General features: G+C 38.1%; 3 protein-coding genes across 5 annotated transcripts; 2 read left to right on the forward strand and 1 right to left on the reverse strand.

Moving 5' to 3' along the window:
- Window positions 1-2,672: 2,672 nt before the first annotated feature.
- Window positions 2,673-48,837, forward strand: NFXL1 (nuclear transcription factor, X-box binding like 1). The gene is made up of 22 exons (XM_058838288.1): window positions 2,673-2,968; window positions 4,121-4,291; window positions 4,627-4,736; window positions 6,320-6,453; window positions 7,913-8,091; window positions 8,259-8,420; window positions 8,526-8,626; window positions 9,810-9,924; window positions 10,260-10,384; window positions 11,188-11,310; window positions 12,591-12,681; window positions 16,167-16,287; window positions 16,922-17,078; window positions 17,766-17,857; window positions 18,322-18,343; window positions 24,392-24,532; window positions 27,429-27,595; window positions 28,341-28,410; window positions 35,814-35,918; window positions 37,167-37,253; window positions 40,142-40,195; window positions 45,110-48,837. Exons 1-22 carry the CDS (start codon window positions 2,809-2,811, stop codon window positions 45,281-45,283), a joined length of 2,661 nt encoding a protein of 886 aa, XP_058694271.1. The 5' UTR covers window positions 2,673-2,808; the 3' UTR covers window positions 45,284-48,837.
- Window positions 48,838-52,224: 3,387 nt separating this feature from the next.
- Window positions 52,225-167,791, forward strand: CORIN (corin, serine peptidase). 3 transcript variants are annotated; one of them, XM_058837993.1, is made up of 22 exons: window positions 52,225-52,384; window positions 68,820-68,964; window positions 75,525-75,977; window positions 94,214-94,424; window positions 113,453-113,634; window positions 123,394-123,507; window positions 128,123-128,230; window positions 129,805-129,915; window positions 130,465-130,581; window positions 133,830-133,928; window positions 138,393-138,624; window positions 142,612-142,757; window positions 143,487-143,594; window positions 147,827-147,940; window positions 150,387-150,497; window positions 151,193-151,322; window positions 157,384-157,506; window positions 160,293-160,342; window positions 161,778-161,952; window positions 165,102-165,373; window positions 166,793-166,926; window positions 167,410-167,791. In XM_058837993.1, exons 1-22 carry the CDS (start codon window positions 52,310-52,312, stop codon window positions 167,590-167,592), a joined length of 3,393 nt encoding a protein of 1,130 aa, XP_058693976.1. In that variant the 5' UTR covers window positions 52,225-52,309; the 3' UTR covers window positions 167,593-167,791. The 3 variants fall into 3 exon arrangements, with proteins under 3 accessions (XP_058693976.1, XP_058693977.1, XP_058693978.1); XM_058837994.1 differs by having other exon boundaries at window positions 128,123-128,227; XM_058837995.1 differs by lacking the exon at window positions 52,225-52,384 and adding an exon at window positions 52,754-52,834.
- A 147-nt stretch (window positions 167,792-167,938) lies between these two features.
- Window positions 167,939-215,015, reverse strand: ATP10D (ATPase phospholipid transporting 10D (putative)). Its single transcript, XM_058837992.1, has 23 exons — window positions 214,944-215,015; window positions 205,801-206,106; window positions 204,238-204,432; window positions 203,067-203,271; window positions 199,075-199,160; window positions 197,803-197,909; window positions 195,449-195,580; window positions 194,464-194,591; window positions 194,067-194,319; window positions 190,031-190,266; window positions 189,164-189,352; window positions 187,740-188,355; window positions 187,471-187,577; window positions 186,467-186,593; window positions 185,118-185,302; window positions 183,668-183,977; window positions 183,023-183,099; window positions 182,371-182,496; window positions 181,787-181,987; window positions 179,135-179,215; window positions 178,795-178,899; window positions 177,299-177,486; window positions 167,939-175,360 (listed from the first exon to the last, which is right to left on the reverse strand). The coding sequence occupies exons 2-23, from the start codon at window positions 206,064-206,066 to the stop codon at window positions 175,003-175,005; spliced, it is 4,278 nt and encodes a 1,425-aa protein (XP_058693975.1). The 5' UTR covers window positions 206,067-206,106; window positions 214,944-215,015; the 3' UTR covers window positions 167,939-175,002.
- Window positions 215,016-216,134: the final 1,119 nt, after the last annotated feature.

Genomic DNA, 216,134 nt, shown 5'->3' on the forward strand with positions numbered 1-216,134 from the left:
TGTACTCTCCATAACACTGCTCTATGGCAGATGCACATACACTGTCATATACTGGCAAATATTGGAAGTTTTGCTGTTTTAAAATTTCTTTTTGTCTGCTAATGGAAAGATGGAAAGGTTTGGTAACAATTATATTATGTGAAGTCATAAACCTTTATATTCAATTTGTGTATTAATGAGCACGTTTTAATATTTATTGATTAACATAAAATTAATTAAGTATGCAATATTATAAAAAGAATTAGGTATATCTACAATGTAGATGGGAGTACTGAAGGCTGTAAGATTTGGAAAATACTATTAGTTCATTGGGTCCACCTTGGCTGATTTCTTGAAATATAAGTGGGCAGTTTGAAACAGTCTTTTTTTCAGGACAATACATGCAAAAGCTGGAATACAGAGAGGAGAAAATACAACTTTTTGCAAGCATCAATGTGAAAGATATGCGAGGCTCATAATCTAGTGTTCTTTTCACAATAATAACAAATAATATACAAATAAAAATATACATTAAAGATTGTTCTGTTTCATGTAATGTGGCTGTGGAACATGGGCTATCCAGTTTTGAAGATTTGTAATTAAATATGTTTATGTCCTTAAAGTAAAATTTCTTTATGCTGGCAGAGTGCAAGGGGAAGACACAACACCAACAGGCCAAATTCTTTCTACAGCATCTTCTGTAGAGGCTGTTGGGGGAAGAAAATTACTAAAGAGGCTGTACTCTCCCACTGATAGAGGACTTCTTTCTTCAAACTACTTCTGACATAGTAAAATCTATAGATTCATTTGTTAGGTCCATTTTCAGCTGCTTTAAGATGCATTATCTCCTTGGATTTTCCCCTCATTTTTGTTTTTTCTCATTGGCAGAAAAATGGCTTTCTTAGTTATGGTCTCAACTGAGTATTTGCAGCTGTGTGTTTTCAGTAGAATTTGATCATAGGCACATAACATTGGATAAGTTTGATGAAAAGGAGTGAAGAAAGGGACTGTAATAAGAGAATGGATAATTATTTAAGGAAACTTGATTATCCTGAGCAACTGGACTGCCACTCTTAAAAAATATGTATGTACATATTACTGTCAATAATATCTCTACACTTGCATTTTCTCCTTAATAAGATGGAGATAATAAAAATTGTGTATTTTATAAAGTACATTCCTTTCTGGCTGTTTTATATTTTGTAATGTTGATGCTTTCTAGGATGCCAGAGATCTAGAAATAACTCCTGATTTACTGCAAGGCTGAAATTTGATCAAGTACTTAATGCATAGGATATATACAGAACAACAAGGGTAAATTTAAATACAAAATGGCTGTTCATGCCTTGTTGATCCTATGTTTTGAATAATCAATGGCTTAATTAGCTGATAAGGGGAAAGGATATGCTATCCTGTCAGTAAAGATTCTATCCCTGTAGACAGGAACAAGGATTATTCTGGTATTTAGCTATATTTTGAGTGTTAGACTTTGCAATCAGCATTCCTCCAGCTCAGATCTTGAATATAATTTGAAATCTGTATGCCAGCAGCAACCGATCCTAATATGGTTACTAAGCACTTAGGAAGCACTTCTCTCCTTTGTTGAAGTGTTTAAGACTTTTTAGATAAATGTGTGATATGAAGTTTTAATTTTAAAAAAGGCAGATATCTACTGTCAACTTTTTTTTGGTATTCATCCTTCAGTCTAAGACATGAATTGTATTCACTAGCTGCCTCTTTCTTGAGAATAAAAACTCTTTGATTCAAACCATTTCAAAATAAAACAGAGAACCAGAATTGATCTCCAGTGGTTTGCTTACTATTTTCAGACTACTTATGGTTGGAAATCTTCTATAACAACTTTTATGAAGGTATTTGCAGAAAAAAGGCTAAATGCAAAGTTTCCTCCTGGCACATAATGTAAGTGCTATAGGAAATGTCCATAAAATTAAAATTATTTCAACCTGCTTTTAATTGTCAGAACTTGGGAGGCACACAGATTCCTCAATATATGTTTCTGTGTACTAAAACTTTCTGGATGTACTTCAGTGGAGTTTCGAAACAGGCTTTGTGGTCTTTTAACACAAAGTATGTGTGTTACACTCCAGGAGCCATGAAGTTCTAGGAGTTACAGGAGCTATGAAGAAAATGTCTGCAAGAGCCGCATGCCGCAGGAGCGGCTGCCAGGAATTCACTCCGGAGGAACGGAGGCTCAGGGAGAACCTTATCGCTGGATAAAACTACCTGAAGGGAAGCAGCACTGAGGGGAGTGTGGTTTCTTCTCCCAACAAGAGACAAGACGACAGGAAATGGTCCCAAATTGCGCCAGGAGAGCTAAGAACAGTTCAGATTAGTTAGATTAGTACTAGGTTTCCTAGTTGTTAGGAAAAAATTCAGCCGAAACGGTTGTCAAGCACTGGAACAGGCTGCCCAGGGAAGTGGTGGAGTCACCATCCCTTGAGGCATTGAAAAGACCTGCAGATGTGGCACTGGGGACATGGTTCAGTGGTGGAGGTGATAACGCTGGGTTAATGACGGACTGGCTGATCTCACACCCTTCCCAACTCGGAGCACTCCGTGACCCAAGACCAGAGCAGCCCCGGCTCCGAGCCCTGGCGGCTGAGGCGGTGCCCGCCGCCGGCCCGCCCGCCGCGCGGGGAGTGCCGGGAGCTGTAGTCGCGCTGCTGCGGGAGCACCGGCGGCCCCGCAGCCGGGCGGAGCGGCCGGGCTGGGCCGGGCGCAGTGCTCTCCGGGCGGCTGTGCCGGCGTGGGGGGGGGAGGCGGAGGGTCTGGTCCCACCACCGTCCTTCGCTCTTTGGCGAGGGTCAAATGGAGGCTCAGTGGCGTCAGGGCGGCCGGGGCCGGGGCCGCGCCAGGCCCGGGGACGAGCTTGCCGCTCGCTCTGGGGCGGCCGCCCGGCCCCCGGCCGCGAGAGGCCGCGGCGGTGTCCGTGCTGCGGCAGCGGGGACCATCGGCGAGGGGACCAGCGGTGAGTGTCGCGTTCTGCCCTCTACCTGCTGTGCCGGGCCCCGGGCTGGGGAGCCGGCGGTGGCCCGGAGCCCTTGCAGGTGGCGAGGTCGGGGCTGTCCCCGGCGTCGCGGGGAAGGGACGCTGGCGGGCCCCGGCCCGTCTGCCGCGCTGCCTGGCGGTGTCGAGCCGGTGTTCGCCATGTGCCGTGTCCTGCCTGTGGGTTCCTGCCGGGGGGAAACGCGGAGGCCTCAGGCCGCGGCGAGGAGCGAGGAGTTAAGCCCTCGCCAGGGTACACCGTCTTCTTCTCGGAACAGAGGAGTAAAGCGTGAAGTAGTGGATGAAACATCTGTGGTTTTTTTGTTTGGAAACAGCCAGGGGACTTACTCGGTAGAGACAGGGTTAAGTGCTCTGGTCAGGGAAACACTTTGCTCCGGTCAGGGAAAGGTGCGGGCTTTCGGTGCGCGCGGCAGCTGTGAGTGCAAGCTCATCCTCGGGAAATCCACCAGAGAAGGGCCAAAGACACAGCTCTTTCTAGTGGCAGTATAGTTTCTTAAGAGGAGCCTTAAAACTAAACTTGGCGAAATCCCGGTAAATATATTGGGGTCTAGTAATCTAAAAAGGAAAGGTAGTGATCTCCTGTGAAATAGCATGAACGTATTGCAATAGAGATTTGTTGAATGTGAGGGAGATCAGTGAAAGTCGTAATTTAAGAAATAACAGGTGCTGGAGAAATACCTATATGGTATCTGCAAGTTATAACAACTGTAAATGTGTTATAAACAAAACTGCGTGTTGTGTGTGGTTTTTTGTTTTTTTTTTTCCCTCATGCTGTGACAGTTGTGTTTGTGTTGGATGTGTAGGATTTTCTTAAGTATCCTTTAAATAAAGCAGCATTATAGCTGCTTCTATTCTGGTATGTTAGGTTGGATTTGTCAGCAGTAATTGACAGAAAATAATTCCTGCTGTGAGTTTTATAATACACAGTAAAGAAGTAAATGCAGTTTATCTCTTCTTGTGTGGTATTTAAAATGTAGTGATGTAATACTCATAGAAATATAAAATCAGCAAACTCTTTAAGAAAGAAAGGACAGTTGAAAATATGTAGAACTGAATGTGATGTTTTCAATTAGCTATCATTGTATTAATAATCATTAGTATTTTCTTTTAATAGAATTATCTTCACTGAAGAAATTTGATGAAATTAAGAAAGCTAACCAGGCTGCAGCAAAAAAGCTAGTTGAAGACCAATTAAGCTCCTCATCTGAAGATGATGATGAAGATGCTGAAGTGAAACAAGGGAAGATTTTGGATAAAACATTTACCATTTACACCAGTCAAACTGGTAATGTTTTGATTTTTTTTCATTTATTGACTTTTATTTTAGTATGGAAGCATAAGCAATGCAGTATCACTGTGTATTAGAATTTTACTGTAATTGGAGGGAAGGCACTGTATCATGATGTCTTACATTAAAAATATTTTTTCTCAGCAGTGCATGCTGGCTGTACTTGTTGTTTTTTTGTGCAGAAGCAATGGTATAACTGTAAACTGTCTTAAGTATGGCTTTTTAAATAATACATTTTATTCAGAGAATAAATGCTTTTGTAGCGGTCTCAACATGTACAAAATAACAGATCAGATGTTACTGATTCCTTTAAAAATCTTTATCCATTAAAGATGGCGATGCAAGTGAACTGGAACGTACGAGGCAGTACATGAATGAGGCTTTTCAGTCAGGAGCCATGACATGTCTCATCTGCATTGCTTCAGTTAAAAGGAACCAAGCTGTAAGTACTTTACAGTAATCTTTTAGAGCAAAACAAATGTAACTGTCTGAATAACTTGTATTATGTTATTGAGGTAATTCTTGAGATTGATAGCTTTAAAATGGTTAAAGTAGTAAATGCAAACTTGGTATCTTTGGATTTTGAAACAGTGGGAGACTTAAGTGGTAATATGTGTAGCTGGTAATCAGAATATGCCTCTTTTGGTCATATGTTTGTTATCATAGTATAAAATAGCTCTTTTTAAGTTTTAGGTAGTAGCAGGTGACAAAGATAAGTGTTTGAATGCCAGTGCATGCAATTGTGTATTCAATAAGCTATGGAGTAGCAAAGCAAAACATGAAATACTAGAAAGAGATGTTACTGTTAGATTTAAAGCAGGGAAGCTAAGATAAACTTTGCTGCCCTCAGTGCTGATCAGGTAAAAAAGAAGTGTGTTTCAGAAAAGTTTGTCCTGTTTCATATAGGTACGTTTTATATGGAAGAGTTTTCAGGACAAATATTTTTTCCTTTTTTTGTTAAAGGTACTTCAATCCAAAACATGTTTGTAACTGTATGTTTAACATTAAAAAGAAAAGTGCAGAAAATATTTTAATGTCTTAGGATATACATAGACTACAAGTACCCAATGAAGCTGTAGTCAGTAACTTCTTTCAAGAAAGAAATACACTATATTTTGTATGAATCCTTAACATATTTAATCCATATTCTTTCAGACCTTAATGAATATGTTTAGCTTGACATTTGAAGTTCTTTGGCTCTTGATAGAAGGGAGGTATTTCAGTAACTTGAAAGCCTTTTATAACTCAGTGGTTTGCTAATTATCTTGAATCTGTATCATTCCAGGCTAGTCTGTTGATGTAATGTCTCCTGCTTAGCTTTAGTTTTGGGAAGTTAGTTACCATAGTTCTAGAAACTTAGTCATTGGCACTGTCCTCTATAAGGTAATGGGGAAAGTCTCTGTATTTTCACAGTAGTATTTCATAACATTGTCTTAAGTTATTAAAAAAAAATAGTTAAAATTTAGTTCTGTACTTTTCTTACCAAGTTGTTACAGTTTTGGGTAAAGCCAAAGTCATCTTTATGGTTCTAGGTGGTTTAATAAGGGAGAGTGGCACAAACTGGGCCTTGGCAGGTGCAGATTGGACACTAGGAAGGTAGTAGAACAGTTGGAGTAGCTTTCTCAGAATGGTTGTGGAGTCCCCATCTCTTGGGACTTTCCAACTTCGCTAGGAAAAGCTGTGTCTGGACAGAGCTAAGCTGGCAGTAGTCTTTCTTTGGGCATCAATTTGTGCTACATGACCTCCAACGGTGTGTTTAAATCAACATTTCTCTGATTATCTGAGTATTTTGGGCTCTGTCAGCCTTAGCAAAAACTTTCCACTGGAGTTGAAAAAAGGATTATAGGTATGAATCTATAACAGTAAAACTGTCTATATTGATCTAACAGGGGTATAATCTGTCTTTGAAAAGACATTTTTAAAGGGAAAAATAGCAAGCTTATATTCCTTTAGATATTGTGGATGTTCATCATTGGAAACAGAAACCTCATTTAAAGCAATTGACACTTGGTGTCTGCCCCTTAGGTCTGGAGCTGTTGTGGATGCTTTTGTATATTTCATCTGGTATGTATCCAAAAGTGGGCCAAGGACAGCCTCTTCCTTGTATCCTCTCCTTTGACGGATGATGATTTTGGGAAGAAAGATTATCCCTGGCCATGGTGAGCTCCTCATAGTACATTTACAAAGATTTCTGTTGGGAAAACATTCCAACTGATGTTCCTTTAGAAGAAGCGATATTTGTACATCATGTGCACAACAAAAAGAAAAGAGTTTAGAAGACTGACTTTTTTATTGATTTTTAAAATTATTTTTAAGTTTTCGTTAACATGATTCAGAAAAATTTCACCGTGATATTAAAACCTTGCTGCATCTAATTTGTTTTAACTTCTGAGAAGGTAACTTATCTGTAATGTATCTCAGCTTCTGACATTTATTTCTGAAAGTCTTTACATATTTTTCATTTTTAAAGTTGGTGCCATGAAATAAGTTTAAAAAATATTGTCAAATAGCAAGATGTAGGGATTTATTTATTTTTTTAGTCTCAGTATAATCCAAACATTAAATCAGGTCTTGCAGTTTTCCTGGAGATGCTATAAAGAAGAAGGTAATAATGTGGCTGCATTAATAGAATTTCCTAAGCAGGTTTGTTTAGGAAATAAAGTGTCAGTTTTTGGCTGGCAGCATCTCAAGTTGATAATGCCTCTTCTACTATGAACTTACTTTGTTTTTAAACATAATGTTTAAGATGAGAAAAAATTCCAGGCAAATGGTATTTTATTTTACATTTAAGGACATGCTAAAACTATGCTATCACTAGATAGCATTGAGAAATGGTTCATGGTCTGTAATGTAGTATATCAGGGCAAATTGATGTTTTATTTGATAAAAATGAGTGCATAGGTCTTTCAAATTCTATTCTTCTTTGAGGGGGACCTTCTTGTCTGTTGTCTTTTCCCAGTGTAGCCAGCAATATGAATTGCTTTATTTCTCCTTCCTTCTGTTGCCTCCCTTTTCCAAGGCTTGCATGGGGCCTGTTGGACCTGTGGCACTTTATAAATTACAGGCCTCTAGTGCCTATGTACATTTAGCAATAATGAATTTTTTTCATTTCTATCAACATCAAGGGTGAAAAATGAAGGTGTACATCTTGAATCTAAAATTTTTCAGATCAAATTCTAATTCTTATGCATGATTTTAATAGCATTGCTAAACTTTGTTTTACATGGCTAATATTCTGCTACTAGTAAACCCCTGATTTTTTTAATTGGTTCTATTTAAGTAGGGTAACTGTTGCATAGATTCTTTTTAGCTTGACATAAAAATTGTTCTGATTTTTGCCATGCTGATTTTTTGTCAATATGTATTCTTAGAGAAAAGAAATTGCATTAACAGGACAGTTCCTGAGACGTTATAATTAATGTACTGTCAAATCTGACCTATGGAAAGACCTTTATTCTGTGTTACTGTATATTCTTGTTATTTACTATAATAGTTGTAAAAATGTTAATTGGTAGCATTGAAACAGTCTTGGGAAGCCAAAATGATAAAAACTACTTTTTTTTTTTTAACTGTTTTAAAAAGTTGCTTTTGTTTTTACTCCTTTTTCCCTTGTTGTAGTCCAAAATGTAGGTTTGAATACAAACGCTCTGAAACTCCCAGTAAGTATTACTGTTACTGTGGAAAAGTGGAGAATCCAACAGTGGACCCATGGCTGGTGCCTCACTCCTGTGGTCAAATATGTGAGAAGGAATTCAAGCCTTCCTGTGGTCATAAATGTTTGCTGCTTTGTCATCCAGGTAAATCCTTTGTGTTTCTTGGTGGTATGACCTCTATTTAGGTACCTGTTACGCAGTTCAACTTAACATCTGTTAAATATATATAAAATTCTCAGAGTAAAAGAGATGTAGTCAAGGCTACATTTGCTGAATGGTCATTAGCAAGATAAAAATTTTCCTGTTGTTAGGACCATGTCCACCTTGCCCAAAGATGGTCACAACAACCTGTCACTGTAAGAAGGCCAAACCAGTGCCCCGAAGGTGCAGTGCCAAGGAGTGGTCTTGCCGCCTGCCGTGTGGACGAACATTGCTGTGTGGACAGCATGCCTGTGAGAATCCCTGTCATGCAGGTAGAGCAACCTTTTTAAATTTCAGAGCAGTAGTTGATTCTGTTGTTAAGATGTATCATTCTTCTGCAATTCCTACTCTCAGTGTCACTTTGCAATTACATACAGGAGATTGTCAGCCTTGTCCACGTGTCAGTGAACAACGGTGTATCTGTGGGAGACAAACGGCAGAGAGGCTTTGTGCAAGTCCTCAGTGGCAGTGTGATCAGGTATGTTGAAGGTGTCCTCTTAAACTGATTTCTCACCTTTATAAAATTAGATTGCTTGATGTATTAAAGATTGGAAAAATGTTCAGTAAGAAAAAGAAATATTTTTTAACTTTTGAAAGTGCAATCAAAAATATAAGCAGCATTGTTTGAGAGGAGATTTAATTGGTGGCTCTGTTAATTTTTTTTATAGGAGTTAAAATGTTACTTTTTTGGAAGTGTTTTAGGGTTATTCTAGCAATGAATTTAACTTTGTATGCTCTTTTTCTTGTACTTGAGGTTTAAATTTCAGCTATTGCCTTCAAAAATAAGAATGAAACCACAGCTTAGTATACAGAAGTTTCATGCTTATTTTTAGGACTTTAGCAGAATGAAAGCTTTGTGATTAATTCTTTGAAGTATATTTGCAGCCTGTGCTTAAGATCAAGGCTATGGATTGACAGACTGGAAAATATAAAAATTATTAAAAAAATTAAGTGGTGGGGAGGAGGCAACATCAGGTGGTACTTGGGCATTCTGATCCCAGTAAGAAAGGTACTTGGTCCCTGTGAAGTATCAATTAAAATGCAGTTTATTTCAGATAACACTGTAAAGAAGAGAATATAATCTAAAGACTAGTATGTCCCTTTAGATCTCTGGAACCGCGAGCTGTGCAGTATTGAATGAGCTGTGATAGATGTGCAGCATGTAGTGCAGACCCCATTTTGGTTGTTGAAGGTATTGTAGGATCTTACTACAACAAAGCATCCTTGATCATAATTTCTACAGTCAGACAGAAAAGGTGTTCAGATAAGAACTTCTAGCTGCACTTTTAGATAAAGGCAAGGACATGCAGACAGCATAATCTCCGGTACCAAGTAGGGACTGCTTCCAATCTCTTCTGCTACAATAAGTTTATCCTGTGGCCAGAGTGTATGGGCAGCATGATGCAGGCCTGCAGCACAGCACAGACCTGCAACTACTCAGGTTTTCTGCATCACTAACTCCTCACTATACTGTGGTCTTCCAGCAGGATCACTGAAGGGATGATCAGTTTTATTTAGTGAAGTCATCAAATACAACATTTATTAACAGAATTCAGAAAAAGTGAAATTCCATCCAGAAGCATCTCATTCCTGCTTTTTACCTTTGGCTTGATATGTAGTTCTATTACACTGTATTCACTTGGTTTCTCTGAATTTCTCAGGTGTGTGGGAAATGTTTGCCATGTGGCAATCATACATGTGAACAAGTTTGTCATGCTGGTCCCTGTGGAGACTGTCCTCGTTCCGGGAAAAGGTCCTGTCCATGTGGAAAAACAAGTAAGCTACGTTTTTTGGTTTTGTAATGATAAATTGAATAAAAAATACTCCAGTCTTTCACCATCAGTAGTTTAGGCTAATTCTGCAGGGCAGGGTCCGTAAAAGTTCTTACAGTAATATACCATGACAGTATATTAACATTTTTTGCATAGCTTTCAAAGCTTTATTTAGCACTGGGGTTTAATTTGTGATCTGAATAACTAAGTAATTCTAAAGAAGCTTTTAAAAAAACAAAAGACAGCTGTCATTTGAGCTTATTACACATTGCATTTTTTTCCTAAGTATTTTAGCTTCTTTTCCTAAATATTTACTTGTACTTCTCTCTCTTCATCTAGAGTTTACATTGCCTTGTACAGAAGATGTGCCCACCTGTGGTGATAGTTGTGACAAAGTTCTGGAATGTGGCATCCATAAATGTTCACAGCGCTGTCATCGGGGTCCCTGTGAAATCTGCAGGCAGGTTAGTCTTAATTTATCAGGTTCACATTTTGTTTGGGCTCTTAAACTATGTGCCTCAAACAGTGCAAGTCACCTAAGGAAAATGAAATCATATCTATCACGAACTCAGTGACTTTGTTTATTAAAAGCAACATGTTCTTTCATTATTTCCCTCCCACCCCAACACAACTCAGTGTATGTAGTTGAGCATTGTGTTGAGTTGAGGCTCTACCTGTGGATGAGTGAATTGCTTTGGCTTAGTTTTGTTTAGTTTTTTAAAATTATTATGCCCTAAAAGACACTTATTTTTTTCCCCCATCTTTTCTAGCTTCCTTCTGGCATTGTCTTTCTATGATATTCCTTCATTAGTGAGATCGAAGGTGGTCCAACATAACATTATTTTCTTCTTTGTAAGAAAATTAAGTTTTACTGTGCTCTAGATATTTCTGGAGCTTCTGTGGTCTGGCCTACAAAGCCATTGCTCTGTCAGGTCTCAAAACTGAACCAGCTTTGGCTACAAAGTCTAGGTGACAGTAATCATCACATGACAGCCATGATGAAGGTCAGATAAACCTGCTCATTTACTTCTTAAATTGTCTGCATACACTAAGGGTGAATATACTTTAATGTGCAGCAGAGGTACTTTTTTTGTATGAATTTGTTTTGCAGTTACACTTATCATCTTGCATGACACACTTGCATTGTTTATGCAGTGTAATGTTGCTTTTCCTTGAACTTTCCTTTACAGATAATAGTAGAACATTTTATTTTCCTTTTTCTTGTGTTAAAAACACCATATGTTTTTTTCCCTGTCTTGCTGCCCAGGAGGTTGAAAAGCAGTGTCGCTGTGGGAAGCACACCAAGCGTATGCCGTGCCATAAGCCATATCTGTGTGAAACAAAGTGTACTAAAATCCGTGATTGTCAGAAGCATCAGTGCCGGAGAAAGGTAAGTGCCCAGAGATGATCTTTCTCAAATGCATTGTTTAGCTGACTTTAAAAAAATCTAGATAAAATCACATCAATTTGTTGCTCCACCTCAAGTTATTGTGTAGAAAGAGGAGTTTTCTTCCATCACACTGAAACTAGTTTTCAGTGCACCAGAGTTCTGTGAAAACGATGACATGAAGTAAAACTCACTGGCCTTATAAACAGGGAGGAGATTTTCACAACTCTGCAGTTCCTGAAGGCAGTTTTACTTTCAGATTCTTGAGTAGTCACTGATGCATTCTGCAGTAGTTAAATCAATTTATCTCCCTACTTTGTAGGAAGAGCTGGGAATCACTTATAACTTCATCACTATTTTTGACAGCCCAGCATTCCATCCCACCTTCTTCTAATACACAGCAGTACAAGCAGCAGTGGCCTGACAGCTGGGAATTGGAGTTTTGTTTCCTTTCTTATTTGAAGTCAAAAGGAATGATTGATACTCGGAAGTACCTTTCCAGTTCATTCATTCAAGAGAACCTGAAAGTTGCCTGCTATTTGTAAATTAGTACACTGTGAAAGTTGGACTACTTAACACAAATAGGCATGAAAAAAAGCAGTTTTACTCTTAGGTATTTTTGAATATTATTTTTGTAGTGAATTTATTTTATGTGAAAAGATTACAAAACAAGTAGATGCAATCTTGACACCTCCGTGATGAAAAATCCAAGTTTCTGGTTGGAAGGAGGGTACCTTTCAAGTTAATAGACAAGATGATGTTCCCTTCTGATACAGCATCCACTGATGTGATGGTTTTGTGAAATGTTCTGATTCTTTCACATTGCTAATTTACTTAAGACTAGAGAATGGATAACTGGTCTTGAAGATCCGCCTTTACTACAGAGGTAAAAGGTGTATAAAAAAAGTGGTTAGCAACATTTTTGTGCTGGGGACAATAAAGTGTAAAAGTGGAAGAAATTGCAGAATCATGAGGTAAACTGTTAGATGTCCTATCTTCTGAAATTATTTGGGATTAAAATGTTACAATATTTTGAAATTTTAAATGTTCTTATAGTTTTTTCAAGCCCTCTGCCTTTTTAATGTGTTGAAATGATGCATTCAAATCTGTGTTTTCTTGTTATTTTGTAATTCAAAATTTATCTGGAAGGAGTTGGAGAAAATTTGACCAAAGTACACTGACATTTTTTTAAATAAGTATTGAAAAATGAGAGTAGAAGAGGGAAAGTGTATACCAGAAATTTATATTTCCAGTTATTAGACTTCATGAGCTTTTTTTAATAGTGCTGTTCTGGAAACTGTCCACCTTGTGATCAAGTCTGCGGGCGGACTCTCGGCTGCAGAAATCACAAATGTCCTTCAGGCTGCCACCGAGGTAAGAAAAGTGAAGAATCCCTGTAGTGATGGAATATTGTTTATTTTTGCCAAATTTCATGTTTGTGTGACTGTGTGTGGTGCTTAAAGAATTCTCTCCATTGTTGCATGTGGGCTTTTTGTGGGGCCAGTGTGTTTGAAAGTGCTGGTTAGAATTTAAGGACTTACTCAGTGGTAACCTGAGTTTTTACCTGGTGATTTTGCTTAATACTTTTCCTCTGAAAATGCTCATGTCTTCTTTCCAGCTGTGTAATGCAAAAGCCATCGCTTAACTTCCTTTTCCTAATAATTCTTTTCACTGAATATACATAATGAAGTCCAAATGCATACAGAAAACGAGTGCTGCTTATTGAGTCTGGATGGTTTTAAAAAATCCTAGAATGCAACATGTGGTACAAATGGGCTTGAAAAAAATATGATGGAGTTTGAATGTACATTGGTATCCTACTGGTAAAAGAAGTAGTTGAGAACTTATTACTGACTATAAGAAGGATAACAACAAAGTTTGCTTTTGTTTCCAGTGACTTTGGTTAGAAAGATGCTGGAAATGGGCAAAATTACTTGGCAGATTGATTTGACATTTGCTTAGTAGGGGGTTAAATTGAAATGACTCAAAAAATTGTCTGCCCTCTCAGCAATTTTCCCTGTAGAAGCTGCTGCCCTGCTGAAACAGCAGCCAAGTAGCCCCTGTAATTTCCCTTAGTTACTCTAAGGAAGTATAAATTGCAATGACTCAGGAAATAAATCACAACTTGTTCAGCCTGTCTTCCTTCTGAGGCAATGACTTCTAGGAGGAGAGGACAGGTAAATGTGGTAGTTCTGCCTGTTAACTTGCTATTAAATCTGTCACCACAAGCTAGCAGTTTGATTTTTCTCTGTATACTATGCCCCTTTTTCTCTTTCCCTTTCCTTTCTTCTCCATCCCCTGTAGCTCTATAAAATCTTGGAAATACATAATTTTTTGTGTACTGTCAGAAGCAAACTGGTAACATTGCTTTTCTACATTAGTTTGTTTGATAACTAAATCCTAGAAGAAAATTCTGATTGAAAACTAAAGAGCTGTATTACCAGATAAACTTCTATGTTGAGTGATTTTTTTATATTTCATGCTGCTTGCATTTTACAGTCTGGCTAAAAGTGACAGATTTCTAATGATTAACATGAAAACAATAAAGCAATGTCTGTAAGAAAACAAAAGTGATCTTTGAGAATGTAAATATCAAATATTTTGAGGAGTGACTTATCAAAAGAGCATAATTGTCTATTTACTAACTAAAGTTGCATATAATTAAGGCACTAATGATACTGGATGATAAATTTATTTTCTTTTCTAAATTCTCTGTGTTTTGACAAAATAGAGTCTTAGTGCAGTTTGTAATATCTTCACAAATTTTTGAAAGTATTCCTAATAAAGGCAGTTATTTTAATTTAAAAATATTTATATTCATGTGTTTCTGTCTATATATTAATATTTTAATAGCTACTGAAAGTTATGGTCAATTATTTTATCTTTAGTATGTAATACCAGGCCAGGGTAGTTTTCCTATGAGCTGTCAGATTGCAGTGACCGCTGATATTAAAGGAAATAGATGCCTCCTAGAAAATAACTTCTCACATGGGGTCCTTTAAAACACACCAAACCTCAAATTTTTAGAGGTTGTTGATAATAAACTGTTGGCCTTTAGCAGAACTCCCTGAAAAAGGGTAACTTAATCTATTCTGGTTTGGGTTTTTTTGCTGTTTCTTAAATATTTATCATGCTTGCTGAAATTTACAGTGTGTTGCTGGGGAATAGAAATGTTTTGCTTCCTACTGTAGTACATTATAGCACTTGATTTGAGAATAATGTGCTCTCACTTTATCTTCAGGCTCTCTGAATCTCTCATCTCTGCCTTTTTGTATTTTTGAGATGTAGTCAGTTACTTTCTTAATAGGATATTTAAGTGAATTGTAGACATATTAGCCACTCTGGGTAGGATAGCTTTAGACATTCAGTGTATTTTGCAAAAGTAGCTGGACAAGCTTGAGAAGTGGGCCCTTGGGAATCTCATGAGGTTTAACAACTAGGCATGAGGTGCACCAGGGTTGGGGCAATTGCTGGTATCAACCCAGGCTGGGGGATGAACAGACCCAGAGCAGCCCTGTTGAGAAGGACTTGGGGGTGATGTGAGAGGCTGGACATGACCCAGCCATGGGCACTCCCAGCCCAGAGAGCCAAACGTGTCCTGGGCTGCATCCAGAGCAGCATGGGCAGCAGAGCAGGCGGGGGATTCTGACCCTTTGCTCTGCTCTGCTGAGACCCCACCTGCAGGGCTGCATCAGCTCTGAGGTCCCAGCACAGGAAGGACATGGACCTGCTGGAGCAAGTCCTGCCACTGAGATAATGAGAGGTACGGAGCACCTCTCCTCTGAGGAAAGGAAGTTATTCAACCTGGAGAAGACTGGCAGCCTTCCAGTACCTAAAGCAGCCTGCAAGAAAGATGAAGGGGGATTTTTTACAAGGGTAGTGGCAGGACACTACAAGGTAGTGGCAGGACAAGGAGGAATGGCCTTAAATGAAAAGAGACTGTGTTTAGATTAGATATTAGGAAGAGAATTTTTACTGTGAGGATGATGAGGCATTGGAACAGGTTGCCCAGAAGAATTCTGGATGTTCCATCCCTGGCACTGTTTGAGGCTGGGTTGGATGGGGCTTTGAGCAGTATGGTCTAGTGAAAGGTGGCCTTGCCTATGGCAGGGGGGTTGGATATAAATCATCTTTAAGATCTCTTCCAACCCAAATGATTCTATGTTTCTGTGCATGCTGAACATTATATTGTTATTTAATTTACTTTGTAATATAAAAAATGTAGTGCTTCCAACCTTTTCTCTTCAGCAGCCTTTTGCCAGTGAGGCATCTGCCTCTTTGAATGCTGCTTTTCAGATCCTGCTAACAAGTCAGAATTGCTTACAATTTTTTGCTGTAAATAACTTTGGTTGATTTCTTCAAAGCTTCAAAATGCAACATGATTAGTAAGCTAAAATCCCATGTCTTTGCTTTTTTAAGAAGATGCATATTCTTGCTGTTCAATTACTCAATAATAAAACTTAGCAGTTGGCATTTGGTGAAGAAATGATGTGGGAGAGTTATAAATTAAAACGTAGATATTTTACAGATACAGTTTTTAAAATGCATCAGATTAGTAACATTACTAACTTTATAGAAATGGAGGATGTTTTCAAGGAAGCATTCATTATACATAGGCTGAACATTAATATCATACAAAATCTGCCAAACTTTATTGTACCAGTTTTTCAGTGTCCCTTTTTGAACTTAGGTGAAAGATGACATTTCTTCATAGTTGTGTAAGACTGAAATATGCATAGAAAACATCTAAGCATTATGTGATCCAAATGACTAGGCTTCTTTTTAAAAAAGAAGTGGATGAAAATAGAGGCAGGTTATTTCTGACTTGCTTGTCATATTGTTAATATATTTATTTTTAGGTAGTTGTAATCCATGTCCGGAGACTGTGGATGTGAAATGCAATTGTGGAAAAACTGTCATTAAAGTGCCATGTGGCAGAGAGCGTACCATCAAACCTCCCAAATGTAAGCAGCTCTGCAGGTCAGTATATAAAGTGTCCATTTTCTGTTCTTAAGTGGAGTTTAAAGTGTTCTTAAAGAAAGTGGTAACATATACCTTGAAAGGCAGAAATTGTTCTTTATGTAGTTGCAGTTACTACTTCTTAGTCTTCTGTAGCCTTGACAGTGCAGGTGGAGATTAGCACCTATCAGATACCTCTCTCGACAGCAAGGTGTCATGAGCAGCTTGTCTGCTTCCTGGGGGAGGTTCTGTCATACCAAGCTCTTCCAGTTGTAGTCCAGCTCATTTCTTCAAGTCATCTCTGGAATGTTTAGATGTACCGCAGTGAGGCAGTTTATCTAGAAAACTTCACTAGCAAAAGGAAAAAGAAAATTTTCTGCTGGGGTGTAGCAAGATTACATTAGTGCAGGGTAGAATTAGGACTGAAAATGCTGTTTGAATATGTAAACCCAACTTGATTTTTCATTTTATTTAGAATTCCTCTCAAATTTTATTGTGATGTTAACTACCTGCTGAAGGTGAGAAGTAAACTAATTTTAAAAAAACACTAATAACTTGTTCATTTGAATTCTTTATATGTTGAACATACTTGCCCAATGACTGTAACTTCATATTTCTTGCTGTCATATTGATTCATTCTTGGATTTTACTTCAGTCGGCCACCTACCTGTCACCATTCTACCCAGGAGAAGCACTATTGTCACTTTGGGCGATGCCCTCCTTGTCGACAACCCTGCCAGAAAACCTTAACGTGTGGTCATTTGTGCCCTGTTTCTTGCCATGATGAAGCACTTGTGAAGCAAACTGGCTTGGTAAGTAAACAGCAAAAAATAGTGTATTCTTTGTGTTCAAAGCAAGAGCATCAGTTTGACCTGAATCATCTGTTTTGAGGCTTTTGGAGTTCAGAGTAAGCACGTAATGTGGCACAGAGGTACCTGTACTGTTCAGCAGGATGCTAAGTGGTTCTAGCTCCTTTGTTGCAAGCTAAATTGCTCAAAAAGATTCTTGTTGGAGTTGTATTAAAAACATTTAATTTCAGGTTTAAACAATTGCTTTTAACATAAGAGCAAAAAATAAGTTTTAAGTCTGATATTTACAAAACCATCAAATTTTGCACAAGTTGGAAGTCAGAAATTGGCAGTTTTTAACATGACACGTGCTATGCTCTATGTATTGGTAATTGAACTAGCTTACTAATTGAAATATTTTTACCTTTATTATCTGGTTAGAATTGTTTTACAGATCTTTTTCATTTGGTTTGGTGCTTAATTTTTACCACTAGGAGCCACAGGACTTAATTTTCGTATCCCTAATCAGGCTAAGGATAAAACTGTAATTTTTTTTGTCTGTATGGGATGTGGAGATTTTCATTATTAAAAAGCTAGTTGCTAGAAAGTGAATTTCTTGGAATTGGAAATGCTTTAGATGTTACATTTATTTATGGTCAAGCAGATAGTTCCATTTGTGTTTTGTATTCAACTAGTGTCTTTTGCTCTCAGCATCAGTCTGCAGGGCCTTGGGAACAGCCATCTGAGCCAGCCTTCATACAGACTGCATTACCGTGCCCTCCCTGTGAGGTTCCTATACCAGTGTAAGTATTAAAATAAAAAATAAGCCAAATTAAAAAAGAGTTTTTATATGGGGAGATAAATTCTCAGACACAAAATAACTATCAGGGATATTTTTTTGTTTTAAATAACTCTTCTTCAGATTAGATCTTTGAAATAACTGAAAAATATGATGTATTAGTAGAGACAAAGAAGATGCTATCTGGAACAAAAGCAGGTCACTGTCTGAAAAGTAAATGATATCATATACAACTACAATTAATTTGCAAATGAAAAAAAAATTTAGATTTTTGTTATAAAACACAGCAATCCAAACAACTGTTGAAAAGGAGGCATTGAGCTGCATAGATGGGTGATTTTCTTAGTTTACACTTTTAAGATATAGATTGCACTAATTTTTGTATGTTTTAAACTGTTACTGTTTTAAGTCCTGTAAACAAGTATGCATTTTCTAAATCTCTGATTGTTTTTGATTTTTTTTTAACAGGGAGTGTCTTGGACAGCATGAGGTGAGTCATGGGAACTGCCCTGTGAAATATGGAAAATATCTTATTTTGTCAGTCTGCAAAACAAAAGGTATTAAAAAGAAATAATGGAATTTTAAAATATATTTTAAAATCAGTGAAGTACTTTAACAACAGCTTACATATCAGAGGGTATTTTAGTTCCTTTCTGAAGAATTTACAACTATTTGTCTTTGTAGAATTCATGGTCAGAAATTTAAACTTCATTATTTATGTAGCTCTTGTGTTTTCTTGCAGGTGTTTAAATTGTGTTTAAATGTTTTTCAGTGGTCTTCTTGTTAAATATTCATGCTTTTTCCCTGCCTCATTCTATAGTTAGTATTCTCTCTCTGTCACACACTCTTGAGTTCTGTGAACTGCTGTGTATATTTTCAAAGGATAAGGAACATAATGACATACAGGAAAATTATCATGTGACTTGGATCTAAGTAAACATGGATGAAATCAAACAGTATAGTGGAAACTTCTTTAGTGTTAGTTACTAACTTGTCTTTCTGGTATGTAGCCTTCTCTAATTTTAGATTAAGTCATTGTCTATTTTGGTTTACATGAGAAGAGAATCTAATTGATGATTAAATAGCTGTCATCATTATTCACAATTTCTAAAAGTTATGAAATTTATGGCAAGTATTTTTTCTTGATTTCAAAAAATGATTGCTAAACTAATCTAAAAAACCCTTTTACTGTTATGGCTTTGTCTGCTGGTATGTCTGGTATAAATTCACAATCAAAGCCTAACAATATTATAAAAAATCACTAGGATCATTTTAAGCAAGTAAAAAATTTTAGAAAACACTAAATACAAAAATATTGAAGATACCTATTTTTTATTTTTTTCTCTGACCTTTATTAATAATCTCTTGGTATGTGTTGTAAAGGTGGCTTGATTATGTTGTGGTGACATCTTCATGTATTGTCACCAGCATTCCTGTAGGTGCAGTGTGGTTGGGCAGCACATTCATGAACCCATCCAGGCTGGGAATGCAGCTTTTCCATAGAGCTGTTTTGCAGCTTGACAGTCGCTGAAGAAAAGCGTGTCCTGAAAGTGGATGAGAAGAACAACAGTGCTTGTCTGTTCGTTGCTGAAACATATGGGCTTTGCCTTGTTTTTCCACAGTAAAACTTACATGTGTATTAGCCAGTTTTGTATTGAGTCAGTGACATGGTTTTTGATAGGACATACCATATCTCACCTGCACTTCCATGAATTTATGTATAAACGTAATGCAAGCTGTGGTCAATAGACCCAGTCTATAACATGATCTAGACAATGTAAAAGTTCAGATGTACATGGCTGTGAAGTATGTCTGTCCCCATAGCAGAAGGACAATATCACTACTCTTACTAGAGAAAATAGTAACACTTACTACATATATATTACTACTTGTTTCAGAATAATTAAAAAAATATTTCATTTTCTGTCGCATACTAGTCTTGGCAAAATCATTCAGTGGGTCATGTTGGGTCATGTTGGGTCATGTTTTATTTATGGATTTGCATATAAAATACGGAGAAATTCCTGTGTGTCTACAGCTGATTTTATTTAGATTTTTTGATGCTACATGGTACTCTAGATGAACTGTTACTTCTCTCAGCCAGCAGTGGGTGGTGCTACCTTCCTGCTGAAGTGCAGCAGTTCCTTGAGTGAAATTGTCTCCTATTCTTGGAGATTTTGGTAGAAGATATGGAAAAGAGTGATTCATTAAGGCCTGTGGGAAGTGTATTTTATTTGCAGTGAATTTTCTGCTCATTGTACGTTTTTGTGTTGTTCTGAGATCTCTGGAAAGAAAAAAACCAAACATGTAATGTCTGTTCATAGTTTTACAGCCACATTGGTTCTTAACACAATCTCAGCTCAAATTAATTTATTTTTGTTAATAAGAGAAAATATAGGTATTTATGAATGCTTTCCTCCAGTAGAAGTCTCCAGCCCCTGAGGGGATTTTCACTGGGAAATGCGAACTGTTCACAAGTGACAAAAGTAATAGCAAGTTTCTTCAGCAAAATTTTGCTGTGAGTAGGTGCTTATTGCTGTACTGTGCTACTACTTATGCTGGACTGTTGTACCTCCTATAATGGAAGATATATAAAAAAGAAAGAAACAAGGAATGAAACAAGCTATAAAGTCTTGTATTTTATCAGGATGCCTGCTGGCAATGTGTAGAATAGAGAATAAAAAAAAACCACCTTAGGACTGTATAACAAGCAAGTCTACAGTCTAAGTTTTTAATATTGGATAGTAATTTTAATTTGTGTAGATATTGAAGCTGGTTGTTTGTAGGGGGTGTTGTGTGTGGGTTTGCTGTTTCTTTGTTTTATTTCCCTTTGGTATTTAATTTAGGAAGTATTTTTAAGGGATTTAGTTTGAGCTCTTACATGTTCTGGCATTTAGAATAAGCAATTTATCACTTAAGAACAGACTTAAAATTACTTTTCAAATAATGTAATTATACAAAATCTGTGCTTAGTGGGAGTATGATTCTTCATGATGTTTAAGCTAAAAGAACATTTATTTCAGCTGAAGTCTACAGACTTTTCTTAAATAATTTTACATATATTTAGAAAAATAAATAACTCATCATTCTTCCATTTGTAAGCTCTTAAAAGTAGCTCTCAATTTTGTTTCAGTTTGTGTGTCAGGAAAACCACGTATCAACAGTTGGTGCCATCCCAAAAAAGAAAGTTTGATGTTCCAGCTTTTTTTAACTGTTACATACATTGGAATTTCATAGTAATAGTACACATATGCTCTTTTAAAATCTTCTAAAATTAACTTCTAAATCTCTTTTTATGGGAAACATTAATTAAAGCTGATACAAAGTAAATGAAGACGAAGAAGGAAATCTTTACTGACTGTGATATCAATTTATCTACTGTATATAATTTTCTTCTAGTTGCTTCTTTTTATTAAATTTTTTAGAGGAAGGAAAATGCTTGGTTTTGCTTCCTTCTAAATATCCTGTATTAGGTTTTCTGTCATGGGCATATCACTGAACTCTCTTCTTGTTGCTTTTTGGGTTTGTTTTTTTTTTTTTTTTTTTTCTTTTTTTAATTTTCTTGCTGGTTAGTTTTTGTTTTTTATTTTGGAAGGAATTTAATGGTATGTTTTAGTGTTCTGAGTGGGTTTTAATTCTGGTTCATTCATACGAGGAAGGCCATTACTCTGCCTTTAAGTACAATTTTATGTGAAACTTGATGAGATTCATTTTTATGGCTAAACACCTTATAAGGGTTTCCAAAATTTCCTTGCCTCATTGATTTTTACTTTCATATTCTTTATCTGTTAATTGCTTTTATGCATTTGAGAGATTTCATGGAAAGCTTCTGAAAGTTGTCGTGACTTTTTTTTCCTTTCCTTTCCTTCCTTTCCTTGTCCTGTGGAAGACACGGAGTCTGAAACTGTTGCCTTCTTTTTTTTTATTTTTTCCCATTCAGCTTTCATAAAATACTTATGGTTCTCATCTGCTTTCTTCATTCTTCAACTCATCAACCTCCTGGAGTTTGTGGCTACTTTGATGTTTGTCTTTGTAGCAGGAGTTCCAGCCCCCATTTAGCCATTTCAGAAACTCATTCCAACTGTAGGAAGTAAAACTTTACTTTGTCTTCTGGATTTATTACTTAGATCCACAACAGAGAAATGGAGGAAAAAAATAATGTAGATTTAAATTAATTGAATTTTTTCAGTGTTTGGCTACAGTGTCAGTTGATTCCAGAAGACTGTTGTATCTTACTGAGCTCAAGCTGAAGCTGTGCTGGATGCAGACAGAGGGCTGGAATGTTCCCTCCAGTCAGCCCTCTGAAAGCTGCCATTGTTGCCTGGCTGGCTTGTGTGCTTCACCACCCTTGCCTTTGTTTAACAGTGCCCCTCAGCTGTGTACGTGAGCTATGCTACTGAAAGGGATGCTCCACTTCTGCCTAAGTGCTTGGCTCGAACTGGAGCTAGTGGTTGTATCCTTATCTGTTGGAAGACTAGCTCCGGGTAAAGAAAAGTCTCACCAGCACTATGGAACATTGCAGCCCTAGAGCTAATTGCTATTACTGCCTTGAAGTGTTGTCACTGCCTGAGCCACAGCAGAACCATAGTCATAAAAAGCTGAGTGGCAATGGGTGAGCAAGGAAAGGCAGAGAAGTGGGCAGATGTAATGTTTAATACATTTTTTCTTTCATTCTTTTAGCATCCTTTGACTACTACTGAAAGGTTGTTGTGCTCTGAAGAGGGAGATGGAGTAGGATGATGGGGTGGGATATTAGGAACATTAAAAGCTTTGGTAATTGGTGTGTGGATTCTGGGTTTGGTACTGTTCTCTGCTTCAGACCCTGTTTTTATTAGGCTTGCTGCTTGCTGGCTTTTCCTCCTTTGGTCACCAGAGACATCCATCAGAGACAGAGTAGGATGTTTGTTAGGGGCAGTAGGAACCAGGAGTTTGTACTGCTTGATGTAGTTGTACTAGTGCTTTAGTCAGCATTAGCTTCAGCTCTGACACAGGGGTGTGAAAGTGGTTGGATGTGATGGCCTCACGGTTTTCTCCTGTGTATGCCGTGCTTGATGTTCAGCCTGCTGTGCAGGCTTCTCTTCAGTCTTAGTGAGCCAAGATGATAAGAGGAGTTCACAAGTCTTGTGAATGAACTGGATTTTGCAGTGATGTGACGTGGAGTAGTATTTTTTGGGTGAAGCCCAGTGGACTTAAATTGTACTTGGTGTGATTGAGGGAGGATGACATGGACAGTGCTGAAGGGAGGCTGTCTCTCAATCTGCCCTGTGGGGACATCTCTCTCTTTTCAGTTCCTGTGTTCACCTGTTTGTATGGCCAAGCCACTGGCAAAAGACAAGAAACTTTTTTTTCTGTTGGTTCCTTTTCTTCCATTTTGATTATTTGAATTATCTTTCTGTAGAGAGAGATGTGCAGTAGGACTTGTTCAAAGAGGTAGGACATTGCAGTGACGGCTGTAGAGCTCAAAGAGAGAAAAGGAATGGGTACCATGCAAAGCTGTTCAGTCAACTGCAGTTGCAACATAAAATCACACCCTTAATCTAGTCCAAGTGAGTTATGTCACATTAGCCTCTTGTGTAATAACATCACAAATAGTTTGTTTTTCTCTGTGAAGTGATCATGAAATTAAGAAAAAGAATCAATTTTTCTGACAGCATCACAGAAAACAAATTTTTTTGGTATTATATAATGGTTAGAAAATGGTAACAGCAAGTTTCCTCTAATCCTTTTGTATAGAGGGACTTGTACTATTCAAGTTCAGGCAAGTAACCTAGTTAGGAGTTTGCACTGGTTTCAGTACCAATGAAGAGTAATGGCTTCTAAGTAAATGCTCTGAAGAGTACTACAGAGTTCTGTTAACTGGAGTGTTGACCTCAAATTGGAAAGTATAGATGTGACATAAGACAGTAAAATCTTACTCCTGTTATGGAGCCATTTCTGCTTCTCCTTACCTCTCCTGGGAGAGGAGTACCTCTCTTATATTTGATGTAGTCAGTGTTTACTTTTCAGAATTTCTGGTTTGCAGGTTGTTTTCTGTTCTTCAAATTGTAAAATATTTTGGGTTTATGGTGACCATAACACAATTAGCCCTGTGAAAGTAAACTGTTACTGTATTCTGCAAAAAAACTAAAGCACACTAGGAACCTTGAATTGATGAAGTGAGAGTAATTCAGAAAGATGGAGGAAATGACACTAGAAGATATGGGGGTATAATTGTCTTTCAAAAAGAAAGGGAAATTATCCTGTAAAAGTTAGTTGGTTTAATGAAGTGTGCTTTTTTTTTCCTATTATAATCACTGTAAAACAAATTTGTGTGGATACATTGTTATGTGGACAGGAACCCAAATGATACTTAAAAAAAAATCAAATACAATTTCACTGTTGTTTTTAATTTTGCAAAGATACTGGAGAACCAAAGCTTCTCTGTAATAATACTGTCTGTGTGTGTAAATATATATATCTCACACACTATGTATGTGCAATGTTTTTATATATAACACACCTGTATATCTATATTTATTTATTTGTTTTTAACTTTTAGGTTAGTCCGTTACCATGTCACTCTGCAAATCCCTACTCATGTAAGAGATTTTGTGGGCGACTTCTTGAGTGTCAGAATCATACCTGTGTGAAAGAATGTCATCATGTTACTAAATTGAGCAGTAGTGCAGATGGAAAGAAGGTAGGTTAATTTCCTTTTTGCTTTTATTTTATTTATTTTATTTTATTTTTGTTTTATTTTATATGGATATGCATTGTCTTCAGTTGTACTTGGAAAATAAAGAATTTGCAGCTGGAAGGTACATATTTATTCCAGATCCCGCTGGGAGACTTGCTTGTGTGCTGATTCCATTGATGCTGTGATAGTTAGCTAATCTATGATATTTCCTTAGACTATAAATCTGAGACAATATTATGTTTTTTGCACATTCTGTAGCTTTTTGTTTGTGTTGACATGACTTTGGTTTCATCAGGACCTTATTTAACACTCTTGAGAAGTCTCTTCTGAAGTTACTTTCTGTAAATGTAAAGATCAAGGGAGCTACTAATGATACCTATATACAACTGCACTTGGAGTCTACTGGGGGAACTATTTACTGAGGAGAGCTTAAATAGGCTGAGGAGGCTGGGAGATCTTTAGGAGAGCACTGGAAATGTTGCAGGATTGCTGAAGACTTTGCAAAGTACTGGGATGATATATTCATGTTTATCAGTGTCTACGAGAAACTGTCATTTATGCAATTAAGAAGTTGTAGGTTTTAACTACTGAAAATAACATGAAACAAAAGTATAAAGCCTAAGAGTGTTCAAGTTACAAGCAGTCAGAGCCACATATATGTTTTGTGGTTTGGGAGAATCGTGATTTAGAGGAAAACAGCTTCTCAAGTTTTTTTTAAGCATTACTTTAGTAAAAGTTGCAGCATGGGCAGTCTGGGCACTTAGAAAACAGAGAAGCAGAGAAGCTGGGTACAAAGCAGAAATGTTATATTTTAACTAGCTGTTGTTGGCATTAATTTTTCACAAATGGGCTGGGACTGCCGGGTGATGCATCATGAACTTTATTCAAGCATCAGTTTCAGCTACAAATACAGGAGATGGCACAAGCTCATGTCTGCCATGAGCAGCCCAAGATCTCTTTGTTACAGAACATTTTAAAAGTTTTTGGCCAATAGCATATTGCTAAAGTTTACAGACAATTGTTCTTTAAGCGCACATACACCTGCTTCAGACAGTGCTTGCTTGTTTGCTTTCTATTAACAATACATAATACTCTGTCATTAAGCTGAAAACTTTCTGCTATCTTGGGAAGCGTATTTTTCTGCAGCCTTAAGGTCTGTCTTAGCCAAGCCTAAAAACTCCACTATTGTTTCATGTCCTTGGATATTGTATTATTTTATCTCCTTTACTTTCAGGTTTTGCAGCTGCAGCTAGCTCTAAGTTCTCTGCTTTTTCTCTTCTGAAGCCTGTTTTCACAGTTTCTGAATGTCTTCTTATACTGTTTCCCCACAGCTGTTATATTTAACTTAAATAGCATAACACCCCTGTGGATTCATGTCCTGGAAGTGGTGTTGTTGTCATCTAATAACTGTATATCATAGCTAACACATTAATCTATTTATGATTGTGGAAATTTTTTTCTGAGGAGTATGGGCTGTTAGTGGAACTGGTGGAACAGTAACTTGCAGCAATAGAGTAACATCAGTAAATAGTGACAGTTAAGCATCCCCAGTTCTGACTATAAGAGGCTGCCTGCCTGCTGCTTCAGTTAAGCCAATTAAAATGTGAATGAGTCAGTATTATTCCTAGCTCCATTTTGAATGAGGCAATACATTCTCAGAAAAATGGCAGCCTATGTACCTGCAAAGCATGGGTAAATCTAATTTCTCAATTGTCTTCAATTCTTACAAACTTAAGTTGGTGTTGACCTTTAGAGCTTTTGTTCTCTTGTTTTGGTAGACTAAACGTAGTCAGGGCTGATTAAATTTCTGGCTTATATGTCTGAGTAGTGATTTTTCTGTCTGGAATTTCAGTTTATTCTGCATGTGGTGTTAGAAAAATGTTACAGGAAGGCCATCTGTTCGCTTTTACCTACTGTTATATGACAGTTTTCTAAATGGTTTCAGTTGCTATTGTTTTTTCTTAGATTTGAATTTTTGTGAGTAAAGATTTGTAACCAGTCATTGTACAAAGGTTTCTTCTTAAACTTCAGCAAATATTGTTCACCTATAGAAGGAGAAGGAAAGGGGACTGGGGAAAAACTATCAAAGCCTTAAAATTCTTATGCTGTTAATTAGCATAAAGTAGAACATTGGTGTTGGAATAGTCCTTTTGGGGAAGCTTTGTGTAGCTTCATTCTTGGATAAATTTGCTTTACTTTGGCTGACTTCTTGGAAATGGAACGTTGAATGTGATAGTGGGCCTTAAATATTATGCTGTGTAGGTTAAGTTGATAAACCATGTCAATCTGTCTGTGTGTGTTTGATCACAGACTGGGTTCTGGAAGTGTTGTTAAGAATATGAGTAGAAATGAAGCTTTATTTGCTGTGCTGTGATATTCATCACCTTGTGCCAGTGATCCTATTACCTGGAATGAGCATAGTAGCTCTGGTAGATTTGTGTTTAGCCTGTGGAGCAGAAGCAAGACCTTAGGCAACTCCTAGGATAAACCCAAGTTAATAATCCTTTTTTGGAAGATTATATAGAATATCACATGTGTATGGAAATTGAATGATTTAAAGTTTGTTTCTTAAAATCAAGCAAACAAACCCCTCCACCCCTGTATTAGAGAATAGTATGTAATGACTCAAGCATTATAAGAACATGGTGAGTGGGATAAGGTTCTTTTATGCCAAGGAGGGAAAACAGAATTCTCTTTGACTAACAAACACTGGCATTTCTGGTTTTCTCTTAAAAAACATGTTTTAATAATTAATCTTGCTTGTGAAATATCTTACTGAATAGCTTGATTCTCATCGCAAAAACACCCCAACTCTTTCTTCTATGTAACAGGTCATTAATTACACCTCACAAAACAAATACTTGGCACTTTCTTTAGTACTTTGTTGTTATTTTGTTAGGCGGGTCCAGAATGTTCACAGTGTGAAGAGGAGTGCACCAAGCCCCGGCCAGCTGGCTGTCCTCACCGATGTGTTTTGCCCTGTCATCCTGGGGATTGCCCATCGTGTCTCCAGATGCTTAAAATAAAGTGTCACTGCAAACTATCAGTACTGTATATTGAATGCTTGTAAGTATCAGAACACAACCCAGCTTTTCATTTGAGTGCTGTTAACTGGAAATAATAATTTGAAATGTCTGGGGATAGGAGCTACTCTTATGGGAATTTATAAAATTTCTCTTGATTATAATTTCTAAGATAATGTTTCTTCTATGTAAATTTTGCAAATATTTTATTTGGTATTACTGTTAAAATTGCTATAAATGCTTGGAGTCTCCTGAACAGAAACTGTTTTTATAATACAGATAATCCTTTGAATTATGCAAATACATAGTAATCCACATAACATTTGTTCTATATGCGCTTCTTTTAGAGTATGTAAACAAGAATTTTATACAAGTATTAGAATGCATGTAGTAGGTTTTTGTCTTCACAGTTAATGTCCTTCAATTTCTAGATGTTTGACTTGAAAAACTGCTTAGTTTTTCAATTTGTACACCTTTTTAATAATTTGTGTATGTGGATAGACATTAAGCTAGACTTCATGAGTCGGAACTTGGGAACTGTTCTGAAAATATTCATCATATGCAAGTATATTTTTCTTCATTTTCTTTAAAGTACCTCAAGTCCTCTAAATTTGTGTCAGTTTGTCTGTAAAACAGGGCAGTTTCTATTAGTCACACAGAATGTGGACAAATGAGTCCACTTTTCTTTACAGTGAACACACTGTACATACACCCCTAATTGCATTGACTTTTGTTGTTTTTAAGTTGGATTTTTTTTTTCAAACACAAATACATCTTTCCTTTTACAGAAAACTAACACGTGCTGATTTAAAAGAAAAGGAGCTTCTTATTTCATGCAGAAATCAGTGTCCAAAAGAGGTATGCCATATTAATAAAGAAATACTTGAGTTGATGGGTATGTGGAATTTGTGAATATAGGACAAGCAAAGTAGAGAAGCTTGGTCTAAGTGAATATGTTAAATGATAGATTTGAAGGTCATTAGTGAACTGTACTTGAAGGACATTTATTAATGTATTGCTGTCAGCTTGGAGGGTTTTATTAAAGGAACAGAGATTTGTCTCCAAGGCACTAATGGCTTGAATGCTTAAGCATGCAGATGAGGTTGAATGTGGAAGGGTATGTCCTCTCACACAGTGGAAAACTGGTCATCAATTTATATCTCAAAAATGATGCTGTTTGATTAGAAAAATGCTGAGAATTGTGCTTGCTATTCTTATCTAAGTGCAAGTTTAGAATCTGTGCAATTTGGAGGCTAAGGGATTTTATACTTAATAAATGAGATGAGCTAATAATGCACTGGTGTGTTTGTGCAATATATGTTAAGTAGTGTAAAATGGAAGGCAAGCCAGTTAATCTCTCTGTTGTATCTGGGCACATCTAAAGGTTTGCTGTGAAGAAGAGAATAATGTCCTTACTGCAAGATACATAGATTATGAACCAGTAGCATCAGTAAAGAAGATTGCTGTTCAATACTACATTTGAGCAATAAACTTTGTGGAACAGGGCAGGAGCTGGTTGGAGAAGTAAACAGATTTTCATCAGAAGCAGTTTAGAAGTGTTTCAGGATTTCTCTTGCAGCAGTGTTATCCACAAATGGATGTGAGGGATGGGCCGAAACACTTTGTCCTTATCCCTGCCAGTGCTGTGGTTGTGTGCTGCTTGTGTGCTTTCAGAAATCCTTGCATTACGTACAATTCTATATTTTTTCCTTAGTTGTCATTAATTGTGCTGAGAGTGACAGCTCTTTCTTTACTCCAGTTTCCACTGGAGGGTTAGAAAACGTGTGAAGTGGAAAAGTGAGAATTTCATGATCATCCAGTGTCAGAAACTTCAAATTTGAATCCTTGTCTTCACTAGAAAACTTCTATTTTGAGTAAATGCAAAAATGTACAAGATTCCTCCTGCTTTTCCGACAGTGTCTGTTTCTTGGCTTTTCAGACAAGATTGTGTCAACCCTAACAGGAAGGCTGTGCTCTGTACATATTTATGTCTTCTGCTTTTTGCCCTTGCAGATGCCTATGTGATGGATTTTTTTTTTCTGTACATGAATGTTCCTGTCACAATTTTCTCATCTGGATGTCTGAAAGCTCTGTTCCTGGTGGGGGAACACTTTGGGATATTATTTAATTATCCATTTACCTCTTAATTTTGTCCTTTCATGTCCTTCTCTGTTACTTTGGTTTTATTTGCTCCAAGACTTCCTTCTCTGTATTTTCAAGAGTGCTGATAATCTCTTATCATGAACTATGTTCTGTATTTCAGCTTCTCTTCAAAGAATTTTTTTTCCTGTAGCTCATCTTTGGCTTTGATTAATGTAACTGTTGCGATTTTTCTGGACATGTTCCCCAGACTTAGTCTGGGATCTAAAATCCACCTAGCAGTGGTCCCAAACTTTAGCTTGCAGTTCAGAATTGCCCTGTTCCACAGATGCCTTTTTTACTTAGTTTGGTGGGATGTGAAATAAAGAGTACAACAACAGAATGTACATTAGTTTTATAAAGCTTTAACTTAATTCTAAAGTTCATACTCCTATAAATGCTTTGGAAAATAAGGTTGTTTGCAGCTTCTGCTATCCCGGCAATTGTTTTAGTGTAATTGATGATGGAAAAATGCATGTTCTTCCTTTCTTGTGATGCTAGCTCTAGCTCTCACTGCCTTTCATGAAATACAGAAGTTACTTGCTATTAGTACCTTCTTGCTTCAGGTAGTTCATGTCTTTGTGTTACAGTTCATCCTACTTTCTTCAGATCCTACTTTGGTAGTTACATGGGTACTGTATGGGGTTTTTACCAATTTTTTGTATAAAAAAATCTGTTCCATTTCTCTGAATACTGAACAGTTCTAGGGATGTTTTGTCTGTTTCTGTTTTATAAACAAAATACATCTCTGCAGCTTTCAGAAAATTAGATACCTTTATCATAATGCAAATTACACTGGTAGTTCTCTTTTAAAGGAATCATTGATAAACACAGTTTGAAGGGGTAGCCCTCACAGACACCACCCTGCCACTCCCACTACCACCTCTCCTCTCCAAATACAAGCCAAGCCCATTTTGTTGTTTCTAACTTTTGTCTTGTGAGACAAGAACTTATAAACAGCTTGGCCAGATATAAGATGGATAGGACTACTGAATTTAGAGCATTTACAGATTACAAATCTAAAATGTTTGCCCAAAAACTAATTCATAAGTGTTTTTGTGTGTAGTTCTGGAAGCCTCGAGTAAATTTCAAATTAGTGTTTCTTGAGAATTTTGTTATTCAGTGAAGCTGACATCAAATAATTTGCAGAGCTCAATGAAGTTAATGTTTGCTATAAATCAGCGTGCACTGTCACTCCTAGCTTGCAGTAATGCAGCTTAGGTTCGATAGAATGCAGTATTTTACTGCAGTTGTAATTTTGAGATGTTTTTGGTTAATGAAAATTGCAGTAGACAGTATGCTACCCTATTTGTTTTACAGTTGCTGTGGTACATTTGGAGATAAAGGAAACAAATTACATTGTCTGGTCCTTTGAAAAAATGCTACAAAAACTTGAAAAACTTGAGAAGTTCTATGCTTTTCTTTTGGATAAGATAGCATAAAACTAAAAAAGTGACTTCCAGCATTATATAGTATAGCTCACATTTCCATTCTGCTTTAGGGAGAAGCAGTGTCTTTAATGCTGCCACAGCTGTTATATATGAGATATTTTAATTAAAAAGTTAATTCTCTTGTTTGGTAGTAATAACAAGATATCCTGTTGACATAAATTTGACTTTTTTTTTTTTTTCTTCTTAATCAGGGTGATTAAATTCTTATGATTGTGCTTGCAGATGTTTTGAGACAATTCTTACATAGAAATTTTAAGTCTATCAGTTTTTGTTGGTTTTTTTCCTGTCAGTATTTGTGAATCTGTATTTAATACTTTATTCCATGTATTTAGTATTTTTTGACAAAATAGCCATACTTTGTAGTTTTACTGTGCACTCTGCTTTTGTCTTAATGTGAAATATGGGACTCCATTTGATAAATTTCATTTGACATGATAGTGCAGTAGGGACACTGTCATTTTTCCCTCTGTACTCAGGACTAGTGAGGCCACATCTAGAATCCTTTCAGTTTTGGGCCCCTCACTGCAAGAAGGACATTGAGTTGCTTGAACATGTGTAGAGAAGAGCAACATTGCTGGTGAAGGATCTGGAGCACAAGTCTGATGAGGGGCTGAGGGAGCTGGGGTTGTTTAATCTGGAAAAAAGGAGGCTCAGGAAGGACCCTATCATGCCGTAAACTGCCTGAAAGGAGTTTATAGACAAGTGGAGATTGGTCTAATTTCACACAAGTGACAGTACAAGAGGAAATGGCCTCAAGTTGTGCCAGTGGAGGTTTAGATTGGGTATTGGGAAAAATGTCTTCACAGATGGTCAAGCATTGTACTGTGCCCAGGGAAATGGAAAACGGTAGAGTCATCATCCTTGGAAGTGTTAAAAAATGTGTGGATGTGGCACTTGGGGATGTGGTTTAATGGTTAACTTAAGAGACCCAGTGATCTTAGAAGTCTTTTACAACCTCAATAATTTTGTGATTCTATACATTTTTAAAGTATGCACATATTTTTGGAGTTTTTAATGCATTGAATTAAACGTTCTGGAAACAAAATTTGATTCTGTAAACACACACTGCAAATGTATGTGGATTGCAAAAATTTAGTTTTGTCTTTGGAAGTGGTAAAATTCTCTTTTGTACTTAGCTTTTGGGATCAGTGTTCAGAAGTGCTATTTTCTTTTGTACCAGGCTATTTTCTGTATTACCAGATGTGTATTAACAAGTTATGTTTATTAACTTCCGTTGGAGTTCACTTAAGCTTCCGTGGGTGTTGACAGAGTTTGTCATCATCAGGTATAATGTTAAAATTTAAATGCATTGCCTATGGGAAAAGTGTTTGTAGGACATATTTTGGTTGGCTTTTTTTCAGAGCTGTGGATTAAATCCCTTCTTTTAATGGCCTTGCGATATCAAACATAAAGCCTATTCAATTTGGGCTTTAGTCCAGAAGCTGTTGACAAGAGATTCTGTACAGTGGAAAAGGATCTAAAGGGGGCACACACTTTTCGTTTTAGCACCAAGCACTGACACTTAAAAAAAAGCAAAAGAAAAATCCTTTTCCGTTACATTTTTTTGTCCAGCAGAAGCGCAGAATGATTGCTTTTGTTTTCTGAGATCATGGGGAAGTGTTTTGCTATTGATTTCATGCTTCTCTTGTTATTTTTTTTAGTGTTGATTTTACATTGGAGGGAGTAAAAAGACAGTTCCCTGCACTGAGATATAGGACAAGAAAAGAGCTGGCAGGGAAACTCAACTACATTTGATTTTCAATGTTGGATTAAACAAACTCCTGTGCTATAAATATTTTGGTCTAATGGTGTCTTAAGAATTTTATTGCACTAGCACTTAGAGGTTGAGGTGAGGGTTACTGTATTGAATTTGCAGCTGTGACATGTCAGTTAGGACATGACTGTTTGGGCTTTGACACTGTTAATGAAAATGTGCCTAATTACTATGGAAGAGTAAGCTGGAAGTAATGGTTCTAGCCATGGCTTGTTCTAACCAACATGAGGTGACTTCCAGGTGGGACTAGATGGATTTATTGTGTATGATGCTCTTGTATAGGGAGCCAGGAGCCAGGCCCTTCTACTGCACAATAGTCGTGCAGTAGCAAATTGGTTTTGCAAGATTGTGGTCACTTGTGCAGAAACTTGGCCATTACACTCCATGTTCTGGGTGGTAATCTGAATTTTGTACCATACAAGGCTTCCACAAGTTTCTCCCCTCATATTTTCAAAATGAGGCAAAATAATTTTTTTATTTCAGGGAAAAATATTTTCTGATGATCAGTTGTGCCTAAGAAAACCTAAATTCCTTCTTTTTTTAAGGTGACCAATTAATATATTTTTCCCTCCAGATAAGATGAATAGATGAGATCTGCTGCACAAGGCTTCAGCAAAGTGAGCCAATGCTACTCTGTGAATATCTAGTTCAGATACAGGAGAGGGTTAATACCAGCATGAAGGTGGCTAAAGGAAACAACTGTATTTGATTATCTTTTGAAAAGAACACCCAACTCCCTCTCCCAAAACAAAATCAAAACTAAAGGAAAAGCTGGAGCAAGAGATATTAACAATAAGGAAGATTTCCCAAGGACTGAACTGACACTTAACTTTGCATTGTTTTCAGTAACGACCTTGGCAGCAAAAACATTGTAATTTTCTGATTAAAAGTTGTGGGGTGTTACCAGTGTATGAGGATTGAGGAGGTGCATCTGTAGAACACATGTATTGGGGTCATGTTATTAAATAGAGAAAAAAACCCAAAACAGTAAGACCTTACATATGAAGCTTATAATTAAACTCCCAGGAAACAGCAGATATTCTTATTTTCACAGCATGATTAGCTGGAGAGAGATGCAATGAGAGCTGAAGATGTTTTGGGGAAGGTACTCTACTAAGAATAAGGGGCAATTAAGGCATTGTACAAAGTCCTTCTTGCTGAGATGTCATTTGAAATATTACATGCAGTTCTGGCTGTGTATTCAAGAAACATTGATTGAACACAGTTGAAATTCAATTAAAGGAATACCATGATAATAAAGAGCCTTTTAAGAAAAGACAGAAATACTTCAATATCAGCATAAGAGCTGCGGCTTAGACTAGCTAGAACAAACGTAGGAAACTCAAAAAAAACCAACTCTTGCATCTTGTAGTGAGCTCCTGGAGCTGTGAAACAATAGAATAGGGTCAGAATGGGGGACTGTTTTCACGATAAGCTTTCATCCAGTCCTGGAAGGATATGTGAGGTACTGGATTTCAGGACTGAACATGGTGACTTAAAGGTTCCTTCTAGTCCTGTGTGAAATATGCTGAAACAGTAACTAAAAATCTGAGCTGAAACCACAAAGTAGCAATAATAGCTTTTGACTGTCATGAACATGAAGACATGTGTATGTCTTCTGTAATTTTAGTCTGAATATTTGTGTTCTGTTTAGGTATATGTTTCATGATACTAGCTCAGATGTTGTGCCAGTTCCAATGGACTTCTGAGAATCCAGATTCACTAATCAAAGTGTACCCAGCTGGGTTCAAAACTTACTATTTTCATTCTTGTGGATGAAGTGATACAGTATGTGTACATTTTGAATTTTTAATAAATGTGAAAAATGTATCCTAAAATTATATATGTCTTAGAGCATTTTTCAATTTGCATTAATCCCTTGATGAGAGTGAAGAGGTGAAATTTCACTTTTAATAAAGGACACTATCTAGTGCTATTTTAAGCAGCTGGGGGCTTTAAAGCTGTCTGTAAGTAACCTGCTTAGATGTCTTCTGTGAGATTCCATCTTTGGTTATTAACGGTATTGGGTTATGTAATTGAAAATGAAAAATGGTTATTGTGAAGACTTTTTGTGAGCATATGAGTGAGGGCTATTTTTAGTCAAGTTCTTAACAATGAAAAATCTGTTTACTTTCCTGACATATTTTATCTAATATAATGCTGGGAGCACTGCTACATTCTTATCAGTCAGCATACTTAAATTAGTAACTCAATTCTTACAGAGTAAATTAATAATAATATTTCCTTTGTAAGTTAAAAATTGTACTAGCAATAAAAAAAGTCTTTATCTTTCAGATGGCAGAAATGGGATATAATCTGCCAAATGCAGAAATTAGGATTTTGTGAAATTATTTTGGACATGATAAGAATTTTGGTGACCTTTATTTGACTTTTGCATAGTTCAGATAATGCTTGAATGCAAGATTTTTTCTGTACTATTTTTGTTTCTGATTCTTTTCTCTTCCTTTATTACTGTCTAGTCTACAAGTAGCTACATTACATGTAATTTCAGTTTTCAGGGGTTTTTTTTTTACCCTATCCATTTGTATTCCACCAGCATAGACATAGCTAGGATGATTGTTCTATACATTACTAGTAGAATTGACTGTTACTGAAACATGTGAAAGAAGAAATTATCTTCTAATCAAGCTGTGCCAATAAAAGAGAAATCATCCTACAGGAAATGAAAATCAATAATTAAGAAGTAAACATTTCCCCCCCCACCCCCCCCAAAAAAAGAAAAGAAAAATCAATTATTTCGCAAGTTAAAAGACTGGCTAACTGGATGAGTTTTCTGTTAAAATACTATGTCTGAAATAAAATCAATTCATAGATTCTTGGTAATTTTACAGTGTGTTATTGATGTCGGAGTTTTATTTGTGTTTTGTTCCTTACAGTTGCCGTGTGGTCACCGGTGTAAAGAGATTTGCCATTCAGGTAGCTGTCCTCTTAACTGCAGCCAGAAGGTGAAACTCCGATGTCTCTGTAAGAGACTGAAAAAGGTAAATTTACAAATTGCCGTTTTTGAAGGATGTGTATTCTTTGCATGTTCCTGGGCTTGTATGGATGGATAATGGGGATGCTGCAGATTGGAATAGAGCCAGTTACTGTAAGAGAGCTGTAGCAATTCACATCACCTGAAGATCTGGGCTGCTATATCAGAAGATTCCCTGGAGAATATGAAATCTTGTTAATTCTAAAATATGTTAGCTGCCTGACTTACAATAGCTTTATAATCATGCACACTTAAATTTTTGTAGTTTTGTGAGAAAAGCACTCAGATGACTTGGAGTGATTTGAGAATAAAAATTATGTTTTTATGATGATATGGGGAAAATTTACAGAAGTTGGAATTAGCACAGATGTTGTGAAACCTGAACTAATGTAATTAATTAATGTTCCCTGCAAACCTAAAAGCAAGTATGGGCATCAGCATCCTTAGCTTCTAACACAGATATGGACAGAGTAATATAACAAGTTTACTATAGCTATACACTATTATGAGGGGAACAACAGAAATTCATATGAAGTCTTGACAAATAATAATGTCTTAATGGAAAAAAACCCCAACATGATCTGTCTTAATTAAAAGGTGTTTAAATTACTTTTCTGGACTCAGTTAACTTCTGAACCTTCCAGCAGTTCCCCAGAGTCCCCAGCTTCTCCAGAATATATCTTGTGCATCCAAGAAGTTTTGCAGGTGGGATGCTCAGCAGGAGAAAAGATGACATAAAGATGACATATGTAGAACAAGTGCTTAAAATTGATCAGCCCCTACTTACAGATAACCACTTCGTTTTGTTTTGTTTTTAATTTCTTCAATACTAGGAGAAGGGGAGAAAGTATGATTGAGAATTACTTAATTCCCCCACCCCGTGACCAGACATTGTCCTGTAATCTAAGCCAGTTAAGATAATGTAGATGAAATTACTGAGGCTCTGAATGCAAACTCTTTCTACCAGAGGTTCAAAAGGTTATCTTACTTGTCTAAGGCAAACAAATGAGTAAAGAGGAGAAAAATTAAACTGGACTTGATTGATTTATTCTTCCTTTCAGCTTAGTTTGTTAGAAAGAAGGAAAAAAAAAGGACAATTTAATACATAATTACAGGTTGAAATAACATTCAGTCACTAGCTTTATTTTATATGTAAAACCAATGTTTTACTGAATGAGTTTTATTATTTTCATAAAGAAGTTGACAACTAAAACCTTATATAGAGAAATTATAAAAGACAAATTATACTTAACAGGAAGTACAGTGCAGCAAGATACAAGAAGACCAGGTTTCGCTGGAATGTGATGCATTATGCAAGGAAATGAAGCGGAAAGCCTATGAGGTAATGTATCCATTGTCGCTATAATTTCTTCTAAGAGCTTCAAGAAAAGTAGAAAAAAACCACATTATTTTTCAAGGCAGTACCTGCAGAAATGCGACATAAGTGTATGTGCTGTTGAATAGTAGCTATTTTTTCAGACTTGAATTTATGAATGGTATTGACTCAAATACTATTTTATAACTATTATGTAATTTTCCTTTTTTTCTTTCTTTAAATTGATTGGAACTGATTCTTTCCTCTTTCACTGAGAAAAAGTGATGAGCAGTGATGATAAATTTCAGTCATTAGTGCTGTAAGACTAGAATCAGACTGCTTCACAGCGCACTGTAAGATCCGTCTTTCCAATGAAGGTTTGGCAGCTATCAGTTGCTCAGCTTGTCCAGTGTGGAGTATAATCCTGCCACACAGTATTAGTTACCCTATGCAGGAAGAATTGAGACTTTCCAGCAACTTCAGAATACTACTTAGTATGACTTCTCCCCTAGCTCAGCTGTTTTATGAAGTAAAGAATTTGCTGTGTGCTGTCACACAGAGAGTCAGGATATGATCCTTTAATAAAAACATACACAAAACGAATTGATTCATAAGTTGCTTGGGTTTTATCAGGTAAGTATTAGATGTGATAAATGTACAACCCAAGAACTTAATGGGTAAAGCTGACAAGTCAACTTCTGCTCAGATTTTCAGGATTGATTGACAAGTTCTAGCAAGTACCACACTGACCATATCCTGCAACTTTGCAAGCAGGTTGAACGCTAAAACTCTTGGGATATGCCTTTTTGCGAATCCCAAGTGTAGCAAACAGTTCCAGTAAGAATGTGAAGGTAAGTCCATAGTATGTGGAGTCCCTCCCTGAAGCAAGGTGAACTCACAATAAGACTGCATGAGCTGAGACCCAGCAGCATGTCTCAGTGTGGTGCAGTGTCAGTGCTTCTTTGACTGGAGCAGATACTACTACCAATTTCTTGCCCTGATGTTGCAGTCCACAGGGAGAAATGGTCTAATGCAGTGAGCAAATGGCTACAAGTTTTTGCTGTAAGCAATGCCACAGACATACTGGATGGCACAACCTAGCTATGTGTACCTCCTTCTCAGAAGAATGTGTATTTACTTGCTTTGGGATTTTTATAGGAAGTGATAAAAATTTTATTTAAATTCTTTGTAGGCACCCTTTTGTAGCCTGTGTTGACTTACTGTGGAAATGACATACTAGAATTGTCTCCTATTATAGGCACTTGATGAAAGTGTTTTATTTATGTCTATTATTGTTTAATGTGTCCAGACTGGAAAAAAAAACTTGTTGAAAACTGCAGACATTTACAAAGATAAATTAGTTTACACATTTGCAAAACACCCATTAATTTCTAAAACCAAAGTGCATTAATTCTTAATGAAGCTTTTCATGTCTGGCACTTAGTGAGTAACCACTTCTTACTCACTAGGTGCCCAGGAATTGAATGTGCCTTTTACTGTACATTTTACGAAAGAAATAGTCCTAGAAATGTTTTTCCATAGTGTGATTATAATAGTTAGAATTCACTTTATCTGTGTACATTATACCTATGTAAACAAATTTGACCACACCAGTGTAAAAAGAAGCTTTTTCTGTTACTGTTTTCCACATTTGAAGGTCATTTTTTCTTTTGTAGCTGAAATTTTTCCAGTAGATGGCAGTGAAAAACGAGGGGGCTCATTGCGTAGGTTTTTGCGCACCAGACTTTCAGATTTCAGATGTGCATGGCTGATAAGATCCTTTACTCACATTTCTGAAGAAACTGCCATTATATCTAGATTAATGAAATTCTCAGTAGTGCTTTTATTTGATACAAAGTTTAGTAATTTAAAAATTTGTCTGAAAACCTTCAAATAGGACTGTGCTTTTGGCCCTGCCCGCAGTGCCTGCTGTTTGAGCTAAAGCATGAGCTAGTGTGATTTCTCCTTAGTCATAAAAAGATCTTGAATTGGAAATTATTTGTAACCAATTCTACGTGTGCAAACAGTATTCAGTAAAGTATTTTCATTGTTTGTATGCAAATCATCCAGCTACTAGGATCAAGGTTTATTTAATTTCAAGATATTAGTAGGTTTTTACATTTAACTTTTCTAAGTTAGTGATTCAGTGACTGCAATGCTAAAAGCCTAAAAAAGGTATAAAAAGGGGGAGATATATAAACTTGTCCCATATACTCTTTCTGTGGGAACTTAAGATGGTGAGAGGGTATCTTTCTGTCTAATGACCTTTGATGGATTTATCTTCTATTAGTATGCCTGGTTGTTTTTCAGGTTATGTCAGCTTTTGGCAACTACAAATGTCCTGTAGCACTGAAATTCTAGATTTAGCCAAATACTCTGTGGGAGTAGAATACTTTCCTCTGTTGTGAGCCAACCTCCTGGTAAATTCATTTTATGCCTTTGCATTATGAGAAGTAATTATTGATGTTTTATCTGTGTTTGGCGTCTGCATACTCTCCAGGATTTGGTGACCTGTTAGTCACCTGATGAATCCTAGTTATGCATCTCTTCAGATGGAAGCCACTCCATCCTGTTGTCTGTTGTATATGTTCAGGTTTCATATGTATTTATTATTACAGTGCCAAAATGGAATGAAGGTGCTAAGATTCAAGTATGTGGCATCTTTACATATTGACAATTTTTTCTGCACCATTTTTTTCTTAATACTTTGTAGCATTTAATTTGCTTTCTTGAACACTGCAAAATATTTTTATAGAATTGCAACTCCCATGACTACTTTTCATATGACTTTTGGATGGTGGAGCTCACATGATGGAAAGTTTGCAGACTTTTGCTGGGAACCATTCTATAGGAATAATATGACTCCTTAAGAAAAGAGGTTTAGCTGCTTATTATAACTTTGTGTGTCTGGACAGATAAAAGAAGCAGAAGCCAAAGCTGCTCTTGAAGAGGAGAAGCGAAGACAGCAGGTATTAGCCTTTCTTCTTCCTCATCCACATCATCTTCACCTTGTTCTTGTTACTAAATAATGTAATTTACATGCAATTAAAGATGTATAGTTTTTAGTGTGATATGCACAGACATTCCTGTCAGCTGTTACCATACTCTGTGTGCTGTAAATTATTTACAATGGTTGAATCCACATTTCCCCAAACTGTTCATAATTTTGAACAAAATGGTAACTTTGTATTACTATAACTCTGCATAATGTAATTTATTTTTAAAATACTAAGTATGCTTTATTTTAATAAAACACTTCACATGTATAAATGCCACAGGATACTGAATAGACTTTGCAAGATTTAAATGTTGGGTGAAGCTCCCCTTCTCCCTCCTATTATGGCAGAACAAGGACAGCTAGATGAGTCTTTGTCCTTCAAGGTCTCTGGGGTGGGGAGGAAACGTATTTACTGTAATTGCTGTTGGTGGTGAGGGTATGTGGTTGGCATTGTAATCCACAAAGCTGCTATGCCAGCTGCCTGGAGGTGCTGATACTAATCATATTCAGGCAAACACTGTAAGCTCAGTTGGTGGTGATGGCTAGGTCAGGTTTGTCATCTGGATTCTGTACCCCTTCCAGGCAGTTCGTGCATGTGTGCCTGTGCCTGAGTGAGCATTTGACACCAAATCATATTCCATGTCCAGTGTGTGCTTTCTGACTTCTTTTACTCAATTGTCACAGCATCTATGTATTTAGCTTATACTTGTGTTTTCACCTGCATGTCACACTCTGTTTTTATCAGCGATCAGTGGCTTGCTCCCTTCTTGGAAGGGGACAAGGGAGGCAAGGTATCAGCTTACAGAACTGATCCACTTGTGCCATTTCACCAATCTCTTGAAGATAAAACAGTTTCTCTGTGGGTTGCAACTTGTGTTACACACACTTTGTAAGTTTTCTAAGCAATTAATGAAAATGTTACATCTAAAATGCTCTGCAAGGCCTATTTCTGTTTGGCAGAGGGGAACCTTGTCTGTTCATCCTGCAAGAAAAGCATGGTTATGCATCTATTGTCCAGAGCACCAGGCATTGTTTTGTGAACATCCTGCAATGTTTATTGCAATATTCGTATCTCAGCTGTCTACAGTACTGAGCACATATTCCCTCATATAACTCCTAGACAGTTCATCTAATTCTTGTTCTCTAAGCTGACCCTAGAAATGTTACTTCTGGTATATAGGTCAGGAAGTGTAATTTACATACAAATGTCTGAAACAAATTGGGCAGAGGAAATCTGTAGGTGTTGGTTCTACAAGCTAAGTACTGAAATGTGCTAATGGGCATTTAAACTTGTGAAGAACACGTTTAACAGTCCCAGAGCTAGGAAGCCAAAGTTGCTGATGTTTGTCTTGCACTGTTTTCATGCATTCCAGAAGGCATCCCACCCAAACATGAATTATTCTGCCCAAATCAATTTATAGTCCCTCTAGTCAAGTCTCAGTAAGGAGGCTCCTCTATATCAAGAGCAGATTTACTCTACCAACATAGTGTGCTGGATTTTGGGTGGGTTCTTCAGCAGTGATTGTTTCTTTCTGCAGTCACACCACCACTGCTTTCTACTTGTACATTCTCTGAAGTCTCGCAGTTCATTCTCTGAAGTCTCGCTGTTCCAGCCCAACAGTAGCAACTTCATGCAATATATGGCAACTGCATATGTGTTTTGTGATGGATACAACTTAAGGGATAGAAAATTCCACCTTATACATAATGAACCCTATTGAAAGGTTAATTAAGAGTTGATAGTTAATTATTGCATTAGGAAACAGTAGGACAAAAACAGTAAAAAAAAAAAAAGCACAAAACAAACTGTAAAAAAAATGGACAGCTGTAACTAATAAATAGGCTCTAGAACTGCATACAAGTACTAACCTCAACTACTGCAGCCTTTTTATGTAACATTGGTTCCCATCCAGTTAGAACTCCTAATCTGCCATCTGTTGATGGAAATTGGAGGACATGACTATTGTAGGATGTCGGGTCACATTAAGAGTGTATTTTTGAGTGTACTCCCTTCTGACAAAAGTTTGCATCTTGTACTACCTTCCTCAGTATCATTAGCACATTTTTGTAGAGACTGTTCATCTATTAGTCACAGTTCCTTAAACCTATTTTGATTAATACTTCATTAAATGTTTTATATACAAATCAGTTAGTGCTCTAGTAAGTCTGTGCATTTATGTCTTGGTATTTGCTGTATTTGGTAGCAGGTTTTGCTAATACCATTTACAGATGGAATCACTTGTTTCTTAGTGGAAGAGATGGCTTGGCTAGGCTTCTTGTCATGGCCCTAGCAGCCAAACTTTCCCTCTGCTTCTAATTCAGAGGCACCCTCTGAGGCCAGGGTTTTCATAATTGCTAGAGGTGGAAAAAGATCAACACTTCGATTATTTAACAACTCAGACCAATCTCTCTCTGTCCCTCTCCATTGTAAAAGATCTGGTTAAACTTTCAAGCTAACTGTTTAGAGTTTCAATACCGGAAGTTAAGGTCTTGAATCTGAAGTGTAATTCACTGAGTTGTATGAAAGATTTTGTTTCCCTTTTTTAATGGGAAAAATTTTAACAGATCCTTAAAAGTTTAAAAAGTCAAGTGTTCCCCTCCCCTATTAATAAAAATATATACTCACTTTCAGAAAATACACTTCATCATTGTTACTTTCATTCCTTTAGCTACATTTTCCCATGGGAATGCTACTCCTTTCAGTGCAAGAAGAATATAGTGAATAACACATGAAAGAACAAAATCCAGTGCCTGAGCAACACTGAACTAGATGTTTTAAGTATACAGTTTAAATAAATACATTTCATTTTACTTCTATTATGTTTATATACAAAGAAGTTAGGTTCTTATCTAAATAAAAGCCCTAAGCTTGTCTAACTTGAAGAATTAAGATTGTTTGAAGACTCAGAGATCATTCAGGAACTGTCACTTCAGGAATGTGACAGTTACACAAAATCTGTAGGTAGCTTTTCAAGAGATGGCTTCTCTCTCATATTCTGTGCCTACAAATCTTTTTTCATTCTGTATTTTGGCTTTTAAAATTGTATATTTATTTTTAGACAGGTTTTTGTAGAGTTCACTAGGAAAACAATTCAATAGCTGTTGACATAATTTTGTTTGAGCCCTTTAATTTAATCATGGCAATTCATAGAGCTTTCTGCTTTTAAAATGTACTGATCACAAGTATATAGTAACTGTAGAAGCCCCAAATTTTTCTTAACTGTCTAAAATGAAATACTGCCATATTGTCTGTTAAACCATAAAAACTCTGCCCTTTCCTCCAGAGTTTGAAAAACTGTTCCATTGAAATACTTGCTTTTCTAAGGGAGGATTAGCTAATTAAGAGTAATCTTGTTTCAAAATAGGCTGTGACTCCGTCTGAACTCTTCTCCCATATCATCAGAGAAGTGCAAGCAATTTCTGCCTTTATTAGGTACAAAGGAATAGACATCAAAATAGGTCCCTTTTTCCTGCTAACAGTGGTATCTGGCACAGGAAGGGAAGAGCTGCTTTGTGAAACTCTGACAAATATTTGCTGTCAGTGGAGGAAGACCAGACGTCAGGCAACTTTGAGTTCTGAGGGAAAATTTTATTTACTGAACTACTACTCTGTCCATTTCCCAAAATAGTCTTTTTCTTGTGTTTTTTAGTGCACCTAGTGTATTGTATTAGTCCCTTTTCCTGGGAGCACTGCAGTTGTAGTCCCGTAGATTTATTTCCTCTCATGGCCAGGCTTTGTCTCTGTTCACTGTCCATGATTCCTCTGCTTCAGCTCAGTCTTGTGCGTTTTGCCTGGCCAGTCCTGGCTTGCTGTGCTCTGCTACTCCCATCTCTTTTCCCTTTCACTCCATCTGGTTTCTCTGCTCCCTAGTTCCTTGTCCCGTGTTTTCTCTAATAGCTAACAACTTGACCAAAACTCCAGGTAATCATCAGACCTTCTCTGATTTTAGTCTGTCTCAGGTCTTCAGAGCATCTCTTATAATTTTCCTAGCAATTAGAAGCCTTCTCATTGGAGCCTCATCTTAGTCTTCACTCTGTTCTAGGCTACCTAGTTTGAGTTTTATTTTGGCTTTGTACACTCAAATGAGTTTTTTCTGTATTCTCTTGATGGTCTTTTAAAAAAAGGGGAAGGGGGATGAGGAATTGGGATCCTATTGTTTATTCCAGACAGGACCCTGAAAATGCCATTCTTTGTCAGAAGCCTGACATTCTTACTTTTGCAATTGTTTTGCTTGATTTTTGGTCCTATAGGCATGTGCTTCCTATTGGAGGATATTATATACCTCTTACAATCATATGAGTGATTAAATGGTCAAATTATAACAATAAATGGAATATTTTTGTGCATCTCTAAGATTATTGCAATTAATCTAAAATTTATTGGGCATGCAAATACAAAGAAATAGCGCAGATTTTTAGTTACTTATGTTTTCAGTAATTTATTTTTGGCAGAGTGCATCTTTATTAATAGGGGATGTCTTTGAAGATTTCAGCCCATGCCCTTATAGAAGTTTGTAAAATAGCTTAAAATGCAAGTGTTTTTTTTAATAGGAAAAAAAATTAAATTTAACATTTCATGGAAATAACAATCTTATTTTAACTTAATGTATTCAGCTTGAGTTAAAAAACTGAGCATGCAAAACTTCAACTGGTTACATTTTTGGCAATGTTTTTATAGGAAGCTAAACAACAGTTTAATACTTGAAAGCAACATGGTTTGTACCTGTGGGATGTTGTGCTACCATCTCATCTCTGAGACGTGTAATTCCATTGGCTGACAGTTACTTCTATTATATGTTATTTGGTAATGTTACTTAAAACCTTCACATTTCCTTGTTTTTAATTCTGAAACAAATGTCAATTGCTTGTGGTTCTCTTTATTTAGGCTGAACTGGAAGCTTTTGAAAACAGATTAAAAGGGCGAAGGAAGAATAAGAAAAGAAAGGATGAGGTAGAAGTTGAACAATCATCGTGGCAGAAGTACAAGAACCTCATTATGCTGCCAGTGTTCGGAGTTGCTGTTGTGATGGTTGCATGGCTCATGGTCTATAATGACTGAAAACAGCTCAATATTTAATATACCTCAGTTGGACTTTAGGTAGCTATTATTCCTAGAATGTTAATCTGTGTGTAACACAACTTAATAAGCATAGATTTGTATGTATACTATTTGCTAAGAAAAATGCAGAGGAGGAAAGAAATGTCACTTTTTGTGTTATTACATAACAAAACTGAACTCAGACACTGAAAGTAATAGTAGATTCTGGTCTACACTGAAGTGTTGATAGTTTGACTTAGATTTGTTAACATCTCTTCTATTAGTAATCTTATGTTTACTTCTCTCAATTTCATAATACTAGGAATAGCTTAGTATAAAATGCTTTATTGAATATGTTTCCTGTAAAATCAGCTTAGTGGTTTATTGAAGGTTAGTGTTCTTAATGCTAATCTTTGTTGTACCATATGATAATTTCTGTGCTTCACACCAGTTTTAATTATGACAGCTAACAGGGAACCTTGGGTCACTTAGGTTTGAATACTCTGAAGCCTTGTTCAGAACTTTGTTCAGATAAAGAAAATGTGAGCTGTCTTTCAATTTAGCTATATCACAGACAAAACAGTGCCCCCTTCTCTTACAAACTGTGGGGTTTGCTTTTTCATTGTTTCACTCCACCCCTTCCCACCCTTGTTTCCTCAAAATTGAAGTAACTGAAAAATTCCATTAGTGGACAAATACACATGCTGAACATGGATGTGAAGATTCAAGGCACAGGGGTGCATTGTCACTGTTGCCCCAATTGCCAGAAGCAGCAAAACAATTTGAAATTAAGAATATCAATTGACTGTTCGTACGGATAAATGTCAGAGTTGGATATTTGCATAGGTGTGCAAAATTGTAATTGGATAGTGTAACAATCCAGTTGCACGATGTTCTAAAGCCATCTGGATGGTGCTTGGTAGTCACATTTGTTGGAGGTTAATTTTTCACAAATGGGCTGGGACTGCTGGGTGATGCATCACAAACTTTATTCAGGCACCAGTTTCAGCTACAAACACAGGAGATGGCACAAGCTCACATGTGCCACAAGCAGCCCAAGATCTCTTTGTTACAGAACATTTTAAAAGTTTCTTGGCCAATAGCATATTGCTAAAGTTTACAGACAACTGTTCTTGTAAGCGCACATACACCTGCTTCAGACAGTGCTTGCTTGTTTGCTTTCTATTAACAATACATATTACTCTGTCATTAAGCTTAAAACTTTCTGCTGTCTTGGGAAGCGTATTTTTCTGCAGCCTTAAGATCTATCTTAGCCAAGCCTAAAACTCCACTATTGTTTCATGTCCTTGGATATTGTATTATTGTATCTTTACTTTCAGGCTTTGCAGCTAGCTCTAAGTTCTCTGCTTTTTCTTTTCTGAAGCCTGTTTTCACAGTTTCTGAAAGTCTTCTTATACTGTTGCCCACAACAATTAAACCATCTAGTTAAACTTCTAAATGTTTAAGTATTTTTTTACTAACAGTTTTGTATACTGTGCTTTAGATTGTCAATATTGGTTGGTAGAACTGGAAAGTTTTTATGTGGATTCAGGATTATCAGAGAAGGTATGTAGTCTCAGCTGAGAGATTGCAAGTTAAATTCAGGAACGGGAAAATCAGAAAACTGAATTTTTAAAGCTCTGCTAGAAACCTTTTGCTGATACTTGAGCATTGCAGATTACTGCAAAGTGATTACAAGCTCTGGCAAAAAAATGGGGTGCATAGCCAATGGGTATTAGTATTATGCCCTTGTAATTCAGGCATATAATTTCATCACAAATCCTGCAAAAGCACTGGGACCATTGGTATGAGTTAGTAGAAAATGTTGCAGTTCGCTTGAAAGCTCTTCTGGTTGATTTTGACTTACTTGCAAAAGGACCCAGTATTAATTTGAACAGATACCCAGTTGTAATTCTGATTCAGCAGCATGAAAATAAATAGAAAAGCTGCAAAAAGACAGAAGCTGTTGATTACATAAATTAAGAAAACTGGGATAAAGTAAGTTCCTTTTCAATTTTTCACAGAAGTTTGGTGAATGAGGAGAAAAGTGGGGAAAACTTGGCAGTGTTTATCATGGATTGTTTCCATTTTATAGCACTTTCTTTTTTAACTGACATTTCAGAGATGCATATCAATTATGTGTCAGACCATTAGTAGCGGAAGTTGTAGAATTAATTGAAATTACACTATGCAAAGTTGCATCTCAATTGAATTTCTTATTTTCTAGTATAAAAAGTAAACAGTGTTTCATATTATTGCTTTAACTTTTTTTTCTATCATATTAATGGCTGGAAGATAATTCCAGATATAAGTATGTTTTCTTTAACAGAGTGAGGTGATGCTATTGTGTGACTGCATATGTCAGTTACTCTTCTGTCACTAAGGGAAAAGGAGTGATATTTTTGTTCAGGTAAGTAAAATGTGATGGGTTATCCAAAAGTACAGAAAGAAACCTTTCAACATGAATGAGAACATTGTGGAAACAGCTGTTATCTTGCATGACTATCACAAATTTTTCTATTTACTGCTACCTTTAAAATAAGTACCATGGAAAGTTTATACTTGCTTCAACAGCAAAGAGAAGAAACCTCTCTCTAGCAAGTTATACTAATTAACTGCAGTTGTTATGTGTTTGAAGAAGTTCTTAGTATTCTTTTCTGCATATTTGTGGGAAATACTGGAGAGAAAAAGGCTTCTCATTGATCAACTTCATTAAAGATTGCCATGCTTTTTTACTATACAAATTCATTCTGTTCATACAAAGGTATGTGTGAGTGGGCATATTCCCTTTCTTAAAGGATTTGTATCTCTTCTGAACCTTGCATATGCAAGGCATACCTATTTTTGAAATTTTATTCAAAATAGTTCTGTATATCTTATCCAACCATCTGAGTCATTTGCACTCTGGTCTGCCTACTGAACCAGATATTTATTTCTTGGCATAAAAAAGTGTGGGGGTTCAAGCAATCTGCAGCTTAATAAATCAGTAGGTTTTTTGTTTGTTTCTTTGAAATACCTTTATTGTTAATATTTTGCCTTTTTTGGTTGGAGCTGCATGTTGTCAACAACCTTTGAAATAAAAGGTACAGATAAAATCACCTTTTATTCAATATTAATGAAAGATGGTAATTTTAGAAAAGAAATTTTGAACTGAAGGTAGGATTTGGTAGCAATTTATATGTAATGTACTGTTACATAATGTAATGAGCAAATATTTTGAATGGTAACAGCTTACAAAAAATGCATATTAATCAGTGTACGCTAAAACAAATTATGTAATCTGACCTGCTGTTGAAGGGAAATTACAGCAATAGAAGCCTGATTATGACTTAACATGAAGAATAGCTAGCTATGTGTAAAATGAAAAAACTTGGGGCTTTTCCTGATTCTGGATCCATTGTGGTGAAAATTTATCCTTCCACTGAGCTAAGGTTCTTACAACTGGTCGGTATGTTTGGGATTGGAAACTCCTAGGGCAGGTTTTTTTCCCTGTAACAATATCAAATCCATTGTGTATGTTAATTTAATGTAAAAACCAAGTCAGACAATAAATGTATCAAAAACAACTTGAAAAATTGCTTGTTCTCAAGGGCTGGTGTAGTGAAGCAGCAAACTTCCCAGGTAATGATGACTGACATACTGCAGCCCAAGTTTTAGGTATGCTTTTTCTGCCTTCTCTGGCAGTGATAGTTCTTACTTCTCAGATTAATGCTGCAATTATGTAATTGTGTTCCTTCATGTTACTGCTCTGACAAAATTGTGAGAATGGGTTGGGGAAGTAGATTAACATGAAACAAATAGGAATGGACTTACTAGATTTTTTTGGCCTCACAGGGAGAAATATATCTGATTTATTAGACATTTGTGGTGACCTTAAGTACTAGAGAAGGAAATGTTACTAAGCAGATAGCACTAAAATTTGTTCATAAAAGCATCTATGTTTGACTGTGGCTTTAAAGCAGTGAACTCTTGAGTTCATCCTCTCAGCAGTAGTTCAAGCTCCAAAACATATCTGCCCTGTGCCAGCTTTCTCTGAGTGATGAGCTAGTGTGGTGCGAGGTTAGAGCACAGAGATGCTAGGTCTGAAGTGTGTTCCAGTGCCAGGCAGTGGAAGCTGGGTGCGTGTGGCAGCTGCTCTCTGGTGTGTGCTTTAGAGTAGAGCATTCTTGTTTGGCCAGTTCATGTGTGACCCTGTCCTCATTTTCATTTAGTTTGGATATCCCTCTTCTGCTTTGGTTTCATTCTGTTTCCAGTTGTTTTCTGTGAGCATTTCAATGGCTCCCTTTTCCTGCTTCATGAATATATTTGTATTCCTGTCTGCCCTTTTTCAAGTAAGTTAGTCAGTTGCTCTAGAGAATTAGAATATTAAGAACCTGTAGTATTTTGTATTTCCTAGGAAAAGAAATGCAAGGAAAAGATTAGGGAAAAAAACAAATGAAGTGAAATAAATTATAAGATAATGATATATGCTTCCTTCCACAGATATGGAAAGATGGTTAGATGTTAATGTATTATTTGAACACTGCATTAAATGTCTATATGCCATGGTACCAGAAAACAAGTCTATGGTATGGATAGTGTATGAATATGAACTGTGGTACGTCAAACTCAGCTGTAAGCTAGGCTAAACAGCAGCTGTAGAAATAGTCATACTCTGAGGGAACTGTGGCTTGATCAAACAAGCATTATTTAAGCTAAATGTTGATCATGCAGTGTTTTCCATAAAATCATCAACAAAACCAGAACTCAGGCTTTCTTTGTGTGCTGCTGAATCTTGTTGTGAAACTCCAGTCTCAGTGGCTCTCCTGTTGAAGGAAATTAGATTAGGAGTCAAGACTGGCTTGGGGTTTGGAATTCACAGTTCTCCAGCTAAAGCCATCCTCAGCCAAGGCCAAGCTGGTTTTGCAGTATGAGTTATATACTTCTCTCAGTATCAAGTTTTCATTTGTTGTTATTAGAGTTTTTGTCAGGGCTAGCTAATCTCTGTAATGAATCACAAATTATGGTTTGATTCCTGCATTACAGCACAAAGTATTTGTTGTTTTACATTAATGATGATTTTGCATAAATGGTCTTGCTTCTCGCTTTCCATTCTTTTCCTATTTTTTGTGCAATTGTTGACAACCACCACTGTTTTCCTCCAGATGCTGGAGGTTGGTTAGAAGAGACGTTTGGTTGGTTGGGTAAAAAGTGCAGCACTGAATTACCATGAACAGAAGCCTCTTATGTACATTTGCACTTCAGAAGCATAGAGAATACTGTCTGCACTATAACATTTGCACACAAAGTAACTGGGCCTATATCTGAAGGTGTGGAAATACAGGTATGGAAAAGAAACTGAAAAAAAAAGGAAAGCTAAGACATGTTCATCTTATTTATTATTTATATATAAACATATGTAATACCATGTGTTTATATTTACAAATATAAACAGTTATGGGGGGTATCACCCTCAATAATTGTCAAGAGTGGTGACAGGACTGGAAGCCATATTCATGGAAAGGTGGTAGTTCACTTTCTTGGGTGTTTTCTGATTCAGATTTTGAATGTTTTCTGATTCAGATTTTGAATGATAGCATTTCAGATGCACTGAATCATGCACAGTAAAAACTGGAAGCCTTTCTGTTTTAGAGATGTCATCTCAGAACCCAGCTGCAGTGCCAGTGACATCTTTCTATGACTCTTGGAAGAGTCCTGAACTGTTTCTATTCTAGTAGCACACACTTCTGCCCATTTTGTACTCATTGTTTTGCCTTTTGTCCTGTTGACTTTATAATTCTTGGATAGTATTGGTGAGCTCCGTTGTGTGCACAGACGAGACTTAAGTCAGAGTTGACATCTTTGAATTGCAAATACAGGGCAAAGTGACAAAAAATCAAATGCAGATCTTAAAAGCTGGTATCCCATGGGGATAGGACATTTGCTCTCTCATTTGCAGCTTCAGGCGGCACTTGTCTCTTGGCCTGAGAATTTTGCTTCAACAGATGTGCAACGACCAGCATCCCTCCAGCTCCGGATCGTTGGGGCCGGTCAGGACCAGGACCGGCGCGGGGACAAGAGATAACGTGGTCAGGTCGCCGCTGTTCTCCCGCTCAGCGCTTGCTCGCAGGGGGAGGGAACGGGGCACGGCAGGCTTGTCGCCAGGGCGCTGGGAGCGGAGCCTTCCTGCGGGGAAGGAGCTGGAGAAAACGTGTCGTTGGCTCCGGGAGGTTCCTCCTGCCGGAGCTGCTTCCTTCCCGCTTCTGCGGTGCCAGCGCCTCTTTCAGCTCTCTTTGGAGCCTTAGAGGCTGGGCTGCGACAGGCCAGCCTCTGTGCTACAGCGGGAAGCGTTGCAGTCCCTGCAGGCGCGAAACTCTCCCTCCCCGGGCTGAAGGGAAAGCCTTTGCCTGACCGTAACGTAAAATAAAGAGCAGGGAAGTCCAGCCGGGAGCCGCGGATGAATGGAGGGACCTGGCGATCTGGTCCGCGCTCGCCAACCTCCGCTCTGAACTCTGCGCCTCGGCTCGGTGGGCCGGGAGCGCCTGCAGGTCCGTGCGCTGGGTTGCCTTCGGATCGCTTCAGCCGCAAGTGCGCGTCCGGGCGCCTCGGGGCCAGGGCGCGGCGGAGCCCCGGCCAGCCAAGGTAAGGGGTGCGAGGGGCGAGCTCCGCGGCTTCTTGGCCCCTACAGCATCTCTTGACTCAGGCTTGTCTTGCCACCTGAAGCCCTTCGCAGTGTGACGAGGCGTCCCTTAACCGGACTGGGGGGAGGGGGGCGCCCTCCCTGGGGGACGGCTTTAGGGCGAAATTAGTAAGTGGGCTGTCTCTCAGCTTGTCCCCAAGGGGTAGAGCCTTCTGTGCGAAAGGGGTGGGGATGTGGCTCTTTCTCGCGGAGGTTTATTATTATTGGGTGGAGGAGCGGGGAGGGGGAGTCTGCGGAGCAGACAAAATGCGAAGCCCTCCGCGCAAGTGTGTCTGTGCGGGAGGCGGGTGGGCACAGTTCGTCAGAGACCGAGGTAGAGAAGGGTGAGGGGGCGGCCGAAGTGGAGAGGGGTCAGCAGCAGCCAGAGCATGCTCTCCACGCAACAGTTCCCTGCCCTGCCTGCGGCGGAGGAGCGCTACCGGCAGGTCCTCTCCGCCAGCCGGGTAAGGCGAACCTCAGGGCGCTCCCCTCCTCGCGGGGGCCGCCTGGGGACCGCGGGCCGGGGGCTCGGGAGGGCTGCTGGCTCGGTCGCTCGGCGACCCCCGGGCTGTGTGCGGGGACAGCGCACTTAGGGGACACCCCCGGCCGCCGCCGGCCCAGCGGGCAGTTCCCGTGCGCGGCGCACAGCCGTGGGGCTGAGCGGCAGGTTGCTCGGGCAAGCGGAGAAGGGGCGACCCTCACTCCGAGCCCACCGAGCTGTTGTAGCGAGAGCGGACCCGTGGCTCGCAGGCAGGGACGGGGCCGTGTCCCCCGGAGGCGCGGCCTGGGGGACGGCCGAGGACGAGTGACCGCCCGCGCCCAACCTGCCGCGATGGGGCCGTCCCGGAGCGCTCCTGTGCCGAAACTTGCGGGGACGCGCCGGGGACGGCCGCGTTCAGAGGCGCGGGATGCAGGTGAGCCGCAGCCAACAAGCGCTCGTTGTCGGCGTCTCAGGGAGAGCCGAGCGGCGCCCTCGCCCCGGTTTTCTCACCAAGCGCGGAAGATCGGGGGGGCTGCTGTGCCCGTTGAATGCTCTGCTGCTGGAAGGAGCGGGGAGGAGTTGGCCGAGCCCGACAACAACGGGTCCGGCTAGGATTTGCAGGAACAAAGTTTCGGCTTAACCTCTGGCAAGGCTGTCATGGCAGCTCCATCGGCGGCCGGGCTCCCGCGGAGCCGATGCACCGTGACCCCGGCGCGGTAGTTGCCTCCCGGTATCAGGGGGAGCTGGCTTTACCCTTGCGTCGGTGCACCCTGGGGTCGGGCGGAGGGACCCCCACTCCCCTCCCACGGCTGTCCGGCGGGACGGTACCGCTGGCCACTCGCGGGAGGAGGATACCCTGCACAGGGTCACAGAGGGGGCATTTCATCCTTCCAGGGAGAGCGAGCCAGCCTCTGTGGTTAACAGTGTCCGAAGGGGATAGATAGCGCAGTGTGGGCAGTCTCCTGCAGACACCTGTGGGGAGGATGAGAGGGTCTGCCCGTGGGGGAGAGGCTGCGTAAGAGGGGGCGAGAGGAAACTTGCAGGAGGTGGCTGCTGTATTAGTGAGAACTTGCAGGTTGGGAGGTTGGGTCCCCTCAGCCTGCCCATCCCTCCGCTAGCCGGGGCGCAGGTGTCGCCCCGGTGTCCCCGGCGCGGGTGGCGCTGTCAGAGGGGCCGCAGCTGTACAGCGGGAGCGTCCGCAGGGAGGGAGCGGCGAGCGCCGCGCAGGAGTGCTGAGCCTGATGCGTGGCTCCTGCAGAGGGGCCAGGGGGCTGCTCGAGCTGTCTCACCGATCGTACGCGACCGAAATGGCACAGCAGGGGGTTTCACAAGTTCATAAACACGGCAGTATACTTTAGTAGTATCATTGCTCCACTTGATTTAAAATGCAGAATCCTTGGATGCATTTCATGGCAGGCAATTAATTAATTAACTTAAATTACTAGTAGTCTGGTTGAGATGGCGAAACTCTGAAGTGAAACCAAATAGCTAGAGCTTTTAATGCATTCACGGGACCTCTTGGGAAGTTTTGGCTTTCAGCAGTAAGAGTATGGTAGTGGATTTTTCCATATGGCTATGTACACCCTTCCTTTGTTCCTAAAGAATGGACCAGTCAGCAGAACTAAATTCTTTAGTTTGTTTTTGTAATGGATGCTCTAGTTGGAGATCTGTTAGAAGCTTCTTGGGTACTGTGGCCCATAGATGAACGAATGTATCACTGACATAGTCCAAACAACTAAAAAGTTGTAGTACAAGAAATTAGAGAACTGCTCTGCCTGTGTCCCTACAAAAGCTGGTGGCATCCCCAGAGGACCTTGGACATCTAGGTTCTGTAGAAAGATGGGGACTTCTCCAGGTGAACAAGGGAATCCTAAACAGTGTTCACACCTCTTTTAGAAATTAAATGTTTACGACATTTTTTCCCTCCTCCAAAGGCCATTTATGAAATACCCCAACAGGCAGATGGATCTTTCTGCCTGTGGAGAAGCCTGGCCCTCCAGCCCCACATGTAATCCTCATTAAGCATGCATTTTGAAGGAAGCCACCAGCACTCATTTCTCCGAGAAGGCTCTGGTGGTGGTGAGCCAGGCAGCACAGCAGCTTTCCCATGTTACAGGAGTTCTCTTGTGCTCTTAGTATCTCATGAGGCCATCAGGACAAAATATTCTTTTTCCTGAGTCTTTTGGAGCTGGAACTATAAAATACTGAAGAAAACATTCACTTCCTTTCCACAACTCTTAGCTGGCACTCTACTGTATGCAGATAACTTGAGTGTCCAGTGAATTAAAAGTATTGTATGTAGATGGTTTGAAATGTGTAATGATTGGAGGTGTTCTATAAAATGTGAACAGGAAAATTTTATATATCTCTGTTACTGTTTGGCTGTTATGTATTAGATGATGTCTGCAGATACAAGTGAAAGCCAGGACTGTTAACAGTGCCAGTAATTATTTTAAAATGTGGGTTTACTTGAATGTAGGAGTTGCCCTTTTTTTTCTTTTTCTTTTCCTGCTAAGCTGATATACATATTTAAGTCTTAGCACTCAGTTCCCTTGAGGAACATTACTGTCCTGGCATTATATTAAGTCCATGTATTGCCAGACAAATAATTTCTTGTCATTACTTGCATAGCCAGACAAGGAATGTGTGCAGAAGCTGAGGTGGATAAGCACCTAGACAGAAATCTCATTTGTCAGAAGAAGAATGGTCCTTTCAAGGGAAGGTGGGACAGGCAAGGGAATGTTGGGATGGTTGTAGCTGGCAAAGAAATCCAGCAGCTCCTGCTCAGCTCTAACCAACAAATGTTAAACCACAAACAAACCCTTTGTACACAAGCAGGAAGACAGCACTTCAAGCAGTGTGACTAAGTAGATGTTTGAGCCTGAATCTTTGCCATGGTGAGGCCCAGCAGATTCAGGTCATCCCAATCCAGGATACAAAATATAAACTCTACTGGCACTTCCTTAAGAGGTGGGAGCTGTGGCTTTGATCCCACCTGGACCAGGAGGCCCTGGGCCCCAGGTCATCTGCTTCCAGGCTGAACAGATCATGCTGTTAAGCAGTTACATACAGTGGCACTATCTCCTAGTGTGGTCAGGTTTTAAAAGAAGGTGCTTATAGCTACACTGTGTGGGAAGAGTCCTGTCAGCGTGTCAGGTATCCTTAGCAAGTGCTTACAAGGCCAGATGAATGTCTTGTTTCTGAATGCCGGGCAGGGTTTGGCAGGGGCGGATGTCAGGCCACTTGCAGCAGGGCGGTTTTAGACTTGCACATGCAGCTTAGGCCCTTCCAAATGTGGCTGCCAGACACCTCCTGATATTTGAATGCCTTCAGGATGAAGCAGCTAAGTAAGCAGCGGGGCTTGAGGGGGGCAGTGTGATTACAGTTTGAAATACTGATGCTTGTAGTCTGTCCCAGTTTCTTTCCCTACCAAAAAGAAATGGGCCTCGTTAAGCAGCAGGCTGGGTACATGCAGTTCTCCAGTGCCAGGAGAGGAGGGTAGGTGATAACCCGCTGTGAACTGATGGATTGTCACAGCAGGAGAAAGAAAGCTTAAGTTCTCCTTGTAAAGGTTTTCACACTCAGAACAGTGACTGAAGACGGTATCCAGATAGCTCCAGCCTGACCACTCTCATTGCCTCTGAATTTTTAATTCTCCCGGCGCTCTGCAGTCAGCTGTTGACTTGTGAGCAGTTTCACCGAGAAGTGTCCTGAGCCTCACTCTGGGTGCCAGGGCGTGGGAGCCCCCTGCCCTTGCTGGCACCTGTGGCCGCGGGCACCAGCAGCTGCGTGGGGTGGCCCTCACTCCCCGAGAGGCTGCACGAGTTAAAGTGGGGGGAAAGAGGGAAGGAAGGGCCCCTGGGCTTTGTCCCTTTGGCTCTCACGGCAGCAGCCCCCGTGTGCAGCGGCTGTCCCCTCTCCCGGCCGTGGCCGCCGTGCCCGGCTGTGCTGAGGGGCGAACGGGGGGGCTGCTCCTGGCTGCCTCTCCCAGTCCGCAGCCCCGCGGCAGAAGAATACGATGCCGGTCGCATCCTTTCCCTCAGTCCCCCGCCCTCTATAAATAACTCTGGCTGAGCTGACCTGTCAGATTCCCCCGGCAGAGCGGATCCCCTGACCCGGGCCGCCTGCAGTGGAAAGTCTGAATGCAAAACATACCGCGGTAAAAATAGAGCGGCCGGGGAGCCCCGCCGGCAGGTCCCGGCGGCTCTCGGTGCCGCACCGGGCCCGGCTCCCGCTGTCCGCTGGGCGCTCCCGGCTCCCGCCAGCACCAGGAGCTCTCCCCCTGCTCCTAAATCTTCGTACGCTTCAATGTCCCAGCGGGGAATGCTTTTCTCGCTAGAATTATACTTCAGATGGAAGTATAATTCATTTTTGCTGTGGAACAGGTAGTTCCAAGTAACGTTTTTAATTTTGGTGTGCCTTTCTAACCAGCAAAGATGAAAGAAATGCGAATAATGGTTTAATATCCTAAATGTAAAAATAATAATGAGATAATTGTCAAGCAAGAGATTCTCATTTCGAAAAGAGGTGAAAATGTTGCTACTTCTGAAGTCTGAATTGGATTGCATCCTGTGCCTACCATGTGCAGACACTGCTCCCCTGAAGGGATGGATGCTCCTTGGGCATGGTTTCAAGCCATTATCTTTTAAAGCAATGCTTGTAACTAAATTGTGCATATATTATTCCTGGTTGTTTTACCTGAGAAACTTGAATATCTGGAGGTTAAAGCCTGCAACAGACACCAGAAAATGCTGTCTGATGCTGCTATGCCTTGTCCTTCTGGTGCATCCATGTCACAGTTCTTGTCCCTCAGTGCCCGTTGGCACACAGCCAGCTCTAGGGGTGGTGGCAGGGTGGCCTCGGCCCACAGCCAAGCACTACATGGCCACTTGCTCTCTCTCTACCCCATCCTGTAGGATGGAGCAGAAAATATAAAGAATGAAAAAGCTCATGGCTCAAGATTAAGGCTAGGACATCCCTTCCTGATCACCACCGTGGACAAAACAGACTCAAGTGGAATAAATTAGTTTATTACTGATTAATACATACTGACTGATTCAGATACTGTGAAACAAAAACAAAAAATGAAGCAAGCATTAAAACACTTCAGGAAAGCACCTCTCATCCTCACTTCCCAGACTCAGCTTCACTCCAGATCCCCTTTACTCCTTCCCCCTTGTTATCACCACAGGTGGCACTCAGTTCCTTCAGTGAGGCAATGAACAGCGCATGGAAGGACTCTGGTTCTCTGCTACTCCTTCATTCTTACTCATCCTCTGCTCTGGTGTGGATCCTCCATTTGGAGTATTTGCTGTACCATGGAGCACATACTTCTCTGACCTTGGTGCTAGCACTGCTGTTTCTCACTCTTTTCCTGCTTCTCTGCAGGTGTGTGTGTGTGCCCTTTCTTAAATACTTTTTCATGGAGGCACCACCAACATGGTTGATGGGCTCATCTGTGTTCTGTGCTGTGGATTCAGGTGGAACTGGACATGTCTGGCAGACAGCAGCTCCTGCTCTCTCCTCAAGGAGGCCAACCTTGCAGTCCCCCCACTGCCAGCAGCTTGCCACCTACATGGATGTCTTTGGCCAGCGTACTGACCAGAGTAGCAGTGTTGCCTCTGTGGTTGTCTGCTTCCCTGTCCCTCTTTCCCTATCCCTGAATCATGAAAGGATGAAAAGAATCCAGATGCCATCCTTCTGTTCCTTTTCATAATTTCTGTCATTAGAGTGGTTCCTTTGCATCATCTGCTTGTTTGGGTGCCACACAGTTTACAGTTCTCTGGGTTTTTTTGAGTTGTTTCCAGCATAAGATAGCTTTTTAGCACATTGACCTCTAGAAAATGAAAGGAGGCTGAAAATCAGATACTGACAGAGTTGCTTTTGAATAATGAAGTTTGTGCTGTGGTGGTTCAAGCGCTGCCCTTGGGGGACAGCTCCTGTAAGTCTGTAGGAAAAAAGACTGTCAGGTTGCATCACTGCAGGTGCTCCTGTAAGCTATTGCTCCTCCAGAAGTCCAAGGATATTGCCTTCTTTATTGCAAAAAAAGTATTTTGTATATTGAATGTTTAATTAATCTTCATCTAATCCTTTAAGGGAAAGGAAGTGAAGGTAGAGATTCCTTTTTTTATGACTGCATCAGATTTCATCTACTCCAATTCACTTGCTGTAGTTCAGGGAAATTCCAATATTTGGTGTATGGTGCTTTTGCTTTGGGACTGTTAGTGATTGTCAAAGTCTGTCTTTCCCTTCTTCTCTTCCTAAAACCTGTAACACTCAGTCCTGCCATATACAGAACCTGGTGTTTTAAAAACTAATGTGCTAGAATCTTTCAGAACAGATTTGTTTGATGCAAGAGAGAGATTTCTCTTGGCAGTGATTTAGCAGTAGTAGTAACTGCCCAGAGAAATTCTTATTACTATTCATCACCTCAAATAACTCCCAGCTTCAAAATAGCCTATACTGTCACTCTAATATCATTGAAAGTTACTTGACAACATCAAAGACTCAGGAAGCATTTCCTAAGGAAAGAGACTCTCATTTCTCCCCTTTTCTGCCTCTGAGTAAAGGAGTGAGAAATTGCTTATGTTCTCCTTGCATTGTTGATCTCACTAGATTTCAAAAAGCAGTCTGGTCTTTCTTTTGGAAATAAAATCACTGGTAGGTAGCACTGAGGAGTTTTCCATCCCACATATCTGAGTCCTGCAGCTATCCATTTGTGTAATAGTACAGCATATAGCTGTAATACACAATTACGTTTTCTCCAGACTTCTGTGGGACAGTGGAACAACATGGAGATGTCTTCCATTGCTGCTGCTTTTGCTGTCAGTTTTTTTGCTGGGTGGGTTATTTTGCCTGTGTTAAAATTGTCCTGAAACCAGTGGTACCTGGAGATCATAAAAAGCAGCACATGCTACATTTCTCAGGCTTTTCCCAGCCTCTTGCATTTTCACATCTCCAGGAAGAAACACAGACAGCTGAGCTCACCTTGCCTTAACAACCTGTGCATTTTTGCCATGACACAGTACTGAGGGACAGCTGAAAGATACTTTCTTGTTTGAAAGATGCTAGTTCTGTGCTTCTGCAAGTATTGTCTAAATGGATAATATATCTGAAAGAATATTAGGAATTGTAGAGTAAGTAGCTATCTTTCTTCTTTGCTTTTTGATATGCAGCAACTAAGTAACCAAAGAATTAAGTAGTAAATGTCTTTTCTTAAGCTTTGTTTTGTGTCTGCTCAGCCATTTCAGGGGTGTTAGCTTAAATGATTTGTAGTGCATGTAGACAAGCCTGGAAAGGAAGTCTGAAATGATGATTCAATACATGTAAAAGTTGTTAACAAATCCTTTTCCCTATAAAGTGAGAGACATGGAATAGTGTTGATGGTAGTCTGGATGGTTTGAGAATCCAGATGGTTTCCATTTGCTTTTTCTTTATCATAGATAGGATTATTCTATGACTCTTGGAGTTTTACAAAGAAAATGTGAATGGAAGGAAACCTGGCATCTGTTGTAGGGATGACAAATTGAATATTGCTAGCCATAAATATAGTAAAATTTTTCCTATTTGACAAAATAATTAATCAGGTTGTTATTGTTTCAGTGACTTAGATGGATGTTTTTATCCCATAAATCTTTATGTGATCCATAAAACTTTAGTGCTATATCGAAGTCATAGTCAAATACATACACCAATGTAAGTGCCTTGTTAACCCACTTAATGTTGAGCTTTCTGTATCAGCTCATTTTTTTTTAAATTCAGCAATATTGAATAGGTTTAATCTCTAGTCACCTCTCCAGTTATTTCTGTCACAATGTCCTGGTAGTTTCAAAAAACATCCTTCTCTTTCTTTATTTTCTTTTACTGAAGCAAAATGTTCAATGACATGTTCCTGAACAAAGTGGTGTCCTACTGAAAAATGAATGAGTCACCTCTAAATTTTTTAGTTAGTAGGTTATCGACCTTTGTGACGTTGTGTAAACCCATTTTCATCTTTGGGAGGAGGTCAAATAAAAGTCCAGCTATGATATCTGAACAGATAAGACTTTGCTTTGACACTAAATCATGTCTGTTCCTTTGATTAATATTGCTGTTGGCTTTATCTTTGGTCCAAGGGTCCATCTTTTATTCACAATTCAGAAAAAATCAGTAAAGTTAACATTATACATTTAAATCCCAAATTTTAATTTCTTCTAGGCAGAAGTTTATAGTTGAAGAATAATTATGCATTTTTAATGAAAAATTAATAAAAAATGCGTGAAAGATAAAGAAACAAATGCTTCTAAGGAGATTTTAAGCAATTTTTAAGCTTGCATTCTAGTTTACCAGCCAGCTAATGTAATTGAAAGCTTCTGATTTTAAATGGGTTAAGCAATTGCATAATCAGCAATAGGCATGGCACAGAGGGTTAAATCTACTGATGAGGCATTAACAGGAAAAAAAGGTATGTCCAATTATGAGCTGTAATTACCTTGTGTGGGATGGGGCTCCTAATGGGATTTTTTTTTCACAGGCAGTGGGTGACTGATATGTGAGCCACAGGACAGGAAGGATCTCTTTTTTGCCCTTTCTAGTTTTCCAGACTTGAAAGATTCTTTTAGGAGGAGGTTTTCCTAATAGTATCCCTCCACCCACTCAGAATGTTTTTATTTTTTTTCCATTTTTTTTTTTTTTATTGTCAGAAAGTAGGCTTCTAGGATTTTTCTGTGGGTTTTTTTATGGTTTTCGATTTTGCCTCTCTGATGCTAATGGCTCTTCTGCAGACATCTGCTCATTGAATTCCCAGCAAGGCAGGAACCTGAAGAGGGTACTGTGTTTCTCCCTGCTTTTTGGGTTGTGATTCTCAGCAGTGTGTAGCCAGAGGCTTGCCATCGCCGCTCAATGTGCTCAGCTCAATGCAATTAACATCTGGGTAGTCAGGAAAGCATTAGAATGGTGTCTCTGTGTGTTCAGAAAAACAGCACGGCACTGTGGAAACTTTCATGAGTAATTTCTGCATGCCATAAAAAAAATTAATAACCCCTAGAGCATGAATTCTGCATTAGTTAAAGAATACTTCCCCCAGAACAATTTCCCACTGCTTGCTGAAGTGGGCTGAATGGATGTTCGTGTTCTGGCACTGAGAAATATCAGATAATGCTAACCGTAGTCTAATCCTTAAAATTAATGCCTTTCAGACACACTTCAGTTTTTACAAAGTCTTTGCTATCTTCCATATGTTTACTGAACCTTGCTCATCTTAGGAGGCATGGCAATATCGCACATCTTTCTACCAGCTGTAAGTAATAAAGAGAACTTAGAACTGTAGTAAGTTTGCCATCAGCTGTAATAATTCCTAAACAGAACATTCTTGAGAATTCAACAAAGTTCCAAGGTAAAATGGGAAGTATCCATACAGTAGTTTTAAGTTTACATCAGTGACATTATAAATAATTGTAAATATGTACAATATTTAAGTAAATATGTAAACAATTAACATTTATGTCAAAACAGGATCATTATTCAGCAGCACCTCTTAAAAATTAAGGGATTACAACCTATTGGTATTTAAAAATGATACTACTGTTCTTCAGTAATGATAAATATAATTTTTTCCCTGTTTTCTAATTCAAATTTTGAAGACTGATTTGTACTGACTGTATATGTTGGCTAATGGTATGTCATTCTTATTTACAATGAGATGGAGAATAGTTATTGGTATCACACATGGAATCCAAGAAAATCCTTTCTTTTCCACTTCCATCTTTTGCATGAGATGTTAAGCATATATTACCTGTAATGGAGAATGAAGGTCAATAGTTTGCTTGTCAATAACTTTCTGATTTCTAAATGAAATATTTTCAGGGAGACCAATTATTAAATTATTTTTTAATGTCTATTTTGATATCAAATAGATGTTTTTCAAAATGCCTTTATAGTCCACTGCATTGCCAGGATAGAACAGTGTATTATTTCCCTAAAGAACTGAAGAAATGAGAATAAAACTCAGAACTCCAAATCATCTGGCCGCAGGGCCTATGTCTGAGTGGCCAACTTATTTCCACCTCCCTCAAAGCCTTCAGAAAGGGAAGAACGAATTATGAAAGAGAAGTTGCACCAGAAGCAGGCTCCCTTAATTGAGAATACACTGTAAAAATAGTAACTTGGGCTCTGGCAGCACCACTGGCAGCTCAGCAGATGTCTGTCACCCCAGATAAAAGCAGATTTGGAAATGCATATTGGTGGCTGTGATATCTGGCTGTTCCTCAGCTGGAAATGCGGAGTGAGGGTGGGTTATGCAGGAGGTATCTGCAGCCACACTGGACAGCACAGCAGGCACACAGCTTGGCAGGTGGCAGTGAAAGGTTTCCCACACACAGGCGAGTGGAACACCATAGGTGTGCCTTTGGGTTGGGTCTCAGTGAACTTTCCGATGGTTCGCTCAAACTGAAGCTGGAGCAGCATAAGAACGGTGTTGTCACTGAACATGGAGAGACATACTTGAATGTCACCTTGACTCTTCTGAGCTTCTCCTTAGTTACTCAGTTCCAAAATTTTTCAAGGCTCACAAAATTGCTGAAATTGTTGGGGGTCAAGAGTTCCAAATATGTGCAACAGAAATGAAGGAAAGAATATCACATAAACATTCATAAATCTTGAATTAGTGACTGACTTTGGGTGATGCCAAATTTGATTTTTGCAACACTCAAACTGGATTTTTATTTCTCAAACTGGATTAAAAACAGCTTGAAAAGTCTTCTGAACAGAAGTGGATAGTGGGTCTCTACAGTATTGTGAAAGACAAAACATCACTTTATTTTACACCTTGCATCTTCTTCAACACAGATGAAACATCACTGACACAGTTACACTTTACTTATTTTAAGTGAAAATGTACATCAGGAAGATAAAATGTGTTTCAGGTTTATGCTTCAACCAAAAGAATCTGAGTGTACACGGCATCTAGCACCAACCAAATACTTTGTTAGGAAAGATATGTCCAGCTTTATATGATATCTCCCTTAGTGGGATACTGTGAATTTTGGATTGATTTATTTCATGGAAGAAAAAGGAGGTCTGATTGTCAAAATGAACTTCTAATGAATTATGTCAGCAATTTGTAATTTGTCTAAGGATATGGAATTCCCTGGGAGAAGTTACAAGATTACAGTGAACTTGAACTATCAGGAAAATAGTGCATTTAACTGGCAAATAACAACTTGTGATAATAACATGCTCTTCATGTTTGCTTACCTGCTGTATGAAAAGGGTTGTTTGGGTTTCTTTTCTTGCCTTCTGTATGAAAAGATGTTTGGGGCTTTTTTGCTGCTTTGTTGCATGAGATTTTTTTTTTTTTCCTCCAAATGGCACTATTTCATTTTAGAATAACTGTGACACTACTGTTCTTCAATTTGTGTATACTAGAATTTGGATACTGCCTGTATTTGCAGACAAAAGCTGCTTAGTATCCAATTTCTTTTGCTGCCTTAACATTCATTCGTCATCGTCCGTTTCAGTTTGGCTCTCTAATTCCTCTAACACTGAACATGAAATATTTTGCAACTTTTTGCCTATTTGTGTTTTTAGCATTGAAGGATTTGTCTTACTACTTGTTAAATGACTATGAAGTATGGTGTTACATTTTTTTGACAATAAAGTAGTCAAATAGAGGTACATTGGTGACTCCTAATATTCACGTAAACAGGACAGAACTGTTAAAAAATGTAGGCCATTTTCAACTTATGTTACTCATTACCAGGCCTTTGAATATCATGAGTTGACCAAAAAAGGCTGTAAGAATGAGTATATTTATATTTATATTTATTTATATTTATGGTGTTTTGTGCTTAAATGTAGACACTTCACATGTTCAGCTTTTTCTCTGTAGCCATAACAAGTGGGAACCATCTTCCTTTAATGGCAAAAGGAAAGATGTAATGGCTGGTATGGTCATGTCAGTCCAGTATCTAGAGATTTAAGACCAGCATCATAAGAGCAGATGAAATCACAAGAGCTGACAACTGAGCACTGCTTCAACATTAGAAGAGGAACAATATCAAGGATACGTAAAGAGCTGCAGATAGTTTCCCTAATCTTACATATTTATTGCTTGGCTGGATAGCAGATTCCTCAATGGCACTTTGAGGACTTCTGAGGACAATGGGGGGACTTCTGAGGTCACCTGTTTACTGCCCCCTGACATTCTTTCTGCATTTCATGGTAGTTCTTCCTTCCACTTTCCATTCCAAACACTAAATAATGCTCAAGATATATTAATGCTTCTGATCTAAGAGGTGTCTTCTACATTTCTGTGTAGAGACCCATCTTGCACAGAAGATACTGACAGTAGGCAATTAGCCCTAATGATACTTCTTTATTGGGAGAACATCTGTTAGTTCTGTTAGTGACAACAGCAGGAGATATTTTTGTCAAGTGCTTATACCATGATTCAGGCTGTTTTATAGACTAGTAACTTAGATACTTTTAGTATCTAAAAGGAAAATTGCATGCTACCATAGGTTTTTCACCCATAAATCTTAATGGAATCTGTCATTTCTCTGCTTTAATATGACAGGCATGTTATTGAAATGACAGCCATGAGATCAGATTCTTTCCATGTCTTTCAGAAAATAAGCTGTGAATTTTGGTCCAATGAATTTTTAGTCTTTTTGTAGTCAGATGGCACTCCACATTCTTTTCCATCTTACTTTTTTTCTGCCTCTGTTGTTCCAGAAAATAAACTGAGCAGTCTGATCCAGCAGTCCTGGATAAACCTAGAATTTTTAAAAAATAGGAACGGACTGAAATTTGCTCAGAATTTCTCTTTAGTCTATTTTCTTTATAGGAAGTCTTGCAGTTGTTACTGAAAGAATGCCACTCAGATAAGCAGCAGTTAATGTAATTTCGTTAGGGACAAAACTTTTTACCTGTCAGAAGAAATTATCTGATGTTTTTAGGCATCCTCTGTTCTGACTATATTCTTGTTAAATACAAAACCTGTTTGTATTAAAAGCAAATGACTTCTTGGCCTTAAAAAACAAACACCAATATTTTCTAACTATAGTGCACATAGTACTTAATTCAGAAAAATATTTCTTAGATTGAGTTTTCTAACAACAATGCTATTAAGAGAACTTGCACCAGCGTTCTTTAAGTATTGAGAATATGTTTTAGTCCAGTGCTGTAGATTTTTGTCTAAATCTATTTTATGCTGAAATCTTTAGCATTTAGGGTTGATTTCTTTCAGTGGATCCTCAAGGATTCTGCTTTTAAGTCTTCTTGTCCTTCCCTTGGAAAGAGAGATAAATATGTATCTATCAGGTACCTCAGTCTTAGAGGCTTGGAGAATGAGTCAGAGAAACTATTAACTACACAGAGAGTTGAGGGAGACTGGCTTCTTCTCTCAGCCACTAACCTAGAAGCTTGAAGTGAGCTGAGGAATAAGCACTTTGCACTCCTGTTTCCTTCCATAGGCCCATTTTTATCTGAAGATTCCATTATTTATGTCTTTAGTCTATTATTTGTTCCTCTATTCCATTATTTATTAGAACTGAGAGAACAGAGCACGTCTGAAGTTTATGCAGATTACCATTGTCATACTAGAGCACTTCAAGCTGGTGCGTGTATTGCAATATTTTGTGGCAAGAGGAAAAGAAATACTATCAGGGATTATACCAACAGTAGGTGTAATACATTCATGTTTATCTGTAGGACACTTTATTAAATTCTCATTGTTGATAGGAACCAGTAGCACTATCTCAAGTGTTAGTTCATATTCATCAGAGAAATTGACAGAAAAAAATACTGTAGATATTCAAGTGATGGAAAAAGGTAAAATTTGGAATCTGGATAAATTAAATTTATGCTTGCATAGTCACTGGTGATGATTTAAGTAGGTGTATTGTTTTTCCTGAGGTCCTTTTCCTGTAGAAGGGAAAAATACAACATGCTGTTTGGTTTGCTATAAATATTTACTTTGCTGTTCTACAGAACAAGCAATTCATGGTGCTTAGAGAAGCATTGCTCAAGTGGTTGTGATAGTCTGCTGAGTTGTAGATCTAATTTTTTAACTGCTTCAGGTGAAAAAGGGTACTGAACTCAATTTCCTGGTTTCCTGTGGGAGCACTGCATCCACTGCACTGTTGTCTGTGCTTTCAGAAGTAATTATGGCAGTGTCTTGGGAGATCTGTATTCACAGCAGAGTTGTGTCATTCCTCTGTTACCTGTGCTCACAAGGGGGCATAATACAGGCTGTGCAAACCCAGGTTCTGGAATTCAGGGAAGTTGCTGTGAGTACCGCAGCTAAAGCTCCTGGATTCCAGCATTACCAGAAGCAAAACGTCAGGCAGACACTGAAGACTTTAATATGAAAAGGTAGACAAGTGTGGACTGCAGGAAGTCAAGCAAGTATTGTCTAAAGGTCACATGGATTGAAGTTCCTAATATTCACCTAAATCCTTAACTTTATCTGTGACTGAATGTTTTAGCTGTCACTTGTGGACAGGGGCAGTAATTAAGCTGAGATAGTCTTGGTTTGAAACATTTGCAACTTCTGAATAAGAGGCTGATTAAGAGAAAACAATTCTGACAACCAATTAACTCTCTCCAGTATCATTTATATTTCTCCTGTTCTGGGAAATGAGGACCAGATTACAGACTTTGTTGTCTCACTCAGACTGTTTCAACAGACATTGTTTATTCTTATCCTGAGCTGGCTGTTTCAGATTTTCCAATAAATCCAACATCTTTGAGTTTACCATCCTACTTGCTAGATAAATCTAGTAGCACTAGACTGCTAGGACTACTAGGGCTATGTTGAGACCGAATCACTGGGATAGGAGGCAGTGAGATACCACTAGCAGCTCACACCATACCAGTACCATGTGCATTTTCAGTGTTAATGTTTTTACTTAGAACAGTGGAAGTAAGTCAAATGGAAGAAATGGAAATAAGTCAAATGGGACAGACACTGTACTGGATGAATCTCAAAGTGGTCAGATGACGTGATGCTTAGCAGCGTCGGAAAAGATACAACTTCACAAGTGCAGTTTTCTTAGCTTCTGCTGTCTGTCAAGGGTCTGCAGTGTCGAGTAACCAGGGGTTTCAGGAATAGATGATGATTCTGCTATCAGCAAGGAAAATTTCCTTCCAAATAGTCTTTATGCCAGGCTGGAACAAGAGACATTGCAGAATGATGGAAAATTATTCTGCAAATCCTAATTACACCTACAGTCTTCTCATTCAAGGCAGTAAATGGGCAGTGAGGTTGTGGGATGGTATAAATCCAGTTTCTTTCCAGCAATTCCTTAAGAAATAGTTCAGCTTCAGTTTGTGCCAGTCAGTCTGATGACCTGCTCTTTACAGAAAGGCACGTTCAGCAGAGCCAGCCAGAGGGATAACCCACAGAGACTGGCATTTACGAGACTAATATTATTTATGTTGTAGACTTCAGTCTCCTGAGGTTCTTCGGGGAGAGGCTGTCAGGGTAATGGATGCCTTTACTCTTCTGTCCTGACACAGTCAACTTTGATGTGATTGATCTTCCTGACAAAGAGGATAAACTATTAGTCATCCTTTGGGAAGACACTGTCTGGAATGAATAAACCTATCATCCAGTTTCACATTATCACAGGGAGAATTTTACTTTTTGGTCAGTTTCAAATAAAAGGGCATTGACTTCATAACAGTTTCAGCCTTGCTTTTTTTGTTTTTGTTTCTGTTTAAAAAGTATGACATTTCTCCAGTATATGAGACCATAGCATTAATGGAGTTAGGTTTAAAAAATATAAAATGCATGTTTAGGCTTTTACAAGGGTTTGAATTTTTGTACTTTGTGCAACTCAGTTGAATTCAGAAAATTGTTTTTCTCTATTCTTTTGTATTCCACACATAGAACAGAAAATGTGATTTGCAAACTCTACATAATAAAGTAATCTGTTATGTTATAATTTTATAAGGTACTTATAAAAAACAGACATTATTGTGCATAGTAAGTCTTCTTTTGTCATTTAAAACAAAGGTTATAATAGTATCTTGATTCTTTAATAAAAGAAACAAGAACATGGAGCTCTTGAATAATTACTAATGGATTATTTTTAATTATAGTCTGTATTTAGCCCTATTCCTTAAGTTTATTATGTATTTTACATTTTTATTCAAATGAAATGCCTTTCCAACATCCAGTTCATCAGAAATGTTCAGATATTTCAATGAAGCTATAGGACTGTGGATATTGAGTAAAGTTTAATAAATTATACGGATTGTGCTAGACTGTCCACCAGAAAGAAAATTTACATACAACTTGCCATTAAGAATCTATTAGCTATTCACAGCATATATTTAAATCATGTAGCTGTGCAATAGGGAGGGAGGACTGCTATTGAAAACATAGGAGTTACTGGTGGTCACCAGCATGATAAAACTGCATTTTTGTTTTTCAGGTCTTAGGAACAGATGAGGATAATATGGGGGATGGCTGCTCTCAGAAACTGGCTTCTGCCAAGTTCCTTCGACTTTTGCTCCTGATACTGATTCCATGCATCTGTGCCCTCATCCTTTTGCTGGTGATCCTGCTTACCTTTGTAGGTGAGTGCTTTTGTAATTAAGGAGGCACTTTTAAATTAAAGAAACTAAGCTAAAACTAAGACCACATTTTCAAGTGCTAATATAATTATGGACATGAGATATATATCTTGGCACACCTAACTGAAAAACTACTGTACCTAGTGACCGTTGCAGAGAAATAATATTTAATGTATTGATGAGGAAACCTTTTCTGATTTTCTCAAGGTACATTTTTGAGGAACACATTATCTTGAATATGTAGACAGTTTTTAGCAGGCCTTTTAAAAGTACAAAAGATACTTTTGTTATAATTTTAGATCACTATCAGTGGAATGGAATATTTATCCATATATGTCACACATTCATATGCAAACCTGAGTCTTATTTTCAGGTGAGATTTAATTTATAAATAGCTACAAACCTTTCTGAACAGCATACAAAATATTACTAACTAAGGAAAATTATGTTCGTTTCTTCTACATACAAAATATGTATCAGTGCAGAACTCCAAATATGTTTTGTGGAAACTGGTTCAAGGTATACTAGATTTCATAATGGCTTAGTCTGTTAAGTAATTTTGTGTGTATGTTTTTCATAATTAAAAAGTGCTAATTTATTACCATAAATTTTTTAAAAAGTCTTCTCTTTGTTACTTTTAGAGAAGCTGACATATCATTAAGTTGGTTCACGTACAAAATGAAAAACACAGTAATACTAGGTGAAAGCATTATTTTTTCAGGAAAAAACAAGTTTAAAAAATTTGCTTTCACTGCTAAGTGTTTTTGGGGTTTTACTTTTTTTTCTTTTTAGTGAGAATATTTTCTAATTAAGCTTCCTTAGGTACTTCAGAAGAACATCTGAAATAAGTGGGGTAATGTATCCAGATGTACAGATATAAATCTATTTTCCTATTTTAAACACTCCAATTTCAATACACATCAAACAGTTAGCAAGTATAGGAAGAAACAAAACATGCCTCAAAAGCACAAAGGCAAAACCAGGACAATTTAGATCTGTTTTCTCAATTCAGTCTGTAAAGGATATGTAACATGACATTGTAGACCTGTTCTTTTCATTTAGTTTAAGTTAAGGAAGTAAAAAAAAACCCCAAAGCTAGTAAATGTTATGATTGACAGGTAAGTCTTGGGTTGAACTAAGAACAGTGCGAAATGGATTAAGATCAAGTACTTCTTGCAATTAGGAAATATGAAGCCATTAAATTTGCTTTCCTTATGTTTAGCATTCCATTTGTATCTTTCATATCTTCTGCCCTAGTTTTTCATTCTTTGGTGAGAAAGCAGATAAAAAAGCAGGTGTATTTACATCAGCTCTACTCAATCTCTTCCTCAGGCATGTATCAACCTGTCATTAAAATGTATGAAATCTGCTGGGAAATGGGGCCTGTTCTGATCACACTTCCATAGCAAAAATCGTGACTGTCTCCTCTTAAGTCAACATAATTACTGTAGGGTAAGAATAAGGCTTGGTGTTTTAACCCAAGACTAAAACTGGCAAAGGTCCCTTCAGAAGCAGCTTTTGTATTAACATTTTATATGTTACTATCCTTCTTAGCAGCTTTAATTTCCTATGTGTTGACAGCCTATAAGCCAATATATTTTATGACCAGAACTAGATGAACGAATGCTGTGGACATTTAAAGTGTGTGTAATAGAATACAGTCTGTTATAGGAACTAAGAACACACTACATCCAAAATAGTACTTCATATTCATTTCAGGTAGATAATAACTGAATTCTAATATTGGTATGAAGCCTTTCAGTGTGGGAAATAAGTAGATAGTACTGACTGGCAAATTTAAATTATGGGAGAGAGGGGGTGGGGGAGGGAGGAACGGAGGAAGGGAGGGAGGAAGGAAGGGAGGGAGGGAGGGAGGGAGGAAGGGAGGAAGGGAGGAAGGGAGGAAGGGAGGAAGGAAGGAAGGAAGGAAGGAAGGAAGGAAGGAAGGAAGGAAGGAAGGAAGGAAGGAAGGAAGGAAGGAAGGAAGGAAGGAAGGAAGGAAGGAAGGAAGGAAGGAAGGAAGGAAGGAAGGAAGGAAGGAAGGAAGGAAGGAAGGAAGGAAGGAAGGAAGGAAGGAAGGAAGGAAGGAAGGAAGGAAGGAAGGAAGGAAGGAAGGAAGGAAGGAAGGAAGGAAGGAAGGCTCTGCAGGTTAACTGATGTGCAATTTTTTGGTATACTATGGATCCTTCAAAGTATCAGTAACATGCCCATTTCTCCAGAGTGCAGTCATGGGTACAGACCTGCAGGAGAAATCTCAGTTCATATGTTCTGGCCAGTTGTAGTAGTGAACCAGTGCTTTATTTCCTTTGCAACTGCCTCATCCATTACCATACCTTGTTAGACTGCTTTGCTCTGTTTCATTAGCTTTTAAACAGACTGGGTCTTTTTGAGCTTTCCTGCTCTGAACACTTAGAAATCTTTGACAGTTTGCACTGCCAGAATCTCAATTTACTCACTTGAACAGTGTGACTATTTCTTAGATCTCTTAGCTGTCCATTTTCAAGTAAACTGTCCATTTTTTAAAACCTGTCCATATTTAAGCAAAACATTAATTCCCCAAAGTGAACAGCAACTGGAAATGATTATTAAAACTGCTGGAGAGCGTTGCTTTGAAATGAATGAGTCTGATCCTTGTACCTCTATTTTGTACCAAGCACAGTGAAGGCCAGCATACTGTATGTTTCTCTTCTGGACATGCCCAGCTGTAGCTGGAGACACAAATTGAAAATGGTTACATCTATTTCTCAAGTACTTAATCATCTGGCTTATGATTTACCATCTACAGCTCTGTATGAACTCAAGTCTGAAGCTATAGGGTACCAGTAGACATGAGTAAAATGCATGTTCTGTATGTGCTGCACGTCTGTTAGCAAACATCAATAGAGAGTAATGAATTTCTCTTCACTGAAGAGATTAGGAGAAAACTGATTGTTTTAAAGCATCACTCTGTTTTCTTAGGTATATTGAAATATAAATATAGATGCTATAAAAACATATCCAGTAAGCTTAATTTAGGATTTATTAAAAACGAGATTCACTTAATAAATTATAAAAAGTTTAATATAAACAAAAAGACAATTAGGAGACAAAGGAAATAAAGCAAAGGGTGAAAACGGCTGGGTGCCCTGGCGGGTTGCCAGGTACACACCTGGTATCTTGGGAACATCCTTTTTATCCCATCCTGCTGTGAGGGTTTAATGCATATTCAAAGCATGTCCCCTCCCTGGTTCCGCCTTCTTAGAACATGCTCTTGTACAGTTTTGTTTTCTGCTGGTCAGCATTTTTTTTTGCTGGTCATCATTATTCTAGCTGGTCAGCATTAATTGGAGTTTGGTTTCCTTTCTTCTGCAAATGGTCAGTGTTGATAACAGTCCTCATCTTTCCTTTGAGGGCAGCTGGGCTTCATATCTTCCCCCCTGCCCACATCCTGGTGCCGGCTTTTTGATAACAGTTTGCTCTCCATTTCCTGCTGCTGATAATAGCCTATTTTCCACTGTCTTTCTGTTGGAAACAGCTTGGTCCTCGCATTGTCTTGCCTGTTGGAGTTTCCTTGCTTGTACTTAGGAGATTCCTTTAAGCTTAAAACTTGTTAGCAAGAAAAAAAAGTACATACATAGCTAAAGAGTATTTAACGTATAATATTCATCTTAATACTTGCTAAAGCAAATATCACAATATAGATTTATAACAGATTTAAGATATACAATAATGTTTTTAAGGGAAGAGTGGGGGGAAGGATGAAAATGAAAACAAGTGGAAGCCCAGCACAGAGAGTGAGTGGTTTCTGCAGCCTGGAATAAAGCGACTAAATTCTCTACGGTGCATTGGTAAAAGAGGATAAGAGGGAAATGTGGGAGAAGAAAGAGGTGACTCAAGAAGGAGACTCAGAGGCCTATGCCTGCCTCCCTCAAGGGCATATGTACCTGAGCCAGGCTGATGTTATTTTGGAGGGAAAAAATGTTAAAAAGAATTTTAATGCTTCTCATTGTCAGTGGAGATGATACAATTAGGAAATCCTTTTGTGTCAAAAAGGTTCATTGTGTGGTCCCCCTATTAAGAGGAGTTGTTATCACTAGAAAACTGTAAAAGTAGAACAAAAAATGCTGTTAGAAAGTTGGGTTGAAGAAGCAAACAAGCATTTGGGGATCTCAGTATATGACCTCATGGCAGTGATAGACATAGTTATTATTTGTTGTTCCAGAAAAATAATGAAATAAGTCTGAGTGACAAGAGGATAGAATCCAGTGGGTAGCCTTAATGCTTTGCCTCACAGTATTTATTTGACCACTGTATTAAACCAAAGGGGATTTTCAAACATCTTTCAAGAGTTTACCCATCTTGTAATGTATTGCCTCCTATTCTGCTGATGATATATAAATAGCTACTCACTTTAACTTTAATTTTAAATCAGTATTAATAGCTCTTTGGGACCAACGTTTTACAGCCTTTTTCTATTTTTATGCTGAGTGGAAGAGAAAAGATGAGTCTAGGGAGGAGGAGAGAGAATATGAAAAAATACCTTAAGCTATTCTTGAATTATGGAAAAATACTATGCACTTTTCCAAATGAGTCAAAAAAAAGCTTATTTTCACTTTTTGAAAAGCACAAAAAAAAAAACTGGTTAAGTTTGAAACTTGAAACAAAGTAGGCTTCTGAATTCTAGAGATTCAGTGCTTTGTTTGAACACATGTATCTGGAATTCAAAAAAAAACACATTTAAGTGAGCACAACTTCTGAGCACAACCATTCAGTCTTCCTTAGGCTTTAGCAAATCATATTAATACTAGTTCCTATTTGTGAAAATGCACTTACTGTTTGGTCTGACCAAAGGACTCAAACAAAAAAAAATACTGCTTAAATAATTGGTAGGTGGGAGATTTTTAGTTGTTTCTGTAAAATAGATACAGTAAATTCCTCCAAACCCCAATGATTTATGAACATCTGCTGGTGGAAAACCAGAAACCTTAACATTTAGATATACATAAAGTTCCCCTGGGTTTGTCCAGTAGAAGTTAGACATAAAGATTTACTCACCATTATTGACACTGGAGCCAAAACAATCCAGCCTGGATAAATGAGGATATGGTAATCTCAAATGATAACTGTTTCATTGAAACTCATTATATTTCAGAAATTTAGCCAGTTTTTCTTGCTGTTTGCATTTGCTATAGTTAAAGGTTACCCAGTAAAAATGAAAATGCTGACATTGTCCCTTCCCAGCTATTCCAGTTCTCTTTTCTCCCTTACCTATAAAGCTTTCCAATACAAAGTTCAATTGGATTCTTCTGGAATTTTTAGTTACTTGTGATTAATAAACATTTCCCCCTGCCCAGTCCTTGAATTTCAGACCAGTTAACTGATTTATTCTGGCAGCAGACTGCATGGAGGAGTGAGAAGAGCAATTCAGTGATGGGAATGGGTTCAGGGTACCTTCTTGGGCTCTGTGTGGTGCCTGCAGAGGGGTGTGTTTGTGTAGGGACAGAGCCTGGGGTAGTGGGGGTGAGCAAGGCCTAACTGAGAGGTGATGGTGCAACCAGCTGTTTTGGTAAATGCAATAGATGTCATAGAATCATAGAAAGATCATCTAATTCCAACCCCCCCACCATCTGTACCAAGCAGCTAATGAAGGACCAAATGAATGTGAAAAAAATTATTGAAATTATTGCCAAGGTACTTAAAAACATTTGGGAGACTTTATGTTTTCAGGATTTCTTTTAATTTTTTTTACAATCAAGTCTAGATGAACTGTGTTTATATATGTTTATATATATATGATTGTTAAGCTCTTTTACAGGACCTGCCAGTGGCAAAAATTGCTTTTGCTATTTACCAAAAATTTCTTATATTGTAATATAAGAATGGTGCTTCTCTTCTAGCATTAAATATGACTCTAATACATTTGGTTAAAGAATTTATAATAAATGATCAAAAAATAAAGCCAGCAAGTGACTAAAATTTTAGACAATAACTGTTTCTTTAAAATCCGGTATCAGAGAAGAATTACACAGAACTCATATGTAGCAGTGGTAGTTTAATTACATAATCTTATATAGGGAAAACCGTACCGCTTTCCATTTTACAAATTAGTGAATATGGAATATATTAAAAATGTATTGGTTCCCTTAAAGCTTCAGAATTTGATTTCTGAAGATAGTGGTACTATGAAAACAAGAGATGATGCAGTTTAAAAGGAGAAAAAATTAGCATTGTCCATCTTGTTAACACATTGATAGAATGATTGCATGTTGCAGCTCCTTGAAATTGCACTCTGTAATTTTAAATATGTAAGTATTTGGTGACATACTATAAATACAATTAAAATATTTTAAGCTTATGGAAGCATTTTTTGCTCTACTTCTCCTACAGCAACTATGTTTTATGTACCACTGTTTTTGCTAGATAGAATTCTTAAATTTAGTTGTCTTTAATTTTAATTCTGAAATTAAAATATTTTTTAAATTTGTGTCATTATATCTATTATTGACTTTCCAAAACAAATTGGTAACACTTATTCTTCCAGGGAATGGTAATTTTGGTGGTGTTTTTTTTTCCCTTTATTGCAGGAGTGTTAGAAAAAACATGCTTTTATTCAAACGGAAGTGAGGGCCTCCCAGTTAATGGTGACTTTGAAACGTCTCGTGATCTTTTGCCAAATATGGCTGAAAACAGTTCCAAGACTGATCCCACAGTGGATCTCAGCACACAGCCCTCTTCTCGGACCACCACGCCTTTATCCCACATTGACCAAATGAACAAGAACTCGAATATATTTAGAGAATCTTTCCAGGAGAATTCCTTTGGTCCCCCAACTCAGGCCACAGTGCTCAGTCATCAGCCTGCCTCTGACGCTGCTTTGGCAGAGGGCTCCGAAGACAACACCCGGCTGTTTGCCACTGCAGAGGAGGTGACGTTGTGGTCTACAGATGCTTCTTTTAACAACACAGAGAGGATGACCACTCTGCCAGTATTAAGTCCTACCCGTCCATCTGTGTCACAAAAAATGGATCAGAAAAAAAGTGAGTTTATATTTTATTTGATTCCGTAGTTCTGCCCCAAAAACTACAGATCATACTATTGGCATGTTCCCCAATGTGTTTTCTGTGAGGACTAAGGAATGTGTCCCTTTTGATAATTTATTTTCTGGTGTACATTCCATGCTGCAATCAACTGGTTTCTTATCAGAACATTTGTTCAGCCTGTTAAGGAAAATGCAGTAAATTCTCTCAGTATGAAAACTTACAATACATTCTTCAGTTGGTGACAATCAGACTTACCAAGGCTGGAAAATATTAAATCTTTATATTAGATCTTATTAAATCTTTAGATTTAGATCTTTATTTTCTGTGATTCTTAAAAACTATGTATGTGGCAAGTACATTCCTGATCTTTGGATATAATTGCAGCTTTACTATCTTAATGGATAAATTCTTTTCTAATTTGAAGCAGTTTTTCTATGTAGCAATAAAGTTGGCATTTTTGAGAGAGAGTAACAACAATTAACTAGGATCAGGACATTTTTTTGTTTGAGTATGAAAGTAGGTGCATTTTATTAATGTCATAGTAATTGCTATTGATTCATCATGTGAGTGGTGGTGAAGGATTCCCTGATACAGTTTTGCTGACGTAGGTTACCATGTTGAAATGAATACATTTCTCTGGAACTGGTTATCATTCCTTTCTTCTTAATCCCACCAAAGCAGAAAGCAGAACTTTTGAGTAAGGTCACAGGAAATATTTTATGTAAATCACTGATTTATCAGTATTTTCTTCTCTCCCCTAGATTACAGTGGCTTCATAGGCCATTTGAATGGTGCAGGCTTTTTGCAGGTTCTATTTGCTAAAAGATTTTTTTTAATGTAGCCTTCTCTCTTTTTCTCCCCCTGCACCCCAAACTCAGATTAAATGTATATAAATGCACACTTGAATCTTATTAGTGGTTCATTTATTTACTTCTTTTGGCAACTTGGAAAATTATCACTGTGCCAAGGAACAACAAGAAAGCGTGGTGTGCTACACTACAAATATTTACACCACCATATTTGAGATACCTGAAATTTCAGAAAATATAGATGAAACAGTGTAAAGCTCTTTTGCCTTTTTGTGTCATGTTGAAATATATATATATTATATTTTTATTATATATTATTTATTATATATATGAAATATTGATATTATTTATATTTATTATATATATTTTATTTATATATATTACATATGCATATAACATGCATATGTAATAGGCAGATGTGTGTGTATGGCACATGCTATTTTTCCTTACTACAGTGTTAATGAAGGGACAGCACTAGAGTGGCTCAGGACAGCCTTAGGTCTGGATTTCTAATCTTTCAGATATTTGGGGTTTGGTATTATTCCGAGAGGCACTTTTAGGATTTTCTAAGTATGTGTTCTATTCTGGTAAGTGCAGTTCATTCCAATAGCAGTATGGCTGCATGTATACTCGGTAGGCGTGACCACTTGGCATTCTATAGTGGCATAATATTTTCTGTGTAAAGGGAAAAGGACAAAAGGTTTTCAAAGACAAATTTGAAATACCACAGATTTCTTAAAAAAACCCCACAACAAAAATAAAAAGATCCCATCCCAAAATGAGATATTTTGCCCAAAACCAAAACAAAACCATCTGGAGATAGTATGTTACTAATCAATAACCTTGCAGTCTTCGATTCCACTTTCAAATGTGTTTTGCTTATCTGTATTCATGGGGACATTATCTTAATTCTGTATGTAGATTAAAAAAAAAAAAAAAAAATTAAGTATCCAGAAGAATTTGATCTCATAATAACTGTGTGTTCCCATGACTCTCCAAGGCATGGAGGACTAGAAAACAGGGGATTTCTAGCACTGCTACTCACTTCATTTCTTGTCCTGACCTTTGCAATTTAACTCCTTGTCACTGTTGGACACAAAATGGTTCACAGGGACGCAGCTCAAGATGTGGTGAAAGAAAGAATTGTTTATTTGTTCTTTCAGTATTTATAGGTTTTCGACCATGACCAGGGATTGGATAGTGAAGTTAACACCTCCCCAACTGCACTGGCCATGAGTGATGTCCATCAAAAAGCATATCTTTAATGGAATGTATAAACACCTATGTTTATAGTTACTTTCCTGGGAAAGTGACTCGAAGTTGTAAAAAAAATATCGAAGGCCTGATTCTCAGGGTGACAACTCCTTATACTCATCTTTAGTCTCTTTGATCTCTTTTTTCCCACTAAGCTTGCTGCATGGAGAGAACCCTAAGGTAACACATGTAAGAACATGATCTGGTGTTCACAGGAAGTTGTTATGTATTCTGATATGGAGGACAATGAGATATAACTAGGAGATGAGATACAAATGAGTTTTGGAACAGTGAAACTGGAATACTCTGTTGGAATAATTTTTTTTTGTTTTGGGACAAGCGAAACTTAAAGACCACATCAGATTGGTGGTGGTAGATCAAATTATTTTTTTCTTGCTTAGTGTCTGAATCCAGCTGTGAACATTAGCACATGCCTGAAGAGGAATAAAACAGGGCTGGCATGCTGAGACACTTGAATGCTATGTGGTAGCAGATTCCAGTGATCTGCATTGAGTCCTGATAAGCATTCATTCATCCTCCCATGAATTGACATAACTTTTGAACCCATGTAAAATGGAGCTTTGAGTTTTTAAAGCATATCTTATAAGGATATTAACCTCTAAATAAGTGTGAGGCTGATTTCCCATCATCATCAATGCACACTAGCAGATTATCTGTCAGTACGAGTTTCATCTGGTGCAAATGTTGGTAGGTGAGTACATTTCTGTTCATCTAGTAAGCATGCATAACTTGGACTTCATGCTGATTTTATGCAGTACAATAAAAGATAAATGATATGACATATAGAGACTGCCAGTTCAAAGCCAATGAGACAAAATTCTGTGAACGCATTTGGACTGGCATTCATGTAACTGTTAAGTTTTTGGTCTGATGCTAGTATCCCTAGTGCTGGTTTTACTGGTGGACCACAGCTTCAATAAAAGACCTTAATAAGAGAAATGATAAATATTGTGACCATATGGTATTTAGTCAGGACTTTAAACTAACACAAGTAAGATGTTGCTGGGTTACTAACTGGAGGGGAATGAAATTTAGAACATATGACATCAATTATTTAAGAAGTCCATGAAGCAGAAGGAAGTTCTTTGGCAGAAATTCTAGCAAAGAATAGATTCTAATGAAATAGGAAATAGTCATTCTAACAGGAATTAATGATACAATAAAGAAGAGATTAAGTGTTTTATTTCCATTTTACAAGGGGAAGCAATGCCTCACAAATATATTAGAAAGTTCTTTGAAGGAGACAGTGAAAATGCTGGTTAATATAACATACTCGGCTTTTCAAAATGCTGTTAAGAAGAGTCTTCACTAAGAAGTCTTACAGACGCTCTTCTCACAGACTATGCGTTTGTTAAAAGACAGAAGGGAAAATAAGAATGAATGGCTAGGCTCCAGAGTGAAGGCTGCTGATGGAGTCTTAAAGACAGACAGTGTTTTCTGATCAGGGAAATCAGAAAATAGTCAAATAATAACATTTCTGCTAATACAGATTTAGCTGGCTAAAATGAATAGCTGGGAGCCACATAAAGGTTTCATAGTGGAGACAGTGACTGATAAAAATGTTAAAATGACTGTGCCAATAGATGCGAAAAAATGCTGGAGAGTGGGAAACAATGCTAACTCTATCCAATACAATGCTGGACTTTCAGCTAATGTTGCCACCAAAATAAGGACCTGATGGTTTGCTGTAATCAGCATTCTGTCTCCATGAGAGCCCTCATCATGAAGTCTACAATGAACAAAATGGAAAATCTTGCTACATCAGTGTATAACTTCAGAAAGATAACTAGAATTGAAAAATAGCAGGCGACCAGACCAATAAAGACATGGAAATACTTAGATGTGGGGAGGCACTAAATAGAAGGAAGACCCTGTTTTCCTTCTGGAAAATTCATTCTGATTCTGGCTTATGAATAAGTTGTTGTGGTGGATATTCAGACCGTTTTGAGTGTCTAGGTGAAATAGAACAGTTACTCAGTGTTTTGCATTATATGAGGAGTTGCCTTTTTTTTTTTTTTTTTTTTTTTTGCCTGTCAGGCAGAAAGCTAAAAAAAAAAAAGGAGACCTCGTGGAACTTATTGCCACAGAATGATGGAAAAACCAGAAAGTAGGAAATGCTTGGAGAACTTTGTGAGGGGTTGATCTGTTGGGGCTCTTAGAAACAATAGTCCACTGGCAACTTCCGACTTGTGAAGGTTCAAGATTTTATGTTGCCAGAAGTTGTTGTTATAGTCCTAGGTGGCTGTTCCTTACATTTGCTGAATATTATTAGAATTTTTCTTGAATATATAATGCTGGTCCCTACCAAAGATCAGCTTCTGAGTTAAATATATCCTGTGTTAACTCTGTTGCAAAGCAACTGAAGGACTATGTTCTTCTGTTGAGGAATTTGAGTTTGTGTGATTTCATATCTAAATGTTTTCTGGAGGCATGGGCCATGGTCCTAAGTCATGAGGATGGCTCACTGTAAAGTTTTCTGATGGCAAAAACATCAGGATGGGAGTCTTAGGTGAATCAATAGGTTCAGTAGTGTTTATTCATAGAATTTAGAAGTATATGCAGTTCTGTTCATCTGTCAATCAATGCTTAACAGAAAAAAGACCACATATTAAATAGTAACTATTGTAAAAAACAAAGCATAGTTTCCCAAGGAAATATTAATACAATTTAATTGATTTTATTGGTACTTTTTTCTCTGTGAAATAAAACTAGACTGCTGTTAGGCAGCAAAGTGGGAGATTTGATGCAAACAAAGCAGACTCCCTATTTTGTAATGGATTATTTAGAGGGACAGGAGGAAGGAGAGAGAGCGAGGGCTGACATTCTTACTAGAAAAACATTCTGTAGGTGACTGAAATATACACTGGGACAGGGAGTATTAGTATCTCATTTTGTTTCTTCCACTCACTGGTGAATTTGCACGTGTATATTTAACATCCGGTTTGGTTTTTTATTTTTTTGTGCCAACTATCCCATAGATCTGCCCTAGCAGACAGTCTTAGTAACGCCTTGCCATTTCGCAAAAACGGTTTCAGCGGCGGTGCTATGCCGGTGGCCAAATCTTAATGTGAAAAGTAGCATGGCCAAGCTTGATTTCCAGCTATGCCCGTCCGTGCCCAGCATCCCCAGGGCCGCGCCGGCTGTGAGGGGCTGCGCGGGCCGGACAGGTCCCTCAGCGTGGAGCCGGACAGGTCTCTCGGGCCGGACAGGTCCCTCAGCGCGGGCCGGACAGGTCCCTCAGCGCGGGCCGGACAGGTCCCTCGGGCCGGACAGGTCCCTCAGCGCTGGCCGGACAGGTCCCTCAGCGCGAAGCTGGACAGGTCCCTCGGGCCGGACAGGTCCCTCAGCGCGGGCCGGACAGGTCCCTCGGGCCGGACAGGTCCCTCAGCGCGGGCCGGACAGGTCCCTTGGGCCGGACAGGTCCCTCAGCGTGGGGCCGGACAGGTCCCTCAGCGTGGGGCCGGACAGGTCCCTCAGCGCTGGCCGGACAGGTCCCTCAGCGCAGGCTGGACAGGTCCCTCGGGCCGGACGGGTCCCTCAGCGCTGGCCGGACGGGTCCCTCAGCGCAGGCCGGACAGGTCCCTCGGGCCGGACAGGTCCCTCGGGCCGGACAGGTCCCTCAGCGTGGGGCCGGACAGGTCCCTCAGCGCGGCCCTAGACGCGCTCCTGCCCCCGCGCTGCCGCCAGAGGGCGCCGCGAACGCGGCACCTGCGCTCTGCGGGGCCAGAGCGGGGTCGGTGAGGGGCTTGGAGCGCGGCAGGAGCGGAGCCGGAGAGGAGCGGGAGTGGGGCCGCGGACGCTCCCAGGGAGCGAAACACGGTCACTTGCGTAAGTGTGGAAGAGGGTGAATACTCCCCGAGCCCTAAACGGTTGCTTTAAAGAATGAAGTAGAAAAGTGTTTTGGTAAAAGCGAATCACTGTCAGAGTTTCAAAGAGCACAGGGTTTATGTTTGCTTGCTTGCTTCTTTTACTCTCCCTAAACGCAGAGGAGCCTTGGGTCTTTTCACCTTAATAGCGCGTCTTTGAAACTAAGTGGCTTAGTTTCTTTGCAATCCTCCACTCAGCCTAGATGTTACCCTAATTCTGTTATCACTTATCTCTATTCAATTTGTACATGAAATAAATCTCTTTGTTGCTACACAGCATTTCTTACTGTGTATTTGGGGTTCTACCACTACTAGAATTCTACTACACAGAATTTTGTGTTCTGCCAGTACTACTACAGAGAGGGTCAGAGACACCTTTCTGTTTGGTAGGAAAGAGCAGTATGAAAACTACTGTGGGGATAGCTGAATGCAATATGTCACAAGTGGTGCAGAAACAAGAAATTCCATGTCTCTCTATCTCTGCCTCTCTATCTGCTGCTCATATTAAAGACATTTTTTTCTGCTGAAGTTAGGGTATCCAGTAACTGCATCCCAAGTCAGTCCATAAGCTTGAGTCTCCCTAATCCCCAGTATTTCCAGCAGTGATCTAATAAACCATTTTGTCTTTTATCTCAATCTGTGTTTAATTACTCATACAAGTTGGAGTAGACTCAGTTGTGTAAGGAGTAATAGCGGCACTGGACCCATGGGAGATTTTTTATTCTTGCCATGAAAAATAAAAAAGAATTCAAGATGTTGTTAAAATATTATTTTCTCTTGAAAATGGTTTTGGTTTTTCAGATTGGCATAGAAGAACATAAGCAATGTCCTAAATATCAGGCCAGGAATTTAGCCACTCAAATGTATCTTTGCCATGCAAACATGAATTGACTAATGTCATAACTATTAATTTTGTTGGTGCTTGAGTCCATGCTTGAGAGTGTTTTCTCTTCCAGCAGTAGAGTCTGTTTCATTATCTCACTTATACTTACATTTTCTCTCAAAATTAAAGATAATGAAAAAAGCTGCCTTGAAATTTTGGCAATACAGTTCTCATTTAAAATTGCATTTTTTTACTAGTCAATATAATCACTGTAGCCATTCTGCTTTTCTTCTGCCAACATTTTGCCAAATTTGCTATCAAATTCAGAAGATTTAGGCTGCAGTATTTCTGGATGACACAAATGATATTTTAGAGACAATGACTATGCTATAACAAAACAAGCACATATATACCTGAAAATTTTATATACCTGAAAAATATAGTTGTGGGAATTTCCCACGGGGAAAACAATAAATTTGTTAGACTGATCAGCCTTAGTTAACTGAGGCTTTGAAGATCAACACCCAGATCTTAAACTCCCCTTGCGAATTTCCCCATGGTAAACTGCAGGTTGCAAATTATATTTTTAGTGTACTTGCAGTATTTTGGTTTTCAAGTGGGGTGCTGTATTCTGCTCTTAGGTTCTAGACAAATTTTGCAGGGGGGAGTTTGCTGTGTTAATTTTATCTGAAACTGAGGTGGGTATGGTTATCATTGTGAGATGTACTTGGAAAATAGGAACCTAATTTCTTATTAAGTAGATCTCAAGAGTGGCTATCCTAGAAAGGTAATTAACCAGAGAGAACTGGACAGCTCAGGCACAGCCTATTTCTATGCTAACCTATTCATAACCTAAAGTATTTTAAGTCTTTTACAAAGTACTGTGTTTTTTTAGTTTTGTTTTGAACATAACAGTATTGGTACATAACTGTTGTCAATCAAGCTAGCATTTGTTTTCACTTATGGAAAACACATTTGTTAGAAAAACCCACCAAAAAGTCCAACCAAAAACATCTGGATGCCTGCCTGGTTCCAGTGGAGGCTACCTTCTTTTAAAAAAGGCCTGTCAAGAGGGGTAAAGTCATGCACATGTTTCAGAAGAATAGCAAAATTCTGTCCAATTTAATGTACCATGGAGAGTAGCCTCTAATGATAGATCTAATGGTAAAATTAATCTCAATATGTGTCTTTTGTTTAGTGGTAGCTCTTAGAAATGTGTCTCAAATTTCACTAAAGAATTCTGTAATTAGGAAATGACTAATCAAAATACCAGATCTGGAGCTCAGGCCTGCTTGCAGGGGCGTATATGTTCAGCCACAGCTTTGGCTCTTGAGCTTACCTGCTCTCAGCTGTGCTTGCCCAAGGGATAAAAGAAGTGTGTGCTTCAGCCAAGAAGAGCAGCATCTGGAAGTAACTTGCTGAGAGAAGTGGGGCTCCAAAAAATGAGGTGACCTGATGAAGTGTCCAGCCTTTTGCAATATTCTTTGTCCAAGATGTAATTTCTCTTTCTTTTCTTTGCCTCCTTTGGGCTTAATTCTCTGTGTCTACAACTTTTCTCTAGTCTCTCAGCCTCCTTTGGGCTGAATTCTTCTGGGATCCTCCCTCGTGGGGAGTTCCACTTATCTCAGTCTTTATGATCCGAAGAAAACTCTCGAGCTTGTTAGAATCTTGTTTCTCGTGTTTACTGAAGGATCCTTACAAAACTTAACAGGTCTCTCCAGGCTGGTTACAAGGTTAATCTTTGCAATCTGGTACATTTCTTTCCTCTGATGGTACAAACAAGGCCTTGTGGCACACTTTATGTCTGATACACAAAATGGCCCCGAACTACGCAGTTCTTTTATCTTTATACCTATTTTTACCCAATTAACAATAGACACGTATATTATTTTTCTTAATGACCCAATGACCCATCACCTCTGTGATGCACTGCGGCATTTTCTATCCAATCACTAACTATTACCCAAAAACTTCTAGGAGAAGAACATGAAGAAGAAAGAAGAAAGGACAAGGGACAACACCTTAAATCCTCCATCTTGTCTCCTGTTCTCTAAATTATTTTTTTCATCCAGTGATTTAAGAAACTTTCTAATCTACACACCTACCTTTCTTATCTAACTTTAGTATTTGTTTTCTTGTATCGCTATGAAAACATGCTCATGAATTTCATATAACATGAAATTCAGTGTTTTCCTGAATCTCAGAACTAAACACCAAAAACAAGGGCACACAGTCTGTATCTCAGACTCCAACACAAGAGAATAGCTGAGTTAGAATTTAAGACTTCCTCTGAGCGAGAAGTGTCTGGGGCAGACTGGGTGTGGTGTTCCATTCTGAAGCAGCTGGTACAGATTGCCTCAAAAAAAAAATTACGATAATACATTACCTCTGATCTAAAATATAAGTTGTATTTTCCTCATGGCTAATCCACGCTCTGTGACCTGGGAGAAAATTGTTTTTCTCTACTGCAGATGGTCAGTAGCCTTACCACCTCTCCCTTTGGTACCTGTGGAGCGCAAGCGGGAGTTGGCACTCACTCATTTCTTTCAAATTGTATAATTCATCAGCTGAATGAAATTAAATGCAGAGCAGTTGTTCTAAGCTTGTCCTGCTGCCTGACTTGTTTCAGATCCATGCATAGGATTTGCTGTTCAAAAATTTCTTTTCCTCTTCTACACATAAACTGTTGAGTCAGATGGGCTTCATTTAGAGGTTGGTGATACTGAGGTGTCCCCATTCCCTTTGCTCTGAAATCATACAGTGCTACATGCTTTTTATGGCATTAGTTTGCTCAGTGAGCTGACTTGTCTCTAAACTGGCTAAGTTAGCTCTTGGGTGGTTTGGCACAAAAGTTGTTTCAAAGTCAATGGCAAACACACATGGTTGAAAGGAAGCAGTATTGCACCATTGCATCAGTTCAATTATCTTGTGAAATGTTTTTCTGACTGTTCATTGACTTAAGAAAAGTCATGACCGTCTGTTAGAAACTTGGTTTATGTCTTAGGCTGTCACCGTTACTGAGCCCTTAGGAGACATGAGTTTGTCAAATGTCTACCTACATGTAAATGTAACAAACTTACTACTGCTCGTCTTCAGAGTATGTCTTTGTGCTGTATTAAAGCTGTACAAATGCACTTCTGTTAAGCCTTTCTTTAGGGATCAAGTCATGACACATTTCATGTGTAAATTGCTTCTGATAATCTCCCGAAGTCTAAAGGATCATTTATACCCGTTATCACCTAAAATAAAAGCTATTAGTGCTTTTACTTAAGTGCTTCTTAATCCATGTTTCCATTTTGCAGTATATTGTAAAGGATCTCTGTTCGAGCAAATGAGAAATGCTTATGTTTCACAGCTAGAATAGGGGCTTCTTTGTACATTGTTTTCCATCCCTTCATAATTTTTACATTTTGGTAATGGTGGTATTGCTGTTTGCACACACTTCTGCTTTTGTATTGTCTACAGACACAGTATTAACCAAAAGTTTATTTGCTGTGGTAGCCCTCTTGAAAAAGAAACACTGGTCAACCCCTCAAGGACATTTTGATCATGTCAGGAGAGGCTATTAGAAATGGGGAGCTTGCTGTTGACAGTTGTTTGTAATATTGTGCTTTTACACCAGAGTATGGAGTTAATTCGTCTTTTCCTCCACTTTGTCAGTGCTTAATGGGTGCTTTTAGGTATGAGCTCTCTATTTCCATGGTACAACTAAATAGTCTGTCAGTTGCAAAGGAAAGGAGAAGTGTCATGGAAGTGATGATTCTGTCACCAGTGCGTTTGTTTTTCTATGTGGATGTTACAAATTTTGATAGTGATAAAGCAACCCCTTATCATTTTAGTTATTTTTTTTTTAACAGAGGGCAGATATAAATGGGAAACAGTAACAAAGTAAACACTGGTCTCTTGATTTCTTTTGGCAAAAAACTGCATGGTAGTAGTTGGCATCAGTTTAGAGAAAGATAGCTGTAGAATAATTTACTTCTCAGTAAGATGTCTTTAAAAATTAGAGAGTAATTTAATCTTGAAAATACAGCTTTTTATGCTATTTTTTTAGAAGGTGGATGTATAATAATGATTTAGTTCTGTAAGAGGACCTGTGCTTTAGTTGTAAGACAATGAAACGTTACCTGATGTACAGCAGTAAAGAAACCTTAAGAAATAAATGCTTTTGAACCACGTGATTTGTATTTTATAAGCTTTTTACTGACTACAACTTATTTTTTATTCATGGTATCATTATTGAAGTTACTCATATGCAGTTATCATTATTTAATAAAGTTGCAGAAGTGAATTGTGTCTGTTATTCTAGAAGAAGTTTTGAGCTAATCAGAGACAGTTGACATGTATTTTGTACATGATGTTTCTTTTTAAGAATCAGTTTCAGTGGAAGTTTAAAGTACTGTTTTGATTTTGTGCAAATGTACCTGAATAAATACAGAAGGAATATGTGCAGTTGAAGAGAATCCTAGCAGGACCCACAGATGAGTAGACGTTCAGCTCTTCTTCATTCATTGTGTTACTTCAATTTCTTTCACTCCACTTTCCTTGCCATGAAGAATTTGGAATCTTCTTCATTTACAGATGTCTCTTTAACAATTTTTTTTATTTTTCCAGTGTTATGGTGACAATGTGTCTTGATTCACATTAAATCTCAAAAAGCTACAGACGTCAAAAGAGTGACATATTTAAAAAGGGAAGGCAACTATTTAGAACAACACTTGAGCATATGCTAACTTCATTCCTATTCAGACACCACTTCAGCACATGCTTGAAAGATGCTCTCAATAGAGAAGCTGTCTAGCCTCAAGACTGAAATTCAAAATAAGCCAAAGTAATAGCTTTTAAAAAGTCATTTGACATGTACGTCTCCTGTTGATTTGAATACGGTCTGCTGGTGTTCCGAAATTCTGAAAAAAATTGTCCATGTAGTCTATGGCTAACTTTTACCCCTACATGAAAGGATATAAAGAGTTTTAAGCTGTTACTTCTATCAGGATCTTGAGAACAGTGCTAAACTTAAGAATTCACTTAATTACCTATGGTCAGAGAGGTTCTGCAACTTTTCACAAACCTCTGACCTCTGATTCAAGGCATCCAACTAATGCTTAGTAAAATAGTGCACTTCTAATGAGATAGATGCCTTTTAGAACTGGATGTCTCATTTTGGATATACAATGAAAGATGTCTCAAATAGTCAGTTAGTCATTCAAAAGATGTAGGAAAATAAAGTTAAGAATGATCTTTTGTTAACATCTACAATTTTAACTGCATATAAAACATGTGAGTCATTTAGATAGACTGAATTTTCGGAGGATGACAAGGTAGTCTGATTAAAACAAGTGTTTAATTTGTTATTTAGATAAAGGTATTTGTGTTCTATGCATATGCAGTATTTGTGTTCTAAGTGTTTCAGCACTCCATGAAGGAAGAAAATGGAGCTGAGGGTCAAGTGACATAGAAGTGTAATGGTTCTTTAGAACTAAGATATTAGTCCAAAGAAAGCACCCCCAGTCACTATAAATTTTAAATTAGGCTGGAATTATTTGTATCTGAATAGCTTATACCCTCGTAAGTATTTTTAAAATTATTGTGTAAATAATTTTCAAAAATCTTACCTAAACCATATGCCATTAAGTGCAGAGGTTGGATGAAATCCGAGTAAGAGAAAATAGCAGAATCACAAGCAAGGTGGGATGTCTTAAAGAGTAAATTTCACTAATGATTGAAAGGTAATACACACTCGTTATATGTCATAATTGTTAGATCATGTTTGAGATCTTGGTTAGAGGAGAAGGTATACAAATAGGGATATAAAAGCTCTATCTGAAAATATGAGCTGCATTAACAGTACAAGGTTGTAGAAATTGTAGGATGAAGCTGTACAGAAAGTGAAAAGGAGATAAAGGTGGAATATGAGAGGAAATATATGATATGGGAGGTGATGTTGTATAAACAGTAATTTCTACTGTGTCCAGAATAGGAGAGTCCAGAGTAAGGACGAGACAGCAGGGGTCTCCAACAGATGGGAAGAATCATTCAGACACTGAAGAGCTTGAAACTGTCAAAGAAATTAAATGCTTTCATTGTCTCACTGTTTGCGATGGCAAATTGAGGACAAATGTCTAAAAGATAAGCACTTTAAGGAGTCTTGAAGGAAAAATATTAAAGGAAAGGAAATATTAAGGAAAAAGACATTAAAAACAAACAAACTTTAACTGTCTGATTTAAAAACAAAACATTTGTTTTTAAATCAGAGTGAACTGGATCCAAAATGAAAGTATGAAGAAAATTGTGATTTATATTGACTGGTGTATTTTGAATAAGATGGCCAAACACTCTTTGGTGTTTCTTTATTGACTTCTAACCGTGACTCAAAATATGTCCTGACACCAACAGCTGCAGATTAGCCAACAGAGTGCTTTTTAGTGGAATTGAGAGTTTTAGACTGGGGGAAATAGTACAAATGATGGAGATGTTGATCAGGCTTGAAAAGAATTGAAGTCTAGATTTTTTTTCAAGCTACTTCCTTCCACAGGTTAATTTTGGTTTTCTGTCTGAGTAAATTTTTCCTCTGATTTATGCTCTTGTCTAATCAAAATAGCCTGACACCAAGGCTCATGAGAACTTTATCCTGTAGTGGGCATTATCCAAATGATTGAAATCTGTTACTGCATCTTTGATGTGTCCCTGTCTTTTCCTTCCGTCTAGCCTTCCATACAGAAAGATGACCTATAATTTCCCCTTCTCTCAGGCTTCCTCTCCCCACATCACTGAATTTTTTCCACATGACTCTGAGTCCGATGTCTCTAAGATATGCTTGGTTGGAATGGAGTTTATCTTCCCTGCCATGGCCACTGCTTGCCATGCAGTGAGAAGCACATGAAAATTGTCCGAATCTGACGTGGCAAAATGGGATCTAGGCTAGCTAAGTAAAGTATTTAAAGAGACACTACAGCAATGCATGTGTTGAAACTAACTCTGTAGAATTGTTTCAGTTCTCAATTGTGTCTCAGAAAGTTTTCTCAATTATATGTCCATGCTACTTGAGTTTGGAAAGAAAGAACAATTTTTATTAGACTATGGTGGATTGCTCTTTATGGGCTGCCAGATATCCACCCAATTTCTCTCTCACTCCATCTCCTCCATAGGACAGTGGAAGGCAGGAAACAAGATTTAAAATGTCTTAGGTTGAGTGAAAGATCACTTGATAGAGAGATCACTTACCAATTCCTATCAGGTGCAAAACAGACCGAGGAAAATGAATTTAATATATTACCAATTAAAACCAGAATTGGATGGTGAGAAAAAAAGTAAAAGAACTAAACCACTTTGCCTCATCCTGCCCTCCTTTCACAGGCTCAGCTTCACTCCTTCATTTCCAACTCCTCTACCTCCTCCCTGCTGTGAGTGGTGCAGGAAGATGGGGAATGGGGTTGTGATCGGTCCATAAGAGCTCCACTCTGCTGCTTCTTCCTCTTCACAATTTTCCCTGCTTCAGTGCTGGATCTCTGTATGGTCTGCAGTCCTTCCAGATCAGATCCTGTGTGGGCCCTCTGGGTGGGTTGCAGTTCCTCAGGATAAGCCTTCTTCAGCACTGGTCCTTCACAGGCTGCAGTTCCTTCAGGACATGGCCACCTGCTCTGGCATGGAGCCCTCAACAAGCTGTGGAGTGCATTACTGCTCCATCCCAGGTCCCTTCCATGGGCTGCAGAGGAAATTTCTGCTGTGGTGCCTGAAGTGCCTTTCCCCCTTCTCTCACCTCAGTGTTACAGGATTATTTCTCACCCTTCTATTTTCCTCACTCACTCCCATGTGCAGAATTTTGCTCTCCCAGCAGTGCTGCCCTCCTAACTGAGGGCTCAGCTGTGTCCTGTGGTCACCTGCTAATATTACCTCATTCTCTCTGTATCAGGTGCTGTAATTAAAAATATAAATTCCTTCAGACCTTACTTTTCTTGTATTGTGAATTTTTTTTTATAATGAAACCCCTACTACTTTGATTTTATTAGTCTACTACCATAGAATTAATTTCTTAAATTTGTTAATATCTGTCATCCTGAACTGAAGTGTACTTTTCCAAGGGATCTTATGAGTACCCAAACAGTGCTTTTCCTACTAGTTGAAATGGTGGGGGTTTCCTCCAGAATGTACATGTATCCTTTTTATTTTCTTCCATAGTGTAATGGGACTGTGAGCTGTTCTGTAAGGATTAGTTGATGTTTTATGTATAATGTGTTTTGGAAAAAAAACAGATAGGAGTGTGGAAAAAATGCCAGGAAGAAACTGAGAATGATTTTAGAAAGGAAGAGTCACCCAGTATACACATTCAGCAGCCAAATTATCCATTGTGTCAGGAAAGGGAAGCTGCTGTGAGTTGTGGAAATTGAGTTTTCAAGTTAGCATTTGTGTGAAAAAATTACAGACACTATGCTTTAGCTGCAAAATGATTGCTTTTAACTCACAATAAAGAGAAAACAGTTTGTAGTTTTCCCTGCTGTGGGGATTCCAAAGGATAGATCCTAAGAAAATTATGGAGAAAACATCTGAAATGCAGAATGAGATATCCCGTCCTAAGTGGACTGTACCTGAGAAAATTCATAGCTGGAGAGAGGCCCAAGAAAATCTGTCCATCTTCTGTTTTAATTGAAATGAAAAATATACGAAGATGTCATAGTAAATGAAAAGAAGTAATAGTAAATGAAAATTTTTGAAGACAGTAATGACTTTTGGAAAATGTAATGACATTTGGAAAAAGGTTTTGCTGGAAAAATCAGATACTGGGCGGGAATGCTGTAGTCCTTTCACATGGAGCAAAGTCCATGATAAAGCAGATACTTATCAACAGAACAGAAGAGCTAAGAAAGGCATTGTATAGGTTCTTATGTCTCACACAGGCAATTGTGAAATCAAGGAGAGTGACTACATTTTTTTAAGGTCAGGGGAACATGGCAACTTGGGGTTGATAGAGATTTGATGTGCTGCAGGTCATTCCCCTATCAAGAAACCTGCAAAATGCTGCCATAGGCAAGTTATACTGGGTGAGTTTGCTTTTGTTTTGTGTCTTTTTGTGGGATTCTTAGAAATTTTCAAGACATTTTAGGGCTGATTAAAGGTAAGATTTCGTTCCTTGTTGGTAGAACTTTTGCTATGGAAGAGCCAGGTGATTATTGCCATTTTTCCTTAAATTTAAGGAGGCTTTACCAGTGAGATTATGGATTGCAACTGTGCAATTAGTGCTGAGGGCATGTTAAACTAAGTTCTGTAATGAGGCGGGTGGTGATCACTGCTGCAAGTTGAACACAATTCCATTTTCTGAAAGTTACTTAAAGATGTTCTGTAAAAGTTCCTCTGATTAAAAAGATCATTTTCTAATTGAAACTTGAGCAAATTTGACTTGGGATATGAAAATCAGACCACCTACTTTTCTCTTCAGGCTACATACTCTTCTCACATACCATGTCATGCTTTGCATACCTGAGACAGAGGTATGTTTTATGTATCTTCTATAAAAATCCTGTTAAAATCCTAGCCTAGGCAGGTTTACATTAGCTTTAACTGAGACATCATTTAGCTGCATTACATTTTAGATGCCTGAAGGATCCCAGGTGTGTTTTTATAGTGCAAATGAGAAAACGGATGCATTAAGATTGAAGAGTTACACCAAATTTATTAATTCATTTTTTGGAGGAAAGATATTATTTTGTTTCTCATTAGATGGGAATTGACTCTGATGATGCAGTTGAAGTATTCCTAACCCTTTCAAAGGGCTTTATGTTGCTGGGCAGGAATGACACTTCGTGTAAAATAACTGCTTCAGCTGCTGTGAGCAGCTCTGATCTTACCCTCCAGTTCTTGCCACTGTACTGCCCCACCCCTTCTCCTGTCCTGGAAAAATAATTTTTTCCCCCAAAAAGCTGTCCAACTCAATTATTTCATCCAAGTGAAATAGTTGGTTTTTTTCCTCTTTCTCTCACTTTGTGCCCACCAAAAAATTACATTGTGGCGCAAGAGAAGAGAGAATAGGCAGGCACGCTAATGTGCAGAGCTAGTTCATTGCATGGCCTCATAAATTTGGAAGCAGCAATCACTTCTGGGTGAGGAACTATGTATGGTCTTATTATCATTATAGGCATGGCTCAGTTTTTTAAACCTAAAAAGAGTGATAAAGCTTAGCTGCAGCTGTAGTTGCTTTTCTTTGGGGCTGCTGTAAACTTTGTCTTTTGGGAGAGAAGGTTATTTCCAGTCAGCTGCACCTGCTAGTTCAGTGTATTTTGTTCAGATGCACTCCATAGGAACAATCTGAAGAGGAGACTGGGAAAGGGAAAATGTGCAGTTTAAATTAGTTTCAGCATACTGAAATGAAACTGTAGACTTGCACTGCAATTGTTGGAGTGGAAGAAAGCACTTTTTTACCAGTTCAATCCATTTGACAGTTTCTGGTGATAAACAGAAAACTCTTAATTCAGATGAATGTCAGAAATGACCCATATAATTTGCCACCATGCTGTTCTAATCAACAGTGTTTTGCTGTTATTCCCGTTCACTGCTCTTCTTACCTTCCTGTAGGTATTGCCAAAACTAGTTTATATTCCCCATAATTGCAGCCTTACAGTACCTGAAGGGGGCTTATGAGAATGGTGGAGGAAGACTATTTACACTCTTCTCTGTGTGATTGTTGCAAGGACAGGTCCTGGGTTTAATCTCTTTTCTGTTTTAAAAATTGTTATATAATTGCCACAAAATTCTTGTCCATGAATTTTGACTTCATTGTTCCACTGTTCAGCCAGTGAGTACCACAAAAAGATCAGATAGCTCCAAGGAACTGTGCCCTTCTCTGTCAGGACTGTGTGAATTATAAAATTCACATTTTTAAAGCTATCTAAATTCACATTTCTAAAGCTGTCCATGCATGTGAACTCAGCCAAAACGTCAGTACTTCTTGCCACATGCCATGGCAGGAACTGTCATGCAGTTGTGCCTCAGGAGATACATGATGATCTCGTGAATAATTTTGATGAAATTTCACTTGATGAAATTTCTACTTGTGAAAGTAGAATGGTAGTGAAAAGAGAAACTTTATGGGGGCACTAAAGCCAGAACAGCTTCAGAACCCATTTTTTCCTCTATGTGACTTCCATTCTCAGTTTCAACTAAATTTTATTGTATCCAGGCTGTCAAAAATAAGTTGGTTTTGTTTTATTTCTCTTCCAGTTTTGTACAAAGTCAGAGGATTGTGAAAATATCTAAGAGCTTATTTGGTTTTCCAAGCTAAGCTTCTCTGGTTTAATTTTTTTCTTATTTTTTGATAGTATTATGGTAGCATTATAGAATGCAATCTTATCTGTGAGATACCAGCATTGCTTATATATTATACATACTACTAGTCAATTCAATACATGCTTTGAACCAACTATTCAGTAGTCATACTACTGCTCTAAATATATTGTTTTACTTTCACAGGTGCCTGCAGAACTATCACCAACAGCCAGTGCCAAATACTGCCATATAACTACACCACCATAACTTCAGTTCTTTCCATTGTCAAAAGCATTGAAATGGAGAAGTTCCTGAAGTTCTTCAGTTACCTCAATCGTCTCAACTGCTATCAACACATCATGCTATTTGGCTGTAGTCTCGCTCTTCCTGAATGCATCAGTGACAGTGATGACAGGTATTTGGGAATGAAAATCCATCAGTGACTAGAGCCAATTGTGGTAAAATACTCTCTGTCTAATCAGACAAGGGAAGATCCAAACCTAGCTTGTGACCTCATTTCAAAATTCCTGTCTGTCAAAGCTAATGACAGCATTTCTACCATGATAAGCCAACTGTAATAGAGCTCTTTTAGAAAAAGGTTGCCACTGTATAAACTAAAACTGTGAAATTAGGGCAGTCAGGTTTATTTTCCTAAAGAAGCCTGTACAGAGTTCTGCCTAAGTTCTCCAATCTGGCTATGCCAAAATGGAACGTTTTGGAACAACAATTATGCCTTGGATATTTATAGTATTGTCATAAGTTGGGCTGGTCATTAGTTAAACTTCAAATTTGTTTTGTCATTTCCTTCAGCATAGTTAATATTTTAAATATATTTTTGGTATTAAATTAGCAGAATATGTTCAGGGTGACATAAACTATTCTGGAAGCTTAAGGAGCATGTACTTTTTCTGCATTTACATCATTTCACAGCATTAGTATAATGTGCATGCACTTTTAAATTAAGTTTGATTTGGAAAAGGATCAGTGAGTTTAGCAGAGCTAAAATCAAAACATGACACAAAAAGGGGAAAAGGAATATTTTTTAACATATGTACACAATCTTTGATGTTTCTGGAGGGGAAAGAGAGAGAATAGATTTCTTTCTCGTTTTCATTTTTTGTTTCCACTTCCTCCATTTTGAAATTCATTGGAAGAGAATATGACAATTGAATAAGTGTTTCAAACAACGTAACAAGACCAGGAAGCTGAAAGCTGTGCAGTTTATAAGGAATAAGATACTTATGAAAGAAGTTCTGTGAGAACTGGTCAAAAATTCAGTTACCAATGAAAGGTACAGTCTCATTCCAGGCAATATATGCCTGCCCCTTCCAGTGCATCGCAAAATGCAGTGATTGCAGTCAGAGTGGCAACCATGGGAAGAAAAATTAGAGAGGATTGACAGCGTGCTTGTTAGTTAAATCTAGTTTGCAAAACCTCAGCTGTCCTAACTTAACTTCCTGTTTCTTCTTTAAATGAGAATACCTTTTTTATTTTTTTATTTTTTCTGTAGGCAATTGAATGATTTTCGTGATTACAGTCCTTTTGTAAACCTTTAGATCCTTTTGCATCCTGTTATTGCAGGCAAACACATATATTTCATAGCCAAGAATAATTTATTTTAAGGAGTATCAGATCTGTAAAAAGTAATTATTAACACCTTCCCTTCTCAGCCCAGCCCCTTCCCTGCCTTCCCACCATAACTTCTGTCAGTGAGATCTAGAGAAAAGCATACAACATAGTAGGGGGGAAGTTTGTATATGCTGAGCACAGATACCAAAAATGAAAGAGACAAGCTTGCCTTAGGTCTGTTGAATAGGGGAATCTGGTTAGCAGAAAGATACTGAAATAGAAGAGTCCCTGTCAAAAGCCTCTGGTGGTAAGGAATACAGATATGTCCGTATGCTGTAGTGCTTTTTGTGGGGGACTGTGGTTGTCTAGAACATATGTTATGACAAAACATCCACTAATGTTGTAAACAGTTGTTACTGACATCATCCTTATTTCCTCCCATCAGTTACAGCTGGTTTATACTAACGTCAGTGATTCTACATCTGATCATAACTTTTCATTTGTTGTTGTCTCTTTGTTTTGCAAAGCAATTGTTCCTAATATATGTAAAGCTTAATTTGACAAATGTTGTTTACCCAGTGCGGAAGGGATGAAGCTCCTGTGATGCCTAGATGTCTATTCTTAGGTATTGTTGAGAGTCTGTTGGCAGCTTGCAGCCATGGGAGCAATAATTATAACACTGCGTTACAAGAAGGAACAAGAGGGAAAGTTACAAGTGCTAATCTTTGGCATCCAGTGAGCTGTCATTACATAGCTTTTCTCTGATATTTAAACTCATGTCTGTTTCCTATTTATCTTTCATGTATTTATAAACATTGTATTCATTAACACTTGAAGAAGATTATGTTTCTAGGCAGAGAGCATATTCAGTGTTTGTGTAGTTAGGTACAGGGATTTCTGATTACTACCACAATACTGTTGCTCTTCAGAAATGTTCTGTATCTTACTGCAGTGAAACCATGTGTGACAGTAAAAATATATTAATTAAAAAACCTGTATTTAATTTCAGCAACTGGATATAAAATCAGCTAGCCCTGCTCTTTTAAGAAAATATATAGCAGTATCTATATACTACTTTCCAGTACAGAAAAAGTTTGAAAGTACAGCTGAAACCTGTGTGAAAATGGAAAATGGAAAGTTGAAGTGCAGTAAGGCTTTTTTGTGTGCTTACCCATAATTTTCGTAGTAAGAGACTGCATATGTAAAGGCATTAGGCAGCTTCCTCATTCTTGAGTGGATGGATGAGATCTTTCCAGTATGACTTAAAAATCAGCCTTAAAAAACCCTGTCCTACCACAGTTCGGCAGCATTGCTAAGAAAACATGACTCAGTCCTGAAAAGCAGTACCAGTGGTGGAAGAACACCTTGAACTAGATGTGCTGAGCTAATGACTTCTGAAACATTCCCAGTAGTAACTTTGGCCTTTTGGGCAGTAATAGTCTGTATCCTCTGACCACCACATGCAACACTGGTACTTTGTTGTAAGAGACATCTGTCCTCAGAGCTACTCGTTATGATTAATGATTAATCTAGCGAATTCTCCCTCAGCACTGAAAGACACTAAGAGTGGGCCAAAGGTCAGTTACTACAACGTAGTGGATGTTTATTTATAGCAACTCACGTGCATTGGATTCCACAGTTCAAGAAGACAATAAAAGTTAATCTGCAATGTTTTCAGATTTCAAAAGAAAAAAAAGAAAAGAATGAATTTTAAAGCCAAAATTAATGTAAAATTTAAAGATTCAAAACCATTAGAGAAGTTCATAGTGGGTCAGCCTATTATTGCGTAATGCAAACAGACTTACTGATTGATGATTTCTAATATTTCTTGTGCTCTATGAAATAATTAAATTTCATCAAAAGACTTGGAAAAATAGGCAGGCTATATGAGATCCTGAAGGCCCATGTACATGGCTTATTTTGACTTTTTATGCTGGGAATAACTTTGAAGTTTATGGATTCTCATACCCCTGTGCTGTCATGATGCCTTTAAAACAGAAATAATAACTTGAGCACTTACATTAATCCTCTTTGTAGAAGTATATTCTAAAAAGTTGAGGAAATGCCTTCTGTTGAGAGATCCTCAGAGTCTCCTATCTTTGGAGATCAAACTTAATTTAGGCTAGAAAATAGTATTAGGGCAATGCAAATTAGAAAGTGTAATATATTCCCAAGCTAAAATTCCAATGCACCTTGCATTTCTGTACATTTTTACTCACTATGCTTTTTTCATGTCATGTATCTTTGAAAACAGAGTTGTGAAGTGCTTGTCTTCAGTTAGGGCTCAGAGTGCATTTGAGACCATGGCTTTTTATGCTGGATGCTATACAAATATGCACTGAGGGGCAGCCTCCTGCCTCTGAAAGTTTATAACCCATGAAGGAAACAAGTAGGAAGAGAAAATAACGCTGTCACAGTAATGGCTGGAGAAGCCAAAACTGAGGAAGAAATTTGCAGTAGAGCAGAGAACTTCTCTGTATCACTTGGAGCCTGTATCTTTAGGCACAACATTATCTTTCTTCTTGATTAAAATATGAAAATTAATTTCACTTGTTCATTCACTTTACTTGTGATCTAATCCACAGTGAATGTATGGCAAAACTCTCTGCCATAATTCAACCATTTTTTCCCCCCTCAGATTAATTCTAAAGGGCAAGATAATACAATGAAGGGAAAAGACTCTCCTTGATTTTCGAACTCTTTCCTAGAAAGCAGTTTCTTGTGTAAATGTCTGTATGTAACTTATTTTATGGTGCTGTAGGATCTATGCTACACACAACAGTAGCCAAGTTAAGACTTGCAGAAAGCCAGAGAGGTCAGAATAGGTCAACATGGTATGTTTGGAATGGAAGAAATTAACTAATTAAAATTAGGTTAATACTAGAAGTTCTAAGAAGCTGTGAATAGTTTGTGGGCAGTTAAATATCCTCTGAAGAACTGCTGATATGACTCATAGTGGCAAATTCTATTCTGTGGTTTTTTTCTGGTTGATTGTCTTATTCTTTTTTTCTGTAATTAATAAAAAAGTAAAATCTAATAGTGTGATTTTCACTGAGGGCCTAAAGTAGGATGAAATATTAGGTCCAAAAAACAAATCCAGAAATATGTGTGGTGTCTTTTATTAAGAGCTGTCAACAGTTTGAAAGAATTTTGTTCATGTCCTCTTAGAAAATGGAAGAGAATCAATCTCTGTAGAGTAATAGATATCTGTCTGTCATGTTTAGTATAATCCATGAATGAGACAAGTGATGTGGTTATTTCCTTTTTCCTGTTTTTGTGAACTTCACTTGAAACTTATCCATGTTCTTTATTTCTCCTGCTGACAGTGAAATTAATTATATTTTATCATAGTTATAATAGCTAAACTTATTAAAATAATAAGATGTTATAAAAACCCCCTACTCTTTAGAGTTAATTGAGGCTTTTGAAGTATTTAGGAGAAAAAGCTAACTGATCACAAGGATGTTGTTTACATAGCTAATTTTTGTTTTAAGGCTTTGAGCAGGAAGCTATCAGCATACATTTGAGTCAATATCTATTTCACAGAGTCCATAATGGGTTTAATTGTGTATGAATGATGTATGGATATGTATGAGTTTGTATAGGCCTCCAATCCTCCACTGGCATGCTTCAATTTTGTTTTAATCCAGTTGATTTTGGCAACAAAAGCAAGTAAATATGCCAAGACAAAATAGCAGCCGCTAGGACCTCTGAGGGAATGATTCTGAACGAGCCTGTGACCCACACTTTATGCTTTTACGCTAGTCTTTTACGCTATCTTTTTATAATGCACTTGTGTGAAGATGTTAAATTATAGTTACACAGTTAGTTAAATGGAACTTTGCCATTCTGCAGCTTTTAAGAAATGTTTAAATTTTACACATTTATGAAGTTAGCTTCAGAGTAATTTTTGAAGCAAAGGTATTGAGCAGCTCACCTGGAAGGACATTTAGAATCCTCTCTCATAAACCTATCAGAGATGCTTTTGTTGAAACTGGTGGTATTTACTTTTAAACATTAAGCTACTGCACTGGTAACAATGATTTACCAGCTCTCCAAGGAACAAGGTGGGACAATTTTCTCCCACCATCATGTTGTCTCTTTCTGTTGTTCTCATGACCCCATCCATTGTAGTTCTTGCCATGACCCTGGTACCTGGAGTAGAGGCTTCTTTCAGATGCTTCTAAGTGGCTACCAGTTCTTTCCTGAGTTTGTAGTCCTGTCTTTGACGTCCTGTGAAACTGCTTTATCCTCTTAATATACTTCCTTTTTGATGGTGCCTCTTTAGCCTAAGGAATTTAACATGACTCACAAAGGCTATTCCAGATGTTTTGGCAATAGTTGTTTGTCAAGGAGATCCAGAAGATTAGAATCTTAATTCAAACTAAAGAAGAGGTGATGTTCAGTGGGTGAAGTAATTTATACATAGAATGTTTGAAATCACATGTCTTTTGTTTTAAATGTTGACATGACTTGGCTTGCAGCCTGTCAGAATCCAGCAGACTAATTGTGTACAAAACCCCACACTGTTGTGAAATCTGTCTTTGAATATTAGCAAGTCATAATCCAGTCTACAGTTTTTAAATCTGGTTACCGGCCATTTAAGTGCACTTGTGACTTGAACCACACAACCTTGGAGATCCAACTAATTGAAAACATGTATAGTCATATTTTGTCAAAAGGGAACACAAAAATTGGAGAGTGTGATGATGTTGCAAATGCTTGCCCACATAAATAGTGTTCTCTGTCTGCCTTTTTTTTTTTTTTTTTTTTTTTCTTTTGTGTCTTGTTATTGTTGATTTAAAGCATTCTTTTCAGGGAATGGATATAAGTGTTACTGTTTAGCAGTAAAAACTGAGGAATACACAAGGGTCTGTGTTATTTGAAAAAGCCCAGAACAGCAAAACAAATGAATAATTTCTTCTTTCATTTTGTCCTTTCTACCAGTTAATAACCTTCCAATAGCTGTAATTTGACAAATAGTTATAATAATGACTTTATGGTGTAATTTTTTTGGTAAGTAAAATGTTGAGGATAGAGTAGCTAATGGCAGATAGTCAACATGTTGTGAGAAACATTTTGTAAGACTTTCCTATGCAATGTAAGTACTCAGTGCCAGCTTTGGTCTACCATCAAATTGATAGCACTCTAATTCAAGGTGAAGTAGAATTAATTTACAGCAACAAGAAAGTGAAGTGGTTGAGAGATGCAATACATTTGGTAGGATTTCAAACTAGCAAAACTATCTGTTTAAGGTATCGGTAAAATAGCACTAGACAATTCCTGTGTGCTTTTGAAAGTGTTTATGTGCAGTAACAGATGTCATTTGCAAAGTCATGATTGAAAACATGTTTTAGTGAGCGTACTGAACAGTCATGAATTTCTAAATTTAAGGAGACAGTGAATAAAATCAGGATGACTTGAAATGGAAAACTGAATAGGTAATAAATAGATACATGGATCAAAGAAAATCTACAACATGCAGATTCAGAAGTGATTAAGTATTTGCGCAGAAAAAGGATCAAAAAGAAAATAAATCCTCAAGCCCCAATTCCTGCTCTAAGGAAAGATAATTTTTCAAAACCCAAAATTTTATTTCTGCTGTCCTATAACATGTTCTTCATGACACGAGTGAGACCTTTAGTTAAGAAACAGCTGGTTTACATCTGACTTCAAAGAAGAGAATGCTCACATTTCTCTGAAGTATTGGAGTGGCAATTCTTGGCAAGTCATCTTGCCAAGACATAAATGAAGAAACTTGAAGAAACAGCAGTGTCATGGGGTGACTTTACCTTTAAGATAGCTTTGGGAGCTAAGGAAGTTGAAGCTGCTGGTAGCTGATGGGAGTCTTTTCTCCTGGCCAATTATCGGTCATTTCTAAGAATTGACAGCAGTTTTGACCATTGAAAAGTGAGATCAACTTGTGAACCCCGCCTTAAGTTGTAAAGCCAGAGCTCTCTTGTTCTCTTTGTTTTCTGGCTGTGAAAGGTAACAGAGCTCCGGCTGGCCTCCCGTTCCCTGCCCAGGCCATGTGGCCCAGGCAGGGGCTGGGCTGGGCCCAGCGGCTCCCGGCTGGGAGATGGGGCCTGCGGGGCTTGTCCCGGGCACTGGCCAGGCCAGGCTGGTCCCTGGCTCGGCTGCAGGTTTTGCTGTGACTGAATTCACCAGAGACTGCCGAGTAAGAAAGAAAAAGCTCTTGACCTGCGGCAGGCTGAGACAGTGACCACACTCTCCAGAGCAGCCATGAAGAATCTTCCATCACAGACAGCTCCAGCTGCTGCTCCAGCAGAGATCACAGAACCATCTACAAAGCCTGGGCAAGATTTTAACCTTTTCATTACCCAGATGAGACTTGCAGATTAATCCTTTTATCCAAAGAGAGAAAAAGAGAGTAATCAACATGTAAAGAGACTTTATAAACTGTTAGAGACAGTAAAGAAAAGAATTAAGCTTCAGAAAAGGTAGAGAATAAGGAGGTGCTTTATAAGCTGAAATATTTTTCTGTTAAAGCTATGGAGATAGACAATAGTGTCCTGAAAAAAACTTCTTTAATTCATGACAGAGTATATAGGGAGGAATGGAGTGTTCAAAGTTTAGATTTTGAGCAAAAGGTGGAGTAATTGTGATACAGTGAGGTGCTGGAACAGAAAGAGAGAAGTAATAGTTGAAGATTTGGAGCAGCTTGAGGCAAAGAGAAAACTTCTGTTTTCCAGGGAAGCTCACAGAGACAGATGAAGAGAACTTTTGCCTTTACTTGCCTTACTCATCCTTAAAATGATATCCCTAGACTCATTGACCCCTACACACCTCAGAGTGATGTGAAATGGGAGGAATGAACTGATGACAGGATTTCCAGACAGCTGGTATCAGAAAAATAGAAAGCTATAACAGAAGTAGCTTTCTTGTGAGAAACTCCCTAAATTAGCAGAAGAAGACTTCTGTTTCTCTCCAAAGGCTGATGAAAAGACTCTAGCAAGAATTAGGACTGTTTTAAACACCAAAGTTCCAAAGTTTTTTTGTCTCTATGTTGTCATGTGAACAAGGGAATGGTGAGTAGTGAGGGATAAAAGGGTTTTCTGGAAGTTTATTCTGGTGTTCTTATTCTTGTAGTATATTGTTCCTAAATAATTTCATAGATGTTGAGTTATAGTAATAATCTTGTCTGTTATTCATACAGCAGAAAACAACATGCTAATGAAAAAATTATATTCTGCATTGTCCCTCAGAACTCACACTATGAAGTCAATGTGTTACATTCATCACCTTAGGAGCCACTACTACTTTCTCCCAAGCCAAGACAGTATAAAGGCGACAGAGTTTGCTTCTGCAAGGAATACTAGGGAAACATTGGTAACGATATGGCACAGGCCAAAATGCCTAAATTTAAGGTTGACAAACATATCTTAGAGGACCCTTTCCGAGATATGTATAGTTTTTGAGGGAAAAAAATAAGAACAAAGCACCCCTTACCTTTTTTTTTTGGATGCCTAAATAATGACCTGGGCAAAAACAGAAGAAGAAAATGGGCTGCTTATGAAAAGGTATTCTGTAATCACCAAGAGTGCTCAAGTATTTGAACATTGAAACTTTATTTGGGAAGTTGCTCTAATAAGTACTAAGCTCTTTTCCACATGGCTGTTAGAAGAGGGAGATAAGGGAATTAAAAGATAAAATGTCTTAGCTTATTTTAGTGCCCATCTTGTTAACAAATAGCTTATAAACCATCTGCACTCAAAGCCTATTGAAGATTCTGTTAGTGAGACATACTTAGCTCTCACAAGTTTTTCTCCTCTGTCAGAAGTTGTTGTTGCCCTATTGGAGACCCCAGTGATAAGCACCAGGCTCACATGCTGGGCAGGGCAGTCAAACTAGAACTACAGGATTATTCAGGTGGGGAGGAGAGAAACTTCTGGAACTCTTATAGTTCAGATCAGGACAAGCCTTGAAGATGAATGAAACTCCTCAGGGTCACTGTCAGTGGGGTTTTGAGTATCTCTGAGGATGGAGGTTTCACAACCCTTCTGGAGAGCATGTTCCAGACTACTGTTACATGAGAGATAATGCTATATAAAATGCTAGTGGTGCTGAAAGAATTAGTATTATCCTATTCTTTTGCTTGTTACTCCCTATCTCACCCATGTCTTTTCCATGTCATGTCAAGAGTATTTTTTCAGCTCCACAACAGATTGGATTTGGAAACTGATCTGAATTAAATTAGGAGTGACTGATGTTATCCATTGTGTAACAGCATGAAGTGCCGTGCTGGCACAAAGAAGTAGGAAAGAGAGGTGGGGAGAGGTTTTGGAACAGGCTTATGGGGGGTAGGACAGCTTCTTTAAATTGATGACATCTGCTCCTGCCAGATTTGTTTGTGAAACAATTTTAATGTGAACTTGAAGTAGCACGATAATGGCTTACATTGATATTCTACTTGACAGAGAAGATCTTTGAATGTCAGTGAGTGAGAAATGTGTCTGTGATTCTTTAGGATTCCTGATAAGATGCAGTTCAGAGAATTTTAACTTGGGTTGATTCTTGAGGTCTTCCTTTTGGCAATGCTGTGAAGTGCACAAGGAACATGAGTTCTGGAAAACTGCATGAAAATAAGAGTACCTCTCACAGTCATCTGTGGAAATGGAAAGCAGTTCTTTAGGTACAATGTTGTTTTGGGTGCCTTTATTATTCTGAAGATAAAAATACTTAGAGGAGCTGTGCAGTGTATGATTTACTTCCAGTTAGTCCAGAATTCTTGTAGCAGTGCTGTGATTGAAATACTCGTGTGTGATTCACAGGACTCCTGTTTCACTGTGCCAGCTTCTCTTTCCCAAGTATGAATATTGTTTACTAAAGTCAAAAAAGATCTTGTAACCTGGATTTTCAGGCATTTTAGGAGTTCATTTGTTTTTTAAAAGAAATTTATATAAAGTAAACTAAATAAACAGTGTGTTCATAATTTGCATAATAAATATTAGGCAATAATTTTCAGAAATTTGACTTAATTTAGGCGTCATTTTGGCAGATAGTACAAGATTGTAAAAACAGCTCACAATTGTAGCAATATTCTTAATAATTTAATCAGTTAATTTAACTGATTCATGGCTGAACTAAACCTCTAATGAATTAACTTAGCATTTCTCTCCCATTTTCACTGTTGTCTTTGAATCAAGTGATGGGATCGGTAAGAGAAGTATAGAAGGGTTGATTGCTTTAGTCAGGACAGATAATCTCAACTGATTATGATCATTGTACTAAACACACTGAAAATTTTTGGTAGTTTTTTTCTTTTCAATGCTCCATTGCAAAATTTATGCTTCTTTTGTACAGTGGCTGGGGACAGTGTGGCTGGACAGTGCCCAGGCAGAAAGGGGCCTGGGGGTACTGGTGACAGCTGGCTGAACATGAGCCAGCAATGTGTCCTGGTGGCCAAGAAGGCCAATGGCATCCATCAAGACTGGTGTGTCCAGCAGGAGCAGGGAGGTCATTCTCCCCCTGTACTTGGCACTGGTGAGGCCACACCTGGTGCTGTGTCCAGTTCTGGGACCTCAGTTCGGGAAGGACCTTGAGACGCTTGAGTGTGTCCAGAGGAGGCAATGAGGCTGATGAGGGGCTTGGAATACAAGTCCTGTGAGGAACAGCTGAGGGAGCTGGGGTTGTTTAGCCTGGAGAAAAGGAGACGCAGAGGTGACCTTATCACTCTCCACAGCTTCCTGAAAGGTGGTTGTAGGCAGGTGGGGGTCAGTCTCTTTCTCCAAGCAGCAGCTGACAGAATGAGAAGACACAGTCTCATGCTGTGCCAAGGGAAATATAGGTTGGATATTTGGAAAAGGTTTTTTACAGAAATGGTGATAAAGTATTGGAATGGTCTGTGTGGGGAGGTGGTGGAGTCACGTCCCTGGATGTGTTTAAAAAAAGACTGGATGTGGCACTTGGTGCCATGGTTTAGTTGAGCTGTCAGGGTTGAGTTGGACTCAGTGATCTTGAAGGTGTCTTCCAACCTGGTCATTCTGTGATTCTGTGTATACTTTAGAAGTTTCTGATTGTTACGGTATTATAAGCTCAACTTGTGATGTATTGTGCTATCATAGAAAGTGACTGAGGAGTCAGAGGGGATTTCTGAATTTGTTTCTTGCTGATTCATAGAATCATAAAATATTCTGGGTTGGAAGGTACCCACAAGGATCATCAAAGTCCAACTCCTGGCCCTGCACAGGACCATCCCCAAGAGTCACACCATGTACCTGAGAGAATTGTCCAAATGCTTCTTGAACTCTGCCAGGCTGGTGCTGCGATCACTTCCCTGAGGAGTGGTCACAGCACTGGAACAGTCTGTTCCAGTGCCCAGCACCCTCTGGGGCAAGAATTTTTTCCTGATACCCGACCTCAGCTTCATGCTGTTTCCTTGAATCCTGTCACTGATCACAAACTTGAAGAGATCAACATCTGCCCCTCCACTTCCCCTCATGACAAAGCTGCAGACTGCGATGAGGTCTTCTCCTCTCAGTTTTCTCATCTCCATGCTGAACAGACCAAGTGTCCTCAGTCTCTTCAAATATGGGTTCCCCTCTAGACCCTTAATCATCTTTATTGCCCTCCTTTGGATGCCCCCCAATAGCTTAATGTCTTTCTTACATTGTGGCACCCTAAACTACAAACAAGACTCAAAGTGAGGCTGCCCCGGTGCAGAGCAGAGCGGGACAATCCACTCCCTTGCTGGGCTGGTGATGCTGTGCCTGATGTACCCCAGGACAAGATTGTTGCTCCTGACTGCCACAGCACACTGCTGACTCAGATGTGACTCCTTATTTTGGTCAAAATAGCTTATCTGGGTTTTATCTACAAAATAAATTATTACACTGACTAAAAATTCAAACTTGCATTGTTGAGACTGTATGTGTCCATCCTTAAGGATATCAACACAGTTTGGCCACATTGTCTGAAGAGCATTGCTAATGTCTGAAAGAGATGTTAAATAACGATTGATGTAGAAGATGTAAAATTCAACAGCAGCTGCTGCTTCCTTTACTCATTTTTGGGTGGATAAGAAGAGTCTTTTTTAATCAAATGGTATATTTGTATTTGTTCCCAGTTCCACTTTCACTGGAATCAGGAATTTATATTTCCCTCCTCAGTCTGAACAGCCTTCAGAATTCTGTGGGAGCTCATTGTTAAGTATGGTACTCTTGGATATCAGATGTACTCTAAGACTTTTGCAACTGTAAGTCTTTAGTTGTCTCTTTCTTGTTGCCATAAGATACGGCAACTATTAAGGAGTTGTTAATTTGGAATGCCATTCTTAGAGAAAAAAAATTGTATGAACCCGTAGAAGACATTCTAGTCCAGCTTTTTCATCTGATTAGGTTTTGCCACTTTTCTGTTCTCATAGCCTTTAAACAGATTGTTCTTCCATGCTGCAGGCAATCCATTCAGTATCTCCATCATTTTCATTCTCATTGTATAACTCGGGCTTTTTTCAGTCTCTTGGAAAGGGCAGTCCTCTTGTGGTTCATCTGTAGTTGCCAAGCTTCATGACAGCAAATGGGGTATTCATGAGTGTACGAGTTAGAACTGGCCTTCTGCACTATCTGTAAATCCTTATACTGAGTCCCTGTAGGGCAGATGAATGGACACTTACCTGCAGTTCAGCCAATTAATGCAAAGCTGTAATCTTGTCTATATAGCTGCAGCCATTATTCAGGCTCCCACCCAGGGAAACTGAGCTACTATTCCTTTTGCCAGGTTCACCTCTGAGGCCATGTTTTTCTTCTTTAGGATGTTAGAAGTTTCTCAGATTGTGGGTCCTATCCTCTTACAGGTAATTTTGCATCTTTGTACTTATACACAGGAACGTGCTTTGAGAAAACTATATGCATTTAAGCTAAAAATCTAGGTGGGAGGTAATACTCTGCTTTGAGTGTTACAAAGTTTTATATGGAATTGAGGCGTCATCCTTAAATGTTGCTGCATGGATCCAACACAATTTTGTCAAGTGAAATAACCATTAAAATTTAGAATAATCTTGCATTCTATTCATATTTTATTATGCAAAGAAGCAAATTTCAGATTTCAACCCTATCTAGAGATAAAATAGAAAATTCAAACTTTCAAATGAACTTGCAATTTAGTGATGAAAACCAAATAATAAAAGATAAAAATACATAGTTTTACTGATTGTGTGAAACATTAGCAGCCAATTTGTTTATAAATCTATGCATCAAGAAGTAATATTGAGAGGTTTATGAGTTTGTCTCATAAAACTCTATCAGTGACTGTGCTATTTTCCATACTGGAGTACTGTGAGAGGGTACTGAGAAAGATTTCAAAAGAATGGTCACTCTAGAAAACTGTAATCCTGGGTGTGTGTGTTTGCTCTTCTGTAGAAACTTCTTTTTCTGACATTTATATTCTCTGGAAGTCTTTATTGTTAGAATATCATGAAAAGTATTAAAGACAATTAGAACTCACAAAGGCTGGTATGTGAGCTAATCACTTCAATTTGTTTGATTTCAGGGCCATAGAAATAAAGAGTGATCTCGGTTTTCTTCTTCCAGTAATTTCATCGTGTTTCAGTTTGTCCATGTACTCATCCTTCCTGCCCCAACAATCTCTCATGATTGTATTATCAGTTAATTTATTTTGCCCCAAGGCTGAGATCTATCCCTATTCTTAGCAAGTGTGCCTGTGTATGAATGATACAGGAAAATATCCTACAGTTGTTTTTAACTTGTGTCAGTACCTGAATACAGCTTATTGTGTGGCCACAGAAGAAATTATCCTGAAACAAATGAAGGGATGAAGCTGGGGAAGGAACAGTAATGAGAACAAGCAGTAGCTGAAAATGTTCAGCAGTCTGCCTGCAGTCAGGTTGTTTATTGAACCACAAATGTGACCTTTAGCAGATGCAGCCAACAATGGTGTGTTCTCAGAGTGATCTTCGTGCTGTATTTTCAGCTCTGGCATAACAACTTGGTTGTAAGCCTTTTGCAAGTCATTTACCCTCTATTGTTTTAACCTGTAAAATGGCAATAATAAATTTTTCAACAGGGCATGTCTAGAGCAGTGCTTTTACCAATGGAGATACTATTGTGAAGACACAAAGAAATTACAAAGATAATGATGAGCACTAGATACAGTATTGTACTTACCAGGTTGCAAGGGGAGCTCCTGCAGGATGGTTAATTGTTTATTTTATTTAATTTAATGGTTTTGTTGGCTCTAGCAATTTCTACTTCTCCCTCTTCTGACATCTTATTCTTTCCTTGCCTGTATCCTTTTGGAGGACCCAATCAATTGCCAGATGAGAAAAAAGCACTTTTTTTGGATCACATTACTCTTCAGTTGGATCTGTTATTTGCCCTCTTATTATACAGCCTAAAACCAGCTCTTACAAACAGCAAAACTGAAAGTAGCACAGAACCAGATCCAGGCATTCAGGAACCAAGCTGCATACAGGGCTGCTGCTTCCAGAAAAGACATGCCCTCAGTGTCTGCTGAGGTTGGGAGTCAGAGCCTTTAGCTAATTTGAATCTTGAGCTAACCTTAGAAAATGTGGTAACTTCTGCAGCAAGAGGAAAACAGTCACCATGACGATTACTCCTTACTGCTTCTTGTAGTATGTTTCTTTGATAACTTCTAATACTCAAAACAGCCACTTAAGAAACAGAGTCTACCGAGGAGCCCTGTGCATGGTAATGTGATTGGAAAGAAGAGAAATGAGTATTAGCGAAGGAGTAAATTCTGAAAAAAATTAGTCTAAAAATGTAAAATATCTCCATGTTATAAGGAGTAGGTCCCTGTAGGGTTATAATCAGGCAATTTGAGTTCCAATTTAAGTGAACACTAGGTGATCGTTATGACAAGGAAGTCAGATCATCTTTTTCAGGCAGTGTTTAACCTCTTTGGAAACTTAAAATCACATAACGGAGTATATGCTGTATTGAATATACCTGCTTCAATGCATATTTAATATAAAACTTCTGATAAATAGCTTCTTCAATGATGCCTTATGCAAATTTAAAACCCTTATATATTCTCTCTACCCTTAATATGCTTTTCAGTAAATGATAAAAAAGATTCTATTTCTTTTGGTGCCATACAGTCTTAATGTTGTATTTCTGTGCAGCTGAATTTACTGAAGTATGCATTTTGAGTGTGGAGAAACCAACCACAGAGATAAAAATATGTCATATTTTCTTTCTTTCATCAAACTCCGGTTTCAGGAGTTTTTCTATTAATATCCTGAAGAGCAGAATCACATGCTAATATGTTATACCCCGCTTCCATGCCTGCCACTGGTGCAAATCAATTATGGTAAGATTTTCATACACCTGCCAGTTTATTGTTAAAATTATTGGTCTCTGAGTAGCTGTAAATAAGACTAAGCAAGATAAAGATTTTAATAATATTTTCATCCTTCAGCAGATTAAGCAATAAGTCAATACTAAACTTGATAATTATCCAGAAATATTTAATTTATGGAGCACACATGACTCAACATTGAAACTGGGCCAAATATTGCAGTAATTGCTGGATAATCCCATGTTTTCTGATTTGTCAGAGCTTCTCTAGAGACTACAAATTTTGCTTGGCTGGACATGGGAGAGAAAATAGAACAAGTCCCACGGATTGAGATATGGACAGGGAGAGATCACTCACCAACTGCTGTCATAGGCAAAACAGATTCAACATGGGGAAAGTAATTTAATTCACTGCTGATCAAATCAGAGCAGGGTAATCAGAAAAAGACCTCCAAATCTTAAAAAAGCTTCCTCACATCCCTCTCCTTTTCCTGTGTTTAACTTTGGTCATGAATTCCCTACCTCCTGTCCTCTTAGAGGTGCAAGAGGATGGCAAGTGTGGGCTGCAGTCAATTCATTACACATAGTCACTGTCACTCCTTCCTTCTCAGGAGAAGGATTCCTCACACTCTTCCTCTTCTCCAGCATGGGGTCCTTCTTATGGGACACAGTCCTCCATGAACTTCTCCAGCATGAGTCCTTCCCGTGGGCTATCATTCTTTATGAACTGCTCCAGTGTGGGTCCCTCCCACAGTGTGCAGTCATTCAGGAACTGGCTGCTCCAGTGTGGGTTCACCACAGGGTCACAAGTTCTGCCAGCAAGCCTGCTCCAATGTGGGGTCCCACAGGGTCACAGCTTCCTTTGGGCATCCACCTATTCCAGAGTGAGGTCCTGCAGGGGTTGCAGATGAATATTTTCACCACTGAGGACCTATATGGGCTGCAGGGGCACAGCTGCCTCATCATGGGCTGCCCCATGGGCTGCAGGGGAATCTCTGCTCCAGTGCCTGGAGCACATCCTGCCTTCCTGCTGCATTGACCTTTGTATTTACAGAGTTGCTTCTCTCCCATATTCTCATTCCTGTCTCTTGGTGGCTGTTGCCTTTCGCACAGGATTTTTTCCCTGCCTCCTTAAATGTTGCAGAGGTACAACTGCCATCACTGATGGGCTCAGCCTTGGCCAGTGGTGGGTCTGTCTTGCACATGACTGGAGTTTGCTCTGTCAGACAAAGGAGAAGCTTCTGGAAGCTTCTCACAGGAGCCACCCCTGTATTTCTCCCACTACAAGAACCTTGCTATGCAAATCAGATACAATATCCAAACATTCACCTTGCAGCGCAATATTCAAATGCTGGACTGCTTAATTTAAATAAATGAGGTGAACTTCTTGCATTTGTGGGTTTTTTCTCATATAGATGTAAAGAATTCGATGTGCAGACAGATCTTCTGAAAAAAAATTGCTCCTGACATTTTTAGAAGATTTAACAATTACTCTTATGTGTAACTCTGCATAGTTATATTTTGATGTAACTTTTTAATATTGTTCTTAAAATTTCAATTGAAATGAATGTTCAGTATGTTGACCGACCTCTGGAAACAAGGAACCATATAGATGGAAGTTTGCTATAGTTACATTTTAAGAAATTCACATACACATAATACTATTGCCTGATTGCTAAATGTCAGTCTATAGCTGAAGTGTGGTGCTTTGAAAGTTAATGATTTAGATGTGGGTCAGGAAAAACAGAGATCATATCAAATACTCCAGACTTGTATGAAACTTTGTCTGAGAGCCGTCAAGAACTCCTTATGTTTTGTTTTTTATTTGTTAGGGATTTTTTTCAAATAGCATTCCCATTCGTAGAAATCATGTGTAGATATTGGTTAACTGTGATTAACTGAAGTAGATCTCTGTCAAAGGCTTGTTGAAATCAATTAATGTCCCTACTAACACTTTTTTTTTGAGAGCAAAAAATAAACTTAGCAGAATGTATTGTCTGATAATTACTACTTGTTATCATTGAGTATGCTCCATTGCACCAGTGAATGAGGTAGAATCACTGCTTGCAATACTTTTCACTGTAATGCAGTTTTGTAGCATATTTTGTGGTTTTGTTAAAAATTATCAGAAAGTTGAATTAAGCCTATCAGATTGAATAAAATAAAGTGTTATGACTCACCAGCAGGTCAGATCAATACTCCATTTTGGCTTTGTGACATCTTATTTCTTACAGATATTTTGAAACTCAAGTGCCTTCTGTAGTAAGCAGCAGCATTTCTTTTGGCATTTTCTGTATTAGGGAGCTTCTGTCAAACCAGAAGTGTTATTAGTATATTAGCTAAGAAGGAATAGCTAAAAAATATTTGGAGACAGTCACTTGCCCTCTCAAATCCTCTTTATTTAAGTTTCTCAGGCTCCAGACAGGAGGCAGTGATGGCTGCTTAAGAGCTCTTATGCCCTTTCTTTCTCTCCAATAGAATAGGTTCTGTAAAAAAAAAAAAGAAAAGTGTTTTAGGACATCTTTATCTGAAGACCCTTTACTAGTCAGATGAACTTAGTTTGCCAGCACAATGCGCAGAACTAGTAAGTGGCAGCTCTTCTCTTATCATATGGAACCATTCTTGGTTTTTTGCACAGCCATATAGGTGATCTTTGGTGCAAAAATTTTCTGTCTTTCAACAGATCACAATAAAAAAAAATTGGTGGTGAAAAGTACTGATTTAGAATGTATATGTTTCTTTACAGAGAGCAAGTAATCTGCCATCCAGGAAGCTGCAAGAGACAATTTTAGAGATAAATTTCTTTACTTATTTCTGGGATAAGTTCAATACTTCAGCATATGAAGTGCATTGTGTAAAAGTCCTTAGCATTACCTGGAGAATGTATCTCTAAAGACACCTTTTTTTAAAAAGTGGTTCCAACCAGAGTATGTAATGAACTCAGTAACAACACTGGCAGCACACTTCTCTTTTTAGATACTAAGCAGAGAAAGTCAACCATACCAACTTAAGAATACTTATGCAAGTGAATATTTTGCATTACACCAGTCTCTTTATTAACATTGTAGTCAGGCAGCTCTGGCAGCTTTTTTATTCCTTTCTTGTGGTTGCTGCCATGTCACACAGTTGCTAAAAGTACCGTGTTACTCTCTATACTGTATAATATAATACTGTTATACTGTAAAATGAAACACTAAGTTGGTGTATTTTTGGGTACTGTAGACTTCTTCCGTTCAGGCCGCTTGTGACTGAATATGGAATTCTAGCCATGGTTTTGAGATGGGCAGGTACAACTGAGGGTCAGACATATAGAGAAAGACATATGTAGTGTATCAGGAAACAGATCATCTGTGGCATTATGAGTGGTTATGAATAAAGCACATTTTCATTTTGCAGAAGGTTCTGCAGTAATGTAGACATAAAGTGTTGAAACTTTAAACACTGTAAGGGTATAGGTGTAGCTCTGTAAAACACAAAATTTGCCAATAGCACTTATTACTTTTTGCTCTTTCTAAAAAGTGTTCACAATCTACTAAAGTAATAATAATTTTTAATTTTTTTCTCTGTCTCTTTTGTTTAGTCGAGGCCTCTTGCCCTGCAGGACATTTTGTGAGGCAGCAAAAGAAGGCTGTGAACCAGTCCTGGGTATGGTAAATGCTTCTTGGCCAGACTTCTTGAAGTGCTCTCAATTCCAAAACAAAACTGAGAATGACACCACTACAAGGGTATGCTTCTCACCACACCAAGAAAAAGGAAAGCAGTGTATGTTTCCATTCTTAACTGTTACGCTGTGTTTATGAGTTTTCATTTAATAATGTATTTTCCTCCTGTGTAGAAAAAGCTTTGAGTTGAAAGTATTATTTCTTGTTCTATGTTCCATCTTATTACTGTGATAAAGTCTGGTTGTCAGTTGATTATAGTTTGCAGTGCTTTAATTGTTCAGGCTGATTTTTTTCAGACTTGTGTTGATTTGAGGCCTTTTTGTTTTACATCAAAAATTCTAAACTGTTTCAAGGAAAGAAGATTACTTTGGGGAAATTAATACAACCTGTTGACTTTTTGTTTGTTAGCTCTAGTAAATATGGGTTTGTTATTTGGAGTAGGAACCTGATACATACGCCAAATTTCAATTGTATCTCCTTTTTTCTTGCAGTAAAAATGAGCCCAAAACTGATCAAGAGGTAAATTTCTCAAAAAGCATGGTCTTTATACATGCACACATAAAGTCATAGAATAATTTTTTATCTTGAAAAAGATATTGAAGGTCAACCCGTCCAACTGTTAACTCAGTACTGCCAAATCCACCTCTAAACCATGTCCCTAAGTGTCATGCCTATGCATCTTTTAGATACCTTCAGGGATGATGACTACACCACTTACCTGGGAAGCCTATTCCAGTGACTGACCAGCCTTTCCATTAAGAAATTTTTCCTCATATTCAATCTAAACCTCTCCTGGTGCTCCTTGAGGCTGTTTCCTCCTGTCATATTGTCTGTTGTTCGGGGAAAGAGACTCACTGCCATCTTTATACAGCCTTCTTTCTGGCATTTGTAAAGAGTGATCAGGTCTCCCCTGAGCCTTTTTTTTCTCCAGGCTAAATAACCCCAGATCCCACACTCCTCATAAGGCTTGTGCTCTGTAGACCCTTCTCCAGCTCCATTGCCCTTCTCTAGACATGCTCCAGCACCTCAATGTCTTTCTTGTATTGAGGGCCACAAACTAAACACAAGACTCCAGGTGTGGCTTCACCAGTGCCAAGTACAGCAGGGGACAATCACTGCCTGGTCCTGCTAGCCACACCGTTGCTGACAGGCCAGGATGCTATTGGCCTTCTTGGCCACCTGGGCATAAGCTTGCTCATGTTCAGCCAGCTGTTGACCGGCATTCCCAGGTCATTTTCCACTGGGCAGCTTTCCAGCCAGTCTCTAAAACCAAGGCATTTCCATCTCCTCAAAGGTGCTGTGTTCTCTAGATCCAAATCTAGAGGTGAGATGACACCTTTGAAAGCAATAAGCCTGACTTTTTTCTCACTGACCCCATTGCTGGAGTTCCTTTGCTGGCATCTGAGACTCTGTTGTTGATATGCATTCTGTGAGACGAAGAGACTGAGGCTTGTATGGTCTATCTGTGGGTTCTAACTTTGTTAATGACTTCTGTGTGACAATAAACAGGAAAAAATAGTATGATGGAAACTATTTTTCAATTTTTTATTTAAAAAACCCCAAGAATTTATTTTTCAAAACTACCTTAAAAGATCAGGGAGATTATATGTTGTTTCTTTGAATGTTAATTAATGGTACAATTAAAATAGTTTATGTATGCTGGGCTACCTTCTTGCAATTCCTGAGTATACATAATGATATTGCCTAAAATTATTAGACAAAGTCTTTTACCAGCTGGATTCTCTCCAGCTCTAGTGGCACATTTTTGAAGAGTAATGAAATAAAGGAGGCTGTTGTCCCCACCTAACTTCATCTGTGGGAACTTTTGTATTGGCTGAGGTAGGGAAAGGTCCAAAGGATTGTGTCTTGTTAAAGTTGAATGATTTCCAGTTAAATTGCACACTGTCCACAAACTTTTATGATAGAGTTCTGTGGTATTTTGTGCATGTTGCTGTTGTGAAAGCTGCTGGGACCAGTGTCTTAAGTGTATTACAAAAATGTATGATATCTATACTGAAAAAATTAGGTCTAATGGATCTGTCCAAATGGAAACAGTAAGCAAGTAATCGTAAAATGCATATTCTTTTTCTGTAACTCAAATTCCCTATGTAAAATGGGACTAGAAGTGTCCTTTTAGCTCACAGGGTGAGCTAAAATAGCCATATGTTTGTTGTTGCCTTTGGTATCATAGGGATAACCATTTTAGAAATAAGAAGTACCATAATTTTGTCTTCATGTCAGGTTCAAATAACAATTAAGGTAAGAAGCTGTAGCATAAATAAATACATAAGTATGGTAAAGGCTTACACGTTGAAGAGTAATTAGCCGTGAGCAATGGGTGACTATCATATCATTAATTGAGCATGACCATAGAATGAAGTATAGTTCTGAAAAAGCAACAGAATGTTGAAGACCTGGATTTCATGCCTGTGTGGTACATAAACTGAATATAAGGTATAATATAAATATGCCTGTTAAATTTTGACAAATTATAGCTGGTCAGAGTGTTCAAAAAACCCACCAAATCTAGATAGCTGAACTTAGATTAAGCCAGAAGAGATTTGTCACTTATGAAACTTCCATGTGGCTGAAATAATATATTTAGTATTGCTAGAGAAGGAGCTTTAAAGAATAGTGCCTGGTTATTGATTATTCCATAATCTGTATGGCAGAATTGGTATTAATCTGTAGTGAACTGCAGAAATTGCAGGTAAGTACACGCTGGAAGCTTGCTTTTCCTCACCAGGGGAAGAAATGTAGAGCCAATTGTGAGATTTTGCTGCTCCTGCCTGGCAGACTATGGAGACCCTTATTGTTCTACTTATTGTCAGTTCAGACATCCTGTCAGTATTTGTTGTGTAGAAAACAAAAGGGGTTTACAAAATTAAATTTTTCATTGTGCATGCTGCTTGGACATGAATGGCATGAATGGTTTTCATGTCTAAGGAGAGCCTATAATTGAACTGTTTTCGAGGATCTGCGGGGAGCCTACAAGAAAGATGGAGACAAGCTATTTACAAAAACATGTAGGGATAGGACGAGGGGAATGGCTTCAAACTGAGAGTAGGTTTAGATTAGATAGATGGTAGGTTTAGATGATAGATTAGATGAGGATGGTGAGGCGCTGGAACAGATGGCCCAGAGAAGTTGTGGATGCCCCATGCCTGGAAGTGTTCAGGGCCAGGTTGGATGGGGCTGTGAGCAACCTTGTCTAGTGGAAGATGTCCTTGCCCGTGCCAAGGGAGTTGAAATAAGATCATCTTTAAGGTCCCTTCCAACCCAAGCTCTTCTACAATTCTATGATTCTATGACTGTGGAGAATATTTTGACTTTTATTTTTATTTAAAAGGATGGTTCTAATGTGATTCCTCTCTGACTGAAAAAGGTAAGAGTTTGGGTTCATAAGGCTGCTTCTCCTACAGAAATAAAATGTGCTGTTCTTGAATATTTATTTCTGCAGTTTGTATATTTTAAATATATATTGTATATACTTCTCTGACCACAGTAGAACCAAGGAGCTAAGGCTGATTCTCTGCTCTAATCCCTTTTCATCTAGTGCACAGCACAAACTCCTTTTCACACTTCTCAGGGTTCAGTTCAGTTGAAAATTTCAAGAGCATGTTCTTGGCATATGACTGCTTATTTCTCAACTCTGTGGTTTCATTTGTGATTTGGTACCTCCAGATTGCATGCAGTGAATCCTTTCCTGTCCACATATGCCTTACATATAATATGTTTTGTTTCTTGTAATTTTCTTTTGTATCTTTAGTTGTATCTTTAGTTATATACTGTGTTTATCAAAATTAAGGTCTGACTGCTATACCTGTTTGTTCCACAGATTCTTGTACTGTATCACCCAATCCCCCAATCCCAAACAAAACTTTCTCTTAATTTATCTTGTATATTTTTATCTGATTGTGGCTAAAAGCTCCATATCTTCCACATTTGCTGAACTGAAGATTATCACTCCACCAAAAAATCCTTGAATGTCATATTTCCAAGCCCTGTTGGAGAAAATATGCTTGAGTCATGTTCTGGTTAGAATCCTGAACATTTATCTTGGGCACAATTAACAGTTTTCCTAAAAGATCTTTATTGGTTAGATTAGGGATTGTCTAGTGGATACATATTGTATCCACATCCACATCCACTAATGTGTCATAGCTAAGATTTATCTCTTTGTCTAAAAGTTAGCTCCACAAGCATTGGAAATTGAGTGTACAGTTCCACTGTGGGGAATCTATTATGAAATACATTCCTGATGTGAACACAGATGTAATGATTGTACTGGAAAATCCAGGCCATGCCATTATAGTAAAAACATCTGAATGTAAAATGACTGAGTCATTCAGTCATTCTCTGAATCACAGAGAAAAAGATGCAGGTCTGAAGGCCAACGTCCTTCAGACTGATGTCTGTTTACACAAATGACAGGTGAATACTCAGTAGATGAGAAAATCAGCTACCCTAATAATAATTGTATGAATTTATGTTTTGAGATTTAGGATAGGTGGTTGAACTGGTGTCACAGGTCCAATGAGCTATGAGTATGTAAGGGAGTGAGCAGGAGGCATTATCAGTCATCCACTCCACATGTAACCAATAATGCATTCTGGGGGGAAGGAATCACAGAAACCTTCCTGAGAACCGTTATTCATATCCCTGCTCACAGAAAAGTTTCAGCACTTCTTTTCTCTCTCTCTCAACTGGCAGTTCTTATTATGCTGTTTTATTTGCTTTGACTAGCCAACATAACTGCTGCTGTTAAACCCATGGCAGAAGAAATGCCCAGAAGTTTGAATGAGAAGTAAAGCAACACAGTAATCTGATTTAGATTAACATGGAGCTCTCAGAAGAGCCCTCAAGTTATTTTTCTCTTAATTTGAATTGTTAAATGTTTTCAAAAGCACCAGTGAATATGATGCTTCTACTGTTTATACAACAAAACTATGTAAATAACAGTATAGAATCATGAGACATTGTTCACTTTTGGTTTTTTTTTTGCTAAAGAGGCATTACGAATGAATGTATTTTTCTGTTAAAAAAGTGGTGCACAAGTGGCCTGAACTGCACTTCATTGCCATGAGATTTGTGGTTGGAAGGGACCTTAAAGATCATCTTATTCCAGCCCCTCTGCCATGGTCAGGCACACCTTCCACTAGACCAGGCTGCTCAGAGCCCCATCCACCCTGACCTTGAACACTTCCAGGGATGAGGCATCCACAGCTTCTCTGGGCCATCTGTTCCAGTGCCTCACCACCCTCAAAGTAAAGATTTTCTTCCTAATACCTAATCTAATATCTAATCTACCTAATCTTCCTAATATCTAATCTACCCTCTTTCAGCGTGAAGCCATTCCCTTTGTCCTATCACTACATGCTCCTGTAAAATGTTCTTCTCCATCTTTCTTGTAGGCTCAAGTATTGGAAGGCTGCAATTAGGTCACCCCTAGCTTCATTCAAACTGGTACTAATTAAGAGAATTGGCTTTGAGGAACAACTTTGAGTAGAGAATTAAAATATCTGATTGCGACAGGTATTTACTTTTTTATAGGCAATGCAATTATATACATCCAATAGATAGTTTTTCTGAGAGAAAGCTTTTAAAATCAGGAAGACATTATCTTTCTTTTGTGTCCTTGCATTTGCTTAATGCAGTGAAAAGGAGAGAGAGATGGTTTGTGTATGTATGACATTGATGCTGAACAGCTGTGAAAACAGCAATAGTGGAATAATTTTTTGAGGAAAACAAAATGTTTTTCAGGATTGTTGTGATGTTTCATGTGAAGAACCACACATGGCTGATTAAACTATCTCCCCCACCAAATCACTCTGTAATTCTATTGATCCTGCATTATAGTTTCTTGTGTTCTGTGGCTTTTATTCTCCTATTCTGTGTTCCTGATTTTTGCCTGTTTCTTTTCCAACTTAGAGTTTCTTTTGTGGCCTGTTTAGACCACATCACTTGAGTGAAAGAAAAAGGTCTTTTGTCTTTTTTCTCCCACAGGATTTTGCATCCTAACGAAATAGAGAAATGAACAATTTCACAGGGGTAAGGAGTCGCCAGCTTTTCTAATTCCATGATTGTGATCATAGTATCAAAACTTTCTAGAATTGACAGCAACAAGATGCATACATTGTACTGCAGGCTACATACATGGTATAGGGAGCAGGTGATGAAAATCTGAAAGTGAGAGAATACAGGGATTCCTCTGTGTTCCATTGTGCTACTATAACTATATTGGGTAAGAGAAAAAGTCTGTCTGTCTTGCAATTCTGACTCCAAAAGCTGACAAAATCAAGTGCCCAGAAAAGGAGAACAGGCCAAGACTATGTGGCAGTACTTTTCCAAATACTCCTGTGTTTTCCATCTGCTTCAGATTCAATAATTTTTCTGTAGTTTGTGACCTGCCATAGATTTTTATTCTATTAATATTGTCCTTTGTTACATGAGTCTATGTATGTTTTAGCATCCATGGTATCATGTTCTAAAATGTTACAGCTTGTCAATGTATTGCATGAAGAGCACTTCCTTTTGGTTGCTTTAATACCTGTTACTTCTTCCATAGCATTAGATAGTAAATGTGGTCTCCTCTTTGCTTTTTTAAAAAAAGTTGGCAGCACTTTCCATGGTCATTTTCACAGAATGCTTTATCTGTTGCCGTACCTTGAAATGCAAGCAGATGTCAGTCTTGAGGACGGTAAAATAGTGTTTGTTTCAGTCTGTGCTCTCTGCAGCTTTCCAGGGACTTTTCCACATAATCTTCTACAGATGACATTCCAGTAATCAAGCTGGAAAGTATAGCACATAACTGGTCTTGCCTCCTCAAAGTCACTTTTGATAGTATACCAAACACAGGTAAAATAAAACATTTTTTTCTGCCACTGGTGTTTAGTCTAGGATTTTGGAAGCAATTCCAGATTGTAAACCTTTCTGGTTAAGGATGAAAACAAGCAAGTTTCTCTATTAGCAAGGATTGCTTCCATTTTATTTGGGCTCATTTTACATAACATTCTGAATTCTTCAGGAATTTGGATATGTGAATATTTGCATGACTTTTTAATAAATGTGTAAATTATTTACAGAGGTATCAGTAATTAATATTTCCCAGCATTTTTCTTTAGAATAACATCTTTGCCATTTGTAATAATTTTTGAGGGGAATGGTCTGTATTTTTTCCTATTTCAGACATCTATTTCAGGCATTATTTCTTCTTCTGCTTCTGCTTTGTTTCGAACACTCACATTGTTTCTGAGTATGCAGCCTGTGTTCAGTAAGGTCTTGCAAATGGTTGCATACCTAAATCCACTATGTTCCAGATCAAACAATAAAATTTAATGTTCAACAGAAGTGTTTGTTTTACAGCATTAGAGAAGGCTTTTATAATTTCCATTGAAATCTGATTTTTGGAGGTATGATGGAATGGTCAGCCTATGGAAAACTTATTGCACAAGCTTGGTAAATTACATTAATTGGAGGTACTGTTCATAGTGTCTGTGCTCTCCTTGCCCTGAACACTGCACTGACTGGACCAAGCATACCTAGTCATTACCTATTAGAAGACTGCAAGAGGTGAGATTAAAATTTCTAAGGATTCCTTCTGATTGCTGCTGGATGCTAAAAGTGAGATAAAGAAAACTAATTTCACTCTTCCTCTTGCTTTTGTATAACATACAAGATAATCAGGAAAATGCTCACTTTGGGTGTGCAGAAATGGAGAAGCGGTTTGGAACAGGAGAACAAGACAGAGATGTCTTAAGGAGGCAGAGGCAGGATGACTTCTAAGTGCTTCAACAGACTTCTGTTCACAGCCCAGTGAATATAGGATCCTGGAATCTTTTCTCTTCTGATCTGTAGGAAAAGTTATCAGATATTCCTGCTATTAACAGATAGGAGTCCATTACTCCAGCTATCTTAGTACTGTCTCTGTACTGATGGAGATCTCCATCAAAGCAAATCAAAACGGTTCCTTTTGAGCTATTTATGCTCTTTTCCTCTTTAAACATGAAGGAAATTGTGTAAAAGCCAAGTTATAAGAATGTAAGATTACCAATCAGTTAAAGGTGCCTTTCCAACCTCTAAAAACCTTTCTTGTATGATGAATTACAAAATTTTGATTATGCTATCATACTGTATTTTTACCTGACATCATTATCTGTGGGATAAGCACTGGTGTCCAGGGAACTAGTACTTCCATACCAGGGAAGTCTGTTGTGTCTAGAGGCCCCTGTAGAGCTTAGTGACTGCAGAAATCAGGAAGTGCTTTGTACAGGGCAGGGAGCTGGAGGAATAAAAAGATCGGCTCATGATAAAGTGTGATATTATCATATGAAATGAGATTTTTACCCTGTCGCTATTGCAGTGATAATGTTGAACAAGGCACTTGAATAAAAATTTTCTCTACTGTTCTTTGAACACTTCTAGCTAACTGGGCTCTTCATTTCTATAGTTGGAGTTTATTTGCAATTGAGACATCTGCAGCTACAAGTAAAGGCAACAAGAGCTATTCTTTGAACATGTAAAATAACATCAGTCTTTACTCTCCAAAAAAAAAATCACATGCTGATTTTTGTGTCTTAGTTGTAATTATTCATTACTTCTGAGAACTTTCACTTTAATATCTCATTGCCTCATTTTTCCTGCTATAAAATGAGACCACGAATGTTATCTATCCTCATGTTTGTCTTAGGGCTATTGTATTTTGCAGTTCATAATACCCTTCCAAAACTGGTAGAATACAAGTGAGGCCACAAAATGGGAGGTTTTGCACTACCTTGTTTTTGATGAAGAGTCACAAACATTAAATGGCAAAAACTTGTTGAAGATTTTTGGTTTAAAGTCTCTTAGTATTTTGGGCACCTTTCCATAAAGTTAGAGACCTCCTTTAAAATACATTGCATAAGCAGCTTTCAATAACCATGCCATCTTTACACAACTAGAAAATGATGTTTGTATTGCAAAATCAAAATGATTTTCTGTCCAAGTGGGAAGTACACCCAGGAATGTCATATAAAAGATTTTGAAATTATTCCCAAGTTCCTATTACAAATTTTCCATAAGGAGTGTGTATTTCAGTTAACTAAGTCTAAGTTTGCCCTGTTTCTTGGGGATAGTAAAATAATAGTGAGACTTAGAAAATAATATAAGTATGTTGAAAAAAAATAATCTCTTGCTGACAAAATATAAAACTAATAATGAAAGTTCTGAGACTGTGTGCGTTTGTGTGTACAGACATTGCCATAATGTGATAGAAAAGACTGCTCTTCTAGGACCAGAAGTAAAATTAAAAATTTAGATAAATAGTTGAATGTGCAGCCAGTGCAAGCTGGAGCTATTTGTCATTTTTGAAAAACACTGGAAAAGCATGTCCAGTGCTAAGTGATACCTCACAGTATCCACTGTATACCTGTCAGTTTGGCAAACTGTGAAGAATACCAAAGGGCTATACAGTAAAGCCAGTATTAAGCAGAAATTGTTATATTTTTGTAGACATATTCCACATGAGCACATAAGGCTCCTTTCTTGGTCCCAGGGGCAGATTTAACAGGTGTAATAGTCTTTTCATGACTGTCTGTGGAGGTCTTTTAAAATGGGTCATTAACTTGTAGAACTTTTAAATGTCTTTGTTCTATCTCAAAAACTGAGATTTTTTTATTTTAGGTTTTCCTCTTGACCTTCTTGCATTCAGTGACATTCCTCTGAGAGCTCTCCTAATGTTTTCCAAATTGGAAATATATTTCAGTCCCTGTGGGAAGTATTGAATATCAGTTTAACATTTCTAAGACTCTAGTAGAACTAATTTTGTGTTGTTGATGCTAATGGTTTTTCTCTACATTCTGTCTTTTCTGCTCTCTTATAGCGCTGTGTGGAGGAGAGGAGAGTTTCTTGTGTGCCAGTGGGATCTGCATCCCAGGGAAACTGCAGTGTAATGGCTACAACGACTGTGATGATTGGAGTGATGAGGTCCATTGTAGTAAGTTTCTTAAACCTTTGTTTAACGTAAATGTTCGTTCTGCTGAAGTACTGAATCCGTGCAGGGAAGCTGGAAACTGAGGCAGGCTATTGGCACAGAACCGGGGCTTTGCATAGTGTTTGCATATATTGACATTCAGACTCTGTCAGTTGCTGTGGACTATGTTTAGCTTTGCTCACTCAGGCCACAGCATATGCTTTTGATCTATCAAATTTTATGCCTTGGGGCAGATATTCCGCAAGGAGCTATATGGGAATAAGTAGTATTGTTTTTTTGTGTTTTTTTCTTTTTTTTAATGGATCAGTAGTGTGCATCAGAAAGGAGCACTTCTGATAATCAACGGAATACTGTCAGTTGTAGCTTTATCCTGATCCTTGCCATTGATTTTGGAGTAGATGCAAGACCATCTGTTTAGAAAGTTCTCATGGTCTCAACCCTGGATGCGATTTATTTAAATTAGTTCCAGTATGTGCTGCAGTAGAATGTACATACATGACTGCTTAATTTGTAATATATTTGTCTGTGGTAAGTGCATATCTTTAGAGCTCCTATGTGTTTTTCTGTGTTAACAAAACACCTTGGACTACAAACACCTTTAGAAAAGCAGAGAAAATGTACAGTAAGAAAACAATGAGATGGCAAGAAGAAAAAGAACAGAGGAAAATGTGAAAAAATTAATAAATAAGGGCTATAGCAGGATATGATGCCACAAAACAGAATTTCTCATTCAGACTTTGACAAATTCAGACTGTGCAATTTGCACTCAACTCAGAAGATTCTTATTAGTGATTTAAGAGCCTGGGCATTCCAAGACTCACAAAGCTGCTTTTAAGGAAGTTGTTGTTAGATTTTATCTAGGATACTCCAAGCAATAAAGGAGGACAGCAATTTCCTCCTGTTCTCAATATGAATAAAACTAGAGCTTACTTTTCCTTTAATAGCCTACAATTCATTTAGTGGAGGTTGAGATAATGTCAATTATATAAAGAGTATTGTATATTTTTATTTTCCAATTTTCCTGACAGCATTAGCTGTAGATTTAAAGTAAGCTTAAAAATTTAAAAATGCCTATGAGACTGTGGCTCTCAAGTTCTGTTAGAAATGGGAAAAGAAGAAATTAGTAGTAAAAGAATAAATATATTACATGTTTTGAAAAAACAAGCATAAATTTCATGAGCTAAGATTCCCTTTGAAAGGACGCCTGTCTGTTTAACGACACAGGGTTTATATGAGAGGATGTCTTTCATTAGGATGCTTGACAGGAGTTGAGGAGAGGGTGTGGAGGTCATACAAGACTTTCCTGAATTACATAGCAGAAAGAGCAAAAGGAAGACCTATTTGCCTGAAAGCTTTTCTAATAAAAGACGCTGTGCTTCTTGCAGTCCTTTCCCCTCCCAATGTCTCAAGTCACGTCATTAAATTCTAGAATAGGTTGCTCAGAGTCCCATACAACCTGACCTTGAGTATTTCCAGGAATGGAGTGTCTACCATTTCTCTGGGTAACCTGTTCCAGTGTTTCACCATCCTCAATGTAAAACATTTATTCTTTATATCTAATCTAAAAGTACCCTCTTTTAAAACTATTACTCCTCATAACAATAGGCCCAGCTAAGAAGTCTATCCCCATCTTTCTTATAAGCTTCCCTAAAGTGCTGAAAGGCCACTCTTCAGGAGAAACAACCCCAATTCTCTCAGTCTTTCTTCAAAGGCTCTTCCATCCCTATGATCATTTCTGTAGCCTCACCTGGACCTCTTCCAACAGGTCCATGTCTTTCCTGTGCTGGTGGACCTAGAGCTGGATGCAACACTCCAGGTGGGCTTTCACAAGAGCAGAGCAGAGGGACAGAATCACCTTCCTCAACCATCTGGCCATGCTGCTTCTATTCCAGCCCAGAATACAATTGGCTTTCTGGGCTGCAGGTGCACAATGCTGAGTCATGTCCAGCTGTTCATCTACCAGTGCCCCCCCATTTTTCCTGAGCTGCTTTCAATCAGTTCATTCCCCAGCCTCAGTTGATACCAGGGTTTGCCCTGACCCAGGTGCAGCACCTTGTACTTGATCTTGTTAGACCGCAAAGAGGCCCATGTACCCACTTCTTGAGCTTGTCCAGGACTCTCTGTATGGCATCCTGTCCTTCAGGTGTGTCAACCACACCACTCAGCTTGCATTCCATACCATCTCCCCATCTCACAAGGAGCAACTTTGCTGAGGCTGTGCTTGATCCCTTCATCTCTGTTATTAATGAATTAAGTAACAGTGGTCCCAGTACAGAGCCCTGAGGGCACTGGTCACTTTGGCATTCTGAGCTATTGACCCTTGGGATGTGGTTCCTTATCCACCTAACAGTCCACCCAGGAAATCCATCTCTCTCCAATTTAGAGAGTAGGATGTTGTGGGGGTTTGCCCAGACCCGTGTGCAGCAGGTCCTTCTGGACCCATACAGGGATCAAACCTGCCACCTTGGCTTTATTAGCTCCATGCTTTATACAGCTGAGCTTATCTCAGGGTCAACTTGTTGAATGTAGAAGATTCATGAGGCTTCATTTGTATTTTAGTGGAGTGTAGAATAGAAATTTGTATTTAATTTTATGAAAATGGGGATTTCCCAACATTTATAACATTTAAGTTGAGCCTGTTACAAGTGGCAGCTGCCCATCTTACGTAACAGAGTAACCAACTACCCTATACAATACATTATTGCAAATATCTTGAAGAAAATGTATGTTAAGGCTGTTAGTTTTTCATCAAGTGAATCTTATTTCCCTGCAGGGAAGTTTGTATTCTTTTGGTTTTCCCTGTCTGTGTGGGCCTTTGGGTTGGCTACCAGTGTCTAAAGGACACTGCAGCAGCTTCAGAGGTATGAATGGAAACAGGAATGGGGGTATGAATGGAAATTAAACAGTAAATTTATCCAGAGGAAATAACACAGAAAAAGGCAGTTTTGTTTCATTTGCAGGAGGAGCAGTGGAAGAAGCACAGAAACTGTCAGAGTTACAAACTGATAAATAAAATGAAAGGTTGCCAGTGTACTTCATGCTGTTGCATATTCAAAACAAGTGATGTTTAGAATTTACTCTCAGCTGGGTGTTGGTCTGCTTACAGGAAGCAAGAACTTAAATTCATTTTCATTTAGTGTGGGGTTTTTGTTATTCCCTGTTTTATGAATAATGATTCTTTTCAAAGTTAAATTAACTATTGAGTATATAGCTCATGGCTCGGTCATATTATTTTACTTCATATCCTGAAACATTTCCTTCATAAATTCTGTTTGGACTTCCTAAGATAATATGAAACTTGAAGAAAGGATTAATACTTCTGAGGGGGAAGGAGAGGAAGTGACTCATTTTCAAGTTCCAGAGTTTTTTTTCACATAGGAGGTCAAACACTTGGTTGACATTGATCTGAAGGGGTAGAAATCCCACTGCACCTTCTGGAAGAGTTCTGCGCCTCTCAGTGTGTAATATCCTTAGAAAGACACCCTGCTTTCACTGTGCAGTCATGAACACAGGAGTCACTTGCCAAGAGAAGAGAAGGAAGTGGTAGCATGATTCTGTTGTTTTGTGGTTGATCGTCTCAGAAGAAAGGAGGTACTTTTGTTCCAATCCCTACTTTTTGAGCTCTCTCTCTCTCTCTCTCTCTCTCTGTTTTCTGGGGAAGAACTAATTTAAAATGCCCACATATGCCAGTAAGAATGGGCACAAAGGACTTCCTTGGTTTCAGTGGCATAGCTTCAACAGGAATGAGGGATTGTCCACCCAGCTGTTCTTTATCTCAGCATTCTCTCTGAAAAACTAGAGATCAAGGAATAGTCTAGAAATCTAGTGAGACTGAATTACCAACGTCCTACCTGTGTGCTTGAAATCAAAAGTTATTACTGATGAGACCAGATACCACAAATGATAGTTTCTCTTCAACTCACTTAACTGCAATGAAGATTCCGTGTTTTTATTGAACCTGATATTATTCAAGTATTATAGTTGTTCTCAGAGAATATCTGGCAGGCTTTACTGATGCATCCAGTCATGAAAAAAAGGTTAAACCCACTTAGGGCTGACAATTCCTTTATGAGAAGGCACCAGGCCAAATCTGAGCTCCAAACTCTATTAAGCATAAAGTTCATTTGAAACCATTATAGAATCAAAGGCAGGCTCAAAAGCAGGGTCTAGGGATCTTGATTTTGCTGTTAGAGTCTTCATCTCCACTTAACAGCCACATCTGGTACTCAGGGTTTTCCTAGTAACCTACAATGGTAATCTACAATATTTCTTGAGAACTTAATGTATATAAATTAATTAAGCATTATTTTAATTAAACAATTGTTTAATAATGAAACAATAATTTAATCCCCATGTGCAACCAGAGCACTCTGTCCTTATGGTATTGATCAAAAAAACAGCTGGTAGGGAGAGAGTAAAAAATTCTAAAAATGGCTTTTGGTTTTTCATATACTTCCAGATTTTTTTCTCATAAACTGGTACACACTGGCCTTAATGCAGACCTGTAAGTTGTAAGGTATCTTTAGCTAATGTTGTGTATAGTCAGCACATTCCAGTGTTCATAGTTTATGTGAGTGTTCCAATGCAACTTTAACATTTTACATGCTTTGTTTTGTAGACTGCAGTAATGATGTATTTCGTTGTGACACGGGAAAATGCCTCAATTATACCTTTGTTTGTGATGGATATGATGACTGTGGAGACCTTAGTGATGAGCAAAATTGTGGTAAATGAAAAATTATGTGCTTTTCTAAAGTCCTTAAGAAATCAGGATTGCCTAAGCCAGTAACCTTTTTTCTTAAACTGCTGAAAGAGTAATACACCCTACTCTTACTGTATTTGAACAAAGTGAAAACAGCTCACAGATTCTGTATGCAATTTGAAAAGGTTTAAAGGAGAGTTTGAGTCAATCCAAATCTTGAAGGGTTTGGTATTTATAAGAAATACTATAATTTTTAATTTGTTTTAAACTAATTCCTAAAGATGCTTCCTTGCTAGCTTGGCTGGATTTAAATGAGTAAAGTAAATTATATGAGGGTACAGACTGGTGGTGCGAACTGTTTTATAGCTGAATTCTTTTAATGTAAGATTCATAGTGAAGTCATATGTTTTGATTATCAAATTCTGTTTCTTTCAAATTCTCTTGTCAATCAACTTTGCATGTTCTGACTCATGATACTTACCTACCTACTATATGTATCTACCTGCTTAACTTCCATAGGAGAAACAATGACGTTTCTCCGTTAAAAAAGAATAATCCTAACATGTAAATATTGAAAAACTTAGAAAGCTTTATTTTTACTAACTTTTGGTCCTGTTACTACACCTAGGAAAAATGAAGTTTTCTAATATAGTTCTTTAACAGCTAAAAATTATTTCTCCCTTTTTTTCTTTTGTTTACTAAGGACAAACACAAACAATATAAAATCCAAAAATCAAGAGACATTTTTTTTCTGAGATTTTTTTAACATTTCTTCTCCAAATTGAGCACATTCTTCTCCAAATTGAGACCTTTCAATATTTTCTTGTCAGTTTTGGTCATTTAGTGGGGTTTTTCATAAATAATCTTAGTTTAAAGATGATTCAAGTTTTTCTAAGTGTTAATCTATGTCCTATCTTTCCTACCTTGATGTAAGTTTTTTTCTATACAATTTTTAAAATCTGAGTTTTTTACATGCTATAATTGGTTTTCATGGCAGATTTGGAGGACTGGACTGTATCTGTTTTCTCTATTTATTTTGATGTAAAGTCAGTCTGCTCAACAGAATGCTCTACTTTGTGCATTCAGGCAGAAAGAGTAAGATGATGCTTGGAATAATTTCTTTGTAGACGATTCTTATGAAAAACTCCAAGTGCATGCAAAAATATAGTTTCTGAAGTTGGGAAACATTTTTTAAAATGTCTTAGTATAAAGATAAATGAAGGAAATTATTTTCTCTGATGGTTACTGAAAATGTTGGTTAACTGAAAATCATTCCCTGAGGTGGTATGCCAGATCTTCTAATGTGCTTAACGAGTCTTAGATTCTTGTTTATTTACAAATAGTCACAGCTATTTGTAAATAAAGCTGAGAGAAGAAATTACTGCATCACTATACAAGCAATACAATTAAGATTATATGTAACTACCATCTGCAAAAACATCTGCAGATACAAAATTTTCTTAATATAATTTATTAATGCAAAATGGCTCATTAATAAGGAGATAAGCTAATAAACCTAGAATAATTTATCAGTAATATAAAGTATACAAATGGTAACTTAGCATCTCTTTTTTTCTTCAAATTTGCATTTGATGTAGATTGTAATCCAGTGACACATCACCAGTGTGGAGAGGGAAGATGTATAACAGCTGATTGGGTATGTGATGGTGACCATGACTGTATAGACAAATCAGATGAGATCAATTGCTGTAAGTTCCCTTAATATCTAAATTATTTTTTCTTTCTTTGAAAACTTAAAAAAAAAAGTAAGATAACTAGTGTACTAGTGTACTCACTTGGAAGGCAAAACTGTAAACTTATTTTATTTCAGAAGTTCACGCTTGACAAATGTTTATTTTCAATAGACACCAGTAGCAAATTAAATATTTGTTGCCTTTGTTGAGAAGTAAAGCCTTGCTTTGTGTTAGAGCTTCTTGTTAATTACAGAATTAGCTTTTTGTTACCCACTATATGAATAAAAATTATGTGCATTTTTTTCCCTTGGGGAAGCTAAGACTTCATCTCAGCCTGTTGATAATACCTAACATTTATAGTTTCAGTCTCTGTAGTTAAAGATCAGTGCAGCTGTAGCTATTGGAAAATTAGCTGACACATAATGGAAAACGCCTTGTGATCTCTAAGCAGTGTTACCAGCTCCTCCCAAAATAACTTCAAGTATGATGTTCAGATATAATGAAGATCTTCACTAAGCTACATTGATCAGAATATTGTCTTTTTAATATTTTTTTTCTCTCTAGCATGTCACAGTCAGGGTCTGGTGGAGTGCAGAAATGGGCAGTGCATTCCTAGTGCATTCCAGTGTGATGGAGATAATGATTGTAAAGATGGAAGTGATGAAGAAAACTGCAGTGACAGTAAGGATATGCCTCATTTTACTCTTCTTACTAAACCTACCATTGACTCCTATGTTCCACAGTGCCTTTAGCTAAAGCTGTCTGACAAATTACTTTCTTTACCTTTTAAATAACACTTGCTAAGGCTGGTTGGTGTGTGCTTTACACAGACATTTGTAAGCAGACTTCTTTTAATATTTAAAAACATTAAAAAAGATTAAGTGAGGGTGATATTTAGCACAATATTTAGTTATCTGATGTGATCAGCTGTTATTTGAAATACATTGTTTGGAGCAATGAGAATCTACTATCACAGGAATTGGTGTCATTTGAGGAGAAATTTTCTCATTAAAATCCTTTTTTTATCAGAACTTGGGAAACAGAGAAAGAATGTTTTTATAAGTAAACTAATGATTTAGTGTTACTAAGGGAAAAATATATGGGAACATAAGGTTTTGCAGCTACTTGATAGCTATCTTATATACTCTATGAGAGAAGAGGAAGGTATTTTTCACATGTAATTATCTTATTTCTGGTAAGGTATAGGTTCAGATTGCAGCCTTTCCTTCAATGCAACAATTATTAATGTCTTTTTTTAATGTATCTTATTTTAAATAAAATAGCTAACCTTAAAATAGCCTTAAAATAACCTTAAAATAACCTTAAAATAACCTTAAAATAGCTAACCTTATGCAGAATGCTAGTGATGGCAAATGTAGTGATAATAGGACAGGCTATTCAATAGTTACTAGAGTAGATAAGACCTGTTATCATAAAATAGATACACACAATAATTTTATAAGCCTCATATCTTTAGGAAACCAGTCTAAAAGAAATCCTTTCGTAAGAATGTTACTCAGTCCCTTCTTTTCATAGAAAATTCTTGGGATCTTCCTACTCTAATTTAAATACCTTCATTCCAAAAAATACCTGAGAAGCGGAAACATAGAAATTATCATTATTTTTCTTCATTTTTAATGCTGACATTTTAAAAAGGTGTTGCATGAAATATTTTCTAGTTCTGACTGTGGCAATCTAAAAACACAGAAAAAAGTTTTTCTCCTCAGTTTTGACACTGCACTTTCACAAAGTGTTCACCTTTTATTCTTCTTTCTTGATGTTCAGTCTCAGTCTTATTCTATGAATTCTTTTATCCTCCATTTCTCTTGCATGATGTGGGCTAGAAATCAGCAATGTATTTTATCACTGCCTCTTTTTTCCCTTTTGATGTTGAAGCAATGGTTAAAAATTTTTTTTGGTATAATGAATAGGTATAGATATTAATATTCAAGCACTGGTATGTGGTGATCATTATGTATTCAGTGATATCACTAAATGATAAAAGATCTTTCTGCTTGGCATTAAACTGTAGAACTTTTAAATTAAAAAAAATTCCTAATTTTTATTATTAATTCTTACATATGAAAAATTCTATCCAGTATTTTGCAATATTTTGCAGTATTGCATAGAGCAAAATTCTTTCTTTAGGCACCCATATCCCATCCATCCTTATTTGCATATGAATATGTTGGCAGAATTTAGATTTTATTCATCTTTAGTTCCTTTTAAAGTCCATGTAAAACAAGGCAGAATTCTTGTTTCTAACTTACTATTGTATTTCTTATATATTTTGTTGTTTCCAGCAACTGCAAAAATGTAGTAGGACATTTACTTATTTCAAAGACTTTTCTGCTTTACAAATCAAATAAAAAAAATTTGGATATGTCTGTCAGAATCAGTGAAGTTATGGCTAATGCAGTCTGGAGTACTGGTTTTGTTACAAACACAATAAATATGTGAAATCAGCATAGAAGTTTGAAGTCAAAGTATAGTGACTTCCCCTTGACTATAAAAGAATGCAGGGATCTTGTGTCCTAGTACATTCAGGGTTACAAATGACCATTGCTCCATCTCTATTTGGATGAGAAAAGTAGTCTTCTTCACTACATACCTGAAGGTATGGCATCTATCTGTGAGTACTACTCTCATTCATTTTGTAACAATAGAAGTCTAATATAGATGAACTCACGACTGTTCCTGTGACCTCTTCAAAAGAACAGTGTACAGTGTATTTATAGAAATTCAGCATTATTTGCACTAGGATCAAAAGAATCTACATTGTAGGACAGGGATTTTTAAAGGATAGGAAGGAGTTGGAGCAAACTTCAAAAATAATTTTAATGTAAATATTTGGGATAGCTTTAGAAGTCAAAAGGTTTTTCCTGCCTTTCAAATTCCATTTTGCAATCAGATGCAGCTGTAAAATAGATGGCCAATTGCTATAGCAAAAAAATTACTTCTATTGCTTCAATATATAACATGTATGAATGGAAGTAAATCCACATATTTATGATAGATATGACTCAGTCTTCAGTTCCTTTAGACAAGATTGTTGTCAAGGCTATTGAAACTAGATCTTTCTTTAGTACCTTCTGTATGTCCAGTGGAGGCATGAATGATATTCCTGGGCAGTAGTGCAATACAAACTCTAAGCAATCAGCGCAATAAGCTATTTTAAATAGGATAAAATGATAAATATCATCTATTTAATCTCTTCTTACAAATTAGTAAACTAAAATGACTGATTTTGCACATAGAAGAGAGAATGAAATGGTTTGGAAAGGAGCTATCACAACTGTGAGAAGGAGAAGTCCAGGGATTTCTCATATAAAGTAACGACCAAAGTAGTTCAGAAACTTTTGACGAAGTGTTGATTTTATTTATTCTGAAGTCCATCATTAGGACCATAGCATTTTTGGATTTCTTTTTGTTGCTGTTGTTTGTTAACCAGTCAAAGGAGAATGATTATGCTTCATCTCTGACCTTTCTTCAGGATGTCTTTTATGGTCAACCAAAACAACCATAAAATGAAAAGCAGATCAACTGAATGGCATTGAAGAATAATTCCCAGACGGTGTTCTCTTTCATCTAGGACCTATTGTTCTTTTTGAAATGTGATTTGCATGACTTTTCATATTCTGCATGGTAAATATCTTTCAGAGATCCATGCCTCTCATTCAGAAACTGGGATATCATTTTTTATATTGAACAGAGGGGTAAGAAGAGTAAGAACTGGATGGTTGTTGCACACTTTTCTTCCTTAATGCACTTGAAATGCTATTGGAGTTTACAATTACTGTGTTTATATTCCTGAACTGTGTAAAAGGAAATACTTAATTTTTATGTAAACACTGTACTTTCTCATTACACTCCAGTCATTTTTATTCATCTGGTAAATAATTTGAAAAGTACATTTCTATTTCCCTCAGATCAAACCCTGTGTCAGGACGGAGACCAGAGATGCTCTTTCTGCCCTGATCCTTGTGGAGCTTCTCCCTGTGATATAAGAAACAGCCAGGCAAACTGCAGTAAGTAGGTCACATGCTTCATACTGTTACTCTTTTAGGGTGTTTTAGATTACAATGAGGATGCAGGGTAGAACACAGTAAGCAATACTTTAATTTTCTAGCTAATGTACATGTCTAATGATTAAGCTTTGGAAAGGGCAATGTTGAAACAAATGTGTCTTCAAAGCTCTTGATTATTGATAGGATTTATTACATTTGACATTGAGGTATTTTAATTTCCTCTTCTGGGAGCTTTTATACTTTCTGCATGGGTGTTTGCCGTTGCACTTTCTCTTAGCATTTAATGACATTCAGTGTCTATGTGAAGTAAACAGCATAGTGTAAGTGTAAAGGAGAAAATACTGATTTATTTTCAAAATATAAAAAATCCCATGTTTCTGTATTTAGTAGTCTAGATAACTTTTAGGTCTTTATGAAGGGATAATTTTGGTATTGAAACTGGAAAAACTAATTATACTTCTAACTAATACATATTGTAGAGATCAGGGTCTTCAGCTCTGTGTTTCCTCGTATCTGTGTGTACCACTCCATGCAAGGTTCCTGTACTAATTGTGCACTTGATTCTGAGTAGCTGTTTTTCTCAACTGTGCAATGCCCAACATGAACAGGTAATCAAGAGGAATATATTTCTCTATGTGTTGAAAGTGGGGCAGAACTGTATTAAAAATTACTCCAAATTGAAACTTAGTGTTGTGTTAATACAGTCACATCAGTTCAGGTCACCTTAATGGATGGACAGACTTGGCTTCACTTACAGATTATTTTTACACAATTCATGTGTAATTGCTTTGTGCTGCAGTTATCTCTGCAAGGTATCAATGCTTTGATACTATATGGTAGCTTATGTGGATAATGTAATTCCATTTAAAATAGAATGGACATGGGAAGGTCAACTCGTCCAAACTCCATGTTCTTTCTAGAGTTGTGACTGTAACCTTCAAGTGTTTGAGACAGACACTGCTAATGCTGGGGCCTTTAGATGCTGCTAAACTAAAGCTGTAATATACTTTATAAAGCATAAATGCTTTACATGTGCTTCTATCAATGCTTACGCTAAGTTTCTGTAAAGGAGTAATCTTACATACCATATTTAGCATTAGAAGGAAACTAAGTAACACCTTTGGTCAACAAGCCTAAACTCCTGATCAGATCAGTGCAAATTAAGTTATGTTGCTCATGGTCTTGTGCAGCTGAGCAGCTCTATCCTTAAGGACATAGATTCCACAATCTTTCTGAGAGATCTGTTTTACTGTTAGAGCACTTCCTTTCTGAAAACCTAGTTTCCACATAAATAATTGGGATTCTGTCATGTCTTTTGCCTCTCATCCTATCCCTGCACACTTCAAAGGGTCTGGTTCCATCTGATTTACACCTTCCCATTAACTGCTAAGAGCAATAGGATCTCACATGAAAGAAGTCTTTAAGGCTCCTTCCAACCCAAACCACTCTGATTTTTTGACATGTAATATTTGAATTGTAAAACGATGTTCCTATGCCATATTATGAGAAACCCAAGATCTTTTTAGTGAAGATGTTTACTCAACATATTATGGGCAGCTAGTAGTTGTGTAGTTCTTAGCAGGAGTAGCACGTAGTCTGAACTAGTCTTCTGGATCATCTCACGTCGTCCTTTTCTAGTCCAGTGAGTATTTAATTGTTTATACACAATGGAACAATGAGACAGTTTGGGAGAGATTTTTTTTGCATAACATCTGGAAGTACTATTGTCTTCTTTTCATTTTGTTTTTGTTCTTTGTATTTTGATCAGTTATTTTGTCTTTGGTAAGACATGAGAATTCTCATGAAAAATTTCAGTTTTGGCAAAGCAGTTCTTCTTGACTCAGATTACTATCTGGTTTAAAAATTCCAAAACATAGGCCACATTTCCCAATATTGAATATGATGGATATTTTCCAAATGTGGTAATGTCAGATCAGTTTAGGCTGGCATTATAATGTATTTACAATGTATTTAAGATAACAGAATGGGTATCTGAAGGGAGAGTGTAAAGAAGACAAGGCTCAGTGACAGGATCAGAGGCAATTGGCACAAAATGAAACACAGGAGCATAAGGAAGCTCTCACAGAAAGCATTTTTTTTTACTGCAAGTTTGACTGGACACATATTGCCCAGAGTGGTTGTAGAGACTCCAATGGATTGAGCAAGTTAATAATAAACACGGGAAGATATTAAATCCAGGCATAGTCTATGTGGTAATTTCTTGGTTTGTAGGGTTTTTTTGTTGGCTTGGATTTTTTTTGTTTGGTTGTTGTTTTGGGGTTTTTTTGTTTTTTGTTTTGTTGGGGTTTTTTGTGTTGTTTTGTGGTTTTATTTTTATTTTGTTTGTTTTGGTTTTTTTCTTTTTTTAATTCAGTATAAAAGATGCAATGAATTTTATTCCTTGTTCCCCACTCATTAGTACTCAGATGTACTATAAATAAGGGAGTAGCAGGACCTCTTAAATTGTAGGACAGACTCAGAAGGAAAGACTAACATTTGGGTTACTTAAAATGAGTCAGATGTTCCCCTGGAGCATATTTTCTGCTTATTACTCTCTGGATTTTCTCTGTGAATTGTGTGTAAGAGTCCTCTTTATTATTGCCAAACCTACAGTGACACTTTTGTGCATAATGTAATAGAAGCTTTCTAAACATGGTGTGAAAATTATAATCATATTGAAAAGATGTAAAGATCTATCCTCCAGTGGCATTTGAGTGGACTAGATTTTCTTCCAAAATTCACTTAAACCCCTATAAATATGAGGCATAATAAAAGAGAATGGTATATGGGCATTTCAACCCTTTAATCTTGAATAATGTTATGTTATACAAACACTTAGACTGTTGCATGTACTTTTGTGTTCATCCTGAAATATTGATGAACATGTAAAGTTCTGTACACATCAAAGAAAGATATTTACTGGCCAAAATCAAAAGATGATTCCAAACTGATCTGGGAAACTTAGGCAAAATTGTGGAAGGACAAGGGATTGTTCATCCTGAAGGAAAGGAAATGGCAGTAATGTGAGGAGAATTGTTAAAGTCATTGATCCTCATATACACAAAAGATGTTACTGCGTGGTTCAGGACAGCAGAAATAGTTCAGTGTTGGTAGAATGCCAGGATTTAGCAGCAAGGAAAAGCTGCATGTAAAATGAGCTTTGTGATCATCAGATTGGGGTAAATAGTAAAAAAAAGTTATAACACCAAATGCCAGACCAAGAAAGAGTGCCAAGTTCTACTGGTTAACTGAATAATTGACTGCTGGATCTTCTTCTAACTTCTCCCAGAGATACAGCCATGGGATGACATATGTCACACTGCACTAGCAACTTATGCTGGCAATTGCCTAGCAGAGAATATTAATAATACTAAGTTATATTTGCTCCCAGAATAAGCAATTATATGTATTTTTTAGTTTTTGAATAGTGTACTCTTTTGTGGAAAACTTTCTCAATAAATACAGAGTAAATGAGTTTAAATAATTTCAAAATCATCTCATTGCTAAATAAAAAGTTGAATTTCAGTCTGAATTGAAGTGAAATTCTGTCTGTAGTTTTCTGTTATGGTGGAAAATAGAAAAATAAATATTTCTGAATACCAACGTCAGAAGAAATACAAAAGCTATATGATTTTTAAAAATCCAAAATACTTGGCTAGCTCAAAATTTGTTGTGATAAACTCCCAAGAGTTGGAAGATTTTTGTATGTAGCTATAATATATATAATCTTATGGACATGTAGCTGTTGCATCTGTTTTATCTTTGCTTATCATTCTCATCTGTTATTAGTTGCGTCTTACCCAGATTAAATCATTAGCATGTAATGTCTCTTGCTTGATGCTTGTGCAATACATAACCTATTCTTCCTTTAGATCTTTGTAAGCAAGGAAAAAAAATTAAAAGCAAATCATGGCTTCTGTTTTCTAAAGAGAGAAATTGTGCAGTCTCTGTCGCCAGAGATTTTTTACAAGCTGAGAAGGCTGATCAGTCCTCAGAGCTGACCTGCTTTGATCAGCACATTGGAGTAGAGACCTCCTGAGATCCTTTCCAACCCAAAGTATCTGATGATTTCTGTCTTCTTAATTTTGGCAGGTGCCCTATCAGTGTGCAGTGTGTGTCATGGTAGCATAGTAGGTACACCAGTGTGAAGTGTGCTACTGTACAGTACACACTGTACTGGTTTAAGGATGGTACCACCTTAAAGTTAAGATGTCGCTCAGAAAGTTAATGAATACTAATAAGGGAATAAAAGTCTCTTAATGGGTTATGAGGTCGGCAGAGTTCAAACCCACCTTTACTGCTATGAATAGGCTTATAAGGGATCTCTAGCTCTGGAGAGAACTGAAACTTGTGGTTTCTCAAGCCTGAGAGGATGAATTTGTTACATAAATATGGAATTATTTCTTCTGTATTTAATTTAATCTCACACCATTTGTGGTTCTGTTTGTTTTCTCTCTGTGAAAGGTCTGTGTGAACCGATTACTCTGGAACTTTGTATGAACTTGCCTTACAACTATACTTATTACCCAAACTACCTGGGCCACAGGACACAGAAGGAAGCCTCTATCAGCTGGGAGTCTTCCCTTTTCCCAGCTTTGGTTCAGACCAACTGCTACAAGTACCTGATGTTTTTTGCCTGTACAATCTTAGTACCAAAATGTGACCCCCATACAAATCAGCGGATCCCACCTTGCAGGTACTACACTAAGCCATATTACATTTAATTCTTGACTGACTGACATAGTAGTTTTACCCAGTTTTATGCTTTCATTGAAAGTGCCAAAAATTTTGCTTTGGAATTCCATAGGAAAAGGCTATTGCTGACCAGCACACTCAGCTCTCCGCAGGGCTGTTCTCCAATTTGTGCCTGGTACTACTCCTAGGTGCAGGATCAGGCATTTCTTCTTGTTAAATTTCATGTTCCTGATGATTGCCCAATGCAAAGGCTTCTCATCCCTGGAGAGCAAACACAATCTCTTGGTTTTGTATAATCAGCAAACTTGCTAATGATGCATTAAACTGCTGCATCCAGACCACTGATAAATGTACTGAACAGGACAGAGGAACCCAGAGGAGCAGCACAGGTGACCAGCCATCAGCCAGATGTAGCCCTGTTTGCCGGGACCCTTCAGCCAGTTTCTCACCTAGTGCACTGTGAACCTGCTCCCTTCCACTGTTGAGCAAGGTGACAAGAAGGGTGCTGTGAGCTTTGTGTGAAGTATTTTCCATTTCTGTGTGTTTGATTAGAATTGTGCCACTATAAAGAGTGTTTAAACATGGAATAAATTAATTTAATTTGGAACATTACCATTTTTTAATAGTTCCTTGTGTTAGTATTGATGCAAAGCCCTATCCAAATGTTCAACAAAACCTGATATTTTAATGAATGTTTACCTTTCTAAATTAGGAGTGCCTCATCATTCTGAACTACAGGCTAACTTAGGTTTTCTGCTTGTCAGAGTAGCTATTCCACCATCCATATTGAGTAACATCATTGTGCTTTTTGAAGTTATGCCTGTATTTGTTCAAAAGAGACTGTTCTGTAGATCTCATGGCTTTCTTAGCAGCAGTTATTGCAGGTTAGGATGTCTTGACCAACAGGCAGAGCTCTTTGACCTACTGACTGCTAGAGCCCTCTCATTCTGCATTTCTGCCTCTTTTGTTGGGCCTACCTTGACAGTATTGATTAATTAACATCTTCTGTTTGAAAGTGCATCAAAAATTGCAGTACACATCCTAAAATTTCTTATCATGTGATACTGTTGGGAAGTAGGTAACATTACTTTGTCTAGTGATGTTCTTCTTGGTGCAAGGTAAGAATGAACCACAAGGAAGTTTATGAATATGCAGTTAAATTCTCACATAGGAACCTAATGGGAAAGAAAATATTGCATACAGGATAGCTTTAAAGTTACAGAGGGGTTTGTGTAAGCTCTGTGTCAAGCTTGCAAGTTTGAAAATCAGGGTTTTGTTTTTTTTTTTAAGAAAGCAGTATAATAAATAAGAATTGGATTAACTTATTCTAGTGTAGAGGGATGTCAGTTAAATTATAGGCTCTTTACCATCCTACCTAGCTAACAGATTTTAGGAAGTGTGATGATACAGTTGAATAGTCTTCAAATTTAAAGTATTAAACAGATGAAGGGGAACTTACAGAAAGCACAGAACAATTTAATTTGATAGCAACCTCTGTAAGTCATCTGGTCCAACTTCCTGCTCAAAACAGGGTAACATCAAATTTAGACCAAATTGAATATATGACATGAAAGTTTAAATCGTAGGATTCAAAGCTCTACTTTTACAATAGTTTTTAGGTTTCACTCATATAAGGTCACAGATAAAGAGTGTTTTTGTCAGGAAGGGACACCTTTGAAGGTCCCATTAGATCTGTAGTATCTGCTTAACAATAACATTTTAGGAAGAATTTCAGATACTCACATAAAGTAAAAACCTACAAATGTTTTAAAAATGAAAAAAGAAAAATAACCTCATACCAACAAAAATTAAATAAATTTGATATTTCAGTATAAATGTGAATCTGCTTTACAATTTGTAGGTCTGAGAAGAGAAAATATTTCATTGTTGGCACAGAAATTATATTCTGAGAATCTGCTGCTGACTTTCAAAATAACTGCCCTCTTTTTCAAATTATCAGTGATTAGTTTGGCTTAACAGGACATATGTATTGTTTTACCTGTCTTTTCCTGTAAATATGAAACTGAACTAATGCAGTCTTTCAGTGTTACGCTTTGTAAGTCAAAGCGTACTTTCCAACCATGAATTGCACATTAATGTTATAATTCTGGATCTGTTATAATACAAACTTTTCAGGAATGCATTAGATTTTTTTAATACAGGCACATGGATCTGTTTTCTCATTCCAGGTGCTATAACTAAATTATTTTAATTCTACTCCCCCTGTATAAAACTGCTGTCCCTGCTTTGCAAGGCTTTTTGTTGTCTTTATGTTAGTTGGCTGTCATGCTTTGTTTTTTAACTGTGACAGTCTTCATAAAATTTTATTCAAAGTAAAGAACACTAAGAGATTTTTTGGAAAGAACTGAACTTACTGTTATCTATAATGTCATTGATGCATCAAGTATGTTTTCAATTTCTGAACATTATTCTTCATCTCTGATAAGGCGATGATAATATTATTCCAGGCCTACTTTGAAGTTTAAATAGATTATAATTCTTTCACCACAGACAGACAACTAAATGGCTTATAATACTCTGGAAAAAGGTCAGATTTACCAAAGATCTAAGTATGCAGAGAACCCAGGACAGAAGCAGCTTAGATGTCTCTGCTATATTATCATATTTTTTTGTTGTGGATTTTGTTTTTTGTCACTGGTAAATAAAAATTCTGGCATTCAGAAATCTAAGATTATAAAGTGGTATCATTCAACCTTTTTGATATTGAGGAGAATCTAAAAGGAAAGAGAGAGTCTGTAACATGGTTAACTGACATCAGTGCATTCTGTCTGGTTTTTCAACTCGGTGAATTGTTTGGTGTGGAAAAGCATTGACTCTTCTTTGTCTAAATCCTCAAAACAAAATTAAGTTTGGGTGGATTAATACTGCATTATTTTCCCAAAAGAGCATAAAATAATTAATCCCATATGGATTTGTTTTGTTGGTTTTGGTCACAGCATTTTCCAAAGCCAGTTGCATGAAAATAAAAAAGTTCAATTAGTCAAAAGGCCAAAAAAAATGAGTAGAATAAAATGCCTTCCATGAAATGAGTGTCTCTAGAAGAAAGATGTGTAAATATGAATCAAATTACATAAAGGCAAATTTAAAGTTACATAAAAGAAATTAAAAAAAAAAATAAAGGGTGGGATCATTTAGTTGAATATTTTTCAACCTATAGCTGGAATCCCAGACAGAAGTACTGGCTAAGTTTTTCACACATTAGGGGGTTTTTCTATTATGTATTTTCTCTTTGTAATTTTGAAGCATTTGACAGTGGGTATTTTGAGAGACGTGAGGAATGATTTTCAATCTCAATGGATTGAACAAATTTTGCGGTGAGTCCCATCTGTTATATGGTTAAAAAAAAAATGCTGCAGAAGGACTCTATTCATGCCTTTTCCTGATTTGACCAACCAAACTTGTCTAACACCAGATGAAGAAGTAGAAGGTATTCTGTTGCTCTGACAACAGCCTTAAGACCCAACCGGTCTGAGCTTTGCTTTTCCTAAAGTTTTAATTTTATTCCCTGGGGAGTTCTTCACTCTTTTGTTTGCAGGCTTAAATATTTTTTCCTTCAAAAACCAGGTGGTTTCTGAAGTAGCATAATCAGAAGAGGTAACATTTCACTAGTACAAAATGTGTTTGGGTTTTTTTCCCTGAAGGAAAGCAGTTAGTGCTTCTTAAAAAACATTCTCTGCCATCTCTTACAGAGGAGAACATGTTTTTAAGCAGTTATATTTGGTTATTATTAACCTATTTAGAACATAACTATTTATAATATAACTGCACAACAGGAACTTAAAATAATGTTTCAACAGTAGCATTCTTTGATATATGTTTTTTTTCATATTAAAACATCTGTTTAACTGATCCATTTTCTTAATCCTCATCTTTAACTTTGGCTAGGATTATTAACTGTAAATTATTATCTATGAATTTCTAAGCCATTCATTCAGTTACTCGGTGCAATTCTGCTTTGTCTCCTCAGGACATTATGTGTACAGTCTAAGGAACGCTGTGAGGCTGTGCTTGGGATTGTAGGTCTGCAGTGGCCAGAAGATACAGACTGCACTCAGTTTCCAGATGAGAACTCGGACAATCAAACTTGTCTAACACCAGATGAAGATGTAGAAGGTATCTCCTATACGTATTACAGCAAATAAAATATTTAAATTGATTACCAAAGTCACTGGTGTTTGTTTTTTTCATACCTCCTCTTTAAATTATAATATTTAAACTGTGGAAGTTTTTCCAAACTGGGTTCCCCTACTCAGCCATGCCAGTCCCTTGAGTTCTTTGCTGGATTACTTGCTGCAGGGAATTGCTAACAATCAATTAAAGAGTTCCTTAAAGATCTGCCAACTCTGTTCCACTCCTTTGTCCCAAAATGATACTGTGTGAGATGAGGCAGAAGCATTGAAAGGGTTAATTAGTGGAAAGTTATACCTGGTTTTATTAGTTGAAATAGACACATAATTGTCAATCTCTTTTGTTTTTTTTATTATTCTTATTATTATGGGGATTTCTTATACTTATTTCAATGCATAACACACCACCACAATGGTGAGAAGAATAGCTGGGAAATTCATACCCACGGTCTAAACATTGTACGCCAGTGATTTGGCAAAGCAGTGACATTTTACAGAGGGCAGCATGTGAGGGAGAGCTCTGGAAAACGTTGCTCCACCACGTTCCAGGTGCAATTATGCAGAGTCTCACCTGATACATAGTTCCAGTCTCACAAGCTTTCAATCCCTGTTATTTACCCTTCTGAAACAGCCCAGGAGATAAGTGAGTGCCCATGTCCTGATAAAGCTTTTATCTTACGGAGTCCTGTTTCTCCCTGTTTGCTGTCTTTGACAGAATGCTCACCCAGTCACTTCAAGTGCCGTTCTGGGAGGTGTGTCCTGGCGTCCAGGAGATGTGATGGTCAAGCTGACTGTGAGGACGACAGTGATGAGGATGGCTGTGGTAAATAAATTCAATAAGTTGGAATGGAGGGTAGCTGCAGCATTAGAAAATGAGCTTTATTTTTCATTCAGTTACTTGAAATGTAGCAGGAGAGTTCAGCCATTTTTTTGGTATGTTTAAAAGTATTGGGGTTTTTTTAAGATTGTATCAGTAAAAATTCTATAGCAGGAATCCTTCTTAATCGACATGAATACAATTTGTGATAACTGATCATTTAGATTCTGATAATCATACTCTGGGATGTTTGAGTATTCATTAAAAACCAAGCTAAAAAATTTCTGCAGATTTAGTTCTTTTCATATTACTGAAGGCTTTACTGAGCTAAGCTGTAACTCCCTGGCAGATTAAAGATTAAATCTTGAGTCTGTAAATGTAGTTTTAAATTTATATATGATAATGTTAGGATGTATAGACAAAAGATGTCATTATGATATATTGTGTTGCTGAGTGGATTTTGCATGGTTATTTCAGATTGATCAAACTCAAGTTACAAGTACAAGCATTAACCCTCTAAGTTTATTCTCCAATATGTTTCTGAGTTTACTTTTACTATAGATGCTTTTGACTTTTAATGTAAAAGGATGTATTGAACTGGAAATAATCAAGAAATCTCTTGGTCACTACATATCCTCATCCATGCTGGCAAGACAGTTTCAGAAGGAAAAGGGAGTTCTAAATATTTCTTAACTGTCTAAGCTGTAGCCTTCAGGGAGGTCTGCATGCAGGCCTGGCATCCCTAGGTGCAAAGACAATAATTATACTTCACTAAGGATTTAGAGAAAAGGTGTGCTTATGAGCAAAGGCTTGGAAAACATTCCAGCAGGGTAGGGTTAAGATGCACAACTTGTGAATTTTTTTTTAGCTGAGAATGGGTTAAGAGGGAATCAGAGTTTATGTGAACAACAAAACTGTGGCAATAAGATAATTTCTGCTCAGAGACAAAATAAAATTCAACACCAGAAAGCTAAAGCTAGGCTAAAATTCAGTCTTGGCAGTCCTATAAAATGCTTCTTTTTAAATAGCAGATCGTTTTAACGTTTGCAGTAGCCAAAGGTTTATTTATCCCCAATGTGTGATGTATTCTCAGTCTCTGGGAATTTGCAGATCATGCTTGTATTCTCTCTCCTCTTTCTCTCTTTCTTTCTTTCCTTTCCTCCACCTCTGTAAAAAGAAAGAAAAAACGGGTATGCTCTTTGAAATATGATTTAATGTTAGGTCATTCTCTTGTTTGGATTATAAAGGAAAGTCAGAGCGGAAGATCACAGTGACCCTTTCAGAGTTTGACATCTCTTTACTTTGAATCAATTGTCTCAATTGTCCTCCCTGCCAAATATTTTTTGTTGCCACCAATTTCGAACTCCTTGGAAAACTAATTGTTATATGTCTTTTAGGATAATTTTATTGTCCTAGACATTAATGTATGAAACATTGTTCTAATATGTAACATTAATTTCTCGAGTGGATCTCTCTTTTTCTGAAGTCTAGACAGAATGTCACAAGCAATCAGCAGAATTCTTATCAGTTTCTATAAATACAGAAGACTGTATCAGCTAGGAAATTACTGCTGTCAGAGTCACATTACATTGACCAGGGCTAATACTGTTACTGAAGAACAAAAAGTCCTTGTAGAGCTCCAGAAGTAACTGTCTCCAAATTATTCATATTCCATGTGTGCAGGACAAAATCAAAACTTGATGATTGTTCCATGTGTAAAGGGATAGCTCAAATTTTATTAGCTTTATCCTTTTAAATTGGTTTTCTAACATTAAAAAGCACTGAATGTTTAATTTGAAACCCTTGTATTTGAAGTGCTTTAAGTGATAGACATGGAATAGCTTTACAGTGCAGGGGAGGCTGAAAATGACTAGCTACAGCTTTCTTATGCTTAGACTACTCTGGCCAGAAAATATAATATATATAAAAATATAAGTGTAATATAAATTCCAAAGGGACTGAGGTTTACTCTCCTTATGCAGAGTAGAGCTGTATTCAGCACCTATTGTGTCCTCCTGCTAGCAATCTCTGCCATGCTTTCACATGGTCTTTGTGAGAGGACATCTCAGCCACGCAATTGCAATGAAATCCTGAGACTTTAGGGCCATTTACACTGGGATTTGGGGAGAAAATTTGACTGAGATTACTGGAAGTGAGACTTCTGAGTACAGTGAAGTGTAGGGAAGGTAATTTCCAAAATATATTATTATGAAAGATGTCACGAGAGTTTGTGGTATTAAATGTAGTTGGTTGTAATTGAATGCATTAAATTGCTGTCTGCTGAACAGTGCCTCTGGCAGGGAACAGAAGACAGTCCTACACCTACTAAAGACATTAAGATCATAGCATTCATAACCATTACTGTCTTTCACTGCTTTCTGCAATCTGGGTTTTGACCTGTAGCATTGTAGGAGAGAGAAAAATGTGGTGGTCTTGACGTTAATGATTCAATGGTAATTGCATAATTGGGAAATGTATATATGGATAACAATTGGCAACTTTGTATTATGAAGATGAATGAGGCTAAGATCATATATGAAACCATATATCTTGTCAAAATGCATTTTTGAGATAGGGGTAATATACATATAGACAAGTTTTCCTACCTCTGTTTTCCCTGTCATTGAAAATGCATGTCACAAAAATAATTGGAGATAAAATATAAATACTCCAAATGGTAGATGATCTTTACCAGCAAAAAAAGTGTATTTGAGCACTGAATTCAGTAAGCAGTGAATTTTTCATAGGGAATTATCTTTATATTTGTCAATGTGATTAGTTTTGTAGAGTCCTGGTACACTTCACAGTGTAACACTGTAATGTGTGATGAAGAGGAAAGGCAAACATGTATTTAATGAATTGTAAACACTCTGCTAAAAAAATTGCAAGGTTCATAAATTATGGAGGTTTAAGCTTATTTTATTTTATATTCATATCAAGATTCTAACGTGGCATTCCTTGTTTTATATAAGAGTAGAGATTTTGTTTGATTTCAATTAATTTTTCATTAATAGTTATCACAAATATTGAAAAGAAGGAGACCTGGAAAGTGGTGGTACCCAAGAAAGTTATTTAATCATGAGGAAGCAGTTTCAAAGGTTAAGGCTATTTATTTCTCTGGGCTTTAACATTTACTTACGTGTTTTTTCAAATCTAAACAAAATCAAGCACTCCACACATTCAGGTACACTTAAAACTTGAATAGATTTTTCCAATGATCCAGTAGGGATTCTCTGGTTTACATTTATAAAATATGCGCTTCTGAATTAAAACTTTCTGGAAACAATGTATTTGCTTAGTAACGTACTGCTGATATGCTTTCACACTTCCAGGTCTAGGTGAAGAGAGGTGCTGCTTTCAATACTGTTTTTAAATTTATACCTGAACTATTTGCATGAACATCAATTGAATCAATTGAATTTTCCCTTAGATTAAAATGAAAAGTATCATCTATAGAACAGGCCAAACAAGGCAATCAAATAATCTGGTTTAGTCAGGACAATACGTCATTTTTATAGTTTCCTATAAAACCTGAGTGTGAGACATGCAGGACATTAGTATGCCAAATTATTTAAACTTGTATCACAATAAAATACTTTATTAGTTGATGGAAATAAAAAGTGGAAGAAAACAAGAGAAAACTATTTTCTAAAATGTAGCTTGGGCTATACTTAATTTCCTCTAGCTGACCAACAGGAGTTTTACTGTCAAAACACTGACATAATTTTGTATTACTTCTCTTTCTACCTTTCATTGTGATTCTGTGTTTGATTCTGCATCAGCACTGCTGAAAAAAAAACTATGTATTTCTACAGTGTTTCATGGAGATTCCATGCTTTTATAGGATTTGCTTTTGAAAGACCAAGGAATTTCTATAGACTTCAGGATTAGAAAAGTTCTTATATTACTATTAAATGTATTTCAAGAATAGTGGTGTGTGGGTTTTGAGCTAATTGAGCTAATGCCTAAACCATTATAGATATGTATAATATATAATCATAATACAATTATTATTTAAAAAGCACTGAAGTATTATGAAGTGTTGTAATATTTAGATTCATTTTTTAAGTGTGCAATGTGCCAATCTTTCAATTTCTTCATTAGTAACTATTCTTGGTACCTTCTAAAATTTATATTACAAGTGAAAATATTTTGTGTGTTTCAGGACTTTTAAGGAATAAAACAGTTGATTCAATATTGCGAGCAAGTATTTCAGAACTGTGCTTCTCTGCCTCCAGGTTGTAGAGAAAGGGGTCTTTGGGAGTGTCCTTTGAAGAAACTGTGCATCAAACACACTATGATCTGTGATGGTTTCCCAGACTGCCCTGACATGATGGATGAAAAGAATTGCTGTAAGGACTCATGCAGTTTGTTATTCCCTTAAAAGGCTGATCACACTTTTGGGATGTTGGGTGAAAAAAAAATTAAAGTAAAAATGTTTTATACTTTCTATAGGCAGAAAGACTTAGTCATTCCCTCAGTTCCCTTTTCGGTTTGTCTGTGGCACAAATTTCTCCTTTTCCTCCTTTTGTGTCCTTTGTGATTCACATCCTTGGATCCTTGCTGTTTGTTTGGTCACTCTCATCCTCTCATCCTCTTTTTCTTTTTTTTTCTTTCTATTCTCTTTCTCCCTCCTTGTTCTTGCACCTTTGTACTTCTATGCCTTGTAGACTTTTGACTTCTTTTCCCAGGTTTCCTCAGCTTCATTCCATACAGGCATAGCTCATAGATGCTCACTGCTCATTTTTTCCTTGATTTTTACTTGATTTTACTTCTGATCTGTTTTTTGGTAAATGTCATATATCTCTCTTCCTTATTTATTCTCTTTCCTGACTGACATTTCTTAGATTCTGTCTCCCTACTTGGCTCCACAGATTTCTTCAACAATCCAAACTGTGATAACAATCAAGATACAAAACTTACTGTGGTGCACTGGTGGCATGGGCACACTGTCCATGTGTCAGTGTAAGTCTGTTCGGAGTTCTGGCAGTGTGCAGTGGGCCCTCTGGTCCCCGGCAAGGACTGCCCTCAGTTCTCTTTCCACTGTTTCCATCTGAGAATGGGATGGGAAGTGATGACACATCTGCAAACACCAGCTGCTTTGCAGGCTCCCACCCTGCACACTAAACTGGGAGTGAGTGCCCTGAGATGGCAGCTCCACTCAGTTTCATTAATGTATTAGTGGTACTCTGAATTCTCTTCCCTTTGGAAAACCTTTGTGTGTGGGCATGTTCCCAAGACAAGGAAGTAGAGAAGACATACTGGGAGAAAGTCTGCACAAGAAAGGAGAGATCATTAGTAAAGTTAGTTGAGAATTGAAATTTTCCTTCTCTGAGTAAACTTAGTATTTTGTCATTTCTGATGGAATGTTTGGATATAATTTTGTGATTTAAAAGAAGTTGCTCCTGAGTCTCTGGAGTTCTGTTGGTAGGAGCAGAATGGTAGGCACATTTTATGTGCTAAGTGAAACCTATGAATGTGTTTACCAAAAGGAACAGCAGCCTGCATTTATCGCTAGATCAAATTTTGTCTCTTTTTAGGAAGCTGAAGCTCACAAAACATTTCTTAATCTGCTTTTCATTGCAAAGATTATACCATTTAATTTCCAAGCTCTGTGCTGTAATCTAAAGAGTGGAGGTGATATTAAAGTGATCACACATTAAGATCATGACAGAGTAAAAATTACCAAAGGGCTAAGGTTTTTTATAATTACCAGAGTACATTTCCTCTCTGCTTTTGAGTTGGGGCTTGAATATTCTAAAATGGCAGCAAAGTTTTCCCAACTGAGGGATTCCAGTTTTTGAATTATGCTCTCTCTGGAAGGTGGAGTTAAAGTGCTTTTTCTGTTTTTGCATGCTTTATTCCAGAGCCAGAAAGATCAGGGGCAGACAGTGTTACCTGCTCTATCTGTATGGTTTTCACTGTGGAGTGCACTTTTTGTACTACTGTTGCAAATAAATGCTTGCATTGTATGGCACTATAAATGCTGTACATCAGCCAAACATGGGCACAACTGATTGCAGCTCCCTCCCATGCCTTTGCTCCCTCTCTGCCCTGCCCCAGGTCTCAGAATTCCCTAACTGTGGGGTTTATAGAAGCTGGAAGTGTGTTAGGGAGGAAGATACTGTACTTCTACACACCTCCCTTTTGGAAGGGACGTTGCTGGGGGAAAACTAAAAGTCATTTGCAAATGGAAGCTTTTGTGGTTCCCATACTGAACAGACTCTGGGAATCCATACGTAAGGATACCAGCTGTGAACAGGAACTTGTGTATCTGTACAGCAGTTCTCTACCTCCAAAATGGTTAAAAAATAAATAAAAATAAATATATAATTGTCAAAAGCAAAGGTGAATTCAGAAATGAATATATAATTGCTGTGGATGAGAGGAAATAGATATTCATTGTGATAAAATATTTTTTCCAAAAATCATGATGAATTAAACAAATTTGGATCAGTCGGCTAAAAAGCATGGAACAGAATTTTCTCTCATGGCTTCTGAGGGGCTTGGACAGGTTTTATATAACAAGACCACAAATGATACTGAGTAATCACAGATCTTGCATTTCTAGACACTCTTCCTTCCCTCTGAATTGCAATGCCCTCTGTGACTGCATGGCAGCAACCACCTTCTGCATTAGTGGTATCCATGCTGAATTTTGTTGCAAACCTGTCTCGCTTACCTTTTCCATAAATCTGATCTCTACCTACCTTCACCCTCCTTCTCAATTTTTTGTCTCAATGTGAATTTCACTTTGATATGTCTTTCTCATGAGGAAGCATGTTTTTGTCTTTGCAGCATTTTGTGAAGAGAGTGAGCTTGAATGTGCCAACCATGAATGTGTGCCACGTGAACTCTGGTGTGATGGGCAGGCAGACTGTAGTGACAGTTCAGATGAATGGGACTGTGGTAAGTTTCTGCCGCAAAGTGGTGTTTGGGTGATGGTAGCAATCACTGGTGATTTAATTCAGAATACAGTGGTGGACAGGTGCTCCCTCATTTAGCAAAGAGAAGACTAGTGTGAGGTTAGGAAAGCATGCAAGGAAGTGGGCAAAAGAAAAAGAAAAAGCTCGGTGTGCAGTGTCACAGTGCAAAAATGTACAAAAAGTGATATAGCAAGAAAATGTGTAGATGATGTGTGTAATCTGGAAAGTATTGTGGATAGTGGTGAGATTAAGAAGACATCGAGATTTGGAAGGACCTTTTGAGAATCTTTTTTGCATGTGATAAAAGCAGTTCCTGAACTTTTATATACAGATACTGACAGAAGAAATGGTGATGGTCTTTCTATCTAGATTTATCTAACTAGATTTAGGCTATAAAAATTAAGGCCATCAGCAACGCATGTAAATCTGTGCTGGTGAATTAGAAGTATTCTGGTTTATTCTTACCCTCTTGATGCCTTTGCTGTTCAGTGTCTCATGCACTCTTAGCAAGGTTCTGATAACCACATTTGCATTGGTTTTAGATTGCATAGCTATTCAGCATGTAAAGCTAGAAGTGCCAGCAACTTGGAAGAACCTTGAATTAGTTGCATGTTTTCAGTTTCCATCTGTAAAACTATTTGAAATAATACTGAAGTTTTCTTCCTTTTTCCTTTCCAGTTACACTGTCTAAAAACACAAATTCCTTGATGCTCCTGACTGTTCACAGATCAGCTGCTGCTAACCATGTTTGTGCTGATGAGTGGCAAGAAGACTTAAGCCAACTGGCCTGCAATCAGATGGGTTTAGGGTAAGGTCAGTAGTTTGTAGCTTTGATGAATTTCTTAGGACAACTGGAGTGCTGGAATTAGATGTGAGCTATCATTGATCACTGCAATGTTACACTGCTGTGGAAATGGTTCACAGAGAAAAGAGGTAATGAAATTTTGTAAATTATGGCAGGAACAGAATTTCACTAAAATCTAGGCACTTTCACCACTTTATAAATGTTGTATGATTCTTATTATAAGAGTGTGTTGAAAAGATAATGGTGTTTTTCCAAGTCTCAGTACTTGAACTCAGTTATTACTGAGGCTCAGAATTTTTTGGCAGTGTAATACTCTGTTTCTTCCTAAAGAATTAAAGCTTAGGAAGCTAAAGGACTTAGGAAATACAGAAAAAATAATCTTCTCTTATTCACATTCTGAAATACTGTTAGATGTATTTAACTTGGGCATCTCTGAACAACAAATTGTTAAAGAGAGAGTTGCTCTGTGGAACTCAGAAAGAGAAACAGCTTCTAAGTGTCTTAATGCATGCACACTAAATTGTGGAATAATTGATGCAAAATATAACTGTTGGATTAAAAACAAGTTCAGCTGCTCTGATATTCACAGCTATCTCTTACTAGTAAGAGGCAAATTTGATGGTATATAAGGCTATCTTTTGCCAGTGTCTGATACCCAAATTGAATTAAGAAGTGTTTTTTTCTTTTTTGCTTTTCTCCACAACACATACTGACATGCATGTTCTTTGTACCTTTCTCAAAGTACACAGGAGGATAAAGACCCTGAATGAGGGAGTCTGCACTTAATGTAATCTGTATGGTCTTGCACTGCAGGGATACTTGACATCCGTTCTAACAGATGCCCTGAATTGAAGACCACCTGTAAATAGACTGCCTGCCATCCTAACGCACAACAATTTTATACTTCTCTATCTAGTTTAGAGTATCTAAATAATTGCATTATCTTTATGCTTTAGCTTGATACAGCATCCTAATAAAGCTTTATAGAATCATAGAATATACTGAGTTGGAAGGGACCCATCAGTATCATTGAGTCCAGCTCCTGTCCCTGCACAGGACACCCCAACAATCACACCTTGTGCCTGAGAACATTGTCCAAATGCTTCTTGAACTCAGACAGGCTTGATGCTGTGACCACTTCCCTGGGGAGCCTGTTCAGTGCCCAACCATTTCTGGGTGAAAAACCTTTCGCTGTTACCTAACCTAAACTTCCCCTGACACTTCATACCGTTCCCTTGAGTCCTGTCACTGGGCACAAGATTGAAGAGATCAGTGTCTGCCTCTCTGCTTACCCTCCTGAGGGAACTAAGTGACCTCAGACACTCCTCATACAGCTTCCCTTCCAGTCCCTCCCCCATCCTCATGACCATCTTTTGGATGTTCTTTAATAGTTTAATGTCGTTCTTACACTGTGGCACCCCAAACTGCCTCCAGCACTCAAAGTGAGGCCACCTCAGGACAGGGTTGGTCCTCCTGGCTGCCAGGGCACTGCTGCCTTGTGTTCACCTTGCCATTGGTCTGAACATAAAATTTGCTTCTCTTTCCCATGATGCTTGCTTCTGGGAAAATGAAAAGGTATTAATCTATCACTACTACACCTTCCTGCTTCTTCGCTGATGCTTGCTAACAGGTGTTCTCAATCCTACACTTCTAAGAAACGTAAGAGACAAAAATGATTCTTAAATCTCACAAGTCCATTTTCTGAGGTACTTTGTCATGATATTCAGTTGAAGAAACCTCCTTTCATATACTTGGAAGTCCACATTCTTTGTTGATGAAATGGTGATCGTAAAAGCATGGTCTGCTCAGCTCTGAAGTTTGATAAAGGCAGTACTGGAGTTGTTCTGTCATTCTGTGAAAATATAGTGGAATAATTTGCCTTGCTTAGCTGCACTAGGATTATATAGCAAATATAATAAACTTAAAGAGCTTATAGTCAGCAGAATACAGGGGAATTTTACTTCACCTGCTTGTTCTGGTCTAGTATCCTGTAAAATCTATGCAGCTGTCTACCGAGTTACTTGTTTTTAAAAATCCACTGTTATGTCTTCCTGTGACTGCTGCTCCTTTTCTTGGAGGCTGTGTTACTGGTGGTCCACAGAAACCAGTAGCTCCTTTTCCTTCCTTCCTCTGCTGTAGCATCTACTGTGTGTGCGTATTTATGAAAGGGACAAGCAAGTCTGTGGTTGCTGCCTGGCCTTTTGTCTTTCCTGGTACTTTTTCACTCAATGTCTTTGGTCTAAAGATTTTGAATATTTGACAACTGAGCAGTCAAGCTACTAGACAAACAATCTCTTGTTTTTACATAATCTAAATTATGTTTTTTTATTACTCTATAACTATTTCTGCAAGCAGAATAATGGAAGCTCAGCTTAATGTTTTATTTGCTTAAAGAATGTGACAGAAACAAAACCCAGAATCCTTCTGTCATACCCATGTAAACCCAGGAAATTTGAACTTCTGAATGAAATTTTATTTCCTCCAAGAATAAGCATGACATTTAATGGAACAAACTCTATGCCAAAGGGGAAATATTTGAGCTCAGTAATTCAATCTAGATTTCTAGACCCATTCAACAAAATGTAACATACTCTTAACCTATCTTGAATTGATTTATGTTTTCCATAGCCACAATGTTCTATTAATCCTGTAGATAATGTAGAAACATAGCAATTTTTTACATTTCATTTAATTTTTTAAGAATTGCAACTAATAACTCATTAGTGAAATTTACTCAATATAAAGCTTTGGTAGATGTGGAAGGCTGTTCTAGTAAATTGGAGCAATGATAAACCAATGTTAAAATATGTAGACTTCATTCAGTGTATTAGACTTGTTCTAGATTAATATCTGATGGATTATTTCTCATCTTTCATGTACATATGTAGTTTAAAATATAATTATTTGGATAAGGCTGTTTTTGAAGCAATTCCAGCCTTATAATTCCTGAAAAATTGTGACAATTTCTTCAAACAGTCATTAAGCATGTGGTCAGTCCCCTCATATAACACTTTCTACTTCCATTATTGGATATTTTCTTTTTTTTTTAAGTAAAATGGTAATTCTTATTAATAATTTTATTATCTCAAACAGTCTTGGAGATGTCTGAATGTGCTTCTGGGTAATTCGCCATAGGTGGCCATACTTGACCTACAGAGGTCTCTTCCAAGCCCAACCATTCTGTGCTTGACTAAAAGAAAGATACATGAATATTACCAAAGAAGGAAATGTTCTTATTCTAGTGATTGGTCACAAATCGTTTTCAAACTATTTTATGCTGTAACATGTACATTATAAACCTACTACCCACTTTTTTCTTTCATTGTTTATCCACAGGCTTCCAGATTCAAATTTACTCCATTTAACACTAAGCAGATACTTAATCTCTGCATTGAAAATTTATTCTGAAATCTGCAAGTTGAAGTGTTCTGGGTTTGGTTTTTTTTACTTATATATTGAAACTAAAACAGTGTAGATTTAGACTAGACAAAAGGAATATATTTTTCACAATGAGGATGTGAAACACTGGAACAGGTTACCCAGAGAAATGGTAGACACCCCATTCCTGGAAATACTCAAGGTCAGGTTGTATGGGACTCTGAGCAACCTATTCTAAAATTTAATGACGTGACTTGAGACATTGGGAGGGGAAAGGACTGCAAGAAGCACAGCATCTTTTATTAGAAAAGCTTTCAGGCAAATAGGTCTTCCTTTTGCTCTTTCTGCTATGTAATTCAGGAAAGTCTTGTATGACCTCCACACCCTCTCCTCAACTCTTGCCAAGCATCCTAATGAAAGACATCCTCTCATATAAACCCTGTGTCGTTAAACAGACAGGCGTCCTTTCAAAGGGAATCTTAGCTCATGAAATGATGTCAGTGTTAGCTTTAGATATAAAAAGTAAGCTCAATGAGAAAAATGTCTATGAGACTATGGCTCTCAAATTCTGTTAGAGATGAGAGAAGAAATTAGTAATAGGAGAATAAATATGTTACATACCTTGAAAAAACAAGCACAAATTACACTATGGGAAAATTTCTCAGTGAATAATAATTCTGTAAAGGATGATGCTGAACAAAGAAACAACTGATTTTCTTCAAATTCAGTGAATAGTTTCATTACAGGGGGAAAAAAGGTTGAAAAATCAAGTTATTTCAAAATTTTGAAATTAAACCACTAAAATTTTGTTTCAAAACAACATTTTTCTCTGAAATACACCCTTTGTATTTTTACAATCAAAAGCTAATTGACTTTAAATGAAGGACTTTACATTTAATTTGAAGTTCAATTAATATTTCCAGCTAAGAAAATCTAGATTTTATTTTAAGCTTTAACTTTAGATGTTCCCATCTTTTTTAACTTTAGCTCCAAAATTATACTTTATGAAATCTATAATTTTCAGACTGAGAGAACAGAGTGTTGTGGTTTAGTGCCAGCCAGCAGCTCAGCCCTGCACAGCTGCTTGCTCACTCCTCCAGCTGGGAGAGGGAAGACAATCCAGAAGAGTAGAAGTAGGAAGGCTCATGGGTTGGGATAAAGAGAGTTTAATAGGTAAAGCAAAAGCCATGCACACAAGCACAGCAAAACAAGAAATTTATTCAGCACTTCCATGGGCAGGAAACTATTAAGCCATCTCCAGGAAAACAGGGTCCTTCACCTGTGATGATGACTTGGAAAGACGAAGGCCATCACTCCAAACATCTCCCCCCAGGTTCCTTCTCCTTCCTCCCCCTTGGCATACAGGATGTGAAGCTGTGTGATGTGGAATGTCCCTTTGGAGAGGTGGGGTCAGCTCTCCTGGCTGTGGCCTCTACTGAGTCCTTGTCACCCCCAGTTCCATCGCTGCTTGAGTGGGGTGAGAAGCAGAAAAGGCTTTGACTCTGACAAGCCCTGCTCAGCAAGAATGAAATCAGCCCTCTGTTATCAACACTGTTTTCAGCACAAATCTGAAACACAACCCCATACTAGCTGTGAAGAAAATTAACTCTATCCCAGCCAAAACCAGCATGCATAAAGCAAGAAAGTAAAATTTTTTTTTCAGTATAATTATGATTTAACTCACTCTTCATAGGTTTGACTAGTTTATCAGCTGATAGGACAGAGATTTTGAAACCTGAAAATATCATAGTGATTACCAACTTTCTATAAAAAAAAAAGAAGAATAATTTAATCATACAGGATTATTTTTCTATCATGCAGTGAATACTCTGAATTTCTATTTTCTATGCTTCAATATTTTTTCACTTTAAAATTTCAGATATCACTAATTTTAATGCTGCTAAAATCAAGGTTTTGATCTGTTACTTCATATTCTATGGCACAGCTGTGGCTTTAGAGAATTCTGCTATTAAAATTATAGAATTTAGAATTATAGAATTTTAGAATTAAAATAATTTAGAAATGCTATAATTTTTTCCATTTGGCAGTCAAGGTTTAATAAAATAGTTTATTGAGTCTATCAAGCAATAACTATACTGAGGAAGTGGATATATGAACATATCTCTTGGTGAACCATTCTAACACTCAAATACTTGTTAGGTTGCTGCAGATGAACAGGTTTGACATTATCAACAGTGATTTGTTCTGTTTTGCAAAGCAGGCAACTTGGACTTAGAGATACTCTGAAGTTTTATTAACAAGACCTAGACTGCTCTTTACTGTTAAATTTTGATGGATTTCTAATGACAAGAATGTAAGAAAATATTTTTTTCTATTACCTCTTTTTTACATGTGAAGATTTTTTTTTTTGGCATTTTGGGAGGCCAAGAAACTGTTGAAACAGTATCAATGTGTGCCTTACAGTAAATGCCACCAGAAGGTTCTTGCTGTTCCTGATTCCAGTTCTGCTTTTTGTTGGGAAATACAGTGTGGCAGTCATACGTAGGCTGGCCTGGCTTCTCAGGGTGATTTCATTCTTCTAATTGTCTATCTGCCACTCGTGGCTTTGCCATATCATTCAGACTTGTATCATTAGAATAAACAGATATGTTAGGGCCTCTTCATCTTTATAACTGTAACATAGAAACCTATCAGAAGTTCTATCAATGTCTTTCATTTGTTTCAGAGGACCATCCAAAACAGAAATTGTAATAGACAATGACCAAATGCAGGACCAAAAATGGCTGAATCTGCACTCAGACTGGAAGAATAAAAATGCATCCACTTTACATGCACTTCTAGTGAATGGGTAAGTAGCAGGTAAAAAAAGACCAATTTCACTGCTGTGGGTGGTCACTTATCAATGCAGGATGACAAACTCTTTGGTAAGCTCTTTTTATCCATGTTGTCTGTGTATAAATCCCAGCACATACTCATGTAAGTTGTTAAGATACACTCTACAATTATTTTAGTGTCTACAGCCACTGCAGTCTCTTTTGAGACTATTTTGTGAATCCTCAGGAGCCCTTTGTGGTAGAATAAGAGCATTTGAGTGATACAGAGGTATCCCTGTATCACTCTCCAGGTGCCCTTGAAGCACCTGGACCAAACACCTTTGTTAAATCTCCGCTGATCAAGAAAGTCCAACAAGTAGTATGTAGCAAAATCTGCAGTGACATCTTACATCCTCTGCAGCCCGTGTAGTCTGGATTCATTAATTTGGAGCAACCACAGCTTCTTCAGTTTAGTTCAGTAGGGTTCCTTAGCTCTGGCTTCAGATGATTCCTTTTAATTAACCCAAGTAAAGAGGTAGTTACTAATGAGAAGCCAGGATCTCATGGCTGAGACATTCAAAGTGTGACTTTGAAGAGCCAGTGAACTAGAAATCCAGGCCAAAACTGTGAGAGCCACCTATTCCCCATTGGCAACTGCATTCTTCAAAAAGAGATTCATGGTTTCCCTATTCTCTTTGAAATGCCCAAGAGCTTTCAGAATATCCTTCTTCCATAGAAAATCCTTTTGTTTCACAGGAAAAGGTTGTCTTGGGTAACTGCAGAGATAGAATATGTGTGAAGACAAAAATATAAGGAAGAAATCCACTTTTCTTTTGCTTGGCTCCATTATTTTATATAAAGTTTCACCTAGTGGCAGAATACTAAAAAGATTGTGCCTGCAAGGACCTAAGTTTGCTTTCTTACATCTCAATTTTGTACCTTTTTTGTTTTACATTAGTATTTTCCCAATTCCTTTAAGTTAATTTATAGTTCCTCATCTAGAAGGGCCATTACTGAACGGTGCCTGATACTTGAAAGTTGTCTTTTTAACTCTTTGATTTTCCTTTTTCACTGTCTTTTCCCTCTAGCCTAACAGTATCTAAATGCTTTTCTCCAGAGTAATACAAGAATAAACACCTTGGGTTGTGACCAGATGCAAAGGTACAATCATATTCTGTTCAGTCACTAAAGTGCAAAGCAGAAATTTCAAGGTACTTTTTGACATTTTTGAAAGACGTCTGCTAGGAAACTTATGAAGTAATGGATCTGGAGCCTCTGAGTTACAAATTCAAGTCTCAAAAAATTTAGTTTTGCCCAAAGTGCAAGCTAAAGGAGGGAAAGCATCAGTAATGAGGTTTATTGTTAAATATAATTGCATAAATGAAAGTTACATGTAGGAAACAGATGTTTCAGTCCCCATGAATTCAGAAGATGGCTAAGAAGAAGTGAGAAGCTAAGGGGGAAGGGTGCATGAAGGGTGAGGCTGAATACACCTGAGCCCTGCAATCTAGGTGTATTCATCTGGATCAGCTGTAGCATGGAAAAGGTTTGTGCTGTGGAGTATGTTGTATTTTTAAAGGAGTTGCCAGGCTTCTGGATTAATGGGAACTTGGCCAAGAACTAACAAATACACCACTAAATCGTAAAGTTTTGATAGGAGGGAATGGCACAGTGCAGGCAATGCACACATAAAAGCTTAAAGTTTTCTCTTTAGAGCTGGCTGTATGGTAAGTCAAAGAAACAAGAGTAAAACATGAGCATGGCTGGTCTCAGTTATATTCCATATATTTTCTTCACCTGTCAAAATCGTGCACAAAATTTTATTTCCTGAAATTGGTTGCCTATCTCTACTATCTCTAGAAAAATAATTTTATGACCTGGGTTTTCAGGAAGAGAAATATACTGGATTTCATGGTTTATGAATGAAGTATATGTAATGTAAGGGACAAAGATTTGGTTAAATTCCAGATTCAAGGTAATCTGGTGGGCTGGCTGACACTGTTGTTTTGCCCACATTAGTATCTATGACATGTAATGCAGCCTCTTTTTAGGCAGTTGCAGTTTTAAAGACACTTCCTACCTGCTGGGATTAAAGTCTGCAAAGAATTATCTGGCAAAGAAATTACCTGTGTATCCAGTCCAGTGTAGCTCTACACCTGCTCAGAAAAGCATGTACACAGTAGGAATGAAAAAATTGTGGAAATAAAAAGGTAGTCAACTAGCTGTGCAACAGTGCTTGCTGATTTAACTGTGATTTCTCCTCCCTTGACAAAAAAAAAAAAATTAAAAAATCAGTTCTTCCCTCTCTTATCTCAAGATTTTCAACAGAAAGTGTAAGTTTTTGTTGTTCTAATAGCTACTTATGCAGACTTCCTGTATTCTTTTAAAATAGCTAAACTCTTAGGGCATGAAAGATCATCAGTTATCAAAGGCATTTCAAAGAAAATCCTGTCCTTTGACTGTAAGGAAAAGGAGACTGGCAATCTGCTTTCAGGTGCCGTAAATAAGAACTTGACAGACTGTGCATCCCAGCTGACCTCAGAGCTGGATCCGTGCCTGAGGAACAAGGTAGTCTGCAAAATATGTAACACCTACTCATGATAAGCATTGTAAAGCTGAACTAATATTTTGAATTATCTTCAGGCAGATGCTGGGAGCCATGGATGATCTGGCATAGGAAGCTCCTTGAGTTTCTTTTTACAGTTTGAGGGAATTTTTAACAGCTGGATTACAGCAATGAATACAATACCTGTGCTGATTTTCAAATTACCAAAATTAATCAATTAATGAGATTTCCACCATGTTTTGTTTCAATATTTAGGCAGACGTGTCAAAGCAGAAGCAAAGTGGCTCTCTTTTGCACTAAAGAAGGTAAGAGAGAAGTGCTTATAAAATAGATATTTTTCAAAATGTGTTAAATCACTTTAAAAAATGCAGATGTTTAGTGTGGATTCATTCTGAAATTTTTACTAGACCTCTGCAACATCCAATTTTGCAGTGGGTTTATTTTTCCCTGCTCTACTCAGTTTCACCAACTTTTCTTATATTTTAACTAGGATGCTGTGTGTTAAGGTAGCCCATTCCTGATACCACAAAAGGAATTTTGTCAGCAGTTAGGTTTCAAAAAGTAATTTGATAAAACTTCCTGCTGAAAATATCCTTAACCAGCAGAGTGGTTAGCAGACTATCTGCCTGGGAGTTGAAGCTGTGATCTGTTTGTTAAGTTCAAGGGGACAGAAGAACCTGATGTAGAAAGTTAGGGACCAAGTTTGTTGGCACAGCAGGTTGTGCAATTTTAAGTGGTTTGAAAATGCAGAAATTCTTCATCAGTAATAAAACCATGTATGGTAGACAAGGAGAGCTTTCCTAAAAACACTTGAACTATGAAGTAGCTTGAGTCAGGGAAAAGGAATTACAAGACGGGAGCTAAATGTGGGAAACTAATCAAAACATTTGCTACTCTTCAGAGAAAGGAGAAAGCTCAAAAGAGCTTTCAGAAAGCTTGTTGAAGGTATTTTGTTCTGACATATCTTGCTTACTCTATAAAGTTAAATGGACACAGTAAGAATTCCAAGGTACAAATAACCATTGCTCCAGTTTATTTCTTCACTAAATTCCCAGACACATGCAACGGTAGCATATCCTCCCTTGGGACTAGTTGTAGAGTTCTTTAGTTCTCTAAATTAGACTGAGTATAAACAGGATAAATAACAAGCCTGCCATCTTTCAAATCCAGAAAATAAAGTGAAACATTAGTGAAGGATTATTTTAGAGTAGTAACTGGCAGGTGGTAATCTGGTGTAATTTCCAGTGGAAATAGCTTGTAAAGTATAATGGGCAAAGTACTAGAATGTCTTCAGATCTTTAAATATTCTCCCTTAGTAATTTCTGCAGGCAAAGTGAGTTTTCTGCTGTGTAGCTGAGTAAACAGCATGACATTAACCTCACGCCTGACTTAAGAAAAATCTTATTATTGCTGAGCAGATCTTCCAGAGGCAAGTCTTCTGGATAATACAAAGTAGACCTAACATGTTGATAGCTAGAAGGAAAAAGACATCAGGAAACCTCCTGAGTGAAAGGAAGTCAAGATTCCAAACTTGGCTGGGTTAATGTTTCAGGCTGATCCAAGCAGAATTAATAACCGGAGAGCAAAACTAAAGGAGTGCAAAAAGCAGTGTTTGATAGCGATTGCCCCATTTACGGTGCCGTTTAGCGTACCTTCCCGAGTGCTGGCACCGCGCTGTGCCCAGCTGTCCCGCACAAGGTGCGGTTTGCGCTGCCGACTAACGCGCTGCTCTTCCCGCAGACTGCGGCCGCCGCCCCGCTGCCCGCATGAGCAAGAGGATCCTCGGCGGCAGGACCAGCCGGCCGGGCCGCTGGCCCTGGCAGTGCTCCCTGCAGAGCGAGCCCAGCGGACACATCTGCGGCTGCGTTCTCATTGCCAAGAGATGGGTCCTGACGGTAGCGCACTGCTTTGAAGGGTGAGAGGGCTCATGCATTATATTGTTCATATGAGCTTGCAGGTGTGAATGACCAAGTCCTTCCCCCTCTACCAAACACACTGGGTGTAGGTGAAGGCCTTTGCAGAATGGCCAGTCACAGAGCTTTAGGAGAATAAAAGAGAAAGTGAAAAGGTACACGCCGGCATCAGGTTAGGTTTTCGCGTGTTTTATTATTCACTGCTGGCATCTTAACTGAAGAAAGCTAAATGAAGGTGCCCTGAATTTCAGCAGGAAACAGGAAAAAAAAAAAAAAGAAGACCAAAGCACTAATTCTATAGCTGTCATACAACTGCCACGGGTTTAAAAATCAGCCGCTGTACCAGCATAGAAAAGACCCTGAGAAGATGCCGTGGCTACTGGTAAAAACGAAAAACTGAGTATTCACTCATAGTGCAAATGACATATTGAACTTTTTAATTTGAAGCCTTTTCTTTTTATACAGTCCACCTTTTTATTAAGATTGCAATCATGAACAAGTCAGTATTAACAACTGCCTCCTGGTCTCAGAGGCAGTAGTGGAGGGACAGTCTGGGGTGTAGAGCATGTTCACATGTCTTAGCAATTGTTTTGATCATTGCCAGCTTTTTGGTGCAAACCGGTATTTCTTTTTGAGGAAACACAAATTTCACAGGGAGGTTTATTACCTCATTTCTTTTGTCTTGTACCAAAGTTTTAAAATTGTGTTTCTAAAGAAAATTTAAACAAGTGTTTTCTGCTGTAGTTAGCGGGTACTTCTCTGGCATATAGTTGCTTAATCATGCTTTAAACTGGTGCTTGCTCACTGGAAATTATTTTAAACTGGACTAAACAGTTTAAACTTTGTGTTTAAGCCAGCAGAAATTCTACGTTAAGCAAGATTCTCTTGAACTGGTATTTCTTTATAGTGTTAGTCATTCCCTTTTTCAGTAAAAATTTACATTTTGTCTTTGTATTTCTGAAAAACTTGAGTTCTTTTGTGTTTGTCCTTCTAAGCTAAGTGTAATAAACCTGTATAATACAAACAAGAATACTGTATTTTATCAGATTTTGGGTCCAGAAGGAATTTCACTTCTTTCTCCATCTATTTTTAAATATACTGCTGGAATATTTCCTATATATTGTGAAGTATATATTGGAAAATATATATTGGTTGGAAGAACACTTTCTAGTGATCTAAAATAAAGGGTGGGACAGAGGTTGATCCTTCAGCAATACTGGACTGCTATCGAGTTTCCAGGATAAGATTCCTCTCATTACTGAAAGATAAGCAAAGCAGCTGTCACATTATAAAGTAAAAATTCTCCCAGTTTTGTCAAATGCAGAAAAAGTGCCACTGCATTTTGGAGCTGTTCATTTACCCCTCATGTAGAGCTGCATAATATCCCTGTGAGCTCAGAGTATAACTTGTTAAAAGTTTCTTTCACATTTATATTCTAGAGACCTTAAAGTACTAAGATATTCTGGTCTAATAATTGATTGAGAAGTTATATGAACTTTTTTCTCTTCAGCCTTTCTGAATAGCTTGGGGGGTTGTATGCAGAAGCCTGAAATCTTGAAATTCTTCATTTGTAAGAAGAGCTTATTTTTGTAAGCTTAATGTATCATCTGCAGTACCATTCTTGATGTCACAATTATTTTTTTTTTATATAAAGCATTAAAAAAATTTCCCAAACCAACCAGATAAGACAATAATATAAAGATATTTTGAAGTGCTCTGGTCCTTTGTACAAAATGCTCCATTTTGTGAAACTCATATGAAGTTTGGAATCCAAAGCATGAGGAGCATATAAAAATAACACGAATAGCCATAGATACTTGTTGAGAGCTAGATCAGAAATTAAAAAAAAAAGAGAAAGAGCTGCATTAAACATCGTGTTGTTTGTGACTTTTCTTATTATAGTCCCCAAAGTTTTGTCAAGATAATTTGGAAATACATTACATTAAAGCATCCAAAACCTTTAAAGATTTATTTTTTTTTTTACATGTAGGTCAATGCATTCTGGCTGACTGCTTATTTCTCTAGGCAATGCTATTTTACAATGGTCATAAGCACAACAGAGTATTAATATTCTCAGCACTTAATTTCTGTAGCTTTATGGAACAGCTCACGCATTGATCATGATGCTAAAATGATCATTATAGTCTGAAAAGCCAGAATTTTCATCCAAGTCTTAAGATAAACATAGTCTTGATTTAGCAACTGAATCTTTTTACAAATTACAAGAATTACAATCCTGTTGAGCACTATTAAAGAGCTGAAATTTTGCATGCTTTTAGTCATACTGCTTTGAATAAGCTTCAGTCCTGTCAAAGGTGCTTAGTTACATGGAGTTGTCTCTCAGCAGTTGTGAAGAATTGTGACTGCTTTGGAGAGCTTTTAGCATCACAGACTAATTAAAAACCATGAAGTACCCGTAGCATATCCCGTGACCAGTTAAGCTCAAGAGATTACAGCCTAGAAGCCTTTCATAAAATCTGTGCTTTTCTGATGTGTCTCAACAGGCAATAGTTCAGTGCTCCCCCCGTATCATATGTATCGTTGCTTTGTGGTCTTCTGTTTACCAAGAATCTCAAAAAAATTTAAGAATCAAAGTAACCTTTGATCTTAGGCATAGAAAGTATACTTGGCACAGACAGAATGCTGAATAAATAAGAGACTTTTCCCATGGCTATCATAAAATATTTAATTTACACAATAGAATTGCTTCTTTGAGACTACTTACGGATTTCAGAGAGACTTCACTGCTGTCAGCAGCAGATTACTGAACAACATTCTTATCCCAGCAAAATTTGTATGTGCCCACCACTGAGCATGTGAGCAACTAATGCTGGGAAGGATCCAAGGGATGACTCTGACAGCCTTTAATACAGCACCTAATACATGGTTACATATCTTGTGATGGAGTGAGCTTTAATGTGTTTGATTACAAGCAGGAGGGAAATGGAAAGAATTGACTTCTGTTGCTTGGATGTTTGCTGTAATGAATAATGCATAAATATTTGTTTTCTTCTTGTAGTATTTGTATGCTTTGCTCAGTGCAGTGTGCAAAAAGGGGAAAAAAATCTTGCATAATTTAGCTTAAAAGAAAGACCTTGAATGAAATTTCACTTTTTTTTTTTTTCCCCCTTTTTTTTTCTTTTTTACAAAGGAGAGAAAATGCAGCTGTTTGGAAAGTAGTGCTTGGGATTAGCAATCTTGATCATCCATCAAGTTTCATGCAGACCCGACTAGTGAGGACCATCATCCTCCACCCACGCTACAACAGAGCAGTTGTAGACTATGATATCAGCATCGTGGAACTAGATGAGGATATCAACGAGACAAGCTATGTGAGACCTGTCTGCCTGCCCAGCAAAGACCAGTTGGTTCAGCCAGACACCTACTGCTACATCACAGGCTGGGGACATATGGGCAACAAAAGTAAGATGAATATTTCTGTGACTTTTGAAAAACATGTGAGGCTTTTGCTGAGTGAAACAAATAAGTGATACTGTTACAAACTTTTACTCATTGATACTATTACTGGATCTTAGTAAACACTAGTGTAACTACTCTTGAAGGGATCAAGCTGTGACTATAGCCTAGCTTTTTCACGCAGCAGCCTCAATTTATGCTCCTCAATACTTACTTAGACACTGGCTTGATTTTTAAAAATGTTTAGAATCTGGAAACTTCTATCAAGAAAGTCCCCCACATCAGTTATGATTTACTTATCTAAGTTGCATTCAGAATGGTATTGCAAAGGTATCACATCATCAATAGTGGGGAAACACTTGCAGCTCAGTGAAAGCTGGAGGCACTAGAAGTACTGGCATATAGACTGGAGGAACCAGGGTTAAGATTCTTTTTGTACTTGTGACATGATTTATTCCATAATTACAAGTGTTGTTTTTGTATCTCTCAACAGAACATTAGTGTATTTTCTTGTTTTGGGGCTGCCACAATCATTGACAAGAACTGTTGGGTTATGTAAATCTTTGTTCAGGCAAAATGATTCTGCATTAATAGTATGCAAATTAGCCTGGCCCCAACAACTCTAGTGCACTAGCCATTGTGTTTCTCCTTTTGCTATTATTATAACAATTAAATTGAACACATGAATGGTAAGCTGTTTACTAGCATCTCTACCCATCTAAAAATATCTCTATAGGATGTCAGGAAAAAAACTCCCAACAGAATTTTTTTGCAGCACTGGTAAATGGAAAATGTTGTTTTGTTCTCTAGTGTGGTCAGTGTTGATTTTAAAGGTTTTATGCTAGGAAGCATCAAAAACCACCATGGCTACATAGCATTTAATACTGCATACCCTAGGTTGAACAACTTTGATTAGAATTTGAATTCAGTCAGTTGCTTAGACTAGGAAGAAGTCTTCTACTGTCTCTCAAACATATTACAATAATTTCATTAAGTTCAAATTCTGATTTCCTGGTACATTCTGTAAGTCAAATTTACCCAAACATAACCAAAATGTCTGTGATTATTATGAAGTTTTACCATGACAGACACCAAGAAACGGGGAGGTCCTGCCCTGGAACAATGAATCAAGCCTGTTGTCCACCTCTCTCACGTTACTGTTTACCTGCCACGACTGCCCCCATCTTAGAAGTCACAAACTGCATCATGTCAAGGTGCGAATGCTCAATAAACAGCAAATGTCACAGCAGTCCCCACGTGCTTAGTCCTTCTCCAGAATGCAACACATAGTGCTCCTTACATTTAATACATATACAGAGAGCAGTATTTATAATGTATGCCAGTGGAAATGTTTGTCATACCTGATGGAGTCATACTAGCTAATTGTGAATTTGTGTATAGTAAAAACTTAATTCTGTTTTTCAGTGCCCTTCAAGCTTCAAGAAGGAGAGGTTCGCATAATTTCCTTAGAACAATGCCAGTCGTATTTTGACATGAAAATCATCACCAGCAGGATGCTGTGTGCTGGCTATGAATCTGGCACCGTGGACTCTTGCATGGTAGGATTCTCTGTAAGGATAAAGTGTCAGCAAAAAAACCTGCTATTAAAAATCAAATATGATGTTAATTAGTTGTAGCATACTTTACCTGTTCTAGAAATGACAACTGTCTACATACTTTAATCCAACTTCTACTGTTACTATTATTAATTTACTATTTATTCTTTTACTGTTACTATTATTGTTAATATCGGTGTAAAAAACTTATCTTCACAATAATGAGATACTGCTTGAAGACTGTAGGGTTTATCTGTATTAGTTAAATTTTTTAACTGTATGAGCCTTTGGCAGGTAGTCTTTTGTACAAATGTAATGGGTAATAAATACTGGTAATGCCGTGTGTGGCTACACAGTTCAGCAGAGCGGCTGATTTTTACAGCTGAGTTATTTGCTAAAGGCAAATAATGTAGGAACTGTGATACAGTTTTAACCATGAGTGCTGACCACGTATATAATAGACTGTTTTTAACTTTCCTGTTGCAGGGTGACAGTGGAGGACCGCTTGTGTGTGAGCATACTGCAGGGCGCTGGACCTTGTTTGGTTTAACATCTTGGGGCTCAGTCTGCTTTTCCAAGGTTTTGGGACCTGGAGTTTACAGTAACGTGTCACATTTTATTGAGTGGATTGAAAGACAAATATACATCCACACCTTTCTGCTAAACTAACTCCAGATGGCAAGAACTGTGCTGACAGACTAAAGAAAAAAAGGAATCCGCCCTTCAACGCTGAAGGTTTTGCAGTCCAGAAACTCTGGGAAAAGCAGTTTCAAGCTCTATCTATTCATGGTGTGGAGCTATGGAATATGCAGTGTGTGTTACCGGTAAATCCTCTGCTCATGAATATACTTTGTGGTAGAATTAATAATCCTTTTGACTTTTCTTTTAACTATTGTGGTGCTATTCCAAACACTGCAAAAAGCTTAAAAGAAAAGAATCAACCACTTTCTGCCTTTCAGCTATTAAAACTAAGCTGTAGCACAGACTAGAAAAACTTTTTAAAATAACCTATTTTAATACTATTAAATTAGTAGCACATGCATTTTCACTCCTTCCAATGAGGAAGGAACTTTGTGCATTCATATGGCACTACAGGACATATATTCAAAAGGACAACTCTTGATAGGGCCATACCACATGCTGGAGGGTGTGAGTTTGTACATCCATGTGGCACAGGACACATCAAAGCACATGTGCAGGTCTCCAAAGGTGTTACCATATGCTCCTTTCGTGCTTGAGCTAATGCCTTTTGTCCCTCAGACTGGTTAATTTGAATGGGCATAACCCTGTACTGTCCTGATTCCACGGCTTCTGTTCCCAGAGCCAGAACCGGTAGGTCAAAAGACCCAAACAACCAGTGGAGGCACTGGAGACCAAAGCTTTTACTGTTCAGACTCTTTGGACAGCCTCTAGCACTTCACCTTCTGAAACTTCCAATGCCCTGATGTATTTATCAAACCTGTTCCCCACTGGCTTTCCTCCCTGCTTTGTATAATGTGTTCAGCATACTGATGCACTGACCATCTCCAGCCCTCTGAAAATGTAAGAGGGTTGGCTATACCACTGCAATGGTTTCCCCTCCTAGAGTCAGCTAGTTTGGACATCTTGTAAGAGACAGAAAATGCAGATTTAAAATGAAAAAGCTGCAGAATGGGCACTGTCTCAAATATCGGGGAACTGGTTAATTGTTATAGGTCTCTTCTTGTACCTTGCATTTAAAGTTTAATTTTGACTAGCAAGATAAAATGGGAAAAAGAAAAAAAGCAGAAAGGAAATGAGTGATAGAAGGCTTGGGATTCCAGCTTCTGTTCAAATGAGTTTTAGAAATAGAAGAAGAAAAGTACAACAGCTTCACCAGCAAAGGCTGAAGGAGCTCAGCTCAGGTGCTTGGTAGCCAGATGTGGAGTGCTTTGTGCAGTAGTAAGACAATATGCCTTAAGTCCAAGAGAATCTGGCTGGAAAAGATTATGATAAAAAACAGGAGCTTGGCACCTTTTTATGGTGGCTAGAGGGAAACTGTGTCCTATGAACTGTTGTAGATGATGTCCTGCATAGCTATCAGCTTTTAGGAGGCCAGAACGGGACGAGTCAGGAATCTGAGGATTACAGGAAAAATTCCACTGGGGAACAATGCATTTAAAATTTGTGTTTTCAGTGCTGTGCATAGGCCCCTGTGAATGCAGGCTACGGCACATCATAACCCTCTCTGCTACCTCTGGCATGGCCCCATGACAGCATGGCAGGGCCATGTCAATAGCATGACTGCCACATGTGGAAACGTGCATTAAAAGACCTAACACATGGACATTTCAGGTACTACTAATCATGTTGCAACTCATCTACATAGATCTATTGCTTTCATGAAGGTTTATCTCTTATCTCTGTATCTTCTCCTTAAGTATTGCTAACATTAGAACATTAGTCACACTAGACTGCACTGTAGACATGAATATTAATAAATACTCAATATTTATGTTACAGATTCTGAAATTATTTAAGCGATTATTGAATCACTGGTTCATGCTCAGAAAAAAACTCTTTGAGGCTTTGGTAGGTTTGATTGTTGTTTTTTATGACTTTTAATATCTTAAGGATATGACACTTAAATACTCTTCCCCCAGCTATAAATGAGAGAAGGCAGCTCTGCCAGTGTTTATCTAGTCCAAGTAGATTACAGCTGAAGCTGGTTATTGATGCCCTTGCCTTAAGGATATGGAGGCTGGAGCTCTCATTCCTCAGCCTCTCACTCCCAGCTTTCCTCTGGGGCTGGGATCTCTGCAGCTGTAGGGCAGAAAAGTTCAGAGTCCTGGAGGTGGTTATCAAGAGTACCCCGAGGAGGTGGTCCAGCAGTTGTTAGAGCCAGCTGGCTGGTGTCAGACAGGTTGTGGCCAGGTCTGTTTTCCAAAGAGGTGCTGCTGCAGAATGAATAGCCCAGCCTGGCTTATCTCCACTAGATACTGTAGTTAGAAGCTTTGAATTTTGTAAAGCACCAGAGCACGTAAAATTATTCATGTAGATATTAGCATTACCAAATGATAACATGTAACTACACATTTTAATTAACTAATTAATTTAATTAGGCATTTGGCCTACCACCAGTTTCCAAGCAGTCCCTCCCAGGAAATGAGAAAGAGTGTTTCTTAAACATAAGGTCCAGCCCCATCCTATATGGCATCAGTCCAAAGAAATTCCAGGCCGAACCCCATCCCAGATGGCTTTAGGAGGGAGCACTTGGGTCTTACCCTTTCCCACAACTGTGTCTGACACAACATTCCATGTAAAGAGGAAATTTGTAATTTTATAAATGTATTTTTATACTGTTTTTTTATGTATACACAGGAAATAGGCAAACATGTTCCTCCTTCCACTGTATCAAGCTTTTTCCTGTGTGCTGACATAATGGCTATGATCACACTTACGTTGTTTGTCTCACAGGTGTAGTGTCACTGTAAGGTAACATTTGTTGGTTTTGCTTCTACCACAGCTGTATCTCCAAATGTAAGCAATGCCACTCAGTCAAGCCAACGTGTTTCTTTCTAGTTGTACTAATAAAAATTTACAATTGTTTTCAAAATAACTTCTCTGTTGTCTCTGAAAAATGTTCTCTGTCTCTGAAAATAGGTTTTAATCTTTAGAGAGACTAAATGATAATATGGAGGTATTAAGTTATAACTTTAGCAATAATGCCTAAAAACAGCCTTCAAGAGACATTTTTAAATCCTTAGCTACTTTTTTTAGCAGCCCTGTTAGAACTGCAATACTTGCAGAGATTCTGGCACTACTACCACTGTACAACTTTTAGTTTCTTCTGTGTGTGTGCTTCCAATACAGAACATTACCATGAATACTGCTGCCAGCAATTACTCTGGACTTTGAAATCTGAAAGACTAAAGACAAATCTGCAATCAAATCTGCAATCTGAACACATTTTGTTCTATACTTTTGCTCTGGAATGCAATTAAATGACAAATCCCTTTTTACCTTGCACACAAAATTTCAATAACATGTACACATGCTGAAATCAAAATACTAAGCAGACAGAAGCTTAAAACAGTTAAAATTTACCCTTCTGCTGCAATAAGGAAGCCAGGACCATGAGGGCAAGAGTAATATAACCAGAATAAAACAGGAACAAATTATAAAAAACCCACACTGAAATTCAGCTGTGGGAACGCTGTTAAGACAGTCACATTCAGAAGTTGCCCATTAGCCTCGGCCAAGAGCCAGGGCTGGTGGGAGCAGTGGGTTCTCTGTGTTAACTGGTCCTCAGCCAGTCCTCAACCTTGTGCTTCGGCCAGTGGGGCTGTGGAAAAAACAGCTCAGGCTAAACATCAGCTCAAAATGTGCTCCAAGTACAGACCAAAGCTCACTGTGCTGCCAAAATACTTTGCAAAGGCTGTGGCTGACTGCTACCTGCAAATGTTTAGCAGAGGTGTGGTTGCTGTGAAAGAAAAAAAAATTAAAACATGTACTTTCTTTTGTAAATCAAATACTGCACATCAAAATCGAGTTAAGGCTGTTCTGGAGGTAGCTACAAAGTTTGGGGCTGTTGAAGGTGGTTATTTTGCTTTGTTTTAAAATTAAAGAAGTGTAAATGCTGTGCTTCGTTTCATGACATGTGGAAGGTACCTGTGAGATGCTCTTAAAAGGTTATTTCAAAATGGAAGTGTCAGATCATGCTGTGCCTAAGTGCGGGAGTGCAGAAGCAAGCAGGTGATTGCGATGTTTTCAGTGCTAAAAAACAAAATAAAGGGAATATTGAACTGTTGAGAAGCACAGGGAGTGCAATTTGTTACCACCCTTCATTTGGCACTACTTTAGTTATGGCCAATTAACTTTTTGAAGCTTTTATTAAAGACTCACTACCCTCATCTCCCAGACTCACTACCCTCATCTCCCCTTCAGTAAAAGACAGCAAGCACTCACAGCAAACGCCCTCAGATATTTCTGCTGTTTGTCCACCACAAAAAATAAACAAATCCAACCCCAAAACCATAATACCAAAAAAACTAACAGTCAAATAAAAAAAAAACCCAAACAACCAAACCCCAAAGCAAGCTTCACCCAACAAATAATTCAGATTATCACCCAGACTACTTGTTGAAATCCTCTAATAAAACACAACATGTAGAGGACAATTTTAAGCAATATGTAGTACCAATATGCAATACACACATACACACACACGTTATTTTGCACCACTTCAAGCGGCACAAAAGCACTTACAATCTCAGCAGACAGGAACAGTGTCCTGAAAGCCTCACCACACTAATTTGTGAGTAATGGAGTTATGAGGCTTGTAAAGAATCACATAATAGCAATTTAAATGTCCCAGAGGCATCATGCAGCTGATCTTGGGTCTAACAGATGACTCTCACCCATGCTTCCTCACTCAGTTATTTTGATGCCATGGCTTAGTCAGAAGGTTTTGGAAGATCTTACTCTGAATACTTACAGCTTTTGTATGAAAAAAAAATGCAAACTAAATGATCATCTACCTTTCAAATCTTCTGGTAGGTTCTGCTTCTGCAGCAGAGGCAAAAAGAGGGCGTGTCACAGGCTGGTGTTGTCCCCAAACTCTTTTTCACAGTAACAGGCAGGGACACAGCTGAGGCCTACACTCCCTCAGGTCACTGGAAGTGCTGGAGCTCCTCCATGCAAGTTCAGCACAACTCAGTCATAGAGTTAGAGACTTGTAGAACATGGACCAATCTCCTCTCAGTGGCCACAAGTACAGAGAGGCCATGGATTTAAAGTACAGAAAAAATTACAGGTCAGGTAATGAAAACAAAAACAATATTTGACTTTGAGGGCAGCAAAGTACTGCCTATTTCTCTGGAGCTCTTTACAGCAGGATAACATCCACTAGGGAAGGACATGGGTAGAACTCAGCCTGCCTTGAGGCTGTGGAGCAATATAGATGATTTCACTCCATCCCAGTAACTCTGTTTCTATATGATTCTGCCTTGGTACCATCTTGTCCCCCTGCACAACTTGCTGACTGTTTTGCAACCTTGCAGCGCCCATTTCTTGTCTAGAAAGCTGAGATGTTTTACTTGGGAAATCTGGAGTATGCTCATGGCAAGGTGCCTCCACACAGCAAGAACGATGTTCGAGACAAACATCTGAAAAAGTAACTCAGATCAACACCATCTCTTGGAATTTGAATGTCTGCCATCACTTCAAAGGTCTCCACTAACTTTATGTTACAACTTACAAAAAAAATTTTGTCATATGTTGGAGCCAAATTTTAAAAAAAAGAAATTCAGAAATGGCTGTGATCACTTTCTCCTTCTACTACTTTTCTTCTACAGGCTAAACAAAAAGTATATTTTCTCTTTTTCTCATCACTAACACTATGGTTAGAGTCAGCCCTGATTACATTCTACCTTTTGAACACAGAGCTGTTTTAAACATTTGGTAACATGTGGTGACCGGCATTTGAATGAACTCAGCATGCCCTCAATATCTACCCTGTGCAGGAGCAGCTGTCCAGACCTCACAGCGTTTGTTTAAATTCTTTCAGAGATCTTAAAAGATGAGGAATATGTAATGTGGATCATTGATGTGGAAAGCTCATGGTTCAATTAAAAAGCACAGCCCTTGCCCAAAACATGGTGCCTAAAAACACACAAATCTTGGCAATTTGAAAGCAAAAACTTTTAGAAAGTAACAAAACCAAAAAATGGGCTCAGCACTAATAATTCATTAGAAGCTACAGTTTGAGGAAATTGTTTATTTCAACAGGTGCTAGTGAACACAAACAGATTTCCTAAATTCTTCTCTAAATTGTCCATGTAACATTTGGGAAGGGAAGTAAAAAGGAGACAATATTTTAGAGAGTCTGGAATCTAGAAGTTTCCACATGCACCTCAGCCACTTTTTGTGCAGTGTGTGAGCAGTGGGAAACTGGCAGCGGACAGGACTCATCTATCTTGGAGACAGATGAGCAACAGCACTCAAATGTGAGACATGCTATGCATTATTCCTTCTTCTGAGCAGCCTTTAGAGACACTTAAGCTGATTATTATAAAAGTCTGGAGGAATGTAAAAACACCTGAGAGTGAAGAAGAGTGATGTTATCAGCTAGAAGCTGCTATTTGTAAGGGAAGACCTGAAGACAGACTGGAGCTCCTCACTGCTGCTGGCAGACAATTTTTCAGTACAGGCATGAGGTAGTTTAAAGGAAAGACAGCCAGCCAACATCTGAATTGAGTGAGGTGGGAAAGAAGTCCATTTGGTGGCAGATAACATGAAATGGCACATGGAGTCAAAATGGAGTGATACAGCAGGAGGATGAACTGTCATGGAAAACAAAAGGCTGCACTTAGGATTTGCTCTTTATGTGAGGAGAAAGGCGAGGGAGACACATTACATGTGTCTCATTTATGGTTCTCTCTTATGGTTAAAATGGTGTTTGTCCATCAATGAGATGGCCCATGCAATAGCCAGGTGAACAACTGGACCACAGTGGTTACATAAATTACTGTCTACACACACTACAACAAGTAATAAAAAGTCTTGAAAGAAGCCAAACAGTAACACCACATCCAACTCTGCTGCTTACTTCATACTTCAGCAAGTGGTGAATCCCAGGGCATGCTAGGGTTCTAGGGCAGCAGTGTAAGGGAGCAGGCTGACTTAGCTCAACTGGATTCTGCAAATCCACTTTCATGCAATGTGTCCATAACACCACGAGATGTTATGCAATGTTGAATACAAGAAATAAGCAGTATGCAAAGTCTACTCTGTGAAGAAATATAAAAAATAATACACACATTTAGACCTTGAACATCTTAATAAATTATGGATAACTCTTAGAAACAAAAAGGCTTTTAAGGAAATGTGTTCATCATCTACCTAGGCTGAAGAAAACAAAACCACAGCATGACAAAAATCAGCAGTTATTACTTCTGTGTTTAACCAGCTAGCATTCCAACTTTGTAAAATACAGTAAAACATCTTCACACAAAACAGAACTCAAAACTGCTTTGTGTGCTAGAGAGACAGCACTGCTGCCCTTTTCAGAAGTACACACAGAGACTTTGGGGCATGAACTATTACCACCAAATGTAACTATTAGTTTTCTTTGATAAATTCAGTCTTTTCAGAGTTCAAGACAGTTGTTCCCCCAGACTCATCCTGAATGTCTGGTAAGAAGGAGGTGTTCTTTACTAACCCATCTCTTGAACAGGTCTGAAAAGGTGTTTTAAATGCTGGCAAAACACTGTCAGTGCTTTCTTCCTCTGATACAGCACCTGCAGCTGAGCTGTAAGGAGCAGAAGTAGGTTGGAGCTCCACTCTATCATTCACATTGCACTCATATTTCCATCTCTTAATTGCTTTCCTCTGCTCCTCAGGGGACAGTCTCACAAGGCACTTGGCTCTCAACACCGGAGATGGAAACAATGTTCCTTGGAGAACTCTTATCAAATATCTACAAAATAAACAGAGTTATAAATAAGCTGCTTAAAAGATACCCAAAACTATTCCCAGTGACTAAAGGAAACCAAACACCATTCAAGTAACCCTGAAGCCTAGTTCCTGGACTGGAAACTAGATGATCCTTAAGGTCTCTTCCAACCCAGGCCATTCTATGATTCTGTGATATTAGAACTGACTTAACTGGCAACATAGGTTGGATTTAATCACAGATTTTTGCAGTGAATTTTTCAGAATTCAACAGGGCATTCAACATCTGTTCCTCTATGAGACAACTCCATTAAACCTCCAGTGAAAGCCCAAATCTCACTCCCTCATGCTAGAATCTGCAGATGACACCCTGGCTTCACAATGCCCCTGAGTGAAGGCTTTTCAGCACCATACAAAGGATCATATCAGAAATAAACATGGAAAAAAACATACATGTGACAGCAATAGTACCATAATAGGCACTTCTGCTTCAAATCACTGAAGCAGAAAAGCTGAAATTAGCCACAACAGTTATAAATCTTCTAAGGTATTGACATAGGGAGAGTACATATAGCTTAAAGGAATTTTTAAATTGTTTGCCTTTAATTCACCATGAAAACCACTGTCTTCTTCAAAATTGAACAGCTACACATCAGAAGCAGTCACCAAGCCGAAACACTCATCCTACCTTGGCTCTCCAGCCCTACCAAAAGGTCCCAGAACAGCCTTTATCTATTAATTTGTCATGTAGGGGAGATTTACTGTGTGTGAAAGAAAAGGCTCTACTGTCACCACCTGAACCAAAGCTGAGAGCAGGGATGGAAAAGGAAGAGGCCATGTGTTTCTTGCACCTCACAGTTTGTCATTCTGCTGAAGTGTGAACCAAAGCTATCAGTCAGATCAGATCAGTCATGATCCCCAGTGAGTGCAGTAAAACTCTTGATGACATGCTTAAGACACAGATCAGACATGTTCAAACAGGGCTTAATACTTGGTGGCCATTGCAGGCATCTACAGGCATGGCTCTTGCCAGCTATCCTGCCGGCAGGACTGATAACTTATGCAGCCTGTGCTACAGCACTTCATCCAGAAAGTGTGGTCAGATTGTGTCTAATGATATAAAATTACATCAGGTGAGCAGGAAACAACACTTATTCTCCTCAACTCTTTTCAGTATCTGTCTGTGCAGTTCAATTTTAAGTCTCATTCCTTCTGAAATGATGGAAGAAAAAGACATAACACAGAAGAATTAATAACTATAGCACTGGAGGCACTTCACTAGTAGGCTACAGTGGAGTTCACGCTCAGCCAGTGAAATGAAGATAGCTGTGGCTACTAAAAGCTAAACAGAGGGTTTGATGAACCTCTTTTACTGTTTTTTACATGGTTTGTTTTGCTCTGCTGGCTGGCTCAGGTGTCTCCCTGTTCAGCATAGCATGCTGGAGTCTTTCACCTCCATCCAATACTGCTGCCCCTCCAGGGTGAATGAATTATTGAACTTGAACTTCAATGAGACAAAAAAATGTCAAGACCTCTTGTGAATCTAGTCAGAACATTTCTATCCCACAAAGAAGCTTATGCATTCTTCATTCTAAATACTCTTGTACATATTCATGACATAAATTTCAAGCAGAAAATCATTCCACAAACTAACACAGATGAAGCAAGTATTTCTTTGGTCTGTATATAGTACATGTCCAACTTTGATCACTAATTTAACTGATTTGTACATAAATTCAAAAGAAATTTTTTATTACTGAAATTTACTTGGAGAACTAAATGGCACTAAAAAGTTGTCCTCACATGTCCTCCACAAGTAGGTCTAGTAGAGTCATGAAATTAACATTTTTATTGGGGGATGCCGGGGGGAAAGACCTCTAGCTAGAAATTTATAATATCACTGACTCACAGAAAACTAATTTAGGTAACAGCAGCAATCTACATTTATAAAACAGAAACTCACCTGGGTAGCAGAGCAATGCAAGTAGTCAGGAGGCAAACTAAGTAAAACACTGGGTCTGTCATGTGCTTTTCCATGATCCAGTAAAAATCTGATCGTGGGTTGTGGGTTTTGCAGGTTGCTCCAACAGCCAGAGTGAACACAAAGTAAAACAGGATGCTGCCAACTATAACTACTGTATGTATCCACGTCTGCAGTTCAGAAATGGAAAGAAATAAGATTTAAGCTGTAAAACAGAAAGGCTGTTACATCTGTATTTGCATGAACATGCACACTTTTCCTTCATGGGCAGCTGCTGAATGTAACAGAGGACACATCTGTTCAGATAATATTCCTGATTTCATACAAAACAGTCCAGAAAGAATGGAGCCTTCTTTCTACACTATATGGATGTTCCAGATATTTAATTTTTTTAATTCTCATAAATTCATAGCTTTTCATTCTTTTGTGAAAGACAACTGCCTCAGATTACCACCTCATCCACTGGCAGCACAGAAAACTTTCTCAAGCAAATGGAGGCAAGATCTTCACATGACACCACCCTTATGTATCTTGTTTGAGACACTGGTTACCTTTCTACACTGGAGTTTTCTGTAATTTTACACCTAAATGGGTATAACAGCTACTAAGAAGGCAACATTGTCATTGGTCTGACAGCTTGCCAACATCAAAAAATGCCAAACACATTTAAGCACAGTTCTCTAACCAGAGTGTGAATACACTCATGCTATACATATGTTCTCAGTAAAAACATTTTAATTGTCGATGTCATACTCCCAAAAGAACAATGAAAAGACTGAATCACAACTTGACATTTCATCCATTATAAAACAATCCTAAAAAACACTTTTAAAAAGCCAAAGAAAAAACAAAACCCATTAGTAAGTATCCTTCTACTGTACTCACTATTGTATTTTCTTTAAAATTAAGCCAAAACCCTAAGTAGTACCCATGTAAGGGCTCTAAATTTATGCAAGCTAAGGGACACACTTTAGCCTGTGCAGTCTTAAAAACTGAAATAATGTTTCTTAGCATATTGGTTTTCCAGTTCTTGCATCAAAGTACACCTCTGAGTTGTTCATCCTGGCCACAGAGAAGATCACCAATTCCAAGCATTCAAAATCAGCAGTTTACACTTCTGTCTTTGGGATGCAAAATAAGGAAGTTTCAGCAGGTCACTGGTGGATTTTACCATTTGCAAAACAGAACCAATATCCTCCAAACCACCCAAAAGAAAGCAGAATCATTTCACTATTTAAAAATAGGCCATTTCACTATTTACTGAGACCAAGTTTATTAATTTTAGTCATATTTCTATTGGTTCCAATGACAGGTGTGTTAGGAGAGCTCACATGGTCACATAAATATAATATTTAGGGTTTGAGTCTTTTATACTTATTCTGTTTTGCATATAAAGACCTTTCTTCCCTCTAATTTTACTGAAAGCTGTATGCACATACTCTGTAAGGAATATACTCTTTGGGAAACAAAGTACTCACCACAGACTTGCACTCAATGAGAAGGTGAAACAGCATTATGAAGAGTGCTGCTGTGTTTATGGGGTTTCCAAAAGAAATAATATCTATGTCTGAACCACAGTAAGTCTGTAAAGGAAGACAGTGGTCATTGTTAAATATTCTTTATGTATAGTCCTAATACAAAGTGAATGAATAATTTAAATACCATACATATTTGCACAGAGTTCAACTCTGTTTCAATGATGATTTTCTTAGTATACACTCATATTCAAGGAAGTAAAAATACTTAATTCTATTCTCTAATTTGCTTAGGTTTTAAGTAAGTCAAAATGTAAAAATGTATTTTGTAGCCAGCACTTACAAAGTAAGGCACAAAAAAGCAAATGAGACTTTGGTAAAAAGCATCCAGCAAGGTTATCCAGAATGTTGAAGGCAAGTAAGCCTGTAAGAGAAAAACAAAATGGCATTGAAACAAATGGAATAAATTGCTGCATCCTTAACTACCATTAATTTGGATCTGGGGAAAGATTACCTGCAGAATTCCAGCTAGTTTCCAAGTGGAAAAGGCATTTTTTGTGTACAGTTATTAGAACAAAGATCTCCCTCCACACATACAGCTAGCTAACTGTTACTATTTAAATCAGCAGCCAGCTCTGGGAACTCTGATATTGCAGCTGTTCCTACCAGAACAGATGTACCAGAGCCTCAGTGAGTCCTAAGGAGGGGAAGGGGCTGATGGACAGGGAAGCACCCTGCAGCTTACCATCACGGAATACTAAGTCCTACCTTCTACCTCCATCCCTTTTTGTTGTGTGCTGTTTGACTCCTCTGTGCGGATGGGACTTCTCTGTGAACTAATTTAACTCATGTGAGATATCAACTCACTTTTCTGCTGGAATAACACATTGCTCTTTAAACCAGCTCCTGGGAGAACCTGATGGGGTAACTGAGCAGGCACAAGTAAAATACTTTAACTATATGGATGAATAGGGAACAGGAAGAAAAGAAGGGAGAAGGGAATAAGACTTCCTCCCTCAGTACTGGCACACTGCTATGACAGATAAACCACCTAGGAAACCGCAGTTGCCTATGCTCTGGCTCAGCTATATCCCATTCCCTCAACCACTGAAGTGAGACACGTAGGTGAGAAGTCTAATCATACAGGATATCCTCTACAATTAGTGGAGAGATGGGTTTTTCCAAAGAGCCATTCAGCCCTTTCAAGAACTGAACTGCTGTCCAGAGGAGATGTGGAAAACTTATTTGCCTTTCTGAAAAGTGCTTTAAACACTGAAGATGAATCCCACTTACTGTTCCATTATTTTTTAGTTTATACAAAGCTGTACACTTGTGATGTCATGGTGCAATATTGTGAAATTGCATCTTATTGCATCTTTTAAAGCATTTCTCTTCCTTCTATACTGTATTTAATTGCAAGCAGTTATTTCTGTGTGCTTCCATGCAAGAAAAGAAATGATAACTCCAACCATAGAGCAAGAAATGATGGGATGGACAGCAGACAGAAACACTAACAGAAGATAAGGGAATAAAAAGGCAAAGAAAAAAAAAATATGTAATGCAGTAATTCTGATTATGTTGCTTCAAAACCTTCAGCTCAGCTCAGATCACTGTACTGTACACACCCTGAAGATCAAAACAAATCACGAGGCATTGAAACATTTACTGAATCAAAATTCTCTGACTGACAAAACACAGACCTGCTCAAGCCAATGTACAGAGGTTTGGATTGGTACCAGAAGAGTACTTTCTTTTTCAAAAATAGTGTAAACCAAGTAGCATTAAGTATTTAAGGGTATATAAAAAGAAATTGAGAAATCCACAAACAAGCAAAGAAAAATATCCATTCACTGTATAACCTTCTTTTCCTTCTACACCAGACCTAAACTTCCACCAGGTTATAATAAATGAGACAACACTAGTACACAATATACTGTAGCTCTTTTTTTTTTTAGTAGTATTAGAATAGAATAAAACAAAATAAAATATTTCAGTTGGAATGGATTATCTGGTCCAACTGCCTGACCACTTCAGGTCTGACCAAAAGTTCAGGCATGTTATTAAGGGCATTGTCCAACACTGATAGACTTGGGGCATTGACCACACCTCTGTGAAGGCTGCTCCAGTGTATGACCATCCTCTTGGTAAAGAAATGCCTTCTAATGATACTGTAGGATCTGATCATAAAGAAAATGTTAAAGCTTTAAGTGACTCATATTGTCAATGTTTTCTCTCCCTGCACCATTAGTACCTATTTTGTCTCAGGCTCAGTATGTCACTGCCTTCAATTGTTATAATAAAGATATTATTTTAATTATTAAATTTTTGGAAGTATGAAATCAAAATAATGCTAGAATTCACACTAAGCAAAGCAGAAACCAGGAAAACCTTCACTGATTTATAAAATTTTATTTAGAACCTACTCCCCCACTCCCTTCAGGTTTTTGTGCTAAATGTACGGACAGAATTTACTGATAGACCAGGTATGAAGTACAGTGTTTCCAGGTGGGAAGGCAGATTTCAGAACATACCTCTAAGGTGAAAAGTACCCTGACTGACAGAAGTTCTCTGAGGATTATTTGAAATTAATATGCTCTGGTTCTTTGGCAGTTGAGACCCTTATATGACAAAGAAGAAATACAGAGTGCCCTTATCTTGCTCAAACAAATCCCAGTTTGAGGAAGCATGTCAACAGCTGACACAGTGAATGAAATAAATGTGCTGGTAACAATGTTTGTCTAGTATATTGCTTTACCTGAATTAATTTCTTTTATCATCCAAATGTCTGATAAGATTGGGTCTATGACTGAAAAGAGCTTAAAAAAATCTTCTGAAAAACAAGTTTTCATTTGTGCACATATTGAACAGGCCCAGAAGCTTCCTAATAGAGAAAGTAATTTAAAACAATGTTTGTCTGAGATGAAACATAAAAGACAGAAAAGGCTCAAATGCTGACCATTTCAATTTGCTTCAGGCCAAGCACTCTGTAACCTACCACAGATTTCTGGCTCATTGTGTAAAGCTGTGGGAGTTCCATGAGTATCTCTGCAGATACATCTTTGTCCAAGACACCATAAATGATGGGTGGCACTGATGTAAAAAGGAGATTGAAAAGAATCAAGATCCAGTAGTCAGTCATTGATGTGCCTGAAAACCCGCAGAAAAACTGGTACCAAAACAGGAGGTTCACGTAGGTCTGAAAAGTGACATGGTGAAATTTTAGCCATTGACAAAAGCTTTAAAAACAAGAGAAAAACTGGTAGGTCTTATGTTTGGTTAAAGAACTCTGTGGAAACATTTCAAAATTAGACATGACTTGTTGAAACAGTCAAGCTACCACCATATTAGTAACGCCCATAACCCACTGTTTAATCAAATCAAACAGTGACTTTGAGAAGGAAATTTAGTCCAAGAAATAAGAGCCTCTGGTCTCTGCAGGCAAATGGGAAACTGAATTGTTTGACACATTTTGAAACCATTGACAATAGGAAGAGAAAAAAGAAAATAAAGACTCACTAAACCTTTCAGTGCTCAAAAATACATGAACTGTGATGTCCCTAGAATGGGACAGCTACATACCACATTCTTATAGAAGTAGTAAAGCACCATGTTGGTAAGTCTGGTATAACACCAGTGACCATGGACAAGCAGCAGCTTCCTGAGGTGTCTAAACTGAGAGATTGCAAAGTCACTTGCCATCACAGCCTGCAACACACACAAAGAGAAGGATATGCTATAACCAAACTGTTAAAGATAAGCTTCAGATACTGCCAACCAAGCAACTTACCCACTGTTGGAAATCTTTATTTTATAATTTTTTTATACATTGCTTGCCAGGTTATGCTCACTAAGATATCCACTTCCATACAAGACTTTACAACACACAGAGCTCAGTCCAGCAGAGCACAAGCAGCAATATATCTGTCATCATTATTTCTGCACAAGTGCACAGAAATCACTGACACTGACACTTGGGCTGCTCATTTCCCTGCACAACATGAGTAATATGGAGCTCACTGACAGGCAGAAAACTGTTGTTTGGAGCTTAACCTACAGCATTCAGCTTCTAATTGCTCCTGGTGGAATGCTGAGGCCTGGGTGTGAGGCTGAGGCTGAAAAGTCTCGCCCATGTAAGGGAACGGACTGTGGAGCTATTGGGTCTCCAGAGTACACTTTGAACTGATTTAAAATGTAACCTGACATAATTTGCAGATATCTTTGGATTCACTACCTGCATGCCTTCCTGGCCAGATATTCCTACACCAGTGTCAGCCACCTGGATCATACTGACATCATTGGCACCATCACCTACAGAGAAAAGAGGAAAAATCGAAACTAACTTTGCTGGCTATCACATTGGACACCTGCAGAGGTAGCAGGAAAAGACAAATATCAAACAGAAGACAGTTAAGAGAAACACATTTTTATGGCAAACACTGAAAAACCCTAAAGAGAACAGGATTAGTAAGTGAAGGCCCGACTGAACTGAACTATGTTCTCCAAATAGATAATAGTTATTCCTTTTGTCAGAATTTAGCTGGTATGCTGCACCAGAAAACATGGTTGCTTTATATCACAGCCAGTCATCTCCCCTCTGCCTCCTTATTTTGTGGGGTTGTGATGGAAAGAAAAATGCTGTCACTTGCTGCTTTGCATGTTACATAACACAGTATGATGCTGTTCTTACTGCTTTATACTGACATAACTTTATGGACTAAATTTGTTACTTCAGAAGACAAACATCATCTTATGTTAGAGACAACTACAATTCAAAGGATTATCTTATAAAATAAATGTTGTGACAGACATTAATATATGAGAGAATAAACTGGCTTTTACTTCTTTTCAGAGAAAGGAGGATAACCACAAGACTCACCTACAGCTAATGTCATTGCCTTTAGCTTACTTCGCACCAGTCTGACCAGGACACTCTTCTGCAGTGGTGTGGCTTGGCAACAGACTACAGCCCGACATTTTTCTGTGAGTTCCAAGAAAATATTCTGTAGGCTGTCATGAAGGACATGCTCTAAAGTTCTTCCATCAATAACCAGGCCTGCATTGAACCCTCGAGCTTGGGTGGAAGGACTTGCAGAGACATTTCCAAGTTTCTCATTTGGTTTGTTTTTGACAGAAGCATTCTTCTGGATGCCTTCTAAAATTTTGCTCATTAGCAAGGCACAGGCATCCTAATTAAAGACAAGAGAATGGCATCTTATGAAGTACTGTTTGTACTCTGCCTCCCCTTTAAATTCATAAAATATATATGGGGAAAAGGTCACATGCTGTCCTTGTATAGTATTTATCTGGAAAGGCTCAGACATGAGGCTGAATACCCCTTTAAAAATCACAAAGGATGCACACTGCTGTTAATAAGAGTCTGTAATAAACTTTGCTTAAGCAAATTTGCTTGGGTATTGCATTAAGAGAAGAGAGAAAAACCTAAGCAGTCCAGAAATCCTTCACAGACTTTGCAGTAAAAGCAACCATTAAGGATTCTGTAATACGCAGCTTTGATAGAAAACGTTTGCTCTCTGTGTTTCTTGTCTGGCATGCAAAGCCAAAAGTGCACTTCATATCAGACTACAGGTGAGCTGCTATGAATTACTGAAGCATTGGCCTTGCAGAATGTTTTACCTCATCAGATTCAATGTAAGATGCTCAAAAAGTTTGTGGGATCAATATATGTAAAGCACATGCAACACAGAAGAATATAAATCTTCTCATCCTTTTACTTTGAAATGCAACAGTATCAAATCCTGGTTTTTATTTCTACACCCAGTTACAGGGAGAAAAAGCACTTCTGCAAAAGGGGCATAGTTCTCACTGTCAAGTAAGACACTAATTTCCCAGCAGAGTAAAAGGAAAAGTGTTGGCACAAATCAAACTCCAAGGTTTCCTCAAACACAACTGGACTAAAAAGCCTTTATTTTTTCATTTCATTTTACCCACAGTTACTTCTTACCACACTATTTTTTATGGCATATACAAACTGTATTTCTTAAGATACATACAAGCAGAGAAAGAAAAGAAAAATTAAATGTCTTAGAACAATCCTCGAAATCTGAGGCCATGTCAACTCCTTAGCTTACCAAAGAGAGAAATTAAGTCTATTCAATTAAAATAATTAATCACAATGTAGGGACTGTATATAAAGAAACAGTTGTTACATACATAGTAAGGACTTCATTTTATCCACTAGGAAGAACAATACAGAAAAGCAAATGTTCTTTGGTTTCTCAAGCAAACAACATTTGCTTTTCTGTATGTCCTGTGGAACAGCCTTATTGAATTTTGCAGCAGAGAAAAAAATCTACTCTTCTACTCACCCTACTCTGTGATTTAAGAGTGAAGATTCTGTCCTCTGGTTCCAGCAGTTTACAAGCATAGGCAATGTTGACAGCTGTCTCTCTCTTGTCACCTGTCAACATCCATATTTTTATTCCAGCTTTCCGTAATGCCTGTATTGTGTCTGGAACACCCTCCTGCAGGCGATCTTCAATGCCAGTGGCACCTTAATTTAGACAAACAGAAAGATTAGTGCTGCTGTACTTCCAAAACCAAAATGCTCCAAGAGTGACAGGACGAGCTGGTTCTCTGTACCCACATCCCAAAACAGACATGCTACCATGACATGCTTGGAAATTCCTGAAAGCAAGCGCCTTGGTAGGATGAAGTCATTTAACCTCCTTATTTTCCATTTTCCTCCCATTTAATGTTAGGGCCAACCCATTCTTGCTGTCACACCAGAGACACAAGCCTGCAAGACAGCAGGTCTCCAAAGCAGCTTGACTTCTCTCTGTTGGCTTTAGTGGCAAAGGGTACCTGTATATACTTAAAAAAGAATCAGTTTGCAGCACTGCTCTGCCTTCTCTCCAGAAACCAAAGCCAGTAATCCCAGAATTCCTTTAGTATCAAGGTTTATGGCATTTGCACTAAGCAGATGACACAAAATGAGGAAAGAAGCACCCTTTACACAATAGGGTATGTGTCTCTTCAAGCATGAGCTGCCTTTACCAGATATAGTCAGATCTTTGCACATTGTTTTCCAAATGTTATTTGCTGGGCAGTTCTCTAAAATGATTATCCCAGACTACCTGCAGTTTACCTTTCACACACCTATGGCAAACATTTTTTGTTTCATTTCTGCACAGCTGAATGACATTCAGAGGAATGGCTCCTACAGAAGCATGCCTGACTTCTTCTCTCCATGTTACTATAACAGCACAAGTACACCTGCTGTGCCATGAATGCAACACTGATAGAAAATATGCCCAGAAGGGGGTTTCTCTGAATATCTGCACAGGCTGGCCTGTGATTTGTTACTATAATTTCATGCGCTTATTATAATGTCATTTAAAAACTCTAGTGAAAACAGAAAAATACCCAATAATAACAATAAAAGAAATTAAAAAAACATCACAAGAAACCACCCAGAAAACTCCAACCAACCAAGTAGATTTTTACAAACAGGAGAGCACTATCTGTCTTCAGTGTGCTTTACAACTAGTATAAACTTTACCAGTGAGATGTATGGAAACTCAGAAGTGACGATAAATTCTAAGTCTGTAGAAAGTTACATGTCACACAGATTGAGATTAGCACAGCTCTCTGCAAGCAAATTCCAATTACGAACATCAGAAGCATTTTCCTGAGAGTTACAGTATTTTCTACCTACCAAGCAAAGTTAGTTTGGTCTCAAGCCTCATGGCAGATTCAAGCAGCAGATCCTCCCTATTGTCAATGCTGGTTTCTGCTAAAAAACGATGATTTAACCACTCTGCATATTCGGCATCATTCATCACCTACACAGAGAGGGAAAATATATGGCATGTATCTACACTGGATTTTCAACAGTGAATCAAAAGTGTTCTTATGGTTACTTCTGCTGTCCACAGCCTGAACCTGCGAGTGCAGCCCCTGGCAGTGCATTGCTTATATGCTCCAGGATATCTATGGATTTAGTACAATGTTCAGAGTATTAGATTACTTTGCCAGGCTACTCATTGGCACCCTGCAGGTTCCTGGGGCTGCCTGACAGATTTCCATTCAGATGGAAGGCAGGCAGAGAAATGGGCACAGTGCACTCTCCCTACTGCTGCTCACCTGCAGCGCTGATACTGCCACAGAACCACTGTACAGCTACACAGCCTGTGCTTTCACTTTGCATAGAGCTTTTTCTCTACAAAGCTTTACAAGGCTTCTCGCCTGTTTCAATCCCTATGGAATTTTACTTCCAAGCAGCTTTGAATTTAAAATGGAATCTCAAAACTTATCACTTTGGTTGTTCATCTACAGTTCGTAACACTGCAAACTGTGAAACCCAATAAAACAGGTGTGACTTAATATGTTTCCTGTGTTTAGAATTCCACCCAGGGTAAGATTCACACAAGGAGACTTGCTTATGAGTCCTAAAGAGAAGTCAGGCTATTTGACAATCCCTATTTTAAAATTAGGATGCTAAGATGCTTGGCTTCCTAAACTGACAACAATGGCAATCCAACAGAAGTCAGGAATTGATCTGGGTTTTCTTACAAATTTCTCCTAAAAGAACATCAGGATAAACAAAATGTGGCAATACAAGAATCTGTTTAGAAGATGTGATGTTTTCTCCACTGGTGATACCACTGAGGCTGGTCACAGACTGCAAACATTCTTCTGAATATATATTAAAAGAAATACCTTCTTAGCAATACACAGAGTGCGCAGTCCTCTCCTGGCATAGTCATCCAAATGCTGCTGAGTTCTCTCTTTAATCTTTTCTTCAATTTCAGAATTATTAGTATGTACTATCACACAAAAAGAAGAGAAATCAAATTAAACATGCATGTTTAGGCTAAATTTAGTGGAAAATTTTGAAGGTCTAAATACATTCTTAAAGCAGCAAAATGTTAAAACTTATCATTAAAGAATGGTAAGGGCAAGCAAAGAATTACAAGTTCTGTAGATACCTTCAGAAGCAGTTCTCAACAAATCCATCATGACTGAGTCTGCACCTTTTGTGTACACCACCACTTTGTTGGAGACTGGATGCCGAACCACCACTGACATCCTTTTCCGCAGTGAATCAAAAGGCACAATATGCAAAAGCTGAAACGTTAAAGATCCCAGACCTGCAAAGTCCACAGTTACTTGATCTGGAGTTCTAGACTGTAAAACACATTTATAAGCCCTAGCAGCATGAACCAAGGCAGCTTCATCTGGACTCTCAGCTTCATAACACAGTTTTGGTATGGGAGATGATTCAAAAGATGACACAGCATGGTTGGGTTCACCACCAGCAGCTACATTCACTAGATGTAGTTCTCCAGGCACTTGAGAATTTTCTGGGCTGTCAGTATTGTGAGGTTCAGAAACCCTTTGAGCAGCTCCATCCAAAGTAGGTGAAGCCAGTTTCATTCTAAAAATAGACAGTTTTCTCACAGAATTATTGGGGCTTTCAGATGATGACTCCTTTACACTTGGAAGTGGGGAAGAACTTAGTCTCCAAACTGAAAACCTCTGGAACATTTGCCTGATTTCCTCAAGTGATTTAATAGGCATCTTGCTCAGCGAAGAGAGTCTCATCTGGAAGAGAATAGTCAAAGAAAGTATTATGTTAAATTCTTCCTATTTTATTATATTAAGGAAGGACTCTGTACAAAGTAGGTATGTTTCATAATGAAAGTAGTATTTTAAAATTTACCATGAGTTTGACTGCTTGTATTAAAGATGGCCAGCTCAAGTAAACATGAAACCATATGAGTACAGTAAACAGCCTTGATAAGCCATGAAAGTACTTCAGGTCTGAAAACTGGATGTGTTTCATGTTTAATTCATGACTCCATGCAATACTTCTTTTCACAACTTTCAGTAATGAACAGAGTTAGTATGACATTGCAACTTTTAGAAGTTGTGACAAATTTAACTAAAAACTTTAATCCTTGCTCTGAATTAGCAAAATACTTGTGAAGAATGAACCAATCTCCTCACACTAGCTACAAGAACTGCTAAACATAGAGCACCTTATCAACAATTTTTAGTGTTTTAAGTTAAAAGACAATTCCCCTGTGATCAATGCTATAAAATAATTGGCTTCCTGTTACTCAGAACAGCTAGGGAGGTAACAGCTTACAAAAATAAGGCATACAAGGGTGACATTCCTTTCTCATTGCTGGTGAGGAAGTAAGAATGAAGCATGTTCTCTTCTGCCACTGAAAACCAAACTGTAGGGACAAACTATGGCTCAGCTCCTACACAGTTCCCAGCGAAAAGGAAGGTGAAAAGGATAATTTTTAAAATGTCGGTTAATTGTATTTTTCTTTTTGTAATTGAACCAAAAGTAGATCAGCTACTTGCAAATATGGCCAAACAGCCAAAAACAAAGCCTTCTTACCTTCTGACGTGGCTGATTGGGGCCTGAAACTACAACAGTATTACAGATTGCCAGAGCAAGAAAGAAGTCAGTGATATACATTGTCTCCAAAGATAACTTGCTGCTAGCTTCTTCTGATTGTTGATAGGAATGAAAAGAAATTTGACTGAACTTCTCCAACAGCTGTGTGTCTGGTACAATATCTGTTTCCTATTAAGAAATGAACAAAACTGCCCATCAGGTTATAAACTTAGTCTCTGGAGGTTAAATCAGTTACAGATGATCTAAGTGTAGAAGCTCATACAACTTTCCTCCTGTGCTGAGTTGGTTATACCAGGAAACAGAGGAACACTGGCATCTTCACTGCCTTGTGCTATTCCATTGAAAACAGCAAACTTCTTGCCCAAAGAGGTAAACACTAAAGGCTTAGTTCATAGCCTTAGACATTTCAACAGAGATTAAGTATGATGTTTTATATTTAGACACCTTCAGGTACAGAAGCAGAGATTTTTCCTCTTGTAGCCTCAAGTAAGTATTGGCCATATAGATATTTCCTATTGAAAACAAAAGAAAATGCTAGAAACCTCTTAAAATAAAAAAAAAAAAAACAACAAAACCAAACAAATTAAGATTAAGTTGGTAATTTCATTTGAAATGATCATGGATGCAGAGCAGCAAGAGTCAAAGTATATACCTTCATGAACCAACATGTGTCTGCAGTGTCAGCTGTAAATAGCATGCAACCAAGCCATCACGAGACCTCTGATTTTGGCGCAAGTGAGAAAGGATTTCTTAAATGACAACCAAACTGATCAAATGGGAGTAAAAAGAGATACCCTCACGAGTTAATTCAGAAATTTAGCATCAAACCCAACAGCTTCTACTTACAATGGGACTGCTGAAAGCCATGTCTCCTGAGTGGGGAGTATCACTTGCTTCATCTTTCTTTTTGAATGCAGAGTAACTACCAGAGAACTGATTCAAAGACTTTCTGTTCAAAGGTTCACACACAGGTTCGCAGTTGTGCCTCTGACATTTTGATGTAGGGGTTGAAGAGCCACACTGACAACCAGCCGAATCCTCATCCTCTGAATCCATCTCTTGATAGGATTCCAACCTCTTTGCTAAGGAAAAGGAAATAAAATTATTGTTCCATGAGCAAAAAGAAACATGTCCAAAACACAAATTAGTTATACAGTTAAAAATAATACACCATTTATGAAAAATTAAGCCTGTAACAAGCCACCACCCTGTCTTCCTGTTTGAGACACATTCTACTGCATTGAATGCAGAAGACAGATCAAGAATGATCGGAGTTCTACATAACATGAGTCACATGGATACAGTAAAATAAGCTGGAGTTACACAACCTCCAGAAGGGCACTTCGATGGGAGTCAAATGCCTGTTCAAGTGAAAGGAAATTGCACAGAGATAGGAAATAGGCTGTTTTCTGTGAACACTATGGTTTATCAGAAGTCAGTGGTTCCATATTGTGGCAAGATGGACTCAGGCTAGGTATCAACAAAACCTTGTCAGAGACAATGGGACATATCAGAATGGAATGCCTGAGAAAGCAGTGAATAGAACTTTACTGGAGGTCCTGAAGAAATAAAAGAAATAATTTCATAAAGAATATTAGCAACAATTCTGCTTTAAGCAAGAAAAATGGGACCAGACTTTCTGATGAGTTTTCTAGCCATTATAGTGTGATGGAGCAGGATTGTATGTCAGAGGTTTCATAAATACAGCTGCTAGCAGAAACTCATTCAAATGGTGTTTATTGTTCCTGTAATGGACACTCCCTCACAAAATGATACATGTTTCCTGAGGTTTTAATTGAAAAGCAAGTTTCAACAATCGAACTTTGGACATGTGTTAACACCTTTGTGCTAGAGATGTAAATGCAGTTCTGCTCCTCCCCACAAATCAATGGTGTAAAGAACCTCTGCAGAAAATGGAAACACTCCTATGCTATCATGCGCTTGATTAAGAACGTATTCAAGTGTTTGCACACGACTTCTGAGAGTGTTTCACCACATGCCAAACCTTGAATCTCTGGAAAGCACTGGAACTATGTACACTACTCAGCTTTCAAGTTTTACCTCTCCCTGGGAAAACAGCATTCCATGAGTATGCACTAGCACTTCAATGCCTAAAATCCACAGACAGCATGGAAAAACTGTTCTGAGAGCTGTGTGTTGCCTATTTATTTCATTACAGTTTGAATACAAACAATGACATCCTACCAAAAAACCAACATTAGCATACATTGCAGACATGTCCAGCAACATCACTAATTCCTTATTTCTTTATTTCAGGTGATACCAACTGTACAGGAAAGAAGTGAAAAGCAGGATATCATTCTGTTTTATGCAAACAGAAAACCTATCCACAGGTCAGACCCCAGGTCTGTTGCTCTAAATGAGATGGAAATAGGTTTATCATGTAATTTGTGAGTCCTGTATTTTCTACTGTCTTCTCTTTCTGCAACACAAATGAAAGAATCTTGTCCCTCATCCTGCTATTCTGATGAGTCCAAGGAAACAGAGAGACCAGAGCTTACACCTTCCTTGGCAGGCCATCTTCCTGATATCAACATGAAATTAGTAACATAGCTCCTCTAAAAAACAGGCAAGTGGGAACATAATAGATTGTGGTTCTCCACTGTAGGAACTGACAGTGGTCAAATAAGAGATTTTTAGGCTTCAGGAATTAGCTTGAGCCTGTGTGAAACTGTGTCACACAACTTTCTCACTCTGGCCTGAGAAATCATAAGGAGGAATCCAAACAGAGAAGTAAAACAACCTTTGCAGGTGTTGTTTGTTGCCCTGTTATTTACTTATAAGACAGGTCAAGGAGTGCTGTTCCTAACTGTCCAATGATGATTATGTGTTGGCTTCATGACCAATGAGAGTTTTACCTTTTTGGATCTGCTGAGAACTGTCTATAAAAGAAGAACGGGAAGAATAAAACTTGCACTCTTTTGCAACCAAAGCTAGAGAGTCTGTGTTGTCACTTTGCTGCTCATAACACAGCGCAACACTCCACAACTAACAAATGCAAAATCCCATGAGGCGTTGATACCTTTTACAGGAAAGCTGCACCAATGACTTATTATGTGTTAGTAGAGGCAGGTTTGGACAACACATGCCCATTTTGCTATGCTTCCAGCCTGTTGAGAAGCTGCATGCCCTGTCTGAAGTAACATGTGGCATCTCTCACAACACCACACTGTTCTGCTGCCACAGTCCAAGAAGCACACGTCACTTTAGACAGAGGACCACCTGAAAGCATCTCTATGGAGGATTACACTGATCACAGGCATCCCTTTACCCTGGGAAATACAGATATAAACACAGGAACGTATGTTCAGATTAGGCAGCTTCTATGCAAAAGACTGTATTGTGTTGCACTGCAACTCCTACCAGATGTAGCAGGAGCCTTGCAAACAGCCGCTCTGCATCTACACAAATATAAACCAGGGCTAAAAAACAAGACCTCCAATGTTTTTCAAATGGATTTTCAGGGCTCATATAATTTCTAATTTGTTAGGAAGAAATGCATGTTTACCCTCCAGTAAAAAGGAAAAGATAGGGCACAGGAGGAATAAATTATGTACACAGTTAACACACTAATAATTTCGGAAGATAACTTTATGTGAACTACTAGCAGAAGCTAGTAGTGGAGGCATTCTTTGCCTGCACACAGACCCGAATCAGCCACAGCTGCATCCCTCACAATACTCTTCAGTTTCTTTCTGAAAGTTTTCCTTGCTTTAGGAAATGCTCTGAAAATATAATGCCCTTTTCATTTAAGCTGTTCATTCATCAAGTTCAAAACTTACAAACATTTTTTCTCACTTTACTGTTGTCATCCTCTCCAGTACAATTATGCAAAGCCAAAGAAGCATCTGGAAACCCTTAACATAGCACTTCCAAAACATGTGCAGAAATTGCTGTAAAATATGCCTGTAAAATCTCGTCCTGTGACACAACAAAAGAAGGGCTGAACTGATTCATTGCTGCGGCCAGCAGGGTGTGCCTTTTGCTTGTAGTTGTGAGCAGTTCTATCTGGCAGCCATCAAAACCACAAAGAGGGTTTACTATACAGCTGTGCCTCACATGTCCATCCATCATCAGCACCTCACCTCTGATCACACATGGAATATTTGCATTGTCCACCAGCAAAAGAGCAAATGTCTGCAGGCACTAGAACATACACATGGTAACTGTAATAAATACTTTGTGGTTTTATCTAATTAATAAAATGGCTACTTAAATCATTCATATCACTGCCCGATCTTCTCTTGTGTCTGGAGCCGTATCTTCTCCCAGCTCCCAGAAGACTTCAAGTTGACTCTCATGAAATACATATTGAAAGATCCTACACTTCTAGACAATAAGACAGTAATTATTCATTAACACTGCTTCTTGAATTTTTGGCTAATAATAAGCAGCTGTGTAAGATCTATGTAAAAATACAACAGTTATTTTCCATGAAGATATTTACCTTTGCAGCATTAATACACACATGGACACACATCTGACTGACTTGTACCTTAAAATTTCTGTTAAATAATATATACTGCTAAGCATGTATTTAGTTTGGGTTACTATATCCTCAAGAGCAGAACTATGTCGAAGTGAAGTCTTAAAATATACTACATAAAGGTGATAGGTGACTGCTAGGATGGTCAACAGGATGTTTAAACCTAAAAATGCTAGGTAAGTGTTGACACTCTAGTTGGAGGGAAAAAAAAAGAAGAAAGTGGCAATTTTCCAGTATTCTGGGTTCTGAATATTCCATGGAGAGAAATACAACAGAGCAGGAATGACTTCTTCCATAACAAGCAAAGAATATTTTCTTCATGGTATCAAGTGAGTTGGAAAAATGATCCAGCTGAACAAAGGTTTAGTGTCTTACCATTTTCCTCATGGCAATACTCCTGTCCTGCAATGCTGCATCTCCGAAAAACCATCTTATTTTCGGTGAGGGTTCCAGTCTTGTCAGAGAAAATATACTGAATCTGGCCAAGGTCTTCAGCAATATTTAGTGCTCGACACTGAATAGTTGAGTCTGTTTTCTCATGGTAAAAATCAATGTCATTCTGTATTAAATAAATTTGTCCCAATTTGACAATTTCAATTGAAACATAGAGAGAAACAGGGATCAAGACCTACCGAAATAAAACATAGGGATTAAATAAAACCAAAGTCTTTGGCCAGTTATAAGCACAAAGTAGCTCTACTGAAGCTGAAGAGTTACTTCAAGGGTACAAATGAGATCAGAATATGACCCATGTTCAAAGCAGACCAGTTACCTGTAATAAAATTATCATCGTCCAGAACATATAGAAGCCTGCTAATGCTGGAGGACTCGATTTCCCATCTGGCCTGGGGATGTTAAAAAAAGGTATTTCGGAATACCTACTTATCCAAATTCCATGACCTTGAAAACAAGGACAAGATAAAGTCAATCAGTTTTATGTAAAGTATCACAGCTCAGGGTCATTATCTTAGCTCTTATACTCTGCAGTTCTTTCAATGCTTTTAAACTACAATTTTATCTCTTGGGGTTTTTTTCCCAACAGGAATCCCAAATGTCATTACATACATGAATAAACACCTTACATGCATTCTATCAACAGTATCTATACCATCTCAGTATCTCAAAAATATCTATATTTACCTATAATATCTCAAAAATAAAGAAATACTAACTACACTTCACAGGTTTTCCCTCCAAAAAAACCCTCTGGCAATTAATTTTGTTATCCTCGCTTGTCCAGGTTTTAGCCTACCAGTGAACACATCATCATACCAACATTTTTAAGTGTAATCTGAAGAAGCTTTGTTCTTAAAAACATATTTTTAACATTATTTTAAATATGTTTATTATCTTTCAGAAAAGTCAGTCAGTTTAGATTCACTCAAGCTAATCATTTAATCAATCCCTAAAATATCAAGTAAGTACAACTCTGGTCACACTAGGTCTCTCACCTCAATGTGTATACATATCTCATGTTACCTGAAAAATCCTAAGAGAAAAGTAGCAGTTTTGCAGAACAGTTAGTGAGAAAAAAGATGAATGGAGAAACAAGGCTCCAGATCCAAAAACATGCATCAGGAACACACTTGTTAACCACACAAGATTAAACACAGTAACATGATCTTAGACCTCACAGCCTTCCCAACTTTCAGGAAATTACATATGGATGAAGAGTGACAAAGTCAATCAGCCCCAAATAAAACACTATTGTAGGCTGAAAGAGGAAAACAGCAGAAATCTGAGTGATTCTCACTTACCCACTGCACCAGTTAAACACATCAAAAGTAGAAGCAGAACACACCAAAGAATATCAGTGTTCACTTTTCTTTCCAATTTACTGCGCTTGTAATGAGGGCCCCTGTTATTCAGCATAGCTTTGGTTTCATGACCTGCAACAAAAAGGAGGTTGAGCTATTAGGTTCTCTAATAACAGGTATCACAACTGCAAGTGCTTTATATTTCTAAAGCTTTGGGAAACAATATTTCTATTAACTAATATTTGAACAGCCATTATAAATATGAGCAAATTAGATTCTCTTACAATACATGACTTCTGTCTGAAAGAAAACTGAACAAGTTAAATCAAAATCTGTCATGTATATGTTAACTTTTATTAGCGTAATGAGCTGGTTTCACATTGACTGACATTTGGGGAAAGAAGTAGGAATCCACCTGCAGAAGTGATTTCTTTGAGAGAAGCTGCTGGGAGCTTCCTCTGTGCCTGGGACAGGCCAATAGGTGGCTAGTGCTGAAAACAGACAACATTTTGCACCATTTAGAAATTAGATCCGCCTCTGTGAGATCCACATTTTAAAAACAACAAAGCCGGGCATTCCCCCTCTGGAGCTTCCGGCCTCAGAAGGTAACGGAGCTCTGGTGGGGCCGGCCCCACTCCCCTCGGGCCTGTGCGGCCTGGGGGAGGCCGGGCCGGACCCCAGCGGCTCCCCGGCAGGGGATGGAGGCTGCGGGACCCAGAGTGGGTCTGGCCATGGCTGCTGACATCTCCCCAACACTAAACCCCCCCTCCCCAGCCTCCAGCTGCTGTGGGCGGAGGGAGGTGCCCAGGGTGGCCCGAAATCCAACACAATGACTGCTTCAGCCACTAGGCGAGATATTAACCCTTTCACTACACAGATGAGACCTGCAGACCTTGTTCCTCTCTCCAGGGAGAGAAAAAGAGTGATGACACGTAGAAAGACAACATGAAAGCACCAAGCTCAGTAAAGAAAGAGTCAAGCCTCAGATGGATGGAGAATGAGGAGATGCCTAATGGGGCTGAAATATTCTTTTGGTAGGGCCATAGAGATAGACAATGATACATTGAAATATTTCCTTTAATTCATGAGAGAGTAGGGGGGGATGAAGCATTCAAACTAGATCTGAGCAGAGGTATCCACTGATGAAGCCAAGCAGATGTTGGAGTAGCTGTGATCCCATGAGAAGCTTGAACAGAGAGAGAGAGAGAGATGAGAATAATGAAGACCCTTTTCCCCCAGGGAGAGAAGAAAACCTCTGTTCCCAGAGAGGATCACAGAAACAAATGAAGAAAACTTTTGCCTTTGAGCAACTCATCCTTAAAATAATACCCCATGAGTTTGTGGCCTATGGACACACCTCCAGGAGGGCTGTGAAAATGGCAGGAATTTCACTTTTTGTCCAGGCGGCTGCTATTTGTGAAAATGAAAAGCCACAAGAGAACTGTTTCTTGTGGAGAAGTCTCCATGGCATGACAAGAGAAAACAACTCTCCCTGCAAAAACTGATGAAAGACTATTGTATAGTTGGTACTGCTTTAACACCCCAAGTTTCGTCTCTATGTTGTCAGTTGAGAAAAGAAAAAGTTGGGCAGGGGGAGGAAAGGTGTTCTGGAAGTTTTATTCTGATGCTTCTTATTCTTGTAGTCCTGTTAATAAAGTCTCTTTATATCTTTTAAGTTTTAAGCCTGTTTTCCCCTTCTTCTAATCCATATCTCACAGCAAGAAATGAGTAAGTGCACTGGTGATTTTAGCCAGTGCTAAAACCCACCGCGTTATTTGGAGCATTGATCAGGAAACTCAGATTGGCAAATCTAAACCACTACACTTACATTAACTGTCACTAATACTCTTTCCTATAGAAGCAACATCATTCTTGACCCTTCCATATGATTTTGAACATTTTCTACAACATCCTGTACCTGTGTTACAAGTATCTGACTGGATACATCATATTGATTGGTGTAAAAAACCTGTGTCCTTTCTACAAATTGTAGAACAGAACTACAACAGCACTAGCTTCAATTTTGGTTAAGAAAAAAGTCCTAAGCAAGTCATGCATTTCCATGTCCATATCAAAATCTCAGTTTACTACTGCAACTAACAAGTTCAGGAGGAGGACCTGTTCACACACTAGAGATCCACCCTTCCAGAAATAATCAGGGTTATCAGTTTTTTACTGTAAAAACAGAAACAAACTTAACCTAGACAGGCATTCTTAACATTTCTAGCTGCAGCTGCCTTCTGCTGGATTCAAGCTTTTACTCTCCCAATTCCCCTTTGTACAATACTACTTCTTAGGGCACACAACTGTCTTGTCTGCAAGACAGTCTGTGAAAGCCAGAGTGGTTCACTAACCTGCATATACCACTATGCCTACCACAGCTTCTGTGTTTCTTACTGTGCATCCTCGGAGCAGTAAATTTTCCTTGCTGAGACCCACTCGATCCATGTTTGAATGCTCACTGCAATAAAAAGTACATTGTGTCAGCTGTAGGACTCCAACAATTACTGATCAGGTTTTGCAAAACAATTAGGAAGAGATTTCCCAAAGAAGCTGCAAGTCACTGACTGCCATCCTGACGTCTCTGATTGGACTTTTCAAATGAATGGAATGAAATCAATCACCCTTGAAAATCAGGGCATGTAGGCACTGCATTATAATTTCTTTTGCATTTAAAAGCCTAGCATTTGCCATCTGGCATATGAGAAGTAGGCAACACTACTTAAAAGAGATCTGAGACAAATACTGGAAATCTGAAGCCCTATCCTATTCAGATTATCAGCATCAGAAAATATTTGAAAAAAATATAAAATCTCATCCAAAATATACTGTGAGCACCATCACTCCTGTAGTATACTTTCAGCTAGGCCCACTCTGTCAAGGTGCTTCCTCAGACACTAAGATTTATATCTATTTATTTTTATTCTCAAATATCTAATGTGCCAGTGTGCAAAGGGAAGGATACAGACATTCTAAGTATCAAAACCTGAAAACAGCTCACCCCATAAAACAGTATTTTACTTTCTTATTATCTGTAAAAAGTAATAAACCTGTAAGAATCACAGAATCATAGAATGGCTGGGGTTGGAAGGGACCTTAAAGCTCATCTAGTCCCTTAAGGTCCCTTCCAACCCTAACCATGAAGGAAACCCCCTAACATAAATCCAGCCTGAAGAAAAGACACAGGCACACTGGTCAAAAGGATTTAGACCAACTGACTGAAGGTTACACAAAAGAAATCAGAGTAGGAAAGGAAGTCAGTCCTATTGATTTCCAGTTCAAAGCAGCTCGCCCAGTCAGGCCATGGTCCAGACCAAATACTGTAGATACCATATGTTATGAAAAGCAGATTTAAAACTGCTGTTTCAAGTATGAAATATGCATTTGCAAAACAGCCTAAGATGTTGAAAATATTTAATACAAAATAAAAAGCATCAGTGCCCCATCTGCTGCTCAGAAAACACTTCTGGAGCTCTGTCTCTTGCACTACGCTCAGAAACACAGTGGTGCAAACCAACCTCTATCCACATTATTATTTATTAATGCAAACATTACAAGATCTCCAAAAATTAGTAAGAATGCCAAAGCAAACAACAATAGTTTAAAGAGCCATCAAACCTACTTACACAAAGCCTCGGAAATGACTGAGGTCATTGTTAGGACTTTCACACTCTATTCTACTGGAAAATTCTTCTGGATCAATTTCAGAGACCTAAAGCCACGGAAGGAAAAAAAACCCAGAGAACTCAGACAAAATATGATAGAACTTACAAACATCATAAACTCAGTGGTTCAAATACTACCATCTAATAGTTTAGCTTCTAAACTTTAGGTTGCTGGTGGTGTTGATGGTCTCCTACCCAGTACAAATCAGATTTACACCCCATAGGACCTCCTAGAAAATATTAAACACTGGCAAGTATCACTTAAATTGATGATATTTTGAGAACACTGGAGAGGGAAAAAAGTGAGTGGAAGGATGAGGAGGAAGAAAAAAAACACAAAAGCAATAAGAACATCTGAAAGGCAGAGATTTCCCATAGATTCTTTCTGTGATATGGAAAAAAGAAAAAGAAGAGACACTGTCTTCTCTGCAGACATTTCTGCAGACGAGCAGAATTTCTTGCAAACAGATTTTTTTTTCCAATACCATGACCAGGATGGTTTCCATGCTAACACAAAGAAAGCAGGTAGAATTTTGCAATGATGTTTGAGACTTGCAAGTACCAAAGAAATGGCTGCTATGAAAGACCAGAAGTACATGCTGCAAACAAAGAGCAGGTGAGCCCTTCAGTGAAAAGTCAAGTGAAACAAATCTCCTGTATTAATAAGAATGAAACATGACAAGAAGAGGAAAACCAAAAGGCCTTATCTTTGGAATTACCTGCTATTGTGATTTCATTTCAATTAATGGCATATGAGTATGCTTCTAGTCTCTAGGATAACACAGGCTTGCCTCTGGTATAAGTGAGCAATTTCCAAGTATTTCTGAGTACCTGCCACTAACTCTTTGGAAAGTCATTTGTTCTACTCTTTAAAAAAAACCCCAATGACCAATTTAAGGTTTCAAACTCCCAAGCATAATTTTCTAATTCACAGGTGTTACTGAATATATCTTCTACATAATTACAGGTCTCTGAGAAGGCTGTAATCCATCAACTGGATGACTTCAGACTGGCAGAATAACAACTGTGAGCTTAAAACACAATCCTGTAAGTAGAATTTGAAAGAAAACATCATATTGTTAACAAGTACTTTGTTAGCTTAACTAAAATATTCTTTTTGCTATGTTCTGCTGTATTGATGTGTTGCACTGTATTCACCTGAAGTCAATATAAACACAGCCTCTGACACACAGATACATTCAGTCTCTTTGCAAATTTAGTTAACTGTGAAAGACCTGTCTCTCCACTGACCCTTCTCATGTTGATTTGCACAGAAGGTACATTTCTGTAAAATGTTAGACAGAATACTTGACTGAAGCTTTTCAAGAATTTTGCACTGTACAATGATTACCCAAACAAGAGCTACTCTCAAAGTGAAATAGCCAAAGCAGTCAATTCTTTTCTTCTACTGGAAACATCTAAATATATATTGCTGGTGGTGCTTCTTGTAATATACCTTGAAACAGCAGGCAGTGAAACTCTGGGTATAATCTATAGGGGACACAGCTGTCTACACTCTGCCAGCATAAAACAGAGGTTACAAAAACTGTGTCCACAAGCAGATACCTTGATATGGACACTCAGATCTTCCTGAATTATATATTTATTTTCTATATTTTTTCATTATAATTGTAATTTTGGCAAAGCAAACACTGAGAGTAGAAGCCTTTGTACATTATTTTTTGAGATAGTTTCCTGTTTCATGGCAGAAATTAGAATTACTTGGATTTTGTGTAAAGATCCCTAAAGAAGGGAGACAATAAAGATCGAAACTGACTAAGGGAGCTGGGAATGATAGGCCCTGCATCAGACACTGAAATGGGAAAATGCAGATTTCCAAGGCTAAGCCTGCTTGCTGTGGCTGTGCTGTGTTTCTGACACATACACCATTTGATAACAGCATGGGAATGGAGTGGGTGTATGGCTAAGGTGGAAGAGGAATGCCTTTGATCAGCTTGGATTAGGCTTCCCAGAAGAAAAGAACTGCACTTTCCATTAGTTTGAGGATGCTGCAGCCAGGACTGGATTCAGTCACTAGCCATGCCAGCTGAGAAGGAACCAACTGGTGCAGTTCTTTGCTATCTCCTATAATCTAATAGGAAATACTCACTGTTCACTGTTTTAGTGCTAATGGCACATTAACTTCTCCACCCCTGTGAACCTGTGCGTGGCTCAGCTAACCACATGCTGTGGTTAAAAGATTAAGGAAAAGGAGATTAAACCCTTCCTAAGAGGAAGCAACATTTGAGTATCTTGAAAGCAGCAGAGCAATGTCAGTTTGTTCACAAAATAGCTCATCATCCTCCCTATCCTGTTTTGTGAATTTCTCTTTGAATGCCAAGATGGTTGGAGACACTGTGTTCTATGCCTCATTACCCACTGCTATTTAAGAAGACTTAAGTTACTTTGCCGATTTCTTTCCTGTTATCATTTACACATTGAAAAAATAAAAAAAAAAACCACTATGAGAGTTTCAGCTCCTGCCTCTTGATTTCATTTTGCCTTGCCTTCTTTTAAAGGAATCCTACGTGCATGAACAGCTGCCCCATTAATAAACTTTGTCATTGTGTTTCTACTTGCTCAGTCACGAGGAAGCAGGATGTAACAACCTTGGAAGCAGATTAGGACTCCATACTTCTTGTCTTCATCTGTTATTTAATTTGATGTTCTTTATTCCTTTTCTTCTTAGGTTAAGAAGTGGGAGAGGTCAGGCAGCCAACCCCTTACATGGCACTGCTAGTTTTGCTCAGCCTGAGTTTATGAGGAAAAATTCCCAGGCTGGAGCTCAGGTGGAGGTGCACTTGAGATCTGTGAAACAGACCATGGCTGTAGATTCAGAAACCAAGCAATCCTGACAAGAAGACAATAACTTTAATTTTTTTTTTCCTATTTGATGACAAAAAATGAATGGTCTTGAATGGTGAAGGAAATTGACAGTTTTTTTGGACAGTATGATTCTTCCTAGAATTTTGGTACAAGTTTTCAGAAAATAAAAAAAAACAGACTCAAATCAGACCTTGGTAGCAGGAGCTAAGGTGTAAGAACTGGGCAACCTCAGTATGCTGTATGCCTGAAGAACCATTGGAATTTTGCTTTGTGTAATGATATGTACACACAAAAGGATCAAACAGTCCTTCCTGTCTTTGTGTTTTAAGATTAAATCAAGTAATAAAAATAAAAACAGAAATAAAAGTAAAATTAGGCATGTGACTGTTAGGGGATAATAGCTTTGCTCATGGATAGCACATCATGCCTTTGGTATTACTGTACCCACTAAGTAATGGCACCTAGAGACAACTTCTCACTTCCTCGCCACTGCTGTAAATTCAGAGGCAGTTCAGGTAATTTTATCTCCAGAGGACTAAACAGTTTGTTGTTATGGACAACACTGAAACTCCCTGCTGTTATTTTAAGTGTGGTGTTTCAGCAGCAGAACTGAAGACTACAGAAATGTCAGGATTCTTAAATCTTTTAATATTGTCTTTTTTGTTCCAGCCTCCAGCATTTTGGCTGCTAGGTATAATATTGAAGTATTGTATGCGAGTAAAAAAGCATTTGCAATGTGAAGAAACAGTGAAAAAGATAGTATCTGTTCTTCTCTCCTGGTCTTCATATAGCACAGAAGTCCCTTCTAAAACTCCCCCAATTTCTTTCTCATGACATATTATGCACCATAAGTAACTACTTGAGGTTTACCCAAATTATTAATTTCACTGTTTTTCATTACTTGAAATAGATCCGTCTTTCTCTGGGTTATGTGAACATGCAAAGATTCGCTCCAAAACCACTCAAGCAACAAATGAGACCTGTGTTACCTAGTACCTTGATTTTCAGATGGGGATTACTGAACTACCATGAATTAGGCAGTCTAGAGGGCAGAGTTGTTTGGGTTTTTTCAGTTCACCAGCTGTCATGTCAGCATTCTTACACCACTAGAAAAGAACAATTCTCACCTGCTCTGAATATCCTCTCACCACTTGTCTCTGCTTTAGATTGGTTTCTCCATCAAGGCCTGCAGTTTCAATGTAACAGATCCCATCCGGGTCACTAGAATATAACAGCACCATGTCAGCAGGAATGATTTCATTACGGGAAAGCCGGACGAAGTCCCCAACATTGACATTTTTCCAGCACTCATCTATGTATTTCTTCTCTTTCCTGGAAGACATAGAAGAACAGTGATTTTTTACAAATGCATAAGCTGAAACAGAAAAACCTAGAGGTGCTATTTGTACACACATCAAAAGTGACATTTCCCAAAATACATGTTTTCCCACATGGAAACAAAGCTTGCAAGAAAGAATAAAATACCATTCACTATACTTCCTTTATCTTTGTATTTTACAACTTGGAATATCCTTTTATGACAGGTATAAAAGAAAAATAATTATGTGGGCATATATATATGCCCACTGATATATACTTGGAGTTTTTTGGTGGTTAATTCAGAATATAATCAGTTTGCATTCCTATCTTTTTATTATCCATGATAACTGCCTAGCAGAGTGGCCACTAGCAGACTCCCTGCCTGATTTGCACCCACAGTGTGTAACATTGCAGTCCTGCACGATGGAACAAGATGCTAACACACCAAACTGTGTGATGCACTCAAGTAGAAAACTATCTTGTTCTGTTTGGGGAAGTGGTATCACACTACGAGTAAAATATGATGCCATTAATGAGTGATAAACTAGCAGCCTTTCAACGTCTGTGAAGCCATTTTAGAGGAATTAAAAATACACCTTTCAAAATAAATGCTATGTACAACAATGCTTAACTAGTGAAAGTACCTTGGTTAATACACTACAGACACATACATGAACTCATTTGCCTCAAAGCAAAATTTTTTTTTTTGCAGATTTTACACTAATTTGATAACCATTTAACAAAACTGGTAATCAAATCTAGGTAATCAGTTCACTAGTCCCTGAGTGAACTGATCTAAATAGCCCTGCTTTGAGCAGGGAGTTAAGATTAAATGACTTTCAAAGACCTTCTCCAAATTACATTATTTTAGGCTACTGTAAGTATCCAGAAGGTAACCAAAAGAGTTATCACCAACTTTTTCACATGATAGTCATAATCAAATAATAACAATAAACCACAAAGTTTGTTGTCTCTTACCTGCAATATACTTTGGTTACTAAGTTGTTTATCTGTTTATCCATTTTGTACCTTGAGTAATCTTCCAGACCATCTTTCACTGCAATAATTGTCAGAACCCCTACCAGAGGTAGCATTGTAATTTCTTTTTGGAAAGCTTCAACCAAAGGAACCCAATTTAGGACAACTAGAAATAGGAAATACAAATTGGCAACTCTGAAACAAAGAGAAAACACAGGATTTAGCCATGCTAGCAGACAACGATCCTTATTTCCCCACTCCATGCTATACAAACATTTAAGTTATCAGCGATTTATCTTTTCTTCACCTGCAATTTAAGGAATAACTATCCAGAACTCTGTTTTTACTCTCCAGCCAAGAGATTACTTAGCAACACAGTTGCTTAACATACATGATCAGGTGTTATAGATACATATTATATTGTTGGCTTTCCGCAAATATTAAAATGAATGTTATGTGTATAAGAATGGAAATTTTTGTTGTATTAACATAGTTTCCTTTATTTCTGTTATTGATGAGACTTAGAAGTAGTAGTACAATACATATATGTTAGGCTGTGGCATAGTATTAAAATAAAAACTGCATTTGTTTGTATAACCCAAAGACTGAGAAAAAAAAAATAGCTAGAGAACTCCTGCATTTGTAAACTGTCTTATCCAGATGAAGACAGCAATGACCAGAACTCTGGGGGGAGGAATTTACTGCAGTTCTGGTATCACGGAATGTAAATCTCGATGGTGCCAAGAAGATTATCTATTGGGAAGGGGGCAAGAGAAAACTAAACAGAAGAACACCAAAGATCCTAAGAAGAATCTATGAATATGTATGAGAATTTATGGATATGTAGTAGGATTCTGTTTTTAAGGGACAATCCTATGTTAGTAGGTGTGCTCTTTTAGCTGAATGCAGACACCTGGCTGTGTCTGTATACTTTATTTTTTTCCACTAACTGTCTTTTTTATTAAACTTTTAAATTCTATAAAAATTATATGAACCTCGTTTTTCACATCAGGTAATACAGAAACCAAAAATTCTCCTGTATTTCAAAACTGTCCTCCAGGCACATGTTTTCCAGAGTGAGGCACTGGTGAATTTGCACTCTGAAACTTCTAGGTCCTTTAAATTAATTTTATCATCTCTTAGGGAAGATGACATCTTTTAAAAGAAGGAAGACATCCTCCCTGCAGAGCTTGACAGATCAGCAGTTCTCCAAGCAGAAGGAAGATGAAAAAAATTGGCAAGAGAGAAAGACATGAAGGAAGGAGAAAAAGACATTTGCAGGAAATAAGCGGAAAGATCCTACTGCTGATTGGTGTGTGGCAGTGCTCCAAGAGCAAGGAATAGGTCAGTAGTCCAAAGAACAGACTAAGTGGAAAGTACATAAGCTAAGGAGAAAAGGATTAGCTCAACGATGATGATACTTTGGCCATATAACATGTATCTTTTCCGAAGTAATAGGTCAGTGGGAGGAATAATTTTTTAATATGTAGTAACACACACAAATATTTAAATAGAAGGATTCAGCTTAAGAAGAATTACCACAATCAAAAACGAGTTCCTTACCTGTGAAATTGTTCAAATAAATTCCGTGGTAAAAAATTCAATAAAGTATACCTAGTAGTCCGTATTTTGTTGTTCATGTACTGTTTTGATACCTTTTCATACTCTTCTTTAAAATGTCCCAAACAGGGTATCACTATCCTATGTTTGCCAGTAGTTTTTGATGATTGATAGCACTTGCTACTTGAATTGTTGCTGCTGCATTCTCTGCCCTCTGTTGCTATCAGTCGCTGCCAGCGGTATCGGGCCCAGCGGATGGGATCTGCCATTGCACCTGAAACACTTTATAGTCCAAGAAGTGTCATCTCTCTAGAAATTTGAAAATACAGCAAGTTAGACAATAATTCTGTAAAGGCTTTTCAACAAAAAGTCACAGCCACAGTTTTGAATGAGCCTCAAGAAAAAAGTAATTTTCATAATGAACCCAACCCAGACTGTTAATAGGTTATGTAAGGTAAGGAACTTTTGCATCAAATAATGAATTTATCTCAATTTCATCAAACCTTCCAGGATCCTATTAAAATGCACAATATCCTGTTTAAAATGCACAATATTTTTGTAATAGCAGTCCACCCACCAGTTTCTCATGCTGCAGCATCATGCAAAAAGGCAGACAAGCTGCTAATTCTGCAGAGAACAGCATTTTGAAAGGAATCCTCATCTCAGACACTGCAGTCCATGCTGATGGTTAACAAACCTTATTAAATTCAGAAGTCAAAAATCTAGCAATATGCATCTGAATACAACCTTGGACACAAAGTGAGGACTTTCCAGTGAAAGGCAGTAAGTAGCGATCAACAAAACTTCTTCCAGTGAATTAGAAAGAGGTTTGAGAACTTTTAACAACTGACAGAGGATGAATAAATTTCATGCCAATGCTTCTTCTTTATCCACCTAGCTAAGCTCTAGCATTCTATAAAAGAATTTGTTTTCCTACAGAAAGCAAAAGTTCATAGCTATAGGTGATACTCACAGCTACAACTACTTACGTGTTGCTTATTTTATCAAATCACTCAATATAGTCAGAAAGGCCACCTGCACAAACCACGCTTTAATAGACCCTCAAAAGTGCTGTTTATTATAACAAAGTTTTTTACAATTTGAAAGTTTTAACTAATGGTTGCTACATTTCTTGTATCACTTCTTCCACAGAACAGTTCATGGTATATTTGTTTAAAACCATAAACTGCATGAGCCCAGAATCACCAGTGCTTCTCACTTCAGTTTACTTTACTTCCATCTCTTACTACCTGCATAGATTGTAGCAAAATTTTTTACTAAATCCTGTTCCTAAGTTCCCCCACAAAAGCTGCTTCTAAAATTTGTTGGATCTCCCTAAATGGAATCTCTTCACAACAGATTCTCCTGTGTGGTTACCAAACTAATCCTGACTTTGGTTTCAATCAATTCAAGCTTCAATATGGTATCTTTCTCTTCTCTTGGAAAATGTCACTGTCCTGCTCAGATTCCTCCAAAATGTTCCTCTAAATAGTAATTTTCCAAACTATCAACTTGACTATTTTATCCAGACTATCTTCTCTTACATATCTTCCTTGATTCTTCTATTAAAACTGCAGAATTCTTGACACATGAGCACAATGCCCCCACCAGGTTCTCTAAAAATTGGGTACTATTTGCATCTCCACATTAACCAATTCTGTTCTGAAAAAGAAGATTCTCCAAACTTCCTAAAAAGCCTGCACATCTGTGTCACTACCCTGCAGCTAGAAAGCTTTTCTCTAATGTTTATCCAGCCTCTTCCTCTCATCAAATTAAGATGGGACATTTTTGTCCTATCACCATTAGATGTAGATAGCTATTGACTGTCACAGTGTCCTGGAAGACTGTAACCATGCACATGAAAATCATGCTCTTTAGAAACCACGACCTGCACATGAAGGAGACAAAAAACAAAACAAAACCCTCTATATAGCATTTCCTCTCAGAATCCCCTAGCAGTACCTTACTGCTCTTCCAAGACTGTTCTGCAGCGCTCCTCCAGACAACGTAAGGGGCTAGTCTGAGGAAAAGGCTTTCTTTTTTTTCTCAGTCCTAAACCTTGTGGTCTCAGTAATCATCAGGCTACCAAAGGTTGCAAGGGAATGCAGCTGTGTCTGGGACTTCTTAGAGAAGCAAGAAAGACAAGGTTGTGAAGATTTTCTCAAATGCTGTCATCCTCTTATTTTCACAGAATGTGGCATCTTTATTTCCTCTAATCCTACTGCCTGGGAGACAGCTCCCAGAGGGACTGCCTTCTGCATACAGGTTACCATCCCATTTTAGTCAGGGCCAGCCTTCCCTCCAGAAATGCAAACTGCCATTTAGAAGCAGCTGCTTCACACCAATGACTCATTTTGAGTGTAGGGCTACCATACAGTCATACATATGAACACTGATCTGTACACACCTGAAAGAGATGCTTCAGTTAATTTACACTGAGCCTGAGAACATGTCTAAAGCTTGAAAGGTCTTCAAAAATGTTTAGGGACTGCAGAACGTACTGCTAGTGGAGTCCATACATGACTACACAGATTTCAATACACCTAGCGCTCCCAAACGCCCAAATTAACACAGACCCATCAACAAAAGTCAGGACTGAATTAAAGAACAAAGTACTGGAAATTAAAGAATTTTGAAAGATAACTGGCTGAAAAGAGGTGGGTTTGGGTTTTTTTCCTGCAATCAAAAATTTCAGCAGTTCAACAGTTAAAGAAACCCCAAACTTCTGGATTTTGGATGGCATCCTTAAGGCTTGGCTATTTTGAGGAAACAACAATTCTCCTTAACTGTCTCTGCTGTGACAAATCAGTAATTGCACCAACAGGTTTTATACAATGAAGGGCCTTTTGAAATAAATGTTTCCTTTAACTAAAAATATGGTGGATTATCAGGGAGAGTTTTCACATGATTTCTTCTGTTAAATTTATCAGACTCCTTCAAGCTTTCGTCTTTAGCATGAATCATAGAGGGTGTGTCAATTAACCACACTTTTGCCCAATAATCTGACATATATCTACACACTGTTAAAGTGTACAATGACCTAGTAGCAAACTTAAGTAAGTAAATGCCAGGATATTTCACAAGATGCTGCCAGCCAGGTATTTCAGAGAAGGTTGTATTTGTAGTGAAAATCACGTTTGTTTTTGTAAGACCAGGCAAAGAAACATCTGATACTGATGAAGAAGGAAGGAATTCTTTCTCGATCTCCCAGGGCTAATGGGAATGCAGAAGCTTTAAATAGGACATCCTGTTCATTCAGTGAAAATTATATAGGCAAAATAACCTATATAGCTGAAATACATCTCACAAATTTTAAAACCTTCTAAATTCTAAGTTTTTTTTGTTTACATAATGTTTTATCTTTTCTAGTATTTGATACCCAGTGACCACTATTTATAAAAAATAAAGCAGTTGGGGAAAGCAGGGAGGAAGAGAAGTGGTCATTTTAACAGGACAGTACATTAAGGTGGAATTCTTCACCACTGGATGAGGAGCTAATAGTTTAAACTGCATATACAATGCTGAAGAGCAATCACCCCTCACCACATAGTATCTCTCTGACTCCTGACACAGTTCCAAAACCTCTGCCCCACCCTTCCTCAGGAGCTTAAAAAGGAACAGGAAACATCAGATTCAGCTCTGTGCACCGCATATTTTGTCAGTATCTATTGTATTCTAATGTAACTTCTAACAAAACTGAAGATTGTAGAGATGAGAAATAACACAAATCCATCGCACTGGAAACACTGTATGAAAAATAACAAGTAATCTATGATCAGAGAAGTGAATCAGACAATTAACAGACATCTTGGGAAAAAAGTATCTGAATCTCATACTCTGCCATAATTCCCTCTGACTCACCTGGGATTTGACTGAGCTGCTATTTTGCAAATGATTTTTTTTTTAAATAATTTGCATCACCATTTTAAAGTATCACTTTGGAGGTTTCAAACTTCAGAAACCTCTTTTGCATTTCTTAACTCTTCTGAGTAATTTTTTTCTTCTTCCTCATTAAATTTAGTTCATAAAGTATTGAACACATTTTCTGTGGTCAGGAGTTTCATCAGCTTCACATTAAATATTTTAGAGGATTAAGTCACCAAAGATCAAATAAAAGCTATTTTAAACAATTTTTCTAAGAAATCCATTCCCTTAAAACATTTGACCCTTTTGTCATGTTATTTTCCATAGCCAAGTCTTGAGTTCCCCAGCTAATGTGAACTTAAAGCAGTAACACAAAATGGCAGACATCTCTTTAAACACTGGCAAACGATCCACAAGTTACTTTGAAGCACTATTTTTTGTAGTTTATTTCTAAAAAACGTGTTTATGTTTAAAACCCCCAAGAATAATATTCATGTATTCGAAAACAGGAAGCCTAAATGATCACATGCTAAGTTTTGAGGACAGCCTCACACAAGCTAGCCTGTCCTCATTTTCACACTATTACACTACTCAAGTGAACACTCTTGATCTTGCTAAATGGAAACAGCTGATACAGAGGCAATTCAGATATGTCTTACACTCAAAAAAGGAAGTTCTTGTAGTAAGCTTACCAATTGTTAGTAACATAATAATAATGATGAAATGTGGAAGGAAATTACATGACACTGGATTTATTCTGTTTCTTGTTTGTTTTTCTACACCAGTTCCTTCATGTGCTCTGATTCTTTCCTCTTTTTACAAAAGCACTTTGGGCTACGTAAAACTGAAGGGACTAGATACAGGTTAACAGGAAACAGCTGGCTGTCATACCTTTGTTAAAGCAAGGCACAGCAGCATCATTTTTAACACAGGACAGATCAACATTACACACTCTTCATGTCTGACCATTCTATTATCAGAATAAAAACACGCTTTGAGAACTCTCTGCTAGTGATAATGCTTAGGAAACCCCTACTTTTAAATGGTCTCTACCCGGGAAGAAGGACCTTGCATCATAAAGCCTCATGTAAGCGTTCTCTTGTATGTGTATTTCATGTCCCTAAGCTCTTTTCTCATCACTTCCACTGTCTCTTAAATATTCTGTCAGCTTTGTGAAGTATCACCTGCACATCTACATGCAAGCCTTTGCTCCTAGCTTTCCTGGCGTGGAATGGAACTGACACTAAAAACTCCTTAGTTCCAGTTATATTATTGTTAGCCTTTAGCAAATCACTTAGCAATCACTGATCTCTCATACTAGATAATTTCTTAAAATCATCAGCAAAAGAGATGTGTAGATAACTTAGCCTATGTTTATCCTGCTCTGGAACTGCACCTTACTATTATGTGGTCATTTGCTCACATTTCATGTGAAGTACCTCACCATTTACCCTGGCTTCTCCTAACCACTTCCTCCCTTCTGTCAACATCCTTCTCTTTCACTATGATCTCCAAATAATTAGTCCTCATTTTTCTTTCAGAAAGTTCTTTATTAAATGCACTTGGCAAATGTGCATTTAATGACATATTTGACAAGAATGTTCCCCAATCCTTTGACACATGCATGCTTATGGTGTGTGTCTCTATCCTGTTCCTTCTCAAGAAGTGTGCAGTAGGCCTTCATCTGGGATAGTTTCCAGTAGGAAGTAATAAATCAATTCTTGGCAAACAGAAATGCAATAAAAAAAAATTCATTATCTCACCTGAAAAATTTCTACAGCACCTAAAAGGCATGCAGGTCAGACAATGAATCTCCCCAGCAACAACCCTTTTTCTTTCTTCCCCACACAAATATACAAGGATGTTCTGCAGCTCTGAGGTTCTGGGTGACCAGTGAATATAAAAAATTCTATCCTAGATGAAGTCACACTACACAATGCTGTGGAAGAGTGGATCATCCCCAATCCACACACCAGTCCCATTTAAACCTCTTCGCAGGTGTCACTGCAAAGGTTCACCAGCACTTTTGTCACTACACTGACAGAACTATACCCGCAAAATGTTAAAAACTCCTCCTAATCATCTTTCAAAACTCAGAAGCTAGCAGAAAATGAAGAAGGTTCAGAGAACCAGGGCCTAAAGATTAATTTACACTCTGAAGAACAAATACTTCTTTTCTCCTAAGGTTTCCCACTTTCTCTGTAACACGCAATTTCACAAATTTGTCACATGTTTGCAAGCCAGTATGAGATCTGCTGAGATATTCTAATATGCCAAATAGATCTGGATAAGAGACTTTTGCTGTCAATTTATGGGACAAACAAGCAAAAACCTGCAGGAATCAAAACTTCAGTTTGAGAAAATGATATGGTCACTTGCAACCATATATTCTGAGATATATTTATAAAAGAGATGTAAGAATTCTTGAATTAAGAGTGGAAGGCAAATGTTAGTATGAAAAATCAATTGCTGTAGCACTAGTTAGCCATGCACTCCTACCTACAAAGTCTAATTTAGCAAAGTCTAATTTAGCATGGACAATACAAAAAACTTGCAAGCCTTGAAAAGCCTTGGATATTAGGAAAGGAATTTCTTGGTTATGAGTACATTAAGCCAGCCATCAACAGCTCTTCACAGATGAAAAACAACCAGCAGGATGCATCAAAACCCAAGAAGTGTGAAGGCCCTGACACAAGAATGGATGCAAGATAATTTAATAGCAAACCATGCAGTAATACTGTTTAACATATGGCAGTGTGGGAGCAGTATATAAAAGCAGAATATCTCCTTCATCTTGGGTAAAGTAATATAGGATGCCAATCAGATCTTGTACCTACAGACACAATCAAACCATACAGTAGCAAATTTTAGGTTTAAATTTCAGATGAAATAGTTTCAAAATAAAACTGAAGACTCCTGGAGTGATCATCTGTGAAAATATTTTACATCCCTTTCTTCATCAGGAAAGTTCTGCTTCATGCCCTGTTCTCATGTGCCACATTGGTCTCAAAACTGTAAACCAAAACCTTACAGTTTAAGTCTTACACTTTTATGACTATCTTTCCACACAGGTATCTCTTTAGCTTATGGTCAGGCAGCATTTAGTCACTACAGATGCTTTGCTATCTGTGAAATTCACATGAATTTCACAGTAATACTGAGGCATGGGCCATGTTAAAAATTTATACTGGCGTTCATGGAATGCAGAACAATGTGTGTTTGGGTTTTTTGGTTTTCTGGATATTTTTTGTAGCTGTGTACACTCCCTACGCTACCATAAATACTTTTAAGAGAAATAATTGGCGGTATTGCTGGTTTTTAAAGGGCCAAAACTCTATTGTGTCCATAAGGTCTAGCATACTCATTGAAATTTATACTGAAAGTACCCATTACAGCAATAAACTCTACTTGATCTCCTAAAATACTAGATTAGCTCTCTATTTTTTCAATTCTTCTGGTTTTCTACATTATCAGCTACTCAAAAGTTCCATATATTCCCAAGGCATACACTGAAGTTTTCAGGTCTAATGCTCTAGGGCTAGTGAATTTTCAACAAAACCAGCTCTTGAACCTCAGGAAGACAATCAGATTTGCCAAAGAGCAACAAAACCTGCCTACTGCTTGGGAATATATTGACAGGAATAACCTGTGAATCCACTTTAACCACCAGAGACTTCCTGTGAGACTGTAAAACATGATTCTTGAGATATTATTTCAAACCTGACAGTGAGAAGTAACCCATAGCAACTGAGGGCTCAATTACAAATGTGTGTCTTTAAAGGTTTTATTAATAAAAATGAAGCCAAAATATATAGAAGTGTAAAAGCAAAATATGCAAGGAGTTAAGAATGCTGAAACTCTTACCTTAGTAACCCCATAACTATCTAAGACACTAGGTAATCACTGCTGTTAGTAGCTGAACTGAGTTAGAAGTTAACACTGAATAGAATTGTTCTCACTTCTACCTTCTACTCCTGGCTTAGTCAACTCCTTCATAATGAATCTGGTACTTACTGAACCTAGTTCTCACTAATCTGCAAGACATTTTACTAACGCAGAGATAGTAACATCACTGGATTTCCCAATTATTACAGCTGTGAAAGTACTCATGTTGGCACAAGCAAGGTGGGACAGTAATGCCTAATTAGAGAGTATGTTTGAGTACTCATGTAGACCACTTGGTCCCAATTTCAGTCGAGTTTTTGTTAAGAACATGTCACCTCTGGTTATTGCCTTTGAAATTCAGATCATCCAGGGCAGTGGGAATTAAATAAAGAATGTGATCCTCGCCTGTCAGTCCTGCCTTTTGCTCCTGTAAACAGTAAGTGCCCACACTCTAAGTGTAAAATTTCAGTCTAAAACAATGGCTTTGGACCATCTTTGGAGTCACACAGAAGAGCTAAGTGAATTCAATTCCACTCCAATCCTAGGTAAACCACTTAGTGCTCTTTCTGCTGGAAACCACTAGTAATGAAAACCAGAATAATGACAATTCTGTTATCTTTTGGTGATGAACACAAGTATGTTTTTAAATAAGAGGTTTTTTAACACTTCAGTCATTGAGACGTCAGATGTGAATACCCTGTAAGTACTGCCTTGCAAGCATTAAAATCATAGTAATTTTGATTTTAGAAGTACATTTTTCTTCACTAGCTGCCTTTCTGATATGAACTTGGATTATTCTTTACCATCTTTTTCATAATTAAGTCCAGTAACTATTGCTGTGCTCCAGCCCTGTGAGTGAACATGTGCACTCTGGACCCCTCCGTATTTTCCTGAAGTTTCAGCAATTTCCCTGCGACTTATATGGACTTAAGTCTACTTCCTTGCCATGAATCGGTAAAACAGTAAATAGCTGACACCTCAGTCACTACCGTGAACTATTAAAACAAAGACTTTTGTTTCTGGAGTCAAAGTCGAGGAGATTAACATAAGCAATGGCGGGGGTGGGGGGGGTGGGGGTGGTGGAGGTCGGTGGTGGCCCAGGGGACATTTAAAAACATAAACCCACAAATGGTCCTTTTGCACCGCCCACAGTGTTCCAGCCCCCGCTGAGTTTCGGAGGGGCCGTTCGGGCGCCGGCAGAGCTTCCCGGGCCAGCCGCGGGCGCCGGCACAACGCCACCGGCGGGAGCGCTGAGGGCACCTCCCCCGCGGCCGCTGCTTCCGCCTTTCCCCCGCCCCGTCCCGCTCCCGGAGCCCGGCCCCGCTGTCCTCCCGCGCCACAACCCACACACCCGACCCCGCCGGCGACCTGCCCCGCCGAAACTGTTTCGCACTTACCGATGGAGCCGAGCACATCCCCGGGGAATGGCCGCGCACCCGCCTCGCCTCGCCTCGCCCCGCCCCGCCCCGCCCCGCCCCGCCGCGGCTGCCCGGCCCCCCGGCCGCCTCCGCCCCACCGCCCCTCACCTGCCCCGGTCCTTCTTCTCGCCTATTTTCCTCTCTCATCCTTCTCTCTCGAGGAGAGACTGAGGCGGACCTGCCGGCCTGAGCTGCGGTCGGGGACCCTTCCAAAAGCGGCTCGTCCGCGCTCACCACGGCTGTGGGTGAGGGAGCTTTGTTCGCTGCCATAGAGTCCATAACGCTTAGTTATTGTTTAAAGGTTTGTTTTTTCTTTGCCTCAAGGCCTCCTCTTAAGGCAGATGGAGTTTGGGGTAGAAGTATGACTGTCACAGACCCTGAAACCCTTGACAACTCTTAAGGGTAACTGATGTTCTTAATCGTTTACAGTCATTTACAACACCCATAGCACTGTCCTGTCTAAACATCAAGTTCTCTAGCCACTGGGCTAATCAAAGTTAGCAAACACTTCCTCTTGTTTTCTAGGAAGTAAGCCTCTGGCTATTGAGAAACTTCCCAAATTGCCTTAAACAAATCACTGCCATCAGGAACCTCAGTGAGTTTTTTCATCAATAACCCTTGTGAAGTGCCACATTGTGCTTTCTGATTTTACTGCCTTCCAGGGCACTCCTGAAGGCTGCTTCTTACAATGAAATCACATGGCCTTTTACACGGAAGTGAGAGAATTCTTGATTCAAGATCATCTTCCGCTGAAAAAAAGAAAGAAGAAAAAATCCACCAGGAAATGTTATTTGCAGATCTCTTGGTCCCTATTGAAATACAGTGTGGTTACCAGTACTCGTCCAGTGTCACCAAAGAGTTCCTAACAGAGAGCTGGGAGGGCTGTGCTGAGCAGTGGTACTTGGTTGTGCTCAGCTGCACTCTAGCATGTCCTGCACCCCTGACCACACTGAAAACCTTTTGGTTATGTTCAGTGAACAGCTGCTGATGGTCTGTTCCTTGGAGTGCCCATGTGGCTAGTAGAAATTTCAAATCATATTGGCATGTCAGATAGAATAAAAGTTCTACATGAAGGAAGACTGTAACTACTGCCTTGAAATTGCATATGTTCTTGGCAGAAAAAGATGTGGAGTTCTGTTTCTTTGCAGGCAGGCTCTACCACCTTTGCTG

This window comes from Poecile atricapillus, chromosome 4, assembly GCF_030490865.1.
Source record: "Poecile atricapillus isolate bPoeAtr1 chromosome 4, bPoeAtr1.hap1, whole genome shotgun sequence".
Taxonomy (NCBI): Eukaryota; Metazoa; Chordata; class Aves; order Passeriformes; family Paridae; genus Poecile; species Poecile atricapillus.

Excerpts from the sequence above, each read along its gene's own strand:
- NFXL1 (XM_058838288.1), top strand. The coding sequence starts at position 2,809 with ATGGAGGCTCAGTGGCGTCAGGGCGGCCGGGGCCGGGGCCGCGCCAGG. Across the intron at positions 4,292-4,626 it reads CATTTACACCAGTCAAACTG|ATGGCGATGCAAGTGAACTG; the intron begins GTAATGTTTTGA and ends TATCCATTAAAG. Across the intron at positions 10,385-11,187 it reads CCTGTGAAATCTGCAGGCAG|GAGGTTGAAAAGCAGTGTCG; the intron begins GTTAGTCTTAAT and ends CTTGCTGCCCAG.
- ATP10D (XM_058837992.1), bottom strand. The coding sequence starts at position 206,066 with ATGGCAGATCCCATCCGCTGGGCCCGATACCGCTGGCAGCGACTGATA. Across the intron at positions 187,578-187,739 it reads GTTGAGAACTGCTTCTGAAG|TACATACTAATAATTCTGAA; the intron begins GTATCTACAGAA and ends TTTGTGTGATAG. Across the intron at positions 185,303-186,466 it reads GACCAAACTAACTTTGCTTG|GTGCCACTGGCATTGAAGAT; the intron begins GTAGGTAGAAAA and ends GTCTAAATTAAG.
- CORIN (XM_058837993.1), top strand. The coding sequence starts at position 52,310 with ATGCTCTCCACGCAACAGTTCCCTGCCCTGCCTGCGGCGGAGGAGCGC. Across the intron at positions 150,498-151,192 it reads TTCAGATGAATGGGACTGTG|TTACACTGTCTAAAAACACA; the intron begins GTAAGTTTCTGC and ends TTTCCTTTCCAG. Across the intron at positions 160,343-161,777 it reads TCTCTTTTGCACTAAAGAAG|ACTGCGGCCGCCGCCCCGCT; the intron begins GTAAGAGAGAAG and ends CTCTTCCCGCAG.